At 33.1% G+C, this 251,641-nt stretch overlaps 7 protein-coding genes and 2 long non-coding RNA genes across 9 annotated transcripts; 3 read left to right on the top strand and 6 right to left on the bottom strand.

The window, feature by feature from the left end:
- Window positions 1-15,891: 15,891 nt before the first annotated feature.
- On the bottom strand, window positions 15,892-20,792 carry LOC134268195 (uncharacterized). The gene is made up of 3 exons (XR_009992315.1): window positions 20,753-20,792; window positions 19,234-19,348; window positions 15,892-16,000 (listed from the first exon to the last, which is right to left on the bottom strand). It is a non-coding gene; the product is annotated as an uncharacterized LOC134268195 (long non-coding RNA).
- A 19,385-nt stretch (window positions 20,793-40,177) lies between these two features.
- On the bottom strand, window positions 40,178-69,504 carry LOC134268194 (uncharacterized). The gene is made up of 7 exons (XM_062750384.1): window positions 69,429-69,504; window positions 65,477-65,620; window positions 61,927-62,016; window positions 61,056-61,214; window positions 54,269-54,454; window positions 42,745-42,972; window positions 40,178-41,703 (listed from the first exon to the last, which is right to left on the bottom strand). Exons 1-7 carry the CDS (start codon window positions 69,475-69,477, stop codon window positions 41,036-41,038), a joined length of 1,524 nt encoding a protein of 507 aa, XP_062606368.1. The 5' UTR covers window positions 69,478-69,504; the 3' UTR covers window positions 40,178-41,035.
- Window positions 69,505-78,253: 8,749 nt separating this feature from the next.
- Window positions 78,254-92,819, bottom strand: LOC134268198 (uncharacterized). The gene is made up of 5 exons (XM_062750388.1): window positions 92,697-92,819; window positions 90,369-90,537; window positions 87,813-88,092; window positions 78,985-79,148; window positions 78,254-78,289 (listed from the first exon to the last, which is right to left on the bottom strand). Exons 1-5 carry the CDS (start codon window positions 92,756-92,758, stop codon window positions 78,254-78,256), a joined length of 711 nt encoding a protein of 236 aa, XP_062606372.1. The 5' UTR covers window positions 92,759-92,819.
- A 21,731-nt stretch (window positions 92,820-114,550) lies between these two features.
- LOC134268201 (toll-like receptor 4) lies at window positions 114,551-117,954 on the bottom strand. The gene has a single exon (XM_062750390.1). The coding sequence runs from the start codon at window positions 117,873-117,875 to the stop codon at window positions 115,206-115,208; it is 2,670 nt and encodes an 889-aa protein (XP_062606374.1). The 5' UTR covers window positions 117,876-117,954; the 3' UTR covers window positions 114,551-115,205.
- A 1,326-nt stretch (window positions 117,955-119,280) lies between these two features.
- LOC134268199 (putative amidohydrolase YtcJ) lies at window positions 119,281-121,319 on the top strand. The gene has a single exon (XM_062750389.1). The coding sequence runs from the start codon at window positions 119,334-119,336 to the stop codon at window positions 121,233-121,235; it is 1,902 nt and encodes a 633-aa protein (XP_062606373.1). The 5' UTR covers window positions 119,281-119,333; the 3' UTR covers window positions 121,236-121,319.
- Window positions 121,320-123,941: 2,622 nt separating this feature from the next.
- LOC134268197 (major vault protein-like) lies at window positions 123,942-250,032 on the top strand. Its single transcript, XM_062750387.1, has 24 exons — window positions 123,942-124,096; window positions 126,456-126,589; window positions 126,877-126,940; window positions 128,060-128,287; window positions 128,623-128,714; window positions 129,499-129,568; window positions 130,437-130,531; window positions 131,256-131,322; window positions 131,665-131,806; window positions 132,493-132,594; window positions 133,097-133,184; window positions 133,543-133,603; window positions 133,689-133,783; window positions 134,069-134,147; window positions 134,356-134,509; window positions 134,826-134,905; window positions 135,195-135,254; window positions 135,390-135,471; window positions 135,792-135,934; window positions 136,520-136,620; window positions 136,889-137,115; window positions 137,975-138,036; window positions 248,310-248,313; window positions 249,614-250,032. The coding sequence occupies exons 1-24, from the start codon at window positions 124,040-124,042 to the stop codon at window positions 250,030-250,032; spliced, it is 2,706 nt and encodes a 901-aa protein (XP_062606371.1). The 5' UTR covers window positions 123,942-124,039.
- On the bottom strand, window positions 141,997-155,144 carry LOC134268196 (telomere length regulation protein TEL2 homolog). Its single transcript, XM_062750385.1, has 18 exons — window positions 154,641-155,144; window positions 153,908-154,099; window positions 153,109-153,263; window positions 151,840-151,987; window positions 151,321-151,423; window positions 149,967-150,035; window positions 149,191-149,332; window positions 148,582-148,718; window positions 147,985-148,064; window positions 147,575-147,685; window positions 147,196-147,284; window positions 146,978-147,069; window positions 145,003-145,259; window positions 144,105-144,204; window positions 143,865-143,929; window positions 143,521-143,636; window positions 143,053-143,135; window positions 141,997-142,274 (listed from the first exon to the last, which is right to left on the bottom strand). Exons 1-18 carry the CDS (start codon window positions 154,988-154,990, stop codon window positions 142,245-142,247), a joined length of 2,319 nt encoding a protein of 772 aa, XP_062606369.1. The 5' UTR covers window positions 154,991-155,144; the 3' UTR covers window positions 141,997-142,244.
- On the top strand, window positions 194,222-199,141 carry LOC134268193 (uncharacterized). Its single transcript, XR_009992314.1, has 2 exons — window positions 194,222-194,260; window positions 198,471-199,141. It is a non-coding gene; the product is annotated as an uncharacterized LOC134268193 (long non-coding RNA).
- On the bottom strand, window positions 215,551-224,659 carry LOC134268192 (heat shock 70 kDa protein 12A-like). Its single transcript, XM_062750382.1, has 4 exons — window positions 224,455-224,659; window positions 224,064-224,214; window positions 216,329-216,594; window positions 215,551-216,183 (listed from the first exon to the last, which is right to left on the bottom strand). The coding sequence occupies exons 1-4, from the start codon at window positions 224,563-224,565 to the stop codon at window positions 215,551-215,553; spliced, it is 1,161 nt and encodes a 386-aa protein (XP_062606366.1). The 5' UTR covers window positions 224,566-224,659.
- Window positions 250,033-251,641: the final 1,609 nt, after the last annotated feature.

Raw genomic sequence — 251,641 nt, 5'->3', positions numbered from 1 at the left:
GCTGCCGTAAATTGTCTTGCTAGCCTTTGGGGAATGTGGGTGATTTTAATCAATTACAGTTTTATTGACCCCATTGCTTTGGAAAACCGGATGGGATTTCTTGGCATGAGAATGATTTATATAATTATAAAGTCCATGTGGAACTAACGTGAATGTACAGCCTTTTCCAATGCTGACGCCCGCTTCCAGCTAGAGAGCATTACAAACATCTGTAAGAATAATTTCTATGAGATCATGTCCTACTGCTCTCATTAGGTCATTTTCACCAACAGGAGAATTCACCGGCTAATCACTGATGTGCAGGCAAATTAGAACCAAATGCGAGTCACCTAACTAATCGGAATTTCTTTACACACTCCAGAGTATCTGTACATTTATATGTGTATTCATTAATAATATACTTTTTGCAATGTGTTTATGTTAGATTTTACTTTTTAAGAAATTAAGTTTTTGTTACATTGTAAAACCAACATTTCGAATGAAAGCATGTATCCTCCGTATTCAAGATCTAATGGTTTGGAAGATTCTGTATAAGTATAAAATTTATTTTGCTTGATGAAAGGAAATTTATCACAATAGGCCTGTTTTCTTTTGCTGTACTATTTCAAAAACATAGTTAGATCACCATTATAACAAATTGAATTATTTTTTGTTAGTCATTCTCGATCCGATCTCGATCATTCACATCCGGAATGGAATCATCATTAGCTCTTCAAATGAGTTTATGCAATGACCTGGTGTGCTTGCGTACGTGTAAGACTGTTCTGTCATAATCACGATAAAGCTTAAAATGTGTTAACAACTCTTGACATTATGTTACATGGTGTGTTCTGTATTGAATCAATATAATATGGTCACCACTCCTTGTTAAAGGGTTAGCGCACATAATACATGGTGTGTTTAATTTAATAAAGGGTCTTCTTTATGTTAAATGGTCACCATCCTTGTTATACGGTGAAAGATACATTATAAATGGTGTTTTAATATAATAAAGGATCGGTTTAATGTGTTATATCTATTTTATAGGGTGATAGGTGTAAAATGGTGCATTCGATATAATAAAGGATCGGTTTACTATGTTAAATATTGCTACTTCCTATGGGGTGAAGTTACAAATTAAATTGCATTCAATATAATAACGGGTCGGTTTAATATATGGTTTGATATGTTAAATGATACTTGTTATAAACAGTATACAAATTAAATGGTGCATTCGATATAATAACGGGTCGGTTTAATATGTTAAATCGCACTTGTTAGGGTGAAGTATACAAAATGGTGCATTCAATATATAACAAGTCGGTTTAATATAACAACGGGTCGGTTTGATATAACAACGGGTCGGTTTAATATAACAACGCTTTTAATATAATAACGAGTCTTTAATATAACAACGGGTCGGTTTGATATAACAACGGGTCGGTTTAATATAATAACGAGTTTTTGATATAACAACGGGTCAATATAACAACGGGTCGGTTTAATATAATAACGGGTCGGTTTAATATAACAGAGTCGGTTTATATATTACATGGATTGTTTTTAGAGTCAATGGCAGAAAATGGTGTGTTACAAAGTAAATATTGGTTTACCATGTTAAATGTGTTATTGCTACTTGTAATAGGATAAAAGGCACATTATAATTATTTAAAATGAGTCAAATAACACATTAAAAATGGTCTTGAGTACAATTATCATTGTTCAGCTAATTTAACATGGTTTCAAAAAACGCAATTAAATATTAGCTGATAAATTAATTAACTGGTGAAAGATGGATATCAATGACACAGTTCTCCTAAGCTGTTTTATTAAGTCAAATTGTTTTTTTTTTCATTTGATTCTAATATTTTATTAATTTATTATCTTTGTTGTTACTTCTTGTTTTAAATTCATTTTTTTTTTTTGTAAAAATGTGAAATAAAAAAAGGATTAAAAAAAGGAAGAAGGAAATTAAGAATGAGTAATCCGGATGAAATTTTACAAAGAAGATTGGATGTACTTATCCTTTATAGAACTGGCTTATGGAATAAAAATATTTTTTAATGTTTATCACTATCAAGTACCACAAAAAAGGGCTATAATGGTAAGGGAGGGAGAGCTAAGTGTCACAAGATATGGTATCCATTCCAGTAAAAGAAACATTCATTAAACATACTTTTAAAAAAACAAAACTGTTTTTCAAATAAAAAAAAAACTATTTCCGACCTATAGACATGAGTGTTACATTTTTTTTGAACAATTTTAATATTTTGAGGAACAATATTAATATCATAATCCTCTTTAAGATATTTTCCTTTATATTGTAAAATTGTATAAAACTGTTATAAAAGGTTACATCTCCAAAGTTTTATTTACACTTTTTTGTATTTATTATATGTGGAATTTGGACTAAGATGCAATAATAACGCTTTTAACTTGTTAATAAATAAAAGATAGGCCCAACGTTTTTAAACGGAGGGGGGGGGGGGGGTTGGGGTTAAAATTCAAAGGCGTCAATAATTTACAGGCTTTTATATTGGTGGATTTGAGGATCTTTCTCAACTTTTAGAAATTTCTTATATTAAACACATTAAATTGGGACAAACATAACTATGTGTGGAGGGGGATGGTGAATTTGAATGAAAAATTTCAATTTCAATATTAAAATCATGGATATCCCCTCAAGCACAGGCTTACGTAGATAGCTTGTTTTTATTGTTTCAGATTAATTTTACTAATTCTGAAATGTGGGGGTGGGGGTTGTTTGCTTGTTTATTTTTCATGTTTGCTTTTTTTCTTTTGAAACTTTGTAAAATTATACAATGTAGTACACAATTTGACACATCTTTAACCTTTTTTGATATATTTCAGGAGCACTGATCATTTTTCTTCATTGAATACACCAAAATTTGTAATTATATTTAACCTTAATAAACTTTTGTCAATTCTACCCGTTATTATATCGGCACCATCATTGGCTTACATTATGCAAAAAATACAAACTGGCTGTTAAATAATTAACCGACCCGTTGTTATATAACTTTTATCAATTTTATATCGAATGCACCATTTAATTCGTATTTCACTTAACAAGTAATATCAAACCGAGTATAGTGTCTTACAGACTGTTATATCGTTGCACCATTTAATTCGTTTATTTACTGTTAACAGTAGAACGGAAAGTATTAATTTTTTCTCAACCAATGTTATCTTAAATTTAATATAATCTTTCATATATATAAAAGAGGTAATTTTAGTTTCAGAATAATTATAAATCATTTATAATGTATCTTTTATATTTTCTTTTTACATTACAACTAATGAACATTTATTATGTATTCATAACCATGTTCAAATGATTTATCATAGAAAACACCTATTTATTTATTGTTGTTTTTTATATAATTATTTCGTTAAACACAAATGATTAAAATATTAGAAATTATTACATCATTACATGTTGGCTTAATTAGTTTGAAGTATTTACTTTACAATGAAAAAATTATATAGAAGATTAAACCATATTTTAGCTCTTCGTGAAACAAGGTACATCTATTCAACTACACATCACTAAATGCAGAAAGGGGATCGCGTACAGGAACAAAATGATATATACATCTTAATAAATTTTGAATTTGGGGTGTTACAAGTCAGCATATTTTTGCAGAAGCGAATATTGAGAGTTGGAATTAAAAATCTAACAGGCAATGTATGTGGTGTACATGCATAACATTTTTCTATAGTAGGCAACATTTAATATTACAAATTGAATATCTAAGCAGTAAAACTACCTGAACATTTTTATTTCAAGATGGTCTTAATTGACATTGTATTTCATGAAAATATAATGTTGAAGAATCATTAAGTTTGATATTATATTGAAAACCGATTAGTACACATCTATTACACCTAAATAGAAACAGGTGATTTATACTTAAATAATTTGGTAAGTCAGCTATGGCTCTTTTAGCTACCGAAAAGTTTATTTGACTTTTTTTTAATTGGAAGCAGTACATTTTTAAGTGTTATTGTTGAAACTATCATCGGATAGGTTTAAACCTATAGCAGAGACATATTGTTTGAACATTTTAAACTTAGACAATATTAATAACATAATCATTTTTAGTTTTTAGCAGTGAAAATAAAATGATATAAAGGGTTATTAAATCAGAATGTATATTATTAAGAGTTTTGACTAAGAGCAATAAATTTGAAGTAAATAAATAAAAGAGCTAGGGCTAGAACTCCTGTGGTGCAGAGATGGGGACTGAGCCCATAAATATTAGTAACATATATTCACCTGCATTTGAGGGTGGTGCCATGTTGGGTTTCATAGGTCAACGGACAGACCTACGGACAAAGCGTAGGTTGTTGGTGATGGTGAATTAGCCAATGAAATGTTTTTTTATATCCGGGATCATGGATATCCCCTGAGTACAAAATACCCTGTTTTGGTCATACAAGAGAATTCCCGGTTTTATTTTCAAATTACATCTTTTTGGCATTTTATTATTTTGAGAATCATTCTTAAAGTGTATTGGACTTTTCTGATCATATTTCAGGAACGAATATTTATAAAAACTATACGATCACGGAAAAATTGTAAATTGGATTTATTTAATAAACTTTTGAAATCAATCAACGTGTCATTGGCTTACATTATGCAAAAAATACATACTGGCTGTTAAATAATTAAGATTCGCACATAACTTTTAGCAATTTTGATATCCGATTTCCTCTTTTTTTATAAGACTGTTAAAGTGTCTTACAGCTGATACGTTGCTTGTTTTCTTCATGTTTATTTACTGTTACAGTAGAACGGAAAGTTTAATTTTTTCTCCCAATATTATCTTAAAGTTAATATAATATATATAAAAAGATAATGTTTTTTTTTCAAATAAATAAATCATTTACAATTCTTTTTTTTCTATTTTTACATATACAACTAATAGAACATAATATAAATGTTCACATGATTTAGCTTAGAAAACGACGTTTATTTATTTATTGTTGTTTTTTATTTTATTTTTTAATGAATTGCGTAACTTATATTTTATTACTGCAATAGATTAATGTTAACTTTGAAGGCAACTCAAAAAATTATATAGGCAATGATAAATGAAATCTAAGCAAAGTTTTAGCACCGGAGAAAGGGTATGAAAATAATAGCAATCAGCTAATTCAAATCTCAGTTGATCATCAGAGCCGGTACTACACTGACCTTGACCGTCTGATATGCGCGATGGACTCTGCAGGATACAGACATGTTATGCCAGAATAAGCCCGCGCGTGTTACAACACCATTATTTGAATCGAATGAGAGTTGGAATTACACATCTAACAGGAAGTAGGGCCGCGCATAACATTGTTTATAGTAGGCATGGAAGATACAGTGTATATACAAATGGAATATGCAGCAACGGAAAACTACCTGAACATGTGCTGAATGGTGATAAAGCTAAGGGATTCATTTGACCATAATGCTTGCAGAAGAAAAGGACTTATTTAATGTATTACAAAGAAGACATTTGGAAGAACCGAAAAAGAATATGTAGGCTTTACAATGGTAAGTCGCATTTATCTTGAAAGTGAGATAGGTAATATGAAAAATAATTATGTTTCTGTCTTGATGGATAGTTTGTTGATGCAGTGAAGATCATGTTTTCAAGTATCAAGATAAATAAAAGGAACAATTACAAAATGGTTTTAATTTTATGAAGATCAGCATGTGGTTTCCTGTTTTATTTGTGTCCTTCCTCTGTCAAGTTAATTTTGTAGCCCCCCCTTTCCGAAGCAAACACTTTGTTAGTACAAACTTAATGCGTTAATATTTGTACACGTACATTATATGGTTAAAAAATCTTTCGTCATCTTCACTTAGGTAAGTCACTCGTCAAATTTGCTATATCAAGGATTTTTTTGGGAAATATATTTTGGATAAGTACTCATATAGTATTATTCAAAATCACAGAGAAAATTAGGGGGGTCAGTGTGCATCTTACTGATCTATGGTACAATTTAGTTGACCTTTTTGCACTTAAATTTTAACTCTTTGATTTATTACTTTGTCTCTAATTTTAATTTATCAGATGTTACTACGTTAATAAATTTAATCTGATTTTACATAAAATAGTTTGAATAATATTTATCATTGAACAAATCTTGCAAATTAATGTGCGTTTATTATTGTGTGACGTTTTTGCACTAAAAAATAACATATTTGGGGTATTAAAAAACTAAATAGGCAATCAAATATTTTCTTATATCAAGCTTTTTTGGGAGTTAAGTGCTGATCTGTCACAAGTATCAAGTAGTTTAAAATAATTAAAGAAAAAGTTGGGGTCAGTGATGTTAATGTTGAAATATTGGTCAAAATATGTGATTTTCAGGCAAAAAATGGTGTAAATGTTATCTTGACTTCTTTAGTATATCTTTATTTCTTGGCAAAGTTTGTTGAGGGAAGGTGTAAAACTTGTTCTAAAAATATAAATTAGGACCTATATTAAATATTCCTGCAAAATCACTACGGAAAATATTCTCCGAGTAAAAGTATGTGAGGCTAAAGTTTCAAGACATTTAATTTAATAAATGTGCAGATTTGCAGAAATTTCTGCTAAATATCCTTCCACCACAAGAAATAGTCCCCCATAAATCGTGCTTCTTTGTAGATTTTTGAGCAGTTTTTTCGATGAATGTTAAAAAATTTACATTGTTGAATATAAATATTTTATAAAAATTGAATTTTAATAAATATTTTTTAAGTAAGAGGTTCTGCGTGAACCTTTTTAAAAAGCTGACGAGTTACTTACCTTAAAACCTTTTTGTAAATTACTTTTATTATGATAAGGTTTACGAAAATAAAATGTAAAATTATCTCAAGTTTCTTTAAATAATAACCCCTGCCGGTAGTGTGCGGTTTTAATATTATATCAAAGTTATGCAAGGAAGAAATATCAGGATATTCTCTTTAAAATCTTAGACTAGAAAAGCTGAAATTAAAGAAATTTAGAAAAGTATCCTCAAGACAGATACAAATATGTTCAAAGCATCTGCCTAGGGTTTGGGCAATGCAATTGAAATTAAATACCGGGAAAGCTTTCTTATTTAATTCTTTAATCTGCTATTAGCAAAGTGGCCTTTGGACTTTTTTCTCAAATTCTGTTTACTTAAATGAATTCAATATTTTTTTTAAAATATGAAATTCTATAAAATATATGGAAAAAAAACGAAAATATGAAACATTAAAATTTTGTGCACAATACACAGACTTTGTACATGTACTTTAATCATAGGGCATAAGACGATGGTGATAAGTCCAGCATTACTGCAACTACGTACCAAGATGTCTCAGGATTAGAAACAGAAAACACGGAGATGTCTAAAACAATACAATCGTAAAGAGACCAGAAAACCGTGTTAAACAAGATATCACTGGTGTTTTATTGTGATGATAGTTTTCACATTTCAAAGCAAAAGTTGTTCTTTTACTCAAGAAAAAATCAAGAGGAATTACGTACTCAACAGTTTAATTATGAAAGGATGGCTAAAACGAGTCAATGAAAGTTCTTATCAGAATTTGGACCTTCGCTCTTGTAAACCACGCCATAGATGTGAAAAGGGACATCAATGTTAGGGATAAAAAATGTATTATATCAACTCTTGCGATTGTGATTGTGTTGGACCTGGATGTATAATTTTAAATTCTATTTGGAATGACTACATACTCGTAGTCTATAGATGATGATTTTATTATCTATCTTTAAAGGTTGTGCTGTGTTTATTATTTTTATTGGTGTTGATTCTCATGGTTGCCACTTTTACTTGTGCAGCATCCATTCCTAATGCTTTCTATATGTGTATTTGAGAGTACTACAGTTAATGTATTTTTATTGCTTCAGTAAAAAATTCATAGAGGGAGTAAATGAATTGAAATATTTAGCCCAATAACATATTTTGGACTTCGATGTTAGTAGTTTGCTTAAGTGTCATGCATGGGTTTGCACCCCATTGCAGAAGGTGTAATACAGTAGGTGCAGACACGGAAAATCGCCAAAATCACAGCGGGGTTAAGGAAACAAACTAAGTATTTTTTTTGTTTAAAAAATTAGGAAAAGTTTTTTTTCTTTTTATTAACGTGCAAATAAAACAGTATATAGCAGGTTATTTTATATAATGTTTATATAACATTTTGCCTTAATTAGAGGATTCACATTTGTTTTGAAAATGTATACACATTTTTGAAATTGTATTTCATAATTATATTAATCACATGATAATAGTTCCAATTATTTTTGAATTGCGATTGTATCAACAAAAAGTAAAGAGAGTGTAAGATGTATATTTTCGACTTTTTCTGGTGATTCCACCAACTTTTTGTTCATATATATGGAAAGGAACTTAGTCATTGTAATTGGAAATCTACAAATGTTTCCTTGATTAATGTTTTGGTGGACCCACCAAACTCCCCACTTTAAAAAATTAACTGCACAGGCAATGCTGATAATATATCATTCAAGTATTCTCTTTGTTTTTGGTGGGTCCACCAAGTATTTGTAAGTGAAATTAAGAAAGCCTAGGGATTTGTTTTTCTACAGGTTGGTGAGTCCACCAAACGACTTTCTATATTTAGAGAAAAATTAGTTGATCTTTGAGTAACATGGAGATTTTCGAATTTTCTGGTGGACCCACCAGGTTTTTGTTCTTGTGTACATAAATGTATTAAGAAAGTGTTTCTTAGTTATTTTACAAGAAAATTATGATTGCCTTTTGATTTTAATGTCTTTGGTGGATCCACCAAACTTTCCACTGTTAGTAAATACAAGGTAATCTTGACAGTGTATCATTTAAGTATTCTTTTGGATTTCTATTTGTATTTTTGGTGGATCCACCAAGTATTTGTGAGAGAAATTTATGAATGTCTTGTTAGTTTAATTTTTGCATTTTGGTGAGTGCACCGACTCAGTATAAAGGATGTTTTTTTATTTTGTTTTACAACTCAGTTTCTTTCAATGGGTTGCTTCAGTATTTTAAAACTGGTGGATTCACCAACGTCATTTTTAAAATGTTTTCGGGAATTTCACCACATTTAATGTTTTTGGTGGAACCACCAAAATCCCCACTACTGATAAATGCACTTGCTATATCTATTTTATCTAATCTTAGGCAATCGTCTTCGTATTTTTGGTGGATCCACCAAGTAGTTGAATGGTTAGTTCACTAATTCTTAGAATTAACTAGAGAATTAAGTATTGTAAATTCAATCTTGTTTTCTTGGTGGAACCACCAACATGACCAAGATCAATATTTATTTGAAGATACTGATAATTCAAATTGGTGCATTCACCAATTTTTGACTGTTAATATAGAAAACTGATTAATGATTTGTATGTTTTAGCATAAAAAATTGGTGTTCTCACCAATTTTCAATGTATTCAAACATGACAATGAATTAAAAAAATGTTGATTACTGAAATTGCATTGTCTTGATTTTTTCAATGAAGTGCATTGAACTCGTATTATATTTATTTTGGAACAATGGAAAGTTTGGGTGTTTCTTATTGAACGCCAATAGTTACATAATGACACGCCCGTTTCTTTAGAAACAGGAAAGAATTGTTCGCTTTAATGCTTCGGAACACCGTAATTTTTGCGACTAGAAACATGAGTTACACTGAAATGGGGATATCTCATTATTAGAAAAATGATTGATTAATTTATTATATATTGTTTAACGTCCCTCTCGAGAATTTTTCACTCATATGGCCAAAGAGACGCAACCAGTTGCCCATGGAGAGCTGCAAAGAGGGCGTTGCAGAAACTCGCAATTATTCCCTATGTATCGAGGAGGGCATTTACATACCTGTGCTACATTTATATCTAAATGTAAAATCATGTAGATACAGCAATGTAGACGACTATGTTTAGTATATTGTTTACCTCGGGTATTTCCTGCTTTATATAGCAAAAGCACTTCACGGTTTAGGTTTATATCATGTATAATTTCCCTCACAAAGAAAAATGTGAATGACAACTTTTTAGTGATGGTTTGTTGCAACCACTATTGAAATAACGACCACTATTGAAATAATTATATCAATAGTGGTTGAGAGTGTATTTCAATAACAAACATAGTTAGTAACCACTATTGAAATACGACCACTTTTGAAATAATTATACCAATAGTGGTTGAGAGTGCATTTCATAACAAACATAGGTAATAACCACGATTGAAATATGATCACTATTGAAATAATTATTTCATTAGTGGGCGAGAGTGCATTTCAATAAAATAACCATAGGTTTCAACCACTATTGAAATACGAGCACAACTAAAATAATTATTCAATAGTGGGTGACAGTGCATTTCAATATGGTAATCATAGGTTTCAACCACTATTAAAATAACACCAGTATCAGGCGAGGATCCAGGAATTGAAGTTAGAGGGGGGCGCCAAAAATAGGCAAGGGGTCTGGGGGCCGCCTTGAGTCCCCCAGTGGGTCCAGGGCAAAGCCCTGGTCGGGGGCCCAGGGGGCGAAGACCCCGGAAGCTCCTGGATTCTAGAGATTTTGTAGGGTAAAAATGAGGTCTACCAAGTAGACTTATTGACATTTTCTAGACGAAACTGTGATTTACGTTAACGTTGAGAATTTTAGGGGGGCGCCCCCCTTAAATCCGCCACTGAGTATTGAAAGAAAAGTTTCACCGCGTCAGAAACTTTTGAAATAATTATTTCAATATATATTGGACTCATTGTTCAATGCACTATCGAAATCAATAATTTAATTCATATTGAAATCTTTATTTCAAAAGAGAACATTATTTCAATAGAGGTTGCAACCTATGTTTATTATTGAAATGCACCTCACCCACTTTTGAAATAACTACTTCAATAGCAGTCATATTTCAATAGTGGTTAATATCTATGTTTGTTATTGAAATGCACGCTCACCCACTTTTTCAATAGTGGTCGTATTTCAATAGTGTTTATTACCTATGCTTGTTATTGAAATGCACTCTCAACAACTATTGAAATAATTATTTCAATAGTGGTTGTATTTCCATAGTGGTTATTACCTGTGTTCGTTATTGAAATGCACTCTCAACCACTATTGATATAATTATTTCAATAGTGGTTGTATTTCAATAGTGGTTATTACCTATGTTTGTTATTGAAATGCACTCTCACCCACCATTGATATAATTATTCCAATAGTGGTTGTATTTCAATAGTGGTTACTAATTATGTTTGGTATTGAAATGCACTTTCAACCGCTATTGATATAAAAATATTTCAATAGTGGTCGTTATTTCAATAGTGGTTGCAACAATGGTTAACCTTTCTCTTAATTTCTTAATTTTTAAATGTATATCACTTTTGCCATTTTGCACGGAAAAAGTCAGAACAATAAAAACCACAATGGCTAGTGGACCTCGTACACGTCAGCATTTAAAATGATATACTGCAGAAATCGTGCGAAAATATTTTCCATGAAATAAAATATCACAAAATCAAAACGTTAGTGCCACATCCAGGAGATTACATTGGTATCAATTCAAATCTTGGCTACTGAATAACATAAAAAAAATGAATCAAAATGAATAAACTTCTTTATGCAAAAAATAATTCTTTAAACAATACTTACTTTCTAAGACAAAACTAAATAAAGCATCATGTCTTAAGGTTTAATTCGTAGTAAATAAAGGAATAAAAACAATTTAAACCTGCATGTTTGAAATATAGTCAATCATTAATTTCTTAAAATTCTCTTTCGCGCGCACGCACAATCTCTTATAAAAGGGTAATTTACTGCATTTCATGCATTAAAAATAAATCGGAAAAATGAAAAATTAAGCAAAAGTGACCCATTCCAGGATTTGAACCCATGCTCTGGAAAATGTATCACCTAGTAGCTAGTATAGTTTACCAGCATATTCACAAGATCATTTCGGGCAGGATGGTATTGTGTTATTAAATGTTCAAACATGTACATGAACATTTTGCATTTTGTATGGATCATATGTTTTATTCAATGTTTATCTTTTTGTGCATATATCAAAATAATTCCGTTTCAAGTAGGCAATATTTCATAACAATAGGGATTCCCTATTTAAAAAAAATGAAAATCTGATATATTTTGCTGTGAGACTAATTTACAATTCATTTAACGATAAATTGGAGTCAATATGCAGCTTCCAAATATTTTTCCTCATTGTGCAATAACACCCTCTTTTATCTCATACTTAGCACTCAGGACCATTGAGCAGGATGGGGTCTTTTCGTGCATGCCCCTACTGCGACACGGGACCTCGTTTTTTACGGTCTAATCCGACGGACCGTTCTCCACGTCCATCTGTGGGATTCGAACCCGCGACGTAAGGATCAAGTTTTTATTTTGCGACTCTATAGCAGACGCTCTTGACTTACTTCTACGCCACACGTGCGACTAAAGTTGTTAGAGTGACAGAGAGTAAGAAAGTCCCCACCTATGCAAATACGTATATTGTAACAAATTTGTGCACAATTTATCGCATTAATAGGACTAAAATGTACCTGAATCTAGAATCCGTCGAACATGTGCTTACTCAGTGTTTATGTAGACTTTTAATTGATTGTCTATCATAGTTTTGGAATAGTTCCTCTACATGATTTCAAATAATCCGATTTTTTTCCTTTCTTTAGAAACTATATAAATCACGCGCAAGTGCAAGATATTTAATGTATAGTTACAATTTCCGACAGAAAATATATTGTGTTTGTAAATTGTAGTACTGACAGACTACAGGCTTATAAAAGAATGAAATTGTTCAAAGTCCGGCATTGAGTAGATGTACATTACACCCCTCCCTCTTTTATTGACGTTCATGTGAAACCTGGTATACAATGTTATGGATATTATACTTCAGATGTTCTGGGGGGGACTGGGTTCGGGGAGGGGGTAAAAACTCACAGGTAGTTAGTTTAAATTAATATATTATATACCGTATCGTTATGTAAAAAACTGTACTTTATTTTTCTTTACATATCAGTATTTTGTACATATTCAAAAATTAATACCAAAGTACCGATGTAAAAAAATCAGCTCCCCCACACACGAGTAAGCAGAGCTTTTAAAACAAAAGACTGTATTTAGAAAATAAAACTGTTCTACAAAGTACAAATTATACATCGGGTTCGTTGCCACAATGCTCTCGAAATCAGAAATTTACAAAAAAGACATACAATCATGTCCTACATAAACATGTATGTTAGTCTTTTGATAAATAATTTAATTTTATTTTCATTCTAGCCTCTCATTGGTTGATTTCCAAAACGGAACGCAAATTATACTGTATAATCTGGTTTTGTATGGAGACACTGGCCCCCTTGACAACTAGCTGAATCATCTGTACCCATGCAATCCCCTCATTGCCAGTCCTCAGAATTCATGGAAAATTCCAGATTCCAAATTAATGTACCTTTAACTTCAAACAGTAGCTCTATCTTCCTTCATGTAAACAAAAATCATGGCTGCTAAGTCTAAGTAGCAGATATAAACTCTTCTCGCTTCCCATCACTTCCGTTACCAAGCTTGTAATATTGAGCAAATTTGAACTCATAAAAAGGAACACAATTTTACACCCACAGTTGTTAAATAATATTTTAATTCAATTATAAGGAATGACTCTAATTTTTGGCCAAATTATTCGAATACATGTATAACCTGTTTTGGGTCAGTTTACGCCTTTTTATAATCCGCTTCGCGGATTTATAGTGTTCTCTATGATTACAAGTGTAACTATTATTTAAACAACCATTCATACAAAAGCATTTCATGTCCGTGCGGCTATATTCCCTTGTTGTTTTTTTTTTATAACATGTTCGATATTCGATGCTGAATAATGTTCTAGAAGCTCCCATCAATGTTCAGATCGGTGAATGACGAAACAAATTGCTCATTTCCCTTTTAATCGGTTGTCAAAAATCTTTTTTTCTTTTATATCGTTTAAGGACAGATGAAACAAAGAAAAATGTATGCCTGGATTGATATATTTTCATGACCTAATTTCATTGCAAATGATGCAAATAATAAAATTCTAGAATATTAAAAAATTTATAAACCTTCTATGATGTTCACAATTCTACCCTTCTGAAACCATCCGATTATTCTATATGAATATTTTTCACTTCAAATTCTATTTTTGTGCAACATTGAATAACAAGAGGCCCATGGCCAGGGGCCACAGCGCTCACATGAGCACACAGGCTAGGAAAAAAGTCTACAGACTTTGGAGGGGGGCTTAAATCTTAACTCCCCAGTGGGGTCATGATTTGAATAAACTAAAATCTACACTACCTGAGGATGATTTCATATAAATATCTCTAATTATGGTTTTGAAGTACTTGAGAAGGAGATTTTTAAAAATTTCCCTTTATATCATTATGAAAAAGTTTGATCGACCATTTTGGCCCCACCCTACCCCCGGGGGTCATGATTTGAAAAAAACTTGAATCTACACTACCTGAGATGATTCCACATTAGTTTTATCTTTCCTGTCCTAATGGTTCTTGAGAAGAAGATTTTTTAAAGATTTTTCCTATATATTCCTATGTAAAACTTGGGTTGGCCATTTTGGCCCCACCCTTGCCCTGGGGGTCATGATTTGAACAAACTTGAATCTACACTACCTGAGGATGATTCCACACAAGTTCAATCTTTCCTGGCCCAGTGGTTCTTGAGAAGAAGATTTTTTTTAAATGCCATTAATTTTTCTCTAATTCATAATTATCTCCCCTTGGAAAAGGGCGTGGCCCTTCATTTGCACAAACTTGAATCCCTTTCACCAAAGGATACTTTGTGTCAAGTTTGGTTGAAATTGGCCCAGTGGTTCTTGAGAAGAAGATGGAAATGTGAAAAGTTTACAACAACAACGACGACGACTACGACAGACAACGGACAAATTTTGATCAGAAAAGCTCACTTGAGCCTTCGGCTCAGGTGAGCTACAAAACTAAGAAATACATCGTGAAACATGGCCCAAGTTGTTTCTTTCAACATTTTGGACAAAACTATGTTTGTATCATCTGTCCTTATATCAAGTTTTGATTGAACAATTCAGTGATGACATTTTATGAAATAAAGGATTGCCTGTTGTCACTTTCATTAAAAATTGCCAGTAGCTTAGATTCGCCGACTGGAAATACCACCATACTCACGTTTATGCTTTTTCATGGCTATTTATAGAAAATTGAAGTAGATTTATAATAATTTAATGCACGATACTTAATTAAACTTCCAAATGAAATCTAAATATATTGTTTACGGACATCGTCTTGTATATAGTGGGTTGTTAGTTGGGAAAATAAGTGTACCCGTTTCATGGTTTATTTTCAAAATTTATTAACTTATAAGTACAGATAGGCGTGTCATTATATGACAATCAGCTTCTACAGATAGCTCAAAACGTCCCATCTTATATGTGAATTTTATTACTTTAATGTGCTTCTTGTATTTTTTTAAATTCAGGTCCAATTGGTATTTGCTCAAGTTTCCTAGAACCACAGGAGCTGTTTTGGACTGCTTTGAAACCGCTTTCCACTGCTAAGCAGTTTCAAAACTTTCTTTCAAATAGGATCTGGATGATAAATTACCCAAATCTGCTTTGAGTCAATTTTCGTTATTGCCAATGGCTTTGTGAGAAAATGAATAAAATTTGAAATAGATTAACGACGACAAACAGACAAGCAAATAGCTATAAAGACAAACAAACTAATATTAAATATTGTTAATCAGAAAGATCCGTTTGAGATTCACGCCACAAAAGTTTAGACAAGGATTATAATTTTCACACTTTGTTAATATACGTGAAGACATTATAAAATATTATACAGCAATACATATTTCGGAGATAGGCTAGCTGACATGTACCTGCCAAATACAACGACCTTCATCTTTTCCTTTTCCAAAATTTTTCGGCTTTCTGAAAACCAACTCTTCGTATCCCTGCATTCTGTAAAAATATCTCGAATATTTTCTGGTGCACCTGTTGAAATGCATGGGTCAATATAATATACATTTGGAAAGAAAAACAATTGTGTGACTGATACAATTATAACAGTTATTCATTTTCAAACTTAAGAATGTTAGGAAGATGGAAATTCAGCTTCACGTTTTGTGCAAAAGTAAGATCATATTCATCTTAATAATTTAGGATATTTAAGCAAAGTACAACAAAAAAGAATATCTTAGATATTGTATTATGTCAAGTGTACGTGTCCATTAAAATTGCCCATAAAAACAAGGAGTTTTCAAAAGCAATGTTATGAAGAGGAATTTAACAATAATTTGTACTGTGTAACATCAATGTAGATTCTACAATGGGTAATTAATCAATTAAGCTAGTCGAGCTTTCTTTTAAAACATACTAGCAGAAAAAAGAAAATGTGCATTGTACAATTTAGTAACTAATTTCTATATTCATTGATTATTTTGATACAAGAAGCCTACAAAACTCATAGATCAACTGAGTATCAACTTTCCAGCAATTGAATTTGGTTCGTGATTTATACTAGCAGCCAGGAAATTCACAATTTTGAAAAAAGGAACTTTTTTTTATCATATTAATGCACTAATCATGTTTACTTTGGTTTCTCAATATATAAGGTAACAAAGAGAAATGCATTTCCAATTGATAACCACCAGCTGTGCACCCCCCCCCCTACAGGAACCACTGACCCTAAGGCAACATATTACAGTATTGAGGAGATTATATCATAAATTTACATCAAAAATGGTTAATTAAAACGAAAAAGCAGATTTTAAAGCATTATTTTTTTTTCAAAATAAGTACCCCCTCCGCAAAATTTGACCATGTTGGAAGAGGTACCTTTCTTCATCATCAATATACATGTAATCTTAAAAAAACTTCTATGACGTTGTTATTAGTCTACGGATATTTTACCGATTCAACCAGCACTTGTTGGATATTTAAAGATCCAACTGGCCATCAGCTGGATGTTCAAAATATCCAACCGACAGACAGTTGGATATTCAAAATATCCAACTGCCTATCGGTTGGATATTTAAATACCCAACGGAGGTGCAGAAAACATAAAACAATGAACAAAAGATATAAAACAATTTTAAAATGTATTTCCAATGCGTATGAAAAATAATTACTCCAAATTTGCCACACTATTAGAATTAATTTCCAGTGCACACGGAATTACCCTTATTGTGTTTCAAATGCACTTCCGATGCTCAGAGAAATAACAATTCCTCCGAATTTTGCACACTTTTAGGAATGTTTTCGGTCTTAGGTCTTGAAAGCATCACTTTTTAACACAAATATACATTTTCACCTCTGTTTCATTCTTTTCCGGCGTACTTCCCAAAAGAACTTGAATAATTGACAGCCCATCTATTTTTCGACACCATTTTCATAGAAGATCTTGATATGGAATTTTTTTCAGCAGGTTCAGCATAACACCACCAATCTTTTTATCTGTTTAAGCACTATTACAAGTATTGTCCGAATTGAACTCCATAAGAATTCAACGCTTTTCCTCAACAAACCATCATGAAATGTAATGACAAAATCCCAACCTTTTATAAAAATCCTGTAGTTTTCTTCAGCTTTCAGCTCAAAAGTATCCATAACACTATCTGAACCTCTCTAATTTACATTGGATTTAAAAATAGTCTTCGACTGATTTCATGACTGTTCAGTACAATGAAAAGGGTTAAAATGAAATCAGCACCATGTAGTTTCGTGCTCACTAGTCCATGAATAAAAGGGGTGTTCGATTAGGCCATTGTTTTGTGTCAGGGTTGGATATTTGAATGGGCTACATCCTATTGTACATGTATTAGAGCAATTTGGATATTTGAATGGGCGAATGTTTCTTTGGGGCCCAAAGAAGGGAATTTTTTTAAGTAAGATAAATAACTCGATAGTGTTGAATAGTTTATCTTGATCAATGTCTTATGTATTTTTGATTTTTACAAAAATACGCCTCTGATCTGCATTTATACACTTTTGCATAATTATTTTCCAAGTTTTGATATTACATATCAAAACTTGGAAAATAATTGTGCAAAAATGTATAAATGCAGATCAGAGGCGTTAACACATTACTATTATTATTAGACAATGGATCGGAAAAATGAATATTGCGGTAAAAAAAAAACATATAAATCCCTTCTTATTATTTATTTATTTATATATATATTTATTTATTTATTAAGTTTAATTTATTTATCTATTGGGTATGAATACACCCTGGCTTACCGCAATTTTTTTCTAGTAGCCCTGACTAATTAAAAAGATAAAACCGAGGGTTTCCGATATACACGATAAACGCAAAACACGATACACGATAGAACCTGATAAACAATCTACACGATAAACACAAAACCTGATAAACGGAAAACACGAAACGATAGGATACACGCACAGTACGATAAGATACACGTACGATACGATAGGATACACACACGATAGGACACGATAGAATTGTAAAGAACAACGATGCGGGTACTGTATCTTTAATTATGAAAGAATTACAAGCAAATTAAATTTTGTCCTTTGGACACCTTTGGTCAGTATCCTTAAATTTACGACTTGAAACATTATGGATTTGCAGTAGGATGGATCTCTTTGATTGACTGTGTTTTACCAAATGTCCCTTTCAAGATTTTTTCACACAAACAAAGGCAACACCATTTGCATGTGGGGAGCTGCAATTTTTGTCCTATAATCGGCACTCAGGGCTATTGAACAGGGAGGGATATATTTCTTGCCATCAGCTACTAACACACGGGATCTCAGTTTAAGCGATCTCATAAAAAAACAGTATCTTCGTCCCACATTGGGATTAATGTGAATGTATAGAAAATACGTCAAGTTTAAGTTACTAAAACCGTAAGTCTTGGCCATGAAAAAAGTTATTTATAACCATCAAAGGATATGTTCTTGATTTTAGTTTACGGCTGCAAAGGACAAAAAAATGAATATATGTTTTACGCCAAAAAAAATGATACAATCTTTTAAATATCGCTTCAAATTAAAGCGTGTATGTATACTGGGAAAACTTATTTTCAAATCGTCCGTCTGCTTCGGTAATTAATTTTTTTCTTCTAAAACTTAAGACCTTGGGTGGCATAGGTTAGGGTAACTTTCGTGCCCATCGCCCCAACCTTTGCCACCCTAGTTCTCATATATATACATGTGTATGCGCATTTTATTTATTAATGTACTTTTTTTTAATTGCCTACCAGAAATAGCATCATCCACTCTTGAAAGGAGGTTCCCAACACTATCAAAGATATCCAATGCACATTGTTTTGCCTCTTCAAACTTGCGATATCCAGCAGAGGTATCGACAAATGACTGAAATAATAAAGCAACAACACCTACATTAAGATGAAAAACTACATTTACAACATATAAAGAATACGATACTATTTTAAAGATTTTATTTCCAAAAAAATTCATTAAAAAAGCAATATATCTAGGTTTGTCAACTACAAAAATTTTTGTTATCCTAAACCAGTGTGGTGTTCCATTAAATAAAAACTCAATTGTTTTGTCATTATTTGTAATAAGGGCATGGACATAGTTTCAGATGAAAATTTCAAATTTATTTTCCAATTTTGTACATGTACTCAATAATAATAAGGTATTTATATCAAAAAATTGAATATCAGTTATCGAGATTCAAAACAGTATTACAGCTTCTAACCTACCTCAAATTATTTAAATCTATACAAAAATCTGAAAAATTATGTTGTATATATTTTTTTAGCAAATTCGCGAGCTAATTGCATTTGCAAAAATATTTTTCTTAAAAAAAATACCAATAAGCAAAGTAAACAAAGCAGTGGTCATTCGCAAAATTTTGAAACGTAAAAATTAATCAACAGCATTTTGACCCGAATTCGCAAAATAAAATCGACGTAAAAATTTGCAAATTTACGGTAAATATACTGAAAGGAAAAAGAAACGCATAAGAACATGATATGCAAAAAGTTGTTGAATATGTGGCCGAACGATGGCGCGTAACAACGTCACATCAAGATAGAACTTTCATCATGCCACCTCGGTTATTGTCTAGGCATTATCACTGAAACTGATATTCATACAGCAGACAATCATACTCATTTTTTCACCCTTAAGTTGACAGAAAAACTCTGCTCTAATATGGGCCGCGAACGTGGCAACTTAATGTCGATTTTATTCTTACGCGCACGATCTTTAATTAAAGTAACATATTTATATATCAAATACATCAGAAACAGGGTTTTAAAGGCAAAATATTAAATAAATTCCCTTAGATGATGCCTAAACAACCTTGTCTAGTGTTTAGTATTTCAGACTCTGTAATGCAACGTCAGTCTATTTTTTGACAAAATCAGGTCTTTTGAGCTTCAGAAAATTCTAGCTCACTGATAATTCTAATATCTGAGGGAAATGAGATTATTGTTATGTGAAATAAGAGAATGTGTACATCTTTGTTTGACAATAATACATCTTAATAACCATGTAAATAGTGAGATATTATACAATCATTTTATTGGTTTTATTGATATGTCAGTTGTCGTCACAAAATTAAAATAAAGAATGTCATTCTGTGTCAACAATTTCGACCTCGACCACCCCCCCCCCCCCCCCCCCACCCCCCAAAGGAGAGAATCTATAAAACACAAGACCTTTCTCTCCAAATATAACTGTTATACATGTAGTATAATAAACCGTATCTTAACGATAATTGAAAGATAGAATGCAATATTTTACCTCATCCGAAGAATCTTCAGAGTCACTTTGTTGTGCTATGTCTCTTTCTTTTATTGAATGCAATTCGATTTTCTTCCACTCTATAATGACATTGTCAACATACTTAAACAATTCAAAATGATTTAATACAATAACATTTAAAATAAGATTCTTTACCCTTTTCTTCGGTATAAATTATGAAGCATACATGGAATTTTAAAAAGAAAGTATAAAAAAAACCATACTATTGAATAACTACAGGTATATTTGTGTATCATATTTATGGAAAAATAGTTTAATAACACAAACAATATTTATGGTCAAGTGCTTCGGGGAAGAGATAAATTGGATCATAAGACATGACTTTCATTGTCCATGTACTAATTTTTACAACGAAAAAAAATATATGATATATGATTGATAAAAATATATGCTAATTACTATGCACAAATCTGCCCAGAGCCCATGGTTTATTTAAGTCGTTGAATTTTTACATGACATTTTGAAATTTTGGTAGGTCATGAGAGAGTGGAAAATTGAAATGAAGAGTCGAAACAGAGATTGTTTACATCATCCTTCAAGTTCAAAGGAAGCTTCATTCATCTACATTATCTAAAAGTTGAACAACCTAGATAAAGTCTGTTTATCTGTTTATTTGTATAATTTGAAAGTACGGAACAATTACTTTACAATTGTTTGGATGAAACATGTTACAATTGTTTAAAAGCAAAGGCTTATTTGATATTTGCTGCTGGGGATACGAAAAGTATTCAGCTTGAAGGTGTTTTGGTATTCAAAGCTGTTGACAATTATGCTTGAACTAAGGATCCAGAGTCTTTTTTGATTTCTACTTTCAAAGACATTGATGACTGAAGAGGCTGTCTCTAAGAAAACCATGCAAAATCTGAAAAATCACCCAGAAGGATCATATTTCCCCAGCTTACCTTCACTTGTCAACAAAACAAAAAAAAGTAAAAAGAACAATCAGGAATAATTTTCGCCAACCAAACGTTCTTTAGAGACATTTTTGTCTTCTTTAATTGGAAGATAGACCGAAAAACAGTAGAGTGTGTACATAATAAATAGGCAGGCATCACGTAAATGCATGAAAACTACAGCTATATGTCATACAGTACAGCTATATAAAACATCTTTTGTCTTCATGTTCTGTTTGATAAATGTCCTTGGGTTTTTTCTAATGTACAATAATTTTTTGCACACGTTTTGCTTGTTTGTAATATCATTTAATTGATAATCTTTTGATGCCCTTTCCTTTTGCCAAATTTGAATCATTTGTTTTAAGGGCATTTTTGTCGTGATAGAGGAAGCATACAGGAAAAGAAAGAAGACAAATCAGCATTTCAAAGGAAGAAAACAGCTTCGTCTTGTAGGTGTATTTTTGGATCACAACTTCAGGTCTGATCTGGTGAATGTTTTTCATCTTCTGCTTTTAATATAAATTCCTCTTATACCATTGAACGAAATTTTTTATGAGACTTTCAGAGAATCTTTATTATATAATGACATTGTGCACTTCATATTTTACTTTTTGATCTGGCATATATTTTGGGTTTTCCATAGAAAAACATGGGTACTGCCATTATATACATATACATGTAGAATATGGGGGTATCATTTAGTGATCTCATTGCTCAAAGTACTTCTATTTTCCTTTTAAAGTTGCAGTAGACATCAATTTCCATAGATTTTTTCTTTTGGAAACCATACAGCGCACGCATCGCACACAAACATTTTGAGATTTGTGATCTTTCAAAGAATTTTACACAATATCTCTAAGATTTGAATTAGGCAAGGACTGCTGACACTATTTTACAATATTTTCTAATAAAAAAAAAGCATATAAATTAATGATTATTGTAAATATTAATATCTTTTATGTGACATGTGCAGTGTTTATTTAGATTTCACTTACTTTACGTATACCCTAATCAGTCTTACGTTTGGAAACATCATGTGGCCAAATTTTAACATAACCCGTAACTCTTGCTTATTAGCCAGTCACACTTAAGCAATTTGCCATGCTGCATTAATTTAAGTTTGATAGAATCCATGCGGTGCAGTGCCAAGTATGTCTTACTAGGGGTAAAATCTCATATTAACATAAAATATCAATGCTGAATTCAAAGTAAAATGTTACTTTTAAAAATATTTCTACATTAAATTCAACGCTGACTGTAAGAAAAAGGGGAATTGATTAATCCTCAAATCCATTAAGGAATATGTGTTGTGAAAAGTCATTAGGGCAGAAAACACGGACCGCCAGAAAAACTAGATTTGGAATCAGTTAGAATTACCAAAGAAGAGTAAATTTCCACGGTCAAAGAATAGTAAGAGAGTATCCATAAGAATACGTACCTTTTTCGTTTAAATCTGTAATAGAAATCGTGATGTCTTTCTCCGCTAGCCCAACTACTGACAGGATGTATGGATCACTGAAAAAATCCATTAAGTATTGGTTAACTATGCCTTTCTTCATATCATCAATGAACCTTCTGTACCCATTTTCTGATGCAAATGTCATTCGGAAAAGAATACTTCCCTCCTGAAGATGCACATCACTAAGCTTGTAATTTTGTTGTAGAGTGTATAAAAACCTCACAAAATTATTAAGAATAGTCACAATTTTGTCTGGGTGCATTCCTGCATATTTGTGAATTGTCTTTTTCATTTTTTCAAGCAAATTCATTGCAGACATTTTATCATCATCGCATGGAATACTATCCATATATAATTCAAAACTGCTTTGTAGATTACAAATATCTTCTTCTGTTGACTTTTTGTTGATTGCGTCCATCATTTGATTGAGTGTTTCTTTTATCATGCTACACACTGAGATAGCTTGACTGTTATTTTTTTTTTCTTTTGCTTCACTTTCTATGGAGAGAACCTTTACTCGCGTTCCTGTAAATCATTAAAACAAGGTACGTAACTTTTACTACAGTGAAAAGAGAGATCGAAATTTTCATGAATCATGTAAAATTTTGCATTTTGCGTTAAGTGGATGAATGTAAATCTTACCTATAAAAATTGCAATGAATTAATGTTTTAAATGGTGTTTATAATATCAAACAAACTAAAAAATGAAACGTAAAATCTGTTCTTATTTCCGCTGCGTTTAATCATCTGGTTCTTTCATGTTTTCATACCAATGGCCATCTTTTGTCAAGATATTTTAAAAATGTATACGTAACAGTAACAGTTTGAAGACAAACATCATGTACAGTTGTACATATAATGTTTGTACTTTAATTAACGGACTTCTTTTATGGTTAAATTTTGTGGGTTAAATGTATCTATTGTGCAGACTGTTGCTTAATTCATGAATAATGATTGGTATAGAATTCTCACATTAAAACTTACATTTTACTACAAATTTTTTTGTATATAGTTACATGTACGCACATTGCCATGCAACACAGTTCATGATCGTTGTCGTAGAGAAAAAATGTGATGCAACAAGGAATGATACTTTACTTGATGCTTAATGATAAAAAGCTCTAGTTTTGTCATAGAGCAAAATTGAAGGCCAAAGAGGCTGTAAGACAAATAATCAGTTGTTGTAGAATTAAAAAAAACGCTTGAGAAGGTTTTTTTTCATTTTTTTTTCCATTTTGGTTGCATTTGATTACCGAATATAAAACGACTGAAAGCTAGAATACACGACTACGTTAAATATACAATGTCATTTTGCGGAGGCGGAGGTCCTCTGATGCATGGGTCATCTTAGAAGCATAATTAAAAAATAAGAAAATCAATGCTAATTTGTTTTGAAACCGCGATTACCCCCCCCCCCCCCCCCCCCTGAAACCAAAACGTTTAATTGTGTACATGTCAGATCGGTACGAGGCGCGTTCGCATTGAGGCGAGTCTATTATCTGACATAATGGTCAGTTTGAAACATAACTAACTTAAAACAGTTCTTTACCGATAGCAAACACTTGTCAATGTATCTACATATTAACGGGCAACGTTCTGCTTGCCAGGGGTTACTATCTAGAGTCATGGTTTTTATCAATAAATATTAAAAGTATCTTTATCAATAGTCTATTATTCTGCATTGCGACATCTAATATTTACTATGCACGCGTAAAAGTAAGTTATGTTAATTCGTTACAGTTTATCTATTTTACAATGCTACATCATGGATTGACGACCTACATTATTAAACAACTACCTCTACAGTTTCTGTACTTAAAAAGCATGCCATTTATCTAGAACTATGGTGGCATATTTCTGCCCCCTACATGCAAGATAAAGCATGTTAACATGCAACATAATTATGTAGATATGCAACATGTTTATGTCAACATGCTATTTTATTATGTTGACATGTATGCAAGTTACCAGTCTTAAAAGAAAATATAAATTAAATATGAGCAAATTATCTTACTAACGCCTGTATCATTTAAGATGCAAGATACAACATTATTACATGTATGTAGATATATAGAACACCAGAATGCAAATTTAAGCTTACAGCTTAAGTTTCCTATTATTTTTTCTTATATTTCTGAGATTGCAGGAATCAGTGCACTGCTTGTGTCAGAGAACAGCATTTTTATACGTAAATTCAGAAAAAAACATCAGCTTTTATAGTTTGATTTTTCCATTTTTGTTAATATGTCCGATCATGCAATTTGTTTTAAAATACATAGAAAAATATATTTAAATAAGAAGTGTTTGATTACAACTTTAGAGCTTACCTTTTTCCATGGAACTTATTGCTGCTCTGAATTCTTCCATCATTGCAATGATTAACGACAATAAATCTCGCACTGACTTATCATTTTCACAATCCCTTTTAATTTTTTCTATTATGTTTTCTTCATCTTCTTCGTCGAAAGATTGTGCCAGAATTTCAATTAGGCCATCACAGTATTTTTTCCCGGTAAAAGTTTCAAGTCTCCTACAAACATCGGATATAATAGCCCAATTTTTGTCAAAGTCTTTTGGGGAAATAAAGGCTGAACTCGCGTGCGCATAAACATCATTCCGGATTAGGCGTATCCTCTCAATGTCATCCCCTACCGTTACATCTCCGGCCGCAGGCATCACATTACCACCCCAGCCCTTAGTTGGTATTTTAAAATTGGAGCAGATGTTTCTTAGCAACATGTACAGTAGTGTGCAATCAAATTCATTGTATCCAGACTTTGCAGCATTTCTTAAAATCAATTCCTGATCAGGTCGCAGTTTTTGATAAAGCGATGAGGATTTAACTTTTCTGAATATTAGTGCAGGAGGAACTTCCATTTCAAGAATATCTCTGCAACTTTGGGTAAGTTCGTCATTTATCGCCATTCCAAGTTTTGCAAAACGGGAACGACCACCGGGATCTACTTTATATGCCATTGCAATATGATCTATTTTACGCTGCTCAAGAAAAAACAACTACCTAAAAAAGAAATAAATTTAGTTAATTTCTTGTTATCAAAATTGTTTTTCGACATGTTTGATATACATGTATACCCTTCAAAAACACATTCTAGGAACATAACTCTGAAAAAAATATATAATAGATGTACACATCAATTATACATAAAATTTATATACACTTAAACTTTCGCAATATGCAATGCATATTCAATCAGTAATTGTAATAAGAGTTACTACTAGACACATTAAAAAGACATTTCCACTTGGACCATCTATTTGTATAAAATGTATTTCCTGACAATTTTTCTTTTAAACAATAGTATTTATTTAGATATTTTGAAATACGTATCAATTAAAGCGATATTATTTTTTTCTTGATTATCAAAATAAATATTTCTTCACTTATATGATAATCAAATTAATTGCTTTGTGACCGTTTTCCAGATTACCAAAAATAACAGTTTTGACATCAAATATATTCTTGTTCCAGACTTTTGAAAAATCCAATCTGACAATGCTAACCAAATCATAGAAACCAGTGAAGAGTAGAATTCAAATGCTTGATTTGATTCTGGTTACAACTAGCATTATATGAAAATTGTTTGATATTTTGACCATACACTCAAAATGCTTTGCTTCAAAATTCATATGTGGTAAAAAGTAACTATACAAAATAGCCATTTGAAATACTTTCATAACTAATAAAATTCCCTTCCGTATTGAACAGAACATGTACAATACGGTACGCTTTATCGAACATTGGCTTACAAATTACATATCTATTTTGCATCTAAATATGTTATTATACCACAGTGGATTACACACTGAAATAAAATAAAGTTTCTTTTAACTGTACCTTTTTACTTAAATTATCGGTATGTTGATATCGCTTGTAAAGAGGTACAGAGCACGACAAAAGATTTGAAGCAAAAGCATGCACGATCCAAAAGAAAACTCATTTATTTTCTATTATTCGCAATATTTTTCGACAATTTTCTCAAATGTATCTTTAAATTGTTCTATTATTATGTATTTAGATTTTTCACATGATATTCGAAGTACTAACAGAAATATAGTGATTTTTCTTTGATGCAATTCCCGGGAAAACGACTGTGAAAATGACGTCTCTTGAATTGACGGCGCACCACCCTTTTGTTAAATTATGTGTATTGCTCGAGATATCGCCAACTTAGATCCAAAATATGCAGTAAAACATGCAGTAAACTAGAGTTTTCATGACATTCGTCCACAAATTGCAAATTGAAATATTAGAGCGTTAGACTACTGTAAAATTGCTATACAGTAGGACGGGAAGATGATTATCGACGAAAACTTTATCCGTACTGTAAAGAACGTGATTGAGAGTCACCAATATCACACTATATCTCATAAATACCTGCAATTTTTTTTGTTTTAAAACAAAAAGAGAATTTTTTTTTTTTGCTTGATTAATCTTCACAAGAAATGGTGTTTGGATGTTGAGTTGATAAGGTAACACTAACTGTACAGGTACTCTTGCAAAAATGTTGAGAAAATGAAAGCTCAGTCACATTTTTTGTAATGCCTATAATGCCTATGACGTAGAAGATTTTGCTGCTCCGTGACTTAATGATATGTCCTGAAAAATTAATCAAAATTGATACCAATTAACAACATTTTAATATGAAATTTTGAACACCATAAAAGTAAAAATTCTTTTATATTGTGTGTGACATTTTGACCGATTAAGTCGTCAATTTTTTTTCTGTGCACGAGTCCGCATAATTTTTGAGCGGCCCTCGCATTTAGAGCACAATAAAGCCCAATGCGTATATTTGTTCTTTCTTTTTTCTGGAAATTAAGGTATGAAGCGCTTCTTATTTTTTCAGGAATATTTATGAAAATAACATTTAGTATCCTACGTAATAAAATCATATCTAAAAAAACATTTAAAAAACATAATATATCGAAAGTTCTCAAGTCAAAATGTTACAATGTCCTAAGTGGTTGTAAGAAAAAAAAAAGACAGAATAATTTTTTTTTTCTAAATGTTTCCTTCAAAGAAAAAAATTGTAATACAAATAAAATTCTGTAGTTGGAAATTGAAACAAACTATTTTTAAAAGTGATCTTTTAAAAAGATAAAACTTAATGAATTTATAAGGCTTTTAAAACTTGATTTATTTTTATTTATTTATTTCTTTTTTTGGTAAATGAATACATGATAAAACAATGTAAAAAGTATAGGCAAAAAAGTAGAATATAAAACTTCTATTATATTAGATTTAATAGTGTTACATGTAATTGGCTACTCAGAAATTTCAATGAGGAAAGACAGATAAAGAAAACCGTGAATAGTGTTCGTATTTTGAAATTGGAAACTTTCAGCTCTATTTTCAAAGGGTTGTGCCCTTTATGGCCTCGTCCGACATACCTGACACTTTCACCTTATACTGCTTAGAGCATGGCAAAGTAACGGTTGCTTACCATTTTTTTATCGACTTAAAAATAGTTGGGGGTTCTAACTCATGACCCTTTAGGTATAGAGAGCGACTGATTATAAGTTACCATGCCGGTAAACATTTTACGGTGAAAACTGTGATCAATATTTATTTAAATATATTGTAAATATACTGCAAATATTTCAAAATGCGAACAAGGTAAAATACTTGCTTCTACAAGAAAAGGACGATATTTGGTGCATGGGAGTAAAATTTCAAAAAAATAGACAATGTTAGCAAATGGTCTAGGTTTAATGGAAAGATCTAGAAATCAAATGAAATACAGTAAAGATGAAAAATAATAATCTTATATTACTGAGAGAGGTAGCAGATTGTTCTTTTGTAGATAACAAATGCTGAGTGAAAAAGTGTCGATACAATGACCTTGTCATCAAATACAACCTATTATTTTGTAAAATGCTTACTAGCATTAAATACAAAATTTTGTAACGCCAATATTTACACAACGAATTGTTGACGAAGTTTCCTGTTTTTACTCCTAACCCTGACAAGGATCACAAACTACCGGTCGTCTTAGTATGCTCACTCTTGCATGATACCTGATATACCCATGATGTTTTTGATGTTTGTGTTGTGCTTTGCTCCCGATTTGAGTTGTTTGAATGGACTTCATAATGTTCGATATCTCCACAATTTATTTTTTTGAAAAATCTAAAATTAGGGCAACTTCTTGACACATACTCCCCATCCAAAACAGGGGCGAACTCATTGAACTCATGAGGCATTGACAAATTTTAATAGTACATTTCCATTGTATAAATAATTTAATTATGGTTGTAACGCTGTATTTGATTGGATAAAAAATTATTTTATATCGTATAAAATGGGTTGCCTACGTCACAATGACTTGCGTCAAAAACGTATCAATCCGCCCGACGTTACATTTAAATTTTGTTTAAACTGAAGTCATTTTGTCAGAACAATCATCTCTTTTTCTTACATCAAATGAATGAAAATTCAATTATAAGCAATGAATTTAATAGCTACCCATTTTATATGGTATAAACTGGGTTGGAACAGTTTACGCTTTTTTAGTTTATAAAGCGTAAACTGCCCCAACCCAGTTTATACCGTATAAAATGGGTAGCTATTAAATTCATTCCTTAATTAAAAACATTCTCAGTTACGGCTGATCAAATATTAGATAACAAGTTTTTTAGCCCTTGTACATTTATCTTATAAGGGCTTTAAATGCATGTAATTTAAACACAGTTTTCATGGTATTTGCTTTATATCTAACGATACAAAAGGCGAGGACAAATATACTGCACCTCTGGCCCTGTAACTAGTTCCTGTTTACAACCTTTCCATCAGTACAATAACAAAACATTTTAAAATTCTGTTTAAACGATTTATAAACGTGAAAATCAATAAAATCAATAAATTTTATGACCTTTACATTTACTTTTCATTATTTTTTTTAAGGAGAAAGGAATAGATTTTGGAATCTTTTTTTATAAATGCATTGCATGTATTAGGATATGAAATATAGAAAAAAAATACATAATTTTGCACTTTCTTTTTACTACAAAATTATTTTGTCTATGATCACACGATTCAAATACATTATTTTTACACTGAGGTAATACAAGACAGTATAGGATTAGTTAAATATTTTCATTCTCATGAACAACTTCTCTCTGTAATTTATTTTTTATCGATTAAATATAGTACATTTAAATCGAAAGTAAAAGGAGGAAAATCTTTTTAAATACAATTAAAATATGAAAAAGTCTTCTTTTTGAATGAATTTTTAATTACAATGCTTACATAACTGATTGATGAGTACCGTCTTAATCCAAATTTCCTATTCTGTTTTAATTTTCCAAGTCCTTTTTCTTCAAGTCACCTTTAAAACAATACTGCCATCTTGTGGTCCGATGTGTAGATAACTCTACCCGACACTAGCTACTGCTGCCACCTAGACACCAACAGTCTAAATCGCAACTTCTCGGGCCTTTCCAACTGGCAGAAAAACCACCTCCATTGTAATACGTAGACGCTATAAGAACCCCTTTTTCACGATTTTTGAAATAAATGCTTGGGTACCTTTTATCTGTAGAATATGAAGTTTAACTTTATTTAAAAAATAAACATGAATTCTAGTTACTTGTAGTCTTATATTGTGTTAGAAAATAACAGGTTGCTTTTTGTTTACCTACAATGTATATGATTTTTATTTGATGAATAAATCTTCCCTACGATTAAAATTTTTTTACCGAGTTTAACCGACCTTGACATTCAAAGAGAGATCTCTTGGACACATGTAGAAGTAAGTCGAGGTTGTTTTGTCAGAGGTGGTCAAGAAGCCTTAAGTAGCCCCCCCCCCCCCCGGGCCCCCCTTTGAAGTCGCCAAAAAATTGTAAAATATTGATGACTTAGCAAATTTAAACGATCAACAGTTATGTTCTCTCATAAGCTGTATTCCTGAAACTATACCTCTCTCTGCTAAAATGTGGAAGACATATTCTGCAAATATGTTTGAATGATAAATAAAAAAGAAAAGATTTTCAAAAAGAAGAGGAAGAGGGTTCTTTTATCCGAAATTTTAGAGACATTTTTATCATTACATTATTTATACATTCATAAATAAATTTGATTTGATGCACAAGATGAATGTGAAAGTAATTAATGACGCATAATTAGATACGATAGACAATCCCTTGTTTATACATGGCATCATTTCTGGTGTGTGAAATGTGTTTCCGTATAATTTGATTTATTTACAAATTGTTCATGTTTGTCGTGTTGATGTGGAATTATTATAAATTCCCGAATTCTGATACTTTACAATTCTGTTGTGTTGGGAATGAACATTGGGAAGATGCATATACTTTCAACATAAGGAAAAATATAACGCAAATTGAACGCCTTTTTGTGTGCAGATCATAAAATGTACTGAACTCCACGGGTATTTGTTGTCCCGAGAGCATTAATCTTAACGCCCAAATTGATACCTTTAAAAAACATGTGTATCTAGATGAAAGTTAACTTGGCAACATGCGCCATCCCATTGTGTAAATTTTATAAGTTGATTACATCTCCTATACCCGATTTCGCGGATTCAACGATACCCTAATATCGGGTACAATACGCGATTTCACGGATAATACCCGATTTCGAGTATTCTCTCCGACGTGTTAAATTCTAAGGAATATACACAATTGTCATTCATCCCAGCTCAATGCTGCCAGGAATACGAGGGCTGTTCAATAAGTAATGTCCTGAACTGTATGACATACAATACAGATATCATATGACATTAAAATGGTATTTTTCTCATAATTGAATCTTTAATGAATTTATAACAGTTCATGTGACCATTTTTTATCACATAGTATCATTGTGAGAAGCTGGGAAACAAGGGCTTTTCGAGACACTGCATTATAAATGAATGGTAAAGAATCGGTAAACTAGAGTGAAAATAATAGCTTAAATAAAGCTGCTGTAAAACTTGTTAAAAATCCCAAAGAAATATTCATTGAAATATGTGACATTTACAGCAACCAATACCTGTTTTACAGACAAATGAGCAGGTTGATTTCAATGATAAAAAATTATTTTGGCATCAAAAATGGGTACCGTCCTTTCCAACAAAAAATTATAACACTTATGTACTGTTTGCCAAATTTCAACAAAAAATACTTGATGATGTAGAATTGACTTTAAAACAAATAGCAAATTTGATAGACATCACATCGGGGGTAGTTTACACTATTTTTAAGAAACGTTTGACGGTAAAAAAGCTTAGTACTCAAAGGTCGCCCTATATTTTGAAAAATGAGTGTAAACGACGGCGTGTATGAATGTCTTAAAAATTATTTTAAAATATCAGTAATTGGAGATATCCCCTTTTTTGGATATTCAAACAGATAATGGAACTTGAATCTCTTGCTCAAAATCCTCAAAACAAAATTTACCATAAGATGTACTTGACAAAAACAGGGAAGGTCTGGCGAGAGCAAAGAATCGCAAGAGCACAAAGACAGATTTATATGCAATGTTCTTAAATATTAGTGGTCAAATATTCGTCAGATCTTTGACCTTTTGATTTATTTCTATTTCCAAACTTGATAAAAACACCTTTGATAAGAAAGAAGCAAGTCCAGGAAACCATTGGATCTGCCAATTTCCAGTATACCAAGGGTCATACCCAAAAATGAGTTCTAAAATCAATCAGAAATTGGATAAAAAAGGTTACGGAAATGTTTTGTAATTAAAAGAGATTAATAAGTAAAATAATGAAGACAAAATCATTGAAAAGCGTCTTTTGTTTCACCGAGGACATTATTTATTGAACAGCCCTCGTACCTGTATTGAGTAACACAGAATGAGTTATTCTTGTCCTCGGAGAAAGTGTGCTTATACTGAGGTTTGTTCCGTCTGACTGACGACTGCACATTGGATTTTTACGATTTGATTTCTCTTTATAGTGTTCCTTATATCAAGAATGGGCATGCATAAAGGATAGATAATTGAAGGAAAATGCACAAGTCTATAAAAATATTAAAATAGTCTTTGAAAAGGCGAAAATTAAAAACTTTAAAAGTATGGTACCAAGTGGATTCGAACCCCCGACTTTAAAATGTTTGTTTGCACGGTGTAAAAATCAGCGCAGATATCAACTGAGCTAGTCTGACTAATATTAACAGGTATATAAAGCAGATTTTTTGTAGTTTTTTTGTGAATTTCGACCTTAGGGCAGGGGTGCCCCTAAAAAAATCATATCTTAAATTATTCCTTACATCCAAACCTATCAAAATATCACAATTTTATTTAGGGGCAGGCCTGCCCTGAAGGACTACTAAACCAAAATTCATGCAAAAATCAATGCTTAAACGGAAAAAATGATGTTTTGGCCAACTTTGGAGGTTAACTGTAAAGTTGTAGATAATAAATTTTATGTGTAAAATACAACTTTGAAAAATTTAGACATATATTCGGTAGAAAACAACAAATAAAGATTACATTTTAAATGTCACTTTTTCCGGGAAATTGTTCTCTCCTATAGGTCAATTCATTTGTCAAAGTGAATACATCCTTTTCAAAAGCTATAGAGAGTTTATTTAAATAAAAAAACAAAACAAAATAATTCTAGCTCTTTTTTTATAGAAAATCAAGATCCTAGTCAGTCATACTATTTATTGTTAAGTACTTTTAGTTCGGAGTTGAGTGCATCATATGCAATGGGTTTTTTTTTACCCCGCATTATACGATGATTCCTTCTTGTCATAATTTTTGTCCGGTATCAAATCATACCTCCATATATTGGTTAGGATCTCGGTCAATATAAGAAAAACATATTTTCAAAAATCTTTGAAATATTCTCACATATAGATCACATGGTAACACTTCATTTGTTCGATTGGAATTAGCTAGAAATCGGATTGAGTTTTAGCAAAGAAATAAAGAAGCAAATACTTTTAAGTAAAGCAAATGGCATCATCAACGCCATTTCCATTCTTGATTATGTAATGAAGATAAAGAGTACAGAAAACCAAGAACACAATGAATATTCTATGTGCATATTAATGATATGCGCAGTAAAATTGTTTGTGTAATTTTTAGTTTCCTCTGCTCGTGCAATTTTTTATTCTTATTTGTGCATATTTTACCCCTAAATCATGTAAAAAAAAATTCGGATTCGTGTATTTTTCGTTATGCTTGTGTTAACATCTTTCAAATTATGTGCAATTTTTACCTATACGTGCATTTTTTTTTAACTCGTGTATGTTTTTCATCTAGCTCGTGTATAAAACCTTGATCGTTGTGCAGAAAATACTTTAGAACCAATCGGCATGCAAAAGTAGACCCTTTTTGTATTCATATGAAGCAAAATTTTTTGTATTGCTTATACGGGGGTTATTTGAAAAGTACATGGACGATATCAATTTAAACAGGTCGAGACCTCTAGATTTTCTGGCGTCAGAATAAATTTGCATGTAAATTAGCTATCTGTTTACTTTACCCACTGATGAATGAGTCGCAATGCATTGTGAGCTACTACAGGTACTCAGCTGTGTTGGAAATAAAGGGCAACTTGAATTGTCCCTTGAAAACTTATTTTCAATTCTTTTCTGAGATTTGTGGAAGAAATTTTTAAAATGATGTATAATCTTTCATTTCAAATTTACAAAATTTGCTTTATAAAGCCTTATATCAACTTATAATACATCGGCCTTTACCATTGTTCAAAGAGATGTAGACCTGTGCCACATGTATCAAGTCGATAAAACATTGATTTTTTTTTTTCATGTGATATTGATGGTGACATCGTCACGTGTTGAAAATTGCCTTCCATATAAGGTAGTGCTCTCGACCTGTTAAATTAGGGATGGCAATTGAAACCAGGAAATCGATTACTCGGTCGGATAGATGGCAATCGGTTAGAAAATCTGTCATTGGTTAGTCGGAAAAAACAAAATTTCCGTAAAAATTGATACAGTTTTCTTAACATTCAATTTTTATGAAGAAATTCCTGCACAAAGTTTGATAATTTTGGGTAAATGAATTCATTGCAGATGATTTGGCTTTCCGTATTTAGTCCGTGGGGCAATGTCAGTTAATTTGTGTAGTGTTAATACTGTGAAAATACCCTCTCGTATCTCCTATATTTCTTTAACGATGATAATTGAATGACACTCTTATCACTGTAAATTGACGTTTGCCGTTTTCAGTTAGGCCTACCAATTCAATTAAATTATTAAACAAAAATTGTAAATTAACGGCTACAATTCAAATTTAATTTTGATTAAGGTGACAATATATAATGATGTTGTTTGACGTCTGCTCTGGAAAATTATCAATGATCTTATTACTGAAATGAATATTTACAAAAACATACTTGAAGTTTTCTGATCAAGAGTCAAGAAGATAAATGGAAGTTTTTATTATACCCGTACTTTCTAAAGAAAGTTCGGGTGTATTGTTGTTACTCATGTCCGTCTGTCGTCCGTACGTCCGTCCGTCCGTCTGTCTTACTTTTCTTCCCTGAACTCCTCTTACATTTTACACAGTAGCCTAATCATATTTTGGGAGATGGTTGGTGGTGTCATGTAGATGTGCAGTAAGGTTTCGGAAATTTGATTTTGCCCCAGGGGGTCAAATGGGGGTCAAAAAAGGACGTTTTTTATGCAAAAAGCCCCGTCTTACCTGAACCTCTTCTTACATTTTACACAGTAGCCTAATCATCTTTTGGGAGATGGTTGGTAGTGTCATGTAGATGTGCAGTAAGGTTTTGGAATGTTGATTTTGCCCCGGGGGGACTAATTGGGGTCGAAAAATGATGTTTTAAAAATGTCTTAAATCATTTCTTTAACACTAAGCGAAATACAAATTAAAAATGATGGAGGTCAAGGTCACAGAATGTGCAAAGTGAAGTTTCTGATGCAGTTGAGTAGCTTCACTAATTCATATCACGATATTATGTTTGATAAAAATATCTTGAATGATTTAATGAAACTGAGCTTAATTCTTTTTCTAAAAAAAGAGAGGTCAAAGGAAAGGTTGGGGCCAAAATGTTGTTGCAGTTGAAAAGCTTACATCAGTATGAATTTACTATTAGCATATGAAGTTTGAAAAAAAACTATAATTAATGGTTTATTTAAAACTTAGATAAACACATATTTTAAAAAGTGAGGTCAAGGTCAAAAGAAAATTCAAGGTTAAAATAAGTTGATGTATTAATAGCTCTCAGCAGTATGTATCAGCATATGGAGTTTGATAAATATATCTAGAATTGTTTATTCAAAACTGATCTAGACATTAATTTTAGAAAAGTGAGGTCAAGGTCACAGGAAAGGTCAAGGTAAAAAAGAGTGAAGCATTGTAAAGCGCTTAAATCAGTATTGTCATGTGAAGTTTCATTACACAACTTGAATGGTTTCTTTGAAATAAAGCTAAACACTAATTTAAAGAAAAGTTAAGTGAAGGTCAAAGGAAAGGTCAAAGTCAAAAAATATTGCTGCAGTTGGATATTTACATCAGTATGCTTCAACATATGAACTTTGATAAAAATATCTAGAAAGTTTCTTTGAGCCCGATGGAAAGACAGATGGAAGGGTGGAGGACGGACATGACAAATCTATACATGAATTCTCATCATGGTGTGGCATAAAAACTTGAATCTACATTATATGAGGATGTTTCCATCTATCAAGATTATACAAGCAAATTCAAAGAATTGTGGTCCTTTGCTTTCTGTGTTTTAGTGAATGGGATGCCATAATTTATGGCAGATTGTGTGTCAAATATGCACCCCTATCATATATCAATTTTTGAAAATTGGGTCAAAGGGGAAAAATCATAGCATGCTCTGAAACATTTTGTTGCAGGTAATGTACATGTCAAATATAAAAGTCCTATCTCTTTTGAATCAAAAGTTATATATACAATATAATATTTTTGAAAAGTAGGTTAAACTTTTAGGTCAAGGTCACAGAGTCAAAAGTCATGATATATTTAGAAACGTCTTTTCACATGTAATAAACATGTATAATTTGAATGCCCTTTCTTTTCTCTTTCAAAATGATCAATTTAAAATGTTATTTTTTGGAAAGTAGGTAAAACTTTAAGGTCAAGGTCTAACTTGGGTTAAAAATCATAGTTTATTCAGAAAGTTTTGTGGTTATGTACATGTGAAATATGAAAGCACTATCTCTTATTATTCAAAAGTTATGACCAAGGTTAAATTTATTGTGACAGATGCACATACAAGCTGTCAAAAGATGGACAGACTGACAGACAAATGAGATTTAATGTCCCCTCCCTTTCCCCAAAAAGGCGGACAATAATGCCCTTGCTGTTCTTGAGAAGAAGATTTATGATGGAAAAAATCCCCTGTATATTTCTTAATGCAAATCAATATTGTGTTTTTATGTTATTTTGTTTGTTGTTAAACATCCCTCTCAGGAATTTTTCACTCATATGTAGACACCACCACTTGAAAAATAATGAGGACAAATTAGATTTGAGATCAACATTCATTTTAGGAGTTTTCAACCATTAAGACGTAAAGAAATATTAACTCGATCCTTCCCCTCTCCCCTTCCCAGACCCCTGTTTGTTCATGTATGCAAACTACTACTTGTTTTTACATTTTAAAAAAATATGTTTATACAAATAGTTTAATGTGGTCCATCTCTGAATGATTTTCATTCCTAATTCTAGGAAGATAGGTTGACACAAATTCATGAATAAAATGTCAAGTAATCTTATCATTGATTCACTTTTATTTAATTTAATTTAATCATATTGTGAACATTTCCAGCTCATTAGGAGAGTGGGGATGACCTCTAGGGGTTCATAACCTTTATACCATTAAATTTACATAACATAATAACACAAGTAACAAAATTATGTAGTCAAATGGAAAAAGTTTCCTACTATTTAGGAGTCACATGATCATTTGTCATTACAGGGACAGGGAAGTGGATTGGGAGATCGCCCCTCAACCCCCCCCCTCCCCCCCCCCCCCGGAATTTGCAGGACTATAATATATACTGGAAGAAATAAAAATGACTTTGGATTCCCTAAGTGTCCCTCCACTCTGGAAAACAGACCCAACCATAACTTCTTCTTTTTTTTGCTTCTCAGGAAATTCTGGTGAGGACCCCCCCCCCCCCCTCCATCCCAGAAAAAAAAATCTGGATCTTGTAACTGAATGTAACGTTGATAACGGGGGATAACTCTTCAGAATGTGAAATTCGTCTATTGTAGCATCGGATGACCTTTGATCCTTTAAACTTGAACCTAACCGTTTGCATTTCAGACTATTTTACCCAAATCTATACCAAAACTTGTACTTACCGATTGTCATTATTTAGGCCCTGTCGTCTTCATGAAATATGATCCAATAAAAACACAAAATGAAATAATTCCTACTGACATATATGCAATGATGCACACTAGTAGCCTACTGCACGTGCAGTGAAATCTAAAATGATAATGCCAATGGTAAAACTAGTACTTAAGTTGGGTACGTGACGCAAGCCCAATGTGATGCAGGTGTTCAGATACATGTATAGTGCAAGAACAAATTGAAAATTATCATTTACAAAAGATGATTTATTTTAACTTTGCCATCTAGGCCTATTTCCAAAAACAGGCAAATAAGGTGTGTTTGTGTGTGTGTGTGTTGATGGGAGAGGGGTGGAGGTTGACTTATATGGCAGCTTTCAAGAAGTTTCTGCCTAATCAAATATAAATAAACTTTGCACATATTGAAAAATTCATTAAAAAACGCTTTACACTAATTTGAATAATATCATTTTTTGTCAATCTATATTAGAAAATAGATTTAAAAAGTTCCAATTACCAGTATGTGCCAAAAATTAATACCCCCCCACCCCCCCCCCCCCCCTTTATCAAACCTAATAAACATCATTGTTTAATTTCCGACTGGTAATCAATTATGAATATGAAATACCAATAAGATGGAGTCCCATGGGTTACATGGTCACTAGCTGCAGATCTGTAGCGTTATGGTTTTATATATTAGTCTTTGACCGATCCTGAAATGCAAAAAAGGTGCAATTTACGGCGCAATATTTTTTGCGCACTTCTGGGGAGAATTTCTCCACTTTCCAGCATCGGTTAATTTACTACCTTTCACTCCCTTATTCTAGGCACATTGTTTAACTAATCTGTATATTTTATCCATCTCCAATCCTTTTATAGTCGGCTCTACACGTGATAAACTCGCTTGATTAAAATTATTTGTTAGATTGCTGAAAATTCACATCAAGCGTGTTTATTGCCTGTAGAGATGACTATAAATGGCTTGGAGGTGGACAAAATATACATATTGCCTACAGAATGTGTCTAAAATTAGGGAGTGAAAGGTAGTTGATTGACCAATGCTAGAAAGTGGAGAAAAACTGCCCAAAAGTTCGCAAAAATTATTGCGCCGTAAATTGCACCTTTTTGCATATGGGGATCTGTAGCGTTATGGTCAAGGACAAATATATAAAACCATAACGCTGCAGATCTGCAGCTACATGGTCACCTGAGCATATTATGCTCAATTTGATGAATACATGTATTATGTAAATTATTGAATTATATTGACTTATTCCTTGGTAAAGCCCAATATGAGGAAGTGTGCATTTAGAGGCAAACACCTTAGTGCGGGTATTACTGTCTCATGACAGCATCTAATTTTTTTTTATTTCTATCGTTTTTAATAGGGACATATATACCCCTTGGGGTCATGATGTAAACAAACTTAATTCTACACTAAACGAGAATGCTTCCATATAACTTTTATCGCTCTGCTGTTATTGAGAAGACTTTTTAAAAGATTTTTTTTCTATGTAATCCTACTTAATCACCCATTATAGCCCAATCCTTGCCCCAGGGGTCATAATTTGAACAAATTTCCACACTACCTGAGAATGCTTCTATATATGACTTCTTCTTGGAGGTGAAAGGCAGACGGACAGCAAGACTTAGAGACAGATTGATAAGTTTTTTTTTTCTAATTTAACACCCACAAAAATACCCCTTAAAGCAAAAACTTCGTTATCAAGTGTATAAAAATTTAATCCAAGAATCACATAATTTTTGTTTCTGTATGTTTTAGCACCGGTATAGAATAATGATTTGCTACACAAAATTTTCTTTACAATTCTAACTCTGAAATTAATCAGCTTGATAAAGGTTCACTTTACAGTCTAATTCAAATAACCACTCATTATATACATTATATATACAAGTATCTACAATAATGTGCCTTCAAATATATATACATATACGAGGGTTGTCCAGATAAACGAAAACTTTTTTTAACAATTCAAATACTACTCAACCAAAACTACTTATTTTTTTACATGCTGTTGGAAAATGATCTTTTTTATTTTGACAAAATATTATAGGCCTGTAATGTCAACAGCATATAAAAAAGCAACCTTAGGGTGTTAAATGTGGGTATGACTTTTTCATATAGCATTGTCAAGGAAGTTTTCTTTGTTAAGATATTGTACAGAAATATGATTTTCCTATATTAATACTCCATAATTTGGTGTACCATGCTCAAAATTTTATTTATTTGTCATCATTAATGATAAATGAATGAATATACGATGATGTGTGCCAAAGCACTTCAAACAGAATCTAGTTAGAATGGTGATGTTAGATGTTGGAACACAAAATTTTCACTTTTTTAGAGGCATAGATTCGAGAACAAATTCAAAAACGATACAAGCTAGCTGATTTCATTAGATCCGTTTACCTGAGAGGAAAGTGTTACTTATACAGATATTTCATTGAATTTTTTAGAGATTTTTAAAAAAAATATTGATTATAATGTTTGCCAATTTTTAATCCTATAATTAAAGCAAAAGATAACGAAAAACGTGACATTTTCCTGAAACAACCCTCATTAAATGTATAATAAACACAAATCAAATTCAGTTGTGAAAAATGTCATCCCGCAATTCTTTTAGCTCTGGTATTTTACTTAAAACATCATATACAAGGCGCATGGTAATACCACTCTCAATAAGGTATTCCTTAGGACAAGTCTCCAGTTTTTCCTTCATCCTTGAGTGTGCAAAAGCTGGAATTCCCTCTTTAAGCATTAAAAACACTTTTGCCACACCTTTTTCCAAACCAATGATACCAGGACTACCAGAGGCCCCGTGAGTTGTAGTTTTAGAGCAGTGAAAATGTACTTTTCTCTCATTACATGCATAATCATAACTATTTCTGATCATTTCTGGATCCTCATCTGGAAAATTTTTTTTCCACCACTTAACGGCTTTGTAGTGAGTTTCCCATACTTCAGTATCTGAAAGCAATGGACATTCACTGTCTAATCTTTGCCCATTTCCATGCACAGATGGATGTGCAATGATGTAGACATTTTCTGGTTGATTGCCCCATATATCCAAAGTAAACTGTTTTGGTAGAGATAATTCTGAACAGTTAAGTTCTAGCAAAGCCACATCATCTGCCTCTGTTTGACTAAAGAATGGGATGTCAATGTTCAATGTATATTTTGAACTGTAGTCTTCATTTGTCATGTAACCAAAATATACATACATAAGGTTGCTCTGGATAAATTCCATTGCTTGATCTACAAAACAAGAGGACAATAGGTCACATAACTCACATGAACAATATGGCTATAAAATGCTTAGACTAATAACTTAAGAATTTTTCTTAAGATTTTTTTTCCTATATAATAAGTTTATCTTCTATTTTGGACCGGTCACGGTAGCCTAGTGGTAGAGCGTTCGCTTCGTGATCGGGAGGCCCGGGTTCGATTCTCGTTGGCGGCGCTGCGTCATACCTAAGACGTAAACAAAGGTAGTGACTGTTCCTTCGCCAAGCGCTCGGCATTAGAAGTGAGAGTCACGGGTCTTTCGGATATGACCTTAAAAACGTAGGTCCCGTGTCACGGTAGGCGCTGGCACGATAAAGAACCCTCACTGCTCAATGGCCCCGAGTGCCGAGTATAGGTCTAAATTTGAAGCCCTTCACCGGCATATGGTGAAGTCTCCATATGAGTGAAAAATTCTCAAGAGGGACGTTAAACAATATACAATCAATCAATCAATCAATCTTCTATTTTGGTCTCTATAAGGTCTACACCTTGGGCTCACAAATTGTAAGAATATTAAGTTTGAATCTTTACTACCTGAGGATGTTTCCGTAATAATATGAGTAATTGTGCCTTTGCTCTTCTTGTTAAGATTTTTATAGATCTTTATTTCTTCAGAGGACCATAAAATGTAAATTGTTTACAGACGAACAGACAGCTAGGGGCAGACCGAGAGCTAGACAGAGGACCGACACCTACTATCATATAAGCTGTTCTGGTCTTCGCCCAGTTGGGCTAAAAATGAAAATTTAACACAATCAATGGGTATTGATTGGTTTGTGCTAACCATTGTATGCATAAACATGTAGCAATGATATTCATGAATTAGCAATGTGTCGTATGCACCTTTGATGCCTAAATATAAAATCCGAGTATTTTAAATACATATACACTATCATTCTGTTTATCACTAAAGAATTGACGTGTCTTAATCTTTTCAAAATCTTATATTTAGTACAGGTAGAATACATGTACTAAATTTAAATGTCAAAAAAGGTCTATCTAAAATATTACCTTTTGCAAATAAGAACCCAGTGTCCTTCAATGCACTAAGTAAGTTGCTGATCTTCACATAACCACGACTCTTGGAATTTTCCAGCCATTCCAAAATCCCATTTCTTATTTTCATTTCTACATCAGATCCAGAATCTTTAACATTCAGTTTTTCCAGTAACTTAGCATAATTGCCATTGCGATTTGGGTCTGACTGGGCATTTTTTATTATTTCCAACATGTACATTTCTGGAAGCAAAAGAAATATTTACAACGTTAAGTGAATCCCTCTTGTACACTGTTGTTTAGAAAACAAGATAAAAGAAATTCTTGACAATGCAAATCATGAATTACAGGGTTCGACACTAACGGTAGACCGGCGGCCCGAGTCCACCAAAAAATTGGAAGGTCCACCAAACGTTCTGGGCTAGGTGGACCGTCGGTCTACTTAAAATTTGAACACCATATTCAAAAAACAGTGAAAATTTCAGAGTTTTTTTCCCTTTAAATCGAAATCTGTAACTCAAAATTATTAATTCCTCCATATCTGTATTTTACAAGAAATAAATATACATGTATGTAAATAATGTTACAGGTAATCAGGGTGACCTAGCAACTCGATATATTTTACATGTAAAATTGATAACTCCAATATTAACAATGGAACATTCAACACAGACTTTGAACATGTTGAATAAGAAGCATGAAAAATCCGTGCCAAATTAGCCAGTCTCTCCTCTGTTTACGTAATGCACAGAAAGGTGTGAAAATTACACTGGGTAACAGGAAATCGCTTCACGCCTGAACGCACACTGTTGGAGATAATTAGAATTGATTGACAGCTGCATTTATGCATTGTTTTTTTTTTTAATTTTCTTGATATACATTATATCACTACTTATTTGAATAAACAATAAATTTAGAAAATAATTAATACACATACATGTACCTATGTCAGTTTTGCATCGTAGTAAAAAATATCTAGCCATAGATACATGAAAAATTGAATTGTTTAATCTGTGAACAAATTAATTAATAATTGGAATTTTAAATTTAAGCTACCTTTGGAAGCGAAATAAATGTAGGTTTTCACCATTGTAACTTAATGATAATTATTAAAATATTTTTTGGTTTGTAGATTAATACATTTTTTTTAAGTTTTACAATATTTCAGAAAAAAGTCTGACTAGTCCCTGATTGATTTTTTTTTCTGTTGACTGGTTAGATTTATGCTTTATTAGTCTGACTGGAATCGTTATATATATTTAGTTAGTTTTAATTAATGCCTTGTGTAATGATTCATTAGTTCAAACATTTTTAAAGGTCCACCAGATATCGAGAAGGTCCACCAATAATTTTTGACAAGTGGACCTGTGGTCCACCAAGGTAAAAAAGTTAGTGTCGAACCCTGAATTATATCATACAAGTAACTGAATGAAAAATATCAGACTTCAGAAGCATTGCTTCTTTCAAGTTTAGACCAACTAGAACTGTCCAAACGGGACAAAATACCCCCCGCTGGGTTTTTCAGAAGTAAGTTTTTCCATAATAAATATATGTATCAAAAACAAATTATGAAATTTTTATTCCAGTGACCTTGAACTTCCCCAAATAACCTTGGGTCAAGGCCATGACACACCCTTGGGTCATGGGCAATCTTTCAGTGAAATGAGAACCTACCAAGTTTATCCATAAGAAAGATATGGACCGGATACAAATTATGAAATTTTTCTACCAGTGACCTTGAACTTCCCCAAATGACCTTGGGTCAAGGTCATGACACACCCTTGGGTCATGGGCAATCTTTGTGTGAAATAAGAACATACCAAGTTTATCCATAAGAAAGATAAGGACCGGACACAAATTATGAAATTTTTCTACCAGTGACCTTGAACTTCCCAAAATGACCTTGGGTCAAGGTCATGACACACCCTTGGGTCATTGGCAATCTTTGTGTGAAATGAGAACTTACCAAGTTTATCCATAAGAAAGATATGGACCGGACAGGGAATATAAAAAAAATTTCTTCCAGTGACCTTGAACTTTCCCAAATGACCTTGGGTCAAGGTCATGACACATTCTTGGGTCATGGGCAATCTTTGTGTAAAATGAGAACCTACCAAGTTTATCTATAAAAGATATGTATCAAACATGATTTATGAAAATTTTCTTCCAGTGACCTTGAACTTTCCCAAATGACCTTGGGTCAAGGTCATGACACACCCGTGGGTCATGGACAATCTTTGTCTGAAATGAAAACCTACCAAGTTTATCCATAAGAAAGATATGGACCGGACACGAATTATGAAATTTTTCTTCCAGTGACCTTGAACTTCCCCGAATGACCTTAGTTCAAGGTCATGACACACCCTTAGGTCATGAGCAATCTTAGTGTGGAGTAGTAGATTCTAATGTCCCTCTGTAAGAAAGATATGGACCGGACACGATTGCACAGACAGACGGACGGACAGACAGACAGCTAGACAGACGGACAAGGTGATTCCTATATACCCCCCCAAACTTCATTTGCGGGGGGTATAAAAATTGGACCCATTACATATGTACCAAGGTAAAAAGTGACCAATATTTCAATTTTCACCATGTGTATCATTTTCTGACCATTTTTCTCAACCTTACATCAGCCCCGTGGGGATCCGGGTTAGAATAGGTCCCCAGTACCCCCTTGCTTGTCGTAAAAGGCGACTAAAAGGGGCGGTCCTTCGGATGAGACCGTAAAAACCGAGGCCCCGTGTCACAGCAGGTGTGGCACGATAAAGATCCCTCCCTGCTCAAAGGCCGTAAGCGCCGAGCATAGGCCTAAATTTGCAGCCCTTCACCGGCAATGGTGACGTCTCCAAATCAGTGAAATATTCTGGAGAGGGACGTTAAACAGAATTCAATCAATCAACCTTACATGCCTTAAGGAATGTGCATTTTTATAGGCAACTTTACAAGTTTATTGTGATTTTAAGAATATGATATCTTTTTATAAAAGGAAAAAATGAGTCCATAAAACATATGGATATAACGAACAGTATTCGTTATCCAAAAGTCCATAAAACAATAAAAACAGGAGCAGAGCAAACATCAAAGGTGGGATCAAGATTGTCATGGAGGAGGGCGCATATTCCCTGCCAACCAGTCACATCCGCCGGGTTCTCCTTGTCATAATTGGGAAGTGATGGATATTGATTTTTATTATCAATTAAAATAAGAGGGAGAGAACTTTTACCAATAATGGTCATAAATTAGGACATATCACATCCTTAATGCTAGTAGTAATGAATTGGATTTATGTCAAAATCTATGGAGTATTTAACACCTTCATATATGTTACATATTTAATATCGTTGAATCTGTTGCATTTGGGGGTTGAGTACCTTAAATTAAACGAGTTGACATGAAGAAATGCTAGTGTTCTCAAATGTAAACTAGAACTGTCCAATAGGGACAAATACCCCCCGCTGGGTTTTTCAGAGAAGGTGCCAATTCAAAAATACTTTATGGATCTAGAGGTGTTCACAATTTACTTACAAAAATTTGCAGTGAAATATAATTGCTCATCATGTTTCTTAATGAATGAAACCAAGGTGCAACCAAATGAAACATCAATACTAATACATTGTAATTCCATTGTAACATTTTGAAAAAAAATTTTCATTTTATTTTTTTTTATTACTGCATTAAAAAAATATATTGCAATTATGTGTTATGTCACTCTGCAAACTGATTGTTGAAAAAAAACTATTATACAAAATCAAATTAATCTTGATATATCAATTTGAAATGCATTTTGAAAATAAAGAGCTGGTCATCCAGTAATGAAGTGCTTTGACAGACAATTAATTACAATTAAGAGAATAAGAGAAGAGAGATCTTTAATTCTTGTGCCTTATTCCCTGGAGATAGATAACACACACGCTTGATAAGAGATATGCCTTAACAACTTCCAACACCAAACTCATTAATTTATCTTTAACTGGATGCATGTCCAGTCATTATTCCCAAGAGACAAATGAAATTACAGTATCTTCTGTGCAATGTAAAAACTGTTTTTAACACTTGATGATGTTTCTTTTTTTAAGTTTTTATGAGTAGTTTTAAGCTGTAGTATTTTTGAACAGATATTCTAGATTCTATATCTCAAACCTTATACATGAGCGCTAAATGAAGAAGTCAATTAAAATAAATCAAAGTACTGAAAGTACTCATGGGAGTTGAACATGGTGAAAATACAATCTTTGATCGGGAGGTTAAGTGAGTGAACAATATTACATGTATTAATTATTATATTGTCTGTATTTTCAAATACGGACAACTGTTTCCAATTTTTTTAGTTGGAACAATCTTGATCGAGAAAGACATTCAGAGACATTGAATAGCCAAAAGATTCATGGGCCATAATGCTTGCCTGCCTACATTAGTCCTTTTTTTATACCCCCTGCTTGAAAAGCGGGAGGGAATTTTTTAATCGTGATTTCTGTCCATCTGTTTGTTACACTTTAGGTATATATACCCATCTCTTATCCGCAACTTCTCAAACACCACTGAACAAAATTTTCATAGAATCTTTATTACATATTGCCATTGTACTTCTATTACTTTTTCATCCTACACATATTTTGGGTTTCCCATTGCAAAACATGCACACTGTCATTATATTCATATTAGAGGTGGTTGATCATTTATATCACTGCTCACAGTCTTCAAATTTATAATATATTTTTCCTTTGCACCTTTACCTATGTGTTATGAAAATTTCAGTTTCGCAGGAATAATATCAATGTTGATAAAATGTGGATTTTAACACAGCATCCTTTTAAGAGCTAACAGGTTTGTTGTATAAAAGTTCTCTGTGAATAAAAATGTATTTCAATTACACGAATATTATACATGGAGTACATCAGAACTTAATCTTTTTTTAATATTGTGAAAAGAGCAATACCAAGTTAAAAACAAATGTTTATTGAAAAAAAACATAAAACAGTGGTATATGCGAGAGTTTGTGTGCGTACACATTATCTGGTATGTAAATGAGGTTTTTATTTTATTAAAAATATATACTTCATTTTGCTGTTTTTAATCGCGATTTTACAAAAACATCGGTGTCTGTTTTTGGTATTAATATTTATAACAGAGTACTAGTTTTACCGCCTTTGGCAGGTGATACTGCTTATTAAGTAATAAATACGCATGTTTCCTAAAGTTTTTATGCATTACAGTCCCTGAAACGTTCTACTTTCCCACCTGAACGGTGAGCGAACGCTGAACGAACGGTGAACGAACGGTGAACGAACGCAGAGCGAACGGTGAACGAACGGTGTGTGAACGCTGAACGCAACTTGGTGAACGATGTGTGAACGGAGAACGGTGAGTGAACGCAGAACGCGAACGGAGCGCAAACGGTGAACGGTGAACGAACGGTGAACGCAAGATGAACGATTTATTCGGAATGCCTCAGATTTTTTCCTTGCATTTAAATTATCTGTTATATTCTAATATTAGATGCTAAAATATAAATAAACAATAAATAAATAAGTGAATAAATAATTAAAACATTTTTTCTGCACATACGTATGATGTTTTAAATCAATATTTTAATAACACGATTTTTATTGCCGTAAAACGTGTGTTTGTTACCGAACACCTGTCGTATAAAAGATAAAATTAATTTACTAATAAAATATATCTGCTTATTCTTTTGACTATTAAAATAATGTGGACCCAGAAGAGAAAACTACTATACTTTCAGAATGAATTATTAGATTAAAACTAAATAATATATATTTCGATGTCACGGCGATTCCGTGTAAAATACCGATTTTTTTTATTCATTTATAAAGGTCTGTTGACATATTGCACCATTCACTCGTATTAAAAAATTTTATGCAATAATATTATATATTTATTAGTTATTTTTATTTTGTCTGGTTATTTTCTAAGCTAAGTTTTACATGTAAATGTATATCTGAAGACATTTCCCGACCATGATTATACTCGGACAAGATAATGGATAGAAGCATTCAAATTATTTGTAATACATTAGAATTTCAGAACTAAATAAATAATGAATATTGTCATAGTTTTTATTTAACATGACAAATGTAAAAGCGATAGAAACTTGAGAGAGAGAAAGAGAGAGAGAGAGAGAGAGATTTGTTGCATCGAATAAAAATTCATTTATTAATTTTTTTTCTAATATTCCAGGCAGTCAAAGTAATCATTTTTTTTTATTAACAAATCCATTTGACAGTAAGCATCGTTTTTTTTTCCTTCAAGTTCAAACGATTCACTCCAAGTGCACGTGCTTATCCTGTCAATCAAAATAATTTGACACAATGGAGGTGTTTAAATCTCGCTTCACCGAACATGCCGAAGTCAAAGAGTCACTTCGTATTCCCGAGAAGTTTTAACATTTTGTTTACATCATTATTAAAATTGATTTTCGCTTTTCTACGGAAAAAATGAATAAATAATTGCAATACATGTATATACCTGGAAGGATTAAGTTTGAAATTGAATTTAAAACATAATCCCTGCCAAATCAAAATACCACTGTCGGCACATGTATGTATATAATGACTGTTTTGATGTTTGTATAAAGAATAATTTTTTCTGTGTTACATGTACAATACACATTGAATATCAATTAATATATACTGAAAATACTAACTAAGAATTTGATTTCGGGAGGGGGGGGGGGGGGGCTGTTAAGCATACTGAATGGCAAACGTATATTTAGTTACTTGAAGGAAGGTTTTTTTTCCTTTGTAATCCTTTGTAATGATACACTTTATATACGTGATGTAGAACCAAAAATTCTATTGTATTAAATTTTAAACAGTTTGTCTTTTCTAAAATTTAAAATCACACTAACAATTTAATTCTTTCTACAAATATTTAATTAACTGAACATCTGTAGTACTATTCATGATTCTCAGACATATATACTGTATAGTTCTAGCATGTTTTTGTTTATTTTTTCTTTAAAAACTTGTTAGACATATTTTTTTGTGTTTTTTTTTGTCTTGTAAAAGACTTGAATTATTATTTATCTATTAACGATTTTTTGTAGTCTTTTATATTATAACGAAATGCCGCGCTTTAAGTATTTGTTTAGGGACGGTGCCCATATTAAAATTTAATATTTTAGCATCGTTCTACTTACATGTATTTTCTTTATGTATTTTTTCCAGGGAAAAATGGATAAAATAACAGCTAAGTTATAATAATAGAAATATATATATCGTAGATACTTTTTGCATTGAAATAATTATTCTTCAAACACGATATCTTAGTTATTTAAGTAAAAAAAAACGTGTAAATCCTTACCATCAAAAAGATAAGTCCTTTCACTTCGGAGTTCCGAAAGACAATAAAGACTGAACGATAAGTGAACAGTGAAGGCAAGGTGAACGCAAACTAAACGGAACGAAGAGCGAACGCTGAACGTTTTGACAACGGTGAACGCGAGCGCAAGGTAAACGGTGAACGCAAAACTGTGAACGGACAGCGAACGGTGAACGCACGCTGAACGAACGGTGAACGAACGGTTAGCGAACGGAAAAATGGGAAAGTAGAATGTTTCAGGGACTGTAACAAATTCAATTAAACCAAGAAAATGTTCATGAAAAGTTTGAATATGACTAAATTTAACGTTTGCCGTTAATATGTAGAGTTGTCGTTCGTATCTCTTTCAGTGTATGACTCTACACTAAAAATGAGTTCCATTTCGAAAAACTTTCATGGTTCTTTATAATTTAGTTTTACATATGTACTTTGAACGAATTCTGATATTCAAAATAAGATTACTTTATCATTTCATTTACTTACATTATGGAAATTAGATTAATTCAGGAGAAAATGACATGAACTATTTGTCACGGATGTTTATGCATGTTTTCTGTTGAATATCATCGGAGTAAATCAGCCGACACAGTAGCCTCGCTTTCGTCTCTATGTAATCAACACAAATTACTGCGCATGTTAAATACGTGATAACCATGTGAGATTGAACAAAGTTCAACTCCCAAAAATAAAACCTGTAAAATGCAAAAAAATTAACAAAAAGAGTTGAAAATTCCAGGTGCACACCTTCATATGGTGAATAATAAGTGTACAAATTTTCAGATTAATCCTTGCAATAGTTTCTGAGAAACGGTCCAGACAAAACCACAAAATAAAAATTAACAAGATGTGTTTGTGAAACACTATGTGCCCGGCGTTAACAAAGTTTGAAAGCTATTTTTAGTATATAGGTCACAGTCAAGGTCACAAGGTCATTGACCTTGGTGTTGTTTGTAAGAACTTAATTAGTAGGGTATGCATACTAAATATGAAGTCCCTATTTCTTATGGTTCAAAAGTTAAGGCAAAAAGTGGAAAAAGCTATTTTTAGTATAAAGGTCACAGTCAAGGTCACATGGTCATTGACCTTCGTGTTGTTTCAAAGAACTTTATTAGTGGAGTATGCATACTAAATATTAAGTCCCTATCTCTTATGGTTCAAAAGTTATGGCAAAAAGTTAAAAAAGCTATTTTTAGCATATTGGTCACAGTCAAGGTCACAAGGTCATTGACCTTGATGTTATTTGAAAGAACTTTATTAGAGGAGTAAGCATACTAATTATGAAGTCTCTATCTCTTATGGTTCAAAAGTTATGACAAACAGTTGAAAAAGCTATTTTTAGCATATAGGTCACATTCAAGGTGACAAGGTTATTGACCTTGATGTCATTTGAAAGAAATTTATTAGAGAAGTATGCATACCAATTATGAAGTCTCTATCTCTTATAGTTCAAGAGTTTTGGCCAAGGTTAAAGTTGACAACAGACAGAAATACAAACAGACAAACAGACAGGACAAAACAATATGCGCCCCGAAAAAATTCGGGCGCATAAAAAACACCTGTAAAATTCAAAATAATAATCCAATCAAGATGAAAATATCAGGTGCACAACTTCATATGGTGAATAATATGTGTACAAATTATTAGACAAATCCTTCCAATAGTTTCTGAGTAATGGTCCGGACAAAATCTCATCTACAGACAGACAGACGGACATGGTGATTCCAATATACCCCCCCTAAACTTCGTTTGTGGGGGGTATAATAATCCTATGCTTTCCTTTAGATACCTGGCTCAGGACCATTGTCAGTGATGGTATTACGGCGGATTTCTCTATGATAAAAGTCTTCTGTGAAGATACTTGGCTGACGTTTCTCAGTAATGGTTTTAGTGTGGATTGCTGGGTGCATTAATTTAGCAAATAAATGCAAATACTATAGCAAAACAAATGGGCTTAATTGGAAACCCAAATGGACTAAATTATGATAATATTAAACATAGGTAATCAGAGATTACAGAGCTCACCTCAACGAATGTTGTCTTTAAGTAAGGCAAAGTCACACAATTAACCAACAAAAAGTGTACATTCCAAAAATGAAAATATTTAAGCAATTTTGATCTGATACTTTGAATAGACCTACATAAAAAATTTAAACTAGTTCTTCTTCATGAAAATGTAATTAAAATCCAGAATCTGAAGCAAATTTGAGAGTTTTCATCTCTTGATGCAACGTTTGTGCAAGTTTGGTTTATACAATGTTATGTAAGCCTTATAGTTTTTTGGTATTAGACTTGCACCCATAACTTTTACCTGGTCTATTATCTGAAAAATGCATGTCGGATTCAGCATCCGAAGCAAGTCCATTAGTTTGAATCCTAAGATTTATCATCCATGCAAGTTTGCTCATTATAGGGCTCATAGTTAATTGGAAATGAAACATGCATCAAAAACTAACATTTTTACTCATCCACAAAAAGTAGGTCAGATTCAGCATCTGAAGCAAGTCTGGTAGTATGCATCCTTATATGTATTATCCATGCAAGTTTGGTCATTAAAGAATCATAGATACTTGGAAATGAATCATGCATTAACTTTAACCTATTCACTCAACCGGAAAATGTAGGTCAGATTCAGCATCCGAAGCAAGCCTGGTAGTATGCATCCTTAGATGTATCATCCATGCAAGTTTGGTCAACATAGGGCTTATAGTTACTTGGAAATGAAACATGCACCAAAAACTTTAATCTGTTCACTCAACCAGAAAATGTAGGTCAGATTCAGCATCCGAAGCAAGCCCGATAGTATGCATCCTTAGATGTATCATCCATGCAAGTTTGGTCAACATAGGTCTTATAGTTACTTGGAAATGAGACCTGCACCAAAAACTTTAACCTGTTCACTCAACTGGAAAAGTAGGTCAGATTCAGCATCCGAAGCAAGCCCGATAGTATGCATCCTTAGATGTATCATCCATGCAAGTTTGGTCAACATAGGTCTTATAGTTACTTGGAAATGAAACCTGCACCAGAAACTTTAACCTGTTCACTCAACCAGAAAAGTAGGTCAGATTCAGCATCCGAAGCAAGACCAATAGTATGCATCCTTAGATGTATCATCCAATCAAGTTTGGTCAACATAGGTCTTATAGTTACTTGGAAATGAAACCTGCACCAGAAACTTTAACCTGTTCACTCAACCGGAAAAGTAGGTCAGATTCAGCATCCGAAGCAAGACCAATAGTATGCATCATTAGATGTATCATCCATGCAAGTTTGGTCAACATAGGTCTTATAGTTACTTGGAAATGAAACCTGCACCAAAAACTTTAACCTGTTCACTCAACCGGAAAATGTAGGTCAGATTCAGCATCCGAAGCAAGCCCGATAGTATGCATCCTTAGATGTATCATCCATGCAAGTTTGGTCAACAAAGGGCTTATAGTTACTTGGAAATGAAACCTACACCAAAAACTGCACCAAAAATGTTAACCTGCTCCAAAAACATTAACCTGGTCATTCCTTTGCTGAAATTGCAGCATCTGAAAATTTGAATGGTGCAATGAAACACACTAGAACCATCCTCCATGCATGTCTAATCCATATAGGACATAGAAGTAGTTAAAAAGAAAACTGCTCCAAAAAACTTAACCTGGGACGCCAACGCCGACACCGACACCGACGCCGAGGGTATTACATAAGCTCCCCCAACTTCATTGAGGTGAGCTAAAAATAGTAATAAATCAATTCGTAACTAAAATATATAGGTAATCAAAGATTACGGAGCTTGCCTCAACAAATGTTATCAGTTTAAGTAATATAATGCAAATCTCACATCATATTTTCTTAACAGTTACTATTTAAAGTGTTTTCCATGTAGTTTATAGATTAATTTGAATAAATTGTAGGTTTTGATCTTTAGATGTGATGTTCAACATACAATTAAATTTGAACAGCTTAAAATAACTCTTAAAATATTCTTTGAGGATTTAGTTTGCATCCCTTTTTTTGTATAAAGGAAAGCCCTTCCGGGAAGGATGCTCTGCCACAAATGTGACAGTGTTGGCCAATGGTTCTTGAATATTGTCCATAATTTACACACACAGCATGTCAAATGGTCAAAGCATTAGCTCTTTAAGCTTTATGCTCATAAGAGCAAAACATCCATTTATATGTAATATCATTATGTTTAGATACCAACCTAGAATGTCTCTAATCACATGGAATGCTGTCATCAGGTAACGACTGCCAACTCTGAATGCTGTTCCTCCTGTTTTTCCACATACCAAATAACCCACACTATGATGCCATCCCTGGGCATAAATAGTGTCCAGTTCCTTACTGCTTTGTGAGTTATCAATTTTTTTTTGAAACATTTCAGAAGACTCTAAATTAAAATATTTAAATTTTGAGATATATTATACTCATACCTGAGCAATGTACTTCTTTCATGCATTTAACAATATTTTAAAGGGAATAAATGTTGTACATGTTGTTTGAATTTGTCAAACTTCTGAATTAAATCTTCTTGCAAAAAGTAGTAATGTACGAGGGTTAATTGTCCCATAAAATCGTGGACAATTTGTCTAGTTTGAAAAATAGTCATCACTGCGTTCTGAAATTTTCACCACTCTTTAGTACATATATTATGAATAAACAAAGCAAATTTCAAATAGATATACATGTATGCATAAATAAACAAACTAGGAGTTTTTATGTTATATATTGTATCGCCTTACAGCGCACGGATGATAACGTCAAAGTGTCTGAAACAGCGCCATGTTTCATATTTGCTAAAAATAAAGTTGGATGTCCAACTTAAATTTAAAAATTCCATTGATTTACATACGTGAGTGTCTATAACCAGTTAAGGTACCAATCTGGCACATACATGCAATCTTCTAAAGATTTCTTATAAAGTTACGGACGATATTCTCACCATTAGTCAACTAACAGACGATCTCATATCAACGGTCGACAGTGACAGCATCTTTTGCTATTACAATAGCAGTTTGTCCGTATATTGTCCGTATACCCGGGGACTCAATCAAAAAGACTTCACTAAGAAAACTTCCATATCATTTATATATATATATACTAATAAAAGATCTAGTGATTTTTGTCATATTATCTTTCTTCTGTATTCATTTAAAGTCTCTTAAGCTGTCATTACAACATCCTATCTAACTGAACTGCTCTCCGGTGCGCCGTAACGTCATCAATAACTGCGATTTTTCGTGTATTGTGTTCACCACATTCCTATTTCGATTGCTCGGAAATCTTCCAAAAATTAACCAAATGCCTTGAAATTTTTATAAATACGATAAAATTTATTAAGGAATCGAATTATGATAATTTTTATCCCGATCTTATGTATTGAACACTTTTATTATGAATTAATTCTTGTGTATTCTCTTATATAACCTTGTTATTTTTACCGTGCGCCGTAGGACTGTACCCTGTGCACCTTTAAGTGACTAAAATCTTTATTTTTGTCTGTATATTATCAAAAACATAATGATGCACTTAAATGTGATAAATACACATTTACTGAAAATTTCAGCTTAGTGCGCCCATTACTTTTCGAGAAAAACGCTTTGTCCACAATTTTATGGGACAACCCTCGTACATAAATTCTGTGGATCACAAAATTTTTGTTTTTCCTTACTTTAAATTTGCAGTCCATGTTATTGCTCTATATAAACTTATAAATATTAATATACATGAGAAAGAAATTTTCCAAAGCATGCTATCATGCATTATTATGCAAAAATGTGGATATAACACCCAATCAACTATAACAAAAGGCCCACGGACCTTATAGGTCACCTTAGCATTATGTGGTAACTTTCCAACAATTGAATTGGTTCCTGTTTTAAACCAGAGGCCAAGAAATTTAATTTTTAAAGAGGCACCATTGCTTACATGTATCATAACTAAGCAACAAGGAGAAAATGCATTCCACTTTGTCTTTAACAGTTGTGCATCCCTCGATCTCCACAAAAACCACTGACCCTGGGACCCCATATTTCAAAATTTTATCAATTTTATCATAATTCTTTTTCATCATAAATGTTGACTTCAAAGCATTAATTTATTTTCAGACTATGTAAACCTCCCCTCAGACCCCTTTCCCAGGGGACCTGAAATTAACCATTTTGGAAGAGGCACATTTCTTCATATTAAATTTGTACTTTGATCAATGGGATAATACCAAATGTGAAAAAAAGATTTTCAAGGAATTCATGCATTTTCAAAATATAATCATTAGAGTCCCGCCCTAACACCAAAAACAAAATAAAGTGCCACGCCACAGCATGATACGCCCGTCAAAAAATAACAATTACAATGTATCTTAAACAGTTAAAAGTACAGGAAAATCATGTCAACCTTGATTTTAAGATTTCAATGATTTTTTTTACACTCCTTAAAAAATTTGTTTATCCATCTCCTGTGGTGTAGGCATTAATTATAACAAATATTGCATCATTCATAGATTTCTATACTAGTTAGACCTTAATTGCCAAATGCCTATCATATTTAACAATATCAAATTAGTCTTCACAACTTAATCTATAGTCTATACCTAATTAATTTTGGAAATAAAAGGATGGCCATCAATTATAAACTGACCAACAGTTCTTCTGTCTAATTCCCGAAGGATACAGATAAGACCATGCTCTGAAGAAATGAAAGAGCTACATTGAACACATTAATTAATCTTTAACTGGATGCTTGTCTACTCATTACTCCCAAAAGATTATTGGATCTGCACTATCTACCATAACACATTTTTAACATATATAAAACATCAATGATTTTTTTTAGATTTAATGTCAGACAGTTTTTAATATACAATTCATATGAACATGCTAATTCCACCACTACCCCCATAAAATTAGTTTTTAAGTTCATAATATTATGTAATATCAAAATAGTTTAATAAGCAATATCAAATTAGTTTTAATTACTTCTCATCAAATTAATTTTAAAACTTAGGCTAGCCAACAAGAGCTATTTTTAATCCAACAGGCTTACCCATCTGGCCCAATACTCAAGGGATATAGATAGCACCGATGCTCTTACAGCTACTCCTCACACTAAACTCATTAATTACTCTCTCTCTAATTTGACATGCAATTTTCTGTTATCAAAATTCTTCTTGACCAGTGCTTGATAATTAGACTCATGGGAGTGGTGGAATTTCTCTAGCATACATTATATTTGTTATAGATTGCTGTCAAGTATATGCTAAAAAAAATAAGTATTTTCTTGATTTAACATTTTTCTAATAAGGTTAGTTCATTAGTTTTACATTTTTTAGAATGTGTAAATGAATAGAAAAAAAGACATTTTTTTTAAAATTTCACTTAAATTAAAGGTCACAGTGACCTTGAAATAGGTCGCGACACACCTTCTACCTAAGATGCATAAACTGGCCAAGCTTGATGATTCTAAATCTAATAGTTTTCTAGTTATGAACCGGACAGGATTTTTCCATATTTGGCTATAACTTTTTAATTATAGGTCAGAGCGACCTGCTTTTTGTGCGCGACACACCTTCTACCCAAGATGTATCAGCTGACAAAGTTTGATAACTCTAGGCCTTATAGTATTAAAGTTATGAGCCAGACAGGAGAAAAGCTAACAGACGGACAGACAGACAGACAGACAGACGGACGGACATGAAGCCTATAACATAATACGTCCCGTCTTAAGACGGGCGTATAAAAAAGGTGAAATTACCATCTTTGTGTGAAATTCATAAGTTGTTTTGGGAAATAAATAATTATTTGCACAAAAATATCTTTTATTTTATTTGCTATAGGATATAGTGTCTATGACACTAGCATGGCCTTTCAGTTTGGCTGTAGGGTTTTATGATATTTTTGATAGATAAAATTCCTCAAAAATTGATAATTGACCATTTTTATCCATATGGATTATCTCTTGTTTTTAGGTTAATATTAAAACATACATGTTTTACTGGATATAATATTTTTTTTGACTTCTTACGAAAAGTAACTCCTTAAGCCTTATCTTAATAAGAAATAAACATTAATGTGTTTATTGTATAATTTTCATTTTATTTCAATTTCAATATTGATATTTTTGCCTCATTTTTAAAAGAAATTTCAGACATTTTTACCCCAAACAGTTTATTGGTTGTGATTGATACCATAGGCAGAATTTAAACAAGAGGCCCATGAGACCCATGGGCCTCATTGCTCACCTGAGCACTGTGGCTAGGATAAACATAGGTAATCAGAGATTACAGAGCTCACCTCAACGAATGTTGTCTTTGAGTATGGCAAAGTCACACAATTAACCAACAAAAAAGTGTACATTCCAAAAATGAAAATATTTAAGCAATTTTGATCTGATACTTTGAAATAGACCTGCATAAAAAATTTAAACTAGTTCTTCTTAATGAAAATGTAATCAAAATCCAGCATCTGAAGCAATTTGAGAGTTTTCATCTCTTGATGCAACATGCAAGTTTGGTCAACATAGGACTTATAGTTACTTGGAAATGAAATCTTAACCAAACATAGGTAATCAGAGATTACAGAGCTCACCTCAACGTGTGTTGTCTTTAAGTAAGGCAAATTAAGTCACACAATTAACCAATGCAACAAAAAGTGTACATCCAAAAATGCTAAATTTATGCAAATTTGATACTTTGGAATAGACCTATACAAAAACTAAAAACTATTTCTTCATCATGAAAATGTAATTAAAATCCAGCATCTGAAGCAAGATTGAGAGATTTCATCCCTTAATGCATCATTTGTGCAACTGGTTTATATAAGCCTTATAGTTTCTTGGTGATAGACTTGTACCCATAACTTTTACGAGGTCTATTATCTGGAAAATGTATGTCGAATTCAGCATCTGAAGCAAGTCCATTAGTGTGCATGATCTAAGATGTATCATCCATGCAAGTTTGGTCAACATAGGGCTTAAAGTTACTCGCAAATGAAACCTGTATTAAAAAAATTAACCTTTCCTCTAATCCAGAAAATGTAAGTCAGATTCAGCATCCGAAGCCAGCCTAGTAGAATGCACCCTTAGATGTACCATCCATGCAAGTTTGGTCATTATAGGGCTCAAAGTTACTTTGAAATGAATCCTGCACCATGAACTTTAACCTGTTTACTCGTCCAGAAAATGTAGGTCAGATTCAGCATCCGAAGCAAGTCTGGTAGTATGCATCCTAAGATGTACCATCCATGCAATTTAGTTGTTATAGGATTCATAGTACTGTACCTTAGAAATGAAACCTGCACTCAAAATTTTAACCTGTTCACTCAACCGGAAAATGTATGTCAGATTCAGCATTCGAAGCAGGTCTTGTAATATGCATCCTAAGATGTACCATCCATGCAAGTTTGGTCATTATATGTCTCATAGTAACTTGGAAATGAAACCTGCACCAAAAACTTGAACCTGTTCACTCAACCGGAAAATGTAGGTCAGATTCAGCATCTGAAGCAAGTCTAGTAGATTACATCATATGATGTACCATCCATGCAAGTTTGGTCATTATAGGGCTCAAAGTATCTTCAAAATGAAACCATCACCAAAAACTTTAACCTGTTCACTCAACCGGAAAATGTAGGTCAGATTCAGCATCCGAAGCAAGTCTGGTAGTATGCATCCTAAGATGTATCATCCATGTAAGTTTGGTCAACATAGGGCTTATAGTTACTCGGAAATGAGACCTACACCAAAAACTGCACCAAAAATGTTAACCTGCACCAAAATCATTAACTTGGTCATTCCTTTGCTGAAATTGCAGCATCTGAAACTTTGACTGGTACAATGAAACACATTAGCAACATCTTCCATGCATGTCAAATCAATATAGGACATAGAAGTACTTAAAAAGAAAACTGCTCAAAAAAACTTAACCTAAACCTGGGACACCGACGACGACACCGACGCCGACGGTATCACATTTAAGCTCCCCCCAACTTCGTTGAGGTGAGCTAAAAACTGCACCAAAAATGTTAACCTGCTCCAAAAACATTAACCTGGTCATTCCTTTGCTGAAACTGCAGCATCTGAAACGTTAACTGGTACAATGAAACACACTAGAAACAACTTCCATGCATGTCTAATCAATATAGGACATAGAAGTACTTAAAAAGAAAACTGCTAAAAAAAAATTAACCTTAACCTGGGACACCGACGCCGACACCGCCCAACTGCCAAAAGATAAATTAAGATAACACTGCATGATAATGCAGGTCTAGAGATGCTCTTGCCAATCACCTCCCCGACAATAAACTTATTAAGTTCTCACTAATTTGACATGCACAATTCTGCTATCAAAATTCTCCTTGAACAGTGCTTGATAATTATGCCCATGGGACAAACTGAGTTCCTCTCAAAACATTAACATTTGTACAGTTGCAGATTGCTGTAAAGTATATGATGAAAAAATTAGTTTTTACTAAATTTCTACAATTTTAAATAAGGATACAACTATATTTTTACATTTTTTATGATTATGAAATTTAAAAGACTTAATTTAAAAAAAAATCACTTAAATTAAAGGTCACAGTGAACTGAAATAGGCTGCGGCACACCTTCTACCTTATATGTATACTTTTGCCAAAATTGAAAGCTCTAGGTCTAATAGTTTTCTAGTTATGAGCTGGACAGGATTTTTCCATATTTGGCTATAGCATATTTATTAAAGGTCAGAGCAACCTACTTTTTGTGAGCGACACATTGTCTACCCAAGAAGTATCAGTTGACAAAGTTTGATAATCCTACCCCTAATAGTATTCAAGTTATGAGTCGGACAGGAATGAACAGACAGACGGACAGACATGAAGCCTACAACATAATACATCCCGTCTTAAGACGGGTGTATAAAAAGCAGGATCAAAGAATGGAAGAATGACAGAAAGGCTTGCCAATTCACAAACTCTATATGCCCAAACAATTTTCATTGCAGGGCATAAATAATAAATCACCTTTAGCTACTGATTTCTCTCCTGTTCTTATTTTCTTTCTTGCAACATCGGATTTCGAATCACTTTTCCTTTTATTTCCCGTTTTTCTTTCCTTTAGATTTTCTGATTCACACCCCAAGGATGCTGTCCCATTCTTCTGTTCATCATTTGAAAGGGCATCTTGGTTAAAATTAATGGTTTGTATTAGAACAATTATTTAAAACAAAAAACATAAAATTTCCATATTTATATCATTTACATTCTTGAAGTTTAAATTTTGGTTTCAAGTAGGGCTGGGATGATACAACTTTCTCTATATTGATACATATCATGAAATTTGAGCCACGATACGATATGTATCACCTTATGTTTAATTGGTTATAAAATCTTTTTTTAGCATTAAAATAAACAATATTTCTTTCCAAATAAGAATAATTTATTCAAAAAGCTGTTTATATGTTGTAAAACAAAAATATTTACTCACATGGTGTTTAAAAAATTATTATTTATTTCATAATTATATATATTTATCATGTTTATATTTAGCTTATTTTATATATTAATCCCCAAATGTTAAATAAACAAAGAAAAACATGCAGAAGTCAGAATTTTTTTTGGCAATATTTTGATATTTCTTCATATGTTTCAATTTGTGTATAGTCCTCATACAGAATTGATATCGCCCCAACCCTAGTTTAAAGATGACATTTGATTGAATATTGTGTAAATACATACAAAAAATTGGGAGTTTTCAAAACTTCATTTATCATGATAGATTCAATATCCAAATATAATGAGTACATGTATTAAAGATATACACAAGGCATATAAAAATGATGGAGCAGTTATAGTGTCATGTGCATGTGTCAGAAATTGCAAAAACTGAAATAACCTTCCTGGTCTTTAGGAGGACTTGTAATTGTACAGCTTGCTTTTGTCAATCTTTTGTTGTTGGCAGTAGTATGACTTTCTGATTTCATGCCTGCAAAATCAAATTAAAACCAAAAGTCTCTGTTGGCACTGCAAGTAGCTCTACTGGTTTATACTTATAACAAAGGAAGAAAAAAGTAGCAGTCTTTTTTTGTGGCAAGATTGCAATAAGACTACAACTGTAGGAGTAGTTTTTAACAAAATTTTAAAGAATTTTTCATTTTAGTTACCAAAGCAACATCAATCAACAAACTAAAAAAAAGAAAATTACTTATGTCCGAGTAGTCGACAAACTGTACTTGCATGCAACATTATGCTGTTATCAGACAATAAAGTGCCGCGCCACAGCATGATACGCCCGTCAAAAAATTACAATTTTCTTGAAGTTTAGGTGCAAAAAATCACATCAACCTTGATTATAAGATTTCGATGATTTTTCCATTCCCCTAAAATATTTATCCATCCCCTGTGATGTAGGCATCAATTATAAATAAATATAACATCACTGATAGATTTCTGTGCTGGTTGTGTTAGACCTTGTCAAATGCCCATAATCAAATTATTCTTAACAACTTAATCTATACCAAATTAATTTTGGAAAAAAAAGGCTGGCCATCAAATGACATGTTATAAACTGACCAGCAGTTCTTCTGTCTAAATCCCAAAGGGCTGCTTAATCAGAGCGACTGAAACAGCTGGCCTTTCTACATTAAACTCATTAATTAATCTTTAACTGGATGCTTGTCTACTCATTACTACCAAGAGATGAATGGGTCTGCACTATCTACTACAATTTTTTTTTAAAAACATATGAAATACTCTCAGATTTTTTTTTTGGTTGAGATTTAATGTACAACAGGTTTAAGTATGTAATTCATATGGTCATGCTGATTCAACCCCTCCCCATAAAATTAGTTTTTAAATTAATAATATTACATAAAATAAGATTAGTCTATCATGCAATACATTTCAAAACTTAAGCTAATCAACAAGAGCTATTCTTAATCAAACAGGCTTACCCATTTGCCCAATTCTCAAGGGATATAGATAACTCCAATGCTCTGTCAATAGCTCCTCGCACTCAAAACCCATTAATTTCTCTCTAATTTGACATGCAATTTTCTGTAATCAAAATTCTTGACCAGTGCTTGATAATTACACTCATGGGAGACATGGGATTTCTCTAACATACATTATATTTGTTTTAGATTGCTGTCAAGTATATGCTTAAAAAAATAAGTATTTTCTTGATTTAACACTTTTTTAATAAGAACAGTGCAATACTCTTACATTATTTGGGATGTGTAAATGAATAGTAAAATGACACTTTTTTTTAAAAATTCACTTTAATTAAAGGTCACAGTGACCTTGAAATAGGTCACGACACACCTTCTACCTAAGATGCATAAACTGGCGAAGTTTGATGATTGTAGGTCTTATGGTTTTCTAGTTATGGGCCAGAAAGGATTTTTCCATATTTGGCTATAACTTCTTAATTAAAGGTCAGAGCAAACCTACTTTTTGTGTGCGACACATCTTCTACCCAAGATGCATCACATGACAAAGTTTGGTAATCCTAGGCCTAGTAGTATTAAAGTTATGAGCCGGAAATGAAAAAGCTAACAGACAGATGGACAGACGGACGGACACGAAGCCTATAACATAATACGTCCCATCTTAAGACGGGCGTATAAAAACTGTTGTAAGTTTCGAGTAGCAGTTTAGAAGAAAAAATAAAATTATGTAGCTTAGTGTGGTCTACTTGTGTGCCAAGTTACATTGAAATCAGACCAAAACTGTAGGAGAATTTGCAATTTGAACTTTGAAGTACCGTATACACTCGCCTATAAGTCGGTCCGCCTATAAGTCGGTTGTATTTTTTGACATTATTTTGGCGGAATTTGCTATTGACCCGCTTATAAGTTGGTGTATTTTTTTGCCAAATTAGGGTGACACTTTCAAGTAAATCCATTGATGTTTTAATCTGGTTTTACTTGGTATTTTTCGAAATAACACTGATATTTAATCTTAAATTTAAAAAAAGGCATTGCTCACTTAAATTGCAAATAAAATTATCAAAATATTCCATGTAAATACTTGTTCTTTATATACACAATCTAAGAAAACATACATTTTCTTTGATAATAGCAAATAAGATACATATACTACCTTTTAACCTCCAGAAAAATAACAAAGTCTTTATGACTCGCCCATAAGTCGGACCTAGAGTTTTAGAGCAATATTTCACTCCCAAAATACCGACTTATTGGCGAGTATATACGGTATTTCACAGAAATTTCTATCAGAGATGGCGAAAGACGCCGGCCCACCGGCGATCTCCGGTAAATTTCGTCTGAGTCCGATAGTTTCTAGAACCACGCCGGACACCGTGTCCCGTAGATAATTCAGAATAATCAATAGTAAAATATAATTAAAAGAAATTACATAACGCATTATTTCTTAAAACTTCATGAAATTGAATCTGTAAGATTTTACATTATTTAAATATTGCAATACGTAGTAGTATGGCGAGTACCTGGCAGTTATCGAACTTACTACCGCTCTTTTGTGGAGAAGTCGAGAAAGCTCTAAATCTCGCGCCATAATTCTCAAGCATAACATTGTTTACAGTTGTGACAATAGAAGAACTAGAACAATCATGCTGTTGTTACAATGTATTGTCACGGGTTGGACTCCAGATAATCGATTGTCAAATAAGGAAAGTTTAGAGTATTTTTTATTTGATTTCAAAAGTGACGATTTCAATAATGACCTTAGTGAAAAATATCATCAAAAAATATAACGTTTTCATATGAGGACTAACTCTTCTATAAAATTCATTACAGTGAGTCAGCGAATGTTTATCAAGAGATTTAAACAGGATTTATTTCTAATCTACAGTGATCCATTTTACATTGTATTCACTTGCACATGGTCCCCATCCAACAGACATTTTCTTCCTCCACTGAGAAAGAGTTCCACCAACCAGAAATCAATTTCAATTTTACATTTTGTTGTTTTTTCAGTCCGGCAAATTTTTAGTGTGTCCTGTAATTTTTGTGATTTTTAGACAATCTGTAGGACACTGTGTCCGACAGATTTTTTACCTCTTTTGCCAACTCTGTTCTATTTTTAGTTACCATGGCAAAACTGTTCATTGAAATCAAAAACAGATACATAGAACAGAATTATGTATCTTAATGTAGTCTACCTGTGTGCCAAGTTATATTGAAATCAGATCAAAACTGTAGAAGTAGCATTTTGAAAAATTGTTTACAGACAGACAGACATACAGACAGCTACACCGACAACGGATGCATTACTATTGCATAAGCTCTTCTGGTCTCTGACCATGCTGACCAGTAGAGCTAAACATACAAACAAAAATCACAATTGGGCTACTCTTAAAAAGTAAATTTTCATGGCAAACTTGAAAAATTTAAAATTCGGAGTTCTTGTCTTTCATTTTTATGAAATAGTCTGTGTTAATAAAATTCTAAAGTCAACATTACAGCTTTTGATAGTCAATTCTTTTGATGCCTTCTTCTTCTTTTTGAGGTACCATGACTTTAACTCCTTCATTCTGGAGGCTATGGCTGGCATTTGCAGTAGCTTTTCTTCTTTGATCTTTTTATTCAGATAGCCTGTTAGGATCACTAAAAACAAGGGGCCAATGGCCACATCACTCTCCTGAGCACATTAGTAAGGAAAAAGCACAGATCAGTTTAGTATTGAAAAAATCACAGGTGGTGAGGACTTCATTTTATAACTACCTAAGGATGCTTCCTTATCAAAATATCAAATGACTTTATTCCAGATTTAACGTTTTAAAAATATTTTTCACTACATATTCCATTACAAAATTTGATACTCCATTGTGGCACCACCTTACCCGTTTCTGATTGATTGATTCTATATTGTTTTACATTCCCTGAAAACCGCTTTGAGGTTTATAAAGCGTAAACTGCCCCAATTTATGTTATATCGGATAACATAAGTTGAAATAAGCTTCATTCCTTAAATAAAATCTTGGATACTATCTGTTTCATTTGCATGTGTTAAATCACCAGAATTGGTAGAAAAAAGAAATAAATTGTAGATCTAGGCAATTTTATGATATTACATCCTAAAGGAAAACTTTAAATAGTATTTTGGTAATTTCAATAAATTATTCTATATAATCTATTTTTTTTTATTTATTTCAAATGCAATTAAACAGTAAGAAATACCCCCTCCCCACATTTTTAAGTCTCTGTATTATATGGAAAAAAGCCTGATAAGTAAGTAAATGTTTGGTCTGTTAAATATAGATTTTATCAGACCTTATCATGCTTATGTCCTGTAAATTTAAGCTTTTCTTTTTCTTGGGGGTGGGTGTTAATTGAATATCGTATAAGTGGAAATTTTAACGAGTCGCAAATTTAGCGATTTTTCCTTAAAAACTGGTAATTTATTTTTGCGAGACGTTATTTCAGCGATTTTAAAATGCACATAAAAGAAGCTATTACAAATAAAACACAATTGATTTTTAGCAATATTCAATTTTAGCAATCTCGGCACTCTCGCTAATAATGCCAAAATTAAATCCTCGCTAAAAATTCTACTTTAACGGTACATGAAAGTATGTTTAAAATTTTCCCAAATTTGACAAAAATGTAAGGGATTTTTCCCAATATAGAGGGACCCGATCCCTGTACCAAAAGGTGCTGTGACAGCCCTGCAGACAGCTTAAGATACATATGTACAGACTAAAGACAATTTTGATCAGAAAATCTCAGGTGAGCTTATATATATATATATATATATATATACAGTGTATATATTACATGGCGTCGAGGGCAGCATACCAGAATATTTGCCCCAAGGTGATAGCAAAGCCCTGGAGTGTTATGTCGGCCTCTGCCTGCGGCATTGGGCGACAACACTCCAGGGCTTTCCTGTCACCTTGGGGCAAATATTCTGGTATTGCTGCCCAAGAATTAAGCCAGGTAATATATGGTATATAACATTTCTTACCATTGAGCCGAAATCGATCATCGAACTTTTTTATTGAACACTATTTACACATATGTACGCTGAGTAATATCCCATCCTGTATCATAGCAGAATGTTTCCTGTATACTGACACTTGTGTTAATAACCTTTGTTGAATTTAAAGAATTTTTCTCCTCAATTGAATATTTAATTACTCTGAGTTCAAATAAACAAATCGCAGACTGGTCTCAACTTTTTAACTTTTGTGGAACTGTTTACATTTGCTTCGCAACTGCCTCTTTGAATTTCGAACCCGACGTAATTTATATGCAGAATGATTGCACGAGAGGGAACATACAGTACCGACCAGACCCAACCTGACACAAAGCAGTCCCAGAGCAGTCCTGGGGACTGCTTTCTGGGACTGCTAAAGCAGTCCCGCAGCGGTCCCAGAGCAGTCCCACAGCGGTCCCAGAGCAGTCCCACAGCAGTCCCAGAGCGGTCCCAGCAGTCCCAGCGGTCCCAGAAAGCAGTCCCAGAAAGCAGTCCCAGCAGTCCCAGTGGGCGGGGTTTATTAATTTAACGGGTGGGGCTAACTCAGAAATGAGATTTCCAATAAACAATGGAACTATAAAAGGCAGCTGAATTTTTTTCTGAGCAGTATGCCAGGAATCCTTACAATGCGAAGGTCATTTACATGTATGAGCAGTACCCGCATATATTTGAAACAATTTGAAATCATATTTATTGAAGGAATAAAGCTTACACAACTACATAAATGAATTACACTGAACATGTATATTTAATCACAATTATCTTGGGTTTTTTTGTGATTGATACTGGCTCCCATATTTATTTTCTATACAGAAAATTAAAATTGAATTAATTATATTTCACCAGAATTAGTTTTAAATAGATCTATTCATTATACATCATGGCCGATTTCCACACTATCGGGATACTCTAAAGGCATTTTTTAAAAAGTATTAGGGCTTTTGAAAAAATCGTTGCTAATTTTGCCAAGTAATATTTTTCAGTATTGATTATTCTTTACTGACATGTTAATTTAAAAATTATTGTTTTATATGTAAATTGTATTAGTGACCAGTATAGAATCCTAAGATTATGTTCAACATTAATTAATCTTGAAAGAAATTTATACACATTTCACTTATCTTTTTTATGCATTACATTTTTTACATAGATTGAAATTAGGGTCGTTGTTTATTGAGCAGCATGTTCAATGATGTGTAACACTGATACGTGTACCCAAATAACATGCATGATTGATTTTCTGCCCAAAGGCGATTGAAACCACAGGTGTTTATACCATTTTATTCATACACATTATCGGCCAGGTAAACAAAAGCAAAACAAAAAAGAAATAATCACAATTCCAGGTATTACAGGTTTTCAACTGTTTATTAATTATTTTTTAATTTTCACTTTTAATAACTTATTCATAAATTAAAAACTAATTCCTCTGTAAATTCTCGTATAATTGTTCACATTGCTTATGTTACGGAAGAATGGTGGCATAATTTTATTTCATGTCATAAAATAAATTGTTAGATTTTTATTTGCGGGTTGTATGTAATACTCTTTTAGCGTGGTGCTTGTAAAACGTGTAGCCTTTTCAATTAAAATATCTTATATCTAAATGTAATGATTTTTTAAATAGTGCCGAATGAAAATTTTGAGTATTTAATTTTAGATTTAATAAGAAAAGAAATCTACATGTAGATATTTTTTCTCATAAGCCTGTAGTTTTATATACTTTAGAAATAAAAATCTCCTCCTGACTTCCTTATTTAACAACTTTATTTTTAAAAATATTCTATATTACATTTGTGTAAAAATACAGTCCCTAAAACTATAAATTAACTATAATACATGTAATCTCCAGTTATTAAAAGATTATAAGAAATCCTTGCGTATTAAACAGTTAAAACTCCTCTCTGCTGCAAGTAAACAAAACAATAGGGAGCCTGCAAATTCAGAATACACAAGGGGGCGGAGCTATCATGTCACTCAGAACCTTTGTCACACATGAGTGAACAAAGCAGTCCCAGAATGCAGTCCCAGGGGCAGCTGGGACTGCTGGGACTGCTTTTCATAGCAGTCCCAGAGCAGTCCCATAGCGGTCCCAGAGCAGTCCCACAGCGGTCCCAGAGCAGTCCCACAGCGGTCCCAGAGCAGTCCCAAAGCAGTCCCAGGGACTGCTTTCTGGGACTGCTTTGGTGTCAGGTTGGGTCTGGTCGGTACTGTAACTGTGTTAGGGAGGGCAACAACTGATGGCTTGAAAAATTGTGTAAGACATGCCTGGATATGACAATGCCATTGTTTTTTCAATGTTGCCTGTTATTTATTGTGTTTAAAATAATATAATCAGGTTGAGCACAAAATATTTTATCAATTAAACTCATTTTAGATATGTTTCAAAAATCTGAAAAATCTAAATTTTTGTTAAGTTTTCTAGAGTTTTTCTACCTGTGTTTCCATATTTCTTCCAAACACATTCCTTTACAGCTATAACCATGACAGGACTTTTTTTCCACGAATGCTCTTCAAACTAAAAAAAAATGCATATATAAAACAAAGCCCTTGGGGAATACATAAATTTATTCAAAAGACCCATAAGTCACATCACTCACATGAGCATACTGGCAATGAAAAAGCACAAATTAGTTCAAATTAGTAAAATTTATGGGAAGGGGCCTCAACAATAAATGAGGATGCTTTCATTAGTGTTGTTACGATAGTCGCCGACTATCGAAAAATCGTCGTTTAAAGACCCAGATCGGCGACAATCGATTGTAAATATTATCATCGATAGATCGCTATATTTTTCATGCCGTATTTTTTAAGCCGATCAGGTTTAAATTTTATATTCACCAAAGGGACGTTACTCTAATCGGCGGTAAACAAAATGGCGAACGTGCATGGTGAAGAGGTTGATGCCTAATTATATCAATATCCTGGTGCAACACGATCTAAAGTTTGAAATTTTTTGGCTTTCTGAAAAAGGGCGATGGGCCTCCATGCAAAAATAATATACTGATGGACTCGGTTATTTGTAAATTGTGTAAAATGTTGTATGCCAATAAAGATAAGTTGAAGTTCGCGGTCACATGTCATGGAATTCTACTCATGCTGAATTAATAAATTTAACCTTTTCAATAGTTCAAATTATCGATTATATAATCGATTGTGTTCTTCCGATTCAATTTGATAATCGATAGTAAAATATGTCCGATTTTACAACACTAGCTTTCATACATGTAAGAGTGCAACGATAAACCGTTTATCGGTATACCGCGGTTTATTTTTCCACGGTTCAATTCACGATACGTGAACCTGATATCACTTGTTTGGTCCGTAATTATCCAATTGTTCATTTTGGTTCTTTGCTTACAATTTCAATTTGGCTTCCGCACGAAACATGAGGTCAATGAAACTGCAGAAACGGCAAATAAACTTGTTTCCAGTTTCATTTTTATCAGGTCGAAGGATGTTATCACTTTCCTAGTGTTAGTGTAATGAGCATTTGATAAAACTTTCGAGTTTAAAGTATATGATGACAAACGTCTGACTTTTTAACCCAGTATGTCATGTACCGTGATACGTATCGAACCGTGAACTGAATACCGTGATAGGTATCGTATCGTGGGGTAGGTGTACCGTTGCACCCCTACATACATGTATCAATATTCCAATGATATGACTATGTTGATTCTGAACAAAAGATCTTTAAAGATTCTTTTGAAGATTTTCTTTGTAAATCTTTGATCCATGCATTGTGGCCCCTCCCTATTCCTGGAAATCATCATTTGAACAAACTTGAATCTACATTGTCTGATGATGTTTTTATATCCACATTACAAATCAATATTTTGCTGAGAAGATTTTAAAGATTTTCTACTCTATATATTTTTATGCAAAATTTTCAACCTCTGCCCCAATGTGACACCCTTGCCTTACCTATACAGCTAAGGTAAATACGAGGAAAGGAGGTTGTGCAAGTTTAAAGAAGAATGGCAGAGAGAAAAGGAAAGGTTAAAGTACAGCTAAGAAAAGGGGATGACATGCTATCTGCATAGAGGTAGGACAAACAAGGTCCTTTCCGAAATCTACCTTTACTTCTGGATCTAAGAATTTTTGTTTCTCTACAGTGTGGGATCATGAAACATCTACTGTTCATGCTGTCCACTTAAAATCGCTTAGCCTAGAGATTACAAAGTCACATATAGTGGCACAAAATTGGGAAACAGTTGCGCATAAAAGTGTAATTTCTACGAACAAATCTTCAAGAAACCAAATTGAAAACAAATTCAGAAATATCCATGCGCTAATCAAACACAACAGGCCAATATCAGATTTCATTTGGCTGAATAAACTTAATGAAGCAAAGGGGCTTGCCACGGGAACACTTACAATGATCAAAAAGCTGTCACAACATTTCTTGAACACATTTCAAGTTGTGAAAAGGAGAAATTGGAAAACATTAGAAAACTGACCAGTCAGCAAGGGCCCCGCCATGGGGTAGAATTAAAAGGGTGCAGCTTACAGAATGATTTAAAAATGTACAAAAAATAAGCAACAGCAACTGTATTCTTAAAATTTCAAGATAATTCCTGGATATTCAAAAACCTGAAAATAATACCCTGGTATTTACATTAGGCAGTAAAGAACAACTTAACATTAAATATATATCTAAACAATTATGAAGCTTGTGTTGTATAAAATGCCAGCCTTCAATGAAGATGCAAATATATTACATGAAGGCTTGACTTTAACTTCAAACAAACAGCAGTTGCAGACAAATGTTTTCATTAATATTAAAGTGACAGATAAAGAAAAGCCTACTAAATTTTCTGCAGCAGGCTAGATAATTAATCCCAAGGGAATTATTGTACCTCTCTCATCATTTTCTTCTAAAGTTATAATAAGAACTTTTCAGTATAAATGATAGAGTGGGGTTTTTATACAACTACCTTAATAATAATTAATAATATTCTTGAATTAACATAAAGTGAAAAAATTAATAATATTCTTGAATTTACATAAAGTGAAAAAAAAGTAAATCAAAAACTCTTCTTTAATCATGTTAATCTATTTCTTGTTTTTTGAATTCAATGAAATCATAAATATAAAACAAAAAAAAAATAAATTATAAAATTTTATATTCAAATCCACATTTCAGAGTGTTCATAGCATTCCAAATTGACTTAACTTCAAAACAAACTTCATTTGCAGACAGAGGTGGTAATTCATCTAAATGTGACAGATAAAGATAATGCTCTGGATTTTCTTCAGGAGGAAAGCTAATTAATCCCGAGGGACTCATAGCAGCATTCAGTTTACTGAATGGGAACATCTGCAGCAGTTATATCTCCTTGCCAATGCATTCTTATATACAAAGTTAAGGAATCAACCCCACCACCCCAGCTCCAAACCAGGGGACATAGAGAACCAAACTTAGCATCAAAGTGTGTATTTCTGCCTACTGAACTACCATACCAAATTTCTACTTGATTGGGCAACCATAAAAAAAGTTGCCCATTCATTCTTATGCATAGTTAAGGAATCTACCCCACCACCCTAGCTTCAAACCAGAGGACATAGAGAGACAAACTTAGCATCAAAATATGTCTTTTTGCCTACTGAACTACCATACCAAATTTGAACATAATTGGGCTACCATAAAAAAAGTTAGGAAAAAACAGGAAATTTGTGGACGGAAGAATGACAGACGGACAGACAAACGGACAGACAGACAGACAGAGTGATTACTATAGAGCACCCGCAAATCCTTGCGGGGCCCTTAGGATGTTGTTAAGTTATTTTCACTCACAATTGATGGAAGTACTGATGGAAGTACATTTGAACAAGAGACTATATTTATTCGATTTTCAGTCAATGGAAAAATTACCACACGCTTTCTGTGGGAACCAGAATCCACCAGCTCTATGGACCTTTCTAAATTTGAGGAAATTAAATGTTTACTGTTTAACGTCCCTCTCCAGAATAAGAGGAAATTAAAGAATGATGACTGAAGATGGGCTGAATGATCATCATGTACAAAAATTAGTTGGATTCGGAAGCGATGGTGCGTCTAACATGACGGGGGGTGAAAAATGGTCTAGTAGTCAGGTTGAAAGAGGGTCACCCTGAACTAATAGGTAAACACTTTAATTTAGAATCCATGGAAAATTTTCATTACAATTGTTTTATTTTATCAATTACATGGTGAGAGTTTTGAATTTTTTTATTTCTGTAGGGGTCCATTACATAGCTCATCCTCTTGAATATATGCCCAAAAATCTAAGTTGAAAAGTGCCAAATTTCCAAGAAAAATAAAAGATTCGGAATTTTTTGGTCACATGCACATCTTTACATTACGTCCTAAATATCTGCAAAGTTTGACAAATTCTGTGCAGAATTGCGCTGACAAAAATATTCATCTCTATATTTCAAGTATGGACAAAATTGTATGCTGAAAAGTGCCGAATTTCCAAGAAAAATAAAGGAATTGGAATTTCCTAGTAATATTCACATCTAAACAGTGTCCCAAATATCTGCAAAATTTAATGAAATTCTGTGCAGCAGTTTAAAAGGAGTTGTGCTGACAAACTCTCCATTTCTATATTCAACAAGGTATGGCCAAAATTCTAGTAAGTTTAAAAGTGTAGAAATTACAGGAAAAAATAAAGGAATCAGAATTTTTCTGGTACTCTGAACATCTAAACATTGTGTCATAAATATCTGCAAAGTTTGATGAAATTCTGTGCAGTGGTTTATGAGAAGTTGCGCTGACAAAAAAAAAACAGTATCTGCTTTTATGGTCATTGCTTGGTGCTTTTCAATCCTTTGAACTTATACTCTTGAAGTTAGATGTCATCTTCTGAGTCTTTTATACTAGGGCTGTCATATTGCACAGGTGTATTCCTTGAAACAAGTCTTTTAATTTCGGATACTAAAAATTGACCTTTCAACCTTAACCTTAGAGTTTGACTTCCATTTTGCCATGTGTTTTTTTTGTTTTTCGCCCTTTCATGTTTGGAAACAAGTTTGCCCTGTTTTAAATTTGCCCAGAAAGATTTTTGTTTAAGGTATTATATACTGTTTATTCTTAATTAGCCCAGTTTAAAATTCACCAATTTCAGATGAGGGCGAAAGGGTGAAAATAAAATGGGTTGAAAATTTCCCTGTATACAGTATGGCTTACGACATCACTTAGGGTTCATTGATACTCTGAAAAAAGAGATAACTCTACAGATAAGAAAAATAACTTTCTTCAGACATTTTGTCATGGAATTCAATATTTTGTCATGCCAGAGTTTACAGGTCTCTATCATAAGAACCATTTTATTGTTAACTCAGGCAAACCTATTCCATAGTTCAGAGGTTGATTTCTAGTTCTATTGCTAGTATATTTATAAATTATTTTTAATAGTTTACCTAAAACATTTATACTCAGTTCCTTTAAACGGTGTAAATTTAATGGTGTAAATTGATAAAAAAATCTATCTCTAAACATGTAAGTCTTTTAATTGTACAGAAATAAAAGACGCAGAATTGTTTATAAACATTTAATTAATATCTTATTTCATTAAAAAAGAATTTCAAGGGAAATGATGGAACGATAACTCTTGTTTATTTTAAATGCACAGAAAACAATTTGAAATTCTGATTTAAAAGCATCGCTCCAGTATGTTTTCTAAAGGGAATTAGATAGGTATGAGAGTAAATATTATTTTTATATATACTTCATATTTCTAATTTAATTGTGAGATTAAAAATAATTGATCTTTCTAATGACCATATCAAATTTTCTTCAAATCAGGATTTGACATATCATTCATTTCTGAAAAAGTAAGCAACGCTTCATACTTCAAACTATTTTTTATTTGAATTGAATGTTATAGTTGTTGCTATATCAATGTTTGGAATCTTTAAAAAAAAGTCGTGAAATGTGGAGCAGAGGTTTATATTCCAATGTAAAACTGTGATACCCTAGCTATTTTAGCGCCACCCCATTCCACAAGGGTTATTACTGGAACAAATGTGATTCTACTCTATGTAAGGAAGCTTTCAAGTTCTTTTATTTTCTTTCAGCTATTTGATTCATGAAATTCTGATTCATGAAAATTTTCTAAGAAACTCTTATGTATTTTCTCACTTCTTAAGGACATAGTCATTCAAATCCCTTTTATCTAAAAATGTTTTATGTTATGTTTAGTTGAAATCGTTCAATTTTGTGTTTCTTGAGAAGAAGTCAAAAAAGGATGCGGTGACTTGCGGCCCTCGGTGCATTGACAAAAAATAAAATGTATAAATTTTACTCAAATTTTTATATGTAACTAATCATTGATATGTGTAGCTTCATAGAATACTATTTTTAACAAAAATAGAAAAGTGGTTTAAAAAACATTGATCTTTTATTGGGGTAGGGGTATCATGTTAACATCCGATTCCCATTGCATTTTAACCCGGCTCCACTCTTTGAAGTCCTTATTTATTAAAATATGTGAGCGCAGGTACAGTTGTTTGGCCAGTTCCGAATAAGAAACCGATTCGGCTAAACTATAAATATACTAGACATTATTTCAAAATTTAAGTGTTTTGTCAAGGTAGTTCGATGACTTGTAGAATCAAATATTGTTTCATAAAAATTTATCCTGCCTTCAAAAAAATTTATTTTGCAAGTTACCATAGGTGTCATTTTTACCAGTTACGAATAAGCCAACGAGTTCCGGATAGCCCAGAGATTCTTATTCAATTCAACCCTAAATTAAAAAATATACGTCCCAGATGTTTTCCATTGGCATGCCTAAGAAAAGTTAAATTAATTTCTTACCAATAAATCATTTGTATTTCCAAAGGTTGAAGAGAAACTAGAGGTACTGTGGGCACTGAGCTCATTTTAACGATACCCCACACCTTCTTTATGATTATTTAAACAAATTCCATGTTTTGCTCTGGGAGACCCGAAATTAGTGTCAGATCAAAAAGTAAAATAAAAGTTCATTATGTCACAATGTAATCAAGATTCTGTGAAAGTATCATTAAATCTTATTCAGTGTTATAGGAGGAATTGCGGATTAGAGATGGATAAACCTTTCAATTACAAAGAAGGATATGGAAATAACGAACAGTACTCAATCTCAACGTCCATCAAACAATTATACAAAATAAGAGCAGAGCAAACACGGACCTCCGAAACATCAGAGGTGGGATCAGGTGCCATGGAGGAGTGAGCATCCCCTGCCAACCGGTCACACCCGCTGTGTGCTCGTTGTCATAATCAGGAAAAAACGGAAAGAGTAGCGGTATCTATGTTTTTCTCAGGGAGCCCAAATTATGTGCCTGATCCAAAAAATAAAATAGTTTTACTTTGGCACTGTTAAACAAAGATGTTGTGAAGACTCATTAAATTCTGTGAAGCTTCATTAAACTTCATTCAGTGGTAGAAGAGAGGTTGTGGATAAGAAATGGATATCCTAGAGCATATCAGACGGACAGACGTACAGCTAGACGCACAGACAGACATAAAGACGGGTGGATGGACAAACATTCCTTTACTATATACCCCCTTCTTCCTGTTTTACAAGCCGGGATATAATAAATCAGGCTTACAATGAAGAAAACAACGAAGAGTGAATTTATAAAAGTGTTTAAAATGGGTATTCAGAACTGGTAAAATAAGAAGACAAAAATATTTCGATATCTTCCAGTGTTCTAAATATTTATTACTGACAAGTTTATAGTACATGTTAGAGTACATATCAAACTTACTTTTGAAACCAAGAACGTGGTTTTATGTGAAAAATTTATAAATCTACAGAGGTTTTTCTTGAGACTTGCGCGTCGCAGTGATTCACGTTTGTTGCGTTGTAAAAGTATGTCGACTGTTTCGAGTAGGATAACGAAACCAAACAGAGGGTAAAAAATCAAAACTTCGCATAATTCAAACACTTATAAATAAGCCTTCTTACCATAGAAACAATTTATTTTTACACCGTTGAATTTATTAATTATCAGTCCTTACATTACTAATTATTTGGAACTGGCCAAAATCCGGAACTGGCCAAACGACTGTAGGTACAATTTTCTCCTTTGGCTGGTCACTGTATTTTATTGATATCTACTTATATGCAAAAGGAGAAATTTTACCTATCTGCGCTCACATGCTATTTTTTTTTTAAATCTAGCCAGTCTTTCCCATTAAGAACAGATCGACGGAACTAGATTTTCTGACGTAAGAATGAATTCATATGCTAATCAAAGCACTGGCGATATTTTCTAACTGACCAATCAGCTGAATGAAATTTGTTACGAGTGAGAACTACAAAAATACTATGGAAACATGCTTGGAATTTTACTGCTTTTAGAAATTTTTTATGCATTTGAGCTGCAGATTATAGACATGGATCTACATGATTATGTACAATTTCGAGCCGAGATGGCAGTAAAATTTATATACATTTACAAACAATTGATAAATAATATACATTAGTTTAAAGGTTTTGTAGCGTGTTTGGTGAGCAATTCGCTAGGTCTACGCGTATTCCCGGTTATCAGTGAATACAAGTTTCATGTGCATTTTTTGTCCTAAAAAACGTAAATGCTGAAAATCCATGCGTATTATTAAGTATAAACAGTCTTGACTGACCATTATAAAAGTTTAAAATGTAGAAAAAGATAACAGGTAAATTGACCTAACCCACGTGTCTTTGATAAAATGTAAACGTAGTAAACCAGCATGTTTTGTTGTTCTGTCATCGGATTGGACAATGACTATGTGCGGAATAATATTAATAGCCATATAAGGTCTTCTCGGACACGCATATCCCTCTATTGTACTAAGACCCGCCCATTCTCTTGCCATAAAAGAACAAATTCTCACAAACCTGGCAAAAAGTAGCTGTGATAGGGTCTAAAAAATCGAAGATAATGCAGTATTCTTTATATTTCAAATATGTTTGAACTATTGAAACTAATCAAAAGGCATTGTATTTATTCACTCATGTTTGAAAACAACCAACATTGCTGTAGATTAAAGATAATTCCTCATAGAAAAAGGGGCCCCAGATAACAGTTAACGTCACCTCATCCTTTAAAAGTTAATAGATGGACAGATAGACACACAGACAATTGATGAGAAAGGCATGCTTTTAAAACTTTCATTGGTTCAGATTCACAAATCAACATATATTTGGAAACATTTTGTCACAGGAAACACATCTGTGAAAACATTAAGCAATGTTGGTCATGATACATGTTCTTGGGAACTGACTTATCCAAAAACTTTGTCACTCAGCCGACTGTCTCAGTCTCATCCAGAAAGTCTGAGAGTACAGTAAAACTCGTTTAGTAAGAACACGGATATAGTGAATTCATGGATATATCAAAGTTTTTCAGGGTCCCTGGCAAAATTCTTAACAATTCTTTATAAAATATTACAGTTATAACAAACTCTGATATAGCAAATTTAAGGATACAGCGCCTGATTTTGAGTCCCGTAGACATTAAAAATAATGTAATTTACATCTTTTATAACGAATTTTCCAAGATCTCAAAATTTTATACTTTGAACTTAGTCTTATTCTATTTTCACTAGGTATTTGTATATAAAATTCTATCTATAATAAAACCTTACTTATTTCAAGTATATTTCGTAATAATTGCTTCCCTAGTATATATTTGGTAGAAATTCTTGAAGGAAATTGTGCATATTGCAAATTTGCTATATAAGTTAAAGTTATACAAAATTCGTTATATATGGATATAACGAATTACACATATAGCGAATTAAATCCACAGTTCCCGAGAACTTTGCTATAACTGAGTTTTACTGTATTCATCCTCAGATTCCTCTTGAATGCATTATCAATGCAAATTTGGTTACAGTGGGCCTTATTGTTTTTTTGTTGTAAGAAATCTGCACCCAAAACTTCTAAAATATGTATCAAATTTTGTACAGCAAATTGAGACAAAAATTGTGACTGTTCATTGACAAAACAAAAAATATTTAATATCTTACATTTTGCTTCTTTTCAGAAGCCAGACTCAAGATAACCTCTTCTGTCTCATCCAGTATCGTCACCTTCTTTCTGTAAAATTTGTTGCTCTTCTCGATGATTTGAGTGTTAACATTGGCGTACATTGGCTCACATTTTTCGGTCTTTTGCAGAATGGCTAAAATATCTGAAGTACAAAAAATTTTAAAATCAGTTAAAATATTTAGTTCTTCTGAACATTCCATTGAGAAATTAAAGGTCCTTTGGATAGGGCTATATAAACAGATGTCCTATGTGCCAATAGGTGCCAGTGCCTCGATTTATCCAAAAGGACCATTAACTTAGAGAAAACTAGAGCCGAGCTCGTTGCAAAGCAACGAATAGGTCTTCCGTTGGAGCTACGGAAGGGAAGACGTAACCTTGAGTCTAGGTCAAACCATTCTAAAATTATTTAAGTAAGCAACCCAAAGGCTTGTTGAGGAAGCAACTTACAATGTTTCGCCAGGAAAAAGACTGTAAAAGAATGTTATGTGCATGACCTTGAACTTTCTAAATGACCTTGCAACAAGCAAAGACAAACTCTGTTATAAAAATACATACTCTGCGTGTTACCGAGTGGAAAAGTTCACGTATGTTTTTTTTAGATATTCTTTTAGTTCATATCCAACCAAAACATCTTATCTTAAGTGATCTAGAACTTGAGACAAGGTCATGCCCCACCCTGCATTATATGAGCAATGTTTCACTGGTACAAATACGGTTGAGAATTTAAAGTTTCTCTGTCAGTAACAATGACTCGTCCAAAAGACTGGATATGTTCAGTCAAATTTTTATTGAGCATATATCGAATCGAAAGAATTTATTAGGTTCAAAACTATGATTTACATGATGATTTATTTAGAAATACGAGTGTATGACGTTTGTTGAGAATATCTTGAATAGATTCTTAAAAATTGAAATCTTAAAAATGGAAATTCCGTTCAGATAATGCATATAGGCATAAGCTTACAATAAAATATCTCAAATGGTTTCTTTAATACTATGCAAATTGCAAATTAAAGACAAGTGAGGTCAAGGTCACAGGAAAGTGCAAGATCAAACTGTATCAGTATACTAAAGTTTGATAAAAATGTCTTGAATGGATTCTTCAAAACTAAAGGTCGCCCGTTTGGCACAGTAGTTAGAGCATCTGTTATACACTAAGGTTTGGATAGCTCTCATAAGTGTGTACAGTGTATCAGCATATGAAGCTGAGTAAAAATATAAATGCTTTCTTCAAAACTGAGCTTAATACTCAATGAATTAGGTAAGGTAAGATCAAGGTGAAAGGAGAGGTCAAAGTCAAAAAAAAGAGGTCAAAGTAAAAAAGAAGTAAAAGAATACTTATAGTCTTGAATGGTATGTTTCTGAGTTAAACACTAACCTGAGAAAAGTTAGGTTAAGGTCAAAGGAAAGGTAAAACAAAATGTTTATGCAGTTACAAACGTGTAGCTAGCCTACAGTATGTATCAGCACATATCAGTACATATCGGCACATGAAGTTTGATGATACTATCTTGAATGGTCTCTTTAGACAGAATTCATAAAAGGTGATATTAAGTTCAAAGGAAAGGTCAAGGTTAAAATATGTTGATGCAGGAAAATAGCTCTCATCAATGTTTATCAGCATAGGACGTTTAATATAAAAAAAAATTGAATAGTTTCTTTGAAATTGAGCTTTAAACTGAGGTAAACGCAAAGCGGGGAAGAGGGTAGGCCAAAATAAAATTATAGTTTGTTTGGAATTGCCTCCCGCCTCACTTAAATACCCCCCTCCTGATAAAATTTTATTGACCAAAAGTAAGAAGATTTTTTTTTATTTAATCAATTTTTTTGCCCATTACATGTATCACATGCACCATACAAAACACTGAAATATAGTCTCAGATCTATGTAAAATTAGGTTTTTTGTTGATGGTAGATGCTTTTTTTTAAGTCAGAAAAAATGTTTTTACTGTTTACTGAGATTTTTATCAAAAATTAAAAGTTTATCTTCAATTTATAAAAAATAAAATAATTTCCCACCCTCCCTCCTGTGTCTGAAACCCTTCAGGCGGCAATTCCAAACAAACATTTTTTTAAGGATGGCCGGACAGACGGAAAATGGAAGACGTACATGACAAACAAAACATGACCGGCCATTTACATGTGGAAGCATCAAAGTTTCAATGAGAATGTTTTATTTGAAATTTGGAGACTTGTGAAATGATGCGTGGAGACCGATCCTATGGATGAGACCGGATAAATCAAGGTCTTGTGTCGGGGTAGGTGCTGGCATGAAAAGGATCAAAGCACCTGATTTCATCAGGCATAAAACTTGAAATTAATAAAGTGTAAAAAGCAAATACTATTGATTAAAACAAACTATGAGATAGAGTGAAATAAAATACCATATAATGGGTAATTTTTACTGCTGTATATTTTTACGAATTTGGGTCAAAAAAGGTGATTTAAATTTTTATACGGTGATCTTTTACGAATTGAATATGTCCGTAAAAATTCAAAACATCAGACGTAAAATTCCAGATCACATTGAATGCATTTACGTGTACAAATAACGTGTCCAAAAACCCTATGTAACTTGTAAGAGAGAGAGAGAAAGAGAGAGTGAGAGAGTTATTAAACACATGTTAATTTGATATAACAATATAAACAATGCAAACAAATTACATAATGAATTGTATACAGGCGCAGATCCAGAAATTTTTTCCAGGGGGGGTCCACCTCAGTCAAAAAAAAATCATATCCCGGAAATTTCTTGACAAGCAAAAAAAAAAAAAAAAAAAAACGTATTACCTAAGTGTAGTGTTAAACACACTACGTATTTTTTAGGGGGTGGGGTGAGGGGTGGGGGGGGGGGTAGTGACTTCTTTTCTTCTTTTGCCTCAAATCTTTAACTTTTCATACCCATTTTACACATATAGTCCAGGGGGGTCTGCGTTTTCCAAGGGGGTCCATGGTAATTTTTTCCTTGTTTAAGTATGTACATTTTTAACCTGGTAAATTCCAAGGGGGGGTCCTGACCCCCGACCCCCCCTCTAGATCCGCGCATGGTATAATTTTTTAAAAATAACCTTTATATACATGAGCAATGTGCCCTTCTTTGATTCATGTTTTTTTTATAAACATAGCTAGGCACACGTGCATGTCTGGTATATTTACCGAAAACAAAGAGAGACAACTCAAACTAACATAATTGAAGTGAAAGTATTTAATTAAGTACAGCGTATTAAGAGGTCGAAGTTTTATTCAAAGCATATGAAGCAGAAGAAAATGTCCAAGATTGAAAACACGGGTATACATTTAATTGGAAGAGCTGTAATTATTAAGTCATTATCAGAAGTTATGCGTCTCTAAAAAAAACTAAAAAAGAGTAACCATGTAGGTCTAACTTATAAATTAATTGATAATGTTTGTTTAATTTATATACAAGTTAATTGAGATTTACCTGTATGATCCCAATTGATGATTGGCTTAAAAGTGTTCAAAATACTAACAGTATACTAATTATATAACCTCCATGGAGTGAGCTTAGTAGCAATAAGCATTACTTTTACACATACCGTGTAAAAAATTATACGAGCCGTTTTATAAATTATGTTAAATTTTACGCGTTTAAATTGTACGGATTTATAAACCTAAAAAAAAAATACCCGTCATTCAGTAATATGAAAAAGGCGACGTGATTTCAAAGCCAATTTCCACTGTTGGAGTACACGATGTTTTTAACATTCGACATGCCTGCGGCTCTCTGTGACCACGCACGTTAAAAAAATAATGGAGAAACAAAAGAGTGATGGTAAAAATAAAACGTACATATAGTACATTACCTATCTCAAGACTTCCTTCACTAATTATAATTATTTGCCGAAGCCCCTTTTCAATTACAATTTTGATAAAATACATTAACACGGAATAGAGAAATAATTTTGCGTGAACAGGCCAAAGAAAGTTATCAAAATTCAAAATGATTTTATGCACCAGTTTTAGGAATTGCGATTTAATGTAAGATCGGTGACGTATTCTTATTGATTCGATTAATTAAAAACACAATTTTCTATTAATTGATAGGTCTTTGTACACAATGGATTTTAAACACGATCACAGACACTTGCTTTGTTTACGACAACAGGTGGCTGGTACACAAGTGACCCCGATCGGAGCGTGGGATTGGCGCGTTTGATTACGCAACTGTTACAAACATCTAGGCTGGCGAACGTGGAGATCAACTAAATGATCATGAATTATTCGATTAATAAAGCTTAAAATTACTTATAATTATATTTAACGTAGAAAGATAGATTTAATATATTCCGATGAAGACGTGTTCACTATAAAACTAATTAATAATACATAAAAAAGAAAAACTAATTGTTATATAAATAATTTAATAATGAACCGTAAAGCATATATAAAGACTTTTTAGTAGAAATTTAACATTAAATACCATAGGGTATATTATTGATAGGAAGTTTGTGTAAATTATACACACGAAGAGGTCTGATTTTCTTTCCGATTGAAAAACGCTATCTGTTTACCTGGCCTGCTTTCTACTTCGTGTTACGCAATATCCCCGGTATATTCGAACAAATAAACATTCTCATCAGATCAAAAAGGTGTCAAAGAACAATTTTGTTCGTATAATCCAGATCGAAATATTTACCGTTTTTGAGTTATAAAGCAAAAACTTTCAAGCTCCCTAAATCCTTAATCATAGGGGCCAGCCCCTTTTGAATAGTATTATATGAAAGCCCTTGCAATTATGCACAACTTTTGTTCAACATGTCTTAACAAAATATTTTTAGTTTTCAAGATAAAAAGGAAAATATGTGTAAATTTTCGCTCTTTTATGCGTTCTATTTTTTGACCCCTATATAGTGCCATTTTGAATACAGAAATCGAAAAACAAAAACCGATGTGCACAACTTCAATCCCTCTGTTATCTAAAACCAGTAAAATTTCTGCTCCAGCTCTAGTGGTCTCTGAGCCTTTGTCTGGAAATGAAAGCCTATAATTTTTCGTTTAAAGGGAATTAACTCAAAACCGGAAGTGAATTTTTGAAATTTTAGACAGCATTCTGAAAGAGTTTATTACCGTCTATAATGTCTGAAAATTTGAGCAAAATCCATTGAGAAATGAGTGAGATATGAGGCCTCAAAGTTGGCGTCTAGGAAGAAAACAAAAAAAAGAATAATAAGAATAATCTTAATCTTCAGAATCAGTAGAAGGTCTTCCGTTGGAAACGGAAGACCTTAATTAAAAACAATCCTATAGGACTAGAAATAAAGAGAAGAATTGGATACTGTAGAATCATAAATATACACTATGCATGGAATTAATTATGGCATAATTTCGTGAGCAGCATTACATTGCAAAAGAAAATCACTAACATCTATTTTTACAGTGCTGAAATCTTTGTAAAATCTATTCAACAACAGTCTATTCACTAATTATTATTCTCGGAATTTAACGTTGAAGATCCCATTTGTGATAAAGGGAAAAGAATAAAAGTAAGAAAAAGTAAGAGAAGTAAGAAATTTGCAGTATTTTATAAACACTTTCATATTTTCCTGAAAATTAAATTAGTTTGAATGCCTGAATGAAGAGACCCTAGAAGAAGTTATTGCCCTTGTCGACATAAATTTTATAAGAATAATTGTAATTTATAAAGACTGAATAATTGATTCAATAAAGAAAATATGCATTTTTCACTGTTTTTTAAATTCTTTAATTTAACAATATTCATCATTACACCTATTGTAAAGCATTCTTCCAAAAGATAGTGTTCTATTGGGTATAAATTTAATCTACACTACCTGAGGATGATTCCACATGAGTTTCATCTTTCCTGTCCTAGTGGTTCTTGAGAAGAAAATTTTTAAAGATTTTTCTAATATATTCCTTTGTGAAACTTGGGTCAGCCATTTTGGTCCCACCCTTGCCCGGGGGGTCATGATTTGAACAAACTTGAATCTACAATACCTGAGGATGATTAGTTTCACCTTTCCTGGCCCAGTGGCTCTGGAGAAGAAGATTTTTCCTATATATTCCTATGTAAAATTTGGGTCGGCCATTTCCGCCCCACCCTAGCCTAGGGGGTCATGATTTGAGCAAACTTGAATCTACACTTCCTGAGGATAATTCTATATGAGTTTCATCTTTCCTGGCCCAGCGGTTCTGGAGAAGATTTTTTAAAAATGCCATTAATTTTTAACAAATTCATGATTATCTCCCTTTGGAAAAGGGCGTGGCACTTCATTTGAACAAACCTGAAACCCCTTCACCCAAGGATAATTTGTGCCAAGTGTGGTTGAATTTAGCCCAGTGGTTCTTGAGAAGAAGATGAAAATGTGAAAAGTTTATGACGACGACCACAACAACAACGACAACATCGACAGACGTTGGACAAATTTTGATCAAAAAAGCTCACTTGAGCTTTTGGCTCAGGTGAGCTAAAAACCTATGACATCATAGGAAGGCGGAATAACCTTATCAAAAATTGAAATACAAGCATTTAGAAAGGTGGATTTTATGCAAATTAAAACACAGGCACCTGAAGTATGGATAATACTCCCCCTTCCACCCCACCCTTTTAATTAAAAACATAGGTAGTCAAAGATTACGAAGCTCACCGCGGCGAATGTTATCAGTGTGAGTAATGCAAATCTCACATCATATTTTCTTAAGTTAGTATTTATCCTGACAATAATATTCTTGCAGGTTCGGTTTAACCCCTTATGTGGCTTATACATATTTCTAAACGTCTAGCATGAAAAACATATTTAGTGTAAACAAATATTCATAACTTTGTTAATATTGCATATCTAGGACTAGGAGGTTCACTGGGATTGATCTGTTCAATAACTTTAACCTGGTCTCTTTTTTAGAAAATAAAGGTCAGATCCAGCATCCGAAGCATGTCTGGTAGTGTCCATCCCTAGATGCATCATCCATGCAAGTTTGGTTCAGGTAGGGCTTATAGTTACTTGGGAATGAAAATGTAGGTCAGATCCAGCAACCGAAGCAAGTCTGGAAGTGTCCATCCCTAGATGCATCATCCATGCAAGTTTGGTCCGGGTAGAGCTTATAGTTTCTTGGGGAATGGACCAGCTCCAAAAACTTTAATCTGGTCAATTATCTGGAAAAAGTAGGTCAGATCCAGCATCCAAAGCAAGTCTGGTAGTGTCCATCCCTACATGCATCATCAATGCAAGTTTGGTTCAGGAAGGGCTTATAGTTACTAGGGAATGAACTAGATCCGAAAACTTGAACCTGGGATGCCGACAGAGACATCGACGCCAACACCAGGTGTATTGCATAAGCTCATCTTGACTTTGTCGAGGTGAGCTAAAAACAATGTAAGAGTGTATAATTCCTCAAAAATATAAAATTTCCCCGTCAAAAACATCTATATGTTGTTATATATGCAAGCAGATTTTACTTTTACTCACGTTTAAAGAATGTTCTTATTCGGTATAATGAAAATACACAAGAAACAAAAGTTGTAAAAAAAAACGCGGGGTTCCCCACTTTGAAACAGATTTCCAAGGTAATAACAGTGTTACCTATCATATTTTTGCAAGCACTCTGTCAGGGAGATGTTCTTCTTCAAAACTATTTAACCTAACCCCTCCATTGATGTTTGATATGCCGCATACAGACGATTTATTAATTGGATGCATAAAATTTTCGCAATTGGCAACTTTGGAGGTTTTGAGTTGCTTTTCTGTTTCGCTTTATATGATTGGTTAGATATTAATTTAAACTGTATTAAATTACAATTAACCAATCAGATAAGGGGAAAAGACATAAGTCGTTATGTGTTATCTTTTATATACCAGATATATATCTAATCATGTAGTGAACATGTTAAATTCCCCAAAATTATTTACAATACATGTGTAGATGTGTAATCATGATAATAAACTCTCAAAAATATTGATCAGCTGATTCACTCCATCATATGAGTCGCTGATTAACGACGTGTTTGTTTAGCACAGTCAGCTTGCCTTCGAGGCATGCCAGGTTCATGGCAGTCGTAGTATAAACACAATGAACTACTCAAGTCATTAAAAAATTAGTTGTTCAGGACTCAAATGCAATAAAATTTGATCATGGTGGCTGCTGATTTTAACCATGGTGCATATGGTGCAGCTCTTTTAACCATGGCACACATAAATCTAACCAGGGCGGGCCGCCATGGAAAAAAACCCTTATGGAGAACCTTGCCATTTACAGCCTATCAAACGTTAATAGCGGGGTTTAGGTCTAAGAGACAAGTAAAAGAACATCTCCCAGAATTCTAACGCAAAGATGGTTTTTCATTGAGCTAATTTAAGCAAGATTTATTCCCCATGGCTGCCAGGTTGTAGGGCAACTCATACCAACATGACTAAGTTCAATTTGTTATACTGATTACTGAGGTAAAGCTAACACTATATTTAATCTATTCACTGGTGTTATTGTGAATAGTGTGACCACTATTTTTCATATGGAAATACATTTTTTAAAGCCTCTGTTAATTCATAAATTTGAGACTGTAAATATTTCCCTCCATATATTTCTGGCATGCATGATTAAAATTGTTTGCTCAAAGAGGAAAATTCACTGCTTTGCCCTACAAGATGGCGGCTACGGAAAATAACTCCTAGGAAAAATTTGTCAAAGATAAAACCATCTATAGCATGAGCAAAACCTAACTTTGTTGAAGTGAGCTAAAGACAGTCAGAAATTAAACACTTTACCAGAGCTTAAGCTCTTCTGGTCTTTGACTAAAAGTCCAGTTACATATGCATAAATTTCAAAACCTTACCAAATTTTTTTGAATCCAGTAAATCCTTAGATGCAACAACCTCTGCCAGTTGTGTGGGTTTAAAATTAATGCCTCCACTTCCACCTTCAGCACTGCTTTTTCCAGATTTACAGTCTTCCCTCTTGCAACGACTAATTGCTTCATCATCAAGCCGGAAGAGTTTTCCACTACATACTTCTTCAAATTCAGTTCTGTTCTGGATGAAGTGAAGCTCGTATTTATGACCGACATTGTTTGAAGAGTGGGCTTTTCGAATGTTTGCTCCTGTTATGATATATTCCTAAAATATAAAAGACTACGTTCTAAAGATATTATTGCCTTTTCATGTACATGGTGGATTTTCTAAGTACTACATTTCAGTATTTATTATTCATAATAAGACTGCAACAATAAACCGTTTGACGGTATACCATGCTTTATTTTTCCAGGGTTCAATTCACGATACGTGAACCTGATATCACTTGTTTGGTTCAATCGGTTCGTAATTATCCAATTGTCCATTTTGGTTCCTTGCTTATAATTACAATTTCAATTTGGCTTCTGCAGGAAATTTAATGTCAATGAAAATGCAGAAACAGCATTTATCTTGTTTCCAACTTATATATTTAACGGGTCGAAGGATGTTATTACTTTCCTAGTTTTAGCTGAAACTATTATATATCTTGTTCAGGATGGTCCAATACGTTCCTCAGATATCTATTTTGTAAATCTTTAAAATGTATGAAACATATTAAAAATTCTAATTACTTTTTGACTTATTAACAGGTTTCTTATTGTCTTAAATGCCAAAATATGGCCGAGATATTACAGACTCGGCGTTAAACAGTAATTATCAATCAATCAATCTTAATGTCTTAAAAGACTCAAAACACCAAAAAATGTGATATTGGCAAATTAAGTATTTTCCTTAAAGGATTAGGCAACAACATCCTCTGGTATCTTCCATAAATGAATGGTAAGATACCTCTAATTTTGGTGAGTAAACATGTTAAAGTAGTACTTAGTAAATCAATGACAAAATCTTGGAGAAAATTATATATTATCATTGATGAACATATCATCTGTCTTTTACATGAATTTAGATTACTTGTACAACCTTGGAAGCAGGTGTGGCCCTTCATTTGAACAAACTAGAATTCCCTTTACCCAAGGATACTTTGTTGCAAGTTTGGTTGAATTAGCCCAGTGGTTCAGAATCACCGTTCTTGTGAAGATGAAAAGTTTATGCTGACAATGACAACAACTTCGCTGACAATAGACAAATTTTGATCAGAACAGCTTGTTTTGGTGTAACCTCTCCTTAATCACCAAGATAAGAAACAAAAAACAAGAGGCCCATAGGCCACATCGCTCACCTGAGAAGCTTTGAACATACCGTTCTTTACCAGATTTCCCCCTTGTTATACATATTGTGACCCAACCCTACCCAACTGCTCATAATTTAAACAATTTGAAATCTACACTACCATAGGATGCTTTAATTTGATTCAACATTGTAAAACTTTGATTCCCCATTGTGGTCCCACCCTACCCCAGGGGGTGACATGTTTAGAACAAATTAGAATCTACACTGTCCCAGGATGCTTCCACAAAAGTTTCTGCTTTTCTAGCCCAGTGGTTCTTGTGAAGAAGATTTTTCCTATATATTTTCATGTAAAAGTTTGATTCCTCATTATGGCCCCGCCCAACCCCCGGGGATAATGATTTGAACAATAAAGAATCTACACTACCCCAGGATGCTTCAACATAAGTTTCAGCTTTTCTGGCCCAGTGGTTTTTAGGAAAAGGATTTTTAAAGATTTTTCTTATATATTTCTATGTAAACATGGTAAAAGTTTGATTCCCATAGTGGCCCAACCCAATCCCTGGGGATCATGATTTGAACAATTTAGAATCTACACTTCCCAGTATGCTTCCACATAAGTTTCAGCTTTTCTGGCTCAGTGGTTCTTAAAAAGAAGATTTTCAAAGATTTTTCCTCTATTTTGCTATGTACAACTTTGATTCCCCATTGTGGCCCCACCCTATCCCAGGGGGTCATGATTTTTACAATTTAGAATCTACACTTCCCAAGGATGCTTCCACATAAGTTTCAGATTTTCTGGCCCCGTGGTTCTTTAGAAGAAGATTTTTTAAGGACCCACTATATTTTTGTCTTTTCTTGATTATCTCCCCTTTTTAAGGGAATTGGCCCTTCATTTTCCCAATTTAAATTCCCCTTTACCCAAGGATGCTTTGTACTAAGTTTGGTCAAAATTGGCCTGTAGTTCTTGAGAAGAAGTCAAAAATGTGAAAAGTTTACAGATGGACAAACGGACGGACGGACGGACAGACAGACGGACGGACTACAGACAAAATGTGACCAGAAAAGCTCACTTGAGCCTTCGGCTCAGGTGAGCTAACAATGAATAATTTATAACAAATATTATTGATTTATTTGATTTATACATGTTAAAAGCAATGTTAGCTGTCTTCAACTGTTCAATGAACACAATTTTTTTTTTATATATCTGCACAGTAAAAATAAAGCAAAATAAATGAAACTGAATAATTTACCCCATTATTTGTCAGATTTAAAGCAATGCATTCTGCAATATCGCCATAGGATATTCCAGCCATCTGTCCTGACTCATCCTCCAATGTAACCCTGCATATTTTTCCAGTGCTGATAGGTTTCACCTTTTCCCTTTCATTGTTGAAGATAACTTTGGCTTTTATTTTCCAGCTGAAAAATTTAGAATACATTATGTAATCACTTTCAACTGAGTTCAACAAAATAATTTACCAACAATTATTTACATGAGAGTCCATGGTACTAGAATATTTGTAGAACTTTGAACTAAATTAATGGTTATTTAATTTTATCAATAATGCTCATAATGCCACAAAAGAGCGCTCTGATGCTAAAACAATTAAATTTATTATTTGTATAAACGATGTACGTGACTGCAATGTATCTAACGGCAACAGGATCCACCAAAAGTGACCTTTATAGAGAGGTGACCTTTGAAAAGAGGTTCATCTTTTTTAAAAAGAATTTATTTACAAATTTAATATGTTAGTTTTATGTTTATATTAATATGTTTTCCACCACAATATATACAAGAAGGTTAGGTATTAAACATTAGTGATCTCATTTTTTTTTTTATTTTGGAGAATCAGATGCATTACTTTTATCAGTCAGGGGCATGATGGAATCAAGTAATTTTCTAAAATAACTTGTTTATGTTACTTCACTTGTTAGTTACTAAACCATGTAAACAAAAAAGTAACTCAATTGAGTTAATGCTTAAAAAGTAGAATGCCTATTAGTCAGTGTTAGTAATTGCAAAAAACATTAATATTTTGAGTTTGCTGCTGATTTAAGATGATTTATGGCTAAGAAAATTGTAAATATATGTACTTCTTTTCATAGACTCAACAAACTTAATATCTCCTGAGCAGATATGTTGATATTAAAAAAATAACATGGTATCTTTCAACAAATGTTCAAGGAAAATTACTCCATTTCATTAACATTTCAGAGGTCAATTACACATCTTCTGCCAATTTTGCCAACATTGAAACTATTAAATTTCCCCAAAATCTTTGGATATTACTGTACAATCTCTCGACTATGTCTTACATTTTTTGTGCAAAGCTGTAGATTTTTGTGCAAGAGTTTTAAAGTGAGGTGGGTTAAGGATGAAATAAATGAAATAAGCCTAAGTTATAATATGTTGGATTTCAGTGTGTTAAATGGTGGCTTGATTTATTACTTTTATCTCAGAGGAAACTCGCAAACATAGGGTTGTCGACTTCATTGCACGAAATCCTTTATTATAATACTGACGATTACAGGTAATCGCAGCACTTTTATATCATTTTTTTCACGGTCCTACTAAACAGAGTACGCTAGTACGATAGAGTACTTTATCCCGACCCCGATCTAATTTTAACTTCAAATGTTTTATTTTTTAATGTGAAAAATATTGAATTTCACGCAATACAATTAATTTAAATTTTGATAAATTAAATTAAGTTAAAGTTAATAAGTCTAAAACAAAATAGGAACCGAGATTGGGTGTTGATAAAATTTAATGCATTGAAATATGAATGGTGCTTTCTTGTTAAACTATCGGTAAAATTCGAATATTTGGGACAAATGTTGCAATATTATTTTAAAATACTGTTTAATCAAGTTATATATACATGAAAAAACAATTTAATTATATCAAAATACACAAATTTTCTAGCGTACTCTAAAGTACTCTATCGTACTCTGTTTAGTAGTACCCTTTTTTTCATATGTGAGATTCACTCACATTCCCGCCCCCGTGACCCACACATTTTTTTCATGCGACTATTTTAATTTTTATTTTATTAAAAACATATCAGGTAGGTAAATAAAGCTACTACCGGTAGGTTTAAATACCTAAGTAGGTAAATCTAGCTACGTAGCTAAATGTAGTGATTGTACTGGACCTGATGAGCATAAACATGATAAAGAGAACAATCTTACAAGAGAAAGGCCTAAAACATAGTTGACAGAGAAAGGAAAAAAAAACAAAACATTTAGACATACATGAACCTATATAAACATGTACATAAATTAGACATATGACTCTTCAATGTACATATGTATATTGTGGTATGGGGCATCAGTATTTAATGACAAATAATTAATGCAAATGCATTTTCAAACTTAATGTTGATAAGATAAAATGCCAAGTACATTAGTAGTAGAGACTGAATATGATAGATGTGTTTTTTTCTTCTCAGTTACATACTATCGAACTTTCCATAATAAATTAGATAAACACATATCAAGGGTAGATCTATATTTCTCTGTTGTAGATCAATCCAAGCCTCTGCCCTTTAGCAAATTTATCCATTTTTACTTACTTGATCAGGTTTGGGTTGACATTTGCAATTAGCTTCAGTGGAATATTATGACGTTTTGCCATCACCAAATAATATTGTCAAATCTGCCTCATTTGATTTCAGCGGGGAAAGCTTTAAAATGGGTGTGTCGATTTACCCAAAAGGACCCAAAAGAAACCAAAAGGAACCCCAAAGGACCCAAAACTTGTCAAAAGGAAATCAAAACGACTCAATATGAATATACTGTGATATATTGAACATTAATATTTTAAATTAAATTATGACTATTATATAATAAGTTGGCAAAAACATAAAATTATATTGTTTCAAAATAGCATACATCTTAAATGACACATAAAGATCAGGTTTGATATGCTTTTTTAGCTGAAAATAACAAAGTATTATTATATTTCTAATATTTTACGATATCTTACTTTATGATATTTAATGAAGAAATAAGATTTATTTTATGACATTGTTCTGGATATTTGGTATCGGGGATGCTATCATGTGTGGGTGGCGTATGGGGGTTGGTGCGGAGACCCCCACCCCTACCTCAAACACCCCAAAACTAAGTTTTATTTTAAATAAGATATGGGATTGTTCATTGAATATCCATTTATTCTCTATTTCAAGTACTTTGGGGTTGTTTTTAATTGCATTTGGGTTCCTTTTGGGTCCTTTGGGATAAATCGACGCATCGCTAAAAAAATAGAATATCCGGAAAGCGGTTGCTTGGGGTTTCGGTCCAAAAGTAAATCATTTAAATGCTACACATACTCACACTAGCCAGACGAAATGTAATGTTTGAAATAAATAGACATGATAAAGGAGAATCTGATGTTCTTATTTATGATGGATGCATCTGGATTCATGTTTTAATTCTCAGTGGCGGATACTGGGAGGGGGGGGGGGGTCCCTCCAGTCCTCAGTAGACAGACTACACGGCTCAACAACATCATGGCCCGCGCTGGTTGACACCTCGGCCCTGACAGGTCGGCTCAAAATCATTGACACCTCGGCCCATACCGAAGACTGCTCGGCCCAAGGAATAAAATTAAATTTATACTTTAATTTTTATTTTATTCGCCCCATAACGTGTTCGCACAGTGTGGTTTTGAACTACAAGTTTTCTTTTTTATCTATAAGTGCTTCTATTTAGTATTCAAAGCACTGATATAGAGTGAAATTCTTAAAATTTTAAAACATATAGTACATGTCCCTGATGTATACACTGGACAAAATTGCTAACGCACCACCTAAGAAAATTAATATTTTACTTTTAAAAACTTGTTTATTATGTATTTGATATATAAATATGTTACTTTAACAAAAAATAAGGCTTATTAATGCTAAACCTTATAAATAACTACAATGTTTATTGAAGTGTGACCAATTCGTAGAAAAAGATATAATCGTGTCTATTCCATTTTTGAGAAAACGATTTCAATTTTTTCTTTGGTTTTATGTTCTTTACATTTGTACTAATTTAAAAAACAGGGAAAAAGTACACCGTATGCGGCGTTTGACGCTAGAAGAGCGTGCAAACGCAGACAGGATGGCGTCTGCAGGGGGGTTTCTTTAGAAAAATTTGTAAAAAATAAAAACAATAGAAAGGTTGTGAATTCCACTCTTAAAATTCTTCCGAATAGATTAACAAACATAAAAATATTTACTATAAATAATCACGGCATTAAGTTTGCAGCATAAAAGAAATTTAAAAATGTTCCACAAAACTTGGTAGACCGGAAGTGGAGTGAATTTGGTATGGACACTAAGGTATCAGATGATTACTAGGAGATATGAGAGTCAATGACTCTTTGTAATTGTCCCCCGCTTGAAAAGTGGGGGATATTAATTTGGGTTTGTCCGTCCGACCGTCTGTCCGTCCGTCCGTCCGTCCGTCCGTCTTTCTGTCTGTCTGTAACGCTTTCGTTTCCACACGATATCTCGAGAACCCTTTGAGCTTTTGCAATGAAATTTAGCATAGCAACTCCCTGTGGACTAAAGAAGACCCCTATTGATTTTGAGGTCAAAAGGTCAAAGGTCAAGGTCATAAATAAGCAAATTCTGTCTGTTAAAACACTTTCGTTTCCACACGATATCTCTAGAACCATTTGAGCTATTGCAATGAAATTTTACATAGCAAATCCCTGTGGCCTAATGAAGACCCCTATTGATTTTGAGGTCAAAAGGTCAAAGTTCAAGGTCGTAAATTTATACATTCTGTCTGTGTGTAATACTATTATTTCCGGGCGATATTTCAAGAAGATTTTGAGCTTTTGCAATGTAATTTTATATCAAAACTCCCTAGGACGTCTCTCACCCCTCTCAAAGTGCCCCGCCCCGTTTGTTTTATTAGTATTTATAGTTTTACATGTCGCTATTTTTACCGCAGGGGCATGAAGTAGAGTTATTGCGTATAAAACAGGTTCTCGGCGGACTTTATGTTCTTATTACATCTATTAGAACTGTTTAATAAAGGCTAAATAAATCAAACACCATGGATTGTGTAAAATTTTGAGAATACCGAACATGAAAACATGAATATATACATGTATGTGACTTCACTTCTGCATATACTTCACTGGATGTACAGCGATTCCGTGGTCTAGTGGTTATGTCTCTCGCTTCAAGTGGGAGAGGTTCCGGGATCGAATCTCAGTCGAACCTTTCTTTTTTTTTTTTTAAATACTTTTTTTTTCTTTTTTTACTAAATGATAGTATTCAGCATGTGAAATGAAAAATTTATGAGGTTATAAAATCATCATTACAGTGTGATAAAAATTCTATACATATAATGAAGAATAAGCAATCAAATCTTTATATGCATATTGACCTACATGTATTTTATTTGCTTCAGTATACATGTATACATTTAATAATTCTACAAATTCAGTCAGGGGGAACCGACTTTTTCCCTAAGCGGGGGACACGAATTCTCTGAATTAGCTTGTTTGATTTTTAAGTGAGGACTACTCCTACAATGTAGGGCAATCTCATAGACCCCTTAAGTGATCAAGAATTTTATACATGTGCAAAATTGGTGCGCAGTACACAGCTGGAAATTGGTATTCGGACAAGAAGGGTTTTCGTGGGTTTGTTCATGATGCCAAGACATTTGTCACTCTCACTGCTTTTGAAATCATGGCATATCATATACACTAGAACTGATCCGACAAATGTTCAATACACAATGAAAATTTACAAGTGGTGCGTTAGCAATTTTGTCTAGTGTATGTGATGATTGCCTGACGTCACGGCGTCAGGCACTACTATAATAAGGATCAATATTTCCTAGGTGCGAAGCTACTTCTTGAGGTAGACACAGAACTTTAGCCAGCAAAATTTTGTAAATGCTGATTATAATCGGATTTTGTTACATGCGTTTCAGAAACAACAGTAAGCAGAAAAATAACCATATTGCTGATACAATAAATTGACGTATTTATTTCCTTTAGCTTTTTGCTAGCAGCTATTTATTTCATGCGAGTTCTTACATGTCTTATACAGACATGTCCGTTTGACATTTTTTCTGCGTTTCTGTACTACTGGATTAGTCCATTTGTCTTCTAGGTAAGGGGTGACACAATCGATCATTTCGTGCCAAAATGTCACGTGTAAGTTTTTGCGTCATTTTCCTATTGAATGGAAAAGAAAACTGCATGAATTATATAAAGTCTGTTCTTTTTTGTCGGAATCCTGGTCGAGCTTTGGGGAAAAAAAACATATCGGTGATATTGTGAAGTAAATTAGAAGTTACATCATTTAAAGTAATAAAAACTAAAGGAACAAAAACCTCGTAAGACGATATCATGTACTGGCCAAAGATACCAAATGGTCATACATCTGATCGTACCCCCCCCCCCTCCTCCAGGGGGTCCTCCACAGAATATAGACTTATGAAAGTGTCCTCTCAGGATTGAGAAAGTTATCACTACTCTTTTGCTAGTACAAATATTTTTTATGTGGACCCCTCATCTCTGGGAAAAACTTCCTGAATCCGCGCCTGTCGCCATTCATATATCGCCGTCAGGTTTGTTGAGTCATATAAGCATAAAGGGCTTTAATTATTTATCCCACGTTTCCAACAATCTTTGATGCTCTGGAATACCCAAGAAACTAGTAAACACATCCTGCATGTCAGTCATACATGTAATCGTTACGATTCCCAAATTCTTGAAGTTATATCATATTTTCAGCTGTCTTCCTCAAAGCCTATGCATATGCTGTATGCAGTTGAACCTGATTTATGTAACCTTTACATGTAGCCATGCTTTCCAGGATTAATCAATTACATTAGTGTTTTCCCTTATTTACTCCATCCTACAAAACCATATTTAGACTCTCGTAGTGAAGTGTTCATCTTTACGTCGCGGGTTCGAATCTACAGCGGGACATGTACATGATTTCATTTTTTTAGATAAACACAATACATTTGTAATTACGTTTTATATAAAATGTGTTATTTTTTCCATTGCTCTGATGAGTATCATACAACTTAAAATGAATGCATGATGTTTTGTGCATTATCTTCATAATTTACTCTTGTGAAATAATTTAACCCCCCTCCCCCCAATGTAAACGTTTTAACTTATCATGCTTATAGGTTCTATAGATATCGATGGCATTAGTCAGGCAAGCTTTTTAAAAAAACTGTTACTTGAATGTGTAATTTTAAAGCCCCCCCCCCCAATAGACAAATAGAATATTATCGAAGACACGGTTGCATGGTCTGTCATCTTTAATTATTATTAAGTTGATACTCCCGCTCACCCCCAAATTGAATATAAACAAAACCATACCTTTTCACCAATTTTCCAATCTTATTTAATGTGTGTACTTTTTTATTCTTCAGTATAGCTACTGTACGTACTGTACATGAACTTATTCTTCAGTATGAAATGTCATGGTGTTTTTAGCATGTTTATCTTCCAATCATATACTCAACTAAATTGAACAGTAGTAGTTAGGGTTTCTACATGGAATTCAAGTTTTTAAAGTGTTGAAAATTGTGCATCAGTTGTACATTAAAAATCAGAGCTTAACTTAAACAGAAGACAAATCGAAAGTGCATTTAAGGTCAAGATCTAGTCAATGAAATACGACTGCAGATTTATCAAATTTAAGAAATAAATTGATAAATTCCTTTTGTGAAGCTTTGTAACTTTAGCTTGGTCAAATAAGGTGTTTGGGGGCAAAAGTACTATAAAACCACAATTTTTAAATGAAATAATCATGCATTCATGTTATACCAAATTCAGTAAAGTAAAAAGAGTAAAAATTATCAATTGTAAACAAAATGTAATTATGTAATTAAAGAGACACCGTGACGCGCAAAGGAGAAAATAGACAAATGTAAAAGTTTAATTTGCATGACCCTTGTAAATTTTGCTCAAAAGTTCAAATTCGCTAAACTTATCGATGTTCACCCTTGCACCCTCAAATGTCCATGTATGGTACATCGTGTGAAATATGAATGCCTGTTTATAAAATCACCAAAATTATTTTTTTTTTCAATTTGGTCAACATGAAGGTTAAAGGATCAAATTGAGGCCCAGGGGCCAAATCGCTCACTTGAACTACTAGCTAAGTAAAAGCGAAAATTCGTAGTATTCAGTATCAAAATTTATAAGGAAAGATAAAATTTTTAAAAAGTAGGTCAAACTTCAAGGTCACAGGATCAAATTTCATAGTATACATGCTTTTAGAAAGACGCTATCTTAGGTAACACACATTTATAACATGAAACCATATCTTTTCTTTAAAAAGTTGTGACCAATTGAGAGTAATGTTAAAAAAGTTGAAAAAGAGGTAAGATTTCAACATCACGGTTTGAAAATTTATTGTACAAATCTTGTCACAAGTATTATACATTTACATGTATGTTAAATATGAAAGCTGTATTTGTCCTTTGTCAAATGTTATGACCAATGCGTCAAGTTTTGTGACAGATTGATAGACGAGCTTTAAGGTTTCTTTGCTTTCGATATTTTCTTTCTTCCTCATCCTCTGTGCGTTTGCCTCCACAGAACTCTGAACAACAGCAACCAAGAACTCCAATGCCTAAAATAACCGTAATAGAAATCACTCCAATTTCTATATACTTGAACCAAACCGGGAACAGAAATAGTCTCTTCGAAATGTTCTTTCCGAATTGAATATTGAGTGAGTGTTTCTTCATCTGAGTTGTAGAAGTGTTTGACTTCGTAGTGACTGATCGTCTTTTTGTGGAGCTCAGGAGACTTGGGCTAGTCTTTGTCATGAATGAATTAGATTTTGATTCTCGTTGAGAAAAATAAGTGTCTACAAATGAAAACGAAATTAAATACTAGTAAATGATCTTTTTTGATTTGACATTACAACATAATTATATGCTCTCAACATGAAGAAAGGCTGTTTGCATTTATAAACTCTAGAACATAGCTTAAAGCTGAAATTTACTTTTCAAATGCTATTTGTAAATGCAAAACCAAATGAGCAGAATTGCATTGATGAAAGTTTCAAAAACTAATTAGTTATAATTGCTGATTTTTTAATGTGAACATTTCCAAAAGACTATGCACACTTACATAGCATTGCATTGCAAAAAATTCCAGAAAATAATCAGTTATAACGTGTATTTACTGAAAATTATATTTAAATGTGAACATTTCCAAAAGATCATGAAGCGCATGCATTTTAACATTGAACTGCGGAAAATTTCAAAACTTCTCAGTTTTAGTTACTGAAAATTATTTTGATGCTCCCATAATCGAAGATTTGAGGAGGGGTATTTACTTTTTATCCTGTCCACCCATCTAGCTGTTTGTTTATCTGTTTGTCCAAATAACACTTAAACGTTGGTAATACATTTGAGTGTGTTTACTTTTCATATTTCACATTTCTTGTTACTCGTGACCTTGTCTTTGGAGTTTGATTTACTTTTAACCAACCTTTCCGAACTTTAACCACTGTCATTACTTAAATATGGTAAAAAATATTTCACCATTTGACCTTGACCTTATAGTTTGACTCACCTTTTAAAAACGTAAACATTGCATGACCACTACTTTTGAACTTGAAAAACTTTCATATATTTTACTGGTGTGTGTCTCCTGACAAGTTCTTTCTTTGAAAACCCTCCCCCCCCCCTCCCCAAAAAAATTATTCTTGGAGTTGAACTTCTATTTGGGAAATTCTCAACCCTTGCCAAAATTAAAGCTGCTATACGGAGAAATCGGTTTTCTACATCTTGTTTAATGGATTTTCAAAAGGCTATGACACCCTTTGTATAATTACCACAAACACAAAATGAATATGAAGCATTTCTTTAGAAGTTCAATGTTTAAGATTTTTTTTTTACAATTTTTTTTTCTGATTTTGACCGTAGTTAAACATGATACAGACGGCATATAAATGAGACGGACAATATTTTACAACGAAACAATGGAGATAACGAACAATATTCAAAAACAAAAGTCTATATATACAGAATAGGAGCAGAGCTAACATGGACCTCCAAAACATCAGAGGTGGGATCAGGTACCATGGAGAAGTGAGCATTCCCTGCCGACCGGTCACAACCGACGTGTGCTCCTTGTTTAATCGCGAAATAACGGAAAATTCCGACGTTAATTTAGTGTATAAATTATTGACTTACAAATAGTATAAAAAAAATCAGTGAGCATTTGAATCAATGTCAAATTGTATTTTTTCTGACTCGGATTCGGAGGCATATAAAATTAATGTTGATCCTTATACATCCTCAAAACTCTAATATTAGGCTTTGCATTTACTTTTGAGAAATTGGTGCTATAACTTAATATTTCATGAATGTAGGCCTCTAGGAAGATGTTTCTTTAATTGGTACATTTTTTTGTTTCATGATTCTGGTATAAATTTATACTTACCTTTACTTGAAAAAGTTGAAAGTTAAGTTCTGAATGGCTGATACTAGGACTCTCACGTGTCATATGTGCATTTCAGGTAAAAAGCACATTTCTCTGTGTGAACAAACATTTCTTACCTTGGTCTTAGACTTTGATCTACTTTTGTAAACTTTAATTTTGGTCATTTGTTTTAGAACAGGGATTGAATTCTTTTTTTGTATAACAGGTATAATCTCTATGACAAAACCTTGATAAGGGTGTATACGTGTATTCATTTATCTCCCATCTAAGAATTATAATTATTTAATTTAAAGTTTATATTTTTATTGAAGGTAAATACATTTATCCCATGTTTATCCCCTTTATCCCGTGGGTATAGCTCATATTGTTTTTGTATCCCACAGTTATGACGTCTCATTGGGTTTTGCGTTAGCGTAATAAAAAAATGTAAAGTTGAGTCCTATATAAAAGCAGTGCAAAACATTGATGTGATGTATAAACCAATATGAGAACGTGAGATAAAAAGAATCTCACATGCTTTGTAGCTTGATGATTTTTATCCAATTCGTTATGTATTTTTATCCCCTCACCAAGGTTCAAGGATATAAAACTCACAACTCGATGGATAAAAATCACATTTAACTACAAATCATGTGAGATCCTATTTGTAACATACATCATCGAGTATTTAAACATAATTGTTCCAACGTTTTAATGATTAAAGATAGCAAATTGGTACATGATTGTTACCTTGAGGTGACACTGTTGAAATGAACATCATGTTCATGAAGATGATAAGAGTAAGTATCATTTTCAGCAGCTCCAATATTTTTAAACTAATTGTACATTAATCATCTAAAATCCCCGGCTGGCCTTTAGTTGACCCCTGCAACAGATTCTAAAAAATAATTGAACGTCACTACTATAACAATAGTTTTAACAAACTGTATAGATCAACTATGATAGGTAAACTATTCCGATGCATTGTTGGCTTTACAGAGCGGTATTTAGTTTTGTCCTCCACAAAAATTTGAATTTTCCAATTAAAATCTGTAAATTGAAGAAGACAGTTTTATATTATTTAATGTATTTTTTCGAACTAATGATTTTTTTAATTTTTATAAAGCTACAAACTATATATTTTTCTGGTTTGAGATGGTGGCGATTTGCTGATCACTCTTTTCACCTGTTAGATATCTAAATAGAAATTTATAACTATTAATATAATAACATTAATATCTATTAATATCAACAAGATATCAATCTGCAGTGATTTAAAGTTTGTTAATTCAAAAGTAAGACTTGATTATACATGTACTACATGGTTATTTTTTATAGTTGATAAAAGTACCATCTTACCGTTCTTTTCTTTAACAGGCGATGTTCTGTCAAAGGTTTGTTATGTATAGGTGAGAAATATTTACGAGAATCGTTTTGTTTAACAATGTCCCAAGATATAAAATCAGTTAAATGCACTGAAAAACCTTAAAATCTTTTCTTCACTGGATTAAAATCTTTTATGAACTTTATTTTTAAAGTTTCAGAAAACAAATGCTTTTTGTAATTGTAAGAAAATCTCTAAGAGATTCTGTTCCAATTTAATAAACGCTGACAAAATTAAGCCAAATTGTAGTGATTTATCAAATGCAGCACTCGGATGCCCGCAATAAATCAATTTCAGGCTTTATAAGTATAGAGGGATTTTCAAAATTTTATTCTTCGGAAGCATTTTATTTTGGCATTCTTTTATGTAATGTATTAAAGGTGATATAGATACTTTATAACTAGAAAGTTATATCGGATAGCTATGTGATTTATGAGATGATAAGATTCAGGGAGATTGATTGAGTAATAAAATATATATTTTCCTTAAACAACTAGATAGTTTTAATATTTCTTAAGTTATAGAAAGTTTTAAATGCCTTTATTTTATCAAAGTCTTCTGAATAAATAAAAAGAAAATTTACAATATTTCAAACAGATATGATCGCCCGCGTGGCCGAGTTCTTAGAGAGTCTGCCCTGGAGTCGCGAGGTAAGGAGTCGAGACTTTAGTCGCAGGATTGAATCCAACTGTGGGACGTGGAGATTGGACCTTCGGTTGAGACTATATAAACCAAGGAGGCACACATCTACATTGTAAATGTATTGCATTAGGTGCTGGTACTCACTCACTTTTCTGTGGCCCTGAGTGCCGAGTATAGAACAAAATTTACAGCTCTCCACCGGCAAATTATGGGGTTCCTATGCGAGTCAAAAAAATTCTAGAGGTACGTTAAACAACAAAAGAAAATTACGCAGCAGCACCGTGACATCACTTTAAGTCACTTCATATTATTTTTAATAAAGCAACGAAGATAACATGTATGCATACCTGTATGTAAATAACATTACAATCTACATTTAAAAAAAGTATTTATATTAGAAATGTACAAATGTTCGTTAGTTTAATATATTTTCATTTGCAAATGTCTCCTTTATATAACATTACTGAAAGCAATGCATAACTATACTGTATAAATACTGGTACAGGATCAATAGGTCATAGATGTGCGTATGGATAAACGTTTGACGTAATTTCGCAGTCTCATCATGCACTCAGTGGATTACATACATGCCGTTGGGTTTGAAAAATAATGCATTTCACACGTTAAAAGTGACAATCAGGCAAATATAAAGTACGAATAAGTCACAAATGTAAATATAAGTAATAAGGTATCATTTTAAAACATCCATCGGGCTATAAATACAGGTTGGTACGAGATTAAATTGATAATAAAGCCCTTGGGGCTTTGTGGAATTTAATCTCGTGACCAACCCGTATTTATATCCCGATAGATGCATTGTTTAAAAATGATACCTTATTTCTTGCTGCCAGTAGGACTCGTGACAGAAGAGTGTTAGAAATAGATAAAATATAATTCTGCTGTGTTGGTATCTTTATTCAATATATTACGCAAAAATGCGTTGCTTTCGTTAAATGTCAATTCCTTTCAACTGGAGGCTAAGAATTTGGTATTTGACAAACCGATGACCTTAAAAAAAAGTTATGCTTTAATACAAGGTCATTTTGCGTGTTTATTGTCTCTGAATGGTAGAAAAAATTTCCAATCTTTTAAGTGGATAAAAACTGGAAGTAATTCTTTAGATAAAATACCATATTTCTCGCATAATTTACTCTTTGTCTAAAAGGTGTGTCAGCATTTTGACAATGACATTCATTCAAGTTTAAGGTTCTTACCAAAAATGGCTAGATGTCCTTAATCATCAAATTACCGTCTTTATTTATGTATTAATTTCCGCTATTCTATGCTTATCGTGCCTTGAGAAATTTAAATATCAACAAAATTGTATACATAATATTTTTGCCCAATTTATTTTTGCAGCATCACACAAATATGCTTAATTTGGAATCAATGAAACAGTTTTTGAAACAGTGATTTTTTAAAAACATATCTTGCCAAAAATGTTTCAAAATTCTTCCTTTACAAAATAGTTTATGATCAGGAAAGCTTGAAAACGATTGCTTTGCCTGTTTTTTTTAAAAAAAAACTTAGAAAAAACGTTGCAATCCACTATTTTATCTGTGCCATTATTAAAGCGAAAGGGATGATATTTCAGGATTTCTGGTAAGCCAATTTGTCTAAATAAATATTGAAGTCATGTGAAATTATAATAACTTCTTGTAAATTAAGTTGCAAAGTGCCTTATAATTCATAGTCAGATATCCACTTAATACATCTAAACATTGCTGCATACTGTATATCAAAACTTAAAAGCAAAACTATCAATATTTTTCTTGGGTTTATTTATTTTCTACAAAAATATATATTAAACATTTATTGTATTGGCATATATCTTGGTGAACATTAATATCTTTGAAATATGTTTATAATCATAATGCTACATGGAAGTCCAATATTATATTACATTTTCACTTATAATGTAAATGACATTTACGTAATTATTCTAAAATGCGTAAGACAAAATTATGATACGGTATAACTGGAAATGTTAGCGAGACGCAAATTTAGCGATATCCTTAACAACTAGTAATTTATTTTTATCCAGATGTTATTTAAGCGATTTTAAGATGCACATAAAAGAAGCTTATACCAATAAAACGCAATCAATATTTGCGGATATTCAATTTTAACTATCTCGGCACCTTCGCTGATAATGCCAAAATTAATTACTCGCTAAAATCCTACTTATACTGTACCCGAAACAATTCGAACTCAGATAAGAAGAATTTCGCAGAGATTATTTTGCATTTCAAAAAATAAATAATATGAAATAGATATTTATTTCAAAACTCAAGCATTACAAATATTCAAATATGATCAGTTTTAATCTGAAAGTAAAATGTTGAATATTTTGAATTGCTCACATAATAATCATCCATTTATGTAGAACACCCTGTCAATCCCTAAATCATGATGTGGAGTTCGATCCACACAATATGCTTTAGATTGTCTTCCTATTTTTACCCTGTGTTCTTGATCACGCGAATAAGATTTTCCCAGAATTCCTCCTGCAGAGAGGAATCTTCCGGTGGGTAGTCAAGAAATAATTTTTTCTCGATAAAATCTTTAATAGCTGTGTCACAACCTCCTTCAAACAAATCAGGCATCAGAATAAGACGGACATATCCAAGGGATCCTCTTTCCTTTAAACCTTCCATTTTCGCCATATTTAATTCATATATTCGCCATTTTGATTTCAGATACGCTTTCGACACAACGCAGATAGTTCTTTGACTCCTCCCGATTGCTTTCATGATGTTATCAATTTTAGAATTACCAATTTCGAAATGAATATCACGAATCAATAACTTCAAACCTTTCGCTTCCAGCTTTGGTTTCATCTTCTGAAATACGAATCCCCTATTCTCGCCTACGTAGGATATAAATGCATGGTAAAAATATCGCCCTTGTCCTTGCATCATTTGATATGGACTTGTTCTTTCAAAGCTTTCATCAGCTATTGAACTTAGCAAATCGGGTTCCGTTAGCAGATTAAAAAGCTCCTCTTCTTTTATGGTTGAGGTAAAACCGTCATTATGTCGTTTACTTTTATGCAGGAAATACCTTATGTGCCAGATGTTTTTCCCAATAATTATCACAAGTATGACACTCGTCATAAGAGTTATCGAGACAGTTGTTGTAATTATCCAAACGTCATAATCTATACAGTCAAGCTGGAGTTTTTGTAGAGATTGTTCCATATAATGAAAATTGAACTGATTGCTACGATCTGAACAAGTATACTTTTGAAAACCTAAGAAATGCATTCTGTTTTCATACAACCACGTCAAGAATTTTAGATTTTGGCATTTACAATACAAGTTGTTCCTTAGTAAATTTATCGATACTTTTGATTTTTTGAAGATATAGGAAAACGCATGCATTGTTTCATTTGTAAAGCCCGTTAATCTGTTATCGGAGAGATCAATATAAGAAAGGTTAGTCATGTGACGAAGTCTGAAGTTTACTCCGGTCAATTGATTGTGATTTAGTTTAAGTATTCTTAACTTTACCATATTTTGAAAAGTACAGATTGGCAGGTGAAAAAGTCTGTTGTTTGAAAGATCAAATTCTTCAAGGTTTCGCTGATATTTAAACAAATGACATCTTATGTCCATTTGAATTGGTCGAGACAAAAAGTTTCTTGCAATATTTAAGTATTTTAATCCTGTACCGCTTGCAGTAAAACGAGGGGATATTCTAGAACAGAAATTGTCCGACAAATCTAAATTTTCGACAAGCTCAAGTCCAAACTCGGGTTTATCCCAGGAAAAGAACAAATTATTCTGTACGTATATGTTTCTCAATTTCGTTGCATTCAATGTTACTTTTGGAAATCCTCCATATAATTTGCTTGAATTAGCATAAATTGTTATAAGATTTGGAGGACTGTAAACTGTTATGTTTGGCCGATTAAGTCTTTTTATTTGTTCCTTTGAATATTCCTTGTACTTAATTTTACTCGACTCAACTTGTACTGATATTTCAAAATCTTTCTTTTCGATGCATTCCTCAAAAACTTCCGGAAAATTTGTTATGGGTTTCAAAAGAAGTGTCATGTTAAATTCTTTCAATTTACGCAGAGAGGAAAATTCAAAAAGATATCTTCCTGTTGTGAGTCGGTTTAAAGCCAAAGACAGTTTTTCCAACGTTGAAGGCATCTTTTTCAAAACACCTTTTCCTATTAACTCAATCCTATTTTGTGCAAAGGAGGCCTCAACAAGTTTTGTATACCGCAAATTCTCGATATGAGAAAATGTCATCTTCGTTCCTATGCCAAGTGTACAATGGATATCGTCTGCGTAAAAAAAATTGATTGATGTTTCGTTCAGGCCAAATGTTGTATTTGGGAGAGATGCAAATCCTAATTCCTTATTGTGGGAGATATCGAGTTTTTTCAGGTTTTGGAGCAATTTGAAAGGCCCTTTAGAAATATGAGATATTTTACATTTACTTACATCGATCTCCTTCAGAAAAGGTATGTTTTTGAAGAAATCTGAAGATAAACTCCAAATATTGCAAAAACCTGTTATTCCTGAAGCGTCAAGAACAGAAAGCTTCCGAAGATTTTTAAATCCTTCACCAAAAGTAAAATTAAGTGGTATGTCAATTTTAAGTTTTTTCAAAGAAACAAGTCTTGAAAAGGTTCTGTCGATTGAATTTGAATTCACGTAAGTGTTTGTGTTTTTCTTAATATTCAAAGTTTCCAATCTCCGAAGTGAAAGAAACAAATCCTGGTAATAGATTGCTTCCGAGAGACTTAGATTATTCTGTTCGAGATTCAAATATCTCAAATTTTTAAGTCCACTGAAAGGTTTACCAAGGAGGGCTGAAATATTGTTTCTTGACAAATTAATGAATTCGATTTTCTTCGGAAATCTCCAGTTAATTTCCTTTATGTAATTTTCACTTAAATCTATCCACATCGTATCCACTGGAAGTGAAGTGATTTTAAATTCTTTTTTCAGTTGACCACTGCAATCTATTTTCAATCCTCTTTTTAATCTGGTACACTTACATACATTACATAAGTACGTACTTTCCGTAGCAATTAATATTCCTTGAAAGTAATACAAATACACAACCAATAACCAGCAATAAATTTCCATGGTCAATTTCTACTGATATGCGTTCTGCATGTTGTTAACCCACTAAAACACCGAATTTATACTTCACAGTCAGTTTAAATGAAATGATTATAACGACTAGGGACATTGGTAAATGATATTGAAGTGCATAACCCATTGATTTTTTTTTACTTCCTGGTTGAATCAAGTTAATAAAAAAAATATCGCAACTTCAAAATAAGCAATGACCTTAAAATCCATTGCAGCTATTGAATTCGAAAAGAAACACACTATGTATTTTGAATGAGTTCTAAACATACTTTCAATTTAAGTGCTAGAATGGATATTGAATGAAACTTGTTATGTAAATAAATGGAGCTCAAAATATGTCATGCAATGGGCAAATTATTAATTAATACACAAGTAATTCAGGCTAGATATTCGAACAAATTAGCAGAACAAACTTGACGCGAAGCGTGATACGTGAAACATGATATTTCTTCGGATCAAATACTGTCATAATGATAAACTTAATTATATAACTCCTTATAACTAGCTAAATATAGAAAATTCAAACTTTAGAGATCAATTATTATATTTATCTATTAAACAAACAAAAATGTCAACGAACTTTTTAATACGAATGGAAAAACGCCATGTTTCTGTGTAGTACGTCATCAATTTCAGATTGTGGTGATATTGATTTAGAAAACCGCCGCATGGTGATCCGGAAAGTCGAATGACGACGTCAAGTAATTACGTAAAATCAAAAGTAAAATTTTGTGATACACAGCTTGGTATAAAATAAATGTGTATATTCTAAAATATGTACTGAAAACTTCGTCTGTTCAGATGCATTAAAAGTAAAGAATTTTTATAATACGGATCAGATCTTCTCAGAATAACTCCCGTAAGCGGGGGTCTTCGAGAGAATAATCGATGAAAGATTTCTGATAGATAAAATCTTTTATTTTCATATTAAAACCACCCTCGAAAATATCTGGCATTAGAATGAGATAGACTTGTTGAATCTTTTGACCTAGAGAAGATGTATGGAAGCGAAACATTATTTGAACTAAAAAAAGTTGTTATTCGATTAATTGAGAAATCCAGGGTAAAACATTAATCATATGTTTGATCCTGAAACTCATATGAGACAACTGGTAAGTTTAAGAGCTTTTAATTCAGCCATGGATTAAAAATACAATCTGGTAAATGCGAAATTTTGTTGCTGGATAGAATAGAACCTCCAGCTAGAGTTGATTTTTAAATAGCTGGCAGCTGTAGTCTAAATGTATTGAAAGTGATAAAATGTTTATGTTTATGAAATGTTTATATATTTCAGACTCTTGCCACTCGCTGTTTTAAAGTTGGAGATATACTAGAGCAAAAGTTATTCGAAAAATCTACCCTTTCAAGCATTTTAAAACCAAAAAGAGGTCGATTAAAGAAAAACATGACATTGTTCTGTGCGTGTAAATTCTTCATTTTATTTACACTTAACCTTAAATTTGGTATTCTGTCGTTAATGTGCTAAAATTTGCATAGAATGTTTCAAGTTTCGGTGGCATATACACTGTTATATTTGAAGAACGAAATTTTAAATATGTCTTTGAATATCTTGCACTCATTGACACTTGGAGTTCAACTCTTTCTCTTTGTTGCATATTTCAAAAACAAAGGTAAAATACCTTGTTGGCTTCAAAAGAAAAGTCATATTTAATGCCTTCAAATTATGCAGGGTGTGAAATTCAAAGAAAATTATTCCTGTTGTAAGACGAGTAAGCGCAAATGACAACCTCTCACGCATTTTTGGCTTGTTTGGAAAAAAAACCAATTACCAGTCACAAATGAAGTAGCTCCATCCTTTGGTGTTTAATGAGTTTTTCTTTTTGTAAGTTTGCGAATGTAACACGGTTACAGTAATTTGTTCCTGTTACTATAAGACAACGAATAGCGTCAGCGTTAAAAGTTTCAATAGAAGTCTCTTTTAGACCATAAGTAACGATTGGGAGAGAAACAAATCCTAATGCTTTATTAAAAGCGATAATATCTTCTTCCTTGTTGGTTTGGTTGAATTATTTCAAAGAAGCATACAAAGTTTAAAGTCATTGCATTGAATCATCTCTCGTATGATTCTACACATGCAAAAAAGTCAATAGGAAAGAAAAAGGCTATTTCGGTATTTTTAAAGGTACAACAAACGAATCTCTTTAAAAATATTTAGTTGGACACACATGGTTTATCAAAAAGGTTGAAAAAACTGAAAAAAAAAACAGATTGTCTGATTAATAGTCGTTCAGAAATAAACACTAAATTAGCAAATTTATTCTTATAATCTTCATTTCCAAGTAAAAAGGCTAGACTTTTTATCATCAACAGTTGAGTCAAAACTCTAAGAATTAAAATCTAATTTGAAGATGAAAATATTAAGATACTTCGATGCTCCTCCAGAAAGGATAACTCTTTAATCTATAATTTAATTTAACAAGAGGCCCAGGGGCCACAGCGCTCACCTGAGCACATCGGGCTTGAATTTACTCCCCCCCCCTCCAGGCGTTCATCATTTGAACAAACTAGAATCTACACTACCTGAGGATGATTCCATATAAATATCACTAATCATAGCTTTGAAGTACTTGAAAAGAAGATTTAAAAAGGTTTCCCTATATATCCCTATGTAAAACTTGGGTCGGCCATGGCCCCACCCTACCCAAGGGGGTCATGATTTGAACAAACTTAAATCTACACTACCTGAGGATGATTCCACATGAGTTTCATCTTTCCTGGCCCAGTGGATCTTCAGAAGGATTTTTAAAGATTTTTCCTATAAATTCCTATGTAAAACTATGGTCGGCCATTTTGGCCCCACCCTTGCCCCGGGGGTCATGATTTTAACAAACATGCATCTACACTACCTGAGGATGATTCCACATGAGTTTCATCTTTCCTGGCCCAGTGGTTCTGGAGAAGAAGTTTTTTAAAAGATTTTTCCTATAAATTCCTATGTAAAACTTGGGTCGGCCATTTTGGCCCCACCCTTGCCCCGGGGGTCATGATTTGAACAAATTTGAATGTACACTACCTGAGGATGATTCCACATGAGTTTCATCTTTCCTGGCCCAGTGGTTCTGGAGAAGAAGATTTTTAAAGATTTTTCCTATATATTCCTATGTAAAACTTGGGTCGGCCATTTTGGCCCCACCCTTGCCCCAGGGGTCATGATTTGAACAAACTTGAATCTACACTACCTGAGGATGATTCCACATGAGTTTCATCTTTCCTGTCCTAATGGTTCTTGAGAAGAAGATTTTTAAAAATTTTTCCTATATATTCCTATGTAAAATTATGGTCGGCCATTTTGGCCCCACCCTTGCCCCGGGGGTCATGATTTGAACAAATTAGAATCTACACTACCTGAGGATGATTCCACATGAGTTTCATCTTTCCTGGCCCAGTGGTTCTGGAGAAGAAGATTTTTTTAAAGATTTTTCCTATAAATTCCTATGTAAAACTTGGGTCGGCCATTTTGGCCCCACCCTTGCCCGGGGGGTCATGATTTGAACAAATGTGAATGTACACTACCTGAGGATGATTCCACATGAGTTTCATCTTTCCTATATTCCCAGTGGTTCTTTTGGAGAAGATTTTTTTCATCTTTCCTGTCCTAAGATTTTTAAAAATTTTTCCTATATATTCCTTTTGGCCCCATATGATTTGAACAAATTAAACTACACTGAGGATGATTCCACATGGGCCATGGTTCTGGCCCCAAAGATTTTTCCTATATATTCCTATGTAAAACTTGCCCATTTTGGCCCCACCCTTGGGGGTCATGATTTGAACAAATTTGAATCTACACTACCTGAGGATGCTTCCACATGAGTTTCATCTTTCCTGGCCTTGTGGTTCTGGAGAAGAAGATTTTTTAAAAATGCCATTAATTTTTAACAAATTTATGATTATCTCCCCTTGGAAAAGGGCGTGGCCCTTCATTTGAACAAACTTGAATTCCCTTTACCCAAGAATACTTTGTGCCAAGTTTGTTTGAAATCGGCCCAGTGGTTCTTGAGAAGAAGATGAAAATGTGAAAAGTTTACGACAACAACGACGACAACGACAACGACAGACGACGGACAAATTTTGATCAGAAAAGCTAAAAAGTCTCAAAATAAATCCTGAAAATTAAAACTTCTCATGCAACAATTTTCATTTTATAAATCTGAATGTGCCTGAAGGATCTTTGTAGTTCTCAGAAAAGTCTTATAAAAAGTCAAATTTTTTACTCCATAAATGTATTTTAAAACAAGAGGCCCACGGGCCTTATAGGTCACCTGAGTATTGTGGACCAACTTTCAAACAATTAAATTTGGTTCGTGTTTAAACCGGAGGCCATGAAATTCACAATTTACAATTTTGAAAGCGGCACCATTGCTTATCATAATTATTAACTTAGCATGCTTACTCTATTTACTTAAAACCCGAGGTAGATCAGAGTAACAAAGAGAAAATGCACTTCCACTTTATAACCAGTTGTGCACCTCACCCCAAAGGAACCACTGACCCAGGGCCATATATTTCAAAATTTTGCAAATTTTATCATAAAATGGTTGATTAATACCAAAGAGCAGATTTCAAAGCATTAATTTATTTTCAGGCTATGTAACCACCCCCCCCCCCCCACTTTAACCCTGGGGGCATTAAAAACCACTTTGCTAGATGCACCTTTCTTCATCATAAATATATATATACTTGGATCATTGGCTTAAAACCCAGAATCAAAGAAAAATATTTACAAAGACTAAATGTATTTTTACTATATAATCAATAGAGCCTCGACTAAACACCAGAACCCCTGACCCTGGGGCTATAAAATTCACAATTTTGGAAGAGGCACTCTTGCTTATCATAACTATGTGTTATGATTAGTTAGTTAGCTAGTTAGTTAATCTAATACCCAGGAGCAGAGAAGAAGATTTTCAAAGAAATAATACATTTTCACTACTGTATACAGGGTTATTTTCGCCCCGTGTTATTTTCGCCCTTTCATATTCGGAAACAAGTGTGCCCCGTTCTAAATTCGCCCAGAAAGATTTCTGTTTAAGATATTATACTGTTTACTTTGAGTTCGCCCCGTTTTAAATTCGACGAGGGCGAAAGGGGCGAAAATTATCTATAGAGCCCCGCCCTAGCACTAGAACCCCTGACCCTGGGGCCATGAATTTCACAATTTTGGTAGAGGACTCGATGCTCATTACATTCATGCCAATAGTTTGCCTGCTTGATGTCCAGGAGTAAAGAAGATTTTTAAAGATTTCATTAATTTTAGTCGTTTTGGCCCCACCCCTCAGGCCCCAGGGAGGCGGGGACCATGAAATTCACAATTTTTGTTTCCCTTCACCCATAGATGCTGTATACCAAATTTGGTTGAAATTAATTCAGTGGTTTCAGAGAAGAAGCTGAAAATGTTCAAATGTTAACACACGACGCACGACGGACGACGACGGACGAAAACGGATAGCAATAGGTCACCTGAGTTACTCGGGTGACCTAATAAGTTATTCAAATAAATTGAGGTTCATTTTATTCTAACAATAGAAACCAATGATAATTAACATGATATGGAATAAGAAGTGATTAATGGTGTTTTGCAGTGAAAGGAAAATCTTAATACACTAAGATTTGTAAAATGATCGAAGTAAATAAAAGCAAATAAAGCACTTTATATGTATAAAATATATGTACATGTAATTTCTTCAAAAGCCATGCACGATACCTAGGATTTTTATTTCTAAAATGTGTTTGTTGATCAAACTTGCATTAGAAAATTTATAGTAGGTGTTTTATGCGAATTTTAAAAAAAATTATTTGATTTACTAATATATAAAAGGATTAACATTAAAGATTAAGAACCCTCTCTACACCGCACACTTAAGCCTTCTGATTCTATGGTATTTTTCTGCGATTAGAGTCTGCCCTTAGATCTTAATTCTAACAAATAGAAATTTACAGTAAATTACTCAATTTGTAATTATTTCAAGTATTCTTAACAATTTAAAAGGTCATGATAAATTAACTGAACATGTCGTTTACATGTATTTTCCCTATGGATTGATTGATTGTATATTCTTGAACGTTGCTCTCGAGAATTTTTCAGTCATATGGAGACGTCACCGTATTCCGGTGAAGAGCACTACATTTTGACCTTTACTCGACACTCAGGGCCATTAAGCAGTAAGGGATCTCTATCGTGCCAACGCCAGTCGCTGACATGGGGCCTCGGATTTTAAGGACTTATCCGAAGAACCCGCAACTTTCACTTCAAAGTGCCGAGCGCATGACGAAGGAACAGTTGCTACCCATTTATTTTATCGACTTAGGTCAGTCGCGGCTGAGATTCGAACTCACGACCTCCCGATCACGAGCGAGCTCTCTATCGACTGAACTACCGCGTCCGGTTTTTCACTATGGAAGTAAACAACAGTGAATTCTATTCACTGATACTGTGTTGATAAATGTCACGCACCATACAGTGAAAATTAGGTAGATAAGCTCAATATTGACTCCTTTATACAATATATTTTTCGCGGTATCCAAAAAAAAAAAAAAACACATTTTGCATTTGTGTAGAGAGGGTACTTAAGTTTGAAGAATTGTAGTGGGTAAAAAAACGTAAATTTTATAATCGTACGCGTGACACGATAAGTACTTAATAAAAAAAACATACACTCTTGATAAGTGATTGTTTTACACAATAAATAGATTTTTAAAAACCTGTTAACCTGGTAATTGTCTTATATAAGTCTACTTTTTTTATCTAAGATAATTTTAGAAGCGTCGAGTTTGATCTGATGATCCGCGCCTGTCAACAAGACGTGATACGACCCTTCGGATCAAGTTACTGCTAAAATGATAAATTTATTATATACCTCCTCATAACTAGCAAAATATAGCAAGAGAAATCTTTAGAGATCAATTGTTTAACATTTATTCAAAACACAAAGCATAATAACAAGGGAATTTTTAACGCGCAAGAAAAATAACGTCATGTTTCTGTGTAAAACGTCCTCAGTCTCAGAGAGCGGTGATATGGATTCAGAAAACCACAGTGTGGTGATCCGGAAAGTCTTATTACGAAGTCACGTGATAACGTAAAATCAACAGTAAAATTGAGTGATATACATTAGGTATGTAATAAAGTTTGTTACTTACTGAGTTGCTTACTATGTCTGAATAAATTGTCAGATATCTTCTGTCTATATTGCTTTTGGCTGCATAGACTGTTCACAAGAACTTACAATATTAAATTTTGATGAAAACCTAAGCGAAATGTTCCCTTTAAAAAAAAAGAAAGACTTTATAACAAAAATTCAATTTGTTTATTTAATTTTTTTTTATATCAAATGACTATACTGTATATAGACTTATTTTTCGACCCGTGTTTATATCATTTCGCCTTTTCATACTTGCGAATATTTCTGCTCTAGTGCCAAGACACAGATACATATCATTAATATTATAGTTTGAATTGTTAACACATGTCTTTCCTTGGATATAAATCTCAAATCTAAATGCTAAAAGTTTTTATTTTATGAGCAACAACACTGGAAAAGTCCTTCCAAAATATATCCAGTTCATCCATTGATTCCTCAGAAGGATAATGACAAAAAAGGTTTTCATTGATCAAATCCTTCAGGGAATTCGGACATTTTCGCTTCAAATCGTAGGCTCCTGGAAGAATTATTAAATATACGTAATGAAGTCCTTCTCTCTTTTTTATACCCTCGAGTTTTGCCATGTTTAGTTCGTAATCCCTCCAGCCTGACTTTAGATAAGATTCCGAAACAACACAAAGTGTCATTTTGCTGCTCTCTATCGCGTCCATTATATTGTCAGCTTTATGACGACCTGCTAAAAAGTCTCTCTCACGAATGCAGACGTCAAGGTTTAAATCTTGTAATTTCAACAGAAGTTTCTTCATAACAAGTTCTCGATCCCGGGCAGAATATGAAATAAATATGTCATATGTGTAGTTCAATCGGTTTCTCTGATATAATATTTGCATATATCGACCTCCTGTTTTTACTTTTTGTTTACATTGATAGATGGAAAATCTTATTGTCCAAATATTTCTTTTCACTAACACAGCGATGACCACGAAAACTAAAATGGTCAAGACTATGGATGCAACAATGTAGAATGTGGTGTAAGATCGGCATTCCACTACCAATGATTTAAGAGATACAACAGGATCGCTGAAATTGAAATTTTTCTGACTTTTTATGGCACATTCGTAGTCATCAAATCTTTTGAAATTTTTTTTATGTTCAACCATCCACTGGATGTATGGAACATTTTCACACGAGCAGTCAACGTTATTCCCAGATAGATCTATGGACGTGTTTTTTAGCCTTATCAAATCAGTCAGTTCCTGTCTGATTTCATCCCTGATAGAATCTATTCTATTTTCAGATAAATCAAGATGTTCTAAGTGATGCATATGTCCCACGCCGATCCTCAACTCAGAAAGTTGATTATTGTTAAGAATCAATGTCCTGATATTCCGAGATCTTTTCAAGAGTAAATACGGCAAATGATAAATCTTATTGGAGCTTAAGTCCAATGTTTCTACCGAAACCAAATTTCTAAATACAAGTCCATTCATGTCTCTCTCAAGATTATCTCCAACAGAGTTTCTAGAAATATTGAGATGTAAAAGTCCTGTTGCATTAACAAAGAAATCGGATGACAGTTTCGTACAGAAATTATTCGAGAGATCAATACGAGTAACGTTTTGTATCCCGTACATTGGTCCTATCCATTCATTCAATATATTATTTTGAAAGAACATATGCCTCAATTTCGGTGCAATTACACCAAATGCAGATATCTTGGAATACAGCCTACTATCGTTAACATATATTGTTTGGAGATTTTCAGGAATATGTACAAATATAACTGGTTTCCAGTGAGAAACTTCAATCCTGTAGAATTTTCTAAAGTTGTGGAGAAAGGTTGAGAAATTTGTAGAATGACTGTGCATTGAGAAGTTAAAAGGCTCCAGGTCATCTTGATTTTCTTTGCAAAGTTCGAAGACTGCAGTCATGTATTCTGGTGGTTGAAACTGTAGACTCATATTAAACATAGTCAAATTATGAAAGCCAATAAAGTCTGCTATGTATGGACCTTGTAATAGTTTGTTCTCGGCCAAGGATAACCTTTCAAGGGTTGGTGGTAAATGTCGCACAAGGCCTCTTTCGAACAGTTCCAATCTATTTCTGGATAAGATTATCTCTTCTAACTTGGTTTTTCTCAGGTTCATGACATGGCGAATTAACAGTCTTTTTCCCAATCCCGTCAAACAATTAATATTATGTAAATAAAGTATTTTGATTGACGTCCTCTTTAGATTATATGTTATATTTGGGAGTGAAGCAAAACCTAATTCTTTGTTGTAAGAAATGTCCAACGATTTTAAATTCCTTAAAATTTCGAATGCACCTCTCTCAATATGTTTGATTTTACAAGATGATATATCTAGATATTGAAGATATGGTGTGTTGAGAAAAAAGTCGTGTGTGATTTTTACAGTTTCACAATGTCCTCTTGAACCGGAGATGTCCAATAGACTAAGATTCTTTAGTCTGTAAAAACCTTCTGTAAGTAAAAAGTTTCCCACTGCATCCAATCGTAGTTCCTCTAACGAAATCAATTCACTGAGAATTTCTCCAATATAACTCCAGTTTCGTTGCATCTTTACAGAATTGTTTTTCAAGTTCAAAACTAACAAGGATTCTAAAGGCTGAAAAAGTCCTGGATAAAAATTCTTCTCATTTAGACTTAGTCTATTACTGGATAGATTCAAATACTTTAGCCTTGGGATAGTGTCAAAAGGATCACCTTTAAAGGAAAAAATGCTGTTGTGAGAAAGATCCAAATACAACAGGTTTTTCGGATAACTGACGGAAATATTTTCAATCGAGTTAAATTGAAGGTTAATCCAGACCACGTTATGTGGAAATATTGGAACTTGATTCAAGTGTAAATGAGAACAGTCTGCCTTAATGGACCCTTCGTCGAGTTTCAAACATTTACATGTTGCCTCACTGAAATTACAGGATTTCCATTTATCAGAGTCTTCACGGTCGGAACTAACTCCATACAGAGAACATGTAACAAGCAATGCATATAAAGTGCATGATATTTGGAAGAAACGGTATATACTAAACTTGGCCATATCGTTTAGGTTAATGTCCACTGCATAAGCCAGGGAAGTGAAAATAACTCTTATCGTATAAAATTAATAAACACGGAAGTTTACAGGGATGAATGGGGAAAAGAGCGTCATTGAAATTTTGGGTTAAAGGTTGTTTTTAAAGTATTCGTTGAACGCTAGCACTTCAATGAATATCTAAACATTAAAATCACGGACCTGAATTCATTGGAATCTACCAGGCATAACGTATCTGTATCTCAATATAGTCAATGCATGCATTATACATAACTACGATTTATCAGAGATGGTAAGATAGGGAAAATTGAAAATTAAAAAAAAAAATGCACTACCCATTACATGTTTTGAGATGGAAAGAGAAAAGAAATATATTGAGAACTGTCTAAACACATTCGGGAAAAGGAATATTAATTTGTCTTTACTTTTGGACAGATCGAGTAAAATTTCATGAGATTGAAAGCGAAATAGATTTTATTTTAAATTTATTTTTTTTTTTCAATACCTTAAGTAATATTTGAATAGGAGAACATATATAATAATTTGCATGTATTTGTCCCTATTAAGGGAGCAACAGGAAACAACATGCAGTTATATCTAGTCATCAGAACTTCAGTGGCTTTGAACATGGTTTCTCGAAGTATGCCGGGTCGCATGTTGTTGAAAGTGACAATCATGTTTTTAAAAAATCAACGCAAAAAAAAAATGATAATAAATTCAAAAGGAAATATAAAACCTTCAATTAATAAGGAATTTGTTTAATTTCAAAGAAAATGTTTAAGAATTTTGACACTTTTACCGTGTATATTAGAGTCCATTGCCTGTATTTCACTTTGTCTTGTCTAAAGACTACGAAGAATTGTTCATGGGCACCGAAGCAAAAACGTTGATGTTATTTAATACAATGTACATCTACATGTATGTGGTATATAACACATTATAGAGTAGGGAAAGCAACAATTTTGATTATTTTTTTTATGCACATCCATGTTTATCATTATCTCAGTCTTCTTTAAATAACTTACACGAAGTATGCTGTTTTTTCGCATATTTTTCTTTTTGCACTCGGATCAGAGAACTGTTGATTCAGATGTTATTCAATGGCTATTGTTTACATGTTAACGACTAAAACACCTGTTACGGAAGCTTAGTGGTGTGTAGTAATTGAGTTTTCAAAAAAGCAAATAAAAACATGAACAATTAATCATTACTGTATTTTACGTAGGATCTAATGTTGACCGTGTCACAATTGCAGTTTTGTGTTGAAAACTTCGTCAGCAAATAAAACGTTTCCGGGGTGTTATTGTAAAAATAATTTTAATTGTATTTTTATATCTATTTTTAAAAATAATATTGATTCTGTCTCGGTTGTGTTTCTGTAAATTCCTTCCTAGGTATAGATCCACCTTAAAAAGGTTTAAAAACTGGATTTTGTCAGTTTTTCGGAAAAGTGTGATCGGCAGCATGAAAATTGTGAAGTATCTGATGATTTTCGGAGTGCTTGGATTTGCAGCTGGAAAAAGTATTCCGCTCAACCAACAACTTTCTCGCAAAGATCGGTTATTGAAGAGAATTCAATGCATACTCGGTGATCAGCAACAATGTGACCGAAGAGTTTTAGAACAAAGATGGTACAGGGAAGAAGCCAGTACAATATACATCAATGGGAAAATTTATACTGTTCACGGTCAACGCTGGAATGAAACTCCACAGGAAGCCATGGTTGTGAAAAACGGTAAAGTTAGTTTCATAGGAACATCCAGTGAGGCTTTGGAGTATTTCACATGTCGGAGCACGGTGTTGAATCTCCACGGTGCAACAATACTTCCAGGATTCCATGATGTCCATATTCATCCCTTAGAGTCAGCGTCGGATGTTGGTGGTACATGTCAGCTGAAGCCAAACACAGACCCCGATAGTGAAGAATTTAAAAACATTTTCAGAACATGTGCCAAAAGGCAGATAGGAACAAAATGGATTCTTGGAGGCGGTCATTCAATATCAAGTATTTTGAAACACATCAGGAATGGTGGAAAACCACCAAGGAAGATAATTGATGAAGTTTTACCAGATGTCCCAGTTGTCATGTTGGAGGAAACATCGCATTCAGTTTGGGTGAATACCAAGGCACTCCAACTGGCTAATATCACAAAAAACACAACGAGAAGACCTGGTGGCGTTATCATGAGAGAACCTGTAACCAATGAGCCTAATGGAATTCTTCTAGAGGATGAGGGTATATCCATCATGGAATTTGCCTTGAAGCCAACGGCTGAGTTAGAGGAACTTAATTATCAAGGACTTATATATGGTCTTGAAAAATTAAACACTAATGGCATAACCTCAGTATGTGATGCCAGGTTGTTTTGGACTCGAAATCACGACAAAGCGTGGGATAGGGTATGTAGAGAAGACAAATTGACGGTGCGTGCTAATCTTGGACTTTGGGCATATCCACAGAAGGAAGACGAATACCAAATTCAAAAACTGAAAGACATTTACACTAACGGTAACCCAGATTGCTTCTTGAAGAAAAATCAAATTAAAGTGTACATTGATGGCTTGCTAGAAAGTACAACCGCCGCCATGGAGGAACCCTATTTGGAGAACTTGCATTTACCTGGTATTCCTGACAACAGAGGCATGAATATTTTTGACCAAACCCGTTTAACGAAGTACGTCAGAGAACTTCAGCACTTTGCTGCAGGCAAAGGCTTTGATTTCCATATTCATGCAATTGGCGACCGTGGTGTTCATCAAGCACTGAATGCGTTCAATGATTCGTGGATCCATGGCACTCGTCATCGAATGACTCACTTGGAACAAGTTGATGAGATGGATATCGACCGCTTCGCACGTTTAAATGTCATTGCTGACTTCCAAGTCGCTGGAAACTTTACTCTACCCTCTTATCGAAAAACACTTTCAAAATTGGTTGGAGAAGACAGGGCGTACAAGTCCATTCCCGTAAAAAGCGTGTTTGACACTGGGGCTAAGGTGACACTAAGCAGCGACTGGGATGTCAGTGATCTGAACCCCTTTGTGGGCCTCCAGCACGCTATTTCTAGAGGACATCAGTCTATCAACATCAAATCAGCCGTGGAGATGTATACAATCAATGCCGCTTACGCTATGCGGCAGGAAGATGATGTTGGATCCCTGGAAGTAGGAAAACATGCTGATTTTGTCGTTATCGACACGGACATCATGGATCCTTCTAATAAGGACTCCATTTATCAAACCCAAGTCCTCCAAACCGTACTGGAGGGTGAGGAGGTTTTCTGGAAAAGAAATGATTTCATCACGGATGTCACCTGTACGGTTGACGAAGGAGAGTGCTATTACAATGGCTGCGACCATTACTAGATATTTTTTAATTTCTAAATTTTGTAACTTTCTTTCAAATTTAGCTGCATCTAAAATATTGTATCAATAAATAATTACGAATTATTTTATAGATTTAGTTGTATATATTAAATTGAGAATGTGTAATTCTATATTATGTAAACATTTTGGAGACAAATAAAATAAGGAGGCTTGAACTATGCTTAGTGAAATATTTTTTTTTCTCAAAATCTTTTAATGAAGGAATGGGTTGTACAACGTCAAGATGACTGATTCCGTGGATAAAGTAATTTTGATATACAAATAGTGCTGGTGGAAGTAGCATTCAAAGCAATTGCTACAATTTCAACAATTTTTAATTCATGAAATATAATAATGCTCCGTGTTACACTTCACAATTCATTTTTTAAAAATTATTTAGAGTTTTAGAATGTAAATACATAAGTTCAAATTTCTAAATATCAAAAACTCAAACTGAATTTGGTATATTGAAATTTAGTATTTTAGTTCAAAAATCTAAATTTTTCAAATTTCTTAACAGTTTTACGACTTTTGATATTTCAAAATTTACTTCAAACTTCTAAATTTCAACTATTTCAAAACGTCTTATATTTTTTTGAAATTAAGAATTTTAGTTCAAACATTCATATATCAAATAACCGAAACACTCGGAGATTTTAGATTTTTACCTCAGATATCCAAAATATCAAATTTTCAAACCTGATTTGAATTTTGAAACTATGTCCGTATCTATTCAATACTCTAAATATCTTAAAACCTCATTTGCTCGACCAAACACTTTTTTGGCATAGTTTCAAAATTCAAAAGGGGTTTCGAATTTGATATTTTGGATATTTGAAGTAAACTTCTAAAAACTCAGAATGTAAAAAGTTTTTTTGGTTATCTAAAATTTGAGTATTTGAATCAAAATTCTAAATTTCTAAATATCTAAAATAATCTACATAATTTTTAGCTGGTTTAGTTTGTGCAATAAATAACTTTACAAATTTCAGAGGGGTGGTCCGGACCCCTCTCTCTAGATCTATGCATGTAATACATATCTTATTTGTAAAAACAAAGAGATAAAAATGTTTGATCGGCGTTTTCTAAGTGGAGGGTCCAAGGTAAGTTTTAGTTTGTTTAGTTCATACATTAACCCATGACTGTATAAATTTTAAATGCCCCCCCCCCCCCCCCCAAAAAAAAAATCTATGTATGTGAAACATTATAACACACAGAGATATTATACCTTTCACATCTGAGGAAATTTTTAACTATAGAATATAATAGAAAAATGTTAATTTATTTTTAAAACATTTCTCTGCCAAACGACAAAGCTTTTTTTTATTTTTCTCTCTTCAAAGGTTTTGTTGTCTTCATTCTTCTCTTTTGTGAAAATTCACATTAATATCAATATAAAAATAAAATTTATTCAAGTTTGTGTGGCAGCTGGCAGTAAGCAGCTGGCAGTTGGCAGTAAGCAGTCAGCAGTTGGCAGTAAGCAGTTGGCTGTCTATATGGAATTCCATAGTATGCATTTCATTTTATTATTCATTATTATTATTATTTTTTGCTTATCAGGTTTTTTTGAAGGTACATTTTTTTTAACACTTAGCCCCCCCCCCCCCCCAACTTTCAATTTGCTTCCGACGTCAATGTTTCGAACATCTCACTCCCCAGTCAAACATGGATTTTTTATGACCGCTCAGTAAAACATTAGGAATGTTAGACTTTTTAACGTATTCATTATATAGAAACAAATTATTAAAGGTATCATAAGAATTCTTTTTGTTTCATAACACATTACATCTATGCATACGATGTACGTTGTATGTTCTTATAAAGAAAGTTTCTGCTTCTCTCTCCTGACTGAACTCGACAGAAAACCCTTCCTTAAATCAGAAGAAGATCGAAACGATTATTTTTTTATTCATTCATTCTGCAATTTTCTCATTTCATGGGGAAAAAAAACGTTCACACATGCAAGCCACAGGTACTTGTCAGGCACGTAGCATCGTTTTTAAAAGTGGGGGGCCAACCTGAGAAAAATTGTTTTACTTACCTAAAAAAAGTTGACAAGCAAAAAAAAATTGGTTTTAAAAATTTTGTTTAAAAAAAAAAGGACAATTACCCCAAACTCGAAAATCCTATTTCGTGGGGAGGAGGGGGGGGGGGGGAGGTGGCCAAGTTTTTTCAGGGCAAACTTCCTTTTCCAATTTTTTCCTATAATTTCTTACTATGTATATACTGTGGTAAAAAGTGGGGGGCCAACCACCTTTTCAATAGACATTTTCTATAGTAAAGGTAATGTTGGGGAAAAAAAAGGATAAGGGGGGGGGCAAGTCGCCCAATGCCCCCCCCCCCCCAATACTACGTGCCTGCTTGTGGACATTTCAAGGCACATGTTCAATAAGTGTACTAAATATAAATTGTGAAAAAATTGTCAAATAAGCCCTGGGGTTGAATATCCGGGGGGGGGGGGGCCTGTCCACAAGTACCTGTGATGCAAGCATTCCCGCCAAAAGTCAGCCCCCCTTCCCCTTAAAAAAATTGTGTCTGTGACTTTACAAGCAGTGGATTTATTAGATAAGTTCATTTGTGTGTTTGTCCATTAATCATGTTAATAAGTTTTTTCTCCGTATGGGAGAGAATTTGCTAATCCATTTGTGCATGGTCAACTCTGCTTTTAATAGCGGTTGTCGTTCCTGTTCAGGAAAGCTAACTTATTTACTTCCGGTAAGATGTCAAGCAAATTTTTATAGGCTGACACCAGCACTTTCGATCTAAATCAGTTCCATTGAGCAAGGAAGCAAACACAGACAAATATGTCTAACACTATTCTTGGATTAAAACCTTTCCAATTTGTCCATATTTTGGATTTGGTAAGCTTATTTTCTTGTGATATTTTGTAAAAAGTTGAAATCTGAGGGATGTTTTATGTTTGTTTACTATGCACGGTCCCATGGATAGGGCCTAACTAAAACTTGAATTATGGACTCTTTACATCGTGTCTTTATTTGCAAAGTTTGCATATTATGACAATGATAGAAAAATATTGGTTTTAAAACTAATTTGTTTAGTAGACTTGTTATGACTTGTATTTGATTAATTAGCCCTCGAGGAGATGGAAAGTGACCAATAGGTTGTTCATTTAGAAGAAGATAAAAATAATTTAATTTGCCGTCTATTAATGTATATTGGACTAAAGCATTTCGTGATTTTCATGGCCATGCTCATTTACAGTGACTTGTACACACACTTGAAACGTTTATTAAATAAATTCAAGTTTATTTTTAAACGCATGTTAACAGGTTAGGTAAACTTCAGTATATTTTTGCAGAGACTATAAATAGAAATGACTGTAAGCACTATTATTTCCCAAAATTTTCTATGATGTTTATAAATTCATCAATGGTCTGGTTTGGTTTTTCCATTTTAATCTTGATGGCATACAAGATTTGCAAAGAACTTTATTTCGCAATTATTTTTAAAATTAACAATAAATGTATATTAAGGTAGGACACAATAGATAGGCCAAATTTTTCCTCAAATTCAATTTTCCTGAAACTCTGATATTTTGTTCTAGGATACAAAATCTCTCTTTATGTATGATATGAAAAAAATTCAACCGCACATTTTTTGCCCACATAGTCTGAAATATGACCTATCAGACCCCTGTAAGAAGATTGTGAAATCAGATATTTGACTTGAGAATGAGCCTTATTTTAGAATTATCAATTGATCTATTGCAAATTTATGTAATACTTTTAATAAAGAAAACCTTTTTGTTCTTTAAGGGAGTAAGTCAACTTGATACTGGAAAATTTGAGTAAAATATTAAGTAACAGTAGAACATATAAGTAGCATCAGAATTGAAAATTCACATGTAAATATCCGACAGTTTAAGTTTTCTTCAGAGAAAATGTATAATTCAATTTTTACAAAAAATCAACAGAATGATTCAAATGGGTCCTAGAATAAAATGTGTAAAAATAAAGAAAATTGAACTGGTGGTTGCAGATATATTTGCAATCAAAAAAATTTCAATGGCATAAAAACTGAAAGATTCAGTACATGATGTCACAATATTTGACCTTTGACCTCTTGATAGGACCTTGACCTTACTGATACATAAAGAATGGAGACTCCTTATATATGTGTTCAAATATCATTCTTCTACTATGTATGGAACAAAAGTTACACTGCATTTTATAACAGACTGTCACATGCTTGTTTATTACCCTTAGTTAGCATAAAAACATTCCAAAATGTAAGCCCCCAAGTGACCAATATATAGGATTCTCTGATTTTTTCACAAAATATGACGCAAACATGCCTAAACTTTTTATTTTTCTTACAGGGATCATTCATTGTTGTCAATATAGTATTATTATTCTTCTTTTCTCCAGTACTTTTTAAGAAATGGGTTAAAATAGAATCCACGGGTGTTTTGTCCTAAAAAAAGTTGAGAGTGTAATCATATGTGCATACAAAATTTACAATGCACTAGACTTACCTGTCTGAGCTACATTTCCTCCCACTATAAAAAAAAAAGGTTTCAATCAATGTTTTTTTTTTCTTTATCAAGTGTTAGATAAGAGTTGAATTTTGGGAATTTTCAATAATTTTTTCTGATCAGGATCTTGAAAAAATCCACTAGTGACATAATTCATTATATTTTTTTCTTTTTATTTCATTTAGTTTTTATCATTTCTTTTTTAAAATTAATTTTGTATCCCCCCCCCCTAGCCCAATCAAAAAAAAAAAAATTAAATAAGTAAAAAAAATTTATTGATTGAGGTCAAGTATTTAGAATAATTATCATGAATATTATTATGTTTTCTTTTGTTTATACTGTTTTCTTTTTATGATAATAATCAACAGTACATGTATGACTATTCAAGGAGCCTGAACGGGTCTTGTCCATGTACAAATAATTATGTAAATTTAGAAAGATTTATTTACGGTACCTTGCAATAAAAACAAAACAGTAAAACTTGGTTTTAATTAAGTCACTAGAACCTATAAATTACTTCATTATATCTGTTATTCGTTATATATCCGTAGAAGGAATTCATTAAATTTGTATAGCATGAGGATCCAAGATAACTTATTTTTTAAGTTTGTTATACAATTTGCAATATCTGTGTTGGTACTAAAGGAGTTTCGCTGTATTCCTAAGTTAACTGTATTGGCTATTTTTTATAATGAACTCACTGATTTTTTTTTTCTTTTGTACAGAATTCTAACATCACCAGATTAGAAGTTGGGCCGCAGACAGTACCACTGAAAACAAACGAGAAGTTGGTGACCCAGCCCCTACCTATGGTCATTGTAAAACCAGGCTTTTATTGCATTATCAAAGATCCTTGCAGGTACTACTTTTACCTCCATGAGAAATTAGTCTGAATTACGTTTTTTTTTGTTTTGCATATGTTTTGTGTTAATATTTGAGTTGAAAAGATACATGTAGGAGGGGTTAAAATGAATGGGCTTACTTGTGTTAACATATTGAGGCACATTCTGTTTGGATATATAAATATAAAAATTTTCTACAGATGTGTAAAAGAAAATTTTGGGGGATTGGGTCAGAGTATGAGATAAAAGTAATTAAACAAATTTAATGCAAAGTAATCTTTTATTTTAAAATTTATTTTTGCAGCAATTATGTACCAGGTGAAGCAAGTGAACTCAAAATTGGACAAAGTGCAGTCAAGTTTAATGCTGTAAGTTTATTATTATATTCCCCGCAAACGAAGTTTGGGGGGTATATAGGAATCACCTTGTCCGTCTGTCTGTGCACAGTCCGGTCCATAAGCAGAGGGACGTTATGCACTCCACACTAAGATTGCCCATGACCCAAGGGTGTGTCATGACCTTGACCCAAGGTCATTTGGGGAAGTTCAAGGTCACTGGAAGAAAAAATTCATAATTCCTGTCCGGTCCATATCTTTCTTATGGATAAACTTGGTAGGTTCTCATTTCACACAAAGATTGCCCATGACCCAAGGGTGTGTCATGACCTAGACCTAAGGTCATTTGGGGAAGTTCAAGGTCACTGGAAGAAAAATTTCATAATTCGTGTCCGGTCCATATCATTCTTATGGATAAACTTGGTAGGTTCTCATTTCACACAAAGATTGCCCATGACCCAAGGGTGTGTCTTGACATTGACCCCAGGTCATTTGGGGAAGTTCAAGGTCACTTGAAGAAAAAATTCATAATTTGTGTCCGGTCCATATTTTTCTTATGGATAAACTTGGTAGGTTCTCTTTTCACACAAAGATTGCCCATGACCCAAGAGTGTGTCATGACCTTGACCCAAGGTCATTTGGAGAAGTTCAAGGTCACTGTTAAAAAAATTTCATAATTTGTGTTTGATACATATCTTAAATATAATCTTTATGGAAAAACGTACCTCAGAAAAACCCAGCGGAGGGTATTTTGTCCTGTTTGGACAGTTCTAGTTTTATTTTTAACCTTACACAGTTAAGCATGACTTTATCATGTTTATGCAGTCATGTATAAAGGTCAGAGATATTAGCTCTTTAGCTATGTTTGCTGGCAAAATGTGCAGACTTGAATAAGTTTCCAGGATAGAATACAAACCACTCTGCTTGTAAATGGTGTAACGGCAATTTAAATTAACCCTTCTGAAATTTCCCATCTTCTTGGTTCATAGATTTATACTAGAAAAAATGAAATTCCCAGGCATCAAATTAAAACACTGATATTTATGCAACATTTAATTTAAACTTTAATTTCACTCTCGGAAGTTAGAAAATGAAAACAGAAGTTGATCTTGAATTTTTTTCTATATTTAGGACTATTGTTTCTATTTATAGGATTCTCCTTTCCCCTTGTACCCCGGGGAAACTCTTCTCCATGCTCCTGACTTCCTGAGGAACAGACCTGACTACAGCATTGCTATCAAACCTCTGCCTGTCATTCAGGCCAATCATGCAATCCGATTGGTCGCTAACATTGACTTTGAAGACGCCCACGGAAAACACCAGGCTGGAGATAAATGGCAGCTGGAGGGACCTTTGACCTATCGACCCAAGCCAGAGGCAGTAAGTAAAGGGTCAACAAGGTCAACATGGGTCAATTCAATTATTTTATCTGAAGACTGTTTATACCTTTAGATTCCAGAAGAAAAACTTTAAAATTGTAATTAATTTATTTATTGAATGTCAAAAACACAGCAAATAGAATTTAACTTTGCTGAATTAATACATTTTTTAAAATTGAAAAAAAAACCACTTTTTAAAAAAAATCATTATGTTATTATAGTTTTTGTACTCTAAAGCTTTGGTGAATTGTGTTAACATGGTGAAAGTAAATTTTTTTAAAGAAATAGTTTGTTTTAATGTTCATGCATGGATAAATCCTTTTTATTTACATCCAGGAAGTAGAAGACATCATCAAACCTCTTGTAATTAGGCAGGGAGAGTCATTAAAATTAAGAGCAACTCAAGGATTCACAGATCGATTTGGAAAGTAGGTGTCTTGTCTAGCTGTTATTTTAAAATTAGCATTTTAAAGTAATATACTGTAAACCAACTTTTATTAGCGTGTGAGAAATTTTCGCAAGGTTAGCGAGAGCCTTGTCATCGCGAATATTTCTCGCCGTGAACAGGTCCTTAAAGTCTTTTTTCTATTAAAAATAGATCCAAAAAAGGCTTGATCGCAAAAATTAATCGTTGCGAACAACTTTACTCCCAGTAAATCGCGAAATAAAGTTGGTTTACAGTATGCAATATAAGTCAGCTATGCTAAAATGTTTTAGAAAATACAGCGCATGCAGTTTAGTAAAAATTGCTTTTTTCTATACAGTTTCTTTTTGTGTTTGCATTAATTTGTATATTTTGTTTATTCTTCTGTGTTATTAAAATCACTTCAATCTTCATTTGAAAGTGCATCATGTTCATAACCTAGGGGTTTTGCCGGTATTACACCATTTAGAAAGTTGGGAGTATAAGAATGGGGGTGGGGAAGATATTGGAAAAATAAACAATAAAATGGACAGCAAATAAATTTCTTTTTTTTAACTTAGTCTAGTGGATATGGAGAATGAATCATATTTATTTTATGCAATCATTTAATCTTAAATTAATGAAATTGAATTATTGAAAAACTATCATATTTTTAAGTGCAAGCACTTGAATAAATGAAAGACTATTATAAATCTTGCAGATAAAATGTAGAAATACATGTCCTTCCTAGCTTTTATCTTCCAGTTTAAATAGTAAGTATGTATATTTTGTGTACTTTATTTGGAAAGGAAACGAGTCACTGGAGAGGAATGGATGATCAACAAGCCAGGAGCGTACCTCCCTGATGTTTACGAAGAGGTCAGACTTCTATCCACACAATTTATCATTTCCACCTTAATACTCTGGAATCACTTTGATTTGTGGGTGGTCAATGTTCAATGGGCATGCAAAATTTTGTTGGTTTTATAGGGACATAATATGGGAAATCCAGCAACATTGGTACCCCAGACCCCCACAACGCTGATTGTACATCATGCATTCACATAATTCAGGGCACATAATTTTTCATATCATTATTTTTTCTGAAATTCTTTTTAGCTATTTTGATAATGAGATTTACTGATTTAGCAGTTGTTCAAATATGAAAAAAAGTCTGGATTTAATACCAGGACATACATGTTAATACAGTTTCCTCCTTTCTTCCTCTTGAAAAAGTCCAAAAATAGAAATGACTGTATACCTTAGTGGTTCTCTATTTATTTTAATATAACTCTTGGCATCCTTCCTGTTTTGTTTACATTTTGAATGCAGATGTAATTGCTGCATGTAGTACATTTTATTGCATGCACAAATGAGCATACATTTAAGAAATGAATTTAATTTTTGACAGTTCATGGGGACATGAACTACGACGCTTACATGTAATGCCGGCATATTTTATGGAGCGCATTAGCGCTTCATGATAAAAATACTGGTGTGAAGCATAGAAAGAAAAGTTCCATGACCCCTGAGTCTTAGGGACAATGTGCATAACACTGGGTTGTATAAAGTACATTTTGATATTGTATATTGACACTGTACATTGATTTGTGTAATTATTATAGTGATATTGTAAATTGACACAGTACATGTCCATTGAGTTGTACACAGCATGCACTGACATTGTATTAGTATATTGACAATGTACGTTGAGTATATTAATTGACATCTTACATTTATTTCACAGATAGTTTCCGTTCTACAATGTATCACTCTGACTCCAAACAACGGGATTTTCCTACAGGCCTTACAAACCATGGTGGACAGTCAGGGAATCCAAAGGTATACTGTAAACTAACTTTTATTCTTGTGCAAGATATTTTCGCAAAGTTCACTCATCGCGAATATTTCTCGCCATGAACCATTCTTTAAAGTCTCTGTGTCCATTAATAACAGTTCCAAATTTGGCTTGATCGCAAAAATTATAATCGTCGCTTAGTCACCCCTGGTAAATCGTGAAATAAAGTCGTCGCAAATAAAAGTTGGTTTACAGTATTCATGTACTTTGATAGTGACAGTCACGATTTAAGGAAATTTTTATAGAAGGCAAGTGGGTCCGGTGAAAAGGGGGAAGCTGACTCCTCCAAGGCACCTGATCCCACCTCTGGAATTTCCAGAAATGTTTGTTTTCGCCCTCCTCATATAATTGTTTATATTGTTTATGGATTCTTTTAGATGAACTAGATCTGTTCATTATATTTATACCTTTTTCCAATAGTAGAACTTACAACATTTATTTGATATAACATTTATTTGGGATTTGTCCCTTTAACATCCATTCATCACTAGTAATTTTTTCTGTTGAGGACTCTGTTTATATTGAGTGCAGAATTTATTCAGAAGTAAAGTTTGTCATAAAAAAATGATGAATAAACATGATGCGCTGTAAAAGAAAGTTTCGAAAGGTGCTGGTTTTTCTTTTGTTTGAACAAATTTAAAGCTGGACAGCAGTAAAGATTGAATTAATTAATTGAGTTACTAACTAGACTTATTATAAATTTATTAGAATGGCTGGAGAGCAGTGGCTGTTGACGGGAGCTGAGACTGATCACTATTATCCAGAAATTGGTGTGGTAAGCAGAATCTTGATGGGGTTTTTTAATTAAGGAAGTTTGTGAGCATTAAATCAGTGCTGCACGCAGATGCTGGTACAAAGAAAGATTATTATCCTGTGAAAAAAAAATAAGTCGTAAAGCTACATATTGTACATTAATTTATATGCTGTATACAGGAAAAATTTTGCCAATGTAAATTCTTTGAAAGGAGAGGATATTCAACTAGCAAGGGTTGTAGATTGAAAATTATAAACCTAAGGCAAAAATAAACCTGTGAGAGAATATATTTTAAATTTTGTTCAGCAGGAAGTTCTAAATTCATCCAGGCACCATGTGTATAATTTTTTTTTCTTCAAACAGGAAGTGACATCAGCGGAGACCATCAAGGTTTTGTGGAAGGGACAGTACTGTGTCATTAAAGATGTGGTAGACAAGAAAGGGAAGCCACAGTTGGGAAAACGGGAACTGAGGGTGGGGCCCTGTAGCTTCTTCCTCCACCCAGGTAAGAGTTATAAACGGGAACTGAGGGTGGGGCCCTGTAGCTTCTTCCTCCACCCAGGTAAGAAAGGGAGATGAATAATTGAGTCCTATAGCTTTTCTCTATCATAATTAATTTTAAGTTATGCAAAATTTAAAAAAAAAAAATTGGGCATGCAGGTTTCTGAATTTTTTCCTTAGACAAAATTTCAAAATAATTAAAATGAAGTTCTTGCATTTAAAGTGCAAGTACACAATAGGTTGAGTTCCCTTAAACCAATTTGAAATTGAAATGATCGATTTTTATATTCATCAGCACACAATTACAAAAAAAAGCATACAAAACAACATTTCTACATATAAAATTGATTTTTTTTTAAGAGTTATAAACGTCCCTGTACAAGAAAGGGAGATGAATAATTGAGTCCTATAGCTTTTCTCTATCATAATTAATTTTAAGTTATGCAAAATTTAAAAAAAAATTGGGCATGCAGTTTTTTTTTTTTACCTTAAGACAAATTTTCAAAATAAAATTAATGTATATTACATTTAAAAATAGTTTTTTTATATTCCAGCATGTAACATGTTTCTATATATATATATAAAATAATATTGATATTTTTTATATTTATTTTTTATCTTTGGAAATAAAATTGATGTATAATGTTTCCAAGTAACAAAGACTAGAGAGAAAACTTTTGTTTTGTGTAGGGGAGAGCTTAGAGAAAGGAGTACAAAATGTCCACATTCTGGGAGAAGACGACGCCATTGTTTTACAAGCAGAGGAAGAATACAGAGACACCATGTTCAAAGGTGAGACAGCTAGTGTATAATCATCTCATCAAATACAAAATAAATAAACTGGTTTGGGGAGTTATTTTCCAGTGGAGCAAACAATACTGCATGTGCATATACTGTGAAATCACATTTTCATGAGGGTTCAATTTTTGTTTTTTTTTTCAAGGTATGACGAGACCCACGAATTCATGACCACAATGAAATGTAAAATGTTACCTACATAAATGCTCATTAATTCATGGTCCACGAAATTAAATCCCCAAGAACTAATAGATTTTCCTGAAACCACGAAAATTTGACCCCATAAAAGTATGTGATTTTACAATATGCTGTATTTCAGAAGTTGCCTTTAAGTTCAACAAGGTTTAGTTGAACTTGTATCTTTAACATCATTGTCTCAAATACCATAGAAATGTGGAGTCGAGACAGATTTTGTATAGTCCAATGTAATGCTGCAAATTACCAAAAGAAGGGTCAAATCTCAAAATTAACCTATTCTATGTTTTATACACTGTAGGTAAGAAGAGGAGTCCAGGAGATGTATGGATGTTGAGAGGACCCCTGGAGTACATACCCCCGATAGAGGTCAAGGTCGTCAAAACAAGGTAAAAAACAATATATGCTACTGTCATCTAGTACTGAATATAGACAGTGGTCATTTTGCTCTGATGACTATATAACTTAAAACATTACTTAAAAAGCATTTTTAAAAATTTTTTCTAGAACTTGTAACATTCAACTGTCTCTAATTTCAGTTAAAAAGATTGATGTATGTGTGTTTATTTTGATCATGTACAAGCATAAAGCATACCCCCCCCCCCCCCCCAGCAATAATGAATTTCTCTAACATTTCTTTCAACTTTCTTTGTCAAAGAATACAAAAGAACTAAAAAAAAAAACAGATGCAGCTGTGGCTCTAATAGAATCTTGTAATAAATCTCCATTTTTCATTTTATTTTGTAGAACCAAGATTCCTTTGAGCAAAAATGAAGGGATATATATCAAAGACTTGCAGACAGGAAAGGTAAAAATATTAAACAGAAATTTACATGTATATACATATGTATAGTAAACCAAATCACAAATGAAGTCCTATTTATTTTAAACAGGTGAGGGCAGAAATGGGTCCTAAGTCCTATATGTTGACAGCATTTGAGGAGCTGTGGGAGAAAGACCTACCCGCAGTTACAGAAGAATTACTCAAGTAGGTTAACCTAATTTACCTGTCTTCTTCAATATTACACAGTTAACTGTTAGCGATATTCAATTTTACTGATCTCTGCACCCTCTATAATTATGCAAATTGAAAATTGAGTTCTTGCTAAAAATTCTACTTTATATGCAGTATCATGTCTCAATAGCTCAGGACCAGGATAACAAGCTTTTACATTGAAACCTGATATATTGAATGACTTTAATGCAAATGATAACATGATGAGATAATATTTAGTCTTTTACTTAATAATTATCTATTTCACTCCACATGCAGACAAGGAGGAGGGCTAGGTACAGGAGATATAAGAAAGATGGCTTATTTTGAACAGTCCATTGACCCCCACGTATTAGCGGTAAATATTACCACATTTTACAACAATTTTTAATACAATTACCACTGAATTTTTTTTGTGCTCGTAAGTTCAATCATGAAGTTTTATTTTAGATTAAATGCTAATTGTTATTAACTGTTACCATGGGATTAAAAATTAAATTTGAAAATTTTATCTATTTATTATTTTTCTTTGTTAAGAATTTTAGAAAAATCTGATCATTTTTCAGGGCAGAAACAAGACGAGGGTGGTGACCTACCGTTGCCCTGGTAACACAGCTGTTCAGGTGTATAATTACCTGGAGAGGACGGCCAGAGTGGTGTTTGGTCCAGATCTAGTCATTCTGGGACCACACGAGAATTTCAATGTTCTAAGCCTCAGTGGTAAGCAATCTCCAGTTCATGTTGATTTTTTTTTGTCAATTTAAACTTACTGTAGAAGTACTTTTTCCACTTGGTATTAATTTACACTATGTATGTGGTCACAAATTATCCTTGGAAATTTGTCCCATCATATTCAAAATACTTGTAAGGAATAGAGTGAGGGGCTAAGAAATTTGCATAATTTTCTACCCGCTGATTCAAGAGAAATTGAGATTCCTTGGAATTATGACCCCGTGAAAAATAGTACGTCAACAGTATTTAAAAAACAAAATAAGACCTAGAAAAATGAAAATTGATCAATATGCTTTTATTTTAGCTGGAAAACCAAAGAAGTCCAATTCATTAAAGTCTCTGTGCCTTATGTTGGGGCCAGATTTTATAACAGACATATTAGAGGTAGATTCGTATAATTATATACATATATACATAAATTTAAAGTTTAGACTTGAACATTTAAAATTTTACACACAGTTTGTATGTGCTATGTTTAACAATAATGTATCCCATTACATGTACATGTATATCAAAGCATAAAAAAATGAAAAAATATTTATTTGCAATGTATTGAAAACTCTTTAAATCTCAAAAGGATATTTCAATTTTACAATTTTATGAAAATTATTTATTTGATTTATTTTTTCCCCTGCATTACACAAGGCTTTATAATTCCTAATAAATACTTTAGGTGGAAACATCAGACCATGCTCGTTTAAGAATCCAAGTGGCGTTTAACAATCATTTTGAGGTAAACATGAAGTGTATATATACATATCTATATATATATAGGCAAAAGAGAGCATTTTATGAATAAGTTGGTTTTTTTTTTTATTGGAAGAAGACGCTTTAATATTTTTAATATATAATTTGTCTTTTTTTTCAGTATGACCTTGATGGTCCAGAAGAAGAGAAATGTAAATTGTTTGCTGTGCCAGACTTCATTGGATTTGCTTCTAAACAAATGGGTAAGATTGGGTAATTTGATGTTAAAAAAAAAAAAAATTTCTGGACATCTATTTATTACACCTTATTACACCTCAAATATTGGTGAACAAAGAGACCTACATGTAAGAGAGTGAAAAAATTATCACCTGATACATCTACCTAAAAAGACTATTGTTCTCCATAAAAATATTTTCAGGCCTGGTATTTCCATTTAAATAAGAGTTGTTGCATCTTGAAAATCCAGTCAGTCTGAAAAAAGTAGAAGTCTTTTTGATTGTTATTGATAAAACATTCAATCGATCAAATTACAAAATTAGATTTTATTTTAATTAATTTACAGGTGCTCGTATCAGAGCTGCTGTGGCTCAGGTCACGTTTGATGACTTCCATCGACATTCCAACCAAGTACTCACCACAGCAGTGTTTGGTCTAAATGCCAAAGGTCAGATGAATAATGAAGTCAGGTTCCCTGAAAATAACCTGGTAGGTGTCAAATTTGATAAAATATGTCTGGAAATTTATTTATAAATCATTATTTAGATACTGTAAACCAACTATTATTAGCGATTCATCAGTTTGAAATTAATAGGCAATGATTAATTTTCGCAAATAAAGAAACATTTTCTACAAAAGCAAAGCAAAATAAATGGTTCACACAGTGATACGGCAATGTATATCCCAACTGAAAATAAGTCACAAAACTCATGAATATTTTTCGCACATGAATAAAAGTCTACAGGTGTATTGTTTCATCTTTTGTTTTTATTTATGCTACTTCACAGTGAAGTGTTATGTATCTAAATCACTAATTTTATGAATGACATTAATTAACCCCTTAAAATTGCTACTTTTCTTTGGTAGACAGAATTTCTCTTTTAAAGACCCTGCATTAAGAAAATCAAACTGCAATTGAGATAAATGTAAAATGATTTGCATGATTGTATATGTTGACAATGATATTTTCAATTACATTCACACAGTGTAAATACGGCAATGTATATCCAGCAATTGGAAAACATTGTATTCCCATTTTTGTTGGAATACACTGTATGCCTATATCCATTTTAGGTACTAAGCAGCATGGACATCCAGAGTATAGAACCAGTAGACGTAAAGATGAGAGACAGCCTCAGTAAATCTGTACAACTGGCCATAGAGATCTCCACTAAGTAAGACCCAGACACATTAATTAATCCAAAATCTTTATAGAAATTTATTTCTAAAAGAAAATCCATTTAATGTCCACTTTTCATCAAGCTTGCATTATGTATTTGAATAAGTATATTTTCAAATTTTCTCATGGAAATGAAAAATGTACTAAAAAACACATTTTAAGGGAGATAACTCTTATGAAATTCATATACAAAAAAATTACAATAAATTCAAAGAAAATTATAAAAGTGACTCTCAACAAATAAAAAATTTACGCTTTTTTAGCTCCATTGAGGCAGCAGCATCACATGAGGCAGCTAGGAATGAACAGATAGCGCGGGGGGAATTAGAACGACAAAAACTGTACAACGAGAAAGAGGCTGAGAAGGAGAGAACCAAACTGCTGGAGCTCCAGGCTATCACTGCTGCCGTCGAGTCTACAGGGCAGGCCAAGGCAGAGGCCCAGGCTCAGGCCGAGAGGATCATCATTGAGTGTGAGAGCGAGATTGAAGGTGAGTAGCATTTAAAACTGGCTCCAGAAGTCTAAACCGCAGATGGTAACGGTAAACTTTGAGAGATTGCTACATGTCATATCCATGCACAGGCTAACTAGGTGATTGACAAAAGTTACCTTTTAGGGTTTTCTTGGCGGGTGTAAAATTTGGCCTTTTGTCTGCTCAAATGTATGCCAATGATTTTGACATTATTTATTTTAGCAGACATTACTTCAGCTCTTTGAATACAGTATGAACACTAATAAGAGTACTGACTATTATAGCGATTCAGAAGCCAAAATACTGTAAATCACTTTTTATTCGCAAAAACTTTATTTTCATGCAATTATGCGAGACAGTGTGCTCGGAAAATTTAATTCTCGCGTATAAAAGCATTCCTTTAGATTATATAAAGCAATCACCACAATTTGTGAAAATTTTGTCTTGCTAATCAGATCAATGAGAGCGAAAAATAAGGTGTCAGAAATATAGTGATCTACACAATGCACCCCGCCAGCTAACCCGCTGCTTACCAAATGAAATAGTATGAGAGGATCATCATTGACAAAAGAGGGTGAGATTGACAAGTGTGTCTTGTTTAAAAATTGTACATTTAGCCTCAGATGGAAATGATCCCTAAGTGTGAGGTTTGTTACTATTAAGTTGGAAGAGGAGAGGTGAGTGATATCAGTTACCATGTAGGTTGACCTTGGAACATGGGCATAAAACCACCCTTAAGCACAACTGATTTTAAAACATGGAAAAGGGAACCCAAAAGATGTTGCTGTTAAGGCTTAAAATTTCTACAAAAATCATATTTTGAAAACGGCATCTGTTTACATGAATAAATTCCCTTTTTTTTATTTTCCATTTCCAGCTGCCAGATTGAGAGCAGAGGCAGCAGAAATTGAACACAATGCACAGCTAGCTGCTCAGGAATCTGTGAGTTAGGTCCACAAAGAAAAAAAATGGCCAATATTGAGTTTTGTAATTAATACTTTAGAAACTGTGTAGTTAACATTTATAATTTGTTTTATCACCTGGTGTACAACACAGTTATTTTCACATCATTTTTTTTTTTCTTCTTCATTTTGTTGAGGACTTCACATTTTTCAGGCAAGGAATCAAATGTAAAGGGTTATGAATGAATAGATCAAGAGAGAGAAAGGCATTATTATTGTAATATGCTAAGTCTGTAAAAATAGCAGTGCTGTGTTTTCTTTTTTACAACACTGCGGTTATTTTGTTCTTATCATTTTCTACACATTTTCTTGAGGATCGAAGTACATGTCGATTCATGCTAAAATGGCCATTGCGATTGCAATCCAAAGCTTATCAGGTATGGAGAGGTTTTTCATATCCCAACTTGTATTCAAATACATGAATTTATGCAACGTTATTACATGAAGATACAAAATTAATGTAAATACATGTACTTATGGAAACTCATTATATAAATAAATTTAAAATTAATGTTCTTGTTACCCCGTGCAAATTTTATTAGATCAAGAGAAAAAAAAATGATTCAAGGATTTTAGATATTTGGGGTAAAATACTTCAATTTTTGAAAAAATGATACAGACTTTCAAATCACTTTGACATATCCGTGGTATTTGGAATTTGAGAGTTGGCAAAGTTCAGCAGCTGTATTATACGTTGAATATGATATCCCATTTTGACAATTTCCTTTTATTTTTAATACAGGTAAATCTGTTGAAAGCTCTTGGAATGGAGAGTGTTTTGATCACTGACGGTAACAGTCCTATCAACCTCTTCAACACAGCCAATGGAATTGTGGGTAAAAATAACTAGGCTATGTATGGGATTCAAAGGAGAGGATCTGACTCATCTAGGTTCCTAGGGAGTGGACTTAACTCAGATTCGAAATGCTCTGTTTTGCATTATGATTGAAGTGACAATTCATTACAAATACATTGTATGCAAATCATTTGTGCAATTTTACCATATGACAAGAGAAGTTTGTTAGCCATTGTAGCATACATTATGTACACAAATCAATGAGTAGCTATTTTGTAGTGTGTTAGATTTTCTTCTTTACCTTTTCAATTATTAATTGCTGTACAATAACCTGAAAAATTCTTCTACAAAAGGGTAATTTTTTTCCTTCATTTGAAAATACATTAACTTATGTATATGAAAAGTTGATATATTTTTTAAGGAGAATATGCATCACAATTACCTTTCTAAATTTTCCATTTTATATGCAATGTTCTTTAAATACTTGGTGTTATGTTTAAGGTTTCATATGCTCAATGTCTACATGATTGTACAATGTATACATCAAACACACAAAGACTTTTCTTTCCATTATGAACCTCAGTCTGTGTCCTCCACAATAATTTTTAAAAGAAATTTGTTTAAAACTGTGATAAATTGTACCTTAATTAATTGTTTATGCCCTTTATATAGCAAAATAATTTTATATCTGTATTTGTTTTATTTTGAATAACTTTTGTCTTTCACATTCTTAATTTCCTACTTCATATACTTATGAACACATATATGACATGTCTATTTTCTAATTTGTCCGCCTTATAAAATGATACTGTGATACATCATCTACATATTCTGCCCAGTGCTTGATGGTTTACTATATATACATTACATGTAATTTTATGTACATGTAATTTTATTTAATACTCTCAGAACTGTTTTGGATAAAATTATTTTATCTGTATATAACGTACACTCTTTGATGGATTTCTTTCCTTGTTGATCATAATTAATTTATCAATTTATTAAAGATCATTGAAGTTTTTGAGTGGCTTATTTTTCTGTTTCGTATGAATTATTACACAGTCAGGACCGGTGTATTCCATGAAACAAGACCTACCTTTGGTTACCAACATTTCTGACCTTTTAACCTTGACCTTTGGTGTTTGTCATACATTTGAGAGAATTCAACCCTCTCCATAGCAAGCTGCTATACGAGGGTATCAGTGTTTTACAAACTCATCTTGTTACCAAAGTTTTAAACAGTGAAGATTTTCTTATTAAAGACAATGCTTTTATTTTATTACACAGAAGCCTGAATCCAAATAGACCAAATCTTATACATAAAGTCATGTACATGTAAATAAGGAATAGGAGAAAATATAAAACATGTTTGTTATTGAAATGAAATCTCAACCATTATTGGAATCTTTATTTCAATAGTCATTGCAACCTATGTTTGTTATTGAAATGCACCCTCAACCACTTTTGAAATAATTATATCAATAGTGGTGGTATTTCAATAATGGTTGCAACTGTGGTGTTCAGCTTCATTTTGTAAGCATCCTTGTCAATATTTGGAAAGCCTTATATCTCTTTAAGAGTCAAATGAACTTTACTAGTTTGCTATCAATGATAGAAAAACGTGTGACAGCCAAGTACTGTAAGAGACCTTTTTAAAACCATAGCTGCACTCTTTATTGTTTCCTCTCTCTTAAAGTTAGTGCAGTGCTTCGCTATACTCACTATTAATTTGGTAATTCAATGTAAATTAAGATTTAAAAACTAGTTATCTCAAATTTTATGGGATTGAGAGAAAACCTTTGTTATGAAATATCCAAAGATTTGAGACATCAAATGTAAAATACATGAAGAATAAGTTGTTATTGCTTACTTTGACATTCAGGCATCTATGGTGTTCAAGATACCATTAAAGTTCAGTTTCAAATAATCAAAATCAGAATGCATAAATTAGCATGTAGAGAAAACCAGAAGTCTCTGTCGAGATTGTAGCTCTACTGGTTTGTATTTATCAAAAACCATTGCACTATTTTATGTTTCTTTGTGTAGTCTACTTGTGTGCCAACTTATTTTGAAATCAAACTGATACTGTAGAAGGAGTAGCGTTTTAAAGGAATTTCACAGAAAATTCTATTTTTAGTAACCATGGCAACACCATTCATCGAAATCAAATACTGATGCACTATTCTATGTATCTTAGTGTAGTCTACTTGTGTGCCAAGTTATAATGAAATCAGACCAAAACTGTAGAAGGAGTAGCGTTTTAAATGAATTTCACAGAGTATTCTATTTTTAGTAACCATGGCAACACCGTTTACTAAAATCAAAAAACGATGCACTATTCTATGTATCTTAGTGTAGTCTACTTGTGTACCAAGTTATATTGAAATCAGATCAACACTGTAGAAGGAGTAGCGTTTTAGAGGAATTTCACAGAAAATTCTATTTTTAGTAACCATGGCAACACTGTTCATCGAAATTAAAAACCGATGCACTGTTCTATGTATCTTAGTGTAGTCTACTTGTGTGCCAAGTAATATTGAAATCAGACCAAAACTGTAGAAGGAGTAGCGTTTTTAAGGAATTTCACAGAAAATTCTACTTTTAGTAACCATGGCAACACCGTTTACTGAAATCAAAAACCGATGCACTATTCTATGTATCTTAGTGTAGTCTACTTGTGTACCAAGTTATATTGAAATCAGATCAACACTGTGGAAGGAGTAGCGATTTAAAGGAATTTCACAGAAAATTCTATTTTTAGTAACCATGGCAACACTGTTCATCGAAATTAAAAACCAATGCACTATTCTATGTATCTTAGTGTAGTCTACTTGTGTGCCAAGTAATATTGAAATCAGACCAAAACTGTAGAAGGAGTAGCGTTTTTAAGGAATTTCATAGAAAATTCTATTTTTAGTAACCATGGCAACACCGTTCATCGAAATTAAAAACCGATGCACTATTCTATGTATCTTAGTGTAGTCTACTTGTGTGCCAAGTAATATTGAAATCAGACTAAAATTGTAGGAGGAGTAGCATTTTGAAAAATAGTTTACAGACCAAACCCACGGACTTTACTATCGCATAAGTTTTACAAACTTGTAACAATTGACTAAGAAATAATAAACTTTATTTCTACTAAATTTTTTTTCTGTAATACAAAGATCAGTTCCATTTAGAGCCAATCCATACTTCATCAGTTTTACAAACTTTTGTTAAATTGAGTGTTGAGAGAAGTACTTTGTGTCAAGGTTTGTTATTTCATGTGACTATATTACTGATTCTTCGAAATCCTCTTGCTCTTTGGCCCAGTGCTGCACTTGGAAGCTATTAAATAACTGTCAAGTGTTAGTTGCATAGTTGCAAATATCTCAATGATTTCATTTCCTTCAAGTCAGGTCAGCCCCTTTGGTAAATTCCTACAAAAAAATCATTCTTATAAGAATAAATATACAATGCATGACACAAATAAGGAAAGGCAATCATATGTAAAAAAAAAATTTCAAGATGTCACAGGTGGTGAAAAGTCAAGTCTCAACCGGGACTTGAACCCAGGGCCTCTGGTGTACCATGCCAGCACTCTAACCACTGAGCTATTGAGGCCCGATACATGTACATATATTTACCTTTGTTAAATTCCTTCCTTATATGACAATATAAATTAAATTGACATTCAATTTTTAATGACATCCAGTTGGGCAAACCGCACGAGACTATTAAAAAGTCTTGACTGTGACGTCATATGATGCTGTAGTTACGTTATGTTGCATTTCTATAACAATGGCCAAATAACGCCTATTTTCCTTGTACCACGAAAAAAAGTAAAATATAAGTATAAGAAATAAGATATCATTTTTAGAGTTTCATTGGGATGTGACATGAAGGCGGTACGTGATCAAATCTACTATAATAATGCCTTTCGGGCATTATAGAATTTGATCACGTGACCGACTTCATGTCACATCCCAATAAAACTCTAAAAATGTCATCTTATTTCTTAAGTAATCTATATTGATTAACTTTCATGCAACTGTGAACTCAATGACAAAGACATTTGTTTAACAACTTCCTTTCACTTTCAGATAGGATGAAAAAGAACAATAATGATAAAATTTTTAAGACCTCGATCCTCACGTTTTCAAAAAAACATTTTTTTCTTAATTTTACTGTTTTATTTAATAAGAAACTGATCTCGACCTGTTTGATGACATTTTCCAAGAGAACAAGGCTCTGTATGGCCATCTTCTTAGATTCAGCATTGACATCTTTCTCCACAACATCTGCAAGAAAATCTTTTTAGTATGATAATCCCTTTGTGCTAGGAATGAAGGATCGAATAAAAATAATATGTTGCTGATCTGGGAAAAAAAATCCCAAGGCCCCTGTGCTTTACCACAGAGCTATCTTGGCTGATGTCCATGTAGCCCCCTTGCCTGATGTCCATGTAGCCCTAACTTCCTTATCTTAAAATGTTAAATCTACCTAAACTCTGTTCATTCCATGCAAAAATGATATTTTTAAAAAAAGCATTGGAAAAGAAAATCTTCATGCAGGTTTCTGGACATTTACAAACATGAATATCATTAAAATTCTAATTCAAGATGATTTTTTAAATTTTAAAAAACAAAAACATTCTCTTTAATTTTTCAGAGTCCGTTAATTTACCCTCCAGCCAGTGTTTGGTCTCCATTATTTCACTTTGTAGGTCTGTCAGTAAAATATGTCCTGGTACAGATAGAATCACCATGGAAACAGCAAACAAAACAGCATGGCGAACACTCCTGAAATATCAAAAGAATTGATGCCTTTAGTATCAGTAAATCTGTATCTTCCATGATAAATCTCTTAGAAAGCTCAGTTGGTTAAAGAGCTGGCAAGGTATGCCAGAGGCCCTGGGTTTGAGTCCTTTTTGAGACTTGGTATTTCACCAACTAATGACTGTTACATTTATAATAAATAAATACAAGTATTTCCTTTCCACAGCCTATAAAAGTAAACACTATACTCACACATCACTATGGAATCTAATGACCCACAAAAACTCCAGCAATCTGTCAGCCATTTGTTTAACTGCCTGCAAAAGTAAACAATAAACAAAATAAATATTCTATTATGTTTTCTGAATTTAAAAACAAAAAAGATCTGTATTTAAAAAATGCCTGGTACATATGACTTTACCAAATGTAAAAACATGCCTAAAATTTGAAAAGCTGAACATCAAATTGAATAATGTAATATTGCTGACTCACTGGGGTGTTAATGGCAGCATAGATAATGACTCCTAGTGTATACACAAGCCTGCCTAATACAAGGCTGTCCTCTCCCATCAAATCAAAGGTATTCTCTTTCCTATAAATTCAAGCAACAAATAAAAGAGATACATCAAATGATCTATGAACAAGTATAAATTTTGCACCTACAGGTGCTGAATTTTTTGTCACTTTTTGAAGTTCATACAAAATTTGTACATATGACTTTACCAAATGAAATAATCATGCCTAAAATTTGAACAAGGTCCTTACACCTGAATTGAAGGATTTCATTAAAAAAATAACGCTTTGCGGATTATAAAGCGTAAACTGACTCCTAGTGTATACACAACCAGATTATACAAGATAATATGGCCATCAAATCAAAGTCATTCCTTATAATTTAATTTTAAAATTATACTAGTAATTAAGCAACTTTCGGTGTAAAATTGTGTTGCTTTTTACAAGTATAAATTTACCGCACCTACCGTAGTAACGGAAGTGATTTGAAGCTTTTTGAGGTTACATACAAAATTTAGCAGCCATGATGTGTGTTTAATGAGGTAGAGAGAAGTGTTTTTAAAGATAGAGCTATTAAATCTGAATTTTCCAGATTTCATTAAAAAATAATGGGATTGCATGGATATGATGATTACAACTGTGTAGTTTAATTTGTGTCACTTTAATGAAGATTATACAAAATGTTATGCGTTCCTTTTTGGAAATCAACCAATGAGAGGCGAGAATACAAATAAAATTAAATTATAAATACATAACTTTAGACAACAACTTCTATACAATAAATTCCAACATTTGTTTTTGTTGATAAATCACATATACTTCTCAATGAATAAATACACAAGATGCAAAAAACTGATAACAACAACAAAATCTCTACCTGTCATAGTTGGCCATGAGCGGGTAAAAGAAGCAGCCTGCCACAGGAGAAAACTTATTTTTAGTAGTCACCACCTCTTTTCTGGATCCTCTCCCAAATCTCCTAGTCTTACTCTCTATCCTCTGTTTGACGATTTCTCTCCAGCCCTCAGCAGAATCCTCTGAATCCAGTGCCGTAATTTTATTGGACGGTTTCTCTTTTTCTATTGGCTGAGATTCTGAGGGTTGAGAAAGCTCCTGGGCTGCTGCTCCTAAGACCTATTAATGATAGATATTAATTAGGTTTGCCAAAGATTAAAATGTAATACATCTGCATATTATAAATTAATATTATTATCATGTACAATTCTATAAAACTGTAGAATTGCTGATGATAAAAAGAAAATTACAAAATACAGAAATTACATAATTTAATGATTACACATGCACATGATAAGTCAGTCTCAGAAAAAAACTGTGGTCAAATACACTTGAATAAAAAATATACTATATGACTGTATACAGGGACATGGCACATTGTGAACAGGTTGTGAATGCTAAAATGCTTAACTGCTTAAAAGGGAAATAGAATGTTAGATGGACTGTTTACATCCCTCAACCTTTCTACTCATAATTTCACTTAAGAATAAAACTATTCGATTTTCATGATAGTAGCATCGTTTTGTTCAACTTTAACCACAAAGATTTTCTTTTACAAACTATGCAAAATACACTGCTTGTCAATAATAGTTTTCTCCACAGAAATAATTACCTGCTCTGGTGCAAAACCACCAGTGTGTGAGTCAAATCTGTGGTGGATACCTGAAACATTTAAATACAAAATAAATACACAAGCATTGAGATTATAAAACTTTTTTTTAGGAGAAATTCAACATCTATGTTAAGGGAATGAAATAATCCAGTAATAAGAATTTAAAAAATATTTAACGTTTCTTTGAGGTTAAAAAATTTGAGCCATGGCTCTGAAATTTAGCCAATCGATCAGGAGAGGAAAAACATTTTTTTTAAAGATATATCGGTTTTAATTCATTGATATTTAAATTGAATCATAATTGATTTAAATTGTATTCAAATTTTTATTCTTTGACTATAGCAAGATCACTTTGTTACAAATTCAACTTACAAATGATTATTGAATAATATTATATAATTTGATATCAGTTTTCTTCACAGTGCACTTTTATAAATAATTACCTTGTTTTTAACTTTTTCCCAATATAAATGGCACAATATATAACAAATGTTATATACATGAAATGTTCACGTAAATTTTACGGGCCACCGTGGTATGATTTGAACCTACAAAACCGAGTAATTCATAGTACGAGCTGTTTTTATGCAAATGTAGTGCACGTTTGTTGTTGTTTTCTCTCTGTTTTAATTGTTTATTTTCTCATTTTTCGTAACCTCTGTTGATTTAAAGTTAAAACAACGTGTATGTGTGAGATTTTTGTTATTAGCAGTTTAAAATTAACAATGGATATCGCCAACTTGTCAATGTACATAAGCACTATTTTTAATAACGTGTTAAGAAAAAAAGTTCTTGCCAGGTGATAGCAAAGTGCACCATGTCAAAAAAACTTATCAAATTGCACCAGTCTACGTAGGTCAAAGAGTACCAGTCTAAGTAGGTCAAAGAGTATATTGTACCAGTCAAAGAGTACCAGTCTAAGTAGGTCAAAGAGTACCAGTCTAAGTAGGTCAAAGAGTATCAGTCTAAGTAGGTCAAAAAGAACCAGTCTATGAAGGCCAAAGAGTACTGTTCTAAATAGGTTGGAATACCAATCTACATAGGATATAAAGTGTTAAACTTGATGCTTCAATGTATTTTTAAAAAGAAAGATATTTTCTTTTTTACCAAACTAATATTTTTTCTCTTAAAACATTTGAAAAGTAAATAATAAATGTGAAATTTTAAAAATGGATGAAATATCTTGACTAATTTAGAATAAAGACTTTAATAACAAATGGCTTACTTCCAAGAGCCCATCTGGATTCCTCCGGATCAAAGCTTCTGTGACACCTAGACACACTTCTAATCTTTCTGGATCATCAACACTGATTAATCCTACAAATAAAAAAATGAAATTCAAAGAACTTATAAAATTCAAATTTCAAAGAGCATACTCTGCAAATAATGTTTAAAATTACATTATGAGTGGAAAATGGAGGGGGTGGGGAGTTTCTAAAATACCTTCCATGCAGTCTCTGATGTATTTAGGCTGTTTGGTCTTTGTCAACTTTTTGTCGTTAGACATATCGTATGGCACTAGATCATCATCACTGAAAAATATCAATATTCATCTTAATAAACAGAATATAATACTATACATAATAAAATGCAAACCATTGTTTTAGTCCATATTAGCTCCATCAAATAAGGATACAGAGCAACTGTTACAGTGTTTTTTAAAAAGAAAAACATGCAAAATTATAATCGAATTTTATACATAGATTGAAAGAGCATATAGATATTACATGTACATGTTTAATAACATAATATCAATGATAAAAATATTGTCATAAAAATAAAATCTTTAAATCAATATCTTGGTATAAAAATAAGGACAAACCTATCTAAATCTGGGTCAATCTGTAGATTAGTCTCCCTTTCTTCATTTCTACTCTCTGATAGAACGTCTTCTTGACTCGTTGCTGGAGTAATATGTACATCACTCATCCCACTGTAATGATATGAAGAAAAAAACTAAAGTCATGTAACTAATAATTTAACTCTGTAAAAATTAACCTGCTCTTTTTCACAATGTGAAAATTACACCTAGCTTTCAGAATAAATTTTCAGAGAGTATAAAAAATTATACTTAAACTTGTTAAAAACAGTACATAACCAAATCAAACCTTGCAGTCCTATGTCCAACTAAACAACATTGATATATTCTCTTAACTTTCTTATATCCAAATTGAAATTGTTTTTGAATTATTTACAGCATGATAATTTTTCTGTCAATTGAGAGACACTAACTTTGTAACACCCTGTAGCCCAGGATCTTGTGGTGGTGTTGTCAAGGAAACCAAGTATTCTACTTCCTCATCTCTGGGAAACTGAAATAAACAGCATACAATGTACAATCATAAACCAATTTGAAACTATTCAGATATTTGTTTACATAGTTATATATGCATTTACATATGCACAGCAGCCAATGGCATAATTTTGATCAGTTTATTTCAATTACTTACATATTGAATAAGTATACAAAATTGTAATACACATGTACTTTTAAACAATAAAAAAATTTTCAATTCAAATTTTCTTGTGCACAGAGTTTTACTATACATGTTTAAACATTGATATAAAATATTTTCTAAGTTGACTTGTGAAAGTGAAAGTTTGAGGAAGATGTTTTCAATGTGACAATTGATAAATAAATTACATGTACAGTGTATTAATCTATTCTGGTTGGGGTAGTGCAACATTTCTGTTTAAGGAAAAAACTAGATATGTTATACCAATTTCCTTTATCAATAAATCATAACTGATTATTATAAACTGAATAATCACTGGTGTTGGCCTAAAAAAAATGATTATTTGTCCTTTATGATTATTTTTACTTCTTACCTCAAACTTTAGTTGTTGACCTTTGGGATCTAGAACAGCTGACATGGTCTCGGCTAGAGTCATGCCAACTTTCCGAACTCTGTGATCAGAACTTGCAATGTGACATTGTATACCAGGCATCAGTAGCTGGATAAAATCTGTCACCAAAAAAAAGAACTTCATTTCTTACAAGAGGATTATCAAATCTCTAAAACATACATGTTCAACAATTATACAGGTATTTATAAAATTTCCTATAACAGTAAGGTTTTGAGTAGTGTGTCAATACAATCTAATTAAACTCAGACTTCTTAGATCCGCGCCGTATCCACTCTGCTTCTTACGTATGCAATCAGAGTGAATATGGTGCGGATCTAAGAAAGCTGATTTTAATTAGATTGTGAGATAAAAAGTTTCATGAACAGCCCTACCTGCCTCCTGTTCTTTGGATTAACTAAGACTGAATACCCCAAACTTTAAAAATAAAATTTACTTTTACAATTACATATCAAAATGGATAATGTCTGGAGAAACTGTCACAGTGTCAGATTAAATTCCTTCAAAAACACACATATTTGCTTGCTGTCCTTGCATGTACACATTAACCATGATTCCCCTATCAGTACTTACCCTCTCTGATTTCTGCCTTGTCTGATTCTTTGAGGAATCCCAGTCCTATAAATAGAGCCTTTGTGATGTACAGATGCTGCTCCACAGAGGTGTGCTTCAGGGCACTGCTGTCACCCCAAACAGAGAGAAGCTCCCTCAACATCTAAAAATAACCAAATAGATAGAAATCCCTCAACACCAAAAAAATATCTAAATAGAGAGAAATCCCTCAACATCTAAAAATAACCAAATAGAGAGAAATCCCTCAACATCAAAAAAATATCTAAATAGAGAGAAGCTCCCTCAACATCTAAAAATAACCAAATAGATAGAAATCCCTCAACATCAAAAAAATATCTAAATAGAGAGAAATCCCTCAACATCTAAAAATAACCAAATAGAGAGAAATCCCTCAACATCTTATTATAACCAAATAGAGAGAAATCCCTCAACATCTAATTATAAGCAAATAGAGAGAAATCCCTCAACATCTAAAAATAAACACAGGTCCTTATCAACATCTAACAAGGGTAAAAAAAAATATAGAAGCTCCCTCAATCATGTCAATGGCTAACAAAGACAAAACAGAAATTCCCTCAACAACTAAGACAGATAAAACAAATTTATTAATAAAGTTCCTTCAACATCTAACAATCATAAAAAGGCAAATAAAAATCCAAAGAAAAAATTCCTTATCTGAGTTTACATGCACTTGCTTGCCATACAAGATAGTGTAAAAAAAAAAAGAAAGAAATACATGCACACTAAGGAAGATATATATAGGGTGTACACTTTACCTTTATAAGCAGAGACTTCCTTGTGTGAGATAAACCTAGGTATCCAATTATATTTTGAAGTAAAAGTATCTGAAATGTGAAATTTTCTGAATCATTACCTTCTTTTTACTGATGTGTGCAGAATAATATAACAGTAACATAAAGATGTTGATCAAAAGAAAACATACATTGTGAAAGGATTGGATGATCGGAAATTTTATGAAGATATTGAGAAAATATACATTACTTCATATCAATTTTTTTTTCATAAAAATACTTCTCATGTTAGCATGTATGTACTAATGCAATTCTCTCTAGTACCTAGTATGCAAAAACACAAGAGGCCCATGGGCCACATCGCTCACCTGAGTAACTTGGGTGATGCAGATCTTTTTAAAAGATTTGTTCTATATATATTTCTATGTAAAACTTGGATTCCCCATTGTGGCCCCGCCCTACGCCCGAGGGTCATGATTTTAACAATTTAATATCTACACTACTCAAGGATGCTTCCACATAAGTTTCAGCTTTCCTGGCCTAGTGGTTCTTGAAAAGAAGATTTTAAAAGATTTGTTCAATAAATCTCTATGTAAAACTTGGATTCCCTATTGTGGCCCCGCCCTTACCCGGGGGTCATGATTTTAACAATTTAATATTAACACTACCAAAGGATGCTCCCACATAAGTTTCAGCTTTCCTGGCCAAGTGGTTCTTGAGAAGAAGATTTTCAAAGATTTGTTCTATATATTTCTATGTAAAACTTGGATTCCCTATTGTGGCCCCGCCCTAACCTCGGGGGTCATGATTTTAACAATTTAATATCTACACTACCCAAGGATGCTTCCACATAAGTTTCAGCTTTCCTGGCCTAGTGGTTCTTGAGAAGAAGATTTTTAAAGATTTGTTCTATATATTTCTATGTAAAACTTGGATTCCCTATTGTGGCCCCGCCCTACCCCCGGGGGTCATGATTTTAACAATTTAATATCTACACTACCCTAGGATGCTTCCATATAAATTTCAGCTTTTCTGGCCCAGTGGTTCTTGAGAAGAAGATTTTTTAATGACCCCACCCTATTTTTGTATTTTCTTGATTATCTCCCCTTGGAATGGGTCTTGGCCCTTGATTTTAACAATTTAAATTCCCCATTACCCAAGGATGCTTTGTACAAAGTTTAGTTAAAATTGGCCCAGTGGTTCTTGAGAAGAAGTTGAAAATGTGAAAAGTTTACAGACGGACGGACGGACGGCTGGACAGACGGACGGACGGACGACGGACACCGGGTGATCAGAAAAGCTCACTTGAGCTTTCAGCTCAGGTGAGCTAATAACATACATGTACATGTATATGTATCAAGTCATTCAGAATACCTACATCCTGGGAGTGCCTGTGAAACACCAGTTTAGTACACAGTAGGTATTTGATCTTCTGTTTTGTGGTAACACTCCCTCCAATAAACTTCTCCACCAATCCATACCTAAGTGGGTAGAAGATTTTTGACAAAGGATAATAAAATTGGTCATGTTGGTACAAATGTAATTTTGCACATGTTTAAAACAATTCATGTTCTTGTTTGTGCATTAGTTTTGTCAAGTTTGTTTTGTTTTTGTTTTTTTTTTGTATTCATTTTATTTTATTATTCCTTTTTTTTTCAAAACAATGCAGGGGGAAGGGGGGGGGGGTGATGCAATTATTTTTTTTTGTAGAAATAATTACAGTCTGACAATGCTGGTTTTTCATTTATTTCAACCATGATGGGCTTGAAGAAATTAATATCAAAATTTATACAGAAAAAGAAAAGGAGCTTGTTAATCATGTTAAAAAAATTTCTAATAACAAACACAATGGAAAACACTATAAATGTCTTTTTTTCCAGCATTACTTTTATCTTACCAAGTAAGCCGTGTCAGTAAGGCGGTGAGGGTACACTCTAGACACCGGTCCGGTACCCCTGTAATGATCCTCTCTGTTATCCTGCTCCAGATGTAATCCTCCCGCACGCCTCGCTCCAGAGGGGGGACAAGGGAATTCCACAAAATTACTGTTAACAGGAAGGGAATAAAGTAGAGTTGGGTATTGCGAGTGAAAACCATATTGCGATATATTGCAATATTTTACGTTGAATATTGCAATATATTGCGATATATTGTAGATTAATTATCATTAATAAATATGTGCAGAGAGTTTAAAATGCTGTCAAGTTCAAAGACTATTTGAAATTATCTATAAATTTTAAAGGAGGCGGGGGATAAGACATTAATCGCACACATAATTATAATAACTTTTAATTAAAAACCAGGTAAAAATTAAAACAAAATGTACTCATTTGATGTATTTTTCACATTGAAAAAAAGTATATTCTTTATATGTTTATCTTTTTTTTGGGGGGGGAGGGGTTGTTTTATTGAAATAGCATAAAATGTAACTTAATGATTCAAACAATTCATACTATATTGAAATTTTATGTGGTCACAGAATAAAATTAAAGCCAGAAAGAAATTGTGTCCTATTTTCGGGCGTTTGGTGTTTTGGTCTGACCTGACCTAATTTCACATTATGACATACGATCAGGAAAGGCATTATATATATTTTCTTTCTTAATTATTTTATTTAAAAGTCTTTTACTAATTATTTATTTTATTTTAAAGTAAGATATTTAAAATTACGACAGTGAATGAAAAGCTTCCTCTCTCTCTCTCTCTTTTCTCTCTATCTGCCTCTCAAACTGACGAAGTATTTTTTTTAATAGATTTAAAAGGCCTGGGGAAGTTACAAATATTATTTCAGCAGTTTCTACAATAAAGGAGGTTTTTATATATTTTTATAAATATCGTGAAATACCGGTATCTGATTTTCATATCGCGATATATTATGATGGTGGATAATACCGCAATATACCGATATACCGGTAATATTGCACAGCCCTAGAATAAAGATTTACCTCTGACAACATATTCAGTTCAGAAATCACAAAGTTTACAGGTTTTTATTGAATAAATAAAAAATTAATTCAAATTCTTAGCAATATGTAGCCTTAGGACTTTTAATTGTTATGAACATTAACTTTAATCTTTCTAAAGGAATATTTTTGTATTTGCCATGCTTTTTGAAAATAATTTTTTTTGTTCTGTTTCTTAATTGACATGCATTACAAGTACATACCTGCGTGACCTGAGATGCAGACCTTGCCGATCACCCTGCTAACGAATTCTAAGTGTATGTCATTGTTATTTTTCAGTTTCTGGTGCATGATTTTCAACACTTGCATGACCTCATTGCACAGCAGAGGAATGTATTGCTGAGGATAAAACTTCTCACTGAAAAAGATGAAAAGAATTTATTACAAACACAGATGTATACAGTAAAACACAGTTTATAGTCATAAGTAAAAATGCTTACAATGAACTGAAGCTATAGCAAAATGATTTCAGATATTCCTCGTAGCTCTTACACTTAATGAATATAACAAATTTCCCAATTGTAACAAAGCTGAAACTTCTGTTCCTGGTACTTAGTTATAAACATGTTTTATTGTATAGAGATTTAGTGTTTGAGAATACATGTACACACATGGTATTATTTTGTGACAATACAATTGGATACAGACAGTGATTTGGACTTTCTATGTTAAATGTCAACTCAGAGAATACAGATCAAGAGTAAAATCTCCACCATAACCAGATACCAGTACATTGTAAAAACACATTACAGATCAAATGACCTAATTCCGTCATACTGTAAATGAATTATAGCAAGAGTGTACGATATTTGGTGGAAATAGATATTTGAATATTAGCATAGATCTGATTTATAGTGCATTTTTTTGTTAATGTGTGCAAGGCATTTAGCATTGAAATGGAATTAGCAGGAGTTTATCTTCACCAAAAGCCTAAACAGAATACACAGCCAAATGTAATATGTTTACAGTATATCATTTGGAAATAGAAATACACTGAGTCACCTGTTCTGGAGCTGTAGTTTATTAGCTGTCTTGTCTGGAAGTGTGGCCAGCAAACTTATGAGATCCTCCCACATAAAATCCAGACTCCTATCCGGAGTCGACTTACAGGCTGTCATCATTATCTGGAATAATCCACTGTTATCCAGGAACTTTTCCAGAAGAGATACACACTTATTTAGTCTGAAACCCAGTCTGTAAAATATGAGAAACATAAATACATTGCAGATATTGCTATTCATAAATCATACAATTAAAAATTATAAACTAGAGATGGATTGAGAGGGAAGAGGGATATTCTTATCAAATTTCCTCATCAAGAATTTCAAGATTATCCTAATACGAAACCAGTGAAAGGAAATCAAATGGCTAAATTGCAGCCTATTTGTCCTTAAGGGTCATTCTATCATTAGCAATTGCTAGTACAGTGTACTAGTACCAGCACCTGCCTTGACATGTAGCTAAATTGTTTTCAAGGTCTAATCCGAAAGACCAACAACTTTCTTTTCAAAGATGCTGAGCCATTTTTTGGAATTGGAACGGCTGCTACATGTATGTAATTTACAAAGAAAATAGGTTAGTACTTGCAGCAAGGACTTGAACCAATGACCTTAATTTGATCACCAGGCAAGAGCTCTACTTAATCAGCTACTGTATACAACAGTCAATTTGACAAAGGTCTTCTCATTTAAGTGATATTTTAGGGTATTTTATACTTGAACCATGTAGAACTTACTCTAAATTATCTACACTCCTCATCAGCACAGTAAAGGCACCAACTGGATAACCGTCCAAAAACACCTTATCAAACAGTTCTGACACACGTTTATGTTCAGGACTTGTAAACCATTCCACTTGTAATGTGTCAATGAAGATTTTAAGCACTGTTGGGTAAAATTCTGTGAGGAAAACTTCACGAATAAAGTGGACATCTTGGAATTTGGAGCTAACGGTTTGTTCGTACCCAAGAGTAATTTTGTAAAATTCATCGACGGCATTGGTTACCTCGTTTACGCCTTTCGGGTTTTTCAAAATATTTTCTGTCTCTTTGACATATATCCGCATCTTATTCCTTAAAATATTCATATCTGTTTGCAATGATGAACAGCTAATGAATGATTTTAGTGCTCAGCTAGGGGAAAAATGTTAAAACAGTTAACCCTCTCAAAAACAGATTTGAGATTAAATGCACTTTTTCCAATTGGTAAAAATAAAAAGCTAGAGCTTCCACCATCACAAGAAGGTATGAAACACAGCAAAGCCAAACATCATTAACGACAACAATAAAAATTAACAAAACAATGGAAAACAATGCTACACCGCCCGAATTTGCTCCTTGAATATGCTAATCTTTTGTATATCGAGCCCGACTTCTAATCATTTTTAGCCGGGCTCATTGCTCGTAAAGCAATGCCCGGCTATTGCGACGCAAGCGTGCGACGGAAAAGGGCGAGGTGATCCGATTGATTGCGACGGTGAGCAACAGAAAATGCTGCTTCTTCACCGCCAAATTGAGTTTACGAGTATAAATATAGTACGTACGCCCAGGCGCTGTTGAGAAAACAAAATCCATTCAAACACCTTAAGAAATAGTACTAGTAAATCGAATATTTTTATCAAAATAATAAATTGTTTAATATTTTTCCTGACTCCTTTGACTAATATTTTACAAAGCAATTCAAAAGGTGCGAAAGGTTTTCACTAGGTATCCCTGTCTGCTTCATATTCTATAAATAAAGGTGTACAATCATTATCAGGCTAATACAAATGCAGGGAACATCATTAATGACTTTATGCAAAACTCCCTGCTGAGGACACATCAGAGCATAGTCGTTCCTGCTTCGGTGTTTATTTACTTCTGTTTGTATATAAAAGCCCGAAACGATACATGTGATAAATATTTTACGCTGTTAAAACTTTTTAATACTATACATTTCATTGAGATATTTTTGTGTGTAACGTATCTTCTAAACGTCTGAACTTGATTTTAAACTGTCACCACGGTCTTTGTTCATTACCCCGTAAATGAGCCCGGCTTTTAGTACTTCTGAGTACTTTGATTTAAAGGAGCTACAATGTATTCTTCAAGGCTTTTTAACAAGATTGGTTCCTGATATTTCAAGTCTTAAGCGTGTAAGTTTCCGCTCACATAGATTTATTGAAAATCAAATCAAATATGAGTGTCAATATGCTTCTTTTGGCGCTACCTGGGTACATTGAATATGACCTTTTTGCATTGGAATTTGTCTCTTAATCCAAATTTTACATTTTTGATGTTTTCCCTCCAATATTTTAATCCGAATAAAGTATGGAACAAAATAAACTATACGAGGGTTGATCCAAAAGTTCGAGAACTAATTGAATAACTTCCATAAAAGAAACCGTTTATGTTGGCATATTTCCGCCCCCTACACACAAGATAAAGAAGATGGGCGAACAAGGCGGGCAGAATGCCTCTAGCGTCAAATATTAAGAAATCATATTAAATATGTGCATTGATTATTTAAATCAACTTCTAATTATTGAAATTTTTGAAATTATGAAGGGAAAAAACTTATCTGAGAGAAAAAAAATCTCGTAAAAAAATTCTTTCATAAAATTATTAGATGGTATTCGTGGGATTCGAACCCTAACAATAAAAATCCGACGTATCAATAGCATACTGCTTTGAGACGAACGCATTAAGCACTATGCTACACCCCCGTGTAGATCCCAACATGCGGGGTGTATACTATGTTGTGCGCGGGGTGTATGCTTCCGAAGCGAGAGAAATGGGGTCAATGTACGTTCTTTGTCCATTTTCTAAACGTACGGAAATCTTTCGCCAGAAAGCATATGCGTACGGAAGGAAGCATTGTCTAAGAAGTATATGGATGCCTGTGAATCCACTAGACACCTTCTAGTTTTATCAAACACCTCAACACAATTCCGAGGATCGGAGCAAGATTGACGCTACACTGTGTTTATGATCAAATATCAGAGCAAAGCTTTGCTTTGTCGTCACTTTTAAATTATTGTTAAATACATGTTAACAATATAAAGGTTTGTACAAATTGTCTGTAAATAAAACAGTTCGTATATAAAGATATTGACGAAAAATCAATGTTGTGTCCGGGGTGTATGCAACATGTTGTACGCGGGGTGTATACCCCTCTTCTTACTCTATAGTATCATTGTCTGAAATGTCATTAAAAAATTGTTAACAATTGACTTTTGTAAAAGTTCTATTTATTTTTTAAATTATTCATCAGTTTTGTTATAGCACAACTTCAGGTTCATGAATTTGATTTACTGGAAATAAAATTCATACAGGTTCATCGTACTTTTGGCTTTGCATGCACATGGAAGTAAATGTACAGGGTACTTTGTTTAACTGTATGATGTGATGACCAACAATTCATCCCTTCTTTCGATTTAAAGGCACCTTATTCAGATCCTTCCTTAATAAATGCTTCACACATGCAGCATTTTGAACATTTAACATTTCCTCATAATTTCTGTTTAACTTTTTTCAATACTTTTAAAATGAGCTTGAAATATTTAGCTTTTTGTAATGTCATAAACACCAGAAAAAATGTTCTCATTCATGTAGTATTTATATGTTGTGTACTTTGCCCCCATGAGCCCATATTTGGCAGTAAACTATTTGTTTTATATTGAGGCAATGTATTTTATTGAGTACATACTTTCTAGGAATGGGCCCGAGGAGTGTGTGTTTGTGTCTTGGGTCTTTTTTTTTGGGGGGGGGGGGTTTAACTTTACTACGTAGGAAGGTGAACATAATTAATATTAATTACACGTCAACGTAAAATTGTTATTGTACCAAAATCATTTTTTTTTTCAATTGTGCCATCTTCGCAAGTTAAAGGTTTCCGATCCGATACCTACTCTGTTGCATAGTAGGTATAGGATCGGAAACCCTCAACTAGCGAAGATGCAATTGTGCATGCCCTCGGAAAATTGTCGTCCCTTATTACAAATGTGCATTTTATAGCCGGCTTTACATGTTTATTATGATTTGTAAAATATGAAATCTTTTCAGATAAGGAAAAATGAGTCCACATATTGCGAAAATTGAAAGGAAAATTAATATACATGTATCATACAGACACGTAGTATCACCCCCCTTTCTGTTCCAGTCACAAATTTTCACTACAGAAAATGTTCATCGAAAATCAAGTTGCCACCTCCCCCCCCTCCCCCCTTTTTGTTGCAGCACAGTCAAAAAATGGTTATGTAGTATGCTTAAGTAAAAAAAGGAGAATTGGTACTGAAAAAAGATGGGACCTACAACCCCATCTGAAATATGAGTCTGAGTTTCGATAAGCCCCCCCCCCCCCTTTTATAATAAGTCAACTTATGTCAAGGGTTTTTTTTTTATCAGGTACCCCCCCCCCCTTTCAAAAGGATTCTACATCACTGTCATAAATGCTTAAGAATACATGAATTGATAACATCAATGTTGAAGAAACAAAATAAAACGATTTATTCATAATACACTATTCATGTAGAGTTTCTATTATTTTTAACAGGCGAAATATTTAGATTAAAACGAGCCAAAGAAGGGCAAAGTGTCCTCAATACAGGGATTGGGGAAAGGGGGGGGGGGGGCGAAGGACCCTTTGGAGAGATGATTTAGATAGATTTAGATCATTGCACCATCTACAATGTAGCATTTAGTCAGATAACAATCGCTCCTTGCACATCTAACGCTTTTATGTTTGAAAATGATCGGGTTTTTTTTCATTCTTTTTTAAATTTAGTTGATTTGTTTTTTATTTCAGTAAGTTTATAGAAATTACTCTTTGTTCGACATTAGTGTTAAGGTCTTTTATCAACACCATCTGTCGCTTTGAAAGCTGTGTGAACATAATATTTCCATTGATACATTGCACTACAAAATCCTAAGAAAAAATGGGGTATACACCCCGCGTACAACATGTTGCATACACCCCGGACACAACATTGATTTTTCGTCAATATCTTTATATGCAAACTGTTTTATTTCCAGACAATTTGTACAAACGTTTATTTCAGTCTAGACGAACTCCAAAAACGGCGTGAACTCCAAAAAAGAAGTCTTTGGCTCCGTCATGCATTGCGGCAAAATGGCTTCCGATGTAAACAAACGATAGATTGTCGTTCGCTTTCTCCACAAATACGACTGAATAATGGCTGTATTTAGTAAACTGTGACAGGATTTTAATTTTTGTTGAATAAATAATTGTACCCATTAAATTATTTAGTGGTTATTGACTTGTTTATCGCTCCGTATTCTTGCATAATAGTGATTTGGGATATACGTACGACACCGGGATTCAATAAAGTCGGTAAGAATTAATTTTCTAACTTAATTTATTGTCCCCTTGATTTAAACTTTATGCCATTCCCACTATAAAGATACTAAAATTTTACTTCTAAGACACTTATATAGAATTTTTTTTAAATGAAAAACTGCACAATTTTGGCGGCGGAGCAGAGATATTAACAGGTTCGATTTGAGAAGACTTTTTTACCGTAATTTTAAAAGAATGATTTTTTTTTTTAGTTCTTAAACTCATAGATTATAATTCTAAAAATGTTTCATGATTATATCTATTCATATGTGAAAATATATGTATTAGCTATATAGCGATGGTGATAACTAACGCTCTCAATATTCAGATGTCATACAGGATTATATGACGAAATAATATTACAAATAGGTAAAAATTCGGTCAATGTTTAACAGTTACAACAGATATATAACATAGTTCAATTTTACATATTTTCCCCTTTTATTATTATATATTTAATTCCCAAACGTTTATTTTTCTTTGTATTTGATCTAACTTGAAACGTGAACTTTCTTCAAAAAAGCCTCGGAGGAAATGTGGAAACCGAATGGATTCTCATGTAACTGTCACCTAATCGACTCTTATTTATTATTAAAACCATCAATTCAGTACTTTTTTAATTATTGGTAAGATGTATTTACAATGCAGTTGCTCATTGCTGATCTAAACATGCTGAAATTCATTCGTACCGATAGACATGAAAGACAGAGGAAATTCGAACTGAAAATTCGCCAGCGTTCCTTACTTACAAAAAAAACTTCTAAAATCAGTAAAAGTAGTTCTAAAATGACTAACTTAGTCACTACAAACAAATTATCAACCACAGAGATGTTTTCATAAGATTAAGACTGTTTAATTTGTATTTTGTATCTTACTTGTACGATGTCTGGCTGAACCTCGAAGTTGGTCAACTTTGACTTGAAATTAAAAACTATTTGCACATGAAATCAAAATTCTAACAAATACGTTCTCTAAAACCATTTATTATTAATCATTTCTGAGAACTTACATTATTGTAAGGTAATCCAATTTTTTGAAAAAACACTTTTTGTAAGAGCCCACTTTTCTCGATTTTTCACCGTTTTTTATATAACTGCGCATGCGTTGGACTCGTTTTTTGGAGTCTTTTCTGGACTGAAATTCTCACTTCCGTTAACGCCGTTTTTGGAGTTCGTCTAGACTTTTATTTTGTAAATATATATTTACCAATAATATAAAAGTGACGGTAAAGCAAAGCTTTGTTCTGATATTTGATCATAAATACAGTATAGCGTCAATCTTGCTCCGATCCTCGGAATTGTGTTGAGGTGTTTGATAAAACTAGAAGGTGTCTAGTGGATTCACAGGTATCCATATACTCCTTAGAGAATGCTTCCTTCCGTAGGCATATGCTTCTTGGCGAAAAATATCCGTAAGTTGAGAAAATGGACAAAGAACGTATATTGACCCCATTTCTCTCGCTTCGGAAGCATACACCCCGCACACAACATAGTATACACCCCGCATGCTGGGATATACACGGTGACACCGATCTGGGTGATGTTAGGCCGACTATAGTTTCCATTGCGCAATATTTCGCGCATCATAGTAAAATGAAGCGTATTTACTGTTTTAATGCAACTTTTTTTCGCTGAATTATTGAAATTAAACAGAATTAAGAAATTATAGGTATAAAAATTAATTACAATTTGATATAACTGATTTTTTTAAACCGATTTTGCAATTGATAGGTAGGTTGACGTCGTTGCAGAGTGTTTTTGACGTTATGATAATCTGTAGCTCTTAAAGAAAGGGGTATTAAAAATATTATTAAAGAAAAAGTAATAAACATACGCGCTTGAAATTTAAAACATAGAAAATTGAGAATATCTCTAATATTTTTATTATATTTTCATGTGAATCCATTGTGTACGTCATATTTTGTAATACTCTATATAGTAAAATTTGCTAATTTTTTGCATTTTGAGATGTCCCCTCTGGTAACAAGACGGTAGAATTTTGTGTTTCTTACATATATTGTATAATGTAGTATTACACATCAAATATTATAGTTTGAACAAAATGTCTATTGTAGTATTTGTATAATTTGCTTTAAAGTGCTAAAAATTGGCATTTTCCTATATAATCCTATAGTAAATGTTCCTGTATTTTGAGACGGTCCCTTAAAAATACCTGGACGGTAGATTTCCCCCAACCTTTGCATGTACACTGAAGTTAATGTAAGTTATATATGGTATAAAAATCAAGAGTTTCGCTATTGTAGTTTTCACACAATAAAACTATAGTCGGCACCCTTAAATCATGTTTGTGATATGACCCGTGACTTAATGGACTTGAAGTATTGTCGTTTACTGATTTTTATTTGAAAATTAAAATAAGTACACGACTATAATATAGTCGTGTACTTATTTTAATTTTCAAATAAAAATCAGTAAACGACAGTATTTCTCGGAAAGATGCTAATGTTGTGTCATGAAAGTGTACTTTTAAGGTATAGTGGATCTTCGCTCCATGTTTTTGAAAACCAAAAAATGTGTTTTTTATTGCACACTTTTAGGATCATCTTTCAAAAAAATGGAGAGAAGACCCAACCATATTGAAAAATTTTGTTTAAGTATGAGAAAATTATTGTTTTTGTTCTTTTTAGTGTGTGTAAGCTTTTTCATAGGCAAATATTTTCAGTCTTTATGAGATTTTTGTAAATTGTAGAGATTTTACATAAAGTATACTTTAATATTAGATTTAATATCAAGTAAAATTTGGATTCAATTGAGATTAAAATGTTCACTTCTTATCTGTTGCACTACACTGTGTATAGGCATTCTGCCCGCCTTATTCACCCATCTTCTTTGTTAACATGCAAGAAAATTATGTCAGCATGCAAGAAAATTACATCAACATGTAAGATAATTATGTTGACGCGCATACAAGTAACAAATCTTTTTAAGAGAATCTGATTTTAAAATGAGTAAAATCCTAAGGAAGCGGGTAGGGTCGCAGCAGTATTTTTTTAAAATTTGTTTTAACAAATTATCGATTTGTTTAAACAAATTACTAATTTGTTATAACAGATTACTAATTTGTTATAACAAATTACTAATTTGATATAACAGCTAGATTATTAATTTGATATAACAGATTAATAATTTGATATAACTGTTTAATAATTTGTTATAACAAATTAAGAATTTGTTATAACAAATTACTATTTTTGACAAAATTTGAAATGTATACAGATCTACGAAAGCCAGATCAAATTAAAATTCTTAGTAATTAAGTCGGATTTCTGAAAATAGTTTGTAACTACTTTTTTTGGCCAAGAATAAATAAGGCTTTAATCGGATTATATATTGAGAGCTTTTCCAGCAGGCTCTTTTTTTTTATTATAAAAATTTTAGCCATACAAAAGAATAACAAATTTGTTATAACAAATTACTATTTTTGACAAAATTTGAAATGTATACAGATCTACGAAAGCCAGATCAAATCAAAATTCTTAGTATAAGTCGGATTTCTGAAAATAGTTTGTAACTGTTTTTGGCCAAGAATAAATAAGGCTTTAATCGGACTATATATTGAGAGCTTTTCCAGCAGGCTCTTTTTTTGGTGTCTTCCCACTTAGCCAACATTTTGAAAAAATACAGGTAAAACACAGGTAAATCTATGTTGGCTAAGTGGGAATGGGGTGCAGGTAGAGAGCAAAAGAAATAAATTACAGGTAGGCTATAGTCTGTTTTAGCAATATGCTAAATAAATAGTAAATAATTCATATAAAAAAATGAATGTCTTCTACTCATAAATATCAAATAGTTCCAAAAAAATATATGAAATAATATTTTAAAACTAACTTTTTAAATATTTCATTATTTTTACCACTATTTTTAGATGAATTCATATCTAAAATATGAAATGAATAACAAATTCTCTTTTTCTAAAGAATTTTATTAAATTATACCTAAAAACACTTATGTAAACCTAAAATACTAAAATAATAAATGCTTACATTACTTTTCCATCTGGAAATATAAATATGAAAACTAAGTTAATTTGCTAAAACTTAACTTGTGTATTGGTACTGTTATGTTATGCATTTTATTTCCGAAATTTTTTGTAACAATCAACTTTTTATTTTTCATTTTCAACATTTTTTTGTCTTAATTTCCAACATTTTTCAAATAAATATTTAGTACTTTTGGTAACAGATCCTAAGACTTAAAAAAAAGTCATAAATAAATAATTGAAATTTACATTTTGTATCAATGACTTAGACATAAGTGTGAGGATATCACTAACATTAAAGTTGAAAAAGTGCGGTGAAAAAGTTATATAAGTTTATGCTTATTGAACTCTTTTACCTAGATTTAGTGCTACATATATGCACATATGCGTAGATGCTTTTTTTTAAACTATCAGTATTTTGTAATAAATACTTTTAAAATTCCATTTTCACTTGCTGCAATAGTAAATTCTGGAAATGAAAACAAAAGATGTCGGAAATTAAATTAAAAATTTCATGATTATACATACTTGTTTCTTCAGAGTGTCTTGTTTTTATTTATTTTCTAATGAAAACATGTTGTGTGGTAAAATAAAAATATTTTATTCTATATTTACTTATATATGATATTAACATTCTATTTATTAATTAAAATTAAACCAATTAATTATCTGGTAAAATTTTACTACTTTTTTACATTAACAAATTATTGAACTTTAATTTTATTTTCTTTAATTAATTTTATATTTATTTTGAGTCAAATTTTACCCCTGGTTGGTATATTTTTACATTGGTTTTTTTTCCAAAGGAATTAATTCTCAGGTAATTCACACCAGAAAACAGACTATAGCCTATTAATCACTCAGGTGTAAAAATCAAAATGTTGGCTAGGGAGGTCAACATTACCGCTCCATTGCCAAAAATTTCAACTCATTACCGCTACATTTTTTCAGATTTTCGACCGATCATTACCGCTACATTTTTTCCGACCAAAAACAACTCATTACCGCTACATATTGAATCAGTCGAAAACAACTCATTACCGCTACATATCGATTTAGGCAGGTATGGTTCGGTATATGAGTTTTAATCAACAGAATTCACTAACTATCTAATCAGAATGAGCAGTCGAAATTTAATTATTTTATAGCTTCATCTGAACATTATGGCCACAATTGAGAAGTTTGTTACAAATTGAGGGAATGCCGGCTTACTTATCGATGGTTATAAATTTAGAAAACAACAATATGTCAAGCAAAAGGCTTTCAAGGCTTTAGCGATAGTGTAAAAAACGTTTGAAAAAACTTAGAACTGCATCTATAAACAGTGCTTGATTTTCAAAATTTTTTGTGTGTGTTTTATGAAATAAAGTTGATTTTAATAATGCCATAAAAAAACCCATCCTGCTTAAAGTCCTACTTTCACCTCCCCGTGGTGAGCAGGGGAAACGGGTCTTATGCATTTATAGGTTGTACTGTACACGCATATGTGGCTGGCTAACGAAAGAGGCAATGTAGCGGTAATGTATACTTTTTTATGTAGCGGTATTGTAAGATTTTTTGTAGCGGTAATGACTATGTAGCGGTAATGAATATTTTTAAAATTTAGCGGTAATGATACGCACCCGTTGGCTATGTGGGAATAGGATTTTTCAAAAATGTTGGCTAAGTGGGAATAAACCCTTTTTTTAATTATAAAAATTTTAGCCATACAAAAGAATTGAATGACACATTAGGTATTTAATATTAAATTTTACCAAGCGCTACCCACTCAAGAATATTGTGGGTTTTTTTTCTTTTGTTTTCCGGGGAATGTTGTTACGAATTGTATTTTTTTTCTTGATAATTTATCTATACAAATTCATTTTGGTCAATGTTGCCTTTGTTGCATACAGCTTTATACGGAACCATGGATGTTCACCATAAGAGCAGATCCAGGATTTTGGCATTCAGTTTAAAGATGTTATTCTTTACAGGCATGTAGCAATGGGGGGGGGGGGCAGGGGGGCCTGCCCCCCCCCCCCCCGGCCCAACCTTTTTTCCCAACATTACCTTTACTATTGAAAATGTCCATTGAACGATTGCCCCCCCCCCACTTCTTACCACAGTATAATGATATGAAGGAAAATGTGGCATTGTATGGAAAAAATTGGAAGGGAAAGGAAGTTAGCCGCAACCCCCCCCCCTCCCCACGAAATAGGATTTACGTGTTTGTTTGTTTTTTTAAGGTAAGGGAAAGGTTTTTTTTCTCTGGTTGCCCCCCCCCCCCCCCACACACACACACTTTCAAAAACAATGCTACGTGCCTGATTTATACATGAATTGGATTGAACAGTATAAGAGAGAGAAAGACAGAGAGAGAGAGAATAAGAATAAGCTATAAGGAATAGAATTAAGGACTTTTATGCATTTTATCATGGCATTTATGTTTGAAGTGAAAACTCTGAGCTGCTAAAAGAAACATATAGGTGAAAAGCTCTGCAGAGCGTGTGTTTATTGTTTCACAAATTTAATATTTTGAAGATTTCTAATCTGATATAGATTCCATAGTTCTGTGCACATGTCAAATATGTCAAAAAATAGTAATTTGTTATAACAAATTAATAAAACTCCGAAAAGATTTGTCTCCGACAAGATTGAACTCTTAAAGAAGTATTTTACATCTGTCACATTTTTAGATGACAGTGACCATGAACTTCCAAATATAGAAATTTGATGTAAGGCCTAATGATACATTTCCAGAAATACAAATCAAGGGATACATGTATTTTGTCCCAGATGTATATTTCTTTTATCAGACCACAACTGGAATATGCAGTTGAAGTTTGGTCGGAATGTTCAAAGGCAGACATTGAAAAGCTTGAGAAAGTTCAATTATTTGCTGCTAGAATAGTAACTGGTCTTACGCTTATTGCTTCTAAAAATTCACTTTATCTGGAAACTGAATGGGAACCATTGGAAAATAGAAGAAATCGAACAAATCTAGTAACAATGTACAAAATACACAACAATTTAGTATCTACTTACATTCAAAACATAGTATCTGATATTAGAGGCAATACATGTATTTCACAAAACTCTACTAGAAATTCCTCCAATTATTCCTTGCCAAAATGCAGATTAGAATTGTTCAATAAATCCTTTAGAGAACATTATTTTTTTACCATAGCATTTTTCAGAGTGAACGAACTTTTTTAAACTGTGTTTCTTTCACATGTTTCAGTGTCCGTTAAATTGCGTGAATTAGATTGGGCGGTATAATTATGCAATGTTTTCCTTGTACAATTGTATTTGTTTTTATTCAATATTATGTAATTGTGTCATATATTCTGGGACACTCTGTGCACAGGGCAATCATTACTTAGGATGGGCTTTGTGTTAAACGCTAATAATATGATAAAAAAAAATCAAATTTCGCTTAAACAAAAGATACCATACAATAAATGTAATAATCAATATAAAAAAAATCAACTCGTCATGTTTATAGTCGATATCCTAGTAAAGCATGGTCATCAAAATGTTAATCATAATATATTCAGTGACGTGCCTGTTAATAAAGCTTCCATATTGAAAGCTGGAATTTCCAAGGGTGTGAGATTCGATTTCCAGGTAAGAACATTCTGGAATATTATTATAAAAACAAACTTAAGGATTTTTCTTTAAGATTATGTTATGTCATGATTATGATATATAGAACAGAGGATGACAGGATATCAAATGTATTTCAGATAAGAAAACGAAAATTGAAAAAAAAACAAAAAAAAAAAAAAAAAACTGGCTCTTAAATTGGGGTACCGCAAAATGAAAAGAAAAACTTTTCAATTAATATCAACTATATTATATATTTTTAAAAGTATTCAACTGAAGCAAAGTTCGATTATCTTTTGAAGGGTGGATGCTATTTTCTCGAGGTGTCAAAGGTATTGATTTTTAAAGAAAAATTCCATAATTGATTAGAAAATGGGAATATTTTCACTGAAGTAAAGGCAAAAATTGGGTTGGGTCATTAAAAATCTTGATCTCAAAAACCACAGAGACAGAAAAGCTGAAAATAAAGGGAAGCCTTCAAGGGACAGTGTAGAATCTTAACTGTTCAGACCATGACCCCTATGGATACGGCGGAGTCACAACAGGGAATCCAAATTATACATTGAAATGTATATTGGAAATTTATTTATTAAATGAATATTTGCGAGAAAAAGTCAGAAAAAAGTATTTTTAAATTAACTTTGCGGGGGCGGGTTTTCTAATTAATCTTCACTTCACCCGTGTATCACTGAAAACTTAATATGTACTATGCATTTGCCAACGTGTACGATTATATCGGCTGAATCAAATTAAAAAATACTTTGAAAAATGGGAGATGGAGACACATCAACAGTTATATTCATGAGGCGCTATTTTATCGTTCACCACTTTTGAAGAAGGGGACGCAAGAGTATCTTTGTTTCCCTCATCCAGCTTTATCAATACAGCGGAGATCCACACAATGAAAACTCTCGCATGTCTGTTTTTTCTTGTTATATAGTCAACAACAAAAAAAAAAAAAGAAACGCATATTCAGAATAATATGAAAATCTAACTTGTCAGTTTAAACCTTATTTTAGAGTGTGTTGTGATAAAAATCAAACATGCCCTATGTTGCAAATTGAAAAGTCAAGTTGATGCCATTTTCATCGCCTCCAAATTCAAGGGGCATATCAAAATGTACTGTGCGACGTGTCAATGCTATTGGGTTTCCAATGTACGGATATCGTTGAGGAATACCATCTTTTTCCAGTCTCTTGCGAACAATTTATGCACCTTTATGCTGATTTTTACAGCACGTTCTGAATAGCATATATAAGGTGCTGAAGGGGGGGGGGGTCTGACGGTCCTGGCTGGTTGTGGTTACCTGCGGATGGCCAGATAGTTGTCTTCAGACGTTAGTTTAATGGTTGCAAAACCCATTGATTTATTCAACATACAGTTGCAACTTCCTATTGCGTAGTTCCGTTTAGTATCATCGTTTGCCTGGTTGTGTTCATCTTTGTTTCGGCGTGGCATTGCAGCATCAACACTGCAATCAAATCTTAAATCTGGGTTTAATTGGGGTGTTAACAGTTTCTCTAAATCCAAATATCAACGAAAATAGACATCCGATTTAGAAGAAATCATGAAAAACACTACTGGTAGTACTTTCATATAAATGTTTAATCAAGGGAGATAATTCAACAATTGGGTTTTAAAACCCCATGTTGTCCTTTAAATAGGTCACAGGTATCCAATGATATAAAAAATAGTCGTTCCATGTACATTTTAAATATTTCTTTGACAAGTAAAACAATATGTGTTTCTTTTTTTATTGAGTATTTATTTAATTTGGCTGACTCTACACTTTCCTACTTTAAACTTTGTGCGACTAAGCTTAAACATACTTAAACATACTTTATCTGATATACGTAATTCTTTCATGGTTCACCGTTTATATTTTTTGGAATCTAACTGTTGATGTCTTTATATTTCCATTTCTAATTTTTTTTAATTTTTTTTCTCTGTGATAACTCTTTGAAAGTTGTCGGAGTTTATTTCTTGATAATTCTGCCGGAATGTAAATTAGGCAGGTCGATAGGTCAGGAGCTAAGGAGGCCTAATACGCATGCAAATCCTGTGCGCATCTGTCTCTGTGTCTGACGCTAAGGAGGCCAAATATGCATGTAAATCTCGTGCGGCTGCCTATCTGTTTGACGTCAATGGGCGAGGACTATTGAAATTGGCATGGAAGTCCTCGTGTGAATATAGTCTTTGTCTACATTTTTAAAGTCTAAATCTACAATTTTATTTCACAATGAAATGGAAATATAAGGAATCACTGTGTAGTTTTGAGAGTATGCCAGGGACATCAACAATAGTGGGAAACACGGGATAATTTTAGCATAACGGGCTTCGACCGTTATGCAAATTATCCCATGTTTCCCACTATTGTTGATGCCCTGGCATACTCTAAAAACTAGACAGTGATTCCTTAATCATATATACCTTTTAAAAATATATTGTTTCGGCCTACACACGTATAATCCTGTAAACTACACGATAGCACAAACATGGTATCTTTCATTGAATCCCGAAAGTGAAGATTCATTACAAATCCCGCCCCCGCGAAGTTAATTCAAAGACAATACTTTCTGACTTTGAAAATATTCATATACTGTGGTTTCATCAATATTCGTTGGGCACAAATTTTCTTGGATTTCGTTGTTAAGCAGATCCACGAATTCAAATGTTCATTGAATTACGAAATATGACATTCATTTGTATAGGCAATGCTTTTGTCCACGAAATTACGTATCCTCGAAAACGTCTGTTTTACAAAATCCACGAAAATTGATGCCAACGAAAATCGACGAAACCACAGTATCTATATCGATATAATTATATGAATATTTAAAGGTTACCATGGTCTCTAACGTGACAACCTTAGAATGAATGAGAGTAGATAAAAAAATTTGATACCCCTTTTGAAAAAGTTGTTATAACATATTTCTTACATTTGCATTCTCAAAAGAGAAATAAGCTCTTATTTTGTATTATTTGCAGAATGATCAACAATATGAATATCAGTCTGCAAAACGAAACAGGTAATTATAAAATATTATTTCTTTTCATTTGATTTTCATTAGAAATCTACGAAAGCCGGATAGGCTCATTTCTGAGAAGATAAAAAAAAATTAACTCGTTATAACGAGTTAATTATCTCGTTAGAATGAGTTAGTCTCGTTAAAACGAGTAAATTATCTCGTTATAACAAGTTAGTATCTCGTTATAATGAGTTAATTATCTCGTTATAACGACTTAGATATCTCGTTATAACGAGTTAGTTATCTCCTTATAACGAGTTAATTATCTCGTTATAACGAGTTATTTATCTCGTTATAACGAGTTAGTTATCTCGTTATAACGAGTTAGTTATCTCGTTATAACGAGTTAGTTATCTCGTTATAATGACTTAGTTATCTCGTTATAACGAGAAAATTAACTCGTTATAACGAGAAATTTTCTCGTTATAACGAGTTAATTTTTCTCGTTATAACGAGTTAATTTTCTCGTTATAACGAGTTAAAAACTCTAAAGTTGATATATGTAAGTAATAGGAAGTATTGCATATAAAATCGAGTCGATCAAGTTTGTGTGTATGATAAATATTTCATTGAAAAACAGCAAACTAGTTTTGTTTTTGTTTTTTTTCTCGAGGGGTTGTGTCTGTGATTGTAGTTCGTTTAATTATAAACGATGCAGTTGATTTGTATTGTTTTATTCAAAAACACCAAAGACAAATACGTGTACGTGTATACGGAACCTTATGACTGCCTCGTGATGTTGTGTTATGAGTGGACAGTAGCCCCCGAATTTTACGCGGGCCCAAGACCTAAATGCTGATGTCTCTATACCCCCCTTCTTCAAAACATTTCTGACTCTAAAAATAATATATATTACGCTGTAAGTGTATATAAGATATGTTGTGTAACTAACGCCTGCCTTAGCTTGACATTATAATGCATTAATTAAGAAATTAGACATTGATTATGGAAGCTATAAGGTCATCCAAAAGTTAAACATATATAAAAAAAATAGTGTGTTTTATCGGAGAAAGTTGTTATACTTAAATTGCAAAACTTTGAAGCAAGTACATTTGGCCATATATTTTTAATAGTGTGTACTTAGAGACGTTCACGTATAAATGTGTTCGATTAAAAGATAGCTATTTTTATCAAATTGTGATTATTGACGGCAAGATACTTGTAGTTCGAACAGGATTAGTACAGGTATTATTAAAACCATATTGCAAATTATATTTGCATCTCTTTATCAATTTTAAAGTTAAGTACGACTGATAATTATCAATTAAACTTCAATAGCATTAAAACTACAGCCATTTTTAATTCCTATATTGCTATTAATTTGGAAATAAAAGGGCAACTTATTATTTCGTTATAACGAGATAATTAACTCGTTATAACGAGAAAACTAATTCGTTATAACGAGATAACTAACTCGTTATAACGAGATAACTAAGTGGTTATAACGAGATCATTAACTCGTTATAACGAGATAATTAATTCGTTATAACGAGATAACTAACTCGTTATAACGAGATCATTAACTCGTTATAACGAGATCATTAACTCGTTATAACGAGATAACTAAGTCGTTATAACGAGATAATTAATTCGTTATAACGAGATACTAACTCGTTATAACGACATAAGTAATTCGTAATAACGAGATAAAACTAAGTCCTTATAAGGACATAATTAACTCGTTATAACGAGATACTAAGTCGTTATAACGAGATAACTAAGTCGTTATAACGAGATAATTAACTCGTTATAACGAGTTAAATATTTTTTTATCTTTTCAGAAATGAGCCTATCCGGCTTTCGTAGAAATCAAATACGTTGCGAAGGAATTTTTTAATTCCTTTTCTTTTTATTCTTTTCGACAATAAGTCATCAATTTCAATTCAACATTTGAAATTATTATGTATGTGGATAATATACTGACGGACTTTAAAATCGCAACACCTAATAATATTTGGTATTTTAAATTTATTCATATTTCTTATAAACTGATTATTTCTTGCATACATTCAACCATGTTTATAATGTTCAGTGTTCTTTAATTTTTAACACCATTTTATGCACAAAAGGGGTACAACTGAAAAGAATGTCAAAGAGGGGTGCGTCAAACATGTGGTTTTGGTCACTAATACTGTGTATGGCCTCCATTGGCACGAATTACGGCGCGAAGGCGACGTGTCATTGACTGGAAGACACTTCGAATAGTCCTTTGAGGAATATTCTGCCACTCCTCCAACAAGGCTCTCTCAAGTTCCTGTGGGTTCTGAGGCTGAGGCTGGCGTCTGCGCACACGTCTCCCCAGCTCGTCCCATAAATGTTCAATCGGATTTAAGTCTGGAGACAAAGCGGGCCAATCAAGGACGTTGATGCCGTTCGTTTGCAGAAAATTTTGCGTTAATCTTGCCGTATGTGCGCGCGCATTGTCCTGTTGAAAAATAAGCCTGTTGGCTTGTCTATGCTGCTGCAATAATGGTGCTAAAACAGGCTGAAGAATTTCGTCTACGTACCTCCTGCTAGTGAGAGTTCCGTTCCAAATTACCAGTTGTGAACGAAAATGGTGGTTTATCGCACCCAGACCATGACGCCACCCCCTCCAAATCTGTCGCGTTCAAGTAGACAATTGTCCACAAAACGTTCATGTAAACGACGGTAAACTCGATATCTGCCGTCTGCATTGCTAACATTAAACTTAGACTCATCTGAAAATACAACCTGTGTCCAATTCCGGCGTTGATTTTAGATTCTGCCTGGCCCATAGCAATCTGTTACGTCGGTGATGCTGCTTTAGTTGTGGCCCTTTGTAAGGTCTTCTGCACCGAATCCCATGGCGTTTAGTATTCTAGAAACTGTTCTAGGATGTATAGGCCTCCCATGACGTCCAATAATTTCCCTCGCCGTGGTCGCAGCTGCCGTAAAACGTTCTCGCAAATGACACTGGCGTATGTACACCTGTTGACGTGGTGTTGTCACAAACGGTTGACCAGGTCTTGGACGATCATTTATTGATCCTGTCTGATTAAACCGATGCAGCAACCGGCTAATTGTACAGGGATTAACGTTAAAGCGCCTTGCAACCTCCCGCTGACTAACGCCTGCTTGCAGCAGACCGAGTGCTCGATTTCGCATTTCATTATTTAACCGCGGCATGGTCTTTATTTCGATTTCTTCTGTTAGTGGTGACTATACTTTCATCGACAAAGTTGATTGATCACGACAAAACCCCCTTTTCACTTTTCCATATGTTTTAAAAAAGACCCGAATGTCTCGTGCAATACTACTAACATCATGCAAACAACTAGCACAGGTAAGTCGGGTAGTGGAATTTAAAAATCAGCTCTATATATGGCACAGGCACCAAACTCGCTTGAATTTTTGACCCCCTAGTATATTATAAAGAGATCTTTATAATATACTAGGGGGTCAAAAATTCAAGCGAGTTTGGTGCCTGTGATATATGGTGTACGAAAATTGCAATAAAAGATTTAAATATTTTTTGAAAAATAATTATAATGAAAAATGTGTTGTGTTTTTAAAGTCCGTCAGTATAATTTCGGTCTGTTTGTCTCTCAGTCTGTCTGTCTATTATTTCAGAGAGATATCTCGACAATCTTGTATGATCTTGTATGAGCTTTTGCAATGACATTTAACACAACTCCCTATCATATGGACAAAGTATTCCCCAAATGATTGTGAGGTCAAAAAGTCAATGATCAAGGTCATACTTTTATAAATTCTGTCTGTTTTAACACTTCCGTTTCCGTATGATATCCATAGAATCTTTTGAGCCTTTGCAGAAAAAAATTATTCCACCAGACCCTAAAGAATATTAACGAAAACTCTGTTCATTTTGAGGTCAAAAGGTCAAAGGTCGTAAATTCAAACATGTGTTTGTAAAATTGTTATGTCCGTGCAACGTATTTTTAAACCATTGCTCCTTATAGCCACACCTGCACCTCTTATAGTGTCCGCCCCTTTTCTCCTAACATCCCCACTTGACATCCTAGATCTTGTTTTTTTTTTCTTAAGCGAGTGGGGGGGGGGGGGGTCTGAATTTACTTGTTCACCATATTTTCAGGCTTAAAAATAATGACGATACTTGAAAGATATTTCATTATTTTCTCTTTTGTCAGATATACGTGTATTGAAATTGATTTATTTGTATTGTACGGAAGCCCGTTGAGGACAGTTCAGAGAAAGAATATTTTTTCATTGCGTTTACACGCAATAAAAATATTTCTTTTTCTGAACTGATCTCAACGAGCTTCCGTAGTATTGCAATATAACTTGTATAATAATTTGAAAATGTATTGTGAGTGTGCGTCAGGTTAATTCTGAAGGAACTATATAATTTGTGGAATAAATGCATTTTACTTTTATTGTTAATGCTCTCACGAGAATCTTCAAAGTACGAGAATAAAGGATTTGAAAGATTTTTTAACCGATACAAGACATTTTTATAAGGTAGAACCTATGTCGAAAAAGTCAAAGTTAAAGTCAAATCCAAAGATTTTTAAACCTTACAGAACGATAAATTAGCAATCGCCTATCAATCAATTAAAAGACTGTGAAACTTGTAATGCATGGTAATAGAGATTGTTCTATCTGACGTATCCGTATCCGTATCGAGATATGAAAGGCATCTCGATCCCGATGTCTAAACCATTTAATACAATTTCCATCTCTGTTTGTGGTTAAATAAGCCACAGTCCATGCATTAGAAAATAGCAATTAGCAATTTTTGTATTAAAAATAATAAACTGCTGTACACCTCTATCATTTCGTAAAGAATATCTTTTTAAAAAAAGAAAGAAGATGAAGTCAAGTATAAAATATTTTGTTTGAATTATATTGTTTTAAAATTAATTTCATTTTGCTTCAAAATATTTGTAGGAAATCTCCCTCTCTTTTTCCTCTCGCTTAATATCTTTTATTGATTTTGTCTGTATTTTTCATATGCCATGTAACGGCTTACCAATCCTCCCCCCCTCCCACACACACACACACTGAAATACAAAATACGTTATCATCAACGCAATCGATAAAACTATGTAGCCGTTATTAAAGAGACTGTTCAAACTGATTTCATTATTAGCTTCAGGACCGATATAGGTATTCAGTATATGCTTTGAAGAGCCCGTCTGACTCCCTCTTTTTCCCCTCCTCTCACATTGGCGTCAAAAGCAAATTAAAAGTAGGTAGGGGGCTATTTGAAAGAGAAAAAAAATCAGCCCTGAAAAACCTCGACAAACAAAAAAGTACTTAAATACTACTATGTGTATGTGTGTGGGTGTGTGTGTGGTGGTGGTGGTGGTGGTGGTGGGGGGGGGGGGTGTCGAACTTTCTTCATTGCCTTTTTTTCAAACACTAGTAACTCTTCTTTGACTGCAATACAACGTGCCTGTTGAAAGTGGGGAGGGGGCTTATCCTACCATCAATGTTCAATGCATATATTATGTCTATCTTTGCAAAAAAGTTGGTGGGCTGCCCCCCCCCCCCCCCCAGTTCCGACGTCTGTCCCTCCCTATGTGCATGCCTCACCATGTGCACACAAAAATTTTGATAAGTTATACGCCTTTTGACTTTCATTAATTAACATCATTTGTGGTTTGATATAAAAACTATCTCATAATACGGTATTCTTTAACTCTCTTTTTATGCAAAGAATAAAATAATTATGGCTCAAAATTTTCAAAATAATACATCTTATTTTGCTAAGCCTACTTGTCCGTCGTGCTAACTTTCTTTTCTGTTTTATCCTACTTTCTTTTATATATATATATGATTTGACCGAGATCAATATCAGTGTGCAAAAACTATAGAATTGAAGAGAAGGAACTGCTTCAATGTAGCCGAGAAAAAAATCACACATTAAAGAAAAATTACAATGATAAAATATCACAGTTTTTCAGAGCTTGCTTTGTTCACTATAAACTCGATTATGTTCAATTGCTAAGCTTCTTGAAACCATAGATACGCAAAGGCATCGAAACCGGGGGGGAGGGGGGGTGGCTTAACCCCCCATCCCACTTTTTTTGCAAAGATAGACATAATAAAGGCATTTAAAATTGTGATTTACCTTTTTTGTTGGTTTAGCCCCCCCCCCTTTCAATTAGCGCCCCCACTTTCTATTTGCTTCCGCCGCCCATGATACGGCTATCGACCTACAATTTAGGGAATATATTCAGCTATCCATTTTTTAAGCGGTTAGCTTCGCTAACCGCTTTATGGCATGTGTCCAGTTTTTATCGACACCGGAAACTTCCATAAGGCGCTACCTATCGACAACGGAAACTTCAACAAAGCCTCTACCTAGTACCTATGATTTGTTTCTAACACATATAACATATGTTAAATAAAATCTAGACTATCAAAACAGCATAATCTCTCGGTTTTTAATTTTTTTCTGATTTTGTTTGTCAATGAAATAAATTCATAATTGTTGTATTAAAAAAAGTTTATGTATAGGAGCATTTGGTGTTGAGATTAAATTTCCGTGACATCAGCTGATGGCGATCGGGCCCTGTGACGAAATTCAAAGTCAGCATGAAGTTTAGCTGATAACATTATCAACACGTTAGATTTAAACTTTAGGAAGAAATGTATAGCGAGAAATATCATATTTGAACCCAATGCTACACGAAAACCTGTAGGCATATCCGATTTATGTGTTAAATTGAAGCCTAGTCGAACAGGTGGTCAAAATGACGTTGCACACGTTGTGTATTTATATATAGAGGGGGTAGAATGTTTCGATATTTGTCTAATTTAGAGACTTACTGATAAAAATTCAGGTGCCTGTGATTAATTATAAGGCACCCCTCATAAACAATAAATATTCGACCGAATTATGCTACTGGGCACAGGGAGGAGGGGTTAATTACTGGCTAAAGGGGTTGAAAGTTATTACCGACTGCAAAACATCGGAGAATCTCTCGATCGAGTTTCATTTTCCAAAATATTAAGGCATCCCTTTAATTAACTTAAGTAATACTAGTACACGAAGAAAGCCTTTATATAAAAATACTGAATACTTCATTCTGTAAGCTGTACAGTTATGGATTACTTCCATAATTTTTTCTTCTCCTTTTTTTCTTAATTGAAATTATTTAAAAGATGATAAAATCTTTGTTTCCAGGGATTAATCCTGTACTCAGTCTACTTATTACAAACGATTTTAAACGATCACATTTTCACATTTTTATTTTTTTAAAAAAATAAAGGGAGCCTGAAAATATTAAAATTAATTTTCAAAAAATTGAAAAAAAAATTAATCGGCATTGGATCCTTTTCTAGAAATCAGCCGATATAAAATATGCACAAAAAAAGATGCATGAAGAAATCTGGACAATTAGCACAAATTGAAAATTATATCTAATGAATGATTATTTTTGAAAGTTGGCGAAATTCCTGTGCAAGGTATAAGTTGTAAAAATACTTTTAAATTTGAATTTGTCAAATTTGTTAATTCTCAATTTGGCCCTTTGAGAAGAAATAAAAATTAAAATACAGATGCTTACAGGCATATTGATAGAAATTCGCATACTTGTTTTTAGTAAAAAAAAAACAAACAAACAAAAAAAAACAAAACAATGTATTGCTTATGCGACATATTGAGGAAAGTGAAAATGATACCTAGGTAATTCTTGCAATGGACAATTAAATTGTTTGTTATACTGAATTTTAGTGAACCTTTGAATTTTTGAAATACTAGTATTGATGGATTAAACAACAACTTTCCTTTTCATGAAAAATATTTGCCAAATACTCAGTATATGTTCGTTTATACATATCGTGCAAGACTATATTTTAAATAATTGTCATATACCTTTTACTTATTCGAACATTTAATTGTATGAAAAGTCAATAATGTACATTTCTTAAAACTTTATTATCTTGTTAACTTGTCTTTCTTCCTGGGAGAGAAATAGTTCATAATGTTAATAAACAGATGTGCTCAGTATCTGTATCAAAATACAGAATGAACAGTGATCGGTCTCAAAAGAAAAACGGATCCTTGAAAGTTCCGGTGCCTAGGAGAAGTAGGCATCCCCAATGATAGGTCACACCTGCTGACCCGCAGTGAGCCTACGAAACTGAAGCTATCTGAAATTAATTAATTCTCTGCTCGTCCATCCGTTTTTCTCAGACTAGCCAGCTAAAGATCTATGTACAGTACTCCAAACCAATTAATCTGAAGAATTTGAATTATCATTTTATTTTCTTTTTGAGTTGTTTGCTATAGTAGCCTTTACAGTTACCTAATTTCAGAATCAGTAGAGCATGAAAGCCAATTAAATTTGCAACATCAACATAATTTTTTTCGTTCTGAGCACTTTTGGACGCCACCAATGGAGACAATTAGGCAGAAATTTTTGAAATTGAACTTCCTGTCTTTCAAACTGAAAATCTCAGGTTGATATTTTGAAACAAACATTTGGGACATCAGTCTGGGATGTTATTGGTTTTACCATTTAGTTAAGTACTACAAAATTCAGTGTGTCTGATTCTTCGCTGATGACATTGGAAAAAGATATGCATGCTTACTTTAATATCATCATTCAATGCATTTTTTGTTATTGTACACTGTACATATTCGATGAAAGCATGCTAACCGCTTTTCAGTACTTTCAGTACTTTGATTTTTTTGGGGGGGGGGGGGGACTATGCCCATTTAAATACCTGATAAAGAATAACGTAGAAGATGATAAATAAGGAAAAGAGGATGTACATTTTCAGTGAATCACCCATACACATTTGTTTTGCCCTACAATGTATGGTTAAATATTTCCCAGTTAATGCACAACTACATGTATTAACAATTTACAAGTTTGAGTTTAAGGTCAAGATCTAGTAAACAACTTTTCAGTGCTAAATCCATTTTGACGTTATAATCATTTTCAACTTTCTTTTTCCGTACTTTACACCTCTAATAGAATTATGAATAAAATGAAATATTTTCATGGAATTCAATTTAAAATCACATGAAAAGTAGTCCCGAAACCTATTTTAAATTCATCATTATTTTAAAGTAGAAACTAAGAACATACAAATTACCGTTTTCTGAAAAAACTGTAGGCTATCTGGATACCTTTTCTTTGTCTGATAAGGACAAAACTCCCATTTTCATGTCTAGTTTTCTTGATTTTTCATTGAAAATGACAGTTTAAAATATGGTTTTTCAGCTTGTTTTTCTTCAAATTTTCCCCCCAAACGCCCATTTTGACCAATCTAATGTTATAAAGCATCATTAAAGGAATTTATTTCTTAAATTTCATAAATCTGCAGGCACTTTCCATTTACTAGATCTTGACCTTAAGAGGTTTAACTGTATATATAATTATATATTATTGGAGATATGTCGTGTTCTTGTAAATGTTAATTCGAGAATGAACAATGAATACTCTAATATTGAGAGAGAGAGAGAGAGAGAGAGAGAGAGAGAGAGAGAGAGAGAGAGAGAATGAGCGAGCGAGAAGAAGAGGTGAATCTAGAAATATTTTCGAAATATTTTTTACACATTTAAATTAAAAAAAAAAATACTTATTTTCAAATTTTATTTTTAAACTTTTACCCCCCCCTCCCAAACAGGATGCATAAGGCGTGTACAGCAACTGATATTTTTTTTTATTAAAAATATCACACTACATATCATTTCTTAGTGAATGAGGTTAAAAACCAAACATGAAACGATGGAACTGTAACCAGATGGTTTAAGCATCGGGATCGAGATGCCTCTCATACCTCGATACGTATACGGATACGGATACTTATACGGATACGTCAGCTAGAACAATCTCTAATAACATGTACTATCATTCCAATAACAGCTGTCACTTTGCTTGATCAACCGTGTTAACATTTCACAAATTGATTACCATATTATTCATCGATTGGATGTTTCATTTAAATGAATCAAAACTACTTTGCATATAAAATACAGAATCCAACAATATCCCGATAACACTGAACAATCGTTTTGAATTATTGCTTTCTAACGCGGCATTTGTAGTCACCGGCAACACGTGGTCAGTCAAAGCCCGTTTACAGTCCCCCAAAAAGCACGTGTCATATTTGTTGTGCTTTGACCTAATGGAGTTGATTTTGATATGTATAAGAACATTTAAAGCATCAAATAAGTCAGGCTATACTTTGAAACTTTTATTATTATATATGTTATATTGCATTTAGCGATCAATTCCATAATTATAAGGAGTAAAACTTGCTTTGCGGTCCACATGTGTTTATTGTTTACGGCATTCTCGTGAACAATCATTCAATACGATTCGTCAGTATTGTAAGTGATATTGCAAGGTTCTGTATTTCATATGCAAAGTAGTTTTGATTTCATTGAAATCAAACATCCAATCGATGAGTTATTTGGTAGTCAACATGTGAAACTTTAGCACGCTTGATTAAGCAAAGTGACACCTTGTTTTTGGAATGAAAGTATATACCGCGACGACATATTTCAAGTCATCTTTAGGGGTACTTGTCATAAAGAAAATTTGAAAAAAATCTTTTAAAAAACGTTTTTAAACATCGTCGTTTGTAGACATTATTAACTGTACAGTATTTTGTCTCTGTGTCTGACGCTAAAGAGGCTAAATATCCATGTAAATCTTGTGCCTTTGTGTTTGACGTCAGTGGGCGAGGACTATCAAAACTGGCATGGGGGTTCTCGTGTATGAAGAATGTATAGTTTGGACTTTATTGCGCCGAAAAAATTTAATGTTCTTAAAAAGTTATGAAATTGGCTTTGTAAATAGTTGAGTAGATGAATATGATAAATCATTAAAGAATATGGTATGAAGGAGGACCTTTCTGGAAATATGACGCCATTAATTTGGTATATTTCTAAGTTCAATGCAGAATAACCTCAGAATGATTCATTTCTGTGCTTATTTTCCTTTAGAAAATAGTGTCTTATATCAGCCATTCTCCAGAAATGGTTCCAAATACGTAAAACTGGTGTCGCTAGTATTTAATACAAAATTATTTTTTCCTACTTCATGTACACATCTAAAACTTTGCTGAAAATATATCTACAACAAAAATGAAAATTTTGGTACCAAATAATATGCATTTGAAGTGTTAAAGTATGTCCAAATATTCCTATGAAAAACAGTTGTCTTAATTTTTTAGCATGTCGCAAGTACATATTCCAATTTTAATGTATTACTAAATGGCATATCCTTGAAGATATTAACATTTACAACTTATTAATTATTTTAGTATCACAAAGCCTGTTTTGTAAGTAAGACATAATCTGATTTAAGACATTATTCCTTTATTTATCCCGATTTATATATTGTCGCTGAAACAGGCCTGACTTCCGTAACGCGTGATTGATTTGAAAGGAAGTGATTGTATTTAAAAGAATAAATATAGATAGTATCATAATTAAATGTATGAAGCAAAACGTATGTTTGAGAAAAATATGACAAAGGTGTGTTAAAATGTGAATAAATACGAATGGATATGTGTGGAATTGTTTGAGTTAGTTTATACTCATTTGCAAGAAGTATATTTGCTGTAGACTAAAACCATTTCACCTAAGTCAATGAATCATCTGACATTATTTTGAAAAATTTTCTGTAGCGTTACGTATATCAGGGTGGAAAGTCAGATTCCATACCTATAGAGTTTTAAGCGCTTTAAAGGCATTTTCTAAATGTTATTATTCATGCTTATGTTTTTATATCTAAAAAGTGATAATTATTAATGCGTAAAATGCTTTAGATGTTTCATTCCATTGATATATTCGAGCACCAAACTTATTGATTTGCAAAATATGTGATCGGATATTTGTGTATCAGACATATTTGAAAAAAATATCATATGAATAAATATATCTGACCCCTTGAAATATTGTATTGATATGCACATGTCCAAATTTTATTGTGTATTGATTAAATTAATTGTTTAAAACTCTCTTGTAGGAAATTTATTCTAAATAATGTTGGTTACGGATGTCAGGTTTTACAATACCTGACACCTATCACCAATCTTTCTAATATTAATTGACTTCTTTTAAATAAATGAAAAAAAAATGTTTAATTTAGAAAAAATGTAGATTAAACCAGTGCAATAAATATTCATATACATTATTTACAAAATGTTATTGACAAATGCAAAATTAAAGACAGAAAAAATGGAGAGAAAAGAGTGAAAATATGAAAGTGTGCATTTATCTGATCTTTTGGTAATAACCCCTTCCTGTAGGTAAAATATCTGGTTTTTTCACCTAGAAAAGGAAGTTTGCGTAGTTGAGGAAACTGTAAACCATAATTTTCAAGACTACTTTTGATATCTTCAGAGTAATTATTTGCAAGAGGAGACTGTCTGACGTCCGTAACAGAGTTTTGAGCCATATATAAGCTTTCCATTTTCAAAAAAATATAGATATATATTATTATCTTTTAAACTAACAAAATTATAGGTGGTAAATTCACTATAGCATGTATTTTTTGTTCAATTATTTCGCAATTTTTTAGCAAACAAACCAGAATTCTCAATTTTAATTTGTTTCATGATTGCTGTTTACTTACAAAATCAAAATATGTGCTTATTTTCTAATTCAAAATACATTAAGCAATCAATTACTTCTATGATGAATAACCTGTATTTTATTTTTTTCCCCAATATTATTCAGTTTGAATATCTATTTAAAGCATAAAGTCCTAGAAAATATTCACATGCTGACATCCGTAACTTGTATGGTCAGTAAAAAAAATCAAGACCATTTTTAAAACTGTCTGTCCTTGAATCCTCCACGTGTTTTATACAATATGTATATAACTGACTGCATGTTTTATACCCCTGCTTGAAAAGTGGGAGGGTATATAATAATCGGTATTTCCGTCCGTCCGTCCGTCTGTTACGCTTTATCTCTTATCCGCAACTCCTCTTATACTACTGAGTGAAATTGAATGAAACTTTCACAGAATCTTTATTACATATTGCCATTGAGCACCTCCTATTTTACTTTTTTATTCGATATTCGGTATATTAGGTTTCCCATACCAAAACATGGAGATTGCCATTATATTCTATGAAACATTGACATTATGGGAGGCGGGGGTATCATTTATTGAGCTCATTGCTCACAGTACCTCTAGTTTTTACTCTTTTTTCCCTTTATATTTATTTATCTATTTCTTGATCCTTGAATGTAATTTTTGTTTATATTATATGTATATATGTACCTCTTGTACCAGTTATCTGGTTTTGAGTGAATAAAGAATGGAATTGAAGTACACATGTAGGGGGTATATTAATATATTCTTATCGGGAGAACAATGATTATTGTTTGTCATGGTTGTTATTTTTTCATTCTGCTTAAAATCATACTCGCTCTATAATTCTAAGCGGTAATAAAGATCTGATATTTCTTTTCAAGAAAATGTCCGGTAAATATTTATTACAAATTTCAATGTGTAAGTACTACGCAAGTGAGTTAAGGCTAAATACAGGCATTTCTAATGATGCAAATGAGCTAATAAAAATGCACAATTTCATATAATTCATACTTTAGTAACCACAGCATATTCTAACATATGATTTTGATTAAGCGAGTTTATCACTTGTAGAAACGACTTTAAAGGGTAGGTAGATGGGTAAAAGAGGTAGTATTGCATTTCTGAGTGTTGATTAGTAGGCTAGTGTATACTCTGACTTAAGCAAGATGCAACTCTAATTGAAAACAAACTTTGAAGCAGAACATTTGTCTATTTTGTGTGTTTTTTGGTGTGTGAACTTTGACGTACTGTCGCATGCATAAACATTTGTGAGTTCTACTCATGTCATCCAAGTCAAAATCGGTGGGTACGAAACTAACACACTATAGTCCCTTCCATAGCTCATCTAAAACCTCACGTAGAAGGTTTAGAACTTCATCATTACCAGATCTAAATGAACTTTGTGATCAATCAGTAGAAACTGGTCTTGGAAAAATGAACGGGGAAGCACAATCACCTCCGTCTCCGTCTCTGAAAATTCTTTTCAGTCTAATCAAAGTTCATCTGTGAATGCTAATCCTTCTGCAACTGAAAACATTGGGGAACCAGGTACTGATAAGCAACCTCCTTTATCCAAACTCAGGGTAAAACTTTCAGTCTTCCAGAGTTAATATTCAACTCTATGAACAACCCGGCTATGCCGCCAACTTTTATGGCGAAGTTGATACCAGTGCTTGCAGAAGCTATCAAACCCTCCATCGAGCTTGCAGTCCAGTCTGTTTGCAACTCATTAAATAAAACAATTCAGAACCAAACTGAAACAATTTCAAAACAAAATAAACAAATTGATGATCTCACAGGGCGTTTAAAGGATTATAAAGAGCAAAACACTGATCAACAAAATCAAATCTGGAATCTTGAGGATACAGTAGATGACCTAGAGAAGTACAGAAGGAGAAACTCCATAAGATTTCATAATTGCTCGGTCCCCGACCAAGGCACAGACACGGATGCTAGAGTTATTTCTATATGCAATCAGCACTTATCAATAGAGCTCAAAGAGGATGACATTTTTAGGTCCAATCCTATTGGCAAACCCAACAAAAACGGTAATATTCGAATTATATGTCGTTTTAAAAATTGGAAAGTGAAAAATAAAATCTATACAGCGATATACGAAAGCTAAGAGACTCTACGATATTTATAACCGAAGATCTTACTAAATACAGACAATGAGTTGTTAAAAAAATGGCAAGCGCAAAACGTGCTGAAAAGGTACATTCCTTTTGGACAAGCGATGGACGGATATTCACCAAGTTGTACAAACAGGGTCGCAAATACATGATCCGGTCTATCAGAGATTTGTATGACCTGGCCCCACCACAGTCCTATCCACCAGAGTATGTGATTTCTGAGGACATGTAATTCCAGTACCCATTAACTATTTAATGATGTCTTCACAATTCATCAATACACTTGAAATCAAAGTGATAAAAGCAATCTTAAATTAGTATTCTCAAATTAATAACTATTAATTTATATCAGTATGGACTATCGAAGATGTTTCTGTCTTACCTCTAAACTCTCCAGTATGACCACTGTTACTTGGAAAATCTTGTACTTATTACATTTACATTGCCATTTTCCTTACTCTTGTTCACAATTTTTATTTTGTTTCCTTCATTGATCATGTTCATTGTTTTGTTCTTTTTTGATTTCTTTCTATCCACACTTTTTTTCAATGGTTTTTTGTTTTTATTTTTAACCAAAGGTCATACAAATAAAATTGCATGTTTACTTATTATATGTCTCCATGTGGCTGGTTCAAATATTGCTCAATACGTCTCTCTATGTCTTGATAATGGCTAATACAACAGAACAATATCGAGTCGCAATTGGACTTTTCTATTGTAACTGTAGATGTACATCAAAATCATTGCCATTCTATGTACTACGATTTCATGATTTTGTTTTTTTTATTGAGTGTTTTAATTACTGTATATTTGGCAAAATACCAAATGCTTACTGTCAAAAGGGGCACAAGAAAATATTTTTTTAAAATTACGTGTTACAAATTATGTATTTCCTTATATTGTTGTCAGGCGACATAGAGACAAATCCGGGACCATCTCAAAGTACCCAATCCACACTAGACATTTTTCATTTAAATGAAAGAAGTATTAGAAAAAGGTTTGATAAGTTTTTAAGTACTAGTATTGTGTCAGATTTCGACATTTTATGTTTCAGAGAAACCCATCTTGATGTTAACATTTTAAACGAAGACATTCCTATTGATGGATTTAACTCAACTTTTCGTAAAGATAAAAACTCGCACGGGGGCGGTGTAATTACATATGCAGCTGACTCGTTGCGCACAAATAGATGCTTTGATCTTAAACCTGTGAAGCTTGAATGTGTATGGTTAGAAATTAGCGACACTACCTGCAATATCTTGCTCTGTTGTGTGTATCGTCCTCCTAACTCCGATAATTCTTTTTGGAAAAAATTCGAATGGTCCCTTGAAAAAGCTGTTGATATATCCGATAGAATTTTAGTCATAGGTGACCTAAATGTAAACTTTCTAAATCTCCAAACCACACATGTAGTCAATGAAATTTCCTTTAAAGTACCAGTACTCCTTTCAAAACACAGTATACGACGTAACTAGAGTAACGAAAAACACGAAATCTCTCATAGACCCTATTCTTGTCAGCGAAAATTTACATGCCGATGTACTGGACTCTGGGACAAAAGACGTAGAACAATCTCTTAGCGATCACATAGGCACATACATATATCTTCAATCACATACAACAGGTCTAGTCCAAAGACTATTAATATTTACCTACCTAGCTATTAATTAATATTTACATAGGTATTTAAACTTACCAAAAGTAGCTATTTTACCTAATTTCTGCTTTAATTACATTTTGTGGCCAAACGCAAGAACGGCGCAACACGGTGAACTCCAAATTTATTGATACAGTCACACTGGTGATGGATATGACAAAAATATGGCCAAAAATTGATTACTTCGTATATTATCAATTTAGCATAGAAACATGCAAAATTGCCGATTCAGGAAGTAATCATTTTTTAACCAAAATTTTTTGTATCATTTTGACTGTATCAACATGGTATGGTATTCGCCACGTTGCATCGTTCTTGCGTTTGGCCACAAAATGCAGATAATAAAAAAGTAGGTAAAAATAGCTACTTTGGGTAAGTTTAAATACCTAGGAAGCTATTAATGGCCACGTAAGTAGAAATAGTCTTTGGACAGGACCTGTACAATACAAGCACAATCATATGAAAAGAAAGTAAGGCTATATAAAAATGCAGATTTTGAAACACTAAACACACTTACACGCAATACAAATTGGAAAACGCTTATTAATGACGCCAAAGATATAGACCAGGCGGGAAGTAATTTTTCAAGAAGTTTTTTAAAAATTGCATTCCCGAAAAAAACAGTAACTATAAGGCCTAAAGATAAGGCCTCAAGATAAACCCTGGTTCGATTCCGCTTCGCAAAAAACGATTTGTCAGAGAAATCGTGTAAGAGATAAAGCCCATAAAAGAAAAAAATCAGACTAGGACAAGTTTAAAAAATTACGTAAAAAAGGTGAATAACATGACTAAACAGTGGAGGTAGCTAATGTACCTCTTTTATGTAAAAAAAGGTGACTCATCATTATTATCAAATTATAGACCTGTGTCATTATTAACCTGCTTAGGTAAAATTATGGAGCGAGTTATTTTCAAATATGTTTATAATTATTTTAATTCTAACAATCTTTTTAATAAATATCAGACTGGCTTTTTACCAGGTCATTCAACGGTTTATCAACTTAATGAGACATTCGATTACATAGCTAAAGCTATTGATGAAGGAAAACACTGTTATATAGTTTTTTTGTGATTTGTCCAAGGCATTTGATCGAGTATGGCATAAAGGTCTTCTCTTTAAGCTACAAACATATGGTGTTAGTGACAACTTATTTAGATTTAAGGACACAAAGGGTACAACATAGGAATACTATGTCTAGTTTTAAATCTTTACATGCTAGAGTCTCCCAGGGGTCTGTATTGGGACCGCTTTTATTCTAAGACTTCATATATGTCAATGATGTTGCTGAAAATTTGTCGACCTTAAGCAAGTTGTATGCCGATGATAATTCTTTACAGAAATGTGCAGAAAATGTACATGATATTCAATTAGGACTGAATAATGATTTAAATCAACCTGAGCGTTGGTCTAAACATTGGATATTGAAATTTAATCCCTCGAAAACCAAAGCTGTATTTTTTAGTATCAGGAAAAATGTAGATTTACCATTGCTAAAATTTCAAGATTGTGATTAAGATTTTGTTTCATCACATAATCACTTAGTTATTCTCTTTTCAAACGTACATTGATTCTGCCGTGGCCAATGCATATAAAAATAAGGTCTACTTAAAAAACTGCAATTCAGGGTCAGTGCTACAACCTTTTATATGCTACTTTTATAAGACCTCAATTAGAATACTCCACTGAAATTTGGTGTGGGTGTTCTAATCAAGATTCCGAAATACTACTAAAAATACAATTTGCAGCAGCAAGAATAGTCACTGGGTTAACTTCATTGGCATCGCGAGATTGGGAACCACTTGCTGGAGAGACGAATGTCCAAAGTAAGAACAACTATGTTTAAAATATTTCATAACATGGTACCCGGGTATCTGAAAGAAATATTTCCAAATATTCGATTACACGAATCAAATTACGTAACAAGACCATCTCAAAATTATTACTTCACTAAGTGTAGATTAAATATATATAAATCATCATTTGTTACAATGGCAATAAGAGAATGGAACTCTTTATCTCTTGAAACAAGACAATCAACTACTATAGATTTCTTAAAAAATTGTAAAAAAAACTCTCAGAGAACACCTACCCCGTCCTTTTTTACTTTTGGTGATCGTTTCTGGAGTGTAATTCATACTAGATTAAGACACAATTGCGTTTTTAATAAAGACTTATTTAAGTGTAGTATTATTAACAGTCCATTATGCACTTGTGACATTGCCCCAAGAAAAGACCTGTTCAATGCTATTTTTAGAATTATTAACTTGCGTATTGTAGACACTCATGTTCTGTTATGGGGAGATAATTCGATCAGTATTTTTGAAAATGAAAGTTTATTTTTAAATGTGCAATTGTTTAATAACAAGAGATCTGGTCTTTTTTTTGAATGTTTTTAGATTCGTTTGTACATAGTACATCAATCTCAATTTTGTACATGCATTACTTTTGTTATATAATCTTATTGACCTTCGGTTCCAGTGTAAATTAATTTTTTTCACAATACTTTGTGTAATTACATGTAATTGTTTTAAAAGGAGAGGACGTTCCAAGTTTTAAGAACTTGTGTCCAATCCTTTTGTTGTAACATCTAAACAATAAAATATGTTCAAACCAAACCGATGCTGGAAAGTGGAGAAATTTTCCCCGAAAGAACGCAAAAATATTGCGCCATAATTTGCACCTTTTTGCATTACAGGATCATTAGCGTCATGGCAAAGATAAATATATAAAAACCTTAACGATACAGATCTGCAGCTAACCCAGAGCTGAACACGAGCGAACCCGCAGTGCACCCAGAGTATGGAAGGGAATTACCGCCAAAAGTCTATGTATCTTGCTTTTATTCTTATTCTGCCTACTTCTTTATGCTTTGTTGTTATTGTAATTATATGTCACTTTATTGTTTTCATATTCGTCTTTATTACATTTCACTTTGACTTTTATCCTTCTTCATTTTGTCTTTACTTCTATGTTGCTTTATTTTTGTAAATTCATTCTACTTTCTTTTAAACTTAAACAGTTTCTTTCATAAATTATTAGCATTATCTCTACTACGAATGTTAATTCAATCACGCTAACAATGAAGCATATTCAATGAAGACGAATGGAAGTTGTCAAACCGTCAAAATTTAGTGCGGCATTATAACGCTAGGTGGCGTGGTGTTCGCTACGAGAGTTGGTAAAACTAGGTAAGCAAAGGTTGGGTTATTTGAGATTCTTCAATACGCCTTAATCGAACTTCTGAAGGCCGGATCCGATCTCCCGATCCAATGATGGAAACTCCATATTTATTTTCTCTGGGCACACAGGAAAAGCGGCTTCTTTTTTTTCAGCTACCTTCATTTAAGGAGGCTGGGGGGTCAACAAATTAACCATAAATCAACCACCAGATTTAACTTATTTTTTTAGATACGGTATCTTAATCTGTCAACTATCATTTAATCTGTCAACTATCATTTGGCAAAGAAAAAATTCATACATTTTAGTTTTAAAATTTTATCATTTTTGAAGATCTTTATATGGAGCTCTTCTTTTAAAGGAGATCAAAATAGTCTGAAAATGGCTGCCACACCCCAGCCTCGTTAAAGGCCGACCCACTTTTTATAAGAAAAAGGGTCAAATAAGTAAATGTAGTACGTATAGTAGGAAGAAAATTTAAATTTGATTCTATAGAAGAATTTGAATCTAACTCAAAACCCATCCCGCCCCCGAAATAGGATTTCATTGGCGTCGGAAGCTAATTGAAAGTTAGAGGGGGGGGGGGTAAGTGTAAGAATTTTTTTAGACCTTCAAAAAAAAAAAACCTGACAAGCAAAAAAAAAAAAACATGTCCATTTTCCAAACACAAAAATCCTATTTCGTGAGAAGGGGTGGGGTGGGGGTGGGTTGAAGGTTCGAACTCCAGTGCCAAAGTTTTTTTTTTTTCCAAATACCACCACTTTCCCCATTTTAAACCTTTACTGCATCGTGTCCATGGAAAGGGGGAGGGGGCTAAACCCACGCAGGAATGTTCAATATCTATACTAAGTCTATCTTTGGAAAGAAGTGGGGGCTAAGCCCCCCCCCCTCCCCGGTTCCGACGCCTATGTATTTTCAAGTTTGGACAATTTCCTAGCGTTTTTTTTGCGCTTGTCAAGTTGTTTTCAGCAGGGTAGCTTGAATATTTATTCTCTTGTTGCCCCCTCCCCACTTTCAAAAACGATGCTACGTCACTGTTCTCTCGCCTGAAAAATATAACTCTACTAAAGTTATTTGTTGGATATTTGAATTACAGTTTAATTGTTGTAAAAATGTTAAATATTTTGATACTAGTTAACCCTTATAAATTGGGTTGTTTTTCAGAACCTTCCACTGAACTGAACTTTATTTCACGACAGATAGTAACTGCTGATGCGCGTGATTCTAGGGACAGGGCTTTGCAAAGGAGTGAGGAGCGTTATGGGTAGGCAGGCGCGGATCCAGAATTTTTTCCAGGGGGGGGGGGGGCAACCAAGTAAAAAAAAATCCAATCCCAGAAATTTCTTGACAAGCATAATAGGAAGAAAAAACCTAAACTCGCTCAAACGTCAAAATTCTATTTCGTGTGTGTGGGGGGGGGGGGTTTAACTTTTTTTCTTTGTTTTAGTAACCTTGTTAATTCCAGGGGGTCCTACCCCCCCCCTCTAGATCCGCGCATGGAAGGCGAAGTCTGAACCAGACTAAATGCACCCAGGCATACTAGAAACACCCCGGTCTTTTTTCTGCGTTAATATTTTATATTAGAATTGCACTTTTCAATAAAGAAAGAAATATCTTTAGTACGCACCGTGTTTGTCATCAACCAGGAGAGCTAAAAAAATCTTAAAACTCGAAAATTCTATTTGGTGGTGGTGAAGTGGGGGGGGGGGGGGTCGTCAACTTTTTTCAGTAATAAATTTTACTCATATGCCACTAATTACATGACTTTTAATATATAAATTGACTATTAGTACTGCAACAAAAAGTGTAAGGGATAAGGGATGGGGGGCAACAAGCCTTTCGCTGAACTTTTCCAGTAGTAAAAAGTTACGTTTAGGAAAATGTTTCGTGGCCACCCTCCCCTCTACCGATGAAACTTACCCCATAGGAGGTCGTCCACCCGGAAGTCAGTATATATATTGAGACTTTGGTGATTGTACATTGTATAATTTCCTTTTCGAGAATTTTTCACTCAAATGGAGAAACCACCTCTTGCCGGTGGAGAGCTGCAAATTTGTCCTATATACTCGGCACTTGTAGCCATTGAGCAGTGAGGGATCTTTTTTCGTGCCAGCACCTACTGCGACACGGGACCTTGGATAATACGGTCTAGATCTCATCCGAAGGACCGAACTCCACATCCTATAGTGGGATTGGAACCCACAACGTACTGGTCGACTCCTTACTACTGTACTTCGTGACTCTGTATAGAGCAGACGCCGTAACCACAGTGCCACGCGGGCGACTGCAACAAGGGGGGGGGGGAGGGGGGAGAAAGAGTCCTTATCCATATGTACTCGTGAAGATTATCTATGTTTAACTAAATGGTTAAAATGATTTAATTATAAAACAATATTAAAACAATATTAAAATGATATTATTTAAATATTTATTCATATAGAACCAGGGACCTATATACTAGAAGATAAATTTTCTTCAAAAACTGAAAACGTTAGTATATATAAACATTGTTTTACGATTTAAAAAAAAAACTATTCGGGGGAGGGGTTGCTAGGAATGGGGGCGAATTGCTATATATAGCGAGATTTCCCACGGAAGACTAGCTATATATTGAAACTTTTCCGGGGGAGTCCCACTGTATAGTCTTCCGAAGGAAGCATCACTATGTAGTCAGTCTTCCAGGGGAAATCTTACCATCTAGCGAGACTTCCGAGGGAATGGCATGTATCGGGTACATACCTGGACTTATAACAAACATCAGTCTTTAAAAAATTTAAGCTTGATTAATAAAGTATTAAGGCAGAAAATTGAAAAATCTCGAATAACCCCGGCACGGGTTTGCTTACCTAATTTTACCAACACTCTTAGCGAACACCCCTGCCACCTAGCGTTATAATGCGGCACTAAATTCGGACAACTTGTATTCGTCTTCATTGAATATGCTTCATTGTTTGCGTGATTGAGTTAACGTTCGTAATAGTTATAATCATTTAAGAAACTGTATCAATTTAAAAGAAAGTAAAATGAATTTACAAGAATAAAGCAACATAGAAGTAAAGACAAAATGAAGAAGGATAAAAGTCATTTGAAGTGAAATGTAATAAAAACGAATATGAAAACAATAAAGTGACATATAATTACAATAACAACAAAGCATAAAGAAGTAGGCAGAATAAGAATAAAAGCAAGATACATAGACTTTTGACGGTAATTCCCTTCCATACCAGAGCGGTCCCAAAATTTCTGAAAGCCAACCCGAAGCTGACCCTGAGCTAACCCGTGAAGCGAATCCGGGGTCCTCTTCGGGTTTGCTCTGGTGTTGGGTTGTGTACGGTCGGTACTGAGTACGAACGTGAGGCACGTACATGTTGCTTACCTATAATGTTTTGGTATTTTTGGTATCATGCTCAATATACAGATTAAGCTCCATAATGCCTCCATTAGATGTGTGACATATATTTATAATACCTGCACTTTCTAAAGAAAGTTCGGGTATATTGTTGTTACTCATGTCCGTCCGTCCGTCTGTCACACTTTTCTTCCCTGAACTCCTCCTACATTTTACACAGTAGCCTAATCATCTTTTGGGAGATGGTTGGTGTCATGTAGATGTGCAGTAAGGTTTCGGAATTTTGATTTTGCCCCAGGGGGTCAAATGGGGGTCGAAAAATGACGTTTTTTATGCTAAAAGCCCCTTCTTCCCTGAACTCCTTCTACATTTTACTCAGCAGCCTAATCATCTTTTGAGAGATGGTTGGTGGTGTCATGTAGATGTGCAGTAAGGTTTCGGAATTTAGATTTTGCCCCGGGGGGTCAAATGGGGGACGAAAAATGACGTTTTTTATGCAAAAAGCCCCATCTTCCCTGAACTCCTTTTACATTTTATTTAGCAGCCTAATCATCTTTTAAGATATGGTTGATGGTGTCATGTAGATGTGTAGTAAGGTTTCGGAATTTTGATTTTGCCCCGGGGGGTCAAATGGGGGTCGAAAAATGACGTTTTTTATGCTAAAAGCCCCTTCTTCCCTGAACTCCTTCTACATTTTACTCAGCAGCCTAATCATCTTTTGAGAGATGGTTGATGGTGTCATGTAGATGTGCAGTAAGGTTTCGGAATTTAGATTTTGCCCCCGGGGGTCAAATGGGGGACGAAAAATGACGTTTTTTATGCAAAAAGCCCCATCTTCCCTGAACTCCTCTTACATTTTATTTAGCAGCCTAATCATCTAGATATGGTTGGTGGTGTCATGTAGATGTGTAGTAAGGTTTCGGAATTTAGATTTTGCCCCGGGGGGTCAAATGGGGGTCGAAAAATGACGTTTTTTATGCAAAAAGCCCCATCTTCCCTGAACTCCTTCTACATTTTACACAGTGGCCTATCCTCTTTTGGGAGATGGTTGATGGGGTCAAGTAGATGTGCAGTAAGGTTTCAGAATTTTGATTTTGCCCCGGGGGTCAAATGGGGGTCGAAAAATGACGTTTTTTATGCAAAAAGCCCCGTCTTCCCTAAACTCCTATTTCATTTTACACAGTGGCCTAATCCTCTTTTGGGAGATGGTTGATGGGGTCAAGTAGATGTGCAGTAAGGTTTCAGAATTTTGATTTTGCCCCGGGGGTCAAATGGGGGTCGAAAAATGACGTTTTTTATGCAAAAAGCCCCGTCTTCCCTAAACTCCTATTTCAGTTTACACAGTGGCCTAATCCTCTTTTGGGAGAGTTCACTCTTTTGAAATTTTGGTAAAACATCAATGTCAAGGGGTAAAAATCATAGCATGTTGGGAAACATCTTGTTATGGGTAATGTACACTTGAAATGTGAAAGTTGTATCTCTTCTCAATGAAAAGGAAATACAACATTATTGAAAAGTAAGTTAAACTTCAAGGTCAAGGTCACAGAGTCAAAAAGTCATGATCTGTTCACAGGTAATATGAATGCCCTTTCATTTCTCTTTCAAAATGATCAATTTAAAACTGTTTTAATGATGACCAAGGTTAAATTTATTGTGACAGATGGACAGACTGACAAACAAATGAGATTTAATGTCCCCTACCTTTAGCGAAAATGGGGGACAATAAATGTCCTTGCTGTTCTTGAGAAGATTTATGTTGGAAAAATTCCCGTGCATATTTACATGTAAATTGGTTGAAATTGGCTTAGTGGTTCTTAAGAAATTAAGAATGTGAAAAGTTTGCAGACAAACAGATGGACGACAGAAAACAGTACATTTCAGAAAACAGTATGCTTGTAAATTGTTAATCAAGGTGCTATGGGTAGCAGAATAAAGCTAAACTGGTATATCTAATTCATCCGCAGAGCTTAGTATATTTCAATATGCACAACCTTTTCAACTCTTAAAATAATGATTTTTAAAATATTTATATCACCATGTCTGATTCAAGGGAGAACTAGAGATATGACCAAAAGTATATCTGTTGTATACTGTGTTTTTTTTTAGTAATTTGTTTGTTTGTTGTGACAGCAACTGTTATGGCAGCTTTTGGCAAAGGTTGAAGTTTCTCAAATGTAAGTCAAACTCCAGGGTTAAGGTCAAGGTCAAAGGGTCAAAATTGTTGGTCTTGTCACAAGGAATACACATGTGAAATAAGAGAGAAATCCCTAGTACTTCCTCACCTGTTCAAAAGTTATTGCCAAGGTTAAAGTTAAATTGGGTTCAATTCTAGGGTCAAGCTCAAAAATATTTATACCTGTTGAAAGTTCACAATGATTACACATGTTAGAAAGTCCTAGCACCACCTGTTCTAAACTAAGGCCAAGTTTAAGGTATTTTTCTTGTAAAAGTGGGTCAAACTCCAAGGTCAAAATTGGCAGTACCCACTAAAAGGTTTTGCCAAAAGAAGTTAGCCTATGAAATGTGGAAGCCATGTGTATCGCCCAATCCACTTAAAACTTATTGGCAAGGTTAAAGTTTCTGTGGACAGACAAACAGACATAAACACAGGAAACAAAATATGTATAATTATATAGTCAAATGGAAAAACTTTCTACTATTATGGAGTCATTTCAGGTACAGGGATTCAGTGGCTAGGGAGATCAGACCCTCCCCCCCCCTGGAATTTGCAGTTATTTAAATAAGACTATTTACTGAAGAGAATAAAAATGACTTTGGACATCCCCCCTTAGAAAACAGGGACCCCGCCATCATTGTTTTTATTATTATTTTTAATTTGCTTCTCAGGAAATCTTGGGCTGGATTTTTTTTTTGACTGAGGTGTGACACCCCCCCCCCCTTTCCGGAAAAAAATCTGGATCTGCGCCTGTATATACTGAATGTTCACAATGGGAGAGAACTTGACAATGTGAAATTTGTCGACTGTGGCATGCGATGATCTTTGACCCTTTTTGAACTTCAACCTAACCATTTGCATTTATTTATTTTTATGCAATCTATACTGAATCTTGTACTTACCGAATGTCATAGGTCCAGACAACGAATTCATGAAATATAATCCATATAATCCAATTAAAACACAAATGATTTTAACTGACCACACTGCATCGTCAGCATACATGTGCTAAATAATTTCATTCGGCAAACCTTTGCCGATTTTGTCTCCTTCATTAGATATGTATGAATCGGCCGAGGTGTGCCGAGTGGCGATATCTAAAAATATGATAATGTGACGCAAACCCAGTGTGAATGTAGAAAATAAGATGTTCACACGTAAAACTGTTTAGTACAAGAACAAATTTCAAACTATCATAATAAATGATGTTTTAACATAACTTTTCCATCTACGTCTATTTTAAAAAATGTGTGAGAGAGAGAGAGAGAGAGAGAAAGCGTGAGCGTGTGTGTGTGATGGTGTGGGGGGATAGGCATTGATAAATTAATTAAGTTGTACTTTCAATGGGTTTTTTTTCCCGACCAAGTACTAAAATCAGTTTGCAAATTTTGATAAATTTATCAAAAACGCTTTGTACTAAAATAATATTTTATGTCGTTGAGAAAGTAAATTTAAAAGGTTCCAAATTATGGGCAAAATATTTATCAGAATCTAATTAAGTAATTGGCTTCATTAATTAAATTCTGTTATTTCAGACTGATAATGAATTAAGTATACAAAATACATATATGAGGCTCATAGATCATATGGTCACCTGAAAATTTTATGCTCAATTAGACGAATACATGTACGGTGATAATTATACCCGCAGTTTCTAAAGAAAGTTCCGGTATATTGTTGTTACTCATGTCCGTCCGTCCGTCCGTCTGTCACACTTTTCTTCCCTGAACTCCTCCTACATTTTACACAGTAGCTTAATCATCTTTTGGGAGATGGTTGGTGGGGTAATGTAGATGTGCAGTAAGGTTTTGGAATTTTGATTTTGCCCCGGGGGGTCAAATGGGGGTCGAAAAATGATGTTTTTTATGCAAAAATCCCCGTCTTCCCTGAACTCCTCTTACATTTTACTCAGCAGCCTAATCATCTTTTGGGAGATGGTTGGTGGGGTCATGCAGATGTGTATTAAGGTTTCTGAATTTTGATTTTGCCCCAGGGGGTCAAATGGGGGTCGAAAAATGATGTTTTTTAAGCAAATAGCTCCGTCTTCCCTGAACTCCTATTACATTTTACTCAGCAGCCTAATCATCTTTTGGAAGATGGTTGGTGGGGTCATGTAGATGTGCAGTAAGGTTTTGGAATTTTGATTTTGCCCCGGGGGGTCAAATGGGGGTCGAAAATGATGTTTTTTTATGCAAAAATCCCCGTCTTCCCTGAACTCTTACATTTTACTCAGGGGCCTAATCATCTTTTGGGAGATGGTTGGTGGTGTCATGTAGATGTGCAGTAAGGTTTCAGAATTTTGATTTTGCCCTGGGGGGTCAAATGGGTGTCGAAAATGACTTTTTTAATGCAAAAAGCCCCGTCTTCCCCGAACTCCTCTTACATTTTACTCAGCAGCCTAATCATCTTTTGGGAGATGGTTGGTGGGGTCATGCAGATGTGTATTAAGGTTTCTGAATTTTGAGTTTGCCCCAGGGGGTCAAATGGGGGTCGAAAAATGACGTTTTTTATGCTAAAAGCCCCATCTTCCCTGAACTCCTCTTACATTTTATTCAGCAGCCTAATCATCTTTTGGAAGATAGTTGGTGGGGTCATGTAGATGTGCTGTTAGGTTTCGGAATTATGATTTTGCCCGGGGGGTCAAATGAGGGTCAAAAAATGACGTTTTTTATGGAAAAAGCCCAGTCTTCCCTAAACTCCCTTTTCGTTTTAAACAGTGGTCTAATGCCTAGGTCACATTTCCCGGCCGGTAGCCGTAGACCGGTGGTAATCGGTGGTAATCTGTGGTGTTAACGATGCTCCAACATCGGTCCACTTCGGCCAAGTAGTCCTTAAAGTATCAGTCACATTATCCAGCCATGGGTATACGATGGGCAACCGATGCGTTTTATGATAAAAATGACGTGGTTGCCGGCCGGACTTACAAAAGCCCAGCGATGCATCGCTAATCATAAAACGATGTTCCAGGATAATCGGCCGATGTATATTACATCGCTCTTACATTGGTGAACATCTTTCGTACATCGGTCGACTACAGGCTAATGTTTGGTCGAACATCGACCGATGATCGGCCGTTATCTGTTGAACACCACTCAACCCCCCGATGACCTCAGATTGAACGGGAATTGGACGATGCTCGGCCATACATCGGCCGATCCTTGAAAGATTTGTTAATGATGAGTTGCCGATGAGGAGCGATGTGAGGCATCGTTGGAGACATCGCTGAATTTTAACTACGAATTATTTCCTAACGATGACCCCACCGATTCGCAAAATGGCCTCAGTCACCGTCCGATTACTAGTGGTGTCCGACCGGCAACCACGCCATTTTCATCAAAAAAACGCATCGGTTTCTCATCGTATATCCCATCGCTGGATAATGTGACTGATACTTTATCCTCATTTTTTTAAAACATCAAGGTCAAGGGGTAAAAAATCATAGCATGTTGGGAAACATCTTGTTTTGGGTAATGTTCACTTGAAATGTGAAAGTCGAATCTCTTCTCAATGAAAAGGAAATACAACATTAATGAAAACTAAGTTAAACTTCAAGGTTAAGGTCACAGAGTCAAAAAGTCATGATACATTTGGAAAGGTCTTATCACAGGTAATATGAATGCCCTTTCATTTATCTTTCAAAATGATCAATTTAAAGCAATTAATTTCTTTATGAAATTAGGTCAAACTTCAAGGTCATGGGTAATAAAAATCATAGTGTATTTAGAATGGTATTGTCCCATTTAATACTAATACGCATGTTTAATATAAAAGTCCTGTCTCTTCTCATTCAAAATATATGACCATATGACCAAGGTTAAATTTATTGTGACAGATGGGCAGATTGAAAAACAAATGAGATTTAATGTACCCTACCTTTAGCGAAAATGGGGGACAATAAATGTCTTTGCTGTTCTTGAGAAGAAGATTTATGGTGGAAAAAGTCCCCTGCATATTTAAATGTAAATTGGTTGAAATTGGCCCAGTGGTTCTTAAGAAGTTAATGTGAAAAGTTTGCAGACAAACAGATGTACAACAGAAATCAGTACATTTCAGAAAACAGTATGCTTATAAATAGTTAATCAAGGTGCTTTGGGTAGCAAAATAAAGCTAAACTGGTATATCTAATTCATCCGCAGAGCTTAGTATATTTTAATATGCACAACCTTTTCAACTCTTATCATGATTATTTTTTAAAATTTATATCACCATGTCTCATTCAAGGGAGAACTAGAGATATGACCAGATGTATATCTGTTGAATATAAAATATGTACATGTATACTGTGTTTTTTTAGTAATTTGTTTGTTTGCTGTGACAGCAACTGTTATGGCAGCTTTTGGCAAAGGTTGAAGTTTCTCAAATGTAAGTCAAACTCCAAGGTCAAGGTCAAAGGGTCAAAATTGTTGGTATCAAAGGGAAAGTCTTGTCACAAGGAATAAACATGTGAAAGAAGAGAGAAATCCCTAGAACTTCCTCACCTGTTCAAAAGTTATTGCCAAGGTTAAAGTTAAATTGGGTTCAACTCTAAGGTCTAGGTCAAAAATAATTATACCTGTTGAAAGTTCACAATGATTACACATGTTAGAGCATGAAAGTCCTAGCACCACCTGTTCAAAACGTAGGCCAAGTTTAAGGTATTTTTCTTGTAAAAGTGGGTCAAACTCCAAGGTCAAGAGATCAAGAGGTCAAAATTGGTGGTACCCATTAAAAGGTTTTGCCAAAAGAAATTTACCTATGAAATATTGAAGCCATGTGTATAGCTCAATCCACTTAAAACTTATGGGCAAGGTTAAAGTTTCTGTGGAGAGACAAACATACATAAACATAGGAAACAAAATATGTATATATAGTCAAATGAAAAATTTTTCTACTATTTTGGAGTCATAAGATCAATTGTCATTTCAGGTACAGGGAGTCAGTGGCTAGGGAGATCAGACACCCCCCCCCACCCCCGGAATTAGCAGTTATTTAAATAAGACTATGTACTGTAGAGAATAAAAATGACTTTGGACATCCTCCCCCTTAGAAAACAGGGACTCCACCATCATTGTTTTTATTATTATTTTTCATTTGCTTCTCAGGAAATCTTGGGCTGATTTTTTTGACTGAGGTGTGAACCCCCCCTTTCTGAAAAAAAAAAATTCTGGATCTGCGCCTGTATATACTGAATGTCCGCAACGGGAGATAACTTGACAATGTGAAATTTGTCGACTGTGGCATGCGATGATCTTTGACCCTTTTTGAACTTCAGCCTAACCATTTGCATTTATTTATTTTTATGCAATCTATACTAAATCTTGTACTTACCGAATGTCAGGTCGTGACAACGAATTCATGAAATATAATCCATATAATCCAATTAAAACACAAATGATTTTAACTGACCACACTGCATCATCAGCAAACATGTGCTAAATAATCTCATTCGACAAACCTTTGCGGATTCCGTTGCCAGTATGAATCGGCCGAGGTGTGCCGAGAGGTGATATCTATAAATATGATAATGGGTGACGCAAACCCAATGTGAATGTAGAAAATAAGATGTTCACACGTAAAACTGTTTAGTACATGAACAAATTTCAAACTATCATAATAAACTATGTTTTAACATAACTTTGCCATCTAGGTCTATTTTTAAAAAATGTGAGAGTGAGAGAGTGTGTGTGTGTGGGTGGGGGAGAGAGAGAGAGAGAGAGAGAGAGATAGGCATTGACAAATTAATTGGGTTGTATTTTCAATGGGTTTTTTTCCTGACCAAGTACTAAAATCAGTTTGCATATTTTGATAAATTCATCAAAAACGCATTGTACTAAAATAATATTTTATGTCGTTGAGAAAGTAAATTTAAAAAGTTCCAAATTATGGGCAAAATATTTATCTGAATCTAATTAAGTAATTTACTTCAATCATTAATTAAATTCTGTTATTTCAGACTGGTAATGAATTAAGTATTCAAAATACATATATGAGGCTCATAGATGGTCACCTGAAAATTTTATGTTCAATTTGACGAATACATGTACGGTGATAATTATAGAATTATTTTGACTTCTTCCTTGGAAAGTCCAATATGAAGGAGTGTGTATTTAGAGGCAAACACCATTGTGCGGGTATTACTGTCTCATGACAGCATCTAGTTATAGAATTATTTTGACTTTTTCCTTGGAAAGCCCAATATGAAGGAGTGTGTATTTAGAGGCAAACACCTTAGTGCGGGTATTACTGTCTCATGACAGCATCTAGTTCTATTTTGAAATGACTTTAAATATCGAACTACATGTATATGATTTTTAAAAAACAGAATGGATTAATTTCTACATTTTCTATGGAAGTTGTAATTCAACACCATGCACAACGTCATTTTTTTCTTCATATTGGGTAACAAGTATTTTGTAAATAAGGAATCTATGAAATATCATCTATGTAGATTTTCAAAAAAAGTTTTATTTTTTAATGGGTATTCATGTTGAAAATGTTTTGTTTTTTCATTACAGGTCCTTCAATCCTCAAGTTTATTACCATTGACTTGATTATAACATTCTCGTCCGTCGCTGCGGTAACTTTTATCACCTGTATTGTAGCGTACATTTATTGGTCAAAGAAATTCAAGGGAAAAGTTAACTGCATATATGCTGAAAATTGGAAAGACAGTTCGAAGCATATTTCGTGGACACTGATAACAATTGTTTTTTTTCTAGTTGATCTTGCAAGTGACATCAATATTATATACGTTTACTGGCGTGAGAGCAGCATTGATAATTTCATTCTATCTCTAATATTCACGGGACTTCCAGTTTTTGCAAATGTGCTAGCATTAACGACGATAATGGTCACAAGAGAAAATAAAGATCCCTTGGAGATGAAGATTTTCCTCTTCTGTATTTTCCTCTCACCGTTACTTCAACTATTTGTGTAAGCGGTTTTTTAAAGATTCACTTCCTTTTATTTAAATAAGAAAATGCGCAATTATCACTTAAAATTGTTTTACATGGATATTGTTAAGAGGTTTAGTGTAATGATCATCTTTTGTAGTAGACAAATTAATTTTTTTATTTTATCAGGCTGACAATAGTTCTAGCTAGGGGGCCAGAAGAAGACGAAGAGACAGGGGATCTGGTTAGATTGGCATCTTTATTGGGTTTGATTGAAACAACGTTTGAGTCTGCACCACAAATAATTGTTCAAATTTATATCAACATAGGCAGTACAGAAGAGGAAGAGACAAGTACTAGTAAGTTAAAATGTATTCTAATGAATATGTTTAAATTTGACTCATTTAAAAAAAAAATAGCATTAGTGTTCATCTTAATGAACCCTTAGTGTACTTTACCTCTGAATATGATAAATCATTAAAAAAAACCATTCAAATCAAATTATATTACCGTAAAAAAGCCCACGCCACCTAGAAAAATTGAATTCTAATAAATACCCCAACAAAAATATACTAAAGTTATCTACATGTATAGTTTACTATATTTAACAATAATTAATACTTTGATCCTTTTGAGTCACTATAGATTTAACTTTACTCTAAACTTGTTTGTAGATTTGCAGCATTGATATAATTAGCCTAATTAACTTACCAAGGATGTATTGAAAAAAATAAAAATATGCAAATAAACAAAAATAGTTCATTTAAATGTCAAAATTTGCTTGTAGAAATTAAAAAAAAATATCTATTTGAACTTCTTACTACGAAAGCCCAGAAGGCTCATTCGAGATTCGAGTTTCCAAATACGAGATTCGAAATTCGAGATTCAAAATTCGAAATTCGAGATTCAAAATTCGAGTTTCGAGATTCAAGATACAAACGAACCAATCAAACGCGGGTTCAACATTTGATTACTCCCCTTTATTATGTTTTTACTATCAAGAAATAATTCAATATAATTATATCAAATGGGTCATTTCATTAAATTACAATGCAAGAAAAAGTGTTATATATATTAGAGGGAAATTTAAATAATTAATGGATTTTTGATCCGCAATGAATATTTCAATTTATATTATAGATTCTTAAATATTAAATAGATTACATATATCAGGAGTATATAATTATATTTTTGTATTGATGACAAATTACCGGCCGCCAGGAGATGGTCGGTTATATGATATGAAAGTTCGAAGTCGATGTGCGTTTCTGCGGAGTTAAAACAATTTAAATAAAAATATTTAACATTAATATAATAGTATATTAAAAAGACGGTCTTAAGGTTAAAGAAAAACGCACAATAAACATAAAATTAAAAATTCTTACGAAGAATGAGGTAAATAATTCATCCAATACTGACTTAGAGATTTAGTTATGTTTGAAGTGCGGAGAAAATTAAGACATGTGTTGGGCGTAGTCTAAATCAAAGACCGCGTTATGTATATTACACAATTTTACTTTGTCTATTCAAACGGGATTTGTTGTACGTATTTATTTTAAAATGACGTGTACATATGTACACATATAAACATTTTGAAAAATATGGTTAAATGTAAATTCATTAAAAGACTTAGCAGGCTACAAAATATTACAAGATTCGGCCCTTAGCAGACGAGGATAATGCACGTTTTACAATGTGCCAAGAATTTTCCCGCTACAACTCAAAGAGAAGAAATGAAGTGGCGGATCTAGAGGGAGTTTAGTTTTTTCCTCTAAGAGAGAGCAAGGATACCAACATATTTGCTGCATTTTTATTAAATTAAACTACACTGCATATCTAGTTGTAGATTACATTTAATTTTAGTTTTAAACTTTTAATGCAAATGCCATACAGGCCCACGGTTCAAAAGTTGTTGACGCAGAGTTGAACATGCATTATATAATTAAGAAAATCATGCAATGTAGAGCACAAGCTTTTAATATCACGAGGATATATATTAAAAGATAAATATAAGATATTTTAAAAACAGACCACCATAGTCTTTAGTTGCTTCATAAAAGGAACATTAATTGGTTTGCGGCCGATTTTTGACGCTTACGTCAATACATGTTTCTTGTCTTAATTTTTAGAAAAACACAGGTACGTGTGGACAAGACCCCCCCCCCCTTGATATTGAACCCCGGGGCTTATTTCTCTGTTATGTGTAGCCTTACAATACGAAAAAAAACGCTGGCGTAAAACCCCCAGAATAATCGCTCAACCAAAAAAACAAAACAAAAAAACACTATTTATTACCCCACTTTACAAGAAAGAAAGCTATTTACGGAAAAAATGTGGGATTATTACGTGATGCAGAGTCAGTCCGATAGCATGGACTAAGACAGAAATCAGTGGCAGATTTAAGGGGGGGGGGGCACCCGGCGCGCGCCCCCTTAAAATTGTCCAAGTTAGCATAAAACATAGTTTGTCGAGAAAATGTTTTAAATGTCTATTCGGTAGACCTCATTTTTACCCTACAAAACCTCTAGAATCCAAGAGCTTCCGGGGCCTTCGCCCCCTGGGCCCCCACCAGGGCTTTGCCCTGGACCAACTAGGGGACTCAAGGCGGCCCCAGACCCCCTACCTGAATCTGGCGCCCCCTAACTTCAATTCCTGGACCCGCCCCTGGAAATACATTGTATATGTAGAGACAGTGTGAATCGACATATAAAGTTAACACAAAATAAATGCATTTAACACCAGTGGGGGTACAACGTAAACAGACTGGAGTGGCATATCCTTCTCTTATAATGTATAGTGGGTATTTGGGGGGGGGGGTGTTGAGCGATTATTCTGGGGATTTTACAATTTTTTGTTATTGTATACATGATGAATAAGTTTAATAAATAAAACTTGTGAAAAAAATGTCCAATAAGCCCTAGGGTTGAATATCGAGGGGGGAGGGGGGGTGGTACCTTTCACAAGTACCTGTGGTTTTCCTAACACAAGAAATACATAAAAATTAAGTTTATTAGACAATTCAAAAGTATATATACTCCTGATATATGAAATCTATTTAATATTTAAGAATCTATAATACAAATAAAAATATTTTTTGCTGATCAAAATTCCATTAATTATTTAAATTTCCCTCTAATATATATAACACTTTTTCTTGCATTGTAATTTAATCAAATGACCCATTTGATATAATTATATTGAACTATTTCTTGATAGTAAAAACATAATAAAGGGAAATAATCAAATGTTGAACCCGCTTTTGATTGGTTCGTTTGGATCTTGAATCTCGAAACTCGAATTTTGAATCTCGAATTTCGAATTTTGAATCTCGAATTTCGACTCTCGTATTTGGAAACTCGAATCTCGAATGAGCCTTCTGGGCTTTCGTATCTTACTACAAACAAAATACTTACATTATTTACATTGTACTTTAGTGAAAACTTTAATTCACATTTTATTTAGTTACATGTATCTTCAGTAATCTATACTTAAATATAGCTAACTATATTTTACCAGGAACTTCTTTTTGAATAATGCAGAGGAAATTGAAAAGTATTTTCATTTCAACGTTGACATGCAAGTCAAAGTGTGTCATCTCTGGTAGACATTCTATGCTTTCTAGACATTCTATTCTATTGTCGTCCAATTTAACATGTACGTTTTAGTCAAATTACTGCAGGGCAATATTCTATAAGACATTGTGAACATTATAGTTCTTCTGCTAAAAAGAAATGTTTTGTGTTTAAAAAAAATATGAAGGGTTAAGCGTTTTAATCTTTAGATATAACTAATCAGAAATTTTCACAAAAAGTTCAGAACCAAGTCTGGTCAAAAACTCTCTCTCTCTCTCTTTATGCGAATGAGAGAGAGAGAGAGAGAGAGAGAGAGAGAGAGAGAGAGAGAGAGAGAGAGAGAGAGAGAGAGAGAGAGGGATAGTGTGTGTGAAAAACGATAAGAATTATAATATATCATATAATCCACATATGCATGATTTAAATTTACTTCGAAGTTGCATAGAACAACATACTACTACATATTTCAGCCTAGAAGTTGGATGCACGTTTTCATAACGATCCTCTAAAAACTAATATCCGAATAACTGTATCTCACTTTTATTCTCAATGACCGTGTAGTGTAGGGCAGCGTTGTGAGAATTCCATCGGCATCGAAAGCAAGTTTTTTAACTTGCCTAAATAGCCGAGTGGTCTAACGCGCTGTACCTGTACCGTTAGGAGACAGATTCCGTAGGTCGAGAGTTCAACCCCGGGCTGGGGCGTGAGTATCCTTATAAAAGTAAATATAACGTTATATATATATATATATATATATATATATATATATATATATATATATATATATATGAGTTGAGAATATTATGAATCATGTAAGAATATTGCATGAAGGAGGACAATTCTGGAATTCCGACGTCATTAACCTCGTACTTTATTGAATTCTACACAAATTACTTAAGGGGGCCGACTTTGGTTTTCATTGCAAAATATTTCGCGCATCATACTTGGTTAAAAAGATTAAACAAGCTTAAGAATAACAGGTTTAAAAATGTAAGTATAATTTTATATAACTGATTTTTTTAACCGATTTTGCGATTGACGGGTAAGTTGACGTCGTTATAGTGTGTTTTTGACGTTATGATAAACTGAAGCTCTTCAATGGGTAATAAAATATTTTAAAGAAAAAGTAATAAGCATATGCTCTTGAAAATGCTTTTATAAATTTCTTCTGCCTGTTATATTTTTGAAGTACTCTATAAAAACAGGAAAATTGTCAAATTTTGCATTTTGAGATGCCCCCTCTGATAACAAGACGTAGAATTTTGTGTTTCTTACATATAATGTACAATGTAGTATTACTCATTATATAAATATAGCCCTCTGATGAGATAGATATATCGACTTCACAGAAAAGCATATTGACCGAGCAGGAAGAGCGAAGTCAATATGCTTTTCTTTGAGGTTGATATATCTATGGATTGCCAGAATTAAAGGGCTTTATTTGTTTTATTATTTTTTGCAGAGGTTGATAAAATACAATTTGAAAAATGGGATCAAACCAAAAATTTTCTCTCTTAAACACTTAGAGACTAAAAATAAAAAAATAAAATAGATTTAGCTGTTTACTATACATGTACATGTGTTTCCTTTTCAATTTTTGAGTCATTGAGAGGATTTCCTAATTGAAAAAACTACATATGTACATCTTTCTAATTATCTTTTGTATCAGTTTTGATAAAGATATTCAATATGTTCTAATATTAGGTATTAGCTAAATCAGACCATTGCTACGTCTTATCAGTTACAGAACATTACAAATTTAAATACATTTTTATTTCATTGTAAAATCTACAAAAATATTAGAGAAACTTTTTTTTTCATAATGTTGATTTAAACAGAAATGTAGCTCCATTTGAAAATTTAAACATTAAAATGAAAAATCATCAGAGACAAACTGCCAAATTTTGAAATTTATGTTTTTCACTAAGGCAAAAATATTTACTTCAATCAAATTAATATAATATCCATCATATGCGCTATCTTTATACGTTTATATTGTATTTACTTGTTGTCTATCCACATGTCACTATAATATAAAATATCTACTTACTTACTTACAAGTTGAAATATATTTTTTTATACTGTATTAGCTATTATTGTGAAAATCACTACTATTAATTTTTTTTGTTTTACAGAAAATTACCTCCATTTAAAAAAACATCCAGTTGATATGCATTTCAGATTCTTTAAATAGTAACTGAAGTCTATATTCTGTTATATTCTTAATCATGTGACCAATGTAAAGCCAATCAGAGGGTTTTGAATATATGATTAAAATAATATTAAAATTATATGATATATTATAGTTTTAACAAATAGGCTATTGTAGTATTTGTACAATACGCTCTAAAGTGCTAAAAAGTATATAATCCTATAGTAAATTTACCTGTATTTTGAGACAGTCCCTTAAGAATACCTGGACTATAGATTTTTCCCAAATTTTGCATATACGCTGAAGTTAATGTAAGTTATATATGGTATAAAAATGAAGAGTTTCGCAATGGTAGTTTTCACACAATAAAACCACAGTCGGCCCACCCCTAAAGCCGGAAAATAACTCAAATTCAGGAGGTTATTCGATCCCTGTAGAAAATAGTTTTTCCAGCCGTCGCTCACTTTGGTTTTCAGATATATTATGTATTTTTTTTTCCAAAATCACATTTTCAAAATCTTTGTGGGCTATGCATGTGCTTTATGTCATCTGAATGAAACAATATTCGTATCTTGCCTTTATAAATCATGATGTATTAAGAATGTGCTTCTTTGTAGAATACATCAGATATTTTGCACTGGCTGGATCTGCTCTGGGAATTGCAAAATCAATGTACAACTTTAAACATGACGTTGAGAAAGGAGACACTGGAAAGCTCACTTTACCGACAAAAATAGTGTCTTTTTTATCACGCATTGCAGAAATTGGACCAAGAGTTATGCTTTTAGCGTTGCTTGTTTCTGAAATAGGAATGTATTCTGCCATTTGCTTTGCTGTTCATATTGCTATCACATTTGTAATAGCTATCACTGCAAGTTGTAAAAATAGAGTTTTAGACAAAGATCAAACTAGGCGTGAAAAAATGTTGTTATTGCTAGGAAGTTTTGCAAATATTTTTTTCTTTTGCAAATACAAGTTGTTTGAGAATGTCGAGAAGAGCAACAAAAATAAACTCACTGCTACCTTTTACATTTTTTACTACATAGAAAATATTGCTATTGTCGTATTTTGGTGTATAGTTACAAATGGCAAAGGTGCTTGGTACTTTTATGGAATTATTGCTTTAACTGTTTCAGGATTAATTCTACACGCCTTTTTCCTTTTCCTATTCCATCGTCTCAAAGAAAGCCAAAGAAAGTATCGTCCTGATGAACAATATGAACTTTCCACCATATCAGGTCAGGATGGTCTTTAAGGACGTTCGATCTTGAGAATTTGAGCGTATTTTGGTCAGGTCCTTTATTTATAAAATTCTGCATCCCCCCCCCATAGCCCCCGGTTCCGACGCCCATGGGAAGGATACCCACTTTCACCTTTAACCTTTCTTATTGTCAACTGCTTATAACATGAAATATCGTATTAAAAATTTATAACACTGTTTCAAGGGAGCTGTCTGGGGAAACTGCTGAAAACTTTAATGACATTCAAATTGACGACCTGATAAATGAAGTCTCCAAACTTGATCCACTTTTCAACCCGATTTTTATTCAATGTTTATATAAAATGTATTCTATATGCATCCTCGGGTGAAACCTTATTGATTGCTTTTTTCCCTATACATGTATATATGCTAACTATTTTTTGTGGTTTTTGTTTTTTACCGTAGGAAAATACTGAGCGGAATAAAGTCCTTAATATCTCGGATAACTTATTTTATTTAAGAAAAATAATTTTTAATGAAAAATGACATCATCTAAACAATTGCTGAAAATTTCAGCTTAGTACACGTGCACTTCTTTTATCACAACAAAAACACCACCACCTCACCTCACCACCCCTAAAACACTCGATAAATATTCAATTTTTATTTTAATCCTAATTTTGAGGATTATTTTCCATCATTGTAAATTTGTTACATCATATAAGTAATTTCGACATCATGATTTTAACGTGTTTAACGTCAACGACATAACGTCATAGTATTTTACTCGTAAAAACAATGTTTATTTTAAACACCTATAAAAGAAAAACCATAACAGATATTGTTAAAAAATAAACTGTTTTACAACGTACACATACTAGACTATCATTTGATAAAAATTCATAAATTTTGAATACGGTGCGGATTTTGATGCTTTGTGGTTCTTATTTTTTGGCTTTCTAGAATATGTAATCTCTTTGGCTTCAATAATGTCACAGAAGATATATATGTAAACAGTGGATTTCATCAATTTTCATCAGGTAGTCCACTCAACTAGTGAAGTCAGAATGTCCTTTACATGCACGGTAGGCCTACATGTAGTCAGGTACATGTATCAACAACTTGATACTACATGGTTACTGTACTGCTTATTTACATTCTTGGATGCATATTTACATTTACAATGTCTTTTTTAGAGATAAATTTAAAAATGATTCCAACAATTGATTTCTTCATAAAAGGTAGATAAAATAAGTACTTCCTTAAAATTTATCTGGACTTCGCACCCCTGTCAATCATCTTAAATTAACCGTGGGATTGGATAAATTGATTTGATTGACATATAATTTTTGTGTATTTTGTCTAGAAATCCTACCGACCATCGAATCGATCTTCAAGCTTTTGATATTTATTTTTGATACTTTTGATACTCCGAATTCCAACATGATACAGAAGCAATAAAAAATAATTTCCTCATAGGAATATGAAACAAATATAATGTTTTTGTCAAATAATGAAATAAATGAAAAGAAAAACATTGCATATATATATATATATATATATATATATATATATATATATATATATATATATATATATATATATATATATATATATATATATATATACGAAATATTTGCGTGAGGCATACTTATTATCGTTTTAGTATGAGCACTAGCTTAACAGTTTGCTTCATGGGACGTGCAAAAGTTTGTAATGACTTGATTATGGTATTAGTTAGCAATTGGCTGTTTGATTTTCAATGCAGTCAATAAAACTATGCGTATGAAACTCAGAATACAACAGTGCTCTAATGATACCAACCAATCGCTTTAATAATGAGTAATTGTTACGGCAGAACGTTATCTGTAGTCAGCAGCAACACGTGATTTGTTTTCTGTCCTCAAAAAGCATAGAGATCTATGTCATATTTGTTGTGATTTGGTCGGATGGATTTTGAAATACGTTTACGAAATGGAATTTATAATCATGGCAATGCAAAAGGTGTGTAACATAGCTATCGGTATCATCTTATAGGAAGTAAAACTTGCTTTGTCTGTGAACATGTTATTGTTGTTCTCTTGTTAATAGTAAAGATTTTTCCGGCGTTTTGTAGAATAGCGAAAAAAATTGTTTTATATGAACGTATTTTATTGAAAATGTCTGTTTAAGATAGGCGTGACCAAAGGAAGGCCAATGAGAAGGCGGTATTTTGTTATGTGTTGGATCAATCTATGTTAGTGCTCCGCAGAACGCCACTTGTTTTTATTTATACGAGGGTTGATTTAAAAGTAATGTCACGTAGTTACAAGTAATGTAAAGGTAAATTTATTTCCAATCAGACCTAAAAATTTCAATTCAACACGATTTATACTTTTTAAGATATCGGATTATATAATTATATAACGTGTGATTATGGTAGTCGCCGCATCTTAAAAAAAGAAATCCAGGTTCCCATTGCACGCTCTTTTTTTAGGTCACCTGAGTCACTCAGGTGACCTATTGCTGTCTGTTTTCGTCCGTCGTTGTCCGTCGTCCGTCGTTCGTCGTCAATCGGTCGTAAACTTTTGAGCATTTTCAGCTTTTTCTCTAGAACGGATAGACCAATTTCAACCAAATTTGATATACAGCATCTATGGTTGAAGGGAACAAAATTGTGAAAATCATGGCCCCTGCCCCCTGGGGCCTGAGGGGTGGGACCAAAACCACCAAAATTAATGCAATCTTTAAAAATTGTCTTCTTTACCCCTGGACATCTAGCAGTCAAACTGTTGGCAAGATGATAATCAGCATTGGGTCCTCTACCAAAATTTTGAAATTCATGGCCCCAGAGTCAAGGGTTCTGGGGTTAGGGTGGGGCTTTATAGATCATATAATATAAGTGCATTATTTCTTTGAAAATCTTCTTCTCTGCTCCTGGGTATCAATTAAACTAACTAAGTATATACTAGAAGTTATGATAAGCAAGACTGCCTCTTCCAAAATTGTGAATTTTATGACCCCAGGGTCATTGGTTTTGGTGTTAGGTTGGGGCGCTATTGATTATATAGTGAAAATACATTAATTCTTTGAAAAACTTCTTCTCTGCTTCTGGGTATTAAATAAACTAACTTAGTATATAGTAATGGTGAGCAAGAATGCCTCTTTCAAAATTGGGAATTTTATGGCCCCTGGGTCAGGGGTTCTGGTTTTAAGGCGGGACTCTATTGATTTATATAGTGAAAATACATGAATTCTATGAAAATCTTCTTCCCTGCTTCTGGGTATTAAATAAACTGAGTACTAGTATATAGTTATGATGAGCAAGAATGGCTCTTTTAAAATTGTGAATTTTATGGCCCCTGGGTCAGGGGTTCTGGTGGTAGGGCGGGGCTCTATGGATTTATATAGTGAAAATACATTAATTCTTTGAAAATCTTCTTCTCTGCTCCTGGGTATTAAATAAACTGAGTATATAGTAATGATGGGCAGGAATGGCTCTTTCAAAATTGTGAATTTATGGCCCCTGGGTCAGGGGTTCTGGTGTTAGGGCGGGGCTCTATTGATTATATAGTGAAAATACATTAATTCTTTGAAAATTGTCTTCTCTGCTCCTGGGTATTAAATAAACTAAATAAGCATATAGTTATGATAAGCAAGAATGGCTCTTTCCAAATTGTGAATTTTATGGCCCCAGGGTCAGGGGTTCCGGTGTTAGGGTGGGTCTCTCTTGATTATATAGTGAAAATACATTATTTCTTTGAAAACCTTCTTCTCTGCTTCTGGGTATTAAATAAATTAACTAAGCACATAGTTATGATGAGTAAGAATGGCTCTTTCAAATTTGTGAATTTTATGGCCCCAGGGTTAGGGTTCTTGTGTTAGGGCGGGGCTAGCCTCTATTGATTATAGTGAAAATACGTTAAATCTAAGTGCATAGTTATGATGAGTAACGGTTTTTGTTTCAAAATTTTGAATGCAATGGTGTCTAGTTTAAAACATGAACCAAACTCAATCATTGGAAAGTTGTTGCATGATGCTCAGGTGACCTATAAGGCCTCTTGTTCATAATAAATTCTTTTGTCAATTTTTTTTATAGTAGCATTATACAAACTTATAATTTCACATATCCATTTAATTATAACCGTCTTTTTTGGCAACGTCACACGGCAGTCAACGTTTCCGTCCACCTTACCATCTTTCGGTTTTCTTGTCATCTGCTGAGCATTCTATGACCCATCAATCGCTAAAACCGTACATCTAATCACAAGTCTCTTATTACATTCTTTCCCATGTGAGTCTGGTGAATCAACCTGTCTCTACTGGTGATTTCCGATTTTGAAGCAAAATTGCATTACAGTTTGTTGTGATGTTTCTTTTTATCCATTTCGACATTAATATTTCTTTTGATCAATGCATCAGAGTATAGCAATATGTATCATAAATTTTTAAATTTTGGGCGATAAGGTACAATTAAAAGATGCTTTTTAATGTGTTTATCTTCTTCATTCTAAAAAAAAAGAACACTTAAGTTCGTGACGTCAGGTTGTGACGCGGCGACACCCCCTATAGTCTATGTTTTAAACTTCTATAAAATAAATTCAGTTAAGCATTCTTACATGAAAAATGAAATTTTAATTGGATTTATGTATGTGCATCTTTTGGTATACTGTCGATTTTATTTTGCGAATTCGGGTCAAAATACTGTTGATTAATTTTTACGTTTCAAAATTTTGCGAATGACCACTGCTCTGTTTTCATTTTCCTGTTGGTGATTTATTATTAAGAAAAATATTTTTGCAATGCAATGGAATCGCAAATTTGCTAAAAATTTATCAACAGCAAAAATTTTCAGATTTACGGTATCATATTTGAAAATATGACGCCAAGTATAAAAGACATGGACAGTGTGACATTACTTTTGGATCAACCCTCGTATCTATGTTCAAATAAATACGTTCATAAATATTGGGTATATTTTTTCTTGTGCTTCCAAACATGTAAAATGTAAATAAAATTTTTTTCTTGAAAAAATATTGTTTTACGTTATATGTCTACGTGACAAGCCTTTGTGATTTACACACCAATAACTCGCACAAAAATTTAAAAGTATTCCTTAAATATTAAGTAAAATACAAAGGCAATTCCCTGTTGACACGAATCAAAATATAAGCAACGATACGTTAGTTTCATCTTCCGTAATTTGAATTGTACCCAAAGTTGTGGTTGTTGGTCACTTAATCAATATTAAAAGGAGGCGGGCTTATCGATCGCGGTCATTGTTGACAGATTCTCTCTCTCTTCAAAAATTTGAATACATGTTTGGCTTATTACAGCGATGTCAATATAACTTTTTTAATGCGAGGACATGCAAATTAAAACAACTTGTAATTTGCTAAATTCTGAAAACGGCAACCAAACACGCTAAAAGCTTAAGACTTAATTTAGATCGAGGTCAGGTTAAAGAATACAATAAAGCCAGGAGTACACTCACAGGTGGACATCACTTGCCGAATTGTAAAATCTAACAGGTAAAAATCATGCTAAACTTAATTATTATATGGAACTACAAAATAACTTACAATCTAGATTATAATTTAGTATGCTGTTAACTTTTTTTTAGTTTAATTGAAATTGGTTTTGAACTTTATATAAGGAATGTAGAAAGATATTCTTTGTAGCAAATGTAAACTCAATAATTAATACCTATTCTCTGTAACCACTTAAACTTTTGTGGCACGCATAAACATGTTTTTTTCAAAGTTGGCTAGAAAGTACACCTTATAAACTACTTCAAAAATATTGTTAGATCATTTGGATGTTGAATAGTTACCATGGGAACGGTGTCTAAAGTTGATTTTTTCTGAAAAAAAATGCAATTATATTTCGGAATGTTTTTTTTTAAATGCAGTTACTTCAGTTCACGTTACTCACAGAAACAAGAAATATGACTAATGAAAAATAATGTTTTTAAAGCTGAAAAGGAATGTGTTCGCTATTTTTGTTCTCGCTACTCTGCAAACCAGGGCAATCAGACCGGTGTAGACGGACGAATGCTATACAGCACTCGGTAGCGAGAATAATAACGTAATACGTTGTTATTACAAGAAAGTAAAATACCAAATAAATTTACAATTATAGTTGTACAGGTCAGTGCAATATACAAACAACAGAGATAAACATCACTACAATAGAATGTAAACAAAGGTAATAGAAGATAACCAGCACGAACACGGGTCGCCATTCCACACCGATACCCGTGACAATTAAGCAGTCAGGTGTAATGAATGCAACGAGTATACCCTAGTGTTGATGGATCGTAGATGATGATATCGAAATGGCGTATGCCTATTTACGAGTCGTGTTCAGCTTTAAAGATCTGTCTTTAGGGGGATTAAACACTAAATGAGGATTGTGTTTCTTAGTTTGTGGGCATATGCTGAATCTTTTTCTGTATGTGATTGCTACCGGTAATCCTGACGGAAACATGTAAGCACAATCAATGTATGGGATTTAATTGTTTATGTTCATATCTATATAAACTATATATAAACTATTCGTATGAAGTGATTAAATGTAAATAAAAAGATAAAAATAGAAGTAATAAATGAAAGTAACAATAATAATTTTATTTTAATATTTTTTTAATCAACTAAAGAAATTTTCTTGATTTAATTTAGCAAAAACACAATTTTATTACAGAATTTATTTGAAAAATCCATTTCACTTTAACTTATATATGTGCATAGGAGTGCATTTTGATTGAAGGATGAACGAACACTTACAAACAACGGGAGCTACGGGACATATTCACAGTATCCTGCTGAGGTAATAACAAGCTGTAACAAAAATTGGTTCATGTACCCTTTCATTATTACTTACTAAATAACATTCTTAATTTCGCCTCAAGATTACTCTAGCAAGTCAAACGTAGTTTTTACAGTTTCTCCTGTTTCCTTTACTGTGGCAGACACCTTTATTTCTGTCATCCCAAAAATATATTGTTCTTCTGCTTCCCAATCCCCCTCGATATATTCAGGTACAGAAACTTCTAATCGTCCAACATACTGAAAGCTGTCGTCGATCACTGGAGCATTAATTTTCTCTGTGCAATATAATCTCAGTTCATAACTTCTTTGATCGTACGTAAGAGGGAATCCTATATCTGTTACTATTTGCCCATTTGAAGGTACTTTAGTATCTCTAGCAATCAGCTGATCAAAAGCATTTCGACATCTTTCAATACCATCTATGTCAAAATATCCATTTTCTTCTGGATGAATTTCAGGATCAAATAAATTATCTGCAGCTGCCCCATAAGAATACCGCAATATTCTAGCAGATATTGCTCGAGGATTGTGTCCAAATAAAACTGCTCCCTTAATTACAGCTACGCTACACTCATTTGGAATAACGATATTTAACTTTGGGAACTCCTTCTTGAATCTTTCTTGCAGTAAAGTGCATTCCCCATATCCTCCAACGATGAGAATATTTTCTATATTTTTAATTGTCTCTGCAATATACTTAATGTGTTTGATTATCTGACAAAATTGAGTTCTCGAAAAATTTCTTCATCAATGCAGGTGAAATTTTCAGCTTGTCTTTTACAAGTGATAGATGATCTTTTAGAACGGATTTATTAATAGCTTTCATTTTTTCATCTCTAGAGATTTTTTCGTTTAATACAGCTGGCAGTCTTGTAATGAGAGAAGTTTCAGAATCTGAAGAGATTGATCGTTTTTTGTTTTCAAACTCTTTGAGAATATTGAGATATTCCTCCATATCATCAATTCTTAGCTGTTCAATCGTCCCTGCCCCATAAATAATATCATATATCTTCAGATAATTCTCATCAACGTATATCCCTCCATAAGCTCCCCCACTGGCGCGATAGAGCTCTGTTAATGACCCATCCTCATCAACTTCATGAACACTAAAGTCAGCTGTTCCCCCTACGAGAAATAAAAAGAATATTCTTAGCAATATTTCTACAAATGTCATACTTTTCATATCAGATATAGCAATTAAAGGATAAAGATAACAGAAGTTATTGGATGGGATCTGGAGATCCGCGCCTGTCAACTCGACGTGATCCGGCTCTTCGGATCAAGTTACTGTTATAATGATAAATTTTTGATATACCCCCAATAAAATGAGAAAAGAAGAAATCTAATAGGATGCAAGGTTCGAAATATTTATTGACAATTCAAAAGAAACTGACTTTTCAAAGAACTATTTTTTGTTGCGCAATGTTAACAATTTAACAATAAAATCATTCAGAGTCATTGCTGTAGATCACACGGACGCGTTTTTTTTTTTTTTTGGTTTCTGAGGTTGTGAATTACAATTATTGATATTGATGGTGCAGTTCATCATTCTCGCATTTGAAAATAATTCTCTAGCGGTCGTTGACTGAAGGAATGATGAATTTGCTGAGATTGTCGACATCGAAGTTGTGGAACTGGCGGGTGGCGGATTTGAAGCTAGCTGGTAAGTCGAAACTGGACAAACGACATTTTACCCTTCATTTTCATTATTTTCTTTATTTGAAAGAATTTCACTCATAGTTTTTTGCATATCGAGTGATGGAGTTGCATATTTATTTATGCTTTGGACGTTTTTGTGTCCAGTTAGTTGTTGAATTGTGGTAGGGGCTATACCAACATGAAGCAATTTTGTACATGTTGTTTTTCTGGCTGAATGATTCGTTTTTCTTCAAGGAAGGTTTGCACGCTCTGCCATTTCCCGCATAATCGAGCGCAGTGAATTTTCGCCAAGGGATTGGATTTGTACCAAATTGGAGATCCATGAGGTCGTTTATGGTTAATCGCAATATAAAAAGAACTTTCAGGAGTCATGGTAGAAGGCGGCCTGTGGTCTCTAAACACCTTGTACGCAGTTACTTGGCAGCTCATAGCATCTTCTGGGTTTGCGTACTGTTTCGGACGGAAAGCTCTAAGATAAATATTTTCACCAGTTCTTGTTTTTGTTTCCCTTTCTCTAAATTCCAGATATTCCCTTCCATTTTCATCATGTAATAGCTTGATATCCGACAATCTAAGTTTATGATTTTCTGTCCCTCCTCGAATTCCGAACATCATGGTGTTTTGTAACCACATTTTGTTTAGCAATGCCTTCAGGCTGTCTTAACCAATGCATCTCTTCTCTTGAAGCAATTTTTCTTCACTCTTCGTTAGTTGTTCTGTTGCATTTGGTTTACTTCCCTTGCCCTTTTGTTTTAATTCCTTTCGTTTAGATAGAAGAACAGTTCTGCTTGTCGTAAATTCCTTATCAGATACTAAACTAAACGGATACCGGTCAATAGATCTGTGATAGCTAGTCAAAGTATCAGGCTCATAGTCTGAACCATCTGCCTTTCGGATCAAGAGAAAAAAAGAGCCTAAATAGTTGTCCAGCTCGCTTGGATCAATCCTATTGATTTCTCGGGTTTCGCAGTACAGTTAAGGTGCGCAATAAAAATATCGGCTAAATTTTGTATTTAAAAATGTATTTGTAATCGGGATGACGACTATTTTTAGTACATTATTTATATCGGATAATTGTAATTATGATGAATAACTACATATCGAGGACGATTAAATTTTATATTTAGACTAGTCACGTGATGCGGCAGTCACGCGATTTTAGCACATTGACTTGAAGTATTGATGTAACATATAAATATCATAAGGGCATAACCAAGTTAAATTTCCAAGTTTAGCATATAAATATTTTCAAAAAGCATTGTAGTTTCTGAAAAGTGCTGCAATCCTGTCTAAATTCTGCAATTTCATTGTTAAAATTATACTTGTATGACCGAATGCTATATTTTTTGCTGGTCAGCGGCATGAAATATTGATATAATTAAATTGTTTTTAAGATTTCGTCAGGATCGCAGCACTTTTCAGATACCTTATTAGTTCTATAGTTGAATTGTAAAAGCTTGCTTTGATCCATAGAGTGTATGCCCTTGCACTAGATCGATTTATTAAGACCCTCCACATTACCCTCCGATGTACTTGCATACAAATATACGGCAGTGTCAATTAAATACGTAATGTACAGAAAATATATTAATAAAATAGCGAAGAAGACATTGAATTCAAGTTATTGTCCCATAGAATATCTGTAAATAATATTTTATTTAAGTAGAGAATATAATTTTGTTAAGAAAATATTACTTGATCTGTCTCTCACTGCATACAAACTACGTCACGTTGTAAGAAATGACGTCATATTGACAAGTGTATTCCGATCAGTGACTTGTTTATAACTTGTTACGTGGGATTTAACTAACGACTATACAACACGATGTAGTAAGTTTTTGTGTAGTTTGATGATTTCTTACTGGTTAAATTAGCAGATAAACTCATTTTATGGTATTTTAAAGAAATCTTGTATGACGTATATTGTGTATGATGTCATATTCAAGTTTTCCCGTACAAAATAGGCTCTGCCTCCTTATTGTAACCATAACTGTGCTGCTAAAAAGCATGCCTTGGATTTGTACATACTTGGACAGTGGCTTCGCCAACTTCAAAAACCTCCTGTCAATGTCCAAGAACATGATGCAGCATTACAGCAGGTACGGAATAACCTTCCTTTTTGTAAGCAGTATGCCAAGTCGCCAAGTCGCCAACTCAAAGTCGAGCTTGTCTGGTAAACCGAAAGGATAATACCCGATACTCAATCCGTTTTAGAATGGTGGTTAATTTTTGTGTGAACTCATAGTTCGACCATAATTCTGGAAAATCTGTCCTTTTCTGACTGTTCACATGGTTCTGAATAATTTGACATATGTTTCCTTAATGTTTTGTCTTTTGTTTCCTTCCCCGTCTCATGATCTGCATGTAATTGTCATTGTAAATCCAATATCTCATACTTTTTTAATAGTATATATGATTGTGTATGTATATATGATTATGATTGATTGACTGATTGTATATTGTTTAACGTCCCTCTCAAGAAATTTTCACTCATATGGAGACGCCACCAGTTTCCGATGGAGAGCTGCAAATTTTGTCCTTTACTCGGCACAGAGGGCCTTTTAGCAGGGAGGGATCTATTTCGTGCCAGCACCTACTGCGACACGGGTTCGGTTAATATGGTCTCATCCGAAGAACTGTCTACATGTTCCACAGTGTGATTCAAATCAGCGAGGCAAGGATCAACTCCTTACTTCGTAACTCTAGAGCAGACACTCTTTCCACTGCGCCACATGGGCGACCATCAACATTATGATGCATCAGAATATGAGCATTATAATTCATCACTGGTGTGCAAAAAAAATTATTTTGACTATTATAAGCGATTCGATCCAGTTCAAAATCAATGATTCATGGATTCGGAGATTTTTGTGTATATTTGGAAGCGATATACATGTATTAATATTTTAAGGATTTAAGCAATTGATTAATATATAGATTACATAGATTGTGATTTTACATCAAATAGGAAAATGACTTTTACACAGCGATGGAGGCAATAAACAAGTGTAGCAACCGCAAATGATAAAACGTTGCTTAATGATAGAAATATCATTAATGAGCTAGGTTTGCTCCTCAGCTTTTCAGCAGATTTTTGTCTTGACCGCTATTTAAAAAAATATATATCCATAATGTTAAAGTTTTTACAATTAATTTCTATTCTATAGTGCTCATTTGACTGCATTAAAAGAATTAATTAAATAAAATTTCAAAAAAATTTCAAATTCTATAAAAAATATTATTATCTAGCATGTTCTCCCTAACTTTGGCTAATTTTATGAAGAAAGAGTCATAATATACCTAGTATGTGATTTTATATTAACATCAAAATGAGTTCATTAATGTTGCTTTTTGTTGGTCTTTTAATAGTCCGCATGTAAAACAGTAGAATGAATGAAAAATTATAAACCTGAATTAAACAAAATTAATCATTGTACAAAAAAGGAAGCAACAAACAAAAATTTATATTAACATGCAGAATTACATTTTCAGCCTTCTCGTATGCATTTAAATGGACAAAACATTTTTTTACATAACTATATACTCGTGATCACGTGTGTTGGCCAGGGAATCCACCAGACAATTAAGGGTATATTCACCGATAGTACAATAAATATATATTATTATAACAGTAACTTGATCCGAAGGGTCGTATCACGTCGAGTTGACAGGCGCGGATCATCAGATCAAACGAGACGCCATATCGGATAATTGTAATTATGATGAATAACTACATATCGAGGACGATTAAATTTTATATTTAGACTAGTCACGTGATGCGGCAGTCACGCGATTTTAGCACATTGACTTGAAGTATTGATGTTACATATAAATATCATAAGGGCATAACCAAGTTAAATTTCCAAGTTTAGCATATAAATATTTTCAAAAAGCATTGTAGTTTCTGAAAAGTGCTGCAATCCTGTCTAAATTCTGCAATTTCATTGTTAAAATTATACTTGTATGACCGAATGCTATATTTTTTGCTGGTCAGCGGCATGAAATATTGATATAATCAAATTGTTTTTAAGATTTCGTCAGGATCGCAGCACTTTTCAGATACCTTATTAGTTCTATAGTTGAATTGTAAAAGCTTGCTTTGATCCATAGAGTGTATGCCCTTGCACTAGATCGATTTATTAAGACCCTCCACATTACCCTCCTTATAATTGGCTGAAAATATTAGAATAAACCTTTAGAGATAAATTGGATAATAATAATCCATTAAACAAAGCATAATAACAAGGGACTTTTTAACGCGCAAGAAAAATAACGTCATATTTCTGCGTACTACGTCATCAGTTTCAGAGAGTGGTGATATGGATTCAGAAAACAACATGTTGGTGATCCGGAAAATAGGATCATGACGTCACGTGATAGCATAAATTCAACAGTAAAATAGGGTGATACACATGAGGTATATAATAAAAGAATTTATCAAGCGTAAAATACCTGTAATATTCCTATAGTAAGCCATAATGCAGTTCTCATTCACCTGATTTGTCAAAGTCACATTGGTGCCACACTTGCTAATCTGACGACAAAAATAAAGTCCCGGTTCCCATGCAAAATATTTGTCCAAAAAGAAATTTTAATTCATGACAGCAGAAAATTGTTTCATAGTGTGAAAATTAGCGACATCAATCAACCAAACTTGTATGCAAAAAACATATCTACTTATAGTGTGGTTTGGAGTGTCGGGTCCTAATAAATCTCTTACAAGTTTGGTTGATTGATGTCGCTAATTTTCACATATTTAATTTATTTCATTCTCAACCAATCATAGCTTACAGCAAACACAAGAATATAGGTGACGAAATAATCCGACCCCTGATGAGGCTTCTTAATAGCCGAAACACTCTACAACTACTTGCATAATTCAAATCAAATATTAATCTGCTCTATGCAAAAATCATAATTACTAGAAGTGTGGTTTGGAGTGTCGGGTCCTAATAAATCTCTTACAAGTTTGGTTGATTGATGTCGCTAATTTTCACACCTAGAATATTTATTTCTAATTAAAGCTTGAATGAATTCAAGAAAGATCGATTGAAGTACATTTCTACAGAATGGTATCATAGGGTGGTGAAAACTAAAACACAACATATCTTTTCTGTTTACCATGTATCCACGAGCTAGTCATTTCCCAGCCACATTTTTGTGAATAATTTACTCTATCTCGCTAACTCTCACCAGAGCAACTGTCAGAGCTACTCTGAACTCATCGGATTTTATAATTTGCAGAACATCGAAAAATAAAAGGTTCCAATCACATTAGTGGTTGTGACAAAGCTTATAGAAAACTGTTTTCAAACATATTTTAACAATGTAGAAACGCATATACCTATCTTTTACGCAATTGCAAATGAGGGAATTATTATACATTATAAATTCATTCAAGCAGATCGAAAGAATCATTCTTTACTTCTCCAGTTTCCAAAACTCTTGCCGACACTTTAATTTCAGTCATACCAAAAATATAACTATAATCTATATACCACTTGTTTTTGATATGTTTCGGACCATTTATAGTTAATTTTCCAAGGAATAGAAACCTTTCATCGTTTATTATCATTGACTCTTCCATTAATTCCGTGCATTATAATTTCAACGAAATTTGACTCTGTGCAAGGGTCATAGTTTTAGCTTGCTTGGTAACTTTCACTCCAGTCGAGGGAACTATTGTGTTTTTGGAAATCAGTTGTAGAAATACATTTCGACATCTTTCAACTCCGTCTTCGTCAATGTATCGATTTTCTAATGGATGATCCTCGTGATTAAATTTTGGATCAATTGCTATTCCATATGAGTAGCGTAAAATTCTTGAAGATATAATCAAAGGATTATGTCCGAATAACAGTGCTCCTTTAATAACAGCTAAGCTGCATTCATTGGGAATAACGATGTTTGTATGAGAAAATTCCATTTTGAACATTTCTTGTAGCAAACTACATTCCCCATATCCACCAACAATGAGAATGTGCTCAATGTTTGGAATAGTGTCTAAAATGTTCCGAACATGTTTGATGATTTCATTTAGTGACTCCTCAAAGAAACTCTTCATCAACCTGGCGGAAATTTTTAATTTATCTTTTACAAATGCTACCTGATCTCTTAAATAGGAGGACTGAAGAGCTTTCATATTCTTCTCTTTAGAACTTTTTTCGTTCAATACCACTGAAAGCTTAGTTACGAAAGAAGTCTTAAACTCTTGAGTAATTGAGCGTTTTTTGTTTTCAAATTCTCTAAGGAGAGTCAAATATTCTTCCATATCCTCTATTTTGAGCTTTTCAAGCGTCCCTTTTCCAAAAATAACATCATATATCTGCAAATACTTTTCATCAACGTATATACCTCCATACGGTCCACCACTGGCACGATAGAGCTCTGTCAATTTCTCATCCTGGCCAACTTCATGAGCGCTAAAATCAGCTGTACCCCCTGAAAGAAGTATTGATAATTAGAGATCAATGAATTAAGAACAGGACTCTTGTTTACAAATCCACTACGTGACACGGAGACTGTATAACAGAAGAGACATAGGTCTCTTTTTGCAGTAGGTGCTGATACGAAAAAGATCTGTCACTGATCAATAGGCATGAGGTAATGTCTCGATATGAGAAAGACGTTAAATAAACATTAGGTTGTCCGACGAGAAAAACATTTTGATAAATAAATATTCTATATTTCGGTTTCTTTGACAATTTTTAATACATGTATAAATATTTTGAATACTGAAAAAACTCCAGTTTGAATGCAGGTATTTTTGTAAATGTTTGATTAAATCTTAGGCCTTTATATTGATATTTACATGTACGTGAGGAAACTTATTTCGACACTTTTATTGAGCCAACAACGGTATCATAGTCAAGTATTAATAAAATCAATTTTAACAAAAAGGGTAAAGGAAAACCTTGTTTAAGTTTGCAGCATACCTCCAATATCTGCAACTAAGTATCTGGTGCCAGGAACACTTATAACTTTCCCCGTTCCGAGTTTTAGATTTTCTAGAGGGACTCGTTGACAGTAAACAGAGGCTGCTTCTGGCTCCAAAGCTAACTCTAGGTAATCATCTTTTATGCCAGCCTGTATTCAACATTATCATCATTTCCTGTTAGGTTTGTCTTAAACTTCCATTATTTATTTGTTTTCCGAGAATTTATTTTTAATGTTTTGCAAGTACATGAATTTCTAGTTCTTTATAAAGCACGCAGTTTTAAATATTGATATAAAAATTACATGTTATTTGTGTTCTTATTTTTTATTTTTTGGTTGAGTGCTAAATCAATATAGATCTAATGAATGAATAACCAAATTTAAGCCTACTTGAACAGCTGGAACTCTCATAAATTGTTTTGATCGATCATTCCAAATGGCAGGCACTGTCAGGATATATTTGATTTCTGTCTCTCCAGCTTCTATTCCTCTGTCCTGCATGGTCTTAAGACAGTGATCTTTAAGGTATTTAATAGACAGCGAAAAAATTCTCAAGGCCGGAAGTGACTTGCCAGAGACATCATCAATATGTAAATCTTTTCTCACATTCTGAAAAAAAACATAGAACCGAATTGATTCGTAACTCGTATATTGTATCACGACTTAATATAATCGCTTTCTTACTAATAGCATGGCTTATTTCCCGAACGTCTATCCACTATACATGTATTAGCAGTGTAATTATCACTCTCAATTAAAGGAGCATGGACACAGTTTCAACTGATTTTTTTCATCTATTTCAATTTTTATAATTCTTAACTAAGGCAATTCTATTGATCAGCCAAACTTGAACAATTCATTTGTTGATTTACAAAGGATATACAGGACTGAGAATTTTTAATAATGTAAATAAGGCTCGTGCCTTGTTTTGTTTACATTTAAAAAATATCATGTTTATAACACAACAAAATTGACCAAATCGTTAGAAAATGTCTAATTGTATATAGAATTAACTTCTTTAAAAAATCTGCTCAGACGAACACATATCAGCGTGTTTAACCCATGTAAACAAAAAACATGACTCTGGCCTTGTTTACATAACAAAGGTTTGGAGCTCTAAATCTGTCTTGTGACAACTACTGTGGTTTCATTAATTTTCGTGGGCATCAATTTTCGTGGATTTTATTACACAGACGTTTTCGAGGATACGTAATTTCGTGGACAAAAGCATTGCCTATACAAATGAATAGCATATTTCTTAATTCGATGAACATTTGAATTCGTGGATCTGTTCAACAACGAAATTCACGAAAATTGGTGCTCAACGAATATTGATGAAACCACAGTAAATCAAACCTTATCATTAGAAATACCTTAAGTTAGATAAGTATATGTAAACATAAAGAAATGGAATGAAATTTTTTGGCTGAAACTGTGTCCAGACCCAATTATGAGACCCTCTTAGGTAGCGTTTACCTGTATTACATTTGCCTTTGTTGTCCTGATTGAATGTTTGCATTGTTGCAACGTGAAATTTAATAACAACGTAAAATGTAATAAGCTGGGATTATTGCATTTTGTGTTACTTAATTCTTTCTGTATCCTCGCCTCTCATTTGTTATTATCCAAAAAGGAACGAAAATTATTCTGTATAATCTGGTTTGGTATGGGTACACACCCCCTTGACGGACAACTGAATCATCTTATCAACGCAATTCCCTCATTTCTAGTCGCAATCCATGGAAAATTCCAGATTTAATGATTTAATGTACCTTTAACTTCAAACAGTAGCTCAATCTTACTGCATGAAAACAAACATCATGGCTGCCAGGTCTGTGTATAACTTTTTACATCTCCTTGTTTCCCATCACTTCCGTTACTACGGTTGTATTACTGTGGTTTCATCAATATTCGTTGAGCACCAATTTTCGTGGATTTCATTGTTGAGCAGATCCACGAATTTAAATGTTCATTGAAATACGAAATATGACATTCATTTGTACTGGCAATGCTTTTGACCACGAAATTACGTATCCTCGAAAACGTCTGTTTTACAAAATCCACGAAAATTGATGCCAAAGAAAATTGATGAAACCACAGTATTAAGCAGCAAATTAAAACTCATGAAAAGCAGCACAATTTTTCATCCACAGTTGTATAATTATTTTAAAATTAATGACTCTAATTCTTAGGTAAATTATTCGAGTATAACCTGGTTTGGGTCAGTTTATGTACGCTTTTGCGTAAACTGACCCAAACCATGTTATATCGAATATAGAATTAGAGTCATTCTTTAAATAACGCAAAATATAATAATCCCACCTTATTACATTTTGCTTTGTTGTTAAATTTTGCGTTTTACTATTGCATTAAAAACATTTACTTTTCAAACAAAAACTATTGTCTAAAACACATGCAGTTTATTTCATTGAATAATAACTAAATATCCAGACACTAAAAAGGTATGTTTCTTGAAATAAATATTTTTATTATTTCAATACATTTTAATACTAACATTTTGGCACAATTAAACATGTGCACGGAATGTGATAGCACATTTATAAACATTACTTTCTCACACAACACTTTGAACACTCTTTATTTTCATCAACATTTCAAGCTTGGTTTATAAATAAACTTTATTGTATATCTTTGTTTAACATGGAGAATTTATCTCGGCAGGAGTACACATTAGCACATTTCTTTTGATTTTGTTTTGTCCTCGCATTTGCGAAAGCGAAATGACATAAAATCTCTGTTACCTATGACAAGAACTTTCTAAATGCACTATAGTTTTAACGTACTAAAATTGACCTTGAAGTTTTTCCTACTTTTCAAAAGCTTTATCCTTGATTATGTCTTTTGAATGAGAAGAGACATCGCTCTTATTTAAAAGATGTGTGCTATGACAAGACTTTTCTATGCACACAATGATTTTTAACTTCCAGATCCTTACCTTGAGTTTGACATACATTAAAAAAAGTATACCAATTGTCATGACTTTTGAATGAGAAGAGATTTGGCTTTCATATTAGACCTATGTATTGTCTATGACAATGTCTTTCCAAATACACAATGATTTTGGATTTGTGACGTTTACCTTGACGTTTGATCTACTTAAAAAGCTTGGTTACGAAAAGAAAAAGGACTTTCATATTGATCAAATATGTTGACTGTAACAAGACCTTTCTGAGTACACTCTGATTTTCGATCCCGTGACTTTTCCCATGAAGTTTGACAAAATTTAAACAAATTTAAGCACTACTTTGAATTTGGAATAAAATGTGAATGAGGATTAATAGGGATTTCATTTTAATCCTATGTATTTCCTGTGACAAGACCTTTCTATATACACTAATATTTTTGACCTTGTAACCTTGACGTTTGACCTTCTTTTCAAAAATTTAGCCCTAGTCATATCTTTTGATTGAGAAGAAATATGGCTTTCATATTAAACTGTTTATTGTCTGTTACAAGAGTTTTCTAATTACACTATAATTTCTTTTAAATCTCGTGACATTGACCTTGAACTTCGACCTTTATTTCAAGAATGTCAATTTTTCCTTTATAATTCTATATTTTAAGAGATAGGGCTATCAAGTGCATTTCCTGTGACGAAATATTTCTGAGCCTGTGATAATTCCTAAAACCTTCATCTTGACCTTCAACATTTACCTAATTTGTAAAAAATTCAATTTTGGTGATAAAGTTTGAATGACATATGATATGGTGTTCATATTTGATACGATTTCCGGCAGGCCAGTCAACAGTGAAGTTGTTAGACCGATTTAAAATAAACATTTCTTTTTTTGGATTACCTTAAATATTTAATTCATTTCATACTATATATTACAAACATTTTTTTTTAATTTGAATGAGGTCATAAAAATGCAGGCAATTTAAGTAAACGGTTTAAAACCTAGGTAAATTCTACATTTTACATATGGATGGATTAATTGAGTATGAAAATTATATTAGGGGAACACAACCCTAGTAAATGTATCACGTACTACATGGCAAAAATATTTTCATTTGGCAGCCACGGTAGCTCAGTCGGTAGAGCGCTCGCTCAGTGACCGGATCTAGGTCGTGAGTTTGTATCTCGGCCGCGACTGACCTAGTCGTTAAAATAAGTAGCAACCTTTCTTTCGTTATGCGCTCGGCACTTTGAAGTGAAAGTTGCGGGTCCTTCGGATGAGACCTTAAAAACCGAGGCCCCCTGTCAGCGACAGACGTTGGCAAGATAAAGATCCCTCACTAAGCTTTAACTCGGATGCCGATTTAAAGTCAAAATTTGAAGCCCTTCAATGGCATACGGTGACGTCTCCATATGAGTGAAAAATTCTCGAGAGGGACGTTAAACAATATACAATCAATCAATCATTTGGCAGCACAAAATTACCGTAATTGATAATGTACATTATAAATTGTTAGATATAAAGTGTTAAGTATCCAAGTTGTTTAAGGTAGCCCGATCCTCAGGTTTATAGAATTAGCAGTTAAGTAACCAAAAATGCTCATAAAAGTATCCCTGAATCCACAAAGTTTTGTAAATTTATTTACAATATTTCTTTAAAGTTAAAGATTAAAGTTAATCATATTATATAGGTAAAATTGTGAAATCTCCAATATTTTTGCCGAAAAAGCGAATTGGAATATCTGAAATGCATTTTCTAATCGCAAATTGATCAACAAATATATTTTAGGTTAAAAAAACTACAGGTATCCAGGCATTCAGAGAAATTGTCATGATTTTTATACATATTTGGTATTTTTTGTCCCCTCTTTCCGTCATGTATTATATAATGCATAGTGTAAAAGTATTTTGCTATCATTGCAAGACACTACAAATCACTTTTATTTCATATAAATATATGCTTATAAGCTTTGGTATCTAACGCTGGATTCAAGAAAATCTTGTTTCTTAAAACTGTAATAATTTTTTTTCCTTTTATAGGGTACAAATGTAAACTTTTCTAAGAATTCCAAAAACTTTTAGTTTTATAAAGATGAATAAAATGAAAATTTTTGCATGAAAAAAAATTAATTTTCAAGCTTCATTTTGATGCATTTCAAATTAAATATTTATTTTCGGAGTAATAATTCCTGGCTGAGGATCGGACATCCTTAAAACTCCTTTAAATACCTATCTGCTATGACAAAAAATTAATTCATTAATATCTGCTATTACACTTGTTGATGGATTAAATTTTTGTCTTTCTGGGTATAATCCGATTATCGACATGCTCCTTATTCTCCGTTGCTTTGCTACTCGTTTATCACAATACAAAACGAAGGTGATTGAGGATCTGATTTTAATTAGATTTACTTTTTGTCATTTAAAATTTCCTTATTTGAATGCATAATGTTTCTTTACAAAAGCATCATGCGGTTAAAGGAAATCAGTGTGCTATCAAATATACGGGTTTTAGGTGTTAATTTTATCGTTATATTTTTGATCAGGTTTAATATAAACTTGATGAATGGATTTGTTAATTTGAACATTGTCAATACATGTATCTTGTTCTCTCCAGGAAAGAATTTGCTACACAATTGAATTAAGCACTGAAATCGTTTATTGAATACATTTATGAGAAAGATGTTAATGGTCATTTACCAATCAAGCTTTATAATAAACGTCATGACTTTAAGTTTTCAATCGTCATCTTCCCCGAACTATGCAGCAATATATCTTCATCACATGCATACCGAGTTGATATCTCTCTGTTGAATCGGAACATAAGGAGCACACAGAGGGTGCGACCGGTCAGCAGGAGATGCTCACTCCTCCATGGCACCTGATCCCATCTCTGATGTTTCGAGGGTCCGTGTTTGCTCTTATTCTGTTATGTATTGTTTTATTGACTTTGATATCTAATATTGTTCGTTATCTCCATATCCTTCTTCTACGTATGAACATTTTCTAAATAGATTTCATAAGATAAAAAAATATTTGCAGCAAGAAAGAGAACATTGATACTTTTGAAAACGTTTTTTTAAAATCACCTTGAAATGGAGATTCATCTTAAATCTCCGGAAAAAATAATATTCATGATGTTCATCTTCTGATGCCAGTGAAGCGTACAATTCTTCCGCTTTAAATCCAAAAGAATTGAAAGTCTGGTCTGGATTTAGCAATAAACATGTAGGAGTCTTCATTGAAGACACCCCGCCTTGTCCAGAATACCATGCTCCTGGGGAATAAAATGTTAATGGATCGCCACTAAATGAAAATACATATCCACTGTAAGTTGTCCCAAAATCAAAAGCTACAACAACCCAAGTGTTGCCACCGGTTTTCGTCGCCATTGCAGTAATTTAAAAACATTCATGAAAAAATAAACAGCTCAAGAAGTATAAAAGCGCATGGAATAATTCTTGTCTATCCACTCATAAAAAATTGATTAAACGCTAACAATTCCACAACTGAAATAAATCATGTACATAATTTCTGTTTAATGTACTTTGCGAAGGAAATGAATAAAATATGTCACTGAAGTTTTGAAAAGGAAACTTCAATACATGTTACTCCTAATCAGAGGAAAATAGACCGTAGCTCTCAGGGTATTTAAATTCATAATGCATAAAAACATTCAAGATGTAAAGCACGTAGCTGATATTGTCCTATCAACTCATTTGACTGCAGATATATTCAACAACTCTCAACTGAGAGACCTAAGAACAAATATGCAATGATTTCTCTTCTTAAACCTTGCCTATGTTATATAAAAAAAGAAGAGACATCTTGCTATTGCTTTCAACTCGACATTTAGATATATCGACGACGTATTGTCAATTTACAATTATTATTTTCATTCTTATGTCGATTAGATATGGCCGGTGAATTTGAGATAAAAGATACCAGAGAGTTTGATACATCTGATTCATGTCTGGATATTTTTCTTTAAAAGACGTTTCAAACAACCAAGCTCTATGATAAATGTAATGACTTTAATTTAACTTTTCAATCGTAAACTTTCCTTACTTATGCAGCAAATATAATACCTTTATCACCTGCATACGGAGTTTATATCCCTCAGTAGATACGATAAGCAATGGCATGTTCTTCATACGAAAATTATCTAAAACGAGGTAAGTAATTAACAAACAAGTTGACGAAGCAAGAATATTAGCATTCTCCAGAGTCGTGAATTTCAGCGACCGTGGGTCTGGGGTTCTGGTGTTGGGGCGGGGCTCAAAAGATTATATAGTGTAAATTCTTTAAAAATCTTTTCTTTTTTCCTGGGTATTATCATGATTATGCTGAGAACATATTTAATTTTTGATGAAGAAAGGTGCCTCTTCCAAGTTCAAGGTCCTAGTTCAGGGGAACTGGGGTTGGGTGAGTGGGAGTTAAGCTACATGGTCTGAAATGAAATAAATGCTTTGAAACTGCTCTTTGCTGTTAATCAATTATTTATATGATGAAATAAAAATTAAAATAAAATTTCCAAAATTTTAAAATATGTGGTCCAGGGTCAGTGGTTCCTGTGGGGTAGGCTCCACAACTGCTGGTTGAATGAAAGTAATGAAAGAACTTAAGGCCGGTGTAAAGACGAATAATGACCCCCATCGAATAATGACCGGGGGTCATTTTTCGACAGCGAAAAATGACCCCCGGTCATCATTCGACGTAGAAAAATGACCCTTTTGCCCGTAGAAAAAGTGTCACTTCCCTAAAAATTTGCAGAACCCACGTGAAAAAAAATTACCCCCGTAGAAAAATGACCCCCGATAGATTAAAGCTAAAATTTTTAGGGGGCAAAAAAAGAATTGGATAAAGAAGCATATTGGCCAAAATGCTCACCTGAGCTTATTGGGAATAAACTGATGATATGTTGATCTCATTACATTATACTATTATAGCTATATTTTAAGGTAAATGCAATGATTCAGAATCTAAAGGAGTAAAAGATTTATCAAGCCTTAAGGGTTAGGTAAACATTGTTTTTTGATGGTGGAAATCATCGAACTGACAGAAAAAATCAGCAGTATTATATATTATTATATCCTCCGCTTGAAAAGCGGGAGGGTATATAGTGATTGGGATGTCCGTCCGTCCTTCTGTTACGCTTTGAGGTATCCATCTCTTATCCGCAAATCCTCATATATAAAAAAATGTGTTTGTGAAACAGCTATGCCCCTGTATGGCAACATAGCGAAGATTAAACTTTTCTTAAATGCAATTTAAATATATTGTTACCCAAAGTAGGGTCTTCTCACATGAAATACAACTGCAAAATAGGAAAGCCCTAGCATCACTTGTTCAAAAGTAATGGCTAAGGATAAGTTTTTGAAAGGTAGGTCAAACTCAAAGTTGACGATTTCTTTAGAAAATGTTTAATGTAACAAGGATTACATATGTGAAGTATGAATACCCTAGCCATTACCGTTCAAAAGTTATGGCCAAGGTAAAAAAAAATCATAAGTACGGAAAACTCCAAGGTCAAGGTCAAAAGGTCAAGGTTTTTAGTATTCCACTAAAGGTAATGCCAAAAAACTACATATTTGAAGTATAAGAGTACTAGTATCTACCGTTTAAAAGTTATGGCCAAAGTAAAACTTTGGCATTTTTGTGTAAAATGGGATAAACTCCGAGGTAAAGGTCAAAAGGTCAAATTTGGTGGTACCCAAAGTAAGGTCTTGTCACAAGGAATATACATATTAAAAATGAAAGGCATAGCTCCAATAATTGAAAAGTTATGGTAAAGGTTAAGGTTTTCGCGGACAAACAAACCGCCAGATAGACAGACGGTCATACAGACGAACACGATAAAACTATTTACCCCCGAATCTTCGACTACGGGGAAATAAAAAGAAATAGTCTTCAATTAACTTTTCATATTAATATACATTATAAAGAAGACGTTAAAACAATGAAAATGTTTGTTCTGATTTTCATATTAAATTCTCTGAAAAATATACTCAGAACTGAGTAAAAGGGTGGAGTAAAACAAGAATTAAGGTAGAACCTATGACCGAAAAGTCTTTGTCACAAGATTTTCAAACTTTTCAAAATGATAAATAAGTACTTGCTTATCAATCAGTTAAGATATCATGATATGTTTCCTTGTTTTTTTAATCTAGAACAGGCTGTGAAACTTGGTAGGGTATTTACATACTGCGACTTCACATTTTCAAATATTTTTAGGGGTACTTGTCATAAAGGGAATATGAAAAATCACAAAAATACTTCTTCAAACATCGTCGTTTACAAAGTTTTTTAACTGAATAATATTAAACAATATTTTATCAAGAATAATTTCTTTTTTATTCAATTAACATAAAAGATAAGTCCACCATCAAAAAAATAGTCAAATGAACTCTATTATTTTTAGTCAATTATTTACCCTATATTTGTAAATATTTTTTAGACGTCTTTGTCACAATGTTTTCAATCTTCAATGTGATGAAGAACATAGCAAAATGAATACAAATAATGATTAAAATATATACCTTTCCCCTCTAACTAATGAAAGATAGGCTTTTTACTGATACTCATATTCTTGACCTTTTTGCACTTACACGGGATTTAATAATTAAATGACTGTTTGGGGTTACTTTCAGATTAAATATTTATCAGAAATTGTACTTTTTCTTTAAAAAGATCATATTTAATAGAAAAATTGTAATCAAACATCAAAAATATGAATAGGTAACAAATAATTGTTAAAAGAAATGCACATCATTTCATTATAGATATCACAAAAATGTACACACGATCATACGATCTACAACACGTACATCTTTGACTTCGACACATTTCATCAAGATATTACACTATATAGCTGGCAACTTAAGATTTCTCACGATTTATGCATTCCTTCAAAATGGTTACATACCATTCAAATAATTACGAAAGTTGTATGTACATTGTAATTTCATTACACTAGATAGTCTTGGGTTTGTCAACTTCAGGTCTAGATCTAGTAAATAAAAGGTGCCTACATATTTTCTCTTATTCCAGAAATTTATTGCCATTAAGCATTATAAACCAAAAAATATATGAATTGAATCAAGATTATGTTGGCATGATTGAATTCTGTGAATTTCAAAATGCAGTATTTTCTACTATTTTTATAATAGCTGTCAAGTACGGGAAAAAGTGGCATTGAATTAATTATGACGTCTTAATGGGTTAGCACAGGTTTAATACATTTACAAGTTATGATGTCATACGAAGTAGGTTCTACGTTAAAAGAGATGTAATGAATACTGTGTGCTAAATCAAAAGTTTATGTCTACATGTATAGTTTTTGCATTTAGAATGACTGTGTATTTTACACCAGCACATAGTTTACAGAGCATATTTTTAGGTCTTATACTTACCCCACCCCCTTTCTTATTTAGGAGGAAGTCGATATTGAACAAAAGCAAAAAAAAAAAACACCCTACCTTTATTTTTCTATAAGAAAGGAATTAAAAATAAGCTAAAAAAATCTACGATTCTACTAATTTTTAACTGTTACTTTGCCACAATACTTTCAAGTATACCTCCACCAACATTTAAAGTATGCTTTAATCATTGTGAAGTAAATTATGATACGATAGTACTTGTGTAAAGGCTTAACTTCATTTCAATATTTTATCTAGAGCCTCTTTCAGAATTAATGAAAGGTATAGAGTTTTATTTATATTTCTGCTTTTCATTTATTATTATTTTTTTTATTTAACGTAATGTTCTTTTTTTTTGGGGGGGGGGGGATAAAAATTTCTTCCTCTTTCATTGTCGAAAAGGATTTGCTAAAATTAAACAAACTAAAAGTTGAAATGACGGAAAATTTAATTTTTCCTATTAAAGAATATTTAAACCTGATTTTTGCATGGTTTGATTTTTAATTTAAAGAAGTGGAATATCATTCTTTAAGCAAACATTATAAGGAGGAATATTAAAAAGAAATTTTATTTACTTGACAATTAAAGAATCTCTTTTCAAACACAATTTTAGCATTGAAAGACTACGTGAATCTCTTAATTATTTCATACGACTTTTTGTATTTTTCTGGTTACAGAAAATGTAAAAATTAGTTTCGCTGTAAAAAAAGATATCAAAGGGTGTATATTTTGTATCACTTTAAAGGGGGTCATTTCTCGATGGAGGTCATTATTTTATAGGACAAACATATAAAATAATGACCCCCTAGGACCCTTTTTCTACAAAAAATGATTTTTTTTCTACGGGTGGGGGTCATTTATTGTCGTTGAAAAATGACACCCCGGTCATTATTCGATGGGGGTCATTATTCGTCTTTACACTCGAGTATATTTTCGATCCGAAATTAGAACATATTTAGTTTTTCCCTTTTGGTCATTGATTTTAACAAAGAGTTTGTATGATTATGATTTAAAACAAAAAGCGTGCAATACCTCCAGATTCAGAAACTTCCTTCGTTACAAGATTGCCAGCTATATTAAACGAAAAAAACTCTAGAGATGAAAAATTGAAATCTATCGAGACCTTTATTTTTGAAAGATAAGTCAAAACTATTAAGAGACAACCTAAAAGTTTCATCAAGCTTGATTTTTAGAAGTATCACTTGAGCAGGCTATTCGACACGTCAAGAAAATTGTCGAAACCATACCAAATGCTAAAAATATTTTAATTGTCGGAGGATATTTGGAATGCAGTTTGCTACAAGAAAGCTTCGGGAGTTTCCGCAATCAAACATTGTTATTCCCAATGAAAGTAGTGTAGCTATTATTTAGGGAGCAGTTTTATTTGGACACAATCCACAAGCAATATCTGCTAGAATATTGCTGTATTCCTATGGTGCAGCTGCAGATGACATATTTGATCCTGAAATTCATCCGGAAGAAAAACAATATGTAGACGAAAATGGTATTGAAAGATGTCAAGATGCTTTTGGTCAATTAATTGCTAGAGATACAAAAGTACCATCATATGGAAAAGTGGTAACGGCAATAGGATTCCTTGTTAAGCATGATCAGAAAAGTTACGATCTGAGAATTTATTGCACAGAGAAAATTGATGCTGCTGTGATCGATGAAAGCTTCAATATGTTGGACGATTAAAAGTTTCTGTACCTGAGTTTATCAAGGGGGAATGGGAGGCAGAAGAGCATTTCATTTTCGGTATGACTGAAATCAATGTGTCTGTCACAGTGAGGGAAACCGGAGAAAAAATTGAGTCTACTTTTGACTTGCTTGAATAATTTTTTTTAATTTTAAATCTCAGCCTTTACCCATTAGGTATTCTTCTGTCAATTTAAAGTAATCACTGATGGATTTAAGGGGGGGGGGGGCGTGAGGGGTGCACGCCCCCCTAAGATTTTCAAAATATGATGTGACTAAATTTATAACGCCACATTTTGGTACAAAAGTAACCAAACCACTATTATTTTGCCAGGTTTTACTCTTAAAATACACAAAAATCCAGGAGCTTCCGGGGGCTGCGCCCCCTGAGAGAGACCACCATTCAAAGTATAATAAGACTAGTATTAAACACGTCGTACTTTGGTACATCACTAACCAATACCACTATTAATTAGTAATAAGTAAGTAAATCGTTTATTATATTGACATGTGTTACAATACATCAAGAATTGAGAAACATTCAATACAATTATTATTCAAACATCTGGACCTGTATGCCACTTATAACAAAAAAGTAATATAAAAATATGCACTATTATTGTGCCTCGTTTTACTATAAAATACACGAAAACCCAGGAGCTTCCGGCGGCTTCGCCCCCTGGGCCCCCATCTGACCCCTCGCGTCTTCAAAATTAACCACGCCCCCCCCCCCAATTGCAACCACAAATCCTGTATCCGCCCCTGGTAATATCACAAAGGTATTCCCAAACATGCAAAGACTATATCGCAGCTTTTTTAAATGTTCTGTAGAGTAGAAATTCTAGTTGTATAAAACAAGTTCATTTCATATCTAATTTCGTTCTTTTTATGTAGGCATCTAGAGAATCCAGTTGTCCTCTCTTTTACTCAGAGTTGAAAGGTAAAGAGTCCATCCTTACGTCGCGGCGCGGAATCCTACTGTGGGACGTGGAGACCGGTCCTTCGGGTGAGACCGTGTAAACCGAGGTCACGTGTAGCAGTGGATTCTGAAACGAAAAAGATCCTTCACTCCTCAATGACCCTAAAAGCCGAGCTTAGGACAAATTTGCAGCTCTCCAATGGGAAGCAGTGGCGTCTCCAAATGAGTAAAAAATTTTAGATAGGGACGTTAAACAACATAAATTAATAAATGAATCTTCTCTTTATATATGATCAAAATGCCTCGAGCTTGCGATACAAAACTCTCAAACATTTCTGATGTACATATGTATCTGTATGAAAGAGAAGCGACTGACCTCAGCCGATAAAAAAGGGTAGGGACTTTTTCACCAAGCGACGAAAAGGTGGCTTTTGCGGGTCTTTTGGGCTAGATCTTTAAAACTGTGGGCTAATGTCACGACATGAATTGACACGATAAAGATCCCTCACTACTTAATGTCTTCGCGTCTTAAGTTATTGAATATTATAGATATATTTTGCTTGTATGTCATGCAAAACATATATTAACCTTAAATATTCAATTGGAATGTCAAATACATTGATGACGGATATGGAGATAACGAACAGCATTCAATCTCAACGTACATTAAACAATATACAAAATAAGAGCAGAGCAAACACAGACCTCTGAAACATCAGAGGTGGGATCAGGTGCCATGGAGGAGTGAGCATCCCCTACCGACCGGTCACACCTGCCGTGTGCTCGTTGTCATGATCAGGAAATAACGGAAAAAATCCGTCGTCAATTATGTGTATAAATAATGGACTAACAATTGGTATGAAAAACGTCAGTCAGCATTTGACTCAATGATAAATTGTATTTGATACATTGAACGTGTTATTATGGGCTTATGATTCTCATGTATCTATAAGATTTAGAAAATGTAAATACGTCAGTTATATATTTATAATTATCATTGTTATACCCTTATAAATAGCTTTCTATATATATTTATTACTAATAAATTAAAAAGTCCAACAAAAGAAATGTTTATTACATCGGTCTAACAATTTCACTGTTGACCGTCCTGGTGGTCCAACATAACAATTGCTAGACCGCAACGTCACTGCTACGTAACAAATAATTAATCATCGTTCAATATCGGCGACACGGAAATAGCCAAAGTTAAGAGCTGTAAGTGTTGTTGCTACTAGCAAGGAAGAAGTGAAGTGTATATGTTTTCTGATGAATAATTTTTATAGTATAATAAAAGTATAATTGATTTTGTTCTTTCTCAGCTATTGTTTTATATTTACTGATTAAGCCATAATAAAGTAATTGATAATATAGTGTGTAGTGATTAAATCTTAAGTCTTAAGTGAGCACTGAAGGGTATAAAAAACCAGTTATAGACGGGGATTCGGGCAACGTATGACTTGTTTGACCTGAAAGTGAAAATATTGCCTTTGGCCTGCGGCCTCGGGCAACATTTTCACCTTCAGGTCCAACAAATCATATGCTGCCCTCATACCCAGTCAATAACTGTATATTGTAAAGAGATGATACCTAAGATAAGAAAAAGCATTTGATTCCTCTTGATCTGGAGAAAAAGTTTTACACTCTTTATGGAGAATAAGACTCTTGATCGAAAAAGAAATTTTAAACTTTTTATGTTTTATTTTTTGTAGGATTTTTTTTTTTATTTCTTGAAATCGGTGTTATACGACGGCGTATTAGTGCCATTTTAACAATGTAGAATTTTTTTAAAAATCGTTTGTACGATTTAATAAATCGTTTGTACGATTTAGTAAATCGTTTGTACGATTTAGTAAATCGTTTGTACGATTTAATAAATCGTTTGTACGATTTAATAAATCGTTTGTACGATTTAATAAATCGTTTGTACGATTTAATAAATCGTTTGTACGATTTAGTAAACCGTTTGTACGATTTAGTAAATCGTTTGTACGATTTAATAAATCGTTTGTACGATTTAATAAATCGTTTGTACGATTTAATAAATTGTTTGTACGATTTAGTAAATCGTTTGTACAATTTAGTAAATCGTTTGTACGATTTCATAAATCGTTTGTACAATTTAATAAATCTTTTGTACAATATGTTTGTTAAATCGTTTGTACAATTTATTAAATCGTTTGTACAATTTAATAAATCGTTTGTACGATTTAATAAATCGTTTGTACAATTTTAGTAAATCGTTTGTACGATTTAATAAATCGTTTGTACAATTTAGTAAATCGTTTGTACAATTTAATAAATCGTTTGTACAATTTGTTTGTTAAATCGTTTGTACAATTTATTAAATCGTTTGTACAATTTATTAAATCGTTTGTACGATTTAATAAATCGTTTGTACAATTTAGTAAATTGTTTGTACAATTTAATAAATCTTACAAACGATTTATTAAATCGTACAAACGATTTATTAAATTGTACAAACGATTTATTAAATCGTACAAACGATTAAAAAAAAAATTCTACATTGTTAAAATGGCACTTATACGCCGTCGTAGTGTTATGTATATCAGAAACAAAATTCATTTTGATCATGCAATTCTGCAGTTCGATGATCCATAGTTAGTATGCTGGATACTTTGTTTTGCAGGTATAGAATTCAGAAATCCCCCCCCCCCAAAAAATACATTCAATTTGAAATTTGATTAGAACTATAAAAAAAAATAGGTAAAATTTTATGCTTTTTTCTTTTAAGGGATAAATACATCAATAATTTTGCATATTAGTGATTCCAAGATCTTCTATAAAGTTTATTATTTTATTTATTTATTTATTTTTTTTTTTTTTTTGGTTTTGAACACATTTTCTCTAATTTATATATTTGAAAAGATTATTCAGTATTCCTGATTACTGGTTGTACAAAAAGTAACATTCACATACATGTATTGTGATGGATAAATCAGTTGTTGTGGAATCATAAAAATGCGCATCAATTACTTGTAATGTTTAAAATAAGTATTTTTTATTTCACTTGGAAGATACAAGTTATTTAATTCCTTATTATGCCTTTTGAATGAATGAACGATGCGCTTTTAAATGAAGGAAAACTGAAGTGAAGCACAACTCATAATTATTAGGCAATTATTACTTTTGTTTTTTATAAAATACACACCACAATCCTACATTGTACTGTAAGAAACAATCTGTTCAATTGTAGAAGTGATGGATAGCAGGGATTCTGGATAATACAATAAAGTATATCAGTATAAGGATCTTTTATGTGTCATTCAAATAATCATTTCAGATTTCTGATAAGTTTGAGTTCTGTGATTTTTTCAACAAGACTTGCAGACTTTCGAAATTATTGAATGTATGAGTCAAGTACAAATATCATTAATCTCTTTTCAAAACACCTGCTACAACCCTTTTCGGTCATTTGTAATTTCAATGACAGTAAAACTAATTTGATTATATCATTTTCTGCCTTAACTGTTAATCTGCTATAAAGATAAATTGATTTAAAACAGTTTTAAAGGAAGTAAGTATCAATTGTGATAAAAACAGATGTTTACGACAATATTTGTATGCGCCCGGATCGAAAGATCCGAGGCGTATATTGTTTTTGTCCTGTCTGTCTGTCTGTCTGTCTGTTTGTCTGCAAACTTTAACCTTCGCCATAACTTTTGAACCATGAATGATAGAGACTTCATATTTGGTATGCTTATTCTACTAATAAAGTTCTTTCAAATGACACCAAGGTCAATGACCTTGTAACCTTGACTGTGACCTATATGCTCAAAATAGAGATTTTAATGCAAACTTTAACCATTGCCATAACGTTTGAGCCATAGAAGATAGAGACTAAATATTTGGCAAACATACTCCACTAATAAAGCTCTTTCAAATGATACCATTATCAGTGACCTTGTGACCTTGACTGTGTCTCATATGCTAAAAATAGCTTTTTTGAACCTTCACCATAACTTTTGAACCATGGAAGATAGAGACTTCATATCTAGTATGCATACTTAACTAATCAAGATCTTTTAAATGACACCAAGATCGATGACCTTGTGACCTTGACTGTCATATGCTAAAAATAGCCTTTTTGAACCTTCACCATAACTTTTGAACCATGAAAGATAAAGACTTCATATTTGGTATGCATACATCACTAATCAATATCTTTCAAATGACATCAAGATCAATGGCCTTGTGACTTTCACTGTGACCTTTATGCTAAAAATATGTTTTTTTTAATTTGTTGCCGCCGGGCGCATAGTGTTTCACAAACACATTTTGTTTATACTTATAAATAACCATCACGTTTTAGCAAGGCTTGTTAATTGTACAACTCATACGTGCACATTGCCAAGGTTGGTATATTTTCTGATTTATCTGCTTTTTTACTAGATGGAAGAAGGTTAGAAAGATAAAATAGATTGTCTATTAATTTTAAAAATGTAAAAAATAAAAATGTCAATTTATTATATTTTGGCATCTTATAAAATTATTTAGCATTCATAAACAGTCTACATGATGATTGAGAAATACAAAAGCTGAATTTGTCATCATAAATATAATGTAAAGGGTTAAGTTAACGCAACGTGTTCGATCTAAAAAGTAATCTACATGTCACTACAGATCACTACATGTATATTTATTTTATTCACGTTAGCTTTTATGATATGATTTAGGATTTCTTTATTATAATTTCATTTTATTATTTTAGTGTAATTAATTTCAAGAACATTTATTTTTTCAAAATAAGCAATATTTTGTACTTGCAGTATTTGCAAGTTTATTACACAACACTTATCTCCCTAATTTTCTTTTTATTCTAGTACTTAAGTAATTATGATTTTATATATAAATCTAATTTTTATTTCAGGGATCGTCGATTTCGATTTGAAGTATGTCAGCTTCTAACAAGATAAATTAAATTTTCTAAACGTATTTTTGAATAAAATGATTCCAGTGTGAACAAGCCAGAAACGAATTTTTTTTAATGCCCGGTCTTATATTTTTTCCGCATTTATTATTCAGAACATTTGAACAACTCGTATGTCATTTTTGTGTTTTTCAAGTATCATTAGTGTTAGTATTAAAACTTTTCAACCTCAGAGAAAAGACAATATGATTTCAACTACATGTCTTTTGTATACGACAAATAAACCTTTTTTCTACGATGTAGATGGTACGAGTACTGGAATATATTCTTCATAATTCTTGAACTATCAGGATTTTTAGCACCAAAATCATACTCCCTTGTGAAAAATGTTTCGATATTTTCATGGTTGCCAATCTAATTGTAATAGGATCTAATCAAAAAAATCTTGAGATAAATGTATAGATATACCTGTAATTAATTCACTGATAGAAATTGATAATTTATAAAAAATTGTGTTTAAATGAAAATGGAGAATGAATAAATTTACTTATCAATAAGTAGAGTTACATAAAATAGGTAAAGCAAGTCCATCATCTGAAAATCTTTTTTAACAAAAAAGTACGTTCAATGTATGTACCCTGCCTTGAATATGCTGAACGATGTATGTCCATAATTATAATTCTCAAATGATTTGCAATATAATCGATCAGAAATGTTGAGGGCCTATTCTAAATGTCGCTCTAGATATGACTTTGATGTATAAAAGTTATTGCTAAAAAATCGAAAGTTTTTTTTAGAGGAAGGAACCAGAATCAGGAATCCACAACATTAAATTTCTTCTTGACAGCGTTCAAATCCGCACACTTTGAAAAGTTAAAGAGTTTTTGGGATAAACAGGGAGTTAATGTTTTTCTCACATTAGCAATATTCGCCATATCTTTGACCTTTTGACTTATTTTATTTCCAAACTTGGAAAAAAAACACCTTTCGGAACGAAGAAACAAGTCCATGAAATCATTGGATCTCCAATTTTCCAGTCCACAAAGGGTCATGTCTAAAAATGAATTCTAAAAACAATCAGAAATTAGATAAAAAATCTTATGGACATGTGTTTTAATGAACAGAGACTAATAAGTTAAATCATGAACGCAAGCGAGTTAAGGCAAGGTATGGAGGGTTCTATGCAAAATACCCACTCAAAACCTGTAATTGCTCTACATATCGCAAAGAAAATGCTAAGACTTGTTTTCTAATACATTTTTGGTACCAACGATATGCGATGGCCAGTTCACATTATGGCGTCATATCATGACGTCATCGACCTTTACTACACAAGTTTATAAGAAACATCAACAAAATCGCATCGGCGCAAGGGCATACATTTTTTTGTTTAACAGAAACAAGGTATAAAAAGAGGCAGAATAATCCAAGGGTTTAAGATATTGCTGCACAAATGTCAACACTGCAATTTCTAAGTTAATATTCGTACAGTACCAAGTTGAAACAGGGTAAAAATGCACATCCCAGAGCAAGTTTAGTAAAATTTCTATCGTTTGAAGAAGAGCCTAGGATTTGTGCAGCAATTTTATTACTTTTAAGAATATTCTCCTTAGAATTATACATTATTTATTTTAAATTAGATAGGATATGCCCTTGCGCCGACGTTGTTTTCTTGATATGTTTTATAACCTTTAATGGGAAATAACTATGACGTCATAATATGATGTCATAATATGCACTTGCAATAATATATTGTCGGTACTAAGTATGTAGGGTGAATTCACCATGCATTGGACATATACCTTGCTTCGGACAACTTTAGACTATAAACTCTCTTTCAGCTTAAGAGTTCCCTGTATTTATTTGTTTCTGTCTTGAAGCTGAAGATTAAATTTTTTTAATGATACCGATTGTTATTATCATATTGTGATAAAAATACCCCGAGAATGGCCTTGAAGTTACGTCATATTTTACATCATCAAAGGGGAATCACCAGAAATTTATGATTTTGCAATTTTTACAGTTATCGTTCTTAAAATTTGACTTCAACGGAACGAGTCAGACTTGGTGGTTAAAGTCAAAGATTGGTAATTTTACATAAATTTTAAAGAAATTTCACTTCAATGATCGTATTATTCTTTTTAGAGCTGGTTTTCACTAGTATGTCTCTTTCTCCGTACTTCGGACACAAATTAACCATGCATCGGACACTTTCCGATGCAAAGGTAAGCACTTCCATTTTCATACAGAACCCAGCTGACAGCTGTTTTTTGCGGAAAAAGAAAATCAAAACTCTATATTTTCCGTCAAAATACAAGTTATCTATAGATAACGTCTGGAATTTGACTCAATTTATTTCTACAAACCAGAGTATGATAAATCACGAGAAAAAGGCGCGAATTACCGCATTATAAGCATTTTAAAGCATTTTTAAGACAGAGTGAAGTCTTTTGAATCATTCTACATTTGTGCAACGATATCGTCAATTAAATTTAAGTTGAGGGTTATTTCTTAGATAAAAGAAAAAAATGTATCGGATTCCATATCAACGATTTTAAAGCACTGTGATAAAGGTATGATATTTTCCCGGTCTAAATACCGTCTGTCCGATGCATGGTAAACAATGTTCGATCCATGCTGAATTTTCAGTAATTCCTAAAAACTCGATTTTTGAGGATATTTTCTCAATAAAGGGGATATAATTGTGTCCCAAATTATTATTTTAATGAGAAACTAAATGTTAAACTCCATTTTGATAATTTTCCGTCGGTGGCGATACCGCTAGAACTTGTTGAAGTACAAGGGTGTCCGATGCATAGTGAATTCACCCTAATTAAGAAATAAACAACAATGTTAAAACGCTCTCTGGGAAATGAAATTTAGTTTGTCACGTGATCAAATCCTGTGAAGCCCGAAGCAAATACTCACGTCAGATAATCAAACATGTTGAGCACATTGCAAAGACAATTACAACAAGAGGCCCAGGGGCCACAACGCTCACCTGAGCACATCGGGCCTGAATTTACTCCCCCCCCTCCAGGCGTTCATCATTTGAACAAACTAGAATCTACACTACCTGAGGATGATTCCATATAAATATCACTAATCATAGCTTTGAAGTACTTGAAAAGAAGATTTTAAAAGGTTTCCCTTTATATCCCTATGTAAAACTTGGGTCGGCCATTTTGGCCCCACCCTAGCCACGGGGGTCATGATTTGAACAAACTTGAATCTACACTACATGGGGATGATTCCACATGAGTTTCATCTTTCCTGGCCCAGTGGTTCTGGGAAAGAAGATTTTTAAAGATTTTTCCTATATATTCCTATGTAAAATTTGGGTCGGCCATTTTGGCCCCACCCTTGCCTCGGAGGTCATGATTTGAACAAACTTGAATCTACACTACCTGAGGATGATTCCACATGAGTTTCATCTTTCCTGGCCCAGTGGTTCTGGAGAAGAAGATTTTTAAAGATTTTTCCTATATATTCCAATGTAAAACTTGGGTCAGCCATTTTGGCCCCACCCTTGCCCCGGGGGGGTCATGATTTGAACAAACTTGAATCTACACTACCTGAGGATGATTCTACATGAGTTTCATCTTTCCTGGCCCAGTGGTTCTTGAGAAGAAGATTTTTAAAAAAATTTCCTATATATTCCTATATAAAACTAGGGTCGGCCATTTTGGCCCCAGCCTTTCCCCGGGGGTCATGATTTGAACAAACTTGAATCTACACTACCTGAGGATGCTTCCACATGAGTTTCATCTTTCCTGGCCCATCCGTTCTGGAGAAGAAGATTTTTTAAAAATGCCATTAATTTTTAACAAATTTATGATTATCTCCCCTTGGAAAAGGGCGTGGCCCTTCATTTTAACAAACTTGAATCCCCTTCACCCAAGGATACTTTTTGCCAAGTTTGGTTGAAATCGGCCCAGTCTTTCTTGAGAAGAAGATGAAATTGTGAAAAGTTTACGACAACGACAACCACAGACGATGGACAAATTTTGATCAGAAAAGCTCACTTGAGCCTTCGGCTCAGGTGAGCTAAAAATAGGAAATATTCTCATTGTTGAAGAATAAGTGAAATTGAGGTTTGTTGCAAGATACAAAATCAGGTTATTTAACTCAAACATCGGTATTTTAAACGAATGTAGCTTAGCTGTTATAAAGGCGGGTTATATCTGCTAGAATAATACCTTATTCCTTTGATACGGCTATAGTTAAAGAACATGTACATTATCCTGAAATCACCCAGAACAAACATATACACATATGTAGAGGAAAATGGTCTTAAAATAAATAAGTACTTGTTAAAATTACGTTTGAACTGCTACAGTTATTTGAGGCGAAATTAAGAGTGTTTTGTTGTAGAGAATTATTCAAAAATACATGTACTAAATTTTGTTAAAGCTCGTTATTTTGTGAATTCCTCCATTGGCTCCCAATGTTGGTAAGAGTTCGTTTATCCGTCACTCGGAATGCACACATGCCATGATACATGTATTTAAAAGTTAGTATTCTTAAAATGCTTTTTATTTAAATCTATGGCAAGATTATTTTCTTGTTAAAATGAAATCAACAGACTAATTTTTTGTGTCTTTTATTTTTAGTTAATTTAAAAAATTGAGGAAATAAATATACCTAGACTCCTGTTATTTCAATTTAATTTTTTTTTTCTTTTATTTTCATCTTTATTTTACTTACATGTATTTTAACCACTGCATACAAATAATTTATATAGGTATGATAATGAACAATAAATCTGACACTTTGTTTGTGAATATCAGGATTACCAGTTACAACAATATACTGAAAAACGATTCAACATATGCCCACATACTCTATAAGGGAATGTTAAATGATTTTTGTCACCGGTGGGGATAACCACCAAGCGGTTTTTTCGATTCATTAAATATTCTACTACTTGGAAAAACAAGCTCTTGAAGTACTTACAACGTTTATCACAGCGTCTCCGGTGTAATACTCATACGTAGATTATAAAAAAAAAGGTCAATGGCCGGGATTTCTTATATGATTTTCTTCGGGATCTCCATTTGCAATCGTATCATGCAATTGAATATAAAAATAAAACAGACAAAATTAATGCAACTCGTGGGTCACTTATAAAGTTCACACCTTGGTCAGGTGCTGTAGTTATCTATCGATGTATAATCCATGTCACTGTTCTCTTTTCAATAAAATAAAGAATAATTTTGATATAAGACTTGTCACTTTTATAGTTTGGAGGTTTTTCTTTAAAATTTTGAAGTTAATACAACCATGATATTAACATGAGATTTAGAAATGTGTATGGACTTAATGTGCTGAATATTTATGCCATGGACTGTTCAAATCAAAATTAGATTCGCCTCAGCTATTGATTTAAGTTTTCCTATGAATAAAAGGATAAGTTTATCTTTAAAAAAATCTGTCTATAAACACTTCTGAAATAAAAATACATTGACACCTTAAAAATATTTTTCTAATTATTTAGTTCTTAAAGGTCGTCTTAAGCATTGATTGTGTAATATATTTAATAATGTATTTTGTGTTACTTGAACAACAACAACAAAAGATGATTCATATAATTTTTTATTTAGTTTCTTAATTTTCCTCTTGCAATATTAATTTTCCAGACATTAGTGAGTTTTTACATAAAAAAAGAAAGAAATTTGTCTAATCTAAATTGAACAAATATGAGCGTGTGTTATGTTTATACAGTAGCAAAATTCGCCATTTTGTCTATTAAACGTGCATAGACACAGATTTGAAGTTAACATATTCTGTATAATATCACGACTTATATATTGTAATAGCACTTCACACAAAATAAATTAATAAAATCTTTTTTAATCTAAAAGTTCTTTTTCTAAAAATTTTTGGATGGGTTTGATTGACACATCCTTGCACTTTCAAAATTTTTAATTTTATTCTTAATACTGACACATCTTTGCACTTTTACATATTTTAATTTTATTCTTAATACTAATACTTTGGAAAAGTGGCAATCTTGTTGTGTTTTATTGAAAAAATTAAATCTTTAATCCAGAATAACAATTATATGCAAAGTACAAATGTTCGAAAGCAAAATCCCTTCACCAGTATAGTCATACCGCGCTTAGTGTTGTGTATACGGTTTATCCAATTAAACACCCCCCTAAAAAGTACACAGTTTTTTTGTAAACAGGGCATGAGCTTGATTAAATGGGATGTGCTCAATGCAATTGTTAAAGTCTGCTCACCATAACTTCACGGACTGACAATATACTGCGAGTATGTTTTACCTTCGAACCTTTCTACTCTGAATTTTCTGGACTGTAGTTTTAATGTTATTTTTTTCATAAATACACACCGATATTGCCACATTTCCTAAATATTAAGAATAAAATTAAAATTTGTGAAAGTGCAAGGATGTGTCAATCAAACCCGTCCAAATATCTGAGTTTCAATAACATAGATGGAACAAGATTTTTAGTATATTTTCATGTGAAATACAATTGCAATATATAAGTCGTGATATTATACAGGAGATTTGAGAACAATTTAACTTCAAATCTGTATTTATGCACCTTAAAATGTTATTACCTTTCGAGTATGCTGAATCAAATCAAGATCTGACTGACATTATCGAATGTGGCTTTTTAAGGGGAAATGGCGATTTGAAATAGTAAAGAGCTGGATTATAATTTTCAAGGATTTTTACGGCTACTCTTAGGTCATTTTACAGAAAAAAAATTAGAGCAAATTTAAATGACATGGAATTCTGTTGTATAAATTCTCTTATTAGAACCAATTTTTGACAACATCTTCAAGAAAAAAATTCTGTTGGTATACATGTGTATTTCTTAGCATAAAAAGCTTACAAAATACAAAAATACAGTTGTAGCGTTTTATGTGTTTAATACGATTATTAAACCTACACTATAAGGTGTACAAATAGAATATTTTTGGAAACACGTGTATCAAATAAGATAAATAGCTGTCCAGAGTTGTACCCTGTATTTGTGAAATGTTTAATATCTCTTCCGTACATTTACCATACAAATTCATTATATAAATCATTTGATTAATTTTTGTAATGAATCTACGATCATTTCTTTGTGAGAAAATGATAAGGCCGTTTAAGGGTGTTAAGGTAGGATTTTTTTCTGGTTTCTGACTAGGTATTCTATGTATAGTTGTTTATATGTCTAATTTATTTAGGTGAAAGACATTTAAAAGACCATATTAATCTTTCCTCATCACAATTGTACAACTTAAAATAGAAATATTACCTTTGTTTGAAAATTAGCAGGGACTATATTTTAACGGAATGGTGGCGTATGAAAATATTATCTTTTCTGCCTCTCAGATTATTAAAGAACAATTTATTTAGTTATAATTTTTACACAATCAAATGCTTGAAAAATTAACAAATGTAACTTGATAATAAGGGACATAACATTCAAAATATATCAAACAAATATGATTTTTCAAACAAACTAGACATATGTTAGCTTTTAAAAGCTTTCAATCTAAGTACAGGTTTGAGCCAAAATCCGTTAAAACTTTTTTTTTCTCTCTTAGTAAACAATCAAAACTTTTTTGTATCATTTTGTATCTTTATATGACAACTTTATTATATTATATGACAACTTTACTTTATGCTTGAGAGATCTGGACGGTGTACCAAAGACACACCAGGAACCTATACCATTTCCATACAGGTTGTCTCCAGAAAATATTGGGCATCAAATGGCAAGACAGGATCCCGGACACAGAGGTTCTAAACCGGGCAAATATGTACAGCATCGATACTCTGCTACGCTCAAGTCAATTCCGTTGGGCTGGACATGTTCGTAGAATGGTCGACTCGCGCATACCCAAGCAGCGTCTATATTGCGAGTTATTAAATGGTACACGTTCCAGGTGTGGACAGGAAGAAAGATACAAAAATTCCCTTAAAGTGTCCATGAAGCTGTTCCATATAGAACCTACAAAATGGGAAAACCTAGCACTCGATCGCTGTGCCTGGCGCTCAAACGTGATGATGGGGGCAAACCAGTACCAAAAGGAGATGAAGCACCTGGAAGAGCAAAACACACAAAGCGTAAAAAGAGAGCAGCCTCTGTTGACACTCCTTTAGGACCTTCATGCCCAGTTTGTGGAAGGACGTTCCATGCGAAGATTGGACTCATCAGCCATCTTCGCATTCACAACAAAACTTAACAGACGAGCTATTATTATGGTCATTTTCGACAACGAAGGACGAACTATCAATGATCGTATCATATGTGAAAATAAAATAAAATATTAATGTAAGAAACACATAAAAACAAATATATCCTAAACATTTAATAAAAGTAGAGAAAATAGGATTAGCCAATATCCATTTTAGATAAATTATTTATGTCAGTTTGGTAATATCACCATAATGGCCCTGTATGATAGGATTTTTTTATGCAAAAAAAACAAAAAAAACATTCAGTCTCTTGAAATGCAAGTAGGGATTGTATGGTTGGCCACATAATTTTTCTATTGTTAATGTACGAGGAACAGCTAATGATCCTGACCTGACCTTGCCTCTATTATAAATGGTCAGATTTAATCTCACTGATACCATCAATTAGTGATATTGTCTTCTTGATTTCTATGAAATTTTCATTAATTTTTAAACACAATAAATATGATAGGAATCCTACTTTTAGTATAGTAATTGTAATTCTTAAAATAGAAATGTTACCTTTGTTTGAAAACAAGCAGGGACTATATTTCATACAGTGACATCTATAAAAATAATTTCAATTATTTTGGTCATTCTAAGTGACTTCCTTTTTATTTTCCAAGTATTACATCGGAGACTATCCTTAATAAACAGTGGTATAAGTACTTCAAGAGTTTTTACTATAAGCCAAGAAAAATATCTTTGGAAAGAGGTGCCTACTTGAAGCACCGGAAAAACGCATATGGTAAACCCCATTTGTCATGGGTTTATCTTTTACCATTCATATATAAAGACTTGTAAGAGGGGACCTTCAAGTAATACCCAGATTCCGCTGAAGTTGTGAAGTAAAATAAGGAGATAGGACTTTGCAAAGGTAAAGTTATATTTCGTCAGGTATTATCCGACCTTTTATTGGCTCAAAGTAGAAAATCGACATATTTTTACATCGATTAAAGTTTGAATTAACTAACAATTGCAAAAAAACAATCATAGATTAATTGTAATATTTGTTGAAGATGTAAGCCATAAATACGTGTACGTAGAAGTAGATGCTAGAATATAAATTGTATAATTTTAGGAAATAGTATCATGAAAGAAAATGTAAAACTGATGCTAAAAGTTCCATAATAATTTCTTTTAATGAGGACGAGTCTAATTATTTCTGCCCTACGGATTTTTATATTTTTTTATTATTTATTTTTAATGTTATATCTATTGTTTTAAGATTTAAAAATCGAATGCTAGCCACCCCGATTTCTTAGGGGACCATCTCAAAAGTTGTCAAATTTCACTATTGGATCCAATGGGAATTTGTTAAAAAAGCGCCAAATTATAATATTTTTTCCATATTTTTTATAATTATGACCCAGAGATTTCGTTTTCATTCTAGTAGATAAAAGTTATTGTAAAAGGCATCAAATTGTGAAATTTCAAAATAATTCACCATATATGTTGGTCTAGGAATTATCAAGTTTATTTTTTTCAAAGCCCACTAGCTGCCTCTAAAATTGCCTTATTAAGGTATTATAAA

Source organism: Saccostrea cucullata, unplaced genomic scaffold (genome assembly GCF_032062105.1).
Source record: "Saccostrea cucullata isolate Sc308-1 unplaced genomic scaffold, CSIRO_AGI_Scuc_v1 ctg1252, whole genome shotgun sequence".
Taxonomy (NCBI): Eukaryota; Metazoa; Mollusca; class Bivalvia; order Ostreida; family Ostreidae; genus Saccostrea; species Saccostrea cuccullata.
Note: the sequence above shows the minus strand (reverse complement) of the source record. Positions and strands in the feature narration are given on the sequence as shown.

Bases quoted from the DNA above. Each gene is read 5' to 3' on its own strand.
- LOC134268194 (XM_062750384.1), bottom strand. From the start codon at position 69,477: ATGGTTATAGCTGTAAAGGAATGTGTTTGGAAGAAATATGGAAACACA. The intron at 62,017-65,476 runs GTAATGTTGACT...TTGATTTTGCAG, and splicing joins AGAATTGACTATCAAAAGCT to GCATGAAATCAGAAAGTCAT. The intron at 61,215-61,926 runs GTTATTTCAGTT...ATTTTAACCAAG, and splicing joins TCCTCCTAAAGACCAGGAAG to ATGCCCTTTCAAATGATGAA.
- LOC134268198 (XM_062750388.1), bottom strand. From the start codon at position 92,758: ATGGCAAAACGTCATAATATTCCACTGAAGCTAATTGCAAATGTCAAC. The intron at 88,093-90,368 runs GTAAATTATTCA...TTTATATTTTAG, and splicing joins TAAATCTGACAAATAATGGG to GAATATATCATAACAGGAGC. The intron at 78,290-78,984 runs GTAAGATATTAA...CTGTACTCTCAG, and splicing joins CTTCTGAAAAGAAGCAAAAT to ACTTTCTGGATGAGACTGAG.
- LOC134268201 (XM_062750390.1), bottom strand. From the start codon at position 117,875: ATGGCCAAGTTTAGTATATACCGTTTCTTCCAAATATCATGCACTTTA.
- LOC134268199 (XM_062750389.1), top strand. From the start codon at position 119,334: ATGAAAATTGTGAAGTATCTGATGATTTTCGGAGTGCTTGGATTTGCA.
- LOC134268197 (XM_062750387.1), top strand. From the start codon at position 124,040: ATGTCTAACACTATTCTTGGATTAAAACCTTTCCAATTTGTCCATATT. The intron at 129,569-130,436 runs GTCAGACTTCTA...TTTATTTCACAG, and splicing joins TCCCTGATGTTTACGAAGAG to ATAGTTTCCGTTCTACAATG. The intron at 130,532-131,255 runs GTATACTGTAAA...TAAATTTATTAG, and splicing joins GACAGTCAGGGAATCCAAAG to AATGGCTGGAGAGCAGTGGC.
- LOC134268196 (XM_062750385.1), bottom strand. From the start codon at position 154,990: ATGAATATTTTAAGGAATAAGATGCGGATATATGTCAAAGAGACAGAA. The intron at 143,930-144,104 runs GTGAGTCAGCAA...TTACTTTTGCAG, and splicing joins ATGCTGCCATTAACACCCCA to GCAGTTAAACAAATGGCTGA. The intron at 143,136-143,520 runs GTAAATTAACGG...ATTTTCTTGCAG, and splicing joins GACCAAACACTGGCTGGAGG to ATGTTGTGGAGAAAGATGTC.
- LOC134268192 (XM_062750382.1), bottom strand. From the start codon at position 224,565: ATGCAGGACAGAGGAATAGAAGCTGGAGAGACAGAAATCAAATATATC. The intron at 224,215-224,454 runs GTAGGCTTAAAT...TGTTGAATACAG, and splicing joins TGAGAGTTCCAGCTGTTCAA to GCTGGCATAAAAGATGATTA. The intron at 216,595-224,063 runs GTATGCTGCAAA...TATTTCTCGTAG, and splicing joins CTTAGTTGCAGATATTGGAG to GGGGAACAGCTGACTTTAGT.